The sequence below is a fragment of the Mauremys mutica genome, chromosome 6, assembly GCF_020497125.1.
Source record: "Mauremys mutica isolate MM-2020 ecotype Southern chromosome 6, ASM2049712v1, whole genome shotgun sequence".
Lineage (NCBI taxonomy): Eukaryota > Metazoa > Chordata > Testudines > Geoemydidae > Mauremys > Mauremys mutica.
In genome coordinates this window covers 109,137,223-109,425,580 of record NC_059077.1, presented here as the reverse complement: position 1 = coordinate 109,425,580, position 288,358 = coordinate 109,137,223, and the positions used below count along the sequence as shown (strand labels likewise).

Here is a 288,358-nt window from a genome sequence, read left to right as displayed (position 1 = left end):
AGATATACCAATCTCCTAGAACTGGAAGGGACCTTGAAAGGTTATGGAGTCCAGCCCCCTGCCTTCACTAGCAGAACCAAGTACTGATTTTTGCCCCAAATCTCTAAGTGGCCCCCTTAAGGATTGAACTCACAACCTTAGGTTTAGCAGGCCAATGCTCAAACCACTGAGCTATCCCTCCCCACTTCTACCCTCTGTTCATGACTAATTTGATGAGGAGTGCCAAGTGTGAGGAGAGCGTCGTCTCCACAAAAGATGAGTGAACGGACTCATGACATTCCTCAATTGTAATTAAACCTATCTTGAAGTTCAAAAATTATTTTCCTTTTTTCTTTGTATTCACTGCTTTCCTTCCTAAGGGGTTTCCCAGAAGGAGCTTACTGCCTTTTCTAAGGGGTTTCCCGGGCAAATGTATAAAAGGCTGCCCTGAACACGACCTCGGTGCTGTCCATCTGAGTGGCAGCCAGGGACGGTCACGGGTCTTACCTGCAGACATCTATCCATCCTAGTGATTGGAAGGCTAAGGATTTTCCTCCAACAGCCTCTTCACCTGTAAAGAGAAGAGAGAAGGAGAAGAAACACTTACCTTTGTTGTCATCCGTCGCTGTTCTCCTGAGCGTACCATCTGTTCAGCTTCTGTGGTCCTGAAGGAACATCAAGGGACTCCTTGGAACTCCTCTCCAAAGGCTTGCCATTAGCCAGAGGATTGAGGTCTCAAGCACCTGCCGTCATTTTGATCCGTGAAGAAGGTTTTTATCTGTTTTATAGGGTTGAGTTTGGGGGTAATCACTGTATTGTGCTATATTGCTGTTTATTCCCCTTCTTATTTGTCCTACTCTTTGTTATAAACCCTTCAATACACATTATTTGATTTTACCTTTACTGATTGACTCCTTATTATTTAGGGTGGGATGGGATCTCTTTGTAGGAGAAGGGATCCTACCAGATGACAGATGCTGGTCAGGGAGGCCGAACCTAGGCAAACAGAAAGCATAAGGGTCTCTTGTCTTATCACACACACACTCCTCCTTTGTCTTTCAGTTCTTCCCCCGCCTTTAACAGAAGGCAGTAGGACTTAGATGTATCCTATGGTGGGGAAAAATAGGTGCTTTGCTGTGTAGAGGGAGGAGGATATAGTAACTTAAACTCTCTGGGAGTACACATCTTTCTACCCGCAACAAGATGGGAATCAAATAATATCACTTTGCACACATCTCTTAAGGACATTGCCTTAAACATTACAACACTTAAACCATATTTTCTCATGCCGTTTTTTTAATGTGAGACAGCCCACAAGTCTTTTTTATGGCCAATTTTTTTTTTAAAAGAATGAGATAACAAAGTGTATTGCCAGCAATTGCCTAGGAAGAAGTGCACTTTCATAGCATGCGAAGTAACGTTGATGGGTTGATGGGTAGGAGAATTTTTGGAGGTGAAGAGAATTCCCTGTGACACCTGTAAAAGAGATTTCCTTTCAATTGTGAGCATTTTAAATCAGAGTAAAATGAATACAGCCAGGGCCAAGCTTTTTAAGCTGTCATGCTAGAAACAGCTTGAAAGAAATGCAAAGCACCTCAGAGGTCATTTAAGGTACCCAGATATCAAAAGTGTACAGCCACATAAGGCAGAGCAAAATGTATAGCTCATCAGTAGGACTGTGATTTAATCAGCTTACTGGAATCATTTCCTATAAATGAGCCATTAATTTCTAATGCACGCTTATCATCATTATAGCTGCATCAGCCACCTTTATAATATTTTGTCAGAATTGCCAGTTGGAAGATGGTCCTTATGGGATATGAATACAGAATAGGCAGACGGGTTTTCTCCCTGTTTCCAATGATCATATTGACACAAAACATAATACAGGATAATTAGCTGTGTGGACAATCTTTGGTACCATAGGCTATAATTTTAGTATGGTTTTGGATTTAGCATAGTGTGTGTGTGTGTGTGTGTGTGTGTGTTAAGCCATATATATATATATGGCACCATTCATTATATCTTTTAAATATCTTGATATAACACTAACCTGAAACTCGACCCAGCTCCTAATGAAGTCAACAGATAGATGCCCATTGACTTCCGTGGGAGTTGTATAAGGCCCTTTGGGCTTAAACCTACTGGATACTCAGGTCCGCTTACAGAATGAGATGTGGGTGCTGAGCATTTCCCAGAAGACACCTGGCAGAATGACGATCTTACCAAAATTAAGCAAAATGTTAGATTGGGAAAGGAAACTTCTTTGGCTGTCCCCCATTAAGACATTCAGTCAAATCCTGCAGTTCTTTCCCAGGCTAAACTGTCAATGACTCCAATGGCAGCTTCACCCATGTAAGAAGGACTTATGGTCAGAAGTAGAAAGCTTTAGCTACATAATCTTCACTTAAACCCATAACTCTGTGGAAATCAGTGGGACTACAAACATTGAGCACACATTATTCACATGCGAGTATAAGGTTTTGCAAGATTAAGCCCTGAATAGAGCCTGCAGGGATTGGTCGGAAGGCATCATTCTTACTCTTCTGATTTTGTACTTTGTCTAGTGGGGAATATTAAGTGGTTGGATCCACCTCAATAGTTACAGGGTGAAAAGGGAATATGGCACCTGCACCCTGAGGAACATGCAGCAGGGAAGAATTTTGTCTAGGGTTATTTTTCAAAAAAGACATTTAAATGGTTTTCTGAAGTATCAGAAGAGAGGGAAAAACATCACTTAAGTGACAATACTTGTCTCAAACTCTTTATCCCTTTTCCTTTGGCAAAAATCATACTTGTTTCTGAATGGCAATTCTTGTAATCTGTGAAAAGTGGATCCTTCAGCCATGTGGCTTGAGGATGCCGAAAACTGACTGTAAGTGAGGAAAGTGCCTGGGACTAGGATTGTAACCTGTTAAATTTTAGACACTAGAAAAAAGTATTTTATTATTGTTTTATTTGTAACCATTTTCTGTTCTATTATCCTTTCTGACTATCACGTAAATCTCTGGTCTTTAACAACAAAGTTAATTTTTGGTTTTACCATAAAAACATCTCCATGCTGTGTATTAAAGTAAAGAGTGGGTCCTCAGCTAAACTAACAGGCAGTGAATGTAGTGATTTCTGTGAGTGTCCAGTGATAGGGGCTCGATACTGCAGAGGAATGCTCCTCCAGGGGCCTGGGAACTGGGGTTCATTGGATGTTACCTGCAAGGCAAGGTGAAGACTTGCGAAGTCTCAGATTTTGCTGGTGAAGAGGACAGACTAGTGCAGCAGCTTACACTTCAAACTCCAGCACAGCTCTCCTGCTGAGGCACAGGGGTAACACAATGGCTTGTGGTTCTGTCACACACCCCACCTTCCCCAGAGCCAAGTTCTCTTCTCCTCACCTGCTGAGAAAAAGTAATCAACACTTCCTTCCTGCTCCTTCTGAGATTCATTTACATTTCAGGTGACCAACCTGACCCTATAAACTAGTGGGAAGTTACCCTTTCTCTCAGCATTTCCCCACGCAGTGGCTGTACACTTATCTGGGACCTTTTCCATCCTCAGGCAAGTATCATATGTTTGACAGTACTCTTTACCAACTTCAGTTTCCCTTCTCCCACTAGGGTTTTGACTCTCACTACTCTTCAGCTTCAAACTAAGGTATGTTTGTAATTTCTACTATCATACACTTAAGGGTTGTTTATCCTTTTTTGGTAGAAAAAGGCCTGAAAAATCCACTTCTGTCCTAACGGGATGGTCTGGGGTTCCACAGAAGAGTTCATAATGTCTATAAAAGTAAAACAAACCATGGATCCAATTTGTTTAATGGCCCTCACAGAGATTTTTATTTATTTTAATGATATACGCACCTAAAAGCTCTAGGTGCTAATGGAACCTTTCTTCAGTACTTGTCTCAACTCTTTATCCCTTTCTTTGGACAGAAATCATACTTGTTTCTGAACTGCAACCTAAAGCAACTTGTACAGTCCAATAAAATGTTTTTAATCATACTTCATTAATGAGTCCCTCGAGAAGGGATGCCATAATGGGGTTTGATCCTACAGTCCTTACATGACAAATCACATTGAGTCATATTCATCTCTCCAGTTCATTGAAGTCAATGGGCTGGTTCCTCATTTGGGATAAATTAGCTATTGATGCCAATTTAAACACCACCTTAGGATCTGATCCAATGTGACTCCCCTCAGGAGTGTGCAATTCAGGAATTTAAAAGATGACCCAGCATTTTTGCAGATTATATAATATTCTAAGTATGCAAAATACTAGATATACCAGGTCAATTTGTGACTCTTAGCCTGCATGTGAAATGGCTGCTTCTTCAAATTCCCTCCCATGGCCCCCCAGTGCATGGGGTAAGGGAGTGCATATACTACATCATTCCTTTGGATGGTGGTCCCCTAGCATACCCAACCAATCCAGCTTCCCCAGTGTCCATAGCATACTCCGCTCTCCTTGCATACCCAACCAACTTCAAGGAGGAGATGGTGCCACCTCCTCCACCCAATCTGTCCCTTTTAGAGAATGATTTAAGCATCTGAGGGAGCAGGGTCTAAGCTCCACAAAGCCTAGGGACCATAACTGTACTGAGTCCATCTTCAGGGGTCCCAAGATTGGAGGAGCAGGCTCCTTGCAGCCTTATCATTCTTAATCATCTATACAAAAGCAAAGGACAATTTTGCCAAGTGCTTCAATATGTAGAATCGTTACCATACAAATCCAGGAAAAAAGTGCTCATTTTGAAGCTGCTTTAACTTTCACTGACTTGCAACAGCCTTGTTGGGAGCATTGTCAGTGGGCAGTGTCAAAGCAGCCACGTTTCTTCCCACTTCTGGTATGCCCCTGACCTGCTTCCTATGCTGAGGGAGGAATGGCATGAAACCATCTATGCTGGTTCTATGCCAGGCCAGGATAAGCCACATTTGGGGTCCCATTTATGAGCACTTAGCAAGGTCATAGATCTGGCCTTGTAACTTCATATTCATGGCATATGAAGCCAATGGAAGGACTTTTTATTTTCTTCTATATTTTTTTTGGTTGGCCTCCAAAATGGCATCCGTGGGTTTTGCATTTATGCACACTCAAATGTTTAATTCACATTTATGTGCACCAAGGTCTGTCTGTCTTGCTACATAATTTGTATATGCAAATATTTATTTCTGGGACAACTAATTTGCACATTCGAAATATGGGCACAACTTTGGAGTCAGACTTGAAGCTAGCTGAAAACTTGGCTCTGTAAGAATACTTCTTGCCATGTATAAACTGACTTAATATTGCGGAGCATATGGTATGTAAGAGCACACACTGTTCTATGTCTCCTGCAGTGGCTAGAAACAGCAGGGTGAATTAAAGAGCAAGAGAGCATTTATTCTAAATTTCCTGGCATCTTTAGTTGAAGTCAGACCTCCAAACTTCATTAAATTTTACATTTACTATTGTTTTAACCCAAGCTGACAAATGCAAGGAAGTTAACAAATGCTGTTCTTACTACACCTGCACCAGTGTGGGCAGATACCAGAAACTCATGTCCTTGTTGTAGCTAAGATCTTGAACCTCTCTTAATACCCAGCTTAGGGACAGAGTTCCTTAGAGTTATCTTCTGGGTTTATGTGTATATGATGTGGAAGATGAGAAATGAGAGAATCACAAAATGGGATTTTCTATCCAGTTCCAACTTTTAAATTATTTCTATCTGCCTAAATTAGTTGTATCCAAGTTAGCATATGTGACTTGAAAAATCCTTTTCCACACTTTTTCCCCTGAAAGCCATTTTTATGTATAATACATATTTACAAATAAATTATCTTTTGTACCCTCCAAGTGATCTCAAACTACAGTGGTTAATTCTGAGCAAGCAGTGGATTTAAAGAATCTCTTTTTTAAGAACAAACAGATTTTAGAAATACAACACATTATTTCGCACAGAATTGTTCACACAAACAAACTCCCAAAACCTTTTTGCAGGGTTAAAATGAAAAATATCAGAGGGAGTGAGAAATAAACAGACATGTTGGATAGTGAGAAAATGTTTGATTTCTGATGAGATCCAGAAGGAAATGGAGCGCTAATCAGACAGACATAGTGAAAGCCTATCACGGAAGTCAGGAATTCCAGAGTAGAAAGCTAGAGACGGGGCTGGTGTTAAATGATGAAGGAGCATATGCAGAAGTAAAGAGAGAGAAGGCCTAAGAGAATGTAAGCTTATAAAAACAAGGGTTGACAGGATTCCGAAATTAGTGGCAAGCCAACTGAGTTGTTTGAGGAGCTGGTTAATATAGTTGCTCTCCTTTGTACATTTGGACAGCAGCATTTTGTGCATGCTGCAGTATGGGCACAGCTGCATCTCGGGAAGGCCAGAGATTCTGATTAGCAAACTACTAATGCTGAATGTTTAAGTCTCATTGACTTTGGACTGTCTCAAGCTGGACACCTAAAGTCATTAGTCACATTAGAAAATGTAGGCCTTGGTCTTTAAGTCTATAACAATAGTCTTTAAAATGTAAGATAATTTTATAATGATGCATCATGACCAAATGGCCCAATTTTGTGTTCTTCCATTAGTATTATTTATTTTAAGTTGCTTTTGGTATTTAATTTCTCTGACTGGGAGTTAGGCTAGATGACCTCCTGTGGTTTCTTCCAACCCTAATCTTCTATGATTCTGTGGGCTGCCTTAGGAGAGGAGTCACAGGTTCATGGATCTGGAGGGAGGAAAGGATTGAAACATGGTACTGTGAGGAAGGAGGAGGAGAGATGGGCCAGTGAAGACACTGAAGAGATACCTAAAAGGGTTGTTTCTATTAAATAAATAGTTGTAGCATAGCAGACTCCTTTGGTCTTTCCTGACAAATTATTTCAGTGTTGTCTTAGGAGCAGAGGGTTAAGAAGATGGATTGGCGAGGAGAGCACACATTTTTGAATCGCACTGGTTTGATCTAGACCTGAGGGAATAATCAGTTTTCAAAATGTACTTTATAATTCAAGTCCCTTTTAACTCCTCTAATTCCCAGGATAAATAATAATTATAATAATAATTCTAATACTTTGCACTTATACAATGCCTTTAATCTAAGACTCTCTCTCTCTCTCTCCCTCCCCCAGTGTCCCTCCCTCTTCTGATCTCTCTACCTGCATAATCTATCACATTAACAAGGCACTAGCAACGCACCATAGCCACACTTTAAAAGCAAACGTTCACTTGAGAAGACTGTACTCTCCATTCCTCCGTTGAGACATTGCTATCCAATGGGGTTTCTCTTGTTTGCAGGACTCCCAAATCCCTCAGGATGTAGCATCGACCCTGCAAATAAACACATGTGACTGGCTACGTGTTCCACTTTGCTTCCCCACAGTGGGAAACTGGAACTGCTTGCGGACGTGCTGCTGTGTATTGTGAGAATCCCTCAAATGTATTGTGATGCAGTCAGATACTAATTTGTGATGGGAATGTCTTTCAAGAGAGGACCTTTTCCCTCTTTCATCTTACAAATGAATGTTTGTAAATTCATAGTAGAAAAGCTACAAATATGTAGCCTCACACTATACTTTTAAAGCTGTATATTAGTACTATAAGGCCAAATGCTGTTCTGTCTGACACCTGTGGAGTGTCATTGAAGTGAATGGTTACTGCGAACAGAATTTGACCCATTACTTATAGACATCTTTTAGATGCCTCTCTTAGCCCTCCAGAGAAGTTACATGAACATGTAAATTAAAGAACGTGTCTTTATCTGACTGTTATATGTTCCCTGTCTCTTTTTCTTTTGCATACTGTGAGTGACTGAGAGTATGGGCCAGACTCACTGGTATAGTCAAGCTGCTTTACATCAAATTGACAGTGCAAAGTAGCCATGAGTCAGTTAAGTTGGGTTAATAGGCACTTTGATAGAATAGCTGTAACATATTGGTGGATCTGGTTCTCTATCACCTGCAGTTTGCATTCCTGGTTTGTAACACTCTGCAGAGAACATGGAGGAGAAAGCTCATGTTTTAGAAGGAAGTATTTATGAGCAACACTAGGAAGCAGAATGACAGCAGAGGGTACAGGAGAGAACTTGAGAAACTCAGATACAAATAAATTATTAACCCAGTTAAGGGCCTTGCAGTCTAGCATAAGGTGCATGAAACAGGGAGACATAGTCATAGGTGCTTTTCTTTTTCAGTAAAGATCAACAAATTACATCCATCAGGAGCCATTAGATTATCTAGCTGTTCTCATCTGCCACCAAGAAAACATGTTTTTCTTGATGCTTAGAACTTTTCTATAAGAGTAACTAAAATATCATCATTCTGAGAGTAACTGAAATACTGATCATCTTCCCCTGAAATTAAGATGTGGCAACTGAATAGGGCAGAGGGGTTATTTGCTAGGCGGTATATTATACAGTCCTATGTTCTCCACTAGATATTATTCAAACTAGGCACCCAGAAGAACTGACCACATGATTGGCCTGATATCGATCTTGGTGGTATTTATTTATTTATTTACTTTGAAGTTGAGGGCTTTGGGCATTGGGTGTATTATTCTTTTTTGTTTGTTTGCTTTTCTTTTTCTTTTGAGAGCTGGTTTGGCTCCCTAGTTAAGTCCTTCCTAGAAACTGATGATGATTCTTGAGTGCATCGTGTATATCCACCAAGAGACACATCACTTCACACCACTGATGCACTTAGTATCAGCTGATCACTTGAGACATCAAAGCATTTGCTCCCTTTTTGTAAGTGAGAGACTACACCGTGTCATTTGTATTCACCTCGGGCAGACGCCGAGCCTCTGCTCATTTCATCAAAGAACTATTTATGAGGCTGTAAAAAAGATGAGTTTCTCCGAATAGTCTCCAAATTAAACTTTTTAAAGTTTAATGTTGGCACACAAGAATAATTACAGTTATAAACCATTAAACATTTAGAGGAAATTTATAGGATTGGAAGGAGAAAATTTACAGCTGTGGCCTAATACAATAAATTTCCTCTGTAAAAGCAGTTCCACAGAAACATTTCTATCAGGGATTTTTTTTTTAAAAAGTGCTATATTAACATGACTAAAATGCACAGGTAATATCTTCAGACATGATTTATACAGAACGATGAATATCTTTGCAAGATACTGTTAATTAACCCTGCAAGAAAAAGGCAATATTTTTATTTTTTTTCCCTCAGCAAATATAGTGTTCTGAGTTCACTTGTATATACTGTGTAATCCTAGAAGGCCATCCTGTAGTCTATAATTTCCTTCTAAGACTTATCGTCTTGCAATTATCACATGCCCATGGGGCAGTGCACATCTGTGAACCTCAGTCAGGGCTTTATTTTTCTCCACTTCCATGCCTGTGGTTTAATATCACCACGGTAGTCTCACTTGGAAACTCTAAAACTTCCTTTTATCTTTTGGGAGAATTTAAGGGATATGTCTCTGCTCGGTCCTCATATTACATAGCAGACCTACATTCACCCCAGATATCATCAGTTATTTTAAAGGGTCTCCTCATTTACTGACTTGGGACCAGATCCAAAGCCCGTTGAAGTCACTGTGAAGATGCCCATTGACTTCAGGGGGCTTTGAAATAAGCTATTTTGCTTCTTTCATCTAGCACCTAGTTGTCTTGGAAATGAAATATTAATGAAATCCAGTTTTAACAATATTTAAACCCAAATAAATAAATAGAAACCCATAACATTTTTGAGAGATCCCTTGTTTTTATAGAGTCCTCACTTTTGGATATGTAGGGCAAATTCATAGCCATGTTCCTCATTGAAATTCTTTAATGTGAGAAGGAAAATCAGAGAGGTAATAACGGTAAGTCATATCTTAAATGCAGAAGATTTGTACTGAATATAATTTTTTAGACTATGAGCTCTTTGGAACTATATGGACCAGGATCATATGTTTATATAGCACAGTAGGGCCCAACGTAGCTTTGGCTTTTAGTCCCTACTACAATATAAATGTTAATAATATTAATAATAAATATATTACCACAGAAACTCATCTGATCACTGGATGGCTTGTGAATGGGAACTGAGGTGACTTGGCACCTCACAGGATCAGTCTTAAGTCTGTAATGCCAGCACAGTGCTATGTCTTTTATAGCCACACCAGTGGCATTGGGATTCTTGAAGAGTAACTGAGAATGGAATTTTGCACCAAACATTAGCAAGTCCACACTGCAAACACTGATGTGCTGAAGCCAAAAAAAGGCTGCTTGTGTGCATAAGGTTTCTCATGAGTCTAAGTGTTTGCAGATTTAGGGCCATAGACATGGAAGTTAATAGTCAGCCGTGTAAAGACATTTAAAATGGAGCAGCTGGAACCGTACTATTACTCACATGGCTGTTTGGTGACATAAAAAGGAAAATAGCTTGTTTGGGCAATACCAGGACTAAAAAGGAAGGTGATATGAACCTGTGGTCTGAAGTTCTGTTAACAGCAGCAGGTATTGTGGGGAATGCCTGACATATGTGAGTTAGAAATCAGGAAAGAATTGTGAATACAGAGTAAAATCCTCCATTTGCCCTTTCCAGATTTAAACTCCTCACTCATTCGGAAGGGTTATTGTTCCATTTTACACAGCAGTCTGCAAACCTTCCTGCTAAGATGCTTCCTGCTTTATGGGCCTCAGTCCATGTGCACATGACGACTCAGCCATTAGTGATATGCACAGTAATTTCTCCGTATACGACTCTTAGATACTTATATCAGGTGGCAGCCAAATCTAAAATTAAGATAATTCCCAAAGAGACTACAGGGAGTAATAACTGTACTAGGCCACTGCTCACAGAGTTAAGCACAGCAGCCAGGAGACTTTTTTTTCCTCTTTATTTCTTCATTTTCCTGTCATGCTCTCCCAGTCTCTCACATATTTGCAAATTGTTATGATTGTTTCTCAGAGCGCTTAATTAAAACTCACCAGCTCTCTAAGAAACCCAGTGGAAAATAGATTCTGCTGAGCTGACTCTCCTGCTCCAATTGGGTAGGCTCAGGCAAACAAAGACACAGGAGAAATATCATGAGACGTGCCCCATGACGTGTATCCCAACTATCCCAGCTTGAGGTCAAAATGCACCAATAACTGCAGCCTGAAGGCATTTGCCAGTGTCCAGATTGAGCAAAAGCATCTGTTTAAACACACACACAACACACTCTTTTGCTGGAGAGAGATTGTTCAAACAAACTACTGCTGGTTAGTGGCTATGGCTGGGATTCAAAGGTTGATTTGGACTCGTACTTTTACAGTTAGAATCAAACAGTCCCGACAGGGCTAAATGAAAAAGAGAGAGGAAATGAGAGAAGATATGAAAGAGAATGGGGAGAGTAGAAGGCTGATCTGTGGCACATTGTAGTGAATGGGGGGGAAAATGCCCATTGAATTCAGCAGTAGAGGATTAAGCCCTGAAAGAGAAGATGATGAGAGGGGGAATAGGAAAGAGAGAGAGATTTAGTGGCTTGGGCTCTTAATGCTCTCTCTTTTACAGTCTGCGTGCCTGGGATATGTTGGCTGGTGTAATCAGCTGAAGGAGCAATAGTGATGGATGTCAGATGATTATAATTTCTGTGTTGTTCCAGCCATCATAAGTCTGAAATGTTTTCCGAATTGCTGCAGCTGCAACTGATGCCATCTCTGAGCAATAATCATAACAATTTGCAAATATATATGGATTAGCACGTTCCTAATGGGAAGCTTAGAAACAGGCAAGTTGTGCAGCTGCTCATTTGCAGCTTGTAAATGTCCAGTCTTCTGGGAATTGTGCCTTCTTCTGTATGCGAGGGCAGCTGCCAGAGGCCCTTTTGGAATGGTAAAACTATAAATAATACAAATATCTACCTGAAAAATCATGCTTTTACCCCCGCTCCTTTCCTATAATGCACAGAAAGCTGAAGGAAAATAAAATCTGGGTTTCAGTTTCTATCTGTGTGCAGTGTATGCATGAAACTGCTGAATGACTGTGCTAAGCCAAAAGTAATAATTATGGCTTTTATCTTTATGTGATTGAAAAGTCTCCAGGAAATCTGTGCCCAATAAAAGTGAGTTTTGACTTTCATTGGCTTGATACATAGTCCGCATCAAAGTGTAATAACCCTAATTTCTTTCTTTTTCGCTTATTTATCCCAGATACTGCTCATGGAATGATTATAGTCTTTAATGTGTGAAGAAAAAAATATGGCTTTTGTTTCTTCATTTATGCATTGCACTAGCTCCTGCCCCTCTTAAATAACCACTCATGTATCGGGAAAGCAAAGTGATGTAGCCCAGCTTCTCTGTTGTTGTTTTTTTTTTTTAAATAGGCCTAATTTAAGTACTTTTTATTAGTTTGCTGTTCAGCCTCTAAATTGTTTCTCTAATTAAACAATCCAGAAATATATTAAACTTGGAGTTATCTAAAAGCCTTTGGTGTTTCTTGTATCTTCACTTCTTAGAGCAGCAGAGAGAAAAGTACAAACTGATCTAAAGTGCTAAATGTTGTGTTAAAGAAGCCAGCTGGAGGAAAACAAATGTGTAGCGAATTCCAGTTGTAATAATAGCTTACCTTTGTGATAGTGACTATTACCAGCATATGCTCCATAGATCTGGTCCTTCAGCAGTTATTCATTCCAGTAGCCCTATCAACTTCAACGCTACTATTAATAGGCAGCAGGATTGGATCCCATAGGAGCAGCATTTTTTGATGTCTAAGCATGTATAAGGACGTTACTGGAAGACTCAAAGAATCCTGTGGCACCTTATAGACTAACAGACGTTTTGCAGCATGAGCTTTCGTGGGTGAATACCCACTTCTTCAGATGCAAGACTAGCATCTGGAAGACTAGCACTATAGTTACTAGGATGGTCAGTTTGTTTGCTATCAGCTTTCCCCTTTCTTGATCACCCCACACTTCTGGATACATGGAAGGGCATTTTCAGTTGCTAGTACAGCCAAGTCACCTGTCAGAACCTCATATTTATTGAGCATTATACAAGTTAAAATTCTACAGTGATTGCTTAAATAAAAGTTAATTACTTTTTAAAAGTTTTTCCCAAGGGATGGAGTTGACTGAGATTGGAGCCTGGGAGAGAGGCTGCAAAGGAAAGGCAGGCAAAGGAAAGGAATGACTTGACCTCCTAAGAAATAACTTGGATCAGAAGAGCATCGGCATGGACTCTATTCAGGCCTTCTATTTAGCACTCATGAGTGCTGGCTCCCACTGTTAAACCCATTAGAATTGATGCAGCCTATATTTATATATTGCCTTGCATCTCAGAAAATCCCAAAGAACCGTACCTGTGCGGACATCTATTTCTCTCTTCCCTTTCCCATTAACAATGGATTGTGAGAGTTTGCATCTGGTACGTGGGGATCTGGATGCAAGAGTGCTGGGACAATCGTTATACTGGGGTGCAGAGAGCCATTGAACCAAACTGTATACCCTGTATATAAAGGAAGCCACTTGAAGCCAGGGGATGCGACAGCACCCCCATTTCCAGTACCTATGTCTGTATGTAAATCTTTGCACCCACTGCTGAAATGCTGCCACCTCTGGATGAAACTAGGCAGCTGTTTCAGCATCACACAGCACAGCAGGGTGAGATGGGAAATGAAAAGAATACTGCAGCCCCCTGAAACTAAAGTAGCTGAATTTTAATATTCTTTTCTGCTTTAGGTAAAAAGTTATGTTTAAAAATTATGATTTGATATGAACTTGTGAAATCTTCTTTCTCACTTCTTACGCCGGTGCGGGGTGGGAAGGAGTATCGGGGTATTTTTTGGTTGGTTGGCTGATTGGTTTTTATGTGTATTTCTGATCCTGAGGTGCAATTCTTGTTATGCAGTCTACATGTTCAAACGGATCAGTTATATTTTATAATACATTGTCCCTGCCTCTAAGTTCTGGACAAATGAAGCTCGATGCAGCTAAGAGAGAAGGACAAAGGTGGCTGCACACCATCTTTGTGACCCTCTGGATTCTGGAACAGCTCTAACTTACTCTCAGATACCAAGGGTTCCCAGTGGACAGTTATTACGGCCAAGAATAGCATGGCAGTTCTCTGGCCACATCTCTCATACTAGAGGCTGAAAGTGCACGTGGCAGAAAGCCATTGTGTTGCTTGTACACTGGCCAGAGAACTCTCCTATATCACACATTCCCCAGAGGGGTTGTTCCCACCACATTTTGGCTCCTTTGTGTGGCTGAGGGCATAATCAAGGCTAATAACCTTAGACAGAATGTACTGAAATTGCACTGTAATTATGCTCTGACACTAACTCATATACTCACAAAGCTAAATATGGGACTGAACCATTTAATCCTGACCTGGGACCACTGCACATTGGAGGCGGAGAGGAACAGTGGCTGCTTCCTAGCCCTTAGGCATCAATAAAAGTCTTGCCTCACTAAAGGATTCAAGAGTTGTCTTCACAGTGTTCCTGCCATGTTCTGAAACATCACTTACAGAATTCCATGTGATCTGTAAAAAGGCTCACCTTCCCCATGTTCTATGAAAGCAAGTACTGGCCCAGATCTTCAGCTGGCATAATTCAGTGTGGCTCTAACAAAGTCAATGGAACGTCTTCAATTTAGGCCAGCTGAGGCTCTAGCCTATGTTTATTGTTTAAGGCATTGGCTTCCCGTGCATTCTGTTAGTTGTCTGAAAGAGTAACTTTGGCCTCAATCTCAAATCTATTTAGGTTGAAATCAATGAGTGTTAAGCACCTAAATACTTTTGAGGCACTAGGCCTTTGCGTCCTTACTGATTTGGAAACAAACAACTTCCAGCAAGTCGGAGGCCTCAGTTCAGACATAAGCACTGGTACACTGATATTCCAGGCACGGTAAAGGGAAAACATTATGTCTAAGAGTTCAGCTATTTATAAAGTAAAAAATAAGTCTGCGGTTTTATTAGACACTTGTGTCAATTAAGCATCAATTGACAGTTAAAAGAACATTTATTGAGATTTAATAGGAAAGATGATTTGTAATCAAGTTAAAATTATAAGACACAAATATAATTAGATTTTCAGTACATAAAAATTGTAAGGAATATTTAGGCACTTAATTGGAATTTAAAAAGCCAGCAATATCAAGTTAATAATTGTGACAACTAATAGAGTATCCAACTAAATGTCAGTATTTTTGTTAATTGATATTTAATTTGCTGTAGACTGTCTTGGTAAATGTTAATTAAATGCCAGAAAATTCCTTATCATTTTAAACGTATTAATAATCTTAAATTATGCCTTTATTGCTTACATAATTGTGAGTTAATTACACAGCTACTAGACTTACTCTACCCATTATACAGTGCTCAGGAGAATCTGCCTTTTTACAGGTCAATAAACTCATCTGCTTGTTGGCTACTCCAATGGAATGCGAAAAGCTGAGCATGAGTAAAGGTATTGTTACAGAGATGGGGCACAGATCATTTGCCAGACAATCCCAGCTTGATCCAAAGGGCTTTGGATCAGGCATTATGTACATTTCCTTTTTAGGACATTTATAAAACAAGTATCTTAATTAATCAAGGCTCTAAAGGTTTGTAATTCAGAAAAGCAGCGAGAAGTTAGGGTGTTTACATTACTGGTACTTAAAATCTTGCCAAATGCTTTCAGTGATTAAGCAAGATGTGCAAACTTGCCTTAGTATTTGCAGAATTCATGTTATTTATGAATAGGGTAAAATAATTCAAGTACAAGGCAGCATGAAGGAATTATATTTAGAGACTGTATTAGTTTGGGGAAACTAGTAAGTATTTATCAATACTGTATTTGAAACCATGGAGACTCTTCCAATCCTCTATCCACAACAAATCTCCTCCCAACACGGTGGCTGGTTACCTACTATTATCCTCTTTTGGCCAAAATGCTTATTTCCCTATAGAGCTCCAGCTGGTGTACGTTAGCATAAGTCACTGGAGTTGCCAGTTTGCATGAGTGAGGATCTGATCCTCAGTGGCCACTTACAGAAACAACTATTTATATGTTTTAATAATTTCCTTTTCCTTGTCTTGATGTAAGAAAACAGCTTCTTAGCTAAAAGCCACATTCCTCCCTATCCCATCTGTCTTGACACAAGGATAAAGGAGACTGATTTGGTTCACATTTGGAAATTGTGGACAGATGCATGAGAAAGGAGCACATGGATAGAGAGTTTTCTTCCTTTAGAAGTTTAGGTGACAGCTCCCCATCTTTTTTATTTCCAAAAGTTTGGACTCTCCTTGAAAATGGATAGTCCATAGATATTGAATTCTGCCATAATCTATTATCTAAGTATCTACTGTCTTGTTTTAATATGTTAATTGTTACCACCTAAATTTTTCATGAAGTCAGTGGGTATCTTTCTGACTTCAATGGGCGTTGGGTTCAGGCCCTTAATGAACCATTTGTGCAATAATTATTGCTGCCCTGTGAGATGTGAAGGTTGTAAATAACTAACAGGAACGCAATATAGTTGTTGAGATTCAACAGTTCAAAAATATTGACCCTGTTATCACTTTCATGGATGCCCTGAAAAATATATCATTATGCAAACTACAAAGATCCACATCCTGCCCCATCCTCTTGCCGGAGTGGACAGCTTTAAGCACAATGAACCACTTCTTCCATGCAGTAGGAAGGCATGGCCCATGTGGGCTGGAGAGCAGTTGCCAACCCCGATGTATGAGCAGCAGCCTGGTGCGGGGGGGGAAATCTTTATGTGGAAGGGAGGATCACGGCATGGCAAGTGGATCTGTGAATATGTGGATCCTCTGGCCAAACCTCCACATATAGAGGGAGTGGAATCCTCTACTACAGTAATAGCGCCCTAGGAGCAGCAGTGCTGTTGCCCTATACCCTTCAGAGGAGGGATTTGTTCCCTTGATCTGTGCTGAGATCCCCTAGGCAAGGCCTGTTTACTCAGGCTTTGCTCATGAGGCCAGGATTTGAGCCAGAGATTCTAATCTGTATGTTGCACTTTCCAAATCACAAGCAAAGCGGCCCTGTTGAGAAGGGCTTGATATCTGCCATGTGTTGTGGAAATCAGTGGGGGTATGTTTAGCGACAGTGTGCACTCACACACAGGGGGTTTGCTCTCCTAAATGCCTGGAGATGTTCTGCGAAAGTATGTCAACTGAGTGAAAATGTTGCCATCTTGTTGGGGAAGGACATTCTGATAGCTCAGCAAAGGGACAGGTGCTTGTATTAAAAAGATAGAGGAAAGAAAGTCACCTGGATGAAGATGCTTTAATCAGATTAGTGGTTTATCCCCTGTCCTGCTGGCTTTTTTCGTACCTGTTGTATTTTCTCTAATCACTCTCCTTCCACAAATACCTCTGAAAATTGTGCAGACGTGACCTCAGTCACTCCCTCTTTTTTCTTCCAACCCCACCAGAACCCAGCAAGCACTTTTTGTGAGTGCTTCTCCTTTGCCTCCAGCCTCTATCTCAAATCTTCCTCCTTTCCTGCTGAATTTGATTTGATACCAGATTCAGTGCGTGTTGAATACCAGGTATCTCAGCCCGTATTAATTACATTACTGGTGACTGGTTGAGGAAGACTTAAGAAGCTCAGACAAATGGCTTCTTTTACATGCCAGCTCTCTTTTCTGTCTCAAGCTGACACTTTGGGGTTCGCTTCAGAAGTCTTACAAGAGACATTGGCCAAAAAGCAGAGAGAAGGCACATGGGGTTAGATAACTGCCCTTCTGAAAAGCTAGTTCAGTAAAACACATAAACTAAAAGACACTGGGTGCAAACAATATCTGACTGGGCAGCACACACACTAGGATTCGATGATGTATTGTGATGCACTGAATGTGGTCTTGCTCTTTCTGAAGTCAGTGGAGATTTTGCTACTACCATTAGGACTAGACTGTGCTTTTAGGTACAGACCTGAGTAAGAGATAGTGTGTAAACTGTACCACCCCAAAAGGAGCTCTGGGAGGCATCATGAATTAGAGAGAGCTTTTAAATCACAGATCCTCTCATGCTCCCCTTGGCACTAGCCAGGGAATAATCTGTTACAGCAAAGGAATGTATTCTCCCCTGCCACCCCATTCTCATTTACTGACCAGCATCTTTGAGTGAGGGGGCAGATCTATGGCTCCAACTCTCCCTACTAATTCCCTGCCCACGTGCTCATGAGGGGTTGCATCAGGCAGCAATATGCATGGGGAGCGCCGCATTATGAGCAGGTTTAATGTGGCTTCAGAGGTGGAGTGGAGGGGCTTTACTCTACTCCCTTCTGCATCCAAGTAAGAGCCAGCTACAAGCTAAACCTTAAATAGGGACAGGGTCTCGAGTTCTATCTCTCTTTAATTTTGCTTTTAAACAAATAGAAGGCTCTAGAATTTCTGTTCTTATGTATCTTTTTGGCTTCCAACTCTGCCGTACTAAAAAAATTGAAATCAATTCATTATTTTTTTCTTTAAACTTTTTGGTGCATAAAACATAAGTTAAAATGTGAAATTACTAAAGATCTAAGCCCAGAGGACTGAGGCTATGTCTACAGTACTGAGCCTATATGGGCATAGCTATGCCCGTATAGCTATGCCGGCATAGCCCCTAGTGTAGATGCTGTGTATGCCAACAGGAGTTCTGCTGACATAGAGTATGCCTACACTACAAGGGACTCAGCTCAATGTTGCAGCTACACTACTGTTGCTTTGCAGTGTAGATGCTTATTACAGTGACAGAAGGGGTTTTCTGTCTCTGTAGTAAATCCATAACCTTGAGAGGTGGTAGCTAGGTCGATGGAAGAAGTCTTCCATTAACATACTTGAATCTGTTTTGGGGGTTAGGTAGACCTAGCTGTGTCACACAAGGCATGAAACTGTTTCCCAGCCCTGAGCGATGTCACTAGGTTGACCTACGTTTTTAGATGTCGACCAGGCCAAAGTAACACCACCTCCCTAAATGACATTAGCTGATCTGACAGAAGCACTCTTCTGTCAGCTTAGTTGCATCTATACTAGGGGTTCTGACAGCACAGGTATGTCGCATTGGTGGTGTGAATTTGTGAATTTCGCACACTTCTGTCTGACACAGCTATGCTGGCAGAACTTTGTAGTGTAGATCAGGCCAGAGCCTTGTGCTGCTGTCCTTTAACCTTGCTGTCGGGATGATGCCCGTTCTGTTATCATGACACGTCACTGTTATGTAACACCATCCTATGTAAAAAAAAAATAACAGAGAGCACTGATTGGTTGTTAACAAAGTTGGCTTTTAAATAAAAAATCTATTGTTTTCTTGTCTAGGAAGTCTGTTTATATTATCCAGCAGAGGGGTGCAAAATCTTCTAAATAGTATTTTAAAACCTCAAATATTTTCACATTTCATTTTGAATTTTCAAAGTAGTTCAATTTTGCAGGGAAAAAAAGGTTTTAGGCTTTTTTTTGCTGAGATATACAACCATTTTTGCTCAAAAATTGTCCCATTTTTGAGGCAAAAATGGGATTTTTTGAATTTCTTTCACATAGTGATTTTACATTATAATCATGAGATGTCAAAACTTACATACTTTGAATTGAGAATGGCCATCTTGTGGAGACTTTGAGCAGGAAATCCATTCAATAGCTCCTTCCCAAAGAATAAGTTGTTCCAGTATTTTAAACTGAGGCAGCTGGGTTCTCCCTGCAGCATCCATCATAAGATGGCACTTGATGCCAATGTTACCTAGCGCATGCACCTTCTCTATACATGTCTGGATAGTGATACATAACAAAGAAAAAAGGATGGTCACCCTGATCCTGCAAACACTTATGCACATGCTTAACTTTAAGCATGACTGACATCAGTGGGACTACGCACATGTGTAAAGTTAAGCATGAGTGTTTGCAGGATTGGGGCCCATGTGTATTGTGTATGCTGAGATGTTTATTTGTGTTATACCAACAAACTAAAAAAGGGGGAAATGTTAAATTACTGAATACCTGAATGGCATTGTATTGAGAGAGATACTAATGCCATGTCTGCCTTTGGCTAGCACCACCACGGGTCAATCTGCACTACAAATGGGTGCCACTTTTATTCCTAACGCACCCTTCAGAGAGGCAAAATGGGATGGCTCCAAGAGTCACTGACTTGACTTGAATGGATTTAGGATCTGGTCCTAAAAGAAAGTGGAATTATAGGAAGTGGATTGTGAAATTCCCTGGACCTGATGCAAATGAGTGACTAAAAGCAATGATTAACTTCACTGACAGTGAAGCCATGACCATGATCTGTCCTCTGACACACAACCTGCTGTTTTTGTTTTCATTTTATGTTTCATCTGAGTGACATAGTGGCAGGGGAGGCATTTTATCCATTTCATTATGCTTGCAATTATGATCATTCATTATGCCATTGGGGCTGCACATTTATGTCCTACTGACTTAAAGCCGGGGCTCACCATTGACAGCGCTAGTGAAAGTTAGCTGAAAAGAAATATTGCATTGCTTGATTTGTTTGTCTTCACCTACCACGTACATGATGTTGCTCTATTATTTCAAATGTTACTGAATATTTAAATGGAGGGGAAAAGGATTAGGTTTTGCCTCATGCCAAGATTGTAAAGGTTTGTCTTGTTTCCAGCTGTGAAGGGATTACTTCTTTTTAGCTGTAGGCACTTTTTGCTATGATTTCTATAGTGCTGTAAATGTACACAGCACTGTCCTATAGGTGAGATTGACCCAAACAGTTAAAAGGCCCCTGTTCCATAGCGCTGATTATCTAGCGGCCATTTTGAAGTTGCATTACCTACAAATAAGACAACAGGGACAAAACAATGGATTTGTGTCCATAATAATGATTCTCTGGCATTTTTTTCTTTATAAAACAAAATAAAAAATAGTGCACCTTTTGTGCTGGCATATGGTTGGCCCCCATTATAACAGCCTGATCCTGCTAGTATTTAAATGTATGCAAAAATGCTATTGACTTTAATGGTTCCAGTCTGCTTCCACTGGAGAGCAAGGACAGTTCACAGAACTATAAACATACGGTCAGTCCGTAGAGATTAATTTGTCCTTGGTTCATAAACATTTCCTGTGGTGATGTACAGAATCTGAAGAATTTCAGTGAGATGTGTTTTTGTATAGAACTGTTAATGCCGGTAAATGACATACGTAGTACCATTAATAAAGGATAGTATCCCCAGATCCATTGAAGTATTGATCAGAGTAGCGCTAGTAAGAGGGTAGCCAATAAAACTAAATTCATTAGGAGTACAAAACATATCAGGCCAGCACTTCAGCTGGCCTAAATCATCATAGCTCTATTAACTTGAATGGAACGATGTTGATTTAAACCAGCTGAGTGTCCAGCCAGTCATCTATATATTTTAACATCTAGATAGCCTTCTCTCTTTTGTATAAGTGCCAAGTACATGGACTCTCACACACTACATAAATGGGAATGAGACGTGCTCAGCACCTCTGAGCATGAGTCAACAGCATAATTGTTCAGACACAGTTCTCAGATCTTGCGTTCAGATATTGCTGTGATGGGTGCAGCATAAATACATAGGGCCAGATCCTCAGCTGGTGTAAATCTGGGCAGTTCCAGAGGCTTCAGTGGAGCTAGTTTGATTTAAACCAGCTGAAGATCTGCCCAAGAATCAGTAAAGCGGATAACTAGGTAGTAGAGCTGGTTGGAAAACTTTCATCAGAACAAATATGGAAACACACTTTTGTGATTGTTTTCTGACCAGATCTAGCAGTGAGCAAGACATGTAAAGAGCACAGATTTCACTGAATATGTATTACTATAGCAGTCCACAGAAAATTGATTGGAGGGAGTTTTGAAACCTGAACATCTTCACTACATATCACCCTTTGAGCTTTGCAGACAATAGGAGTCTTGCTTGATGCGGGGCTAAGATACAAGAACTCAGATCAAGAATATTAAAATTCTAGAGTGCCCGTGAATAGGGTCCTGCTGATGTTTGATTGCATCTGGTCCTAATCATGAGCATCTGATATTCTTACTGCTGGGTAGGGTTGCCAGGTATCTGGTTTTCGACAGGAACGCCCAGTTGAAAAGGGACCCTGGCAGCTGCGGTCAGCACTGCCACCGGGCCGTTAAAAGTCCAGTCAGTGGGGGCCCAGGGCTAAGGTGGGCTCCCTGCCTGCCCTAGTTCTGTGTGGCTCCCCGAAGCAGCCGCCAGGTCCCTGCAGCCCCTAGGTGTTGGGGGCAGCCAGGGACTGAGAGGCTTCGCACGCTGCCCATGGGAGCCGTAGTAAGCGCCGCCAGGACCCCACCTCTCCTGCACCCCTGCCCCAGTCCAGAGTCCCCTCCCGCACCTAAACTCCCTCCTGGAACCTGCACTGCCCCCGGCACCCTCCTGCAACTCAAACCCTCATCCCCAGCCCCACTCCAGAGCCCACATGCCCAGCCAGAGCCCTCACCCTGCCTGGAGCCCCTTCCTTCACCCCATACCCCTCATTCCCAGCCCCATTCCAGATTCCACACCCCCAGCTGGAGCCTGTACCACCTCCTACACCGCAAACACCTCATCCCCAACCCCACCCCAGAGCCTGCACTCCCAGTCAGTGTCCTCACCCCCCTCCTGCACCTCTGCCCCCAGCCCAGAGTCCTCTCCTGCACCCTGAATCCCTCATTTCTGGCCACACCTCCTACACCCCTCACCCCCCTCCTGTACCCCAACTCCCTGCCCCAGCCCAGTGAAAGTGAGTGGGGGTGGGGGAGAGTGAGCAACATTGGGAGGGAGGATGGAGCAAATGGGGGCGGGGCCACAGAGAAGGGGTGGGACAGGGGTGTTTAGTTTTGTGCTATTAGAAAGTTGGCAACCCTACTCCTGGGACAATTCTGCACTAAAAATAAAAATGCTGCACACACTATTTCAAAATTCTGCATATTTTATTTGTCAAAATAACTACACAATATAATCACACCAGTTTCAATTATGATGGTCATTTATTTCGAAATACCTGTCAACAAGCATGTCTGTAACAATACAGACAACAAAAAAGATTCAGGAAATGTTTTTGACATATAGATTCCTGACTAGGCATATTTACAGAGACTTTTGAGTAATCATTTATTTTAACTACAAGGCAGAAATGTATGTCCCGCACCCCTCAGAAGCAGTGCAAAGGCTTGGGGGAGTCAGGGGTAACAGAAGAAGGAGGGAACTAATTGCTGGAAAGGAGTCTGGGAGTGAACCTGGAGGGTTGTTAGGTGTGGGTGGGAGAAGTGTGGAACAGTTTTTTGGGGGGAGGGATTGTTAGGGAGTGGAGGAGCCTCCCAATGCAGACCCTAGCTGACCCCTAGCCTCTACCATTCAGTCAGGCACATCTGCCCCAGTCCCCATGCGTCCCTGCTATAGAGCCCCACATGATTTTCAGATGTGACAACTTTATAATGCAGTTTTAAATTTTCTTTAAGCACACAGCCTAGCTGCTGCTTGTTCCTTTTAAGGTTCTCATGCTGTACATTATAATGGAGCTTCTTAAATTTGTCCTCAATTTTTTTTATTTTCGGATCCAATTTGAATAATTTAGGTCGTCAGCTTTTCTATTCTGGCTTCACCGTTATTAACTCTGTCAGCTGGCTAGTTTGTCTTCTGATGTTTTATAGGTCAAATTTTCTAAACATGGTCCCTGTTTGACCAGTTATATGTATAAATTGTTTTGTTCATGACAGATGAAGGATATGGGTTTTGATGGGTTTGTGCATGTGATTTCTATAATTTGTATGTGAAGGTGAAAATGAAAAATAAAATTGTGCATGCATAAATGTAGCCTGCAACGAGGCCTCTGAAACTTTGGCCCTATATAGTAAAATATTGTGACTTCAGCAACGGTGTGATTTCCTGCTGAGTCTTATAACTTAAACTGAATGGAAAAGTCAGACATCCTTATTTGTGGCACATAATGTAGGAATCTCAAACATATATTCAAGTTTCAAGAATGTAAAATGCATGTTTAATAGTCCCTATTAGAAATATTCGGAAGCATTTCCAGCATGATTGTGACATCTAGAATAATGTAATATAATTACAACTATATGCCAGTGAATAGAAATATATATATATATATATATATATAAAATCTCCTGCAGGCCAAATGTAACTATTGCAAATATTATCATTGTCAAAGGACTCAGCTTCATTTCGTTTATATTTGTATAATCTGTTAATGAAGTCAGTTGTCATAACTCTTTATTTTTAACTAGGCAAAGCTAATAGACTAGCTTGTATTTGTATGTTTCAAGTCACTTTACCATATAATATGTAAATACTATAAAATACTAAAATGTTATACTGATAAATTTATTTGAACCATATTCTGAATAATATTACACTTGTGGGATGATCACTGAATGCTTTAGGACAAATTTTCAAGTTAAACATTTATTTAAAAAACAGGACTGAAGCTTATATGTTTTATTCAAAACTGATATCTCCTTCAGGAAATCTGCAAATACTGTATATGTTCATTTTTTTTCAGGTCAACTAGTTCTAAAAATGCAAAACCAAATATTCAGGGTTTTCAGCACTACACTCCAAACACCTCCTAGAAGGATAAAAAATGCTCAGTGTCAGTACACTTTACAGGAAAGAAAGTTGAAAAATTGACAACTCAACATCATGGGATAAATACACTGAAATGAATAAATAGGTACTCTTCGAAAACATGCTTCTCTCTTGTCACTTCAGTATGACTTAGATATAAGGAGCTCAGGGATCTAATGGCACATCTGTACCTCTCTGTGGTTCCACAGACCAGTTGCATATTAAGGTGTGGTAGGGGTTTTAGTTAGTGTGCCTTGAAAAGGCAGGAACTGGGTAGTGGCTAGGTGAAGGATACATCTCAGTACTTACTCACTGATCTCTTTGCAGCTTTTGACTCAACTAACCACAAGATGATTCTTACACATCATAGCTGGTGTAAACCGCAAAGCAGTACGCTAGCTCCAATCTGTCCTTTCTAAATGGACCCAGAGAATGGTGATGTCAACTGCTTACCTTCTCTAAAGGCCTTCACCTATGAAGTCCCACAAGGATCTATGCCATTCCCCATATCTTAGAGAGGTGGCGAGATGCTGTGGGCTCCACTACCAACAATAAACTAAAGGCACCCAGGTATATATCTCATTTTTATATCTCATATACCATACAAAGATGTCACACAAGAGATAAGCATCTGAATGATGAACAGCTAGCTCAAACTGAACTCTGGCAAGACCAAAGTGATGCTGATATGAAGCACACTGAGGAACTTTCCAGGACACCACTTCCATCAGTGGAGTCTATATTCTGGATATCCAAGTGTGAAGCCTTGGGGGTCTTGTTTAGCTGCTCACTAAGTCTAAATGATTTGGTGTTAGTAATGTAAAGCACCTTTTCGCCCTTCCAGCCATCTAGGAAACATTGCCCCTTTGTCCCAATTGAGGATTTTGCCACAGTGACTCTTGTTATAATCACCTCTAAATAACACTTCCTTATTTACTTTCTCCACACCAGTCATGATTTTATAGACCTCTATCATATCCCCCTCAGGTGTCTCTCTTCCAAGCTGAAGATTCCCAGTCCTATTAATCTCTCCTCATATGGCAGCCATTCCATACTCCTAATCATTTTTGTTGCCCTTTTTTGAACCTTTTCCAATTACAACATATATTTTTTGAGATGAGGTGACCACATCTGCATGCAATATTCAAGTTGTGGGCGTAGCATGGCTTTATATAGAGGCAATATAATATTTTCTGTCTTATTATCTATCCCTTTCTTAATGATTCCCAACATTCTGTTCGATTTTTTGACTGACACGGCATATTGAGTGGATGTTTTCAGAGAATTATCCACAATGACTCCAAGATCTCTTTCTTAACAGCCAATTTAGACCCATCATTTAGACCCATCATTTTATATCTGGGATTATGTTTTCCAATGTGCATTACTTTGCATTTATCAACACTGAATTTCATCTGCCATTTTGTTGCCCAGTCACCCAGTTTTGAGAGATCCTTTTGTTGGTCTTCATAGTCTGCCTGGGACTTAACTATCTTGAGCAATTTTGTATCATCTGCAGATTTTGCCACCTCACTGTTTACCCTTTGTCAAGATTATTTATGAATATGTTAAATAGGACTGGGCTCAGTACAGACCCCTGGGGACACCACTATTTACCTCTCTCCAGTCTTGAAAACTGACCATTTAGTCTTACCCTTTGTTTCCTATCTTTTAACCAGTTACCAATCCATGAGAGACCTTCCCTCTTATCCCATGACAGATTACTGTGCTTAAGAGCCTTTGTGAGGGACCTTGTCAAAGGCTTTCTGAAAATCTAATTACACTATATCCACTGGATCTCCCTTGACCACATGCTTGTTGACCCCCTCAAAGAATTCTAGTAGATGGGTGAGGCATGATTTCCTTTTACAAAAACCCATGTTGACTCTTCCCCAACAAATTATGTTCATCTGTGGGTCTGACAATTTTGTTCTTTCCTATCATTTCAACCAGTTTGCCTGGTACTGAAATCAGGTTTACCGGCCTGTAATTGCTGGGATCATCTCTGGAGCCCATTTTAAAAATTGCCATCACATTAGCTATCCTCCAGTCATCTGGTACAGAAGCTGATTTAAATGATAGGTTACAGACTACAGTTAGTAGTTCTGCAATTTCACATTTGCGTTCCTTCAGAACTCTTGTGTGAATACATCTGGTCTAGTGACTTATTACTGTTTAGTTTATCAATTTGTTCCAAAACCTCCTCTAATTACACCTCAATTTGGTACAGTTCCTCAGATTTGTCACCTTAAAAAAATGTCTCAGGTTTGGGAATCTCCCTCACATCGTCAGCCATGAACACTGATGCAAATAATTCATTCAGTTTCTCCGCAATGGCCTTATCATCCTTGAGTGCTCCTTTAGCATCTCGATCATCCAGTGGCCCCACTGGATGTTTAGCAGGCTTCCTGCTTCTGCTGTACTTAACTTTTTTTTTTGCTATTACTTTTTGAGTTTTTGACTAGCTGTTCTTCAAATTCTTCTGTGGCCATCCTAATTCTATTTTTACATTTCATTTTCCAGAGTTTATGCTCCTTTCTATTTTCCTCATTAGGATGTAACTTCCACTTTATAAAGGATTCCTTTTTGCCTCTCACTGCTTCTTCTACTTTGTTGTTTAGCCACAGTGCAGGGTGCGGAATGCCAGAGGCAAACTTTTCTTAGGCAAGGGACTACAGCTGTGAAAGCATCTCATAGAAGAGATTTAGGGGTAGGGTTTTCAAACGATCCTAAGTGATTTAGTCCCATTACTAGCTCTGTCCTCCAGATTTAGGATTTATTGTGAAAATCTCCTATGATAAACAGCATGGGCCAGATCCTCAACCAGCTTATACCAGCATAGTTTGATTTCAGTACAACTGTGCTAATTTACATCAGCTGGGGATCCAGTCTTTAATGCTTTCAACATTTTGGAAAAGTTATCCTTTAAAAAATCTCATGAATGTGCATGTAAGTTTTCTAAATTTAATGTGAATAATGTCAGATTTCCCAATCTGGCCTTGAATGTACAAAAAGCTTGCTCATAGACTTTAAGTGCCAAAGGGATCACTGGGATCATCTGGTCTGACTTCCTGCACATTGCAGGCCACAGAATTTCACCCACCCACTCCTGTAATAGATCCCTAATCCCTGGCTGAGTTACTGACGTCCTCAGACCATGGTTTAAACCAGTGGTTCCCAAACTTGTTCCGCCGCTTGTGCAGGGAAAGCCCCTGGCGGGCCGGGCCAGTTTGTTTACCTGCTGCATCTGCAGGTTCAGCCAATTGTGGCTCCCACTGGCCACAGTTCGCTGCTCCAGGCCAATGGGAGCTGCTGGAAGTGGCGCGGACCGAGGGACGTACTGGTTTAAAGACTTCAGGTTATAGAGAATCCATCATTTACACTAGTTGAAGCCTGCAAGTGACCCATGCCCCATCTTGCAAAGGAAGGCGAAAAGCTTCTCTTCTTACTTCTACTGGAAAGTTTATGGTGTTTGAAGAAAACTTTACAGTTCACCAATGAAATTAGCTTTAATTTGGTCACTCTGTACCTCAATGACATTGGGGTTTTTTTTTAAGCAAATAAATCACCCCATTGAAACTAGTTGCTCTAAATTCAATAGCTCAGTATGGTCCATCCTGTTCAACATAGGGAGACATATTTCCTCTACAATGGTGCTATAAAGAATATCTAGTTAATATTGCAAATACTGAGGAAAATCAACTGCTTGAACAAGTCAGCTGCAAGTTAATAGTCAGCAGTGTTTCTAACAGAACTGGGGCTCAGCTTCCTTAGACAATGAAGAGTGCAAAGACAACTCTCAGCTGGTATAAAGCAGTGTAGCTCCATTAAATCAATGGTACATTGATTTATACCAGTTAAAGATCTGGCCCTATGTGTTTTGTTCTTTCATCTGTTTAACAGGATGGCTCAAGCCCATAATATTATGAGAGTCTTTTGTAGGTATTTGTGTTTACAGCCATAAATCAAAGTTACAATGATTTAACCTGATATTAAGAGTTTTGTAACTTTATTGCAGCTCTATTAAAAAGAAAGACATAATTGGAGATCAAGGTACAAGGATAAAGGAGAAGCTCAGTGACACTTCACAGCTATCACGAATATAATGTGAATAGAAAAAGGAAGGTACTGTCTGCAGAATAGCCAACTGCAATCAGAGGTTGTTAAATTACAAAAGCACAAAGGGATTAAAACAATGTCTCTGGCAGGTTTGAGTGAAGAGGAAAAGGAAAAATATCGAACAGGTCAAGTAACATCGTAAAAGTAAGATGGTCCAGTCAAAGATCTATCAAGACTTCTAAAGGAAAAAACAAACACAAAAATATCTCATCATGCCTAGCAAAGAGACTGGGAGCAGAAGGAAAAATAAATAATCATAGACTCAAAGAAATGTAGGTCTGGAAGGGACCTTAATAGGTCATTTAATCCAGTCCCCTGCACTGAGGCAGGACTGAGGTTTGTCTAACTTGCTCTTAAAAACCTCCAGTGATGGAGATTCCACAACCTCCCTAGGTAATTTGTTCCAGTGCTTAACTACCCTGACAGTTATGAAATGTTTCCTAATGTCTAATCTAAATCTCCCTTGCTGCAATTTAATCCCTTTACTTCTTGTCCTGTTTGCAATGCTTAAGGGGAACAATTGGTTACCCTCCTCTTTATAACAACCTTTTATGTACTCAAAGACTGTTCTCATGTCCCTCTCAATTTTTTTGTCTCTGGACTAAAAACGTCCCATTTTTTTTCAATGTTTTCTCATGGGTCATGTTTTCTAGACCTTTAATTCCTTTTGTTGCTCTTCTCTGGACTTTCTCTAATTTGTCCACATCTTTCCTGCAGTGTCGTGCCCCAAAATGGACACTGTACTCCAGTTGAGGCCAGTCAGTGCTGAGTAAAATAGAAGAATTAAGTCTTATTTACAACACTCCTGCTAATACGTCTCTGAATTGTGTTCATCTTTTTGCAACAGTATTATTACATTGTCGACTCATATTTAGTTTGTGATCCACTATAATCCTCAGATTCTTTTCAGCAGTACTCCTTCCTAAGCAGTCATTTTCCATTTTGTATTTGCGCAATTGATTATTCCTTCCTAAGGGTAGCACTTTGCATTTGCCTCCCTTAATGATCATATTTTATTATAGGCACTTAGGATACAAGTGAGATAAACCTTATTTAGTATCCCTTCCCTCTTTCACCCTACCTGTTTCTCCTCTTGCCTTTTGTCGTCTCATTATATTTTTCCTTAATTTCCCCATTATTCCTTTTGTTCAGTTTTCTTTTGACACAGGACAGTATGTTACTCAAGTGATGTTCATCCTCTGGTGTGCGCAGAGGGTGCTGTCCTTGTACTGTAGGACATGTTGTCTTCAAGTGTCCCCAGCTTTCACTGGGCTAGATCTGATGTGTTGGTTCATGTTGAGAACCCCTTTACTCCACAAGTGGTCCCTCTGACTTCCCTGGGACTGTTTGTGCAGTAAAGTGCTACCAAGCATGAATAGGGCATCAGGATCTGGGGATAGACTTTCTTATCTATCTAAACTACTGGAAAAGCGCTATAATAATAAATGGCATAGGTAGACGGAAATAGCTAAAACAAGTTTAGAGGTCATCCTAAAACATACATTAGTGTTGTAGCTATGTTGGTCCCAGGCAATTAGAAAGTCAACGTCTGAAGAGGAGTTCTTTGTAAGCTCGAAAGCTTGTCTCTCTCACCAACAGAAGCTGGTTCAATAAAAGATATTACTTCACCCACCTTGTCATCCTAAAAAAATATATGGGTATGAGTCACCCAACACTAATCTAATCTCTGCTAGGGCTGAGCAAAACACTGCAGGGTAGGTGTTAAGGACCTGCTCATAAGTGTGCAAACATTGGGATTCTTTTCTGAATTATTAGAACAGTCTGGGTCTACAAAATTGGGCTGGAAATCTCAGGAGCTTAGTGGTACTTCAGTCCCTCCTTAAACTCAGCAATGCAGATACAATAATCATCGTCATAAAAAAATGAGGAACACATAAAAATCATTCAAGATTTTCTGAACCGCAAAAAGAGACTGAAATCAGGTTTGGTACTAAAAATTAGTCCAGGCGTTGTTCTTATTTTTCTGAGCCAGTTTACTTGTCCCTAATCTGTGTTAGGCATTTATATAATTGTTGTTTTTTCTATATTGTAAAAGGATGTGATTAGGTTTTGTATAAATTAGCAGACCTTTCCCATGGCCTCATGGAGTACTAACAAATGAAGTACCTCAGAAACTCTCCAGTGTCACCGCAGCGGCAAATGTTTCCCCCAGATGCTTTCACTCAGGTAGTTTATATTTTTCCCTGTGTGCCTCGTTGCATGCCACAGTAGGTCTTGAAACTTCAGGCTTTTATTTTTAAACAAGCCACATGATGAAATGGTGTAGAGGAGGAAGTCAGTGGGGTACAGTGCAAGTGTGCTGTGAAAATGTGTAAGTCAGATGCCATCATCGCTTGAGCTCAGTTGTGGATGTATTCATTTTCCTGCGAATCTGTGACCAAAGCAGGTAGGCATAATTGCTTGCCCCGCACATACTGATGACACAACTCGGAGCCCATAAGGGATCCCTGACAATTTCATAAAACCATAGGGGAAAACATGCAGCAGTACTTGAAATAAGACAAATAGTTGGAAATTTTTATTGTTTTTTTTTTAAATGTACATGACATAGAAGTGAGTGCCTTAGGCTCCAGTCTGCAAATAATACTCCTGCACTACTTAGTGGGGCCACTCACATGTGTAAAGTGACATTGTGTAAAAGTCTTTCCAGGATCAGAGGTTTGCTTATTAATATAAGAATGAGCCCGATATACAGTCAAATTGTCTTTTCTTACCTTGTAATCTATACATTACTTACTCTCTCTCTCTCTCACTCATATGAAGATGTTTCTAGTAATATGATCTGACGAGTTTTTTTTCTAAGCTTTAAGACAGATTCTCATCTTCAGTATTGTAGCGTAAATATAGAGCAAATCCATTGAAACCAGTGGAGTTTCTCTGGTTTAATACTAGTGTACCAGCATACAAATTATACCGGTATATCATTTTGTACTAATAGTTCTTGTATTTATTTCTAGTAGATGCAGTTTAGATAAACCCTGTAGGTTGAACACACTGTGGAACAGACACTGTTGAGAGAGAGAGAGAACAGGTATTGTATGAGTAGTAATGTGGCCAATCTCCTTTAGTATCCCTCCTTTTTGGGGGGATGGGATAGTTCAGTGGTTTGAGCATTGGCCTGCTAAACCCAGCATTGTGAGCTCAATCCTTGAGGGGGCCATCTGGGGCAAAAATTGGTCCTGCTAGTGAAAGCAGGGGGCTGGACTCAATGACCTTTCAAGGTCCCTTCCAGTTCTAGGAGATTGGTATATCTCCAATTATTTTTATTAGTATAGATTCCACATTTATTTATTTATTTATTTTCCAGAGGGATAACTTCTAAACAAATATGTAGTCACACCCGCCCCAACATAGTGAATCTCTTTGGCCAACCCTCCATGTTTTAGATTGCATCCAGTGTAGTCTATTCACATGGTCACCTTGCCCAGTCTTTCATATGCACATAAACACAGTGCATCTCTTTTACAGTCTTAATAGTGTCCCCTCCACTATTGAAAAGGACAATATGAAGTAGTGTAGGCCCAAAGTTTAAATATTGTAAACCCCCAAAAAGGGTGGGGATGCTGACAATATGATTTTTTTTTAAGTTTCAATGAAAAACGACAACTTTTTTTATTGTTGTTGAACGGCCAGGCACAATAGCAATGTGCTTGCATAGAGGATCTCTAACCATGGTCCACAGACCGTTGGTGTTCTTCAGAACACTTGCTGTTTGGTCACAGACTGCTGACTAGCTTCCATGTTTACAACTGATAAATTGCATTAAAAGACAGATACAAATATATTTTAATGCCTTCCTAATATTTCTTTTTTTCAAATTAGAGTTTTCATGGGTTGTGATGTACCCATGAATAGGAGAGGCATTGGACCATGCAGCCATAATGTCAATAGAGTTACAGGGCTGTAGGATTGGAGTGTGAAAGCCATTATGGTTGTGTAGCCATTATGTCTTCCCCAGCTCTTTAGTGGCTGCCAAACTGACCATATTTCTCATTATGGGCAGCCTGCATTCCAATTTTGCTCATTGCTCTGCCACAGAAAGCTTACATCTCCCCTTTGTAATTGTGCCAACTTCCACTGTTGCCTACAGACAGCACTATGTGGCCTGTCCAGTTCCTCTGCTACATCACATGCACATTACATCACAGCATCTGCTTGCATTGCTGTCATTACCTGAAAATAAGCTTCCGGTTTGGTTCCGACAGCATATTTCCTTTAAACACTGCCCACTGCTTCCTGTGAAAACAAGAACCTCGGTGCTCTTTAAAAGGATGGTTGCCTTGAAGTCGAACTCCTCCGTAGTAGCATATTTTGTGTGTATCTTATCATTCAATTGGGCCAGGCCCTTCGCTGATGTACATCAGGCTACTGCCATTGACTTCAACGAAACTAGGCAGCTTGACACCAGTTCAGGATCTGCCCTTCCCATTCTCCTGCTTGCGTAATGGAATGGTACAATCAGGCCCCATGTTTCTAGTCTGAAAAGCGAGAGAGAGGGTAAGGATTAAAGGGAAGGGAGAAAGATGATTATTGGATGGAAGGGAATCTTAAACTGTGACATTATTTGTTTGACCAAAACTTGTAAACCTTATTACAGCAGTTATACACTGTCAATAAAACAATTCTTTTTGCTTCCCTCACTGTATAAAGAGACCAGAACTCTAGAAAGTTTTTTCTTTTATTGGCTCCATTACACAAAGGGATAGCACACAAACAACAGGGCTCAAAATAAAACACTTTATTGAATAATAGAAGAAGGATGATATCAATATGTTTTTATCTGGTCAAGACATTTTTTCCATAACGGCCTTTTGGTGCCCAGTGCTCTAATACTCGTATGGCTACTAATGGCTTTCTAATCTCATCGTCTGTAATGCTAGAGTTTAAAATCTATTTACTTCAATTTCATGACATGCATCAGAGACAAAAGGGTGTATTTACTGGCTGTGTGTTATGTTTTTTTATTAGATTAGAAGGTGCCCAGACTTTTGCATCAGCAAGTTAACTTGAAGGTTCTTGGGCAGTGGTGGGTGTGGGGAGGTCACTTTGTGAGTAGATTCAGTGTCAAATAAAGAATCCAGAATCAAGGTTCAGGTTTGTGTAACTACTATATCCGGTACTGAGTTTTAATCTTAGTTTCTCCCTTCCCTGGGCTGCAGATTGTCTTTGATCCTCAGTCATTTGATGGATCAGATTTTTACCAATAGAGGGTTTTGTATGATTTTTTTTTCATGCCTTTTCTTAGTTTAGGCTGGATCATTCTCTTCACTTCTCTCTAAGGAAGGGATTCAGATCTGACCAAGGAACGTGTTGCTGAGGGAATGGCACCTCCTGCATGTCATCTCTCTGGCCACCTGCCCCCAATCCTACAGAACCCCTTCTATGGGTCCTTTATGAGAAGCCACTTCAGTGGGATCTTGATGGGTTGAGATTGTGGGTAAGGACAGTCCAAGGCAGTCTCGCCCCCAGATAACTGGCTAGCCACTTTGCTTCCCTTCCTTAATTACTGCTGCTTCAGTGCAGATTAGGCTCCATGACTGCATCCCTTTCAGAGTGGAGGAATTTTGAACAGGCATAATGTGGGTAGCTCGTGACACTGCAGCTCACTGGCCAGGGAGTGTCATGTGTCCCCTTGTGTGCTTGACAAACAGAGCATGTGAGTCTGATACAGCCCTCACCAAGGGAGGTTAGCTCTTTAGCTTAAGTTGTAGAGACTCATACTTTTAGGTCTGGAAGTATTCAGGTCAATCGCCTGGTGTCTGCCAAGATGGCCACTCTTACAACAGCACTGCTTCAGGAAGAGGGAAAGTACAGGAGCAGTAGTTAGGGCCAGACCATGGATAGGGTTGGGTTTTCTCCACCCTGACTATCCCTTGCCTCCTCTCTGGACCTAAACCCTTCCAATAAATTGAAGAAAACTCCCTATATTCCTCTATATTTCACAGAGCCTCCTTCCCTATGCAGGTCTGAGAACAAGAGGGTAAAATTTCGTCTATGGTCTTTCATGATTCTGCTCTTACTTTCTCTGTTCAAAATTTGCCCCCAACTTTAAAATGTGTATGTGAATTTTTGCCTGTCCCTTTCAGTTATTTGAATCTTATTTTCCCTGACATGTCAGTCAAAACAAAGGCATTTTTTGGTGAAATCCTCCAGCATTTTGCTTTGCTTCCACATCTCATGTATAGCACTGCACAAATTATCTAATTGTAGAATACAGGTTTTTGCCTTCCACTTAAGCATCAGACAAGCCACTATCGTTAGATGCAGAACAGGTGATCCAATGGAGTATAACTCTTCTATATAGTTCTGCTGTTGCTGTTAGTGAAACATGCAAATGCTGTGCTTTTCCACTAGGATGTACAATACATAACATTTCTAAAATGTGTGAAAGAAGTTAAACTGTTAAATCATAAGGTTAAATCATTTATTAATAGATGTTAAGACCAGAAGGAGGACCATTAGATCACATAGTCTGACTTTCTGTATATCACAGACTTTAGAATTTAACCTAAGTTACCCATGTGTTGTGTCCAATAATGTGTTTGATTTCAAGAAATGGTGAATTCACTACACCCTTTAGTAGTCTCTACCAATTAATAATCAGAGTCACTGTTAAGAAGTGTGCCTTATTTCTAATTTGAATTTGTCTGGCTTTAACTTCCAGTCACTGGTTCCTGTTGTGCCTGTTGAAGACCCCTTTCATACCCAGTAATGTTTTCTTTTTGTGTGCACAACGATGATGCCTTGTTAGTCCTGGGTGTAACTGAGTCAGAGTCAGTGCCCCAATTTCTCTGTGCACATTGGGTTTTTGCATGGATCTGTTAGACACAGCAATGTGGTTGCTTGAATAAAAAATTGGTATTGCTGAAGATCTTTTATAGTTGCTAGAGAAGGTTCAGTAGCTGGGGGTGGGGTGGAGAAACAAAATCAAAGAGTATAATTAACGAAAAGCTATTGGTGTGTGAAATATTTGACTTGAACCTCAAAAGGCACTGGAACTGAGCCTCAGTTCATTTGACTTGCATTACTGAGTGAGCAGCAGCTTGCAGTTAATTTTGTTTGCATCCACAAACTTGTCATCAAAGATGGCACAGTCTTTTTTGCTCTATCTGAATATTTGTGAATATCCAGAAGCTACAGTTTGCTAGTGCAATTCTGGTTGGAATCATATTCATTGGGAAAATATCATATGGTGCACTAATATGGCCACTAATCCCACTTCTGGTTCTGGCATAGTAGTGAATCAGTGCTGTCATGTGAGAGGGGACACAAATCTGTCAAACCTCACCTTGCCTCGAACTGTGCTGTGATGTTCAGCCTGGGGGGAACGGGGGCAGATTTATTCCATCTTGAAACTCTCTTTGAACTTTTAGGAACAGAGTAGTTAAGCGGGTTTTCAGGCATCACTTGATGTTGAAAGATTATCATGCAGTGTTTCACACACACAGTTTTTGCTGTTGTTTAACAGCCTCGCACAGACTGCTAAAGTATGTTAATACATTGTAATAGTTATTTAACCCACTGCTGCCAATTCTCACAATAGCTGGTGATTTTCTTAAACCCCAAGTTCCTGGAGTCAGATGAGTGGAGGAGAATCTTAGCTTCCATTTAAAATGTAAGCTTTTAGCCCTCCTGGTTGCAAAGAAAAGCTTGAAAATCTGTCCCAAGTGTATCTTAAAGCCTCAGAGACCAGAAAGTAAATAGATAGAACCAACACTTGTAATTCTTTTTAAAAAATTATTATGTTTAAGCCAATCTCATGATTTTGGGAGAACTAATTCATGATTATTTTTAATACTTGGGCCTGAAAGCTTTGGATATTAGCCACACCCCTATAAACCTAAAGGATTACCATAGAACCCAGATAAAGTCCTCCTCCTACTCAGGCCTGTAGGCTAATAAAGGTTCTGATATATGAAGATGTAATGACTAGGAGGGGCAGAAAAAAGTATATGGTCTGATTTAGGCCAGAATACATACACATTTTGGATCTGCTAGGGAGTTGTTTCTGATCAGATTCCTGAATCCTGGAGCAAATGCAGTGGCTAGATAATTTGTCCTAGATTTATAAAAGAATAGCAATAAACTTTGCTAGGTTTATTATTTTCTATTTATATAATGCTGACTGATTAGGTTTCATTCATTTATTTGTGAAAAACCAATTTTCCAGGTTTAATTTTAAAAAAGTATGAATAGGGAAATAAAACCATCAAATATTCCAAACAGTATTTACCATTAGGTTGTTGTTTGCTTCTGTTATCAGTTTTTTTTTTGTTTTTTTTTCTGTATTTAAGCTTCACTTATTTACAATAAGACAGTCCCTCCACTGGTGCAAATGGAGCTACACTGATTTGCATTAGCTGAGGATCTGGCTCATTTATCTATCTATTTATTTAACTAGTGAAATATAGTAGAGACATGTACAACACAGATGCAGTCATTCCCTTTGATCCTACTAACCTTCCTCAGGTCAGGACTTCCCTCCTACAGGAACTTTTTCCCAGATGCTTTTCTAGGGCTGTCATTTTAAATTGGGTAGAGCCTAGCAGCTACAGCTCTAAAGGGGCAGTTTTGCAACTGACTGCTGCTTGCTGCATCTCCTGCTTTTCCAGCTGGTAAGTGAATATTCTTAGCTGTTAATGTGTTTTGCTCCAGTTTTCCCTATCTTTTTCCTGAGCAGTATTTCCCTTTCTCATATTCATCAGAATATTTTCTCCACACTATGCTTGGAAAGAAATTCTAAGGAGATAGAAGGGGCCTTTGGTCAACAAGAAAGAGATGAACGATTTGGGACTTTTGAGTATAAATCTAGAGACCACTAGACCACTAAATGGAATATACATTCTATAAATGGGCAGGACTAAAGGCCCATAGCTCCCAGTTCATCAGGACCTAAATGTGTGACATTGGTCTATTCAATATGTAACAAATACCCTAAATGAGGAACGCAACGAGAGAGAGTGGACCTCTAATTCCTGGTTTGCCTCAGTGTACGAAAGGGGTATATCTCTGCTGAATTATGTGTAAAACTGGTGGATCAGGCCCTGCAATATTAACAAGCTATTTACTTTTGTCACCTAACATTGCCTGGAACCTGCCCCTTTCTGTAGGAGTGGTAAGATAATGATGGAGAACATTTCACAAAAATTCAGTTTAGAAAGGCACCCCAAATACACAGATTTATCCAAATAGCTTTGGAATCCACCACTTGAGGTCTGATTCTGATCTCATGCCAGGTTTACACCACTGTAACCTTACTGTGGAGCCATTCCCATTTTGACTGATTAGAATTGAAATTAGACTCAGACTTGTGGCCTTGGACGTTTCCCAAAACCAGGCTCTCAGAGGAGATTTCAGATATTTCCTGCATCCAGTCTAGTTTGAAGTACTGTCAGACACTTAATACTGTGAGGAAAAACTTTCTGATGCAATTTTGATATTTTGACACTGGGTCCTGGTCAGAGCAGGAACTGCACAAGTGACTAGGGAAGAAAAGATAAAACCTTTGTATTCTCGTAAAAGGTTTAGTTCAAGAGGAGGGTAATGATTATGAGGGATTCCTACTTTATCCCCCGTGAAGAACAAGAAGAAAATGCAGTAAGAAGTCTGAGCAGGAATGGTGGCTGAGTTCTCTTTCCCTCCCTCTCTCAGCTATTCAGTGTCTCTCTCTTTCCCTCTTTCTATTTTCATATTATTTAAATGAATAATCTATGCCCCAAATCCTTCAGACTTAATGCAGACAATACTCCCATTGAAGTCAATGGTTGTTTTGCCAGATTATAGACTATGGGTCTGAGTCTCTGTTGCCTCACACCATGCCTCACACCACAAATTCCGTGTGAAACACCCCCATGGCAGAAAGATGGCACTTGCATGATGTTCACTTGACAATGGTGAAAATGACTACACAAGATGTTTAGAGGTGGCTAATCTGATCTTGGTTTTAACTCCTTAGAGTTGGGTTTTCTGCTTCTCCCATCTGTCCTCTTGTCCCCATCAATAACATTACTTGTTGTATTAAGGTTTTCGTTTTGTTGTTTGTTCTTAGGAGCTATTTCCCCAAAGTATTTGCCTCTTTGACAGCACTAGTCCACTAACTTAAAAGACACCTTTAAAATAAAAACAAGGCTTATTTTTAAATCCGTCTGGCACATCTCTAGATACAAGTGCTACTGCTTAAATGATGTGGCCTTCCAGTACCCTGGCTCAAATTACAAGATAACTCTTAGGAATTCTTGTGAGTTGTTCAATAAATTCTCCATTGAAAGCTATGGGCAAGTGGGATAAATCACTCTTCATGATGATTTACCTTACCCAATACCCTTTTCCACATAATATGAAGCAAATACTTCTGCTTTTCCAAAATGCAACAATGGTTAAAACATTAAGACAATAGTAAAAGATGTCTGTGCTTAGCAACAGTGACAACAAAAGTAGTGAGTGACCTGGGGCAAGATCATATCAGAGTTTTACCAAAGAAAGAGATGGTTTTAAATACTTCAGCAGGCTGCACTGGGAAGAACTTATTGAATGAAATGCAGTTTGGCCATCAAATCATGAATTTTGCATTTCCTTGCATTACCTGTGAAACTGACTATCTCTCTAAAAGGGGACAAAAAATGAGTAGGAAAGGGGACTTCCTCATTGTAGTGTCAGAATATACAACAAACAGGCAATGATGGAAAGATTTCAGATTCAGCGTGCTGAAGGTTAAAGTCTCCTCTCACACCAGTGGAGTTTTTCCTGTTCTACACAATAGGCCCACTGCACTGAACACTAAGCAAGCTACAACATAAACAAGAGAGAATGTAAACTTCTTATAGCCAAGCAAACTCAAAGTCAGCTAAACTTTATAACTCGTTATATAAAAATGCCTGCTAAGAAAGGTGATTTTAAAGGAGTCGCTAAAGGCTTGCTTATCATCATATTTTATTAAGAGAGCTGAGCATAAAATGTGATGAAGTAAATCTTTTTTTTTTCTGTTGCTTTATCCCAGAACAGATCACAGATTTCTCCAGTTAGTTTATTCCAAATTTGTTAATTTCTTGAACCAATTATTCTTAACCTACAGAATTATGAATTGAAAATATTCCAAATGAATATAAAATTCCATATTCAAGTTGGTACTTATGTAACTAACTTCAATGTCCAGCAAGATATGAGTATCAAATTGTATCTTTTAATGTTAGTTGTGCTGCAGTGCTCAGTTACATTTAAATCATCCAGTCAGGAAGCAGAAACGATACCGTGTGATTTAATAATAGTATGAAATGGGCACGGCACATTGTAAAATATAAAATGTGATTTGTAGTGAATAATCAAACATTTGAGGGTAATGCAAAAATTCCCATTGATTTCAATGGCCTTTGGATCAGGGCCTTACTGCATTAAATCAGCATAGTGATTAAGCTGCCCTAAATTCTTAGATAACTTGAGAGCTTTGGGAATTTTTTCTTGTTGCGGGGGAAAGAAAAAAAATATCTGGGGCCATTTCATACCATTGACAATGAGGCAGGAATCCTCACTAATTTACATGAGGAGTTGAACTTAAAAAATTCATGGCCTTTTGCTAATTTGCAACATTACGTTTGCACAGTTAATTTCTTTTCTTTTTTTCTTTAAGACCAGCAACGTGCAAGTTATTCCCACAGCAGCACTTGCTTGCCCACATTACACACACGCCGAATTTTTTAGTCATATTTTCCCTCTCATTATGTATTATTTGTAATGCAGTCACTCTGCAGGAATCGAAGCCCAATTGTGCTAGACACTGCACACACCAATAATAAAGAAGACAGTCCCTGATGTAAAGAGCCTACAATCTAAACATATGACAAAAGACAACAGGGGATAAAAAACAACCAAACTAAGGTGACAATGAAATTATTGTGTATGATAGAGCAAGCAGGAGTGACAGCATTCCCATTGCCATGTCAAATATTTCAAAATAATACATCCATACAGTGCAGCTGAGTTATCATTGCTGTAGGGATGTTCCATAACTGTTGATCTCTTGACTTTTTTAAATTTTATCTCTGCACACTTAACATTGCATTGGGCATTCTCTGCATTGAATGTGCACAGTATTTAGAATATGCCTTTGTTAGATTCTATATTTTCCACCCAACTTAGTCACTCCAGGAGACTTCCCATAGTATACGTTTATGGCTAGTTAACAAAAGCCAGTCTTCCTTTTAGAATTCTTAAGAGTGGGTGATTTAGGTTTAATCAGGTTAAATATGAATCATTGGCTAGTTCACATCTGATGTACCCTACGGATAACTGGAGCCAGTTTTATCAATATCACTTTTTTCCAGTTCATTGACTTTATTTAGCCACAAGGGCTAGGGAATATTTTCATGCACCTCTTCACCAACAGTCTGTTCTTGTGAAGCTTTGGGGAAAATTACAAGGAATTGTCACAAAGCTGGAGTGGGGACCTTTTGGCTCAGCAGCTGTCCTGCCTTTCCTTCACCTGTAGGGCTTTTGTATTATGTTTGCCACAAGTTCAGGAAGAGCTAAAACGTCAAAGCAGAGAAAACATATAGTGTGGGTCTCCTGTTGTTTTACATCAAAGATCTGGGCAAGACCCACCTAATAAATCTGACGTCAGTAATTCATAATAGCAATGCAAGGGGTGCAACTTACTTTCCAAAAAAATGCAGTGCAAGGTTCAAAGAAATAACTCATTTGGAATTGTGCATTAGAAAAAAATGAAAATTAAAATGTATACATTTAAGTCCGACAACTTCAGGGGCATGTTTTAATTCTGATTGCATGGCTCCTCTGTATACTTGGCATTCAGCTACCCTTGACAACACACTGGCCTCTGTGACATTGGGTGCCCCTCAAGGTTTCACTATTCAGACTTTCACTATTCTGCAGTTCCTCATCCCAGACAAGTTTGGAGTCATCAGATCCATTTGATTTAACAAAGGAGGACAGTAGCTACCTCAGTTGTATTAGTGGTAACAGGAGCTGAGCACCCAAGTCTGCTTGCACAGCACTGCTGTTTGAAACCTCTTACAAGCTGGTCATGGAAAATGGATTATTCTGACTGGTTAATAGGAGTTCCAGTCATTAATAATATATAGAAAGTACCCACTTATACTCAGTCAGGCATTCACATTTTTTAAAAATCCATAAATCGCATCGTCACATTTCCTATGCAGTTAAAAGCATTCCAATTTCCTGCCCATTTTTGTTTTTATTTGATAGTCACTGGACCAGTTGAAAGGCATCTTCACTGGATCTTTCCATTTAATATTAGAGCACCAGCTGCTGCAGTCAAAATCATGGTAGGTGCCTAGTTTCCTACAGGGTTTTAATTTCTGTTATAAGAATCTAATTTGATATTTTTTACTAAAATCTGAAAGAAATCTGCCACTTAAAATGCTTGTGAATGTTTATAGGGCATCCGGGTAGCTTTCAAGTTAAGTTTGTTTCCAGGAAGGCTATACTGAAAGCTGATAACCACTCATAAATTAACCTTTTACATAAAAAATAACATGACAGTAGCTGATTCATCTCTGAAGTGCTGCAGTGTGCAGTGCCCAGGAAAGGGTGAGTGGAGAAATACTGTGTTTTCCATTGACGTTTGGCCACCAGAGATCAACAGCACTTGGCATGTGGAGAGACATCTACAGAGAAGGCTGGGGGTCTCCTCCAGCCTAACAATCTGCTTCAGAGGCAACTGAGCTGCTTTTGGGTTTTACTTTTGCCTAGAAATCAAAATTGGTAGCATTTTATCAGATTCTGGTTCCATTTTCTTATGTGGGAATAAAATGCATAGGATGGGAACCACTCTGCAACCCAAACTCTGTGGTTGAACAATAATGTCTATCATAATGTGGAAGCCAAGAGTTTCAAAAGTGACTAGTGATTTCAGATGCCTCAATTTTTGAGTGTCCAATCTAAGACACCTTAAATGGGTCTAATTTTCAGAAATTATGAAGCACCCACCCTTTGAAAATCAGGCCCCATGTCTCAAGCTGGCCACCCAAAATCACTAGTCACTTTTGATAATGATCCAGGTCCTTGGCTGATGTAAATAGGTATTATTCCATTGCAGATTTGGATTTTCAATGTTTAATTGGAAATGTGACCACCTTTGTGTTAAAAATGCAAAACTATGGTTGTCAATCTGATAAGAAATCTATAGTAGAAGCACATAGTCCTTCTCCTACATCCCTGGGTTTTGGCAATCTAACGGTAAGGTCCAGAAGCTCAAGCAGCCATGCTTCTGAACCCCGCTCCTTGTGCAGCATTATAATTTCTTGTAGTTTGGGGCATGCAATACAATCTGGTGTTTATAGCCCCAAAACATGCAAAATTTTAAGACCTTGTTCCTGCAGATTCTCTCTCAAGCATCACTCTCTATGAAGCCAATGGAAAACTTGTCTGACTAAAGGACTTCAGGATTGAGTCTTGAATGAGGAGACATGGCTCCCATCAGAGAGGCTGAAGCTCAGTTGACTCCTCCTGTGGCTACAACCTCAGAAGACAGGATTTTCAAAGAGAAGCTATATAGGTCTCCAGCTGTCACCCAGGTGAAGACTAACACTATGACCAGAGCTTCAAAGAGAGAAGGGTAGGTCTGGTTACATGTATGGAAGAGCCAAGTCTGGTCTTTGTGGAGTGAGAGAATGGGGGGTCTGGGAGACTCTCAGATGGGCTGTGGGGACAGAGTGAGTAGCTGTAGAGATTGCCGGGGAATTTAAACAATATGGACAGATATCCAAAGTTGTGGATGCTTATCTGAATGTGACCTCCGATCCTTTTGAGATTTATTCTTTGTATCCCTTAAATCCTGCCTGAACTAATAGCCCTCAAAATTTTGGGAATTATGATAGTCCAGAATGGTTTTGGCTTTTAATTATTGAGTTAAGAAGTCACCACTAGCTACTGTGATATCTTTGCCAATGGAAGGGAGGAGTGCATGGAATGGAGTTAAAGGGTAAAGAAAACATATTTTATGAAGTGAGTGATGATTTGTAAATTCATGAGCACATGAAGTAAAACTATTAGCCCTTGGAGTAAGACCAGGTGCTAAATCCTGGAACCTTAAAAATGGTATAACGATTTGCGGCCTCAGCATCTCCCTCCACCCCCCACCACCTTTTTATTCTTGGTCTTGCTTATTAATGTATTAACTCCAGTCCTTACAGATATACTGGGACTTTACAGATTCTGAAACAATAAATTGAAATATTAACATAGAAAAGATCATGAGTCATTAACAAGAAACAAGTGCCAAAGATGCTGCAGAGGGAAAAAAAAATCTTTTCAACTTTTCTTTTTTACTCTAAAAGGAGAGCCTAAATAAAGGTGGAAGATGTAAAAATAGTCATTTCTTAGTGCTGCTTTCAAAGAGGTCTTTAATGATGAATGTTGAATTTAAATTCTTTTTTAAGGTCTTTAATTTTATTTTTTTTTAATCTGAACGTGGAAAAGAAGGCGTCAACTGAGGCAAGGCATTTTTGGTGGAAAAGAAAGAAAGAAAAAGGATTTGGGGAAGTACAAAGTTTCAGAAGCTCTCCAACATTTCAATCTTAGATAAAGATGTTCAGACTTTAAAGTCTATTTTATATCTCTGTGAAGTGATGTTTTGTTAATAAGAGGGTTTTTTATGTTAGCCTTTATAATTCCATTTATTACAGGTTCTGCGGCTCTGATAAAGCATTTCTGAGGATCTGACCCTGAAAAAAAGTAGTGTGATACAAGATCCTGCTATCATTTAATGGGACAATCCAGGGAGGGAAGTAGAGAAAGCAAAATGCAATTAGGAGAGGGTGTTAGGGAATAGTTTTGGACTCTAAAAGGGTGCAGGGTCCTGATTCACCTTTGCTTTGCCCCTTGATTGTCTTGCACACCAGCAGTGGTAAACTGCTACCTACCTGATGTGGGAGCATTTCAATGGTAGAGTTCTAACTTTGCACAAGTATAAAGGAGTACACAAGGTGCTGGATAATAGTTAATTTGGCCTACAGTAATTAATAGGAACCAGAGAGGAACCCCACCCATCAAGTGCCTAATACTAGAGATGTACAGTGGTTTAGGAAAAATGAGAACTGGACTTCACTTGCCTTGATTTGCACATGCCTTGATTTGAACCAAACTGGAACACTTTTGAGGTTCAAAACATTTATGGAAGATTTATTGGTTCATGTCTCTGGATTCCCTGTTTTGGCATATATCTGCTACCCTACCCATCTCGCTGGGCAAGCTCTGGCTGTAAAAGCCAGACTAGACTTCTAAAAGCTAGGCTTTGTCACATCGCTACAGCACATAGTAAGGGGTGGTAGGTCTCTGTGCCACCCCCGGAGAATCCCAGGGAAAGAATTGTGGCCCAGGGAGTCCTTATTTCCTCACTGCTCCTGGTGTGTGAGTAATGGATGGTACAGGTACTGCTGGCCTAACCAGCCATAAATCACTACCTACATCCCTCAGTGCACTGGCTCAGCTGCACCGGCTGCTAATTAGATGGAATGGAGAAAAGGCTCCCTCCCATTCCCCACTCCTTCCTGCCATCTGCTCTGGCATAGTCCGGCTTACTCCTGTGTGCCTGGCCAAAGGTTGAAGCAGCCCAGATGGGGTGTAAAGTGGATTTGTGCTTCCTTACCTGCCTGCAGGGGATTGTAGTACAAGTCACAATCCAGCCTTAATCTAAGGTTCCATAATGAATTGCTGGTAAAGCTAGGAATGAAACGCAGGATTTCTGATTTCCTAGCCAATTCTCTAGGCACTAGACTAAACTCCCTCCATGAGAGTAAGGGAGTCCAGTCTGTTCTATTTTTTTTCCCTATAAGCTTGGATACTGTGTCAGGTTTGATGCTTTGGGGCTAGTGTTTGACTAGGTACTTGCTAATTTTGCTGTAAACAGAATCCAAGCCCATCACGATTAGCACATCCCCAGTGTTTTGTCTCATAGCTCTATAGATACACTGACTCTCTCACATCCCCATAATGATTTGGTATTTACTCTAACAACAAACAATGCTGAATTAAAATTTCTTTGGCTTCTCCAGCTACCAGCCCAAACTGCACCTTTCTCCCCGACTTCCCAACCCTTGCCTCACAGATATTTAATAAAAAGAACGAGGCGTACTTGCGGCACCTTAGAGACTAACACATTTTTTGGGGCATAAGCTTTCGTGGGCTAAAACCCACTTCATCAGATGCATGCAGTGGAAAATACAGTAGGAAGATATAGATATAGATATACACAGAGAACATGAAAAAATGGTAGGATGGCCTATTTCAAGCAGTTGACAAGAAGGTATGAGTAACCAAGAAGGTGGTTGTGTGACTTAGAACAACACTTCCTCAGCTCTAACGCCCCTACTCTATTTAATGACATCTTCATCATCTGGCCCCATGGAAAAGAAACCCTTGAGGAATTCCACCATGTTTTCAACAATTTCCATCCCACCATCAACCTCAGCCTGAACCAGTCCACACAAGAGATCCACTTCCTGGACACTACAGTGCTAATAAGCGATGGTCACATAAACATCACCCTATACCGGATACCTACTGACTGCTATACTTACCTACATGCCTCCAGCTTTCATCCAGACCACATCACATGATCCATTGTCTACAGCCAAGCTCTAAGATACAACTGCATTTGCTCCAATCCCTCAGACAGAGGCAAACACCTAAAAGATCTCTATCAAGTGTTCTTAAAACTACACTACCACCTGCTGACCTGCTACTCACCTTGCTGGAACAGTCCAAGGGACCCCTGCAAATTAAATTTTGTTTCCATCACCAAATAGTCTCTTGCAGTGTGGTGAGAGAGCATGTGACTGTGCACTATAAAAATACTATACTCCTTTTCCTTAGAAACCCTTCTCTCCCCCCCACACACATACCTGCCCCTTTGCTACTATTGAAAATCATTCCTATGAGGGGATTTCCTGGAATGGCAGCTAATTATTTGGCATGGCAGCACTTGTGTAGTAATCTTAAACCCTACCAGGGAGAAATTTTCTAATTACAATTTCAGAGACTCTTGATAAGCACTAGTTTACTCAGATTGTACAGAGGGTGTGAGTTCCCTGCCCCCGGCTTTTAGAACTTTATTATGGCAAATTCAGCTACTAAACTACTTGATTCATTCATGAATAAAGAACATAAGGCGCTAAGTAATTTAAAGAAATCTTGGTTTTTTTGGGAGGGGAGATAAGGGGAGGGGACTCTTTGCCATGAAATCTCGATCCTGAGCTAAATAGAGCTGGTGCTGCATTAGAAGAAGAGTCTTTTCCCTGCTAAAGGGCAAAAATAATGAAGGGTTAAAAATACACACGCCAAGAAATTTTAAAAAACCCCACAAAGCTGTTACTTAACTACAGCAACATGCACGTACGGCAGTTATCGTAATGTACATATAGATTTGTGACATAAATTTGCCATGGTTGAGCAAAGTGGACTTCAGCACAGCTGGTCACATCACATCGCTGTCAAGTTCAATGTATTATATTCAATTCCCAGGACTGTTTGATGTATGGCACCTGTCCATTAAAATGTTATTTTTGGCAAGTTCTGTCATCCAGGGGAAAACAATACCATGCAGGATGCACAACATCAGTTTTTATTCACAGGTACATTTTCATCGGCACTGCTGGGATGCACAGTTTTTTTGTTATTTTTATTCCTGGTGGCTTATTTTCCCCTATTCATTTAATGCTCCAGCACAGTAGTTTCACCCAGATACATTATTTGCAGTTAAACCTGAGTCTAATGAAAAGGGAGACTTTATATTCTCCTGTTATCATTATTACTGCTCTTGCAAGAGATTTGAAGGCTCAGGGGATTGTTAATTGGACACGGTGACTTCCAGCTGTAGGTCACTGGTTTGAGTCGGGGGAGTGTAGGGAAGAGGGCGGCTCGAGATTAAGCGGTGAGCTGTGTGAAATGTGTTTGTGCTCTTGGGCCAACTCTTAGTGGAGCGGTGTCTGCATCACGTTGGCGCTCCTAAGCCAGAAGCCAAAAGTGAGTGGGTGTGCAAGTTGAGTCCTATATAATGCTCGAGTTGATCCTTTCAGGCCCGCAGCACAGTGGCAGGGTGGTTATGGAAAGGATGAGCATGGTGGTGAAATCTCCTTCCTTAGAGGTTTTTAAGGTCAGGCTTGACAAAGCCCTGGCTGGGATGATTTAGTTGGGGATTGGTCCTGCTCCTGAGGTCCCTTCCAACCCTGATATTCTATGATTCTGTGTGGCTGAGCACGAACGAGCGGGCATGCTCTGCTAGTGTCCAACAGGTCTTTTTGGGCAGCAAGAAGCCATCCATCAGAGCAACCTACCTGGCGAAGTGGACGTGGTTCATGTGCTTGGCCTCGGTTCAGCAAATTTGGGCCGAGGGAGCCCTGCTGCAGGACATCCTAGACTATTTGCTGCACCTCAAGCTCCAGGGCCTGTCACTCTCTTCAGTAAGAGTTTACCTGGTGGCCATTTTGGCGTTCCACCCTCCGTTCCAAGGCAGGCTGATCTTTGCCCATTCTATGACAGTGCAGTTCTTAACAGGTCTGGCATGCCTCTACTTGTATGTCCGGGACCCAGTTCCCCCTTGGGACCTGACTCTTGTACTGGAAAAGCTCATAAGTCTTCCCTTCAAACCCTTGGCTACATGATCCCTCCTGTTTCTCTCTTGGAAGGTTTCTTTCTTGGTCGCTATAACTTTGGCCTGCAGGGTGTCTGAGATCAGAGCGCTCACATCGGAGCCTCCCTATGTGGTGTTCTACAAGGACAAGTTCCAGTTGCATTCACACCCGGCCTTTCTGCCCAAGGTCGTCTCCCAGTTTCATACAGGTCAAGATGTATCCTTTCTGGTCTTCTGTCCAAAACCTCATGCGATGGATGAGGAATGCAGGCTACTTACCCTGGATGTCAGATGGGTGCCAGCCTTCTACATAGATAGGACAAGGCCATTCTGGAAGACAACACAGTTGTTCATTGCTGTCACAGACAGGCTGAAGGGTTGCCTGGTGTCAGGCCAGAGAATTTCGTCTTGGATTAGGGCCTGCATCTGTTACTGTTATGAACTGGTGAAGGTGCCCCTGCTGGCAATCATGATGGCTCACTTGACTAGGGCGCAGGCATCACTGACAGCCTTCCTGGGGCAGGTGCTGATCCAAGAGATCTGTCGGGCTGCTACCTGGTCCTCCAGCCACATGTTCGCATCTCATTAGGCGATCACCCAGCAAGCGCGGGATGGCTCTGAGCCTGCCTCCAAGGATTCTGCTTGTGAATCACCTAGAATGGAATTGACATGAGCAAGCACTTGAAGAAGAAGAAACAGTTACCTACCTTTCGTAACTGTTGTTCTTCGAGATGTGGTGCTCATGTCCATTCCATTTCCTGCCCTCCTGCTCCTCTGTCGGAGTTGTTGGCAAGAAGAAACTGAGAGGGTGTAGGGCCGGTGGCGCCTGATATACCGATGCATGAGCGCAGCATTCAAGGGGGCGCCACAGCCAGCCCTACGGGTACTGCTAAGGCAAAAGTCTCTGACAATTGCCCACGTGGGCATGCGCACACCTAGAATGCAATGGTCATGACCAACACATCTCGAAGAACAACAGTTACAAAAAGTAGGAAACCATTTTTTCTATGTATAGAGATTATTTTGTGGGCATCCCATGCACGTTATAGTTGCCATCAGTTCTAAAGGCTGGCTAACTGGGCAAGATCTTCTGCTACTAATGGATCCCATGGACCTTTAGGGCTGGTGTTTAATGTTCAACAAGACATGCAGAGACTGTATTGTCAGAGCGAAAGCCTTCACAAAGCTGGCATAATGGCTCTGTGGCTATCAAAATTCACCTCCCGACCTGACAGCAGGGTTAAATGTTGCAGCACATCATTGTCAATGCTGCCTCTCTCTATGTCTTCTGCTGGGATTCTTGACTCCTGAATGTGTGTAAGTGCATATGCAACCCTATTTGTAGCATGGCATACCTCATTGATATGTTACCACTGCATGTGACCCACACATCTAGTCTAGAGGACTTAAATCCCCTTGAGTTCCCCCTCTGGACAAAATGCAGAATTTAAGCAAAAAAATCCATTGAAGAGTCAAACTTCAAAAAATGTGCAACAGCTGTATTTGAGAGATCTTGCACTAAGTACAAAATTTTATATACCATGTGCCCATGAGCACTGTATGTTGTAGCAGCTTGTCATTGAAGTACATATCATTTATTAGATATGAGCCAAAATCGAAACCTCAGGTCCACATTCCTTCAAATTTCAGGACCTCTGGATTTCAGAGCTAAATCTCTGATTCTGAGTCCACTCTTATGATTTTGGTTCAAGGTCAGATACAAAATCAAAAGTTTCTTATGTTTTGGTGCTGGTTGACAGCCATCGGTGGCTGAAGTCTCACATGAATCACCTGCCTCCTCTCCAGAGGACAGCTGATTTAGGGAAATTTTCGATTTTTCGAGATGGTAGGAATATTATAAGATCAGTAGGACTTCTTTGGGTTCCAAAAGGAGCTTGATGTGCCCTCAGCAGGGAAAACTGCAGAACATATCTGGGTCACTCCTTTTCTTAAAGCAATGTGCTGCTATTTAATTAATGTATTGAGTTTCAGAAATGTAATTCTAAGAATGATGAGGGAAAAACTATGGCAATTCCCTCACAAGAAAGTGAATAATTGTTCAGATGGGAGGTCGTTCAAAAATAGGCCCAATTTTTATATTAGGCTGTGAGCTTCCATGACTTTAGATGTACCCAAATCTTTCTTGAAGGTACATGTCAATACCTTAAATAGGTAGAGGAGTCACATGTAGTCCATACATTTCTGACTAGGGGTAGGAAGTGAACATCTATATTTCATCATGCCTGAGTGGGGGATGGACTAAATGACCTCTTGAGGTCTCGTCCGACCTTGTATTTCTATTATTTCTATGTAGGACTTTGTGGTGATGGTTTTTATTTGCTTTCTGCCTCTATTAGTTAGATATAAAAAAAACAAAAAGTGACAAAAGTGTTAATTAATTAGAAATAGTACAAGTATATTCTGTAAAATCTGGGTACTCTAATATATGCATAACAGCTAGGCAGGTAACTCGCCCATCAATGTGCAGTGAGGAGTAACAAAATATGCCACAGCACTATCAGAGCAAGTTTGGTTACTTTGCACATTCATGCAGTTTATCCAGTCCTAGAAGAGATACAAAGTTTAAATGAATACATTTGTATTTGGGTAGTGTGGTGTGGAGATCCCCAAACACAAAATTACACAGTCAAATTAAAGCAAAGAAATAAATTAACATATATCAAAGTTTAGCATATTAGAAAAAAAAACCCAAAGCTCAGTCAGTGAGAAAGAAAAGGAAAAAGCACATCTGAGCTTTTTTTATGAGCTATTAAAATTCTATACCATGTAATGCTTTGATGCAGCCATGTCAGATACAGAACAAGTGCTGTCAGGATTCTGTTCAATTTTTTTTCAAAGCTTTCAAATTGAATTTCTGACTGGATCTAAAAAACCTTTAATCATGTACATCTAATCTATAACAGTTTAGTTCCAGAGGTAAAAACATGGAATCATTGTGCAAAAGTATCAAGGAAGTTCCTGCTATGGTATCCATTATCTACCTTCCAAAAGTCATCACCTACTAGGTTCTCTACAACGCCATTTCATCATATATCCCAGATCTTACTGTAACCCACTGGTGAGTGTGTGTTACACGTCCCCCTGAATGCCTGATCCACAGAGAAAATGAGTTTTTTACAGCCCCAACTAGAGAGACTTGGCTCTTTAGCTCATGTTTTTAGCTCTGGAGGTCCCTGGCTCTTTCCCCAGTGTGTCAGCCAAGATGGCATCCATCACATAATCTCATGTTTCAATCCTTCCTCCCACTTTGCTCTGCCAGCAGTCTCAGTCTGGACTCAGAGGCGCTATTCATTTACATGCTACCTTAGGTGTGGAATGGTTTCCCTATCTCAGTTCACCAAGCTATCACCATCTCCTCATTCGTAGCCTTCCCGAAACCTCAGATAGATATAAATGATAGTAGAGGATATAGAACTATGTGTTTTGGCACTTACAAAAGCATTTTGGCATGAATTTGGGATAGTCACAGTATTAAAAGTGTCAGTGAAACCTTTGTATTGCACAATCGTGTATACAGCTGTCCACTCAGATGAAAAAATCTTGGCAGCAGCTGCCCTCTTTTGTGACTGCTGATAACAATAACACCTCAGCTTGGCTCCACCTTGGTCAAACAGTCAGATGTAGGACAAAACCTAGTACACATCTTTCTGTCACCTCCCCAAGTGGCACTAGAATGCATAGATTCCTAGCCAGTTCCATTCTACCTGATCTACTGTCTGAGTTTGTGTGTATAAAGCATCTGGGATGTGTGACTGGCTCGGTATTCTGTAGTGCCCTATCTTCTCTCTACAAGACAAAATTGCCAAACATGGCTACCACAGAACTTCCAGTTAAACTAGGAGTGGACTTCAGCAGCCAGTCATATGAAAGACTGTGACCCTCAAAAGTGGGCACAGAGCAAAATTCTGAGGATGTGAAAACTGGTCTCAAACCCATGGTATGATATAGGAATTTAAAACACATTTTTGCACATAATTTTCCATCTGTTTGACACTGGGCTAGAGTGGAAAGTTTAGAGGAGAACTAGTATCATCATCTTCCAGAACAGAAAAAAAACATTTCTAGGAAGCTGAGCCATTGTTTTGCTTGGAGAGGCAAAACTGCCCTCTTTTTATATTATTTATTGATAGCAAAGAAAGAGAATAAAACTGTACAAAAGGAAGAAAGAAATCACAGTTGTCCTACTGAAACAAACAAAGGAGTATGTGTTACCTTGTTTCTGCCCATTCCTCCTCCTATACTCATGACAAAGAATACTGCATTTTTGGAACTTCTGCTGAGGCTGTATAAAAGGCCTCAGATTTGCCTTTATCATTCTTATTTACAGCAATACCTAGAAGTCCCATTGGTCCTGGGTGTTGTGCAACCATGTTCTGAAGAGTCTACAATCTAAACAGTCATTGGCTATAAGAACGGATAGTATTGTTATCCTCATCTGATAAAGGGAAGCTAAGGCACACAGAGAGAAAGTAACTTACCCAAGGTTACACAGGAAATCTTTGGCAGAGAGAGAAACTGAACCTAGATCTCCTGTGCCCCAATAAGTGCCTTATGATGATATTCAAAAGCACAAAACCACCTTTCCTCTCTGAAGTGACCCTGATCATTGGGAATCTCTACTACTCTGTCTATATGGGTAACTGTCATTGATATCAGTGGGCTTTTCTTGTGCTGCTAGAGCAAAACATATGGCTTTGGATGGTATTCTGCTAGGCAACAGGCCCCTACTAACTGCATGCAGCTTTTAAATTGCTTTGGGGGGGTTAAAAATGAAAAAGACACTTGAATCATTATACTAATCTTTCATGTTGGGGAATGAAGGATTAGTGAGGACTTAATGAAAAGCTTAGGTGGGCCCAGTTAAATTCCTAGATCTGAACACCCCTGCAATTTGGAAAATTTGGATCTAGATCCTAGTGTGCTAAGATCCATTTAGCACAGGAAAAGGTTGAAAGCAGAGGGGATCTGATTAACTGATTTTCATGGTGCATCTGTACCAACTGCATCCTGGGGAAGGATAGAGCAGCATAGGAGCTGCTCTAAATTCTGCCAGTTAGTCTCTGTGGAACCATAAAACTAGAGGGGTTAGTACTCTGGCACGATGCCCTTCCCACCGAGGGCCAAGTCATGGGAGATGGCACAAGCAAGAGTACACCAACTCTGTCACTATGGGCTGGTCTACAGTGGAGGGGGGCGGGGATCGATCTAAGATACGCAACTTCGGCTAAGCTATTCACGTAGCTGAAGTTGAAGTATCTTAGTTCAACTTACCTGGCCATCCTCACGGCAGCAAGTCGACTGCTGCGGCTCCCCAGTCGACTCCGCTTACTCCTTCTGCCGAGGTGGAGTATGGGTGTCAATTCAGGGATCGATTTATCGCATCTAGATGAGACACGATAAATCGATCCCCGATAGATCGATTACTACCCGCCAATCGGATGGGTAGTGTAGACATGGCCTAAGAGTTACCCTGCCCCAGAGCACTTAGCTGGCCAGATCCAGTTGCTGTCCAACCCCTTTGTGCTGCCTGAGTGAACAAAGGAGCTGGAAAATGATAAGCAACTCAGACTTTAAACTTTATGGCTGAACCATAACTCTGGCTTACCACATCCTCAAAGTTTGGACCTGGAGTAATATTCAAATTTTGCAGCTCAGACATCTTTTTCATAAGCAGAAATGCGTTAGGTAGCAGGGTTTTTACTATCTATATATCGCTGAGAATACTGAAGCGCTCACTTTTTAAAAAAGTCTTCTTTAGTATTTACAGTAAACTATATTTATGAGCAAACTCATTCAGATCTTAAAATTCTACAGTGTCCATAAATATGGTAATTTTAGCATTTGCCACCTCTTTTCATCCCAGAAGTGATGCTCTCAGCAGGCCCACCACTTCTGACATTTTCTTTCATTTCACAGAGATAAGTAGCAACCTGGAAGCAACTTCCCCCCAGTCCCCATGCCATTAGCATTCATAATATTAATTGCCAAAAATTACCAGCTGCAAGAAGTTTTATCTAACAAAGCTGCTCTGTGGCTTTCTCAAGACAATTTAATACCATTTATGTCCCAAGCAAACACTTAAGCATGTAAATAGGAAGAAGCCCACAATATAATTAATATTTAAAAAGTAAAATGTCAGGCTCAGCTAAGCAGTTTTTCAACAACCATCTCTCCCCACCCCCTCTTAAATCACAAGTTCCTCACAGAAATGTGTTTTGGGACTTACCTGAGCAAGTTACAATGGATCCGAGCTTGGTAGCAGCTGGATCTAGTGTTAAGGGGGAAAAAGACATTTAACTCAAACTACCAGACACATATATACACACGGTATTATTTTTTTAAAGGAATACAGTAATATATACACATACATACATAAATCAAGACAAGAGAAACATGTTACTAGATGCTGTGAATAGCAGAGGGCACACATTGATTAATTGCATGCCAATACAAAGCTATATTTTGTGTTCTTCTGGAAGCTATGATGAAATCGCTTCTATTGCCTTCATGATCTTACATATCTAGCTGCTCCACATCAGTCACCTTTTTTTCCAGTGGAAAAAACCTTAAGTCAAGAAGCACCTAGATTTCAAAAAGTAAAGTAGAAACACTTTTTACATAATGGGTCCCGTCCGGCATACACCGGACGGGACCCATTAGTAGTCTCATTGAAGTTAGTGGAACAACTCATGAATAAAGTTATATACATGGGTGTTTGTGTCCCTAGGACCAGCTCTTTTGGCAGGCCCCATCTTTTTGTTCTGGGTTTACACAGCACTTAGCTCTGAGATGTCCTAATATCATAAAAATAGCGGTGCAGACAGTGTTTGGATGTTGGAGCACAGGCTCTGACGCCCACCTCCTCTCCAGGCTTCAGAGCCTGAGGGCCAGTCTGAATTGCAGCTGCCAAAAGACTGTCTACACCGCTGTTTTTTAGAGAGCTAGTGGGAGTCCCACAAGCCCAAGCTACAGCAATATCAATATAAAATCACTTTCCCTCTGAAGCTCTCAAATGTTAATAGCTTAAAACTTACAACACTCTACAGAGGAAGGTAAATATAATTAGTCTCATTTTACAGAGGAGGAAACTGAGGCACAGAGCTTAACTGACCTGCTCAAGGTCACAGACAATGTTACCAATTCTATCCCAAAACCTGTAAATGAATGCAGTTCTTCTGATGCCCAGTCTTTGGCTTCAGCCATAGGACTATCTTTCCCTTCAAAAGTCTGACAAAACGATTCCATTTCCATGACCTCAGAATGAAATCTAAGGCTACACTAACTGGAATGTTTTGTTTTGCCTTTTTTTTTTCTTTTAAGAAAGCCCAATCTGTATATCAGAGGTCATTTCTTTTGAGCCTTTTGACTGTCTAAAGAAGCCAAAGAAAGAAGTCAATAGAAGTTGGCATTGTGATAAGAAACACGCTTTTGATCTCCTTAGTGTGTCTTTGGGTAAATGGCCAGTCTCATCTACATGTATCAAAAATACTTGGAAAAAACTTCTGGAAAAAAAACAAGGCGGTTTTCTGTAAAAAAAATAAATAAATAAAATAAACCTAACAAAAACAAAAAGACCCAAACAGCCTAGCAATGAAGAGGGAACGAGAGATTGTTGTCTGCTAATTACAACACTAAGTGTCAGAACCCGAATATTTTCCCATCCCTACCAATGGTTAGTTGTGTGACTTAAACTCTTTGTACCTCAGTTTATCAGCGGTAAAAATGGGTACAATTATTGTAAACATTTTGATTGTGATAGCACCTAAAAGCCACAACCAGGCTGAGCCCCATAGTGTTAGGTGCTGTACAAAAATAAACATAGAAAGGTGCAGGGCCCGTTTCCTTTAGGTCCTACTCCTTCTATCTCGTACATGTTCATGTCAATATGCTCCATGCACAAATTTTGTGCAGACTTAGCTTTCTGAATCATGAAAAAGCATAATTTTTGCTGTCCTATTGTGCTCATGCAGCATTTCTGAAACATATAAGTGATATAATAATGCAGTTAGCCCAAGGAAGCTGGCTGAAAGTAACAATAAGTAGGTATTTTCACTGAGACATGTTAAACTTTCCCCAGATGTTCACCTTAGTCAATGAACAACTATGTCATAAAAAAGAGGTTTGAGTGACTTCAAAAAGCCAGATCATATTGGAAATGGTTTTGCATAGCAGCCACTACTGACACCAACGATAACTGAAAATATTTGCACGTTTTAATGGTCATTGTTAAAAAATTAAAAAAATTCTTAAATGGCTTAAGGGTTTCAAATTGTGTGAGTCTTCTAGCTAAGCGAGCTGTACTGTATGTCATTGCCATATTTGGGTTAATTTGCTATCTGTTGAAAAATGGTAACTACCAGGAGACATTTCTTTTGGATGATATGGCTTGTGCCTGTAATAAGGTGATATAATTAATATAAGATCTCATGAGAGAAATGCAATTAAATTAACCTTTACAGAGTCACCATTGCTATTCTTGTGAAGCAGTATCAGTGGAAGAGAGGAAGGATTGCCCAGTGGTTAGGGAACTAACCTAGGACATAGAGATATGGATTCAACTCCCTACTCTGACTCAGACTTCCTGCATGACCTTGGGCACATCACACTTCGTCTTTGCCTCAGTTCCGTTTCTGTATAATGGAGTTAATAACTCTTCTCTACCTCACAGGGAGTGGTGAGGATGAACACATAAAAGATCAAGGCCCTTGTTACCATAGTACATAAGTACATTAGATAACTTTTGTGTGGAATGCTAAATATCAATAATGGGGCAGTCCCTTTAAAAAAGGGACCATTGACAAACATACAGTGCCTGGGCTTGCCTTCAGGTACTTAGGAAACATCCATGAAGGTTCCATTAGCTATATCCTCCCAAGAGAGAATTTGTTTACAATGATGACATGCCTACTGCAATGCACTGCAATGTCTGTTTTGTTTGTTCTTTGAAGTAGCTTTCACAGGTAACACAGTAATATTATTTCAGGAGGTTTTTCTATTGTTCTGCACTCTCTGAATTAACAACAACAGATAGCTTGGGAACATTTGTTTGATGGAATGGAGACAGCTAGTGCTGATAAATGGCTTTGTTTCTAAACTATGTGGGTGGCTTTTGTGCTTTAGAAGTATGATTTCCACACCTGTGGATATTTGCTAGTCAGTAGGACCATTAGCAAATTACAGATACTGTGTAATTTTAGGTGCATTTTGGCCACATTATCAATTTCATACATTATGGGTCAGACCCTTAGTGGGTATAAATCAGGGTCAGTCAATTTACAGCAGCTGAGGATCTGACACTTGCTCTTCATCTGTGAAGTACCCTCCCTGTATATATTGCACTGCCTTTGCAATAATTCTCTCAAGGTTCTTACTACAGTGAGGTGAAGCATGAATAGATGCATATAAAAGAGTTTGCTTTAGCTATACAGTATACTGGCTTAAAAAGACAATCTGGCCCTTGACCTGCAATAATTTATGAAGTCTTCACAGGCCCAAGAAATAATTAAAATGTGGCACCAAAGGCAGTGTTTATACTTTAAAAATGTACAGTGTATGTAAGGGGGAGATTTTTGACAACCAGCAGACTGCCTAATGCTTTTAGGCCACTGCTAGTAACTGGAATATCAATTAATTTTCTCATTGCTAAAAGCAGCTAAGCTAGCCACTAGACCTTTGCAGGAACTTTAGCATAACCAAGGCAAGCCAGAGACGGGGGCATCCACTCAAAGACCACTGCAGATGTTAGTAATTATTGGTTTTTGGGGTATTCTACTAACCTGTTGCAGACATAAATAAGTGCTTGACACTAAATTAAGTACAAACTTTAAATGAAAACACTGTTGTTGGTGTTATTTAGACCAGCCACATATCAGATGTATGTGCTGTGCCCATCCTGACACCACCTTGCAAAGAGTAAAGTTGCCAAGAGCTTTGGGTTTAGAAAACGCTGGGTAACATGCCAGAAGTGGCGGAAGGTGAATCAATGATGAAAAAGTTTAACAACAACAGACAGGACCAAACTGCATTTCAGCACCACTGCAGATACCAATGTTGAGCCTTGCTTGAGAGATGATGAGAAGGACTTTTTCCTTAAGGAGTCAATATTTTTGCAAGGTGTGTGAAATGCTAAACTAATGGTGTGTGGTAACTGGAGAGGTGCCCTGTAGGTCCAGCTCAGTTTATGCATATATTGAGATTATTTCTTTGTCTTTCCAAACTCCTGCCCTTGGATATTATAAACAAAAAGCGTATGTCATTTAATTGTTAATGAACTGAGTGAATATATTGAAAAAGATGTTTTAAGGACCTTTTCTGTCATCAAGAATATTAAACAAGGTGCACCAGAGGGGTGGAACTAGGAGAAAGAAGAGTGCTATTGCTCTGTAATCACAGACAGTGTGCAAAGTAAATAAATCCACAAAAATGTTCACTGGAACAGTTGTGTTTAATGTGTACCCCAATGTCCTCTCCTCCCACACCCAGAGCATATATAGGATGGGAGGAAGGGTGGTCTTGGGGTCAAGACATTAGACTGGACTCAGAAGAACTGGGTTCAGTTCATGACTCTGTGTCAGACATCCCAGGTGCTCTAAGAGAAAATAGAAATCTCTGTGCCTGAGTTTTCCCTCTGTGAAGCTGGGATAATAATCCTTCCCTTCTAGCTAATTCTTCGGGGTGGGGACTTAAAAATGTGTGTCTTCCTAGCACAATTTGGTTCTGATCTTGCTTGGAGCCTGTAGGTACTCCTGTAGTGTGAACAATAACCACTAGTAATAGTCAGTGAGCGAAAGGGTCAGCTGGGGTGCAGAGTATGCTTCTGTTGTGTCAAAGCATAGCAAAAAATAAGTGAAAATCTGGCTGGGGATGGGGTGGGGCTCATGTCAATGTGGTTCAATGACTAAGATAAATACCTCAGATTCTCTTCTCTAGAAGAAAAATAAGACAGGTTGCAAGGCAGTCTTCTGCACCATTACCCAGCCTGACTGTGCACAGGATGCAAGCAGCTCTGGAAATGGTCCAAAAGGCACATGCTATGTCTCTCTTTGGGTGATGGCTGTAGCCTTTGGTGCCTTCTTTATTCAGACTAATGCTCTGTCCAATTTGCTTCTCTTTCCTAGGGTATTTCTGGGTCCTTCCCCCCCCCTTCTCCCCGAAGATCGCTCACTATTCCTATTCTTTGTTATTCCTGCTGCCTGTGCCCCTGAACACACAAGGTCAGTAAAGATGACTTGCAAGTGTTAACGGAAATAGCCAATGCTGTGCACTATGCAAGGCGCACTTAAAAAAGAGGCAGCATTCGGGAAAAAAAATAGTACCCCCAGCATGCTAAGGTCAGAGTTACACAGCTAGTTGCACATTTGTCCCCTTACTGGTCTCTCTGAATGCATCCCTTCAGGTGCCTTTGCCTATCCGGGGCTACCGTGGGTCAATGTGATTACCCATTAAGTCCTATTGGATTCAGGTACCTGTGGTTCTTCCCTTCAGGAGTCTGTGACCAGTGGCGAATACTGTGATCAGACAGCCTTCTGAAAGCAAAGCAGTGTTTAACCTCAATGGTAGGAGTAAAGCATGACGATACAAGGATCTCAAAACAATTAAGAGTTTATGTGCATGTCTATGCATGTCTATCACCTGATGGAAATCTAGGCAAGCTTAACTTCTTCAGACACCCCAGCAGGTGTCTGTGTGTGTCAGTCTTCTCCCCTTGAACAACTCCCCAATAATTGTCTTCCCCTCCCTGCCCCCCTAGAGAGTGAGTCATTTTTTATCCAGCCAGAGTCCTTTGTTTTCTCAGTTTACAGGCTTTGGGGCCCTGTTGTCATAAAACAGTTTGGTAGGCTCAGTTGAAGGTTGAGTCAATCTCATTGGGTCCAGCTGCTCTCCCTTGTCCTGTAAAAATACCCCAAGTGTTTTCTGGGGGAAATGGAGTGCCTTATGTGGAGTTAATGTTTTTCCTTCCTCTTGTTTCCCCAGCTGCCCAGGATAGCCATACAGCAACCATCCCCTAAAGTACTGACACTATTCAGACATTATCAGAGCAGCTCCACATCCATCATAGTTACTGCAAAGAGTGAATCTTTGGCCTAGTCTACACTAGTTGGTTATTTTGGAATTAGCTGAGTTAATTCGGGGGGGGGGGGGGAAATGATTCCGTCCACATGACCAAACCATTTTTTTTTCCAATTTAAAGGGCTCTTTAATCTGATTTCTGTAGGGGGGAGGGATAGCTCAGTGGTTTGAGCATTGGCCTGCTAAACCCAGGGTTGTGAGTTCAATCCTTGAGGGCCACTTAGATCTGGTAAAATGCTAGTGAAGGCAGGGGGCTGGACTCGATGACCTTTCAAGGTCCCTTCCAGTTCTAGGAGATTGGCATATCTCCAATTATTACCTATTACCTGTACTCCACCTTGGCAAGTGGAGTAGTGCTTAAATCGAGATCGCAATTCCAGGTTAAAGGTATTGTGGATGCAATTCGATGTTATTGGCCTCCGGGAGCTATCCCAGAATGCTCCCTTGTGACTGCTCCGGACAACACTCTCAACTCCGATACACTATTCATGTGGGCAGGAAAAGCCTTGGGAACTTTTGAATTTAATTTCCTGATTGGTCACCGTCAGCACAGGTGACCATCAGCATAGTCCACCATCACAGGCAACCATGCACAGTCCACCATCACAAGAGATCACGCGTTCCCGGATTCACAGACGAGCTCCAGCATGGTCCAAACGGGAGGTACTGCATCTCATTGCATGTTGGGGAGACAAATCTGTTATGGCAGAACTACGTTCCAAAAAAAGGAACGCAAATACATACGCTAAAGTCTCCAGGACCATGATGGAAAGAGGCTACTCCAGGGACACAGAACAGTGTCGTACAAAAATCAAGGAGCTCAGGCAAGTGTACCAAAAAGCCAGAGAGGTGAACGGGCACTCTGGGTCAGAGCTCCATACATTCCGCTTCTACTGTGAGCTGCATGCAATTATGGGGGGTGATGCCACCACTACTCCACCACTGTCCGTGGACACCTGCAATGGGGGAGTTGCACAGAGCGAGGAGGAAGAGTCATTGGAGAATCAAGAGGAGGAGGAGGAGGACAGTGCACAGGCGGCACATGGGGAATCCGTTTCCTCCCTCTAGCCAGGAACTATTCTTAATGCTGGAGCCAATAGCCTCCCCCTACTCTCAAGGCGGGCTCCTAGACTATGACTCTGGAGAAGGTACTTCTGGTGAGTGAGAGCCTGATCGGAGCCACATGGTGGGGGTGGGGGAGCAAAACCCAGCCACGCTGGGCTGTTTGCATTTAGTTTAGAGGGCTCATCCCTGCTCAGAGCCTCATTGGAGCCACGGAGTGGATGCGGGGTGGGGGTGAAGCGAACATCCCAGAGAGCCTTCAGGCCCTCCTTTTATATGGCAAACCCACCAGGCATTGCTTGTTATGGGAAAGGGGGAACAGCAGTTTGAAAGCATTGAAATGAATGTAGAAGAACAACAACCCCGCGTGCCCCTAGGCTGCCTGCAAGCTGAATTCTGTTGCCCGGCCGTGTGTGATGGCTTATTCACACCAAAGTGGCAGGCACTTCAGTATAAGAGGGAAAATGTTAACTTGTACAGAAAGAACATGTGCTGTGTACTATGAATTGCCTGTTTCACTGAGAAGAAGTGTCCCCTTTGTTCTCTGAAATGTATCTTTTAAAATATTAACCTCCCTTTTTCTCCTCCTGCAGGTGCAAATGTTTCAACGTGGCCCCTATCTACTCCATCCCAGAGGCTGGTCCAGATTAGAAGGCGGAAAAAACGAACTCGGGACGACATGTTCGGTGAGCTCATGCAGTCCTCCCGCACTGATAGGGCCCAACTGAATGCATGGAGGCAAACAATTGCGGAGTCCCGTAAAGCATTACAGGAACATGAAGAGAAGAGTGACTTGCGTGATGAGAGCTCATGGGGGAGCAAACTGACATGCTCCGCTGTATGGTGGATCTAATGTGGGAAAGACAACAAGACCATAGACTGCTGTTGCAGCCCCTGTATAACCGCCCTCCCTCCTCCCCAAGTGCCATAGCCTCCTAACCCAGACACCCAAGAACACAAGGGGGGAGGCTACGGGGACCCACACACTCAATGCCAGAGGATCGCCCAAGCAGCAGAAAGCTGACCTGTGTGAACTTTTGATTTGGTTTCTGGACTTGTCCTTCCCTCCTCCTCCATCCCCCCCAACCCAATACCCCTCCCTCCCCCGGTCTACCTTCTGATTTCTCTCAATGTGTTGCGCAACAAATAATAAAGAACAGTTTTTAAACAATTTTGACTTTTTTCCTTTCATATATATATATAGGGGGCGGGTAACTTCAAGAGAAACAAACACAACTGTCACACCGTACCCTGGCCAGTCATGAAACTGGCTTTCAAAGTTTCTCTGACGTGCAGCACGCCCTGCTGCGCTCTTCTAATCAGTCTGTTGTCTGCCTGTGCGAAATTAGCCACCAGACGAGTTGCCTCAACCTCCCACCCCACCATAAATGTCTCCCCATTACTCTCACAGATATTGTGGAGCACACAACAAGCAGCAATTACAATTGGAATGTTGGTTGTGCTGAAATCTAAGTGAGTCAGTAAACTCTGTCAGCACACTTTCAAATGTCCAAAAGCACATTCTACCACCATTCTGTACTTGCTTAGCCTACAGTTGAACTGCTCCTTACTACTGTCCAGGGTGCCTGTGTACAGCTTCATGAGCCATGGCATTAAGGGGTACGCTGGGTCCCCGAGGATAACTATAGGCATTTCAACATCCCCAACAGTAATTTTCTGGTCTGGGAAGTAAGTCCCTTCCTGCAGCTGTTCAAACAGACCAGAGTTCCTGAAGATACAAGAGTCATGCACCTTTCCCAGCCATCCCATGTTGATATCGGTGAAAAGTCCCTTGTGATCCACCAGTGCTTGCAGCACCATGGAAAAGTACCCCTTGTGGTTTACAGACTGGGTGCCCCAGTGTGCTGGGGTCAAGATATGCGTTTCGTCTATCGCCCTGCCGCAGTTAGGGAACCCCAGCGCATTAAAGCCATCCACAATGGTCTGCACATTTCCCAAAGTCACTACACTTGATAGCAGCTGGTCAATGATTGTGTTGGCTACTTGCAGCACAGCAACCCCTACAGTAGATTTGCCCACTCCAAACTGATTCCTGACTGACCGGTAGCTGTCGGGCGTTGCAAGCTTCCACAGTGCTATGGCCACTCGTTTCTCAACTGTGAGGGCTGCTCTTTGTGCTTCAGGGCAGGGGACAGCAAGTCACAAAGTTCCATGAAAGTGGCCCTACACATATGAAAGTTTCGCAGCCACTGGGAATCATCCCAGACCTGCAACACTATGGGGTCCCACTAGTCTGTGCTTGTTTCCCGGGCCCAGAATCGGTGTTCCACGGCATGAACCTGGCTCAACGCCAGCATGAACTCCCAATCGCCACATGCTGTGCTTCTAGGAATGTCTGTGTCCATGGCCTCATCAGTATAGTAATCATACTGTAATCGCTTCCTCGCCTGATTTTGAAGGTACTGTACATACTTCTGGATAATGCGCGAGGTATTTACAATGGTCAAAACTGCAGCGGAGATCTGACCGGGCTCCATGCTTGCCGCACTATGGCGCCTGCATGGGTAATCCTGGAAAAAGGGCACTAAACATAGGAGGCCTGTTCGGTTCAAGATGGTTGATAAAAGACGGGAAATGGTTGTCTTCTGTAGCTGTCATGAAAGCTGGAAGCTCGCTAGAGCTGCAAGAGCAGGAGAGCAGAGTTTGCGGCGGAAGCTGTGTGGCTCAATTCACGATGGCCAAAAAAACGGCAGGGAATTATTGCCTTCTGTAGCTTCCACGGGAGCCCAGGACCGACAACATGGGAAAAATTAGCTACCAATGCAGGAGCAGGAAAGCAGAGTTTGTGGCAGAAGCTGTGCTGCTCGGTTCACGGTAGGTGAAAGAAGGCGGGAAATGGTTAGATAAAAGAGTAGATAGAAAGACAAGAGGACATGCAAGGTGGATTCATAGTACCAGGAGACAGGCTGTGCACCGTACTGCACTGTCTTCTGGCAGTATGGCATCTGCCGTAGCTTTCACAGAGGGAGGCGTGAGTGACGACACACACCCAGAAATACCCATGAGAATGTTTTTGCCCCATCATGCACTGGGAGCTTAACCCAGAATTCCAATAGGCGGCAGGGACTGTGGGAACTGTGGGATAGCTTCCCACAGTGCACCACTCTGTTATTCAATGCTAGCCTCGGTACCGTGGATGCACGCAGCCAAATTCACGCGCTTTAGTGGGGACACACAACACCGAATGTATAAAATCACTTCCGACAATTTGAATAGATTAAGTTTGAATTAATTTCGTACTGCAGACGTAGCCTTTGTCACATTCTCTTGCACATTGATATAATTCCTTTCATACCAAAGGAACATTACAGCCTTAGGCCCCAATTCTAAAATCACATTTAACTTTAATTCTTGAATAGTCACATGGACTTGAAGGGGAGTGACTTCATAGATGACCCAGTCATGTTGATAAATCTTAACAGGATTAGGTCCTTATAGTACCATAAGCAAACTATAATAGAGGTCACTTCATCCATGAGTGACATGGACTCATCTCTGGGAAGAAATACAAATCTCTGTTTAACTACACAAAGCGGTACTATGCAAGAGTTTAGGCAAAGACAGTGAAGAATACCTCATCCAGTGGAAACTGAAGATGAAATTGTAGGGAGGCATACTAGTGTTACCCATATTGGAACCTAACCAGCTAGAGGTGAACAATCAGGGAGTGAGTGAGATGGGATTATTGTTAACAATAAATTCTATTACTGTAACATCCAAAGCCCACAACGATAATCCCGTCCCCACTGTGCCAAGTGCTGCACAAGGTTTGGTGGGGTTGGTTTGGATACGCATACAAAATGTCAGCTACTACTTTGAAGCTTTTCCTTTCTTCTCCAGACCTCTTTGGTTTGAAAGTCAGGCTGGAATTCTTTCAGAGCAAATCCCCGATCATGGGGCGGTGTGTGAAATACTTCAACATGGCATTTTCCACAAAAGGGCTGGTGCTGCCTCCCTGCCTAAGCCTGAGCTGCACAGTCAATGGCAGTAACCCTTAATTACACAGAATCTAAAGTAATTGCATCTGATTCTGTATTATCTGTTCTGTTTATATAGCATTATCAGTCTGTTTTGCTGTCCAGCAGGGGAACAACAAAGTAAATCCATTCCCCAAAGAGCTTATATGTTAAAGAATCCACAATTGCAAATGAAGTCAATGGGATCTTCAGGTGCTCGGCTAGAATGTTTAATGGAATAGGTCTAGTTTCAGAAGGTTTTTCTAAGGTATTTTGTCATGTCTATTTCAGCACTGACCAAAACCTGGTGGCATGGAGGCATGCGCAAAAAAATATCAACTGTTCGCCCTTGTAAGATTCAAGTTTAGTTTGAATTTGGAGCAAAGTTTCGGGCTGGCTTTTCTTTTCCTTGAATTAGTTCACCTGTCCCTGTAATCTATACAGATAGTATGGTTGAGTTTTGCATTTGTGAACTGGCATTTTATGCCAGCTGTTCTCTTTTCCACTTGTTCTTTAACCTAGCTGGGGACAGCTGCAACTTGTATTAGGCTGATTGTCCCATTGCAAGTTGAGTAACCTGTATTCAAGAATATGCATCTACTTGCTGTGGGGGAAAAGTAGACAAGGTAGCATTCAGAGCAAGTAACATTGCTAAAAGAGAAAAATCTGTGTAATTGATGCATAATTTATTTCTGGTTAGGTCCCTAAATCAGTATCTATGAAAGTGACAGATTAATTGCAAAACGACTATAATGCAGGAGTAGAAACTTTAGTGTCTTCTGAACTGAGAAGCAGGCTCTGTATGTGTTTGCCAAAAACTGATATTCTGCTGATAATGGTGTGTGGTCAATTTGTTATGTCTTATGCTGTTTTGTATTATTGTTATGGTGCACTGGCAGACAGCTACCACACTACACTTCAGAGGTGGCAGCCTTTTGTTAACTGATTTCTATATAAAGGACCAAATTCTACCTTTTCGTTCATTCATGCAACCCCATTGAATTCAGTGGTGTCACACAGCTTTACTTGGGGGCAGAATTTGGATCAAAGTCTGAAATGCTTTGAAATCATTCTTGATTATGTGAAATTAGTGTCCATTTATTATTTGTATATGCACAATGAACAGTGCAGTGATCTAGAATTTCTCTTCCCGGTTGAGAATATTACTGTCCAAAAGTTACCTCCCAAGATTATGAAAATATCTTCATTTCACTTTACAGCTAGGGTAACCATCAGGGGTGGGTGGACGCTTCCTAACAGTGGGGGAGAGGGGGCCCCATGGGCACCCAAACTGTGGCCCCACCCTGCCATGCCACCCTTCCCCCCCCTGAGTTTCTGCCCTTTTGCTACCCTTTCCCTGCCCCTTCCTACCGAGGCCCCACTCCCACACCACCTCTTCCCCCCATGATCCCCCTTCCACCCCCCATCATTCATCCTCACAGTCGGTAAAAAGTGGGAGGGCTATAAAAGTGGTGGGGCCATGGCCTCCTGGCCCCCCCATTCCAGTGCCCCTGGTAACCAAGCATCCTGATTTTGAGAATTTAATTTGGAAAACATTTTAAACCTTCCCAATGGGATGAGGCAGTTGAAATATCCAAATGGAAAGTACCTGGATCTTACTTAGCCGCCTATCACTTCTCTGTGTCACCTACCAACCTGTGCTTCCCCAAAGGGAGGATCTGTGCCAGACTGTCAATGGAGTTAATTATGATTTGGCACTAAATATTTATTAGGGGACTCCAGCCAAACTCCTGAAACATGAATAGATATTGGAGTCAAATCAGTCAACCTGCTGTAGGGCTGACCCTTGATTTGAAGCCAACTGATGAATCAGGGGCTTGACTAGCATCCCTTTCACACCCTCATACAACTGAAAGAGAGATCATTTAAAGAGCCCGGTAAACTTCAGAGTCAGCAAATACCAAAAGGAGATGAAAGACCAAACAAAATAAACACAATCCTAGCACAAATGGAAAATAACTTAGAGCAAAAGCCAGAGCAAAACCACAGGAAACATAAGAAAAAGAGTAAATAAAGAAGCAAACTCTCTACAAAAGGAAAATAGAGACCCACACTTAAATTGCCCATCTACTCTATTGGCCAGATCCTTAGTTGGTGAAAATCTGCATTGACTTCAGTAGGGCTAGGCTGCTTTACACGAGCCAAAACTATCATTCTAAATGTGCCAGTGGACAGTTAGGCACAATCTTGTTCTTACATGCCCTTTTTTGGTTTGTAGTGTCTATGGGCAACATGAATATAGAAATGCATTAGGGGGATTCCATTAAACGTCATTTTATCTCAACAGAATGAAAAAGTAAAGGAAAAAAATGAGACAAACCTTATGGTAAAGAAACCAAAAAACAGGAAAGAGAAGGAGAGAGACAATTAATGTTTAAGGCAGTGGGGAAAAGAAAACTAGGAAAGAAAAGGGGGGAAATCCCATCAGAAACAGACACGTGTTTTCTCTTTGCCTTTGTGATGTTTAATTGTCTGACACTGAACTTTTATCACCTTTATAGCAGCATTTTGCTCTTTTCCAGTTGCATCACTATTTTTTTTACTTATGAGGATACACCTTCAAACCATTCAGAATTTGAAGTTAGGGCAGAATGTTAGGGCAGAATTTGAAGTTAGAGCAGAATGAAGTTAGGGCAGACAGTTGAAATATCCAAATGGAAAGTACCTGGATTTTACTTAGCTGCCAATATATTAAGCAGAGTTCAGCAAAGAAAGCATGTTATACCAGTGCTATGGGATCTGCATTGGCTGTAGGTTGGTTACTTATGAAGTTTAAGGTAGAGTTTTTTACCTATAGAATCAGACCCTAAGTGGCTACGGTTTTGATTATTTCTTTCTCTTTGTTATACTACACAGTATATTTTCCATCCAGGGTGCCCAAGCTAACAGCTCCTTCCAGCTATGTATGTACTCAGACAAAAACAACTCTGATACATTCCCATGTTCGTTGTAGCCATTTGATGTTGAGCTAAACTAGAAAAGCCATCATCTGTATGGACATTGATATCACATAGAAAAATCAGGCTTGATGACTTCAAGAACGTTATTCAGCTCAAAGATGGCATTCACAGGTAATATAGGATCATCTCTACAAGAAACCCTTATTTCATCTGGGAACTTGCACATTAGATGGACATACTCAAATAAATTCAGCTTTGGAGTAGTACATCTCCTGCAACAGAGGTCTGGTGCAATCAATAGAGCTACACATCACCTGACCAGAGACATCCGGATCAAGAATAGCTCTGCCATTTCACCTATCCTGGTTTAGAAATACATGTGAAGCCAGAAACTTCATACAGTTATGAAGAGTTATGAAGAGCATTAAATGAAGAATGCAGTTCCTGTCAGGTGGAACCCTAAACTTCTAGTGGGGAAGATATTAAACATATCAGACTCAGACTAATAAATCAGCTTTACATCAACTCTCCTCCTGCCCATCACAAAGGACCCAGTCCCCTCCACAGACCTCCAAAACTGCACTGCTTAACACTGTGTTATTGTAAATGGGAATCTGCCTCCCAAGCATCTCCTCATAGCCACTGGTGACACTGCCTCAATTTCACCTCTTCAGGGCTCTTCAATAAACACCACACACAAGCTTCTCTCAATTCAAACACGCTTTCTTAAGGTCTGGGTTTAACAACATGAAAGTTCAACCTAAATCTCAAAAACCTAACATGAAATCTACAAAGTTCAACTCAATTCCCTGCTTTTTACAGGCCACATCTAGCCCTTGCTAGCAGGTGTGTTCTTTTCTTCTCCCCTGGAGTCTGCTCTTGGGAGCTCTTCCTGAGCTTCTGTCGTACCCAGTATTTCCTGCTCTTACTAATTGGACTGTTCTTCAAGTGCAAACCCTTCTCTCAGTGAAGGATCTCCTGCAGGAGCTTCCTGCTCACTGTGGCTCTACTGTAGTCACTACCACGGCATCCTCTCTCTGTTTCCTGTTCCTCTCCCTTTGTAGAGACCTGCTGCCTTCTATCAGGCCCAATGTGAGATATGTTACTGAAGCACAGGTGAGCTGGACCAGTTCCCTCTTAAAGAGTCTAGTCTTTCCTATGACAGTTACCTTAAAGTAGGCATTCAGAGTCCCGCTGCCCTAGTTAGATACATGAAGAGAGATTTCCAGGACAAACTCTTCAAAACCATCTACAATGCAATACCAGCCTCTCCCTGGCTCATGCTGAAAAATAATCTTTATTCACTCAGCAACTCAACTCCCACTGATGATACTCCACTTGAGTCGGCATGACACATCCTCCACTCCAACTCCATTGAGTCTCGCTCATCCATGGAATTGGATAGAACACTCCCCCTCACTCCAATCAACCTAATGTTCGCAAAAACAACCTCTATGAATTTCTCACTTCAGTGGGGATGGATGGCCACTTTGACTTCTCTGACACTGAAGCCAAGGTGAATTTAGGGAGAGAGACCTATAGTATCAGAAGTTGCTGTGGTGCATCATTCAGACCGATGGGTATTGTTTTAAATGATTCAGAAATTCTGAGGAAGAAATAGTCAGTCACACAAACATCGGAGATACTTTCCATGAGTTTAGTGTCAAACACTGCACTGTGATCTGGTGAAGTGGGCTGAAGGATCCTTGTGCTTTTTGCTATGTTCAAGCACATAACAAAATAAATGTGACTTCTTCCTTCAGCTCTTGAACATTGTATTCATAGCAAAAACTGCCTTCACCTTGCTTTCGCTGAAGATCAAAATGAAACTTCAAATGCAACTGCTCGAGTGACCTCAAGACCTTTCAATGAGCATGGTCTCCTCTTGATGGCTGCTTATTGTGTACATTCTGTCTACTGTGAACATTACTGTAATGTTTTTTACATTCACTTTTTGGAAACGAAACAGAGCAGCATCACATGCCTGTAAACCATCTACAATTCAAGCTTCAAACTGAGCAAAAATTCCAATTGATAAAATGGTTAAAGTTGTGGAAGAGATATAGTTTGGGAAAAAAGGACGAGGCTACATTTCTAAAGGTGTTTATGTACCTAAAGATGAAGATAGGCAAGTTTGAAAATCCCACTAGGTGTCTAGGCACCTAAGACCCATTGAAAGCACATAGATGCTTTAGAAAATGCTGCTACTCACCTATATGCCATATCAAGTTGACCCTAAGTGATTTACCTCATGTCACATAGGAAGTCTATAGTAGAGCAGGAATTTGAACCCAGTTCCTCCAAGTCCTGGGTGAGTGCCCTCCCTACTAGAACATATTTTGAATGTTACCTTTGTTTTCAATGGGGGCAGAATTAGGTCAATGCTTGAGTGCTTTTTGAAACCTCACCCTAATTGTACAGCAATAGAAACAGCTCAGCAAAGAGTCTTAATATTAGTTACCTGGAACTAAAGGGCTTAATTCTGCTTCCAACTGTGCCTTCAATGGAGGCAGAATTGGGACCAAGGAGGTGGTTATATGGTACACAGTTTTCCGAAGCATATTACTTTCTTTTCACAGGGTTGGAACACTTTGGATGGTTTCAGTTCATAGGGGTTTTCACACCCAGTTTCCACTTTGAGTTTGGCGTTGAAATTAACCCAAAATTGAAACTCAAACTCAGTCCTAACCTTTTTCTTCCTCTTCTCATCCCAAAGCATCTTTTGCAGACACAGGGAGCAGGGCAGCATCACCGTTCATTGCTGTCCATGGCTCATTCCTCTAATAAGCCCTGCCTGGTCATGTCCCTGTGTACGGTGTTCTGCCATCTAGTCAGTGGTCAGCCTCGAGGTCTGACTGACCTGGTTATGTTTTAAATTATTTTCTTTGGCATCTTATCATCTGTTTGTCTTCAGCAGTGTCCCCACCATCAGACACACAGATGAACATGATTTATTGGAGAAGAGTGAACACGGTTTTTGTAAAGGGAAATCATGCCTCACCAATCTATTAGAAGTCCTTGAGGGAGGAGTCAACAAACATGTCAACAAGGGTCATCTGGTGGATATAGTGTACTTGGGCTTTTAGAAGGCCTTTGACAAGGTCCGTGAGCATTGGTCTGACATGCTATGGTCATTTTTATGTTCTTATAATCTTTTTGATTGCAGCCAATCCCATATCCTAACTTCACATCCTATTCTCCTTCTAACTTCATTTCTCTTAAAATCATTTCACTTTACACTTACCATCTTCTGAAGAACTCTCATCTCTACTGCCTCCAACCTTCTGATGTCACCACTGCTGCATTTCAACACTTTGATGTCCCTTTTTTCATGATGCAACGACTTTGTCTTTTTGGTATTTATTATAAGTTCAAGTCAGCAATACCAATTTTCTAAGGTAACACACAGTAGCCTGATTAATTCAAATCATCCAAGGTCTCGCCCTCCAACTAGTCTAACATTCTTAATGTCCAGTTTAAAACCATGCTGAAAAATGACCGTGATTTCATGTCCCCTTGTCTTATACAAAACTGTGACTTGAACCAGTCACTTAATTTTCCATCAGTTCTTATGGTACAGCAAAAGTCTTTGTCCATACATTTTCTAATTGCAATTATTTTATCTGGAACTCTATATGAGTTTGCTACTTTACCATAGTGCTTCCCTCCACACCAAATCAAATCAGATCAATTTAATTTGTCCTGATCATTGAGTTTCAAAATCCATCTGAACCTAATGTGATAGACCCAGGCCAGTTGGGTACAGCAGAATAGCAGAAAGCAGATATACTGGCCACTGGATTAACAGTTTTCTGTTCCCTGACTGACCAGAGCAGGGGCTGCTCCAGGCTAATGAGAACACCTGACTCTAATTAACCTGTAAAGAGTCAGGTGAGGCCATTCAGTTAATGTGACCACCTGACTCTAATTAAGGCCCTGCTGATACTATAAAAAGGGCTCACTCCAGTCAGGCAGAGGAGAGCCAGGGGAGAGGAAGTGCGGCTGAAGGGCTGGTTACTGAAGACACCCTCAAACCATCATTAAAGGAGCCCTAAGGTAAGGGAGAAGCAGGAGAGCTGTGGGGAAGTGGCCCAGAGAAATGTAGCAACTCTGGCAGTGAAAGATTGGCTGCCAACAACTGCTACCATTAGGGTCCCTGGGCTGGAACCCGGAGTAGAGGGTGGGCCCGGGTTCCCCCCAACCCACCACTACAGGAACATCTCCTGGAAGGGGAAGTCAGGTCCCTGTCAGGACAGGAGGCTGAACAGAGACTGTGGGAGTTCTCTCACCAACCTCCTTGCAGGCCTATGATGAAAAGGGCTCAGTAGACTGTAACCCTGGCCCTAGAGAGAGAAGGGCTATGTGGAGGGTCACAGTGAGCCACTGAGGCTAGCGTAAACTGCCTAGAAGCGCAGGACCCACGGGAGCAAGGTCAGAGCTCTGCCACACTACACATTTGGCACAAATTCTAGGTTCATACAGAAGACTTGTGTACCCTAGATCACTTTTTGACAATGAACCCGTAGGCTACACTAGGCAAATTTCACCTGCTTTGGGGTTTCATTCTGAAGATTTCTCCCAGGTCTCATAAAATGTACACCACAGTGTCAAAGACGCACCCTTTGGAGAGCACATATAACATGCTTGAAGGAAAAGTAGATTAAAATCAGATTAAAAAAGATAACAGTAAAAGGGAAGTGAGACCTAGGAGATTAAACATGGCTAATAAACTCACAGCAGATTTGCTATTCCACGTCTGAGCTGGGGATGCATTCAATTACATTTTGTTTTAGGTCTTGTGCACATGTGCAATCATTTTAGTATCTGACATGAACAAGATAACACTGAAGGATTCTTTTTTTTTATTTTAAGGCCGGAAATAACAACTTCTCCATGACCCCAAACATTGCCTAATTATTTCAACAATCATATAATTGATTGAAATTGCATCTAGAGCACTTGAGAGGTGAAAATTGGAAAAAGATTGAAATAAATGTATAATCTATGCAAATGCATTACAAGAGGTCAGCGAGAGCGAACCAGAGAGGGCTGAATACCTCACCAAGCCTAAAATTGTACATTTCTCCCTGGAGAGAAGTTGTCATGTTTATATTAAAATGGCAGGCCCAGTGGAAATGTTCAAGCTGTGGACTCAAAAATGGCCTTAAAGTAGTTACAGAAAGTAAGACAACGACAATGAATGAACAGAGACTAGATGTCTTTGTAAGAGTTTTGGATTATTCAGACAGAAACAATTTGATTTAGCATTGTCATTAACTTCAGAGGGATCCTTTGATGCTATCTGAGAGGAAGCAGAAGCTTTGAAGTTGAATGGTAGAATAGATATGTATAAATTGTACTCTGCGTACGCTGTTATTGCACTGTTATTGTCAGCAATTATTTCAAGAAGTGACCTTAGAGAGAGAAAGTGGCCTGCCTTGCTGCAAGAAGCAACCTCGGCAGCAACACATGGAAATACATTAGATTTTGCAAACCTCGGCAAGCTCATTAGCCGTGCCCTTAGTTTTCCCTCTTCAAAAAGCCTATCTTGAACCTAGTGTTCATTTTAATGAATCACACAACAAATGAAATAGCTTTATGGTAAGCGGAGTGACAGAATCACCCAATTTTGCCACTAGGCTATGAATGCCCCAAAAGAAGTTCTGCTCTTTGACGGCGCAAAATCCAAAAATCTAATTAAAAATAAAATAATATAACGAGCAGCAATAATGCTCATAACAAATAATGATAATGAGTAAAACAGTCTCCAAAGAAAATATAGCAAAAAACCCTAAAACCCAAACCAAGAAAAACCCCTCAAACAAAACCTTACATAGAAATACTCAGTCAAAGCTAGCCCCCACCCTACAAAAAAAAAATTAAAAAAGAAAAAAAATGTTTTTAAGAAGATCCTAAAGAAATCAGGCCAAAAGAAAGGTGATGCTTACCACAATACCAATCTCGTGGGCTGTGCACTAGGCAGAGACATGGGACATGTAGATTCTATTTCTGGCTTTGTCACTTACGGTCACCTTTCTGTTCTCAGCTTTCCCACCTCCAAAAAAGAGAATAATGAAACTTGCCTCCTATTTAAAATGCCTTCAGATCTATGAACAGAGAATGATTTATACGAACGAGGTATTTCTTTTATTATAAAATGTTTAATGTTGAGTCTTTAAACCAAAGATTCAGGGAGTGCAAAGTAGGGCCTTTATTTGGACTGATAAGAGTCTATAGGACTCATCTTATGCTCTGAGTGCCTATTACATACATTAAAATACATAATACAAATAATAGCTTATGGATTTTATGGCATCTTTCATCATAGTACAGGAATTGTTTTATTAGCAAAATAGAAAATTATAAATTGAAGGGGGGGGGAGACACACATTCCAGCCAAAGCCCACCTTCTCCCTCATAGAGGATGGCAGTGACTTTGTCACTACTTGTACATAGCTACCAGTAAGAAATATAAACTTGTACAATGCTTGAGTTGTCTGATTACGATATTTTTTTAACCCAAATAATAAAACTGGATAAGGATTTAACTGGCTAGAAAGAAAGATCCTTCTTAAAGACACTGGTGTAGCAATTGGACATCACCTGTACTAGGCTGTCTTTCTTTATGTTGCCAGAGCCTTCAAGCTTGGTAGCTCTTAAACTTCTATAGATCATATTAATTTTCCTATAAGATCATCTATTTTCCTACAAGAAAGCTGATGTGTTTAGAACAGCCTTAGTGTAGTGTTCATTAGTCAATGAGAGGGTGTATTTTCAAAGTGCTGAAGGGTAGGTATGTGTGAGCAGAAATCTCATTATCTGTTAATGGGCTTTGTGCATCTATAGCCTTTGAAAATCCCCCACACAAAGAGGACAAAGATATTTCAGTTTCATATTCTTTGTTTTCCAAGACTTCTGAACTATTCTTTTGCTGATGTAGGGCTTTGGTGAAACAAAATAACACTCTGTACAGTGCACCTTCATTTACATAATAGAAACTTGTTTCTTGCCAGATCCTTTTAGCCTGTCCCTCACATAAATTTTGGCATGGTTTGGCACAAACGCTAGAAGGAACTTGGAGGGGGAGCGTACCAGGGACAGTCACCTAAAAGCTTCTAGGAAGCATTTAAAAATTTGATCATGCTGAAAGCAAATACTTTGAACACTTTTTAACAGAACTCTTAAGAATTGTCAGACAGTGCTGGTCCATCGTGAACCTGCATGAGCAGGAATTGGAATGACCGATACACCTCGTTTCATGTTTTGGTGGTGCTGACAGCAAGAACCTCCAGCTGAAAATGTGAATATGTCTCATGTCATTTTGATGCATAGATAGTGTGTGTGTGTGTGTGTGTGTGTGTGTGTATATATATATATATATATATATATATATGTATATATAAATTATGCCATGATAGATGTTGGGAGTTCATAATGAAAGTGATGGTTCAATTAAACTAACCACTTCCAGTTCACTCAGACAGGCGAACTTTTCAGTGTTGGGGAGCATAACACATTTTCCACCTGAAGTTTTACTTTTCAAGCTAGTGTTTTACTTTTCGCCTGAGGCTCAAATAAATGTGCCTCGGTGACAACTCAATCCTCCCCATGGAGGCTCTGCAGCCACTGAAGTCTTACATCAGAGATTTTGGAGTCTGCAACAGAGAGAAAATGTCTTCAGCCCAAAGAAGGGGAAACAATATACAACATAATCGCATAGATTTAGTTTGGGTTATACTTGCAGATGGATATGGGTGCCTATTTCTGGAAGGGAGGGGGCATATGTTCAGTATCATCTGATTTTAACCTGCGGGGAGGTGGGGGGGGGGAAACATATCAGTTCAAAAAGATCAAGGTGCTCCAATCAATACTCCAGAGCAGATTTCCTGCCTTGTCATGCTCCTTTGTACCACTCAAGGTTGTATGGAGGGACAGCAGCTGCAGAGTGCTCTGCTGTGACTATCCCCAGGGGATTGCTGCCAACTGGCACAAGCTTGGGAGCTTCTCTAACCTGAGCTGTGTCAGAAAAATCAGAGAGCCGTAACAGGTTGTTGGTTCTCAGCTTCTCCTCTTTAGCCACTCTGGGCTGCTGTGTGTGTGGGAGGGGAGCCATCCTTTGCTAGTTGAGATCCTATCTTGCTTTTTTTCTGGGCCTCTCACATCTCAGGAGGGAAGCAGGCAGTGGAGCAGCCAGAGCGACTCTTTCCTGCCTTCTCTGCGATGCAGCAAGTGGTCAGCAGTGATGCTGACGAGCTAGAGGAAGGAAGGAAAAGACAGCAGCTGCTCTAAGTGCTCCTAGCTCACATGAGAGGCAGAGCTGCTCCTGGGACTCCAGGGGAAGTGGTAGGGTGTAAAGGAGGAAGCTTTGTCCCTTACTGCCCTTCTATAGCAATGCAGATGAATTACATATGTCCACAGTACAAGGCAAGGCTCGAGGGCACATTTTCTAGTTAGAAAGATGAGTGGCAAGAAGCAGCAGCTGTACTGGCTGGACATGGAACTTGGTTTCAGTGCCTCAATAGCCTGTTATATGCATGACAACCATGTGAGGTTCAAGAATAGAACTGGTTGAAAAAATGCTACATAGAATCATAGAATATCAGGGTTGAAGGGACCTGAGGAGGTCACCTAGTCCAACCCCCTGCTCAAAGCAGGGCCAGTCCCCACCTAAATCAAAATTTATTTTCAATGAAAATGTTCTGAAGGAAACCAAAAGCAGTTCTAGCCAGTGCAATTCAGGTTTTTGTCCCTTTTTTCCCTTTAACCCATTTTCTGTTAAAAATGTACATTGTTGTCAAAAAAGCCATTTTTGGTGTAAAAAAAATATGTTCTGCTTAAGAGATGGACCCTGAGGATTAGATTCTCAGTAAATCAATTCAATAGGAATTGGAGGTCAATGGAACTACCCCAGCTGAGATTCAGTTCTGACCCTGCATGTGGTTAGATCCTACTCCTATGTATATATGCATCTTAGAACTGTAACATGAAGAAAAGACTGATACGTTTCACAAGAGCAGAAGTCTTTCCTAATCACACAATCATTGATGTGAAAAGCAAGATATCACCTGTTTTTACAACTATAACAGTACCCTGCTACATAATACTTTCCTTATATAGTGATGGTCTGTAAATATCAGCTGCTTCATAAATGTAACTCATGAAACACATGACCATGACCAGGGAACAAGAATGCAAAATGCTATCATAGCCTGTTTTGGATCTAAATTTTCCCGCTTTCAACAAGCTCTATAGCCAGGAAACAAGTCCTTTACTTCCCTCTATTCCAGGCATTCACAAGTCCTGATGATGCTATTAACTTCCCAAATCAATAAAGACTGATGACAGGTAAGAAAGAGGAAGAGGAGCTGTGAAGATGTTCATGTAGTGGTGAGAGGACAGGTGACAAGGGCCTACCATGTCAGCTCTCTCCCTTGACCCTGTTGGTCCACTGCTCATATTGTAGCACTGCTTGTCACCACTAAGTCCAACTCCTCCTTGGGGTCTGGGCAATTTGTAGCCATCATAAAGAAAGGGGAGCTCCTGCTCCACCTTGCTGGCAGGTTTTGTGGCCCATCAGTTCTGCTGCTCCCTCAGCTGCCAGTCTGGTTGGGACACAAAGAGGCAATTTCTCCCTAGTCCCACTTACTCCTTTGTGCCCAGATCCAAGGTCTGAGTAGCCTGCTTATGGGTGTAGAATGAGTTCTTACTCCTTTGTGTGGTATGTGTCCAAATCTAGCCCTGTTTATATTGCAGTAGAACATAGATGCCCCAATCAGGGCTTTATGATAAGTGTCATACAAACACAGAATATAATAGACGCTATATCCTCTGCTGGGGTCACTAGCATTGAATAATCTGATTACAATATTATGTATAATTGTATATTTACAGTCTAGTGTATATGTGTGGTGTAGTTTATATGCAATAAGCTAAGTAACAAAACATTAAGATTTATGGTAGGCACTGATTATCACAAGCTCAGTTCAGCTAATGAGCAAGCCAGTCACAGTCAACAAGCTCCTAAATTCTGCTACAGACTAACAAAGCAGCTTGAAATTATTTTGGAATATAATGAGCTCTGATCAATTACAATTATTCATTGCTGGACATCTTGGTCTATTATGCAGTCCAGTGTAAGTGTAATTGTCTTATTATAATGATATGAGTAGAGGTTCATAGAGATAAGAAGACTAATGTAGCTCTCTGGGACAATTATAGTCTATTGTCCATTAGCCAAAATGAAGTAAGCTCGGTTTTCATTAGTAAGAACCTCAGACTACAGCATGAGAGGGTGAGAGGGGAAGAGGAAGATGATCTGATGCACGAGTCATCCTGTTTGTCCTCTTTTGGCTGGGCTCCAGCACTTAACAGACTTGAAACCTTATCACGGCATAAGACCCCATTTTCTCTTCCCATCCAAAAATCAATTACATGTTACTGATAATAAGCATGATGACTTGCTCTTTCCTGACTGGACCAGCGACTGGTTCCTTTCTAGATACATTTTCTTCACCATCTACTGCTCATCAGTGTTACGAATCTAATTTACTTTGTGCATGATATAAAAGCGACCTAATATCTCTGGATAAAAAAAATGCCTTGCACAAAAACTTCTTTACAATGTAGCTTTATTTAATGAGAAGATTTATTACATATTTGGCATCTTTAGATTTTATATATTTTCTTACGAGGGATAATTTTTTTTACATGTTTTAGTACCTCATCTCGCCTTTCTCTATATATGGTAGAATTGTTGAACAGACGAATACATAAACCCATGAAACAATGAAAAATCCATAAACACTGGTGATTAGATAAAAAACAATGCCATCGGTGTATAAGAACACACATTTTAGGACTGGGAGTCTCAGATATTTACTAGAAACAAAGACTTGTGTCTAAAATAACCCCACTTTGAGACTGTTCGCCAGTGACTTGCACCCATTCTCTGGAACTGAAAAAAAAAATGCTGCTTACCCCATAAAAGTCTTATGTGGAGCACAGCTGAACAGATGCAATTATCCATGTTTCATTTAGCTGTGTGATCCTCCTGATGGCTTAGAGTATTTTCTCCTTTTATAAGAGAGTGCATTTACATTTCATTAACATGCAACTCCAAGATGGAGTTTCTTCTGAGCATTTTGTGAGAGAATGAAAAAACACTTCTTGTGCCCTATCGCAGCAGCAATAATAATAATACAGGGAGTTAAACGGTGGCCATTTAAAGGAGAAGGCTCTTTTCAATTTAAGCTAACTGTACAAGGTGTGTTTTGCTTATGTAAATATATATATAAATAGATGTTAATTTAGATTAGAGACACACTGGCTCTGAAACCTCTATTCCCCACATGCCACCTGAGACCATCTATAAGTATCAGTGAACCAGCATATTTAATGCTACAATGTGGAGATGCTACAGTATGGATTTCTGCTGGCATAGCTGTGTCAGTCTGCATTGTGAAGATGGGTGGATCACTGCCCAATATAGCCATGCCAGCAGATGCTCCTGGGGTAGATACACTGGCAAACTGTGCTTGTGTCAGTGTAGCTTGTTTTGCTCGTGGGAGTTGGTTTCACTACGCTGGTACAAAGTGAATTTTTGCTGATATAGCTGCATCCTCACGGGGAGTGCTTTGCTGGTCTAGTATACCAGTATTCCCACACAGGTAAAGTGCTCCTAGTGTAGACATACCCTAGCAATTACTGAGCTTCTAAGGACCCAGGACTGCTTACACAGTGCTTAGGTGCACAAAACTGCATGCTCAAAACTCAGGCACAAGCACGCTGAGGCCACTTAGAAAATGTGGTCTAGGATATAATCCCCTCCAGAAACTCCGTGGGCCTGATTCTCAATTAAGTAGGTGACTTTAAGTCCTCTTTACATTTTCAGAATGCTGTAAAGTGGGAAAAAATTATATTTATATTTATATATATATATATATATTTATATTTATTTTAAGATCTCTTCACATGACTAGAGCAGGGGCCTTAGTATAAATGAAAATCAGGTCCAACAAATTGAAAGGGCTAATTCTGTTTTCACACTGAAGTAAATGGCAGCATGATAGGGCTCAAAGTATTGTCTAACCTGAATAATTCATACATCATGAAAAATGGTTGCTGGGGTCTGATAAGAAATACTTTCTCCCATTCCACATTCTGTGTGTGTGTGTGTGTGTGTGTGTGTGTGTGTGTGTGTGTGTGTGTGTGTGTGTGTGTGTGTGTGTGTGTGTGTGTGTGTGTGTGTGTGTGTGTGTGTGTGTGTGTGTGTGTGTGTGTGTGTGTGTGTGTGTGTGTACACCATTTGCTCAGTGGGAACAATTGGTGCAACCATGAGATCTTGACCAGCAGTTGTGGAATCAGTGCATATCATGCCTGTAGGTGCACAAAGGCTGCAGTACCCCTTACATATTCCATTGCAAATGGAACATTCTGCTATGCAGTGGGAGCAGTTTGGACCTAAATGGCAACATGACAGCAGCATCGTTCTTGCAATGCAATCAGACATGTGAGCATAAGCTGCTCCTCCTCTTTTTCTTTCCTGTTTTGCTTTGTGAGCATCATTTATGGGGAAAAGCTTGAAAACATGAACCCTGCAGTTGAAAAACCATAAGGCAAATAAAAAGAACCCATTTATTATTATTATTTATTTTATTTTATTATTGAAATTTATCAGTTTCCAAGCCATATCCTGATATTGGGGGCGTTGATTGATGACCTGCAAATGTCTGGGGTTGGCCACACTGAAACTGATCTTTTTGTGGCAATCTCAGCAGACAGGCCTGGAAGATGAGCTGCCTTCACATCTCTAGGCTTGGTCTGCTGCTGTTGCTTAATGGGTTCATGAATACAGAGAGATCTTCAGTCTGCAGGGATAGCAATGTGGCACTCATTTAAATATGGCTTAGAAAACAAAACCAAAAAGGAAAATTCTGTGATTGAATGACTATGATTTTATAACTAAGTATGTGGCTTGTTTCAGATATAGAATTTCAGGACCTTTGTTTTGTTTGGTTTTTCCCTCTGCTACAAGAGTATGGACAACATCTGGGACCTGATCCTTCTCCTAATGAAGTCACTGGTAATTCTTGGATCAAACCCTTATTTTGCAGCCAAGAAATACAGGGAGAGAAATGAGCTATAACAAGATATGTTTCTGGTTTCTTCAGGAGGAATGTTTACTGGGTTCGCTTTATTTAGTACTATGCAATCACAAAGCCATTTCAGTCTCTGTCGGTCTGTCTCTTTCTCTAGTGCACAACTCGTTGTTTACTTTTAACTCTTAACATTTTACAGCTTTTTCATTGCACCAATTGACTGGATGTTGGGAGAAAAGTTTCATTTTCTCGTGAGCGTCTTGGTGCTTTGAATCAAAGTTGCTTTCGTTTCTGAAACTGACTCACATGGCAATGAGAGGAGAGAGTTTGAACTCATTCAGACAAATGACAGAGTTTGTCTTCAGTGTAGTCTGACATCTAATGCACTTTGGGCTTCCTCTTCTGCAGCTGTCCTTCAGCCTCCTCTATCGAAAGGGATGTTTGATCCTGGCGTGGAGATAAAATGACAGGAAGACATAAAAATAAAAAGTTACATACACAAATGCTTGCTTACCTGCAGTTTCTTGATCCTGATGAGGTTGGAAAGCAACCTACTGCAAGATGTAGAATAAATATATTTTATTCCTGAAGTCCTTACTGATGACCTCTAATTCCTGAAATGCACTGCCTGACTGTACTTACCCTGTGAGGATCGTTAGGGAATGAGATTCTCTGTGATCAAACTTCCTTAGCGGAAATGTTTTTTGTCAAAAACTTTTTTGGTCACTTTTCTCACTGTTAACTGTTCTTTTTATGGCTTTTCCATTGTTTGCTGATTTCACCTACCAGCATGGGTGGCAGCATTAGAATGGAGGATGCTGATCCAAAGCAAAACATTTTTTCACATTTGCCAAATATTCACATTTGTGCAAATGAGTTGTATGTGCCAGCCTGAGAGTAGTGCTTGAGGGCAGCCTGCACGATACAGTGACACTAATCTACTTATTAAATACATCCCAGATGTAATACAAATCAACAGAACACCCTGCATGGACACTTCAAAGAATTCAAAGTTAAGGCTGACAATTTGTTCTCATTCAGGTCTGACAAAGAGGACAAACTGGCCTGATTTAAGCACAGGCTGCCTGTCTTAACTTTGAACTTTCAGACTTGTGGGTTTAGCGTTATTTAAAGATTTTTTTTATTGCTCTTTGAAAATAAAATCGTACTATTTATCGAATTTCAGAGACTGTGCCGTTAACAGCTTCATGCATGTAACTATCTGTGGGTAACTATTTAGGGGATCAGTTTTAAAAGGACCGGGGACTGGCTTCCTTCACCTGCAAAACATGTGTACACACACACACTCTCTCTCTCTGCTGCTGAGCACTCTCCTGTCTCACTACCTTCCAGGGACCAGGGCAGTCGGGGGCATTCAGCTTTGGGCCCTAAGGTATCTGATATGTGCCCACCATACGGTGGTTAAAGCATAAATACTCAGATGTGCTGCGGCAAACTAATGGGAGGTGCAGAAAGGAGCTTTCAGAAGGGAAGTCATTCTTTTGAAAATGTGGCACATAAGTGGAATTTTTGCTTGGTGTGGGATTTCAGGATCAGGCCCTTCCACTGTTGCTAGTTTAAAATGGAGACTAGTTGGAATAAAATAGTTCTATTAGATAAACATATATTCACTGTCTTTTTAATGCCTATTAATAACAAGATCAACCAAAAATGAAGTGATCCACTAATGTCTGTCTGTCTGTTTAGAGGTCAATTTTTTTTAAAAGCGCCTACGTCCTATTGCCTAAGTCACTTAAGAATCTAAGTCCATACTGTGAAACCAACTCAATATTAACATGTATGTGAATCTTAGAACAAAAGTGAAGAAGAACAAGCTACTTTGGGTGCACAATATCTGCATGTAAATAACTCAGTTTTACTTATTTCCTTATGTTTCGGCATAAGGGTTGTGGCCTGGGGCTGCCCTATCTTGTGTTCGATGCTAAACTAGCCCCTGGCTTGCCTCAGAATGAGGGACCCACCAGTCTGGCTTAAAATCACTATGTCCTACTGTATTCCTGGGATGAGCACAGTTTAGCCAGAACAGAGAATCAGGCCCCAAATGGTTTTGACCATGTGGTATTTCCCTTAAGCAGCCAATAAAATACTTAGCGGTAGTCACTGAAATACTGGAATCCATTGACTAGAACCCAGCAGCTCCATTCCTGTACATTTATATCTCCATACATACCAACTGCCCCTTGTTTTGGAGTGAGAATTTCATTTTTTCCCCATTTTTTAACAGGATAGTTACTTTTCCTCCCCTGCTCTACCCCTCTCTTAACTCAATGTATTAATGTACATCAGTGTCGTTGCAAGGTATGTCCCTATTTTTCTCCACAAAAGTCCTTATAGATTAGGGAGGTTTGTAACAAATGCATGGATACCTAAGACTTTGTGATTGTCATGGTGCTTCCCACAGCAATAGCAGGGATAGAACTCAGAACGTCCTGCTACACAACAATATGCCCCTGCCATTTGAAGGTAATGCAGACTTTTCAAAGTTCTTAACTGTATGAGTCTAGAACACACAGTGCCGGATCTCTCCAATAGAGGGCAGTAATAGAGACACGCACTGGCTCATTCATTACAATATTCACAATTTTTGTGGCATATTATGCTATACATTGAAGATGTTTGGTCCTCTGGAAGGCCTCTCTATGATTTATAGATAGAGACACATTAGGGTGCTGCACTGCATAGTCTAGAGGAAGAGGCAGTCACGTTTTAGAGTGCTGCTGTAGCTTAGTCCAGTTCCAGTTGCATTTTCCTACTGTGTCTTGTGAGTCATTTGGGGACAAGCCAAGCATTAAACAATCCTGATTTCTCTTCTTTCACTTGCCTGCAAAGAGTAGCCACAACAATTTCAAGCTACGTTACTGATGGGAGCTACCTAAAACCAACGGGAACATTGTCTTTCACCCATGGTAGCTCACTTAATTTGTTTTGTTTTTTGAAAATAACTACAAACACTTGAGTAATTTTCCTCTTACAAGCAGTCCCACTGGGTCCTGCCGTTGGGAATAATCCTATGAGTACAGGCATTCACAGTTATAAACATTTGTAGGACTGTGGTCTGCAATCAGTGTTCGGAAAGGTTCAGGAGTTCTACACTAAATTGTGACCTTCATATTTTATTATGCAGCTTACTTAAATACTGTAACATGTGTTAGCTAAGCATTCCTTCCTTTCAGACATACCACACAAACAGGTGTGGCACCACTCTACTCGTCTCCTCGGTAGCTCCATATCTGCACGACTAAGGTATATTCAATTCTCAAGGCATATCCAACCCACTGCCCCTTCTCTTGCCTTATGATGGGTTAATGGTGTATGAACCAGCTCATTAAAAAGCTCTGTCTAATGCTGCTGCTAAATCCAATATCAGTTATTTTCCTCAGCCTCAGGGCTTTTTTCTTTTCACATGAAAACCCATCTTCAGAGTCCACATTGTATAATGAATAACATAAGCAGTGGCTGGATTATCACACAAATTCATTGGTATAATGATAATGTTTCCTGAAGCTTTCAAAGACTTGTTCTGCCCTCACACCGGTCAAGGTACCTCTTGTCAATATTTAATCTATATTGACCCATGGCTTGATTACAATGCATAATGCTGATTACATCCATCTTCCCATAAAGCCTTGTTGCTGTTTGTGACAAAACTCTATTGATACATTTGATTTATTCTGACAGGGCAAAGCTGAGAAACTGCTGAGATTTTCACTTACTACTGAATTTCTTGTATTTTAGCACTGAGAGGATGCATGATAATGTCCTGACAAGTTAGCTGCTGCTTCTGTTTACTCTTTCCTGTTTCACATGCAAAAACTGTCCTTTAACTTTCAGTTGTATATTATATAAATATGTACATATATATTCATTCTAGAAAAATTATCATTTGTTGGGCAGGAAAAAACAACCCCCCCCATACAAAAACACGCCTTCCTACTACTAGCAGTCCCAATTCAGCTTTGCTGAATAGGTGCAGATTTAAGCACATGCTTAAGTACTTTGTTGGAATGGAGCCATGATCATCTGTACCATAATTCTCCTACTTTGTAACCTGTGATACGGTAAATTGGTACATTAGGTTGCTATCTCATTCTCTGAAAATCGTCATAAAATTCCCCAGAGTAGAAATGTGTTTACTTCTCAGCCACATCCTGCTTGTACATTAAAAGCCTGACTTCCAGGCTCCAGACTCAACGTATTTGTATGAAAAACTGCACATACTCATACATGCACTTTGGGCCTCATCTGAATCCCACTAAAGTCAATGAAAAGGACAGTATCTGCTGAAAGAGTTGGTGAGTCCTCTAGTGACCCTCACTGTCTTGTATGTTCCAGAACCCTGCCAGAGTATGTAGCTAGGCCTTGTATGTTGTATATAATTAACAAACATCGTTATTAGAACACCACAGTACCCGTGTGGTTCCTTCATGTTACATTTGTTGTGTAAAGAAGAAAAGACTGAGGTTAGTAAGAAACTTCCCTCCTGAGCATATTATAACTTAGGCTATGGTTACCCTGGGAGCTAAGGGTGTGATTCGCACCTCGTGTAGACACCCTTGTGCTAGCTCTTGTCGAGCTAGTGTGCTGAAAGTAGTACCTTAGCCATAGTAGCACAAACAGCCTGGGCTGTGCACCCCAAGTACATACCCATGGGGTTCAGGCGGGTTTGTACTTGGGGTAATTAGCTCATGCCCTGGCTCACCACTGGCTATGCTACCATGGCTAAACTGCTATTTTTAGCTTGCTATCCCAATGAGACCAAGTTTGACTATGTTTCTGTGAGTAGGGAATTGCACCCCTAACTCACAGTGTAGATGTAGCCTGTATGTTCCCTTACAGTGAGTTTATACCTTCCTCTGAAGCACCTGACAGTATCCATGCCCAGAGGGAAGATATCATACTAAATGAGTACTGGCCCGATCCATTTGACAAGTCACATGTTCCAATAACACCCCCTCCATTTTCTAATGCTCCATGTGGCGCTGATAACCCCGACTCATTAGAATTCCATGGATTAGAACAACATTACACCCAAAGAGTTTATATCTATATTTTCCATCCGCTTCGTGCACTCAGACTCGTACTACCACCTAAGCTACCACCTCACATTCTTTAACGTAGTTACTGTCACCATGCACCTATAAGGTTATAGATAACAGCTCTGCCCTTTTTCCAGATGGGGAATCAAGGCATAGGAAGGCTAAGGCCCAGAATCTCCGAGATATTTAAGCACCTCACTCCCATTGATTTCAAATAACATTGAAATCAGTGGGAGGTAGGCACCTAAATAACTTTGAGGATTTGGGCCTAAGCACCTTGTCTTCATAAAACCAGGGCTTAAATTCAGCCAGAGTTGTCTGATGCAGAGCTCTGGTAAATATTTTCAAACCAGTGGGGCAGAAGCCTCAAGCTCCAGCGTGCTCCGTGGGACTGAAGCCCCGAGCCCTGAATGAGTTGGGGGGTTGTCTGGGGCGTGGCTCCAGAAAATACTATATGAGAATTTAAGCCCTGCATGAAATGTTGGCGTGAGTTTGACAGTCATGATAACTGAAGAGCAAAATACATCTGCTTGAGGGTGACGTGGAGTGGTGCAAGAGTCCATCTTGCTTCCTATTATTCCTGACCTGTGACATCCTAACAACAAAACAGGCCCCTCCTCAACAGAAGCTGCCAATCATGGTAGAAAGTGTGGTGGTCTTGCAATGCGGCCAAAAGTGCAAGACCAGGTTAAGCCACCCAAAACTGAGACTTCCAGGGTTGGGGGGGTGGGCGGGGGAGGAGGGGACACAAATGTCTTGAACCTGGTAAACATATTTCCCAAATGACTAGAACTATTCTAGAAATATCCAAGGTAAAGAATACTGACAAATGCTGGGATGTCAGAAGAGGAAGGCCAGTGAGGACAGTACTGCAGTGAAAGACAATATTCAGGGTGATGGCAGCCACTGGTTGAGAGATAAATTGATCCGACAAATGCCAGATGCTGTCTTCCAAACTGATCTGCCTCAGCTCTACATGACACTGCACAAATCTTAACATAAAAGTTTTCTCTGTGGCAAGACTGTCCTGATGTTCTGGTAGAACCAGGGATAATTCAGGGTATCTGTCATTGTTCAGCAGTTGCAGAGAGATAATATCTACCTGTTCATCTGTTTCTGCACATCACTACTCATAAGAATGGTTTATAGACAGTATTGTATCACATTTCAGAGATTAGTCCTTCAGAATGGGATGCTGTGATAGGATCTGGAGTCCCACTGCGAAATGATGAGTCAAAGCACTAGAGACATTTCTAAGGGCCAAAGTCCAGATCCTTGTATTCCATTCTGGTTTCAATGATATGCCTCCACAGTTCTATACATGTGCATTTTAAACTTCCTGTGCCTTTATATTGTGCTTTTAGGTGTTCCTTTGCTGGAGCTAAATTCTCCACTGACATACATCCTGTGTAACACTGACTCCAATGGGATTGCATGGGTATTCAGCCAAAGCAGAATTTGGCCCATAGTGAACACTGACTGCAATTAAACTATGTTGATTTACACCAGTTGAGAATCTGGTTCTATAGTATTTCTTAAATTCAGACTGTAATAGCTTGAGAGAAAGAATCATGTCTCCCTCCAGGTGTTGTACTGGGCCACATACACTGATGGTACTCAAATTTACAGTACCTAACAGCAATATAAGCAAAGGGCAATACCACAATGCAGAGCTTGTTCAGATAAAGCATTTGGCAGCATAAGGCTCCTGGGTCTTGTCTACACAAGATACAAAGCAGGATTGCATTGATACTGCCTTTTGTATCTTAGTGCAGGCATCAATAGAAACCATATTGCAAGGTTACAGTAAAATAATGAAAGTTATGCTGTCATTAGTAATTTCTTATTGATAGAGCCCTGCAAATCCGTGGATATCCACTTTATATCCGCATCCATGGATTCATATGTACACGGTCCATTTTTTGTGGGATGCAGATCCAAATTTTATATCTAAAGCCCTGCACATCTGCAGATATCTGCAGGTCATTTTTGCAGATTATGGATTGGATGCAGATACACATTTATTTTCGGTATGGGGGCTTAGTCAGTATAGAAATCATAGGCCAAGTTCTGTTCTCAAATGCTTGGATGGAACGCCTGACTTATTAAACGAGAGACTTTGAAACACTCTGTTTCTTTACATGTTTTACTTCTCTCAGCTTGGACAATATGATCCAGACTGTGCCTGACTTTAGCATAGCTTGGGGGGACGGCACAAAGAACCTTCTTTACACATCCCATGCAGGCGCTGAGGATAATCAAAGCCTTTGCACTTCAACTCCCCCTACGTAGCCATGGGGGTGCAAACGGACCCAAAGGAGAATAGAAGGAGGTAGTGACCTACTGGCCATGGGAGAGCTGGTCAGTTGCCGTGGAAGGAACAAACTATACAGTCCCAAGCAACTGTGCACTCCCCCTGCATGCCAAGGCACTTGATATGGGATTATGTCCCTTGAGATCCCATCCCTTACGGGTGGTCCCTCTGAGGATGTGCAGCTGTTCAGCACACCAGGCTGAGGGCTGTGACTAAATGCTACAGTCTAGCCCTCTTCAGCCAGATTCACACTGATTTTCAAGTCTCACCCCCTTACTGCATATGTGGAGGTTGGTTGGTTTTCATACTCCAAGGGAAGGTTCACATAGAAAAGAAAAGCCCCTAGTTTTGTGAAGCTGTTCTAACTTCTTAGGGAGTTGGTTCACCCACTGGAAACAGCTCATGGACATGGAAGCAGGGCCGGCTCCAGGCACCGGTGCAGCAAACGGGGGCTTGGGGAGCCAAGGGGAAGGGGCGGCACATCTGGGACTTTGGCGGCAATTCGGCAGCGGGTCCCTCGGTCCCTCTCAGAGGGAAGGACCCGCCACCGAATTGCCACCAAAGAATGAAGCGGCGGTAGTAGAGCTGCCGCTGAAAAGCCACCAATCGTGGCTTCCCCCGCCCCCAACCGCTAGGGGCGGCAAAAACGCTGGAGCCAGCCCTGTGTGAAAGGGCAGCACAAAGTCCCTCCCGGGGCAACAAGCCCTGCTTTGCTGGATCTAAGACTGTATTTCCTTAAGTGGCCATGATCCTGCGCTGTGGCCTGCTGATGCCTCACTTTATGCCCAGCTGCCCACACAGTACCAAAGGCCCATTCTGCCATGAGTGTGTGACCATGCCCTGACCATGCCCACTTTCCTTCTATCGTGGTGGCCGAGCGGGGCTGGCCAAGGAACCATTACAGCAGCCCTATGCATCCAGAAGATTCCATCTTGCATGAAGGAATCATTGATTTGCCAGTTAAGCTGGCTTTAATATGACTCAGTACCACTGAAGAGGTCCCTTAGTAGTGGGGTCGAGATTTGGCCTGAATGTCTCTCTTGCAGTGAGAGCCAATAGATCAATGCTCCAAGCCATACTGAAAACAAAATTAAAGACCAAACCTACCTTAAAATAACTCTGTGACTTACAGTAACCCCATAAAAGAAAAGCAAGGGTAATCAAAGTGACAGGCTCCATACATACCAGTGGGAAGCTATTTATTTCCACAGTATGACTTTAAGCATGTGGATAAATATAAATAGTTTATATATTGCACGTGCTCCTGTATTACCAGCAATATGTAAAGAATCAGCTGGGATACAGAACATCTCTTAGTGCTGTGGGAGTTTTCGGGAGAGGTTTGTACCAGGTATGCGGCAATGCTTGCCCAGCAGGGGGCAGGTTTAAGGCTGGACAGTGTGAAAGCTTTAGCAGATTTTTTCTAATTTTTGCAAGTTTAACTCTATCCCTTTCCCTTAATGTTAACGGAATATGTTACCCCCCTGATTTAAACTGATTACAACTTCCCCTTTATATGAGGGCCTCCAGGAAGGCAGCTCACGCCTATGTGAAGGAGGAGATGAATTCCTGGCAATCAGAGGATGCACTGGTTTTAGCATTAGATACAGTTGTCCCTTTGTAATTGCACTACGTAACTTTATGAGCAGTGTTATTTCTTGATCATAATAAGGTAGGGGGAAATCCTGGACCCACTGAAATCAATGGCAAAACTCCAATTGAGTTCAATGGATTTAGGGGTGTCGCCCATTCTTTCATTTCTCTTTCTGCTGCATGGGCCACTTGGAAGTGCATTGTTTGATCTGGATGGGTTTTTCCTGGTGAAAATAAGTAATAGATTTCTATGGTTACAATAAGCAAGTCCTACCTACATGCCCAGCCAATTGCTAGTTTAAAAATTACTTTAAAATGTCCCGAAAGATGCTGGACACGCTGGTCCTTATCCAGCAATGCATGTGTTTATTGACTTCAGTGGGACTGAAGCACATGCTTAAGGATAAATGAGTGCTTTTGCTTAAGCACTTTGTTGAATCTGGCCAAAGTGCTTAGCCCCTTACGGGATCTAGCCCTGTGAACATCGGATTTCAGCTGTAGTGAAAATTGTCCATACCAGTGCGCTTTATGATGGTCTTCCCCATCATCCCCTTATATCATTGCTACTGTCTGAAACCCCATAAACACAGTGCTTTGGCATTGTTAGTTAACAAAGTAACAAAAGCATCTCACTGCTCAGGCAGGGCAATAAAATTCTGAAGCGCTATTTGGTAGTGTACAGAATAGAGCAATTATGAGAGGGAATGCACGTAATTTAGCTTAACTCAGTTCTTTATTTTACACATAAATGAATTCAACCCAAATATATGTGTCAATATAATCTTTTAATTTATACAATTAGCATAGGAATTGTGAAGTACTTCTTTAAAAAAAATAAAACATCCCCAGACTAAGTATTTCTACTTATCACTATACTGCAGTGCACAATTTACATTTAAGGAGCCATTTATGCCAATGCCATCTTGATTGTTACCAATTTACTATTTTTCCTGAAAATTATCAATTTAAGCAATTTGAATGCCCATCAATTCACCATAATGTTCTTCACTTGTGCTTTCCGTACCTTAAAGCCATTCGGCAAATCATTCTCTTTGAGAAGGGCACATTCATTTTGCAGAGTCAGAAAGGAAGGGTTGCACACTCAGTGCCAACTCATACAACATATAGGACTTTTCTGCCTAAGCAGAGGCTGATATTGTGTGGGAGGGAGGAAGGAGGGGGGGAGATATGCAACACACACACAAAATGTAGAATTTCACCCTAGTGAAACTCTGCTCATTTCTTAAAGAAGCAAAGTCCCCAAATAACTAAGGACCACATCCAAAGACCACTGAAGTCAAAAAGAATCTTTCTATTGACTTCATCAATGGGTTTTGGACTGGGTCCTCAGTGCATTTCAGTAGACTTTCTCGGTTATTGCAGGGTCTGATCCGAAACCACTGAAGACTTCGCCATTGATTTCAGTGCACAGAGGACAAAGCCTACAGTGAAGGTTCATGCCTCTTAAAGAGCCAATCCTGATCCTGTTTCCCCAGCCATGGAGGCACTACTGGCTGTGAAACTAGTGCAGTCCTGCTGTGCAGAGTTGGGGAGTGTTTCAGGCTGCACACTCCCTGCATGGTGAGGAGCTCTGCTCCATAAGGTCCCACCCCCTCCTGTTCTTTTCAACATCAGGGAAGGGGTGAGCAAGAGGCCATGGAGTGTACTCCAGCCTAATAGCTGGAGTACACTCCACAGAGCAGCTCTGTAGCCACTACATGACTTGAGAGTTGGGGCCATGCCACATATATCTGAGAAGCTACTTCTTGTAAGAAGAGGGCCTGAAACATAAGCCCATGTATCAGAGGCCTTGTATGAGGACTGAGACCTGGGCTAAAGTAGTCAAAACCTTGCTGATATAAATCAAAGTTAAGTTGTGAGCAAGAGGCAGGCCCTGCTCACAGAATCTGGCAAAAACAGGGCTGATATTGCAGAAACACACATTTCTAAGTACTGCTAGGCACACAAGAATATATAAATAAACACATTCCAGAAAGGTGGTACCAGAACACCTCGATACCAAACACATCCCTCAAAGATAACAGGAACACACTGACCCATCTTAAGCATAAGGTCAGGATGACATTATGATGGACAGAGATGTGTTGATCAAACCAACAGGTACAAGGTAATGGGTGGCACCCTAATATGTCAGAGGGTGGCACCCTGATATATCTGGGGTAATACACAACTTGTTTGTATTGGTGTATAAAGATGTCTCTCAGAGGGAGTGTCTTTGGCCAGCCTAGGGAGCAGTGGAAAGTCCCGCCACTGACTGAGCTGTGTCCATTGTCATGCGCATACATGTCTTAGTATCCTCGCAGAGTCTGTCAAGTGCTATTACCGTGCTTCATCAACAATAAACCTGGCTGGGAGCATTCGCTACTAAACCAAGTCTTGTGGTCTTATTGGGCAGTTCGACCAGAACCTGCTGTACGGGCTCTCTGGTCAGAGCCAGTCCAGCATGCAGAGAGAACACATCTGATGATACAATTATGTTGTTTCTCTGGCCACCCACCAACAGGAAAGTGCTGTACTGTTGCTTCTCCTCTGCAGCTGGCTAATGCTTCCCCCTTTCCCCTCTTAAATGTTTCACAGCAGAAGAAGAGAATTCATAATCCTGTGGTGGACTCTGACCATAAACTCCAGAGCGGCTTTTATACTGCATAGTCAGATTAGCATAGGTCTTGTTGCTCCAAACAGGGAGAGGATGACAACTGGTCATCCTTAGATAGGGAGATGCAATGAAGTATATTGCATTGGACTGGGCTAAAGAGATCTGATATCAGGGTGAGGGCGTGGCTTGCTGACTACTGTCTGAAGGCAATACCAGTTATTGGAGGAGGAGGAGCTGTTCACAGGGTTGATGCAGCAGGTAAGAAATTGAAGGGGTTGCTGGAAGGATACACAAGTCACGTTAAGGTACTCAGAACTGATGTTATAAAAATGACATGTGCCATTTGCTGGAAGTTGCCATCTTCCAGTCCAGAGGTGGATGCATTTCAATTTTATTGTGGAGTGTAACATTCTGAAGCACTTTGGGATCCATTGGGATGCAAGGTATTGTACACAATATCAGCTATGTTGTATTACAGTCTTACCTCTCAAACATTCCATATTTGTCTTTAAATCAAATTTAAAATCATCTCGACTACCCAGTAACAAACTGAAATATTTAAAAAAATGTGTAGGACATAACTATATTGTGCATACACATTTAAAGATAACTTAGGGAGTTCTTTGCAAAATGGTGTGTCCACTTGATCAAATATTGTGTAAAAACACAACAGAGGTAAGATACTATGAAGCATTAGATGCGTCACAGAGTTCTGGCCATATCACAAAACACTTGAATTTTGTTACTGTGCTATATTGTCTTATGTGTACATATAACTCCCTCACACAAGTACAATATGTAGGATTTTTTCTAATGCTCTCTCTCATCCTTTGCAATATTAATTTTCTTGAGTGAATTTTCTGGTGAGTAATTTTCTGGTAAAATGGTTATTTATCTATTTCTCACCCAACTTCTTACATTACTGTGCCTAAGTAGCAAATAGCTTTTCATTTGGGGCTGAGATTCCACATCTAGACCATTTAGCAAGATTAGTCTGGTCAATTCCCATATATATTTGAGCAGTCTAGTGGATATATTGACCTTTAATTCTACCATTCCAGGATCCCATTCCAATGACGTCCTTCCATTGACTAAAGTATCCTTAGTAGCAAAGTAGTTATAATACCCCCAATAATCTACCAGGCACTCAGGAGGGATGGTATTTTTTTAGCGCATGACTGATGCCACAGATCTGGTTCCCAGGCTAGGCAAGCCCAGCCTTACTGAGAAGGAGACTTAGCTGTCCAGGAAGAAATGAGTAAAACTGACCATCAAAGACTTTGCCAGAGCATTTTATGGTTATATGCATGGAATACTTGAAAAGACCTGCAAGGCAACCACTTAGGGGCTAAATCTCTATTTCCGGGGGAGATTTTGTCCCACCTAACCCTGGCATAGCACCCTCCTCACCCTCATTGTAAATCCCAGAGTACACAAAGGCCAGTAGAGATAGGGACTGTCAGAAACGGCATCTGAAATTAGTTGAGGAGCAAGCAACAACAATACAAACAGCTCCCTGAATACTTACAAACACCTTCATTGCAGAGAATCTGGCAGAACAGGATTTGCAACCCAGGTGATCACCATGGTCAACAATCATATCTAAATGAATAGAGTTTCACAGACACCAAAAAACAACTTGCAATCCCCTTCTAACAGCCTAGACCAGCCTTTGTATTCTAATCTTATGCATAGCCAGGCTTTCCTAAATCAGAGGCACCCAGAATGCAGTGCATGTTTTTAACGTGGGAATGCCCTCTAGCATATGAATTTTGAATACAACAGCTGGCCTGGATCCAAAAGAGGCTGCCAGAACTGCTGGAAGCCAGGCACCTTATAATGGAGATATTTACATAATATCAGTCAAAACTATTTGGAGTCAGGGAGAAGTAAGGAGTTTATCATGAGAAGAAAACAAGGCTTATGGGTAAAGAAAATGACAGAACTCACTAGGGCCATGCCAGGAGAAAAGAGTATAATAATGAGCATAAAAACAGTTATGTGTATTGGGAAGGGCTATCAAACCTTTTGCTTCAGGGTTTAAAGATGAGGATGAGAAATATATGGGGCAGGAGGGAGATATTCCCACATCTACCTATTGCAGGGTTCTTACACCTTTGTTTCCAGCTACACTCAGGGACAGGACTATATGGACCGAGTGTCTGATCCACACTGGCAATTCCTGTGTTAGCACTAAGAGTATCCAGAACTTGTGACCACCTAAATTGGTCCCTGCATTGTTTGGAGGTAAGTCTGAGGTTGATACTGGTTCTTTAATTTTTCAGACCAATTTATTCTTCCTTAATAGATATAGAGATATAAATGATGTAGAGTAGAACCATGATTAGCCATTCCCCAGCTAACTGAAGTTATGTAACAGCTATGTGTACTGTATACTGTATCCCTCCTTCTAATTCCTCCGCCTCCCTCAGCCTTATGAAAAACCGAGGTTATGAAATATGTATTGGATGTCTGCAACATGCACATTGGTTACGATGAAAATGTACAAATTCAGGCAGACTGCAAATAAGTTTCTTCTGCTAACTTCAAAACTGCACAAAGTGCTCTAATCAGTGGAAATCCACCCAGAAGCCAAAATCATTCCTTCTTGTAATATATGGCTTCCTTGGGACCAGGAGGCTCAGAGTTCTTGAGTAGCTTGCGTGACTGCATGATGCCAAATGAATTATTTTTTAAAATGTAACATTAGATTCAGTCACCCATCATAACGCTCCCTTTCGAGTATGTCAGTGACATAACATCCCCCAGGTGGGCATGACAGTAAAAGAAAATTAACTCTTGTCATTTAGTATCCTGGCTCTACCTTACACTGAGGCTAGGCTGAACAACTAGAGCAGCAGATGCTGCTATTGGAAACAAACACGCTGTGGTGAAAATAAAGAGAGAGGAGTACAAAAGTAATGGGATTATGCATCTTGTTTCCCATGTGCATAAAAAATACATGGAATTAGCCTAGTTCTGGGTATTTATATCTCCTTGTTAGAACCTGTCATACAGTATTCATGCAGGAAAGGCAGGTCAATTCAGGCTTTACACAGCTTGCAAGGCAAAAGCAAGTTGGGGGATGATAGAAATCTTTCCAGAGGATTCACATCCCTATTGTGGATGCCGTGGACTTCTGAGAGAAACAGGGATGGATAGAAATTTTGGAAATTCCAGCTTTGCCTTGACTCCAAAGAAGACAATAAGACTCTCCCAAAAATAAAGGATTGGGTGGGGTGTGTGGGTGGGGGGGGAACTAGATGAATAGGTCACATCCAATCTGAAAAAATAAAATCAGAGTTTATTCATCATAGAAAATAAACTATTTATAATGGGTTTGATCAGCTAGCTCTGCTTGGGAATTGTCTCTCGGGATGGAGGGGAGGGGAGGAGAGAGAAGAGACTGGAAGCAAACATCTTTTAAAGGTAGTTGGGACAAACCATTTCAAAGTAGAATGCAGGAAACAATCTGGCAGTGGGGTGGGCAAGATAGTTTGATGCTGTAGGACTTTTCTACCTCTAACGGTAGGTTTACACTTATCTTCCGGGTCGATGCGGTGAGTTCGACTTCTCGGAGTTCGAACTATCGCGTCTGATCTAGACGCGATAGTTCGAACTCCGGAAGCGCTGCGGTCGACTCCGGTACTCCACCACTACAAACGGCGGTGGTGGAGTCGACGGGGGAGGCATGGAGTTCGACCCCGCCGCGTCTGGACGGGTGAGTAGGTCGAACTAGGGTACTTCGAATTCAGCTACGCTATTCACGTAGCTGAATTTGCGTACCCTAGTTCGACCCCCCTTCTTAGTGTAGACCAGGCCTAAGAGTTACATAAAAAAATAGATAAAAATCTGTTACCTCTTTTGTAGTAAAATGAGGAGCAAGGGAAGGTTGAGGGGTATTTGCTCATAATTTCTCCGTCTGAATTTATTTAAAGCCTTTCCTGAAGCTTCTGGTGGGATGTTTTCCATTTGTATTTTGCATTACTGGTCAGTGTTCTCCATCAGGTCTAGAATCCAGGCTCATCAATCAAATGAAGACACCACAGCATATTTGAATGAGGCTGGGAACAACATAGCACACTCTCTCTCTCATAACCTTCCCAGTTTGGAAATAAGCAAAAATAAGGTCATTCATAAACTCTAGAGCAGTGGGCATGTCCTTTGATCAAAGTTGCTTTTCTTCTTGCACAGAATAAGACTACGGCACATAAATAAGTAAGACTGCAGCAAAAGAAGCAAGTAAAATTGAATTCCTGATACTGATACTAATGTGTTATTTAGCATTTTTAATTAATCAGTTGTCTGTTAGTTAGTGCTGCAAATAGTTGCTGTTCCACGTATTTCAATTCCATGAAGACTAGATTTAAGTCTCTAATGTGTGGTCTATAGTGGCATAATACCCTCTGAGTGCAGACACAATTTCTCTCAGTAACAAACTGGTTAAGCTGTACTGGTGCAATCATTGCAACGATTGTATCATTGTATTCAATGAGAGTTGATTCAGACTTTAAATGTGGTTAGAGATGGTAAAAATATTTTGATCCATTTTTTTCCACCTACAAAACTCACATTTTTTTGGCAAAATGGGAATTTGTTTTGTTTTCAACTAAATTGTTTTGGTTTTCATTGAAAAATCATTCCCCTCCCCAGGAAAAAAAAGAAAAGACATTTTTCAGTTGCTGAAAACAGAATAAAATTCAGCTTTTGCTACCTGAAAAACTTTTGAAGAAAATTTTTGACAAAATCTTTTGCTTTCATCAAAATGCTCTGGCCACAAAATCATTTCCTGATGAGGTCCACTTGTGGTACTTGAGGAGTTAGGGCAGGCCTTGAATCTCTGCTCTGCTGTACCAGTTTTATGCTATACAAGGCCATTGATTAATTCTGTGGATTTAGATTAGTATATAAAGTTGCATTAACAAAGTGGAGGATCAGACCCAAGACCTTTTTAGCTTGTTTCCTTACAGTTTGAGGCTTATAGTTTACCATTAGCCAATTCACATATCTCACATTGGTTTTTTGGGAGTTTTGTGTTTGAATGAAGAGCTCACTATGGCCCTCAAAATAGAAATCAGTCTGCAAACACTAGACCACACACCTACACACACACACACACACACAAATCACTTATCAAGGACAAATATGGTACAGATCAAGAAATGTTTATTTGACAGTGATATCCGGTTACATAACTGTTAAGCCTCATAATCAGTATGACGGTAGGATAAATAATATGGCTGCCTTTTTAACTGTGCACTAAATCCTTATTTGATCCTTGAGTGAACATGGGACTTAAAAGAGACATGTTGACAAAGAGCAAACACTAAATCTTCACAGTGCATCGGCACCAAGTTATTTAGCACAGGGGGTTCTGTAAGTGTGATGTATTGGGACATTTCACTGTTCAGTGACCCTCACACTCACCCTTCAACCTGTGTAGGGTAAGTGGTCAAATGTCAGCACTCTACACTGAGTGGTCATATAAAACATTTAGGACTGCTTGAGTTTTCAAATTTATTACTCAATCCTTGAAATCCTTCTTGCAGCCAACAGGAATTTTGCTTGAGTAAGTTCAGCAGAATTTGAGCCTAAAAGTTTGTTTCCTTATTATGTATGGGGTTTTCTTTACTCTACACATGCTGCTCTCCTTCTGCATTTCTAACATAACTAGGGACTAAATTGTTTGGTTTTTTTTCCAAAAGGGAACCAATAGCTTTGAAGTTGAAAGTCTTTCTCTCTTGCTCACACTCACCTACCTCTAACTCCTTAACCATTTGTTGTGTGATATTATATGGCTGAATAAATCATAGCTTGCTTTGTTTGCCTATATATTGGCACAGGTGGAAATTTTACAACTAAAGATGTATGAAACATTAAACTCAAAAGTCAAAATTACTAATAATCAACTCCCCCCCCCATTGGAACTGCTTTTGTGAGCATGCAGTTTTTCATTAGAGGTAGTTTTTCAGATGTAAAACATTCTCCAAAAACAGACACCTTTCCCCCTCCCTTTACCCCCAGTATCCAGATATGTAAGAACATTCTGAAACTGTGTTTATGATATATTGTTTGAGCTTTTTGAGATGGTTGGATCTTGTCACATGGTTAGGATCAGGTGGAATTTCTTCTGGTCTCCTGATTGGTTAAACGTATTCTGTATGGTCACAAAATTTAGTAGAAGCAGTTTTGATTCATTTTCTTAGTGAGAAAGGCTGTACTTTGTCTCCTATTGCTGACCCCATTGGGAAAAAAACACAGCCTAGCCTCTCTCTTTCTTATTGAGTTTTGCACTGCTATGGGCTACTGTCCTCTGGAACTGCCTCGTATGCCCAGTCTCAATTTATTGTCAGTGTGTCAATATGACATTAGGATACCTGTCTTGTAGGTCTTTCTTCATTGATTATCCTACCACGTCACTTGCACTTACGGTAGATCACGAATATTGCTTTTTTAAAAGATAATGCAAAAGAAACAATTTGGAAGTCATTTTGGCTATATCGCCATTGTGCAACTCTTGTGCTGACTGACAGAGACACTTCTGCTTGTCCCATATGGCTGCAATGTTGAAGTTTTATTATAAGAAATGTTGTGCTGACCCGTCAGTACTGCTTTGTCTTTTTTTAGGTTTAGGAATCTACATTCACGCATACAGGCTATGGAGATCAGCCTGTCTTTATTCATTGGGTTCATGCAAGCACAATGCAGAAGTGGCTCTGGAAACAGTGGCATGAGTTTTCCTTTAAAGTGAACTATACGTGATAACTATTATATTGAGACATATCAATCTGTGTATGAATGGAGACATCATCTCAAGCACTTAAGAGAAGCTAATGTACAGTGTGACTGTGCTGCTGTGCAGCTGCACCACTGTAGCGCTTTAGTGAAGATGCTCCTATGCCAATAGGGGAGTTGCTCCTGTCAGCACAGTTAATCCACCTCTCCCGTTGACATAGCACTGTCTACCCTGGGGGGGGTTAGGTCAGTATAACTACATCACCTAGGGGCATGGATTTTTCACATCCTTGAGCGATGTAATTATACCAACATAAGTCTGTAGTGTAGACCTAGCCTGAGGATACTGATTAATTATCATTTGCACTGGGCTCTATAATACAGTTTATAGGTAAAGCTAGAGGGTCACCATGTAACTTGTGTACAGGTTGAGTAACTGAGTATTTTGATTGCTTTGGTCCATAGTGGTTACAAAATCTCTTTTGGTTCTTTGTTTCCCTTGGTAGTTCTCTTGTCATCAAAGGTTTCAGCTCATTCTCCTTATCATTTGTTGATAGAAACACTTCTCAAATGTCTTTAATTTTGTAATATCTTTTGTCTGTGTTTCATGTGACCTGGTGTGTTCTACTGGCATCAGAACTGTGCCTGGGAACCAATGACCATATTATCCCTGCATCTTTATGTGGTTGTTTATCAGAAAAGGTGTCAATGGCTTGGCAATTCCTATCATAACAGGATTTCTGTCTTTTCATTCACCTTGTCTCAGTTTATCATGTCTTTTGTTTCATTTGCTGCTGTCTTACTTTAGTGGGTTTTAGAGCATACCTTCTGCTTGTCATCTGTGCTGGTGAAGCCATTGTCCCACTCCTGGTTCACTCTACTATTTTATTAGTTGTGTGGCCATGTTTTTCAGCCAAGCCATTTGTCTGTCTTTCCAGGTGGTTGGCAAGGGTGAAGTTCTCCACACCAGGCGAAAGATGACCAGAAGTGATTCTGCTACAGGATCAATAGCACATTTTAGCAGCTCTGTGGGGATGCCGTCAGTGCCGGCTGCACGTCCATTTTTCAGTTTGCAGATGGCGCGCTTCACTTCATCCAATGTTGGTGCATCAGTACAAGTGTCTGGGTCTGAAACCACAGTGGCTGTCAAATCATCCAGCTCTCAACAAGCGATAGCTGGAGGGTGGTTCAGGGCACTGTGATAATGTTCCACCTAGCGTAAAAGGACGTCATCATCTGATTTACATGGATGGCCTTGGCTGTCAGTCAGGGCGCTGTTCCTAGCGACCACCTCTTGACCACTGGGGTTGCAGATTGTATGGAATGCTGGCTTTTAGTCTTCCCGGGCTAAGCCACATTTACTACTTGTTTATAATATGCCTCACAATCACGGAGTGCCAGGGTGTTGAACTTTCACTTCAGCTGATCACGAGCACACTTATTGCCACACTGGCAGGCTGTGGCCTTTAATTCAATTGTCTGGAAGGCCTCCTCTGGCAGCCATGGTCAGTGTGCTGGGCACCTATAGCCAATCATCGGCTCGGCGGATTGGTAAAGGATGGAGGTAAACAGAGACCAGGCAACCTCAACGTCATCTGGCAGGTCGATAGAGCTAAGAATCATTACTGACGTTGATACAAAATCTGTGGGCTAAACCTGGCACATGGAGAATGCTTCACTGTCAAACTTCTTCATCATCACAGAAGGTTTACTTGCTTGTCGGAGCGTCAATGCCATGTGGGCAACCACTAAGGCATAGGTGTCCCAACCATTCTTGACTTGATTAGCAAATTGCATAATGGAACCACTGCCTGTGTATGTCTGGGGAATCAGATGTTGGCACCTTTTAAACCAGTATCTGGTGTCAGGTAGGGCTGTGAGTTGGCCCCTGCATTTTTTATCGGGCAATGGATTTCATAATGCAGCATTCTGTCAGGTCCATAGGCAATAAGATTGATGATCTCTTGCTCTCAGACCTTGACTATGCTGCTGATGTTGTTGTTCTAGTACAGAGCCCCGACATGTTTCATGAGGCACTCCAGCAAATGGAGGCGGAGTTGGCTAAGGTTGGCATCCATGTTTCGTGGTCAAAGACAAAGCTGCAAAATCTAGGACCAGGTCCACCCACGACTCCAATCTCATTAAATAATGAAACTGTCAAAGCATTCTCCAGCTTTTGCTATTTGGGTTCTATACTCACCAGTTCCTTCAATTCTCACACAAGATTCTTCCACTTGGCATTGCAGTATCTGCCATCACTCATTTACAGTCAGCATGGAATCAACATCATCTCAGTACAACTACCAGTTCAGGATCTCTTCGAGTTGTATCCTCTCCATACAGTTGTATGGTTGTAAAACATGGACACTATGCCACTCAGACTGGGCAAAGCTGCAGGCTTTCCACATAAAATGCCAGTGTCTTATATTGTTCATAAAGTGGAATGACTTCATTTGTAATGCACATGATTACGGTCTATCCAGTCTACAGACTACTGGGGCCACTGTCTGCAGATGGAATCTTATGCTTTTCAGACATGTCATGAGAATGCCACAAAATGTTCCAGCAAACACCATTCTCGGGATGACTTGTAACATCCAGGATAAAATTCCATCAACCAAGGGATGAAGGCAGCTGAGAGGCAGACCCCTTATTACATGTGTTCATCAAATTTAAGATATTGGACTCTCGGGCCATCAAGCCCTGAGGCTGCACAGAAACAGACTAAATGGTGAATAATCACTACGGCCGACTCTTCGGCTAAGCGCTGAAGAAGATTAGTCTGTGATGAAACCCCATTCTTCTGCAAATTTACCAGATTCCTCAGATATAAATTGAGGTCTATTGTCAGAAAAGAGCATGTCTTAAATTCTGTATCTCGTAAACGTTCCTTAGGTGTAATTCACTGGCTAGGATATTAAAATTGTGTTATATGGAGAGGAAAATGACTGAAAGAGTTTGCTAACATTGTGCTCAAAGAAGTCAGTTGCCCTTTTCCACCAGGTTGTGATATTTGGTATGGGTTGATTTCTAGTTTTAACTTAAACATCCATTAACACCCCAAGAAAAGAAAAAGATCTGTGCTTATCCAGCTAACACTGGAAAAATACTGGAAATGGTTACTTGTATGTAAGAGTTTGTCTATATGGAACAGGAATGCAGGCTATGGGGGTGTGATATCTAAAGTGTACTAATGTGTTGTGCACTAATTTGTCTGAGTTGTACACTAAAGTTTCCTTAGCATGTTTTAACATATAGTGCTGTTTGAAACAATACCATGATAATGTGAACTAGGGAACATTACAAAGAGATTATTCATTACAGTATATGATTAATATACATTACTCATTAAAGTATATACAAAAGAGAGCCCTGAAAACCCCTTATTTTTGGACAACTACATCAAACTCAAAAATTGCTAAAAATACCCCCCCATGATATTAATAAACCCCCCAAATAGAAGACCTATTTATATTGTGCTTAGCACAAATGCGATATAATTAAGTAAGTGCTTACACCAAAAAATACTCCCATTTAATTTGATGGGACTACTTGTAGAATAAGGCCAGATTTTAAAGGTATTTAGGTGCCTAACTTCCATTGATGTTGTGGGATTTAGGTGCACAAATACCTTTAAAAAATGGGTGTAAGGTTCTTCTCAATGTAAGGGTATCACATACTGGGCCCTTAGAAGGAAAAAAAAATATTCTATTTCAGTGGATCCTGAATCTCAAAATTGAGTATTCTGGTTACTAGAAATCTTTAGCTATGACCAAACTGCTGATGTTATTTTAAAAGATATCCAGAATGAGGAACAAATTTCTAGCAGGAAGCCTGGTTTACAGACTCCAGAATTGTGTTTGTTTTAAGTATTCCTATTCACCTGGCCTGTATCAGCTCCCTTCCATTTTGGGGAGAATATTTCCTTCTTTTTCCTAGATAAAAAAGAAAAAGTTTCCCTCACCTCAAGCCAGAGTCTAGGGTACTCAATAGTTTTTCCTGGAGTTTTAAAATAAGCAGTCTGAGTCTGTGAAGAAGCAAACCATGTAGCAAATGCTTCAAGCCTGGGAATAAGCAGGAAGAACTTGAAATGCTAGTTAATAAATATAATTATAACATAGTTCGCATCACAGAGACTTGGTGGGATAATGTGCATGACTGAAATATTGGTATAGAAGGCTACAGCTTGCTCAGGAAAGATAGGCAGGGAAAAAAAGGAGGAGGGGTTGCCTTCTATATTAAAAACTTGGACTGAGGTTGAGATGGACATAGGATACAGATACTGAAAGTGTAAAGATAAAAGGGGCAAAAAACAAGGGTGATATCATGGCAGGGGTCTACTACATACTACATCTCTGGAAGAAGAAATGGATGAGGCTTTTTTTAAACAACTAACAAAATCATCCAAAGCACAAGACGTGGTGGTGATGGAGGACTTCAACTACCCAGCCCTCTGCTGGGAAAATAACACAGCAGGGCCCAGATTGTTCAACAAATTCTTGGAATGTATTGGAGACAATTTTTTATTTCAGAAGGTGGAGAAAGCTACTAGGAGAGAGACTGTTCTAGATTTGATTTTGATAAAGAGGAAGAAACTGGTTGAGCATTTGAAAGTGGAAGACAGCCTACATGAAATGGTAGAGTTCATTATTCTAAGGAATCATAGAAGAGAAAATAGCACAATAAAGATAATGGATATCAAGAAGGCAGACTTTAGCAAACTCAGGGAGTTAGTAGGTTAGATCCCGTGGGAAACAAGTCTTTCAAAAATACATTCTTAAGGGCATAAGAATAAACTACCCCATTGCGTAGGAAAGATAGATGGGTATCCCAAGAGACCACCCTGGTTTAACCAGGAGATCTTTGATGATCTGAAACTCAAAAAAAAGAGTCCTACAAAAAGTGGAAACTAGGTCAGATTACAAAGGATCTATATAAATAAATAACACAAGTATGTGCGGACAAAATTAGAAAGGCCAAAGCACAAAATGAGATTAAACTACCTAGAAACATAAAGGGTAACAAGAAAACATTCAACAAATATATTACAAGCGAGAAGAAGATCAAGGACAGGGTAGGCCTGTTACTCAATAGGGGACGGGGCGGGGGAACAATAAAAGAAAACATGGAAATGTCAGAAGTGCTAAATGACCTTTTTGTTTGAGTTTTCCCAAAAAGGTTAGTAGCAATTGGACATCTCACTTAATGAATGCCAATGAAAATGAGATAGTAGGCTAAAATAGGGAAAGAACAAGCTAGATATCTTCAAGCCACCAGGGCCTAATGAAATGCATCCTAGAATACTAAAGAAGCCGACTGGGGAGATATCTGAGCCATTAGTGAGTATCTTTGAAAAGTCATGCAAGATGGGAGAGATTCCAGAAGACTGGAAAAGGGCAAATGTAGTACTAATTTATAAAAAAAGGAAATAAGGACAACCTGGAGAATTACAGACCATCTTAACTTCAGGACCCAGAAAGATAATGGAGCAAATAATTAACCAATCAATTTGCAACATCTAGAAGACAATAAGGTGATAAGTAACAGTCAGCATGGATTTGTCAGGAACAAATGGCATCAAACAACCAGATAGCTTTCTTTGACAGGGTAACAAGCCTTGAGGATGGGAGAAGCGATAGATGTGATATATCTTGACTTTATTAAGGCTTTTGATATTGTCTCATGTGCCTTCTCATAAGCAAACTAGAGAAATACAACCTAGATGTAGCTACTATAAGCTACATAACAGGTTGGAAACCCATTCCCAGAGAGCAATCATCAGTGGTTCACATTCAAGCTGGAGGGGAATATCGAGTGCGGTCCCACAGGAATCAGTTCTCGGTCCAGTTCTGTTTAATATCTTCATCAATGATTTAGAAAATGGCCTAGAGAGTACACTTATAAAGTTTGCGGACAATACCAAGCTGGGAGGTAATGCAAGTGCTTTGGAGGTTAGGATTAAAATTAAAAAAGATCTGAGAAAACTGGAGAAATGGTCTGAAGTAAACAGGATGAAATTCAATAAGGACAAATGCAAAGTACTCCACTTAGGAAGGAATAATCAGTTGCACACATACAAAATGGAAAATGATTGCCTAGGAAGGATTACTGAGGAAAGGGATCTAGGGGTCATAGTGGATCACAAGCTAAATATGAGTGAACGGTTTAACACAGTTGCAAAAAACAATCAAACATCCTTCTGGGATGTATTAGGAGTATTGTAAGCAAGACCCGAAAAGTAATTCTTCTTCTGTGCTCCACACTGATTAGGCCTCAACTGGAGTATTGTGTCCAGTTCTGCATGCTACATTTTGGGAAAGATTAGAAAAAGTCCAGAGAAGAGCAACAAAAATGATTAAAGGTCTAGAAAATATGACCTATGAGGGAAGATTGAAAAAATTGGGTTTGTTTACTTTGGAGAAGAAAAGACTAAGAAGGGTGATGATAACAGTTTTCATGTACATAAAAAATTGTTACAAGGAGGAGGGAGAAAAATTGTTCACCTTAATCTCTGAGGATAGGACAAGAAGCCATGGGTTTAAATTGCAGCAAGGGCAGTTTAGGTTGGCAATTAGGAAAATGTTCCTGTCAGGGTAGTTAAGCACTGGAATAAATTGCCTAGGGAGGTTGTGGAACCTCCATCATTGGAGATTTTTAAGAGTAGGTTAAACAGACAGCTCTCTAGACAGATGGTCTAGATAATACTTAGTCCTGCCATGAGTGCAGGGGACTGGACTAGATGACCTCTCCAGGTCTCTTCCATTCCTGTGATTCTATGATTGTCTTTAATCATGAGTTACTAAAGGTCAAACAACCAGATTCTTAAAAAGTTATCATACTCTTGTTTTTTCCACAGATACATTATCAGGTGACCACTGTACAATACACACACACACACACACACACACACATACAGAGATATGCTGTGTATCAAACTATTCTCCTGGCAAGGCCGCTGGGAATTTGGGCACTCCTGATTATGCCAGTAGAGGATTGGATGTAGCAAAACTCTGCCCCATCACACCCCAACTCCACTCCCAGAACATCTCCAACACACACACTCTCCCTTCTCTTAACATAGGGAGATGGGCACCTATACTGCATTAGCCATCTTTACACCAGGGAAGAGCTCCCATACACATCTGTCTCATGGATGCTCTGTGTCTGCTTTTCTCCTCATAGTCCCCAATGTAAATCAGGAGTAATGCCACTGATATCCATTGAGTTACACTGGTGAACAAAGAGCGCAAGTAAGCTCAGACACAGTCTCTCTGCCTATAACCGACTGCTTCACAGCAGCAAGATGGGTTTTAAAAACAACCGCCACCACCCCGCCCCACTAAAGGAAAAATGCACCAATGTTCTCTTCTTAAACAAACAATTCCAAGAGTAACCACACAAACATTAGCTATTTCCCCCCTCCCCTCTGACCTGACTGATAGGAATGAAATGTGGTTATTATGCATCCCGAAGCTATTATTAGAGCAATGCTGGAAACACAGGAAGTATGAAAGATGTTTAATAGACTTCTAAACAGGGTTTGATTAGCCTCTGTGCAAGGAATGTTTGGTCAATGAATCAAACACCACTGTAGACTTAAATTACCTGCCAACCATCCCCAAATGCTCTAACAGCCCCTTTAACAATGTTTCATTAGCCATTATCTGGGAGTGCTTTTTATAAGGTTTTAATCGACATATTTACAGAAGCAGGTCGAGTAAATAATAACAGCCCCTGATGACTATATTTAGAAACAAATGATCAAATAGATTAAAATGGCCAAATTTCCAAAATACCTCATTCCAGTAACGCTTCATTTCTATCTATCCACTAAACTGTGTAACAGCTCACTGACTCACATCATTTAGTTATCATTATGAGAGGGAATTTACTGTGGCAGATATCTAAAAAACACTCCCAGCCAACAGTCAGGCTTTTCTCTGGAGGAATTCAATGAGTCGTCACAATATGACAAGTGTGTGATTTCTTGTTAAAACCCAGTAGCTATTGTAAAACACCAAAATTACAGACTTCATTTCAACAAGATGGAGGTCTCGGAAAACACTTAATTTAGAGAAAGTTTAGATGACAAAGGCTGCAGAGAGTTCAGAAGCGGGGTTGGGGAGGAGGCGGGGGAACAGAAGCAGCATACAGCAAACTTAAAAAGCAAAAGCAAAACCGAGACTGCACTAAATATAATTTCAGCATTCCTGGGCAGGAAAAAGGCAGCATATTTAGCATAATTTAGAAACAATTTCATGTCACTCTTGAAGGTATAAAAATCACAACCCCACAAGTTCAGACACCTTGAACGTAACAAGCGATATTTTAGCAGTAACCCAGCCAGAGAGTTGGCAGTTTAAAATCCATTTCTTGGTTGGATACAATCGTATATTTTGACTTTTCAATCTTCTGCCCAACATAACTACCAAAAAGCTCATAAGAACTTGCAAACTGTGCCTCATCTTAAGCAAATGGAATTCATTTGATCACTCCATTCCCACTCTGCTTGCCATCGTTAAGGGAGACAAGTTAGTGCTCCATAGAATATTTTACATAATTTTATGTCCTTTTGTTTAAGCTCTCCTTCCAGTCAAAATGTCTCTAGTAGAAAAGTTTTGTCCTGTTGAACCTAGACCACTGGTTGGTAGCCAAGCTGCATCTTATTTTTCTTATGTGCTCAAATGACTCAGTGGGGAAAGTTCCTTTAATGGGAAGGTCACACAAAACTTTCTTCAAGGTCTGGAGCTTTTCCTCTTGAATATGGAACAAGAAGTGCCTTTTTCCCATTTTATTTAGCTATGCAAAGGCTATCTCTCCCCGATGACCTGACACGGACCCAGCCAACACCATCCATAATGAAAATCAATGGCACCAAGTCACTAAACAATTACTCCGTCTTCTTTAAAAATGCACAAGTCTTCAAAAAACAAGGATCCAGAGACTGATTAATTTGCCATTTGTCTGGGAGATTGCACAAGTTGCATTATTTAAGAAGCTGCCTTGTCTTCATGCCCTCAAAGAATGGACCAAGATCAAAGTCTCAAGGGTCACCACGTCCACTGAAGGACATTTGATGACAGTATGATGAGCAGCACATAGCTGTACCATGTTGCGACAATTGTTTTAACATCTATCTTCTAATATGATCCTCATCACTGTAGAATTTACGAATGACGAACGCACAACTTGTCTTTCCAGATGGCAAATATGGGCTGGAGTTGCGGGAGGAGTTTCATTTATGATGTATTAAAAGGAAACACTCAGATTAACAATAATTCAAAATTATAAATTACTTGGATTAGAACATACAGATTACCTTCTTAAAGACAATTTTATGGTGGGATTTTCAAAAGAGCATTTAGGCATCAAAAGTCAATGAGACTTGTGCTCCTAAATCAATTTGACTCATTTTGGAAAAAGTCCCAGCATTAATTCTTTCCGGTGTCTACATTTCATCACCATCTTCCAAATGGGCAGTCAGTACATTTCTCCATTTCCCATGCGGTCATGTTAAGTCTCTACTCTACTGTGCCACAGGTATCTGAAAGCAATTGTATGTGTAATGTAATCAGAGCACTTGAATACAATAAGTGTGGTTGTTGCTGTCTTCTCTCTTGCTAGGCATGGCACGAATCCCTAAGCCTCCTGTTCAGAGCCGATGTGCTGTATTCAGAAAAGCCTAGAACTGAGCAAAGTGCTTAATTTTACTTCTCATCTCTCAGCAAGTTATTCTGAGTTATCATTGACAGTGGAAGGAAAGGGTCCATCAGGGTTTTGTACTGCCAGTAGCGTAAACTTCTCAAGCATAAATATACATTCACATAGATCAAATACACAGAGAAAACACAAGTGAAAGGTAGCTAACATACTCCTTTCTCAAATGAAAAGAAAGGGGCAGTGTGAGCTCTTTATTCGCTATTTCATACAGAGCCCAAAACGAATGAGAGTTAAAAACACAACTTTGATTTTGTGTCCTGCTGCAAAGTCCTGGCAGCAACTGAAAGCCGTACTATACAAAAGGCAATTTTTCAGAATGTAAAGAGCATAGCTAGTAGAAGTGGGTGGATAAACATGAACAGAAGTGACAGAATTATTTTACTTAAAAGGGGACATATTGGCCATTGCAGCAAAACTACTAGAAGCAGAGTTTGGAGACTGTTATAATGTTATGGTCTGACTTTGTTCTCAGTGTCTCAAGGAAGACTGTGGCCAGTAATAATCAATACTCTTTGACAATGAGCAGTGGATCTGCCATAGTTGCTCAATATTTCAAATCAGATCTTCCCCCCACATCTCTCCCTCCTCTCACACACACGTTATTTTCTATTGACCCATGGCCTGATCCAAAGCCCATTGGAATCAATGGGCACATTTCCAGTTACTTCAACAGCTTTGGATCCAGCCCTTACTTCCTCATTTAAATGGGTCTTCTTTCACACCTACGTTCCCTTTCCATTGTGTGTCTAACCTATATGTATATTTGTGTTGGAATCACAAATCATGAATAACAGATCATGAATTTATTTTGCTTTGACTTTGGTGATGCATTAGTCTAAAGGTGGGGAGCAATCCAGCAACTTTTATGTAAATGAGTCGTCTTTATTCACAAGAGTAATTCCACTGATTTCAGCAGGACTATTTTCAGGAGCAAGAATCACATGATCGTGCATCACATTGAATGTTTAGTATACGTGAAATCAGAAATACATTGCTCATGATAGCACATGCCGTGTGATGTTAATTCAATTTGTCTGTCACTCTGACACAACATAGCACAGGGTAGGCACCGTCACATCATCTGACTTCTAGGAAGTCAATGGGAAATGCTAGGTCCCCTCCAGGCTTCCAAAATTCAAGCTACTGATTTGGGTGCCTAAATTTGGATTTAGGAGTCAAACTTTAGGCACCCATTTTTGAAAAACTTGACATGGGGAAAATAACATGGCAATATCAGAGGTCATCTACAAACCAGAACACATTTAAAAGAATGTTTTCTCCTTTCAGTAAGTACAAAGAAGGTTTGCCTGAGCTTTAGTTTGCTTCGGGGGCAGATTTTAAATATTAAATTCTGAAATGTTAGAAGAGTGTTATTCTGTCAATGCAGTCCTTTCCCCCCTCCCCCACTCTCCCAAACAAATCAATTGGTATGTGCTTTAAAAGATAAGTCATTTGCACTTGATGTGCCAACCTTGACAAATGTTACCATGCAAACATTTCATTTGATTTCTGGTTTTGGCAGTAGTTGGTCTGAACTCACTTGAACATTTTTTTTCAATTTAAACAAACACTTTGCCAAATTCAAGCAACTACTGTCGCTTTTAGACAATATTAAATAATTCATGCACCAAAAATATTTTAGCTTCCTTGCCTAGAAAAAATAATAATAAAATCCTCAGAGATTACTCTAGCATTGTATCTAGATGATGCTTTAGGATTACAATCTAAATCATACTGGAGTAACGGCATTAGAATTGCCATGATACATCATTCCAATGTACAGGCCTACTGCAGGAGTAATCCAATAAAAATCAGTACTAAAGCCGAGATGCCTAGGTTTTGAGTCTGTAAGAACAGTTATTGTATACATAGATGAGTGGGATTTGTGGTTTTGATGCCATTCAAACCTACAGATGCTCAAGTCAGAAATATATAATAGTAGAGTTCAGGAGGGGAAACATTGGTTGATTATATAGCCTTATTATGAGTACATGAAACATACTGTGCAGGTCAAATATGCTGGGATAGAGAAAACAATTAATCTTGGTTAGTGCTGCAAATACAAATACTGTAGACAAATGTCCACATATATTCAGATTTTTACAGAAAATGTTCATTCAACCACCAAAGCAGTGTTCAATCACAGCTTGATAAAATAGGTTGGCTTGAATAGAGGAAGGTTAGTCTTGTGTTTGGGGCACTGGACTGCGACTCAGGAGATCAGTTGCTAGCTATGCCACAGACCCACTATGTTTTGGGCGAGTCAATTCCCCTCTATGCCTGAGTGCCCCATGTGCAAAATGGGCATAATGATATTTCCTTTCTCCCACCCCTGATTTTGTCTATTTAGGCCCTGATCCTGCAAAGACTCAGATGTATTTTTAACTTTATGCATTATGAGGAGGCTTGTTGGAACTACACTTGGGCTTCGATGCAGCAAAGCACTTAAGCATGTGCTGAACTTTCAGTGAAGTCAATAAGACTTAAGCATGTGCTTAAAGTTAAGCATATGCTTCAGTGCTTTACTGAATTAGTGCTACAGTGTGTAAAGTTAAGCATGTGGGTAAGTCTTTGCAAGATTAGGTCTTTTCTCTGTAAGGTATTTGGGGTAGATATTATCTCCTACTAGTGTTTTTGTACAGTGCTCCGCAGAAGGATACTTTGATTTCAGTTGGGCACTCCATGTGCTATTGTGAATAAAACAATAATAACAGAATGTTGACATTTGAATATTGGATACATGCAATGATATGCTCATGAACTCCCTGTTCACCCAATGCCAAAGTGCATTAGCAGTAACAATACAGAATCAGTGCATTTTAGAGCTGCCGCAAAACAATATCAAGGTCACAGAAGTTCTATTTTAACCATAGAGAAGTAAGATCTAGGCTGAGGTGCCATTTGAATTAACTGGGATGCCTAAAGGAATCATACATAAAGCTTGCCCTCAAATAGACTCTGATATAAACAAGATGTCAAACTTTTCTTTGCCCCTCCCAAATCCCAGCATTGACCAACAATCTTCATTATAAAATGAGGAGCTACCTCAAAAGAACAAGGAGTTAATGGTCCTAATTTTCAAGTATTCATCACAGTGTTTCATTTATTGCCCCCTCGGAGATGGTGGCTTTTAAATGTACAGGTTGTTGAAGCTTTTCCCTCTCAACTCAATTACATTTTCTTTGATGAAGATATCTACAAAGCATTCTCTTATCCTATCTATCTTCAAGTTTTAAGGTGGAGAACCTAATGGGGAAAACAGATTGATCTGTTGCCTGCCAATTTGTCATGCTGTACAGCCTGCTTGTGTCACTCAGTGCCAAGGGACAGCCACTTAATCAATGCAACCAGCCCCACTGTCATTAAATACGGACAAACGCACCTTGTGTAGTTGATCTGAAACTTGATCAGCTGAACTGGGGATACCAAAATGTATGAACACCCTCTGTGAAATAAAAATGATGTAAAGTTTCAGTATCATTCTCCATATATTTCTTCTGTGACCGTGTTGTGTGTATGTTTATGTGCAAGACAGATCTTCTAAAATCCCTTGTGTTAATTAAACAACAAACAGTGTGTGTGGGGGGGAGGATGCATCTTCTGGTGAATTAACCAATTCCTGATCCAGTAGCTGGACTTCTAACAAAACTGAGAGCCGAACTCAGACCACATGGTCTATTATAGGCACTATATGTAATCGCTCTACTAGTCAAAATGGAGCCTCCCACTAGCTGAGTAAGTTGGACTGAGCTCAGATTGCTACAGCTGGAAGTCATCAACACCCAGTAACAGGGCTTTGTGCATGGATTTCGGTGAGTTTGTCAGGGATTGCATTCTCCCATCAACGCACAGGCTGGCTGTGGGGTTAAAAGAAGGCCCATCTGCAGCCTCCATTCAACCTGTGGGACTGAATAGCGGCTGCTGCAGCAGCTGCTTCACACCTGCTTTGCACCCCCGAATCCCAGCAGTGCATCTGGATCTGCGTAAACACAGATGTTGTGGCGCTGGGTTTGACCATAAGCTCTTTGGATAAGAAGTTTTCTTTTTTTGTGTTCGTGCCTCTTGCAGCACCGACCACACCATCAGCACTTAATGAATACATAACAATAAGGGATAATAAACTTGCTATTCACTTAATCTCCTGCTCCAAAATACATGGAGAATGTCTCATTAAGCAAATATTTTCAAGAATGTGAAAGTTAACAAAGAAATTTCTTCTTTAAACATGCCTGGTATTGTTTTCATTTGTAAATATACATTACAACAAGTTTACAAACAATAAGGGAGAGAATGACCCAAGAAAAAAGGCATAAGACCAATACTGTACAGAGTTCTCTTTAACATGACAATTATCATACAATGATTAACTTGTGTTACACACTGTTCTCTCTATATAATTTCTGTCCACCATATAATTGGGCAGGCTGAGAGGGACTGAAAATGGTTCACGGCAGGACACAGAAAGCACATACAGAGAGATTGTTTACAACCCAAACAGTATTTAGCCAGCAGATCATTCTCAAATGAGATGATGCAGCAGGAAATCAATGAACCTCAAAGTAAGATTTTTCTTTCATATACGCACAAGTGCCGTCTAATCCTGTGTTGGCATGGCTGACTTTATACTCCAAATGCACAGTCATTGCAACAATTCAGGCTTCATCAAAGAAATGTCTAACATTCGGGAACTTTTCTTTTTTCTTCTCTTGACATTGGAAGCACGACGGACTAGACTTTGACTTGAACTACAGGCCTGAGCATGGGGAATAAGTACTCTACGTATACCACCATCTCACCTTTGGGGCCTGGAGCGTAGAAACAAGCAGGGCTACTCAATACCTTCCTCCCTTACATGGGCAGGAAATGGATGGAATCATGTCTCCGCTCCCGATTTTCTGGACAAAGTAACCACGCTAGCATGGAGAGAGTAGTAATTTACTGACGTTATATACCAACAGCAAATAACTACTCCACAGAGAAATCAGGAGGCAGGGAACAAACTCAGTGTCTCTCTAAGAAATAAACCCTCCAAAGGCTACTCATGGATTGATGTGGCTTATGCTCCACCCCAGCTCAGGGTGGTGCCCAAAGTCACACCTCCCACCCCTGCAATTCCCTAATGCTCTATTTAAGTCTCAAGATGAAAACACAAATAAATAAGACATTTCAAATGCGTGACTCTGAATCAAAAGAGATTGATTCTATACAACAGTGGTAAACGAATGTCCGATTCTCCGCATGCCAAGTTGAAAACGTCCCCTAATGTGGTTTTATTATATAGTCCGGCTTTTCAATTCTATCATCTCAGAACCCTAGGAGTGAAAAACAAATCCAAAATGTCTCCTAAAATGACAATCTGTTCTGCCCCTGGCTATGGAGCTCTGAAATCCTGCTGAGCACCTCATTAAAGGACTCTAAATTACAGTTGGCTTTCTGTCTGAAATTTGCATAGGAGGGGTGATAGCTAGCCCTGAGGACCTTTCTTCTTTTTGCCCAGGAAAAATGAAAGCATGTGACAAAAATGTTCTTCAAACTACCCACACTTATAGTTCATCAAACACCACTGATAAGCACACACTTTTAGTATCTAGAATAACAAGTAGTATCATGGGAAGAAGAAGAAGGGGAAAAACATAATTCTCAAGTTTTTGGAGCTTCAAAGAAGTGAAACTGCAGCCACTACTTCCAACCTAGTGGCTGGAGCAGCCTCTCCCCTAACAGTCCCCCACACCGTTCTTCTAGCAAAGGAAAGCAGTGAAGAATCCACACAGTTGGCCCTGCCTCTCCCCCAAAACACCTTAACACCACTCCTGAGATAGCATGCAGGACACTCAGATCGCCCAGGGGTTGCACTCTCTGCCCAACCTCTCCAGATCCAGCCTGTGCTCCTTGTTTAGCAGAAGGCCCTATGCACATACAACATAAGGTAGGATTTTCCCATTACTGTTGGCCTATTCAGGGATTCATAGTGTTTGCCTTACCAACGTGAATGGTCTGATTGGCATGTCAATGGCTTTTCTTTCATGAGTCAGGTTGCAGGGTTTGGCTCACACTATAGTTCTTAATATAAAAGGTATGTTTCTGCATTCATGACACAACAGATTCTCTGCCTTTCAAAATGTCACTCCTCTCTGGCTCTCCTTATTATAATGATGCACTTTGGTGGGAGCATGATTGCATAACAAGGTGTATATCACAATGGACTACAGTACCTATTTCCCTCATACTAAAAAGAAATTGCTGTCAAGTTGGATAGAAATGCTGGTAAAATAGTTGCACTAACACATCTGGCAGAATAGTCTAGAGAGAATGCTTGCAGGATCCAGTATTTTTCCACTGCTCATAACAGGAGCAGCTTTAATTCACAGTAAAGGGGGGCGGGGGGGAGTCTGGGAAATTAATAGTGATTTCACGGCAAAGAAAATGGAGCAAACATTATTTTATATTAGCGTTAAATTAATGTTGCATCAGAGCTAAGCAGTGCAAAAATTACATCATGTCAAATGGGAAATGAAAAATTGCCCTTTTTGATTTGCTTTCACTAGCACACGTCCCATTTTAAATAGTAACGTCTGAATCACATACATTATTTGCAGAGAGAGTATAAAAGTAGTAGATTGGCAGATACTGCAATTGCACTAAGCATTAAAATAAAACTATTTTAGTGTCACTTTAAAAATGATATTTTTCAACATAGAAAATTATTTTTTTTATTTTCAAAATTACTTGTGCTTTAAAGCTCAAAGTGGATCTATCTCCATGAAAACTGAATCTTTTCCCACACATTTTCAACTATAAAATAAACTGCCTCTGGCACCAAAATGTGTGTTTTTGCATAACAACTGTAACTATGTTAGAACATACTAAACATTTATTGGGGATACTATGGTTCTGTTAACCTTCAAATAAACCTTGTCTATTTTTTCCTTCCTTTGTCCACTTGCAAAAATGAAATTTTTGTCCAACCTCCCCCAAAATCATTTTTTTATATCGCTAAACTGAGATGTTTACCATTTATAAGGAGGATTTTAACATTTATATTTTTCTTACAATAAAACCTATAAACTTGATTTAGAGCGAAATAGTTAATTTAGCATATTTTCCCATACTGTTGCCAGTAATTTGATCATAAATTTATGGGATTTTAAAAAAACAACAACTCTGAAATAGTTCAAAACACAGTACACTGGCATGTTAAAACATTTTCAAGGAAGATTAATAACATCCACAAGATGCTTCTTCCTTCAATTTGCAGGCAAACACATTATCTATTCCATAACAACTGATTGCTTTTTCTCTTGGAATGCCCTTGATTTTGTGGTATTCTATTGGCTTCTGATAATAATCTGGAAGACGTTGTTAAGAAAAAAAATTCAGCTCATCAGACATTCTGCACAGAACACAAACGTCTCCTTCTGATAAATCAGCCCTATTCTCAAAGTGACAATTCTTACTTTGAGTACAGGGCTGTACTGCAGCTCAATAAATTTTGGAAACGAAAAGAAAATCTGAGACTCTGTGGAAAAGAAACCCTAAAATAATTTTTTGCTTAAATATGGAGGAGCGTTCTGTGCTAATATTTTGTTTCTTCTACCTCATTTGGCTTCCTGAATTCTTCTTCCTTGTCCTCTTCAAGCCCCTAGTAGCAATTGTCACTGACTTCAGTGAAACTGGTCAGGGGGAAAGAATAAAGCACAGAAATGTCTCCTGCTGCTGAGCTCAGGCAGCAAGCAGCCCATGGCTCCAGCAGATGTTTCTCCTTTAAACTAAAGACAATCAAAAACTTTGCAGACTCATTTTCACTACTCAGCCAGGTGCAAATCCCAGCAGAGAACAGAACTAGAAACTTTTCACCTGACACCAGTAATGAAGTGCTGACCTGAACAGTAATATCAGCAGTGGGTTGGACTAGATGACCTCAGACTCTATGATTCTATGATCAGGATGTGAACTTGGGAGTTCAGGACCAGAACAACTGAGAGGCTTCACCAAGACACAATGCAAATGATTAGAACTGGTCAAAAATTCTGCAATAAAATGTTTTCCATCAGAGAATGCCAATGAGTCGACATCAAAATGTTTCACAAAGACAGAATCCAAGCAGAATTCAAAACCTGCCTGCCAGGTTTCCTGCCAGGTCAGCCACCCAGTTCCTTGGCAGCCCATCTGGAAGCCCTGGCTCTTGAGCTCTGAAGCTCCTGGCTACCCTTTGGACTGAGGGGTGAGATGACAGAGGGCTGGAAGGCCTGGCTCCCAGGCTTATGGTTCCTTGCCAGTAGGACTACCTGTGCTTCCAAGGTCTACAGCGTCAGAGCAGCCACCAGGCAGTCTTTCCTGGAGCCAGGGCTCTAATCCCTTTCATGAAAAAATTTGAGCTTTGGGTCTGAATCAGAATTAAACCAGATTTTAAAATTCCAAAAGCCTCTGTGAAATGGAATCATCTTTCTCTGCACAGCTCTGCAAATGACTTATTTATTTTGCGCTGCAAGATTCTCTCTTTGGGCCCAGTCCTGAGGGTTGCTGCGTGCCTTCAATTCAGCACTTTGCTGGAGGAACTCAGACACCTACAAAGAGGCAATGTTGCCTAGCGTATAGAGCACTGAACTAGGATTTGGGAGGCCTGAGTGCTATTCTTGGCTGAACCACTGATCTTCTGAGTGATCTTGGGCAAGTCACTGCACTGAGCCTCAGTTTCCCTATTTGTAAATTGGGGGGAATGATACTGACCTCCTTTGCAAAGCATTTTGAGATGTACTGCTGAAAACCACTAAGATGTACCAATGAAAACCATTATTTCAGGATCAGCCCCAAACTTAAAATTCCTTTCTTCTTTCTTTCCAATAATAGAAGCTCTTCTCCTCCACTCCCGTATCCTTTCAGCAATATTCATTTTGTTTTACATTGTTTATGTTTAAAAAGGCACAAGCCTTCATGTAGTCTACTAAATCTCAAAAGAAACTGCCCTTTTGGCTTTATTTTTAAGATACATTTATAAGTACCCCTTGCCCTATTCTTGACATGACACTCCTTGGCCATTTCTTATTAGAAATAAAATATTAATCCATTTGATTCTGTGATTTCCGAGGGGCATGAAGGAAATCTCATTTATGTTTCCCAATGGAGAAACAGTTTCACGAAAGGGGGTTTGTCTCTAATGCTTCTTGTGTGACCCACAGGAGAGGGAGTAATCCCACCACTTTCAGCAAAGCACTTAAGCAGGTTTCATTTTTTACTTTGGTGGGATTACACTCCCAGTGAAGTATATGTTTAAGGTTTTTGTTGGATCCGAGCTAATCATTCAACCTTCACCTGAGGAACATTTAATAAGCAAGACTCCTCTCAAAAAGGAGGATGCTCCAGTAGCCAGGGCACTAGGCTAGGCATTGGGAAACCAGGGTTCAAGTCCTTACTCTGCCACTGACTTCCTGTGTGACCTTGGACAAGTCACTTACACCTGGATCCTTAAGGGTACTTGGATGTTGCAATGCCTTTGTGGCCTGCCACCCTAGAAAATATTCAGCCTTGATTTGAGTGTCCAGGGCATGGTGAGTTGCAGACACTTAAGAAGGGGATTTTTCAGAAGCTAGTAAGCTGATCAGGCAGCTGCCTAAGCTAGCCAGAACTGAAATGGCAGGGAGAGGAGAGTGGCTACGGAGCTGTCCTGGTGCACATGACTGACAGGTGCCTCTGTCTGTGAGGGATCTCCTGGAGTTTGGCATCTAAGCCAGGTCAGCTGCTTAGGTAGCCCATGCTCTTGTAGCCAAAACCGTCTTGCTCCTGCTCAATACCCCTCTTATACCTTCCCTACATTTCCCTGTGCCCCGGCTGCCTTTTGTGAGAGAGCTCCCCTGCCCTTCCACATATTGGTGACCTGCCTTTGGCCCTCGGGGGACGGCAGGTAACAGATGTTAGGCATGCTCTGAGCACACTTACAGGATCAGGACCCACTGGGGAGATAGGTGTTCCCTCACTGCCTTTGAGAATCCCACTTGGTGGATTTAGCTGCCTAAAGAGGCACCTACATACCTATAAGGGTCTATGCCTTATTCTCGCTGGGCCTCAGCTCCCTATCTGTAAAATGTACATAATAGTACCTTCCTATCTCACAAGGGTGCTGTAAGAATACTTTACAGGTTGTGACACTATGGTAACGGGTGCCAGACAAGTACCTAAGATAACTTCACATTGACAGAGATTTTAACCTGGTCTATGTTGTCGCAAGCCCCAGGAAGGTTAACCATGTTTTTATCTCAGACATATATGGCCTATGTAGTTACTCTCTATTATCAAAGGAAGTTGAATTCGAAATGAAGATGCTGAAAAAGGGAGAAAAAGTGGAGCAATTTAAAAAAAAAGGAAGTACAAAGGGACTATGAAAAACAGACAGAAGAAAAAATCTAATGAAAGATGGAATATAGATAGATGTGTATGTAAATAATAATTTAAAATAATAGTAACATAATTTTAAAATTCAGGCCTGGTATAAATGCAACATATATAGAGAGGGGTTATATGTATATATGGCCTGAATTTTAAAACTGCATGCTTGTAATTTCATACCCAAAACTGCACACATTTGTATGCCCAGTATAGTGGGAGCAGTTACCACAGCCAGAGAATTGTCTTGTGGATGGCTTCCCCTCTGATTTACAATAGGTGACATCCCTGGTGTAATAACAATTGAATGGTAACTTGAGGAAAGTATTCCTGCATGTTTAGCCATCTTGATCACAAGTCTTTTTGTCCTTCCAGAAAAACTTTAACTCCATCACTTCTTGCTCTTCATTTCATCTCCCTCCTCCCAGCTAATCTGTTCCTCCTTCTCTCCTTCTGCACATGCTTCCTTTTCAACTGGTCTCGTTCCTCTCTGTTCCCCTATCGGTGCATCTCTGATTTATGGTCTTCCTTCTCCTGCACATACTACCCGCGTCCATTTTCCTCCGGACCGTCAGCCAAGTGACCTGGTCTTTCTCTCGCTCTGCTCCCTGAACGTACTTCCCAACACCCTGCTCCCTTCAACATCCCTTTCTCACTAGGATTTCCACTTCTACTGGCAATGCCTAGCTCCCGCTGATAACCCCAGTCCCTCAGGGTGATTCCTATTTCTTTTCCTCCTACGTGGCCCTCTAGTGTTGGGCCATCCTTCTTTACTGTTACAGATATCCATTGCAAAGAAGACCCTGAATACTGGTAAAGTAGTTGTAAACAGGAAAAAAAGACCAGCAGAGCAGAGATGGGACGGATCTGAGAGGATGGGTTGCAATTGGGACGACAGTCATATAGGCCTGGTCTACACTAAGAAGGGGGTTCGAATTAGGGTACGCAAATTCAGCTACGTGAATAGCGTAGCTGAATTCGAAGTACCCTAATTCGAACAACTCACCCGTCCAGACGCGGCGGGGTCGAACTCCGCGGCTCCCCTGTCGACTCCGCCAACTCCTTCTGCCGAGGTGGAGTACCGGAGTCGACCGCGGTGCTTCCGGAGTTCGAACTATCGCGTCTAGATCAGACGCGATAGTTCGAACTCCAAAAAGTCGAACTCTCTGCGTTGAACCGGCAGGTAAGTGTAGATGTACCCATATACGATACATAGCTCAACAGAGACATGAAGATATCCATATTAGTACACAGCATACACATTTTAACCTCTGGGAAAAAACACCACTATCAATCAATTCTGACCTATTTCCAAGTTGCAATGACCTCTCTTATAACTACTAGAAAAAAATATGGCGAAGCAATCTCCTAAAAAGGAGAGTGACGCAGGTATGCAGTCTTCACATATTTGTATAGGAAGGAAGGTCCCAGTTCAGCATGACACTTAAGTATGTGCTTAACTTTAAGCACAAGAGTAGTCCAGTCCCTGTTCAGCAAAGCAATTACCATTTGCTTAAACTCCACTGAAGTGCTTTGCTGTAGAGGAACGGGATTATTCCCACGTTTAAGATTAAGCACATGAATTGGGACCTGTAGACAAAAGTCTTGCAATTAGAGCTTTGGGCTATACCATTATTTTTCACAGTTTTATCCTGTCACTGCAGCTTGCTGACAATTTCTTTCCACAGCTGTGAATCATCTAAGAAGCAGCAGCAGATGAGCTAAGTGATATTTCAGTAATGTTCTGTGTTCATTAATTGCTGAGGGGGGAAATCCAGCATGAAGCAGTAGATGCAGACTGATTCACTCGAGGCAAATGCTCTTTGCCACAGCCTAAGCAGTAGCTGCTCAGGGGCTGAATGGATAATGAAACCTTTGGAACTTTATATTTTACTGATTTTTTAATACAATTTCAATCTCAATGTTTATGCAAGAAACACAGACAACTGGAACACTTTTATGTAGGTCTCTGATAGCAAAATATAAGTACCTTACCTGCACAGCAGAAAAGGAACTATTAACAGGATTTGCAGCTATGCTAGTGGACAAATGTGATTAGGTTTGGCAGAATGTGATTTTTAGTTTTTTATAATTGCAACAGATAATATCAATGTTTATTTTGAAGTACTCTTTTAAATATTTATCAATTTAAATGTTCACAATTGCAGGAGGTTATGGGAGAGGTCAGACAATGGGAGGTGGTTACACATTAATTATTTAATGACAGGAGACACTGAGATTTGAAAAGTTAAAGCTTTACCAGTGTTAAAAACACAAATTGTCAGCCTCACATATACCGGTACTAAGTAAATATCCTTAAATCAAACCACAATAATTTCTTAAATAGCATTTTTCTTACTTTGCCTATCTGTGAATTTTGATTATTATTGATGAAAATGCTTTAAAGCAGTTTGTGCGTGTATGCCAAAATGGACATTTACCGACAAAAATCGAATGCTTCCAAGCCTAAATATAATGTGCCAAATCATTTACGAGATGTTAAAAACTTATTATTGAATGAATAGGCCTCTCTTATGACTCAGGAATTTTTCAAAATATCCTCCAAAATATGCAGTCAGGTTCAATCTCACAGCTTGGACTCAGATCTGAAGGTCCCCCCGATTCGAGGAAGAAGAGGCTGATTTGGAAATTTTGGTTCAGGCAAACCTACCATGACTGGCAGAAAAAGCCTTTTGTTTTTATGACACTAGCATTGTGGGTAATACTGGAGGAAACTCAAAGACTTTACAACTTTGGTTCAGACATGCTTAGATAAGCAAGGTTGTTGGAAATATCTGTTATTTTTTTCAGAAAATAAAAACAAACAAAAAATTACAACTCCCTCAGCCCAAAACACTCACCCACAAAGTTTCCAAGAGAGGAAACACAAAGCATATGTTATACCATCTGCGGGAGGGGAAAGATGAAGTTCATAGGCGGTCACCCCTCTCTCCCACATCTTCCAGACCCAACGCTGTATAGGATGACTTCTCCCACCTATTAGTGCAGAAAGAGCCATGTGGCACCTCACTCCAGAGCCACGTGGTCTGAGATGAAAACAAAATTCCAGGGAGGAGGCAGCCGCGAGGGTCAGAGAAATTCTCAAATTGGGAGAGCAGACATGGCAGCAGTTTGCAGCAGGGACTGTGAGACACTGATGTCATCAGCCTACTTCCCATACTGTCCATTCTGGATACTCTCTTCTGTGCCGATTGGCTGGTTGCACCAACCCTCTACCTTTCCTTGCTCACATTCCATTCGCTGCAGTCTCACCTCCACCTGTTCTCCGTGCTCCACTTCACTCCCTCTGCTTCCCTGCCTTATTCCCTTATCTCCCTCCCTTCTATGACCCCTCCCTTCCCTTGTCTTTCCGATTAGATAATCCCCTCCCACCCAAACCCCACCCAACAAAAAAACCCAACACTAAACCATATAGGGCAGGTCTACACTACAGGGGAAAATCGATATAAGATACGCAACTTCAGCTACGTGAATAACGTAGCTGAAGTCGAAGTATCTTATATTGATTTACCTACCATCCTCACGGCGCGGGATCGATGTCCGCGGCTCCCCATGTCGACTCCGCTACCGCCGTTCGGGTTGGTGGAGTTACGGAGTCGACAGGAGTGCGTTCGGGGATCAATATATCGCGTCTAGATGAGAAGCGATATATCGATCCCCGAGAAATCGATTGCTACCCACCGATACGGCTGGTAGTGAAGACGTACCCTGAGAGAAAGAAAGAAAGAAAGAAATTTTACCAGCCACCACTCATAGAATTATAGAAATGTAGCGCTGGAAGGAACCTCAAGAGGTCATCTGGTGCATCCCCCCTACACTGAGGTTGAATTAAGTATACCTAGACCATCCCTGGCAACTGTTTGTCTGTTCTATCCCTTTCTCCCACCCTTTGCCTGTCTTATACATTTTGGTTGTAGTCTCTTCAAGGCAGGGGCTGTCTATTTGTCTATCACTGTACAGTGCACAATGGGGACATGATCTAAGTTGGGGTCCCTAGGTGTTCGTGTAATACAAATAAAATAAAATAATAATAATAGACTATGTTATTTATTTTGTAAGACTATTTATAATTCTGTATCTTAAAAACAGGAACACATTAACTGATTCTTGTAATTCCTTTGTATCTGTCCTTAGATACTGATATTCTCCTACCAGTGTATTTGCTGTTTTAGAACTTAATCTATTCATAAATTCAGAGAAAACTAATATGATTGTGGCACAAACATGCTCAACCAACAGAGCTGGCTGGATAGGTTAACAAGTCTTTTAAATATTGATAGAATTCTGAATTCACCTGTTCTGTCTTCTGTGAATTTACTTCCATAATTCCCACCGTTGTTATGCAACAGTCTCTAACTCAGTCATAGATTTGGGGTAGAAATCGGAGTCTCCAATTATAACTATTAGGTGAAGGAAGGGAATTCCTTTAGCTATATTTCAGCCTTATTCCTGTTCCAAGGTTAACTAGACTTTGTATTTCGGATTAGCCAGTTTGTAAATGATGAAAAGATGCCATAGCTTCTCTGAATTGCTTTTCGATTTTGTTCTAGTATAGTTTCATTTCTCTGTTGTCACTTAGATTCAGCCAGATCTCCACTGATACTCCAACAGTAGTGTCGTCAGCCTATACTATGTTAATCCCTTTGAAAATATATTCAATTACTGTAGTAAATGTAGTGCTTCTGTGTAGAGTACCTCGTATGCATGTTTTATTTCAAAGTTCCTCTCATGCTTAGAGCAAATTTCAGCATATGTGTGGCAGTTTGATGAAAATGCAAACATGCAATATACCTGAGAGATCTTCTGGGTATCACTGGGAAACTTAGGAATCAATCCTTCTTTTACAATCAGCCAGACAACCAACCATTAGTTTGATGGCAACTGTGGAGAATTTTTTGTACTTTCACACTGGGATTTAGGACAGTGTTAGATGCCAGAAGTTTAGGAAGATTGCACTGAAGGAGTTCTTCCCTCTATTTCATTTTCTTTTCATTGTTTGAGCAAATGACAAAGACTTCCTTATCATTCTTTTACCTCCATTCTTAAGAGACAGCTTCAGCAATATGGATATATTCTTCAGCTTTCTTTTCAGACATAGACTCAATAGCATGAAGTAGGCATATGGGCATATGGATGTTTCTTGGGTCATTTCTCAGGTTTGACCAAAATCTTGTTTTAATGTCAGTATTGATTCTTTTTAGTTCTTCCCTCAATTTGTGATCATGTGACATTAAATCTCTCTGGAGAAGTGAAAACAAAGTCCTTTGGTTATTTATTTAAATTGCTCATTTTGTCCTACATTGAATGAGATGTTAACTTAAAAGAAGGTTGCAACTTTTGTGTAAAGTTCAGAGCTCTGTCTTTCAAAGGTTTTTATGGCATAATCATGATTTGAGGTCTGCAGTATTTTGGTGTTGAAGACAACTAGTGAACATCCCTGAATTAAGCTGATTTTGAATTGCTACTGAAAGGCCTGGAACTGGGACTTAAATGATCATTATGTGGGTACATTTTAGGGATGGCAATGGCATCAGAACAGTCTCACTTGTAGGATCATCAAACTCATTGATATTATGCCCTTCTGCACCTGGACCCTCACTCTATCAAGCCCCACTCCCCCAGCACCTGGACCCCCACACTGAGTCCCCCCACTCAGCCCCCCTCGTGATCCCCAACCCCCAACACCTTCACCTGGATCCCCTGCAGAGTCCCATTGCCCCTGCACCCAGATCACCCCAGCGAGCCTCTGTGCATCCAGCCTCTGTGCATCCACTGAGCCACCCGCGCCCAGATTGCCCCACACAGAAAACGCTCACGCCACACCTGGATCCCCCCACACTAAGCCCCTCCACACTTGGATCCTGCAGGGCTGAGCCTGCTTGCTCCACACCTGGTGCACCTGGCACAGAGGGGCAGGGTCCTGGGGTGTTTCCGGGACAGGCCCAGCCCTTGCGCTGTGAGAGGGTCAGGTGCAGCCTCACTGCCGAGTCTCTGTACCAGGGGAGGTGGGGGCTTCAGGATGATCTTCCAGCTCAAGGCAGCCAATAGCCTGTGCTCCCTGCTGCCATGCTGGAGCCACATTTATTTACTGACAAATAAAGTTTGCAGAATTTTAAAATATCATGCACATAATTTTAATTTTTTTACATGGAATTTTAATATTTTTGACACAAAATTCCTTCAGGCGTAAGGCGTATACACAATTCTGTAACACTCTTATTGTTTCCTAACAACCCTCATAGGCATAACAAGAACTCTGGTGTTTTTAACATTTGTTCTCTAAATTTTTAGAATGAAGTTTTCATTCACAGGATGAAGAACGAAATTTTCATGCACAGCCTAACATTTATAGTCTTACAAACCTTTCTAATGAATATGATGTGTATGGCTAATATTTCAGCTTCACATAGAAGTTAAAAAATGATTTTTTTTTCAGTTTTTGCTCATTTTTTACAATTGCAATTGTAACTTCACAGCAATCGCTCCTGGGACTGGCTTTTCTGCTCTGACTGTTTTCTTTACAATAGATTTTAATTGGACACAAACTTAGTTGTACAGTAGTAGAAGGAGTTGCAGAACCTCTTTTCACAGCATTGTATCTTGTGCTGTTTCTAGGGCAGCTAGCTACACTATTAAACAGAGAAATGATATTTGTACAGTTCTGACTAAATACCATACTTTGGTATACGGATACAAAGAAAATAGCGCTCTTGTTCCTTTTGCTTCTTGAAGTCATAGATACACCATCTCGTAGTTCTTGTTAAGAGCACCTTTTGGTGTCTATGCACAGGCCCACGACAGTTACTGTATACTCTGGGCAAATCGGGAGGGACCGGCTGGGGTCTAGAGCTAGCAAACTTGATGGTAAACACTGGAAATAGCTCTAAATAAGCCTTTCAGTCAAGATGGGAAACTTCTGTTCAAAGGATATGCTCTTCAGTCCTGGGTTTGCTGAACATGACAAGTTGACCAACTCTGTACCACAGAACCAGGGGGTTCTTCATGCTTTATTTTCCTGTCATTTAAAAAAAATGGCTAATGGTTGCAGGCTCCAGTATGCAATCAATTTGTTTTGATAGTTCCTCCTTTTGGACAAGAAAAACAGGTAGATTTTCCTGTAAGACTTCCTTTCCTCCTGTCCCTCTACCTCCGCCTCCGCCTCCCCCTCCCACTCCATATGCTCTATCCTTGACTTTTATTGCTCCCAAAAGAACCAGGATTATTCTTCCTATACTTCTCGTTCACTTCTCAATGTAATCCGATTTATTTTCAGATACATCCTGGTTATCAATCAGACCTAGCTCAATAGCATGAGAGCTGAAGTTTCTGTTGAACTGTTTCTAAATAACTTAGATTAATTTCTCTGTCGTTTTGTATTTAGAGGATGACACAACTTACACAGGGTACATTTCTACCCAGACTTCAATAGAGCTGAGCTTTTCTGTTTTAGGAACAATGGAAAAATTTATCCAGTCAGGTTTTAGTGGTGTTGATGGAAATAGGTTATATTTTTATTTTTCCTACCGCTGATACCAAGTTAGCTACATGTCACTGCATTGATTCTACTAGATGTAAGTAGTTCTGTTGTCTTGTTTGATTTTTCTAAATCCTCTTTTTATTATGATGGCTGTGAGAGACAGACTAATGTGTGCGATTTGATTAGATTGCTGTTCTGTGTCCATAATGTGTGTTTGCAGGTATGAGAGAGTGACAACGTTGTAATGTCAGCTTTGTAAAATTGATAAGCACTATAGAATGGAGATGAAAGCACGGAGAAATTATATGAGCCTAATACTCATGAAACTATACTATTCCATCAGAAATAAAAATAATAGTCATCTTCAAATACTCACTGTGTTATTTTTAGTTACAGAGCAGAAAAGTTCTTTTCATTCTTTTATTTATCCCTTATGTTCTCTCTGTTTATTGCAGGTAGTCATTCATTTCATCTTTTTATAGATGTATGTATTTACATATGTTTACAATGGAAACTTTTTTTCTAAAGACACATTATTTGCTCAGTCTTTGTCTGTATTGTTGTGCCCAGACATTATCAGGATCTACATCTTCCTAGCTTTATTTAACCCGTCACCTTTGTTTAAAATCCAGTAACACCTGTGTGACTCATCTTTATTTTTATATATTTCTGTGTTTCCTAAGGTTTGAGGCGGGGGGCATGGAGTAGCCTTGTATGGCTTGCAAAGGTTGTTTTTGGAGGGCCCACTGGTAAACCTCCTATGACTTAAGAAAGTGGAGATAGAAGGTAGAAGCAGAATCTCTAAGGCTTCTAGGAGTTGCAGGATGGACCACTAGCCACCCAGAACCCATGTTGAGGGAAACTAGGGGCCCTGATGAGCCCCCACCCTCAAGCAGTGCAGGGGTTAGGGAATGGTCAGGCCTCACCAGCAGTTGATTCACTTGCTGCCTCTAGGTTTTATTCATGAGGTTGCCTCTGGTTGTGATATGTGAGCATACCTTTTTTAGACCTTTCCCAAATCCTAGATCTTCTCACTCCAATATAAGCAAAATGGTGCTCAGCTGCTTTCTCAAATGTACAAAGAAACACAACCACACCAACACCATTGTCAAACGGCTCCACTTGCCCCCAATGTACAAGGAGAAACCTCCGTGGAGCTGCTGCAGTCTGTAGCTCAGATCTAGTCTCTCTCACAATAATGTTAGCATCTTCTCTGTCCCTGCTCTCACTTTCTGCACCAGCAGCATGAGGATACTCCCACCTGTATCCCATTGTAGCTCTTCACCTTGTCAGCTCACATGTCCTGTCTCAACCCCCAGCACAGCTTTCCCCCCTCACTCATGCAACTTCCTCTGTTATTGGTTTTGTTTCCAAACATATTCATTTATTCACCATGCACTATTTTTACAGTACGCAGTTGTCTGTAGCAGATACCACATACTGATTTAATTCTGTTGAGGATCCAGTCTGTTCATAAATAAAGATGTATTGTGTTGCATTGCACTCTATTATTTTGTACAACAAAGGTGGTTGCATTCACCAAAAAGATGGCAATTGTGTGACCCTGTATCACTCGTGTAACCATATTTTATAATATATTAATTTTAGAGCTGTTGATTAATTGCAGTTAACTCACGCGATTAATTCAGAAAAATTAACAGCAATTAAAAAAATTCATCGCGATTAATTGCACTGTTAAACAATAAAATACCAATTGAAATTTATTAAATATTTTTGGATGTTTTTCTACATTTTCAAATATATTGATTTCAATTACAACACAGAATACAAAGTGTACACAGCTCACTTTATATTATTATTTTTATTATAAATATTTGCAGTGTAAAAATAATAAACAGAAGAAAGTATTTTTCAATTCACCTCATACTATAGTGCAATCTCATTATCGTGAAAGTGCAAATGTAGATTTTTTTGTTACATAACCGCACTTAAAAAGAAAACGATGCAAAACTTTAGAGCCTACAAGTCCACTCAGTCCTACTTCTTGTTCAGCCAATCGCTCAAACAAGTTTGTTTACATTTACAGGAGATAATGCTGCCCCACTTCTTATTTACAATGTCACCAGAATATGAGAACAGGCATTCGCATGGGACCTTTGTGGCCTCATTGCAAGGTATCTATGTGCCAGATACGCTAAACATTCAAATGTCCCTTCGAGCTTCAGCCACTATTCCAAAGGACATGCTTCCATGCTGATGACGCTCGTAAAAAAAAGCTTTAATTACATTTGTGACTGAACTCCTTGAGGGAAAAATTAAATTTGTGACTGAACTGCTTGAGGCAGAATTGTATGTATCCGGCTCTATTTTATCCACACTGTGCCATATATTTCATGTTATAGCAGTCTTGGATGATGACCCAGCACATGTTTGTTTTAAGAACACTTTCACAGCAGATTTGACAAAACGCAAAGAATGTACCAATGTGAAATTTCTAAAGATAGCTCCAGCAGTTGACCCAAGGTTTAAGAATCTGAAGTACCCTTCGAAAATCTGAGAGGGACGAGGTGTGGACATGCTTTCAGAAGTCTTAAAAGAAAAACACTCCAATGCGGAAACTACAGAATCCAAACCACCAAAAAAGAAAATCAACCTTCTGCTGGTGGCATTTGACTCAGATGAAGACAATGAACATGTGTTGGCCTGCATTGCTTTAGATTGTTATCAAGCAGAACCTGTCATCAGCATGGAAGCATGTCCTCTGGAATGGTGGCTGAAGCATGAAGGGACATATGAATCTTTAGTGCATCTGGCATGTAAATATTTCACAATGCTGGCTACAACAGTGCCATGAGAACACCTGCTCTCACTTTCAGGAGACATTGTGAACAAGAAGTGGGCAGCATTATCCCCTGCAAATATAAACAAACTTGTTTGTCTGGGAGATTGGCTGAACAAGAAATAGTACTGAGTGGACTTGTACGCTCTAAAGTTATACACTTTTTTTATTTTTGAATACAGTTATTTTTTGTACATAATTCTACATTTGTACATTCAACTTTCATGATAAAGAGATTTCACTACAGTACTTATATTAGGTTAATTGAAAAATACTATTTCTTTTGTTTTTTTACAGTACAAATATTTGTAATCAAAATAAATATAAAGTGAGCACTGTACACTTAGTATTCTGTGTTATAATTGAAATCAATATATTTGAAAATGTGGAAAACATCCAAAAATATTTAAATAAATGGTATTCTATTATTAACAGTATGATTAATCACAATTAAATTTTTAATTGCTTGACAGCCCTCATAATTTACATATTACAGTTTATTCAGCTCACCTTAAAGATGCCCAGGGTATTTTTATGTGGAATACTGAACAAGGCATTTTATCTGCCAGCTTCAATATAGCTTCCTTACACATGAAGATCTATTATGGACATAGTAGAAAAGCAGAGACATTCAAAGTCACATATAGGGAACTAGGGAAATAGATATAAATAAAATCGAAGTGCACAATTAACACTTAGGGCCAGATCCTTAGCTAAAGAAAATTGGTATAGCTCCATTGAAATCTAGAAGTGGGCTGATTTTACTGTGGTTGCTTTCTCCAAACTGTATTGTGTTATGCGGGAGAGAATGGAATGAAAGAGTGTGTATTTGCTCATGTGCCTATAGACAGAATGCATGAAAAAATAAATAAGCAGCACTAAGATAGTCCAGCTGCTCTAGGGGCTCTCTGATTCTGTCTGGGGAATTACTCTTGGGCAGTTAGCAGGATTGGGAGAGACTTTCTATAGGAGCAGGAAAACGAAAACTGAAATATGGGATTGAGAGCCAGAGGCAGGGGAAATTACTATTCCGTAGTGAGTTCTTCCGACAGGGCTGAGCTAGTTATGTTTATTTTTGAATCAGTAGCAGGTTGCTTCATGGCATGATGCTATTTCTGGTCATATCTTTTTCCTTCTAGGATTAGGTATAACTTTTTCTCATTGCTTTTAATGGAAAAGCTTTTATGGTTTCTGATCATGAGAGGAAAAATCTTCCTTCCACTACCTTGTATTTTGGACTCTGGAATAGAAAATATTTTCCCTTCTCCCTTAATATATTGGTAGCGCAGACATTTTTCTCAGGGTTTGTGCTGTTTTATACCAAACTATTGCTACCTCTAGTTGACGGTCACTAATTGTGTATTTAGTAAGAATCTGCCTTAGTTCACACAGAGGCACACACACAACCCAAGTAATCAATACAGTATCATTCAGAGTCAATAAGCAATGCTATTACTGCAGCATCATTTAAGCATCTGATGGCATATCATTATTATCAATGATTACTATTATTATTAATTATTATTTCCTTCTTCCCACCAAGAAAAAAAGAACCCAAAATGAATACTCTGAAGGGGTGTGAAAACAGCTCATTGGCACAAGCATTACAAGAACTTTTCTAGCTGTCACAAAGAGCTGTGTGATCTGCTTACTGTCTAAAATTATTGGTGAAAGCACTTCTGCTGCTACCACTACCACAAGCTTTCAACTTCTGACTCTTCTTGTTTCTAATTATGAACATTTCTTCCTGGACTGCACATATCTTTGGCTGAACCTCAGGTTCAACACTGGCATAGCCAATAGAAATTGACATTTCCCACATCCCAAGGTTATCCTAACATTGATTAAAACAACACACTGCATTGCACTATTAACCTCTTTCCTTATTATTTTCATAGATTTTTATGCTGTTTTCAAACTAAGGTATTAACTAATACAACTCCAAATAGAACTGAGCGTCAGACCTATTCACATCCTTACCATGGTCATACTTACATTTTGATGCCATTTACAGGAATGATACGTTCAGAATGCAATAATTTTATCAAAGAAATCATAATAGGTGCCATTATCATGAAAATTATGCTCCCCAGAGACAGAATGAAAACTGTGAACCTATCAGAAAACAAAAACAAACAAACCCCAAAGAACTTAAAACCAAACCCCAACCTGACTGAAACAAATCAATTAAATCAACAAGGGCCAAATTCTGAACCCTAACTTGAACAAAACTCTCATTTAAGTCAAGTAAGAATTTTCCCCTCCAGTCAGCACACCATGCTATACACAGTATGCAACATCCAAACACATAATCCAATAATGCATCTTTAATGACTTTGTCCAGTGCCATCTTAGATGCAGAGATAGGCCCAACACACAGGCTTTGGACCTAAAACTGGATCTGAACTTCCCCAAGAATCAGCATGCTTGAATCTGGGGGTTTGTTTTAATCTGTTGTAGATATATTGGCCTGTTGTGAAGCAAGGTGTTAGCCAATATCATATATTTCTAGATGGCTTGTACTGAAGCTAAGCTGTTACAACCCAAACTCCCAGCATGCCAAGTTTCACTGCGTATTATTAGCAGGTAAACTATTACTTGTGTATGCAGAACCTTTCAGAAGTGATGCCAAATATAAACAGTGTTCTAGGATAACTGGAATAATTGGTACAGGTCTATTTAAATAGATAAGGTGCTAGAAATAATTGGGATAGGTGTCTCTGTACCCTGAAAAACAAAAGGTACGAATTAGATAAGATAAGAGGAGAAAGGTCTGTAATAATTGAGGTCTTTTCTATTTGATGTAAATAGATAGGGTATAAATAGAGATTGAAATGAGTTCCTACCTTTGGAGTCGCGAGAATGTAAGCTGCAAGCCTGCTCCCCAGACTGGGTAAAGTATTAACTCTTTCTGTACAGTGCTGATATATTTTTGATTTGTAATCTGATTGAGCTTGGTTATCTGGTGTCTTTTAATAGAAGAATCGAACCCATTGGTATTAAAAAAGACTGCCTAAAATTCAGAAGTGTTCAAATCTGGAGTTTGGGTTCAGGTTCATCTCGACTTACACTGTGGAAATTTTAAATTCTTGAGTTGTTGGCTCAAGAAAAGTACTTTTATCCATTGAATCTGAAATGCAGGAGATTAGAATTACTTAACACATACAATTTCTGTATTCCCTGAGACTAACTGGAATGCATGGATAGAGTACTCCGGTACCTTTCTGCTTCACTGAGCTTCTGGTTCCATTTCATTAGCTCCAGGTCAGGATGGGAGATTATGTCACAATCTCATCATAACTACAATAAGTCTATTACTTGGTACCATACATCAATATATGGCTGAGAAAAATACCTGAAATATCTGGTGGGAACTTCCAAGTAGCTTAATTATCAAATGTTTTGGAATTGGTTTGTTCGGTAAAGACTGATCACATCATCTAACTTTAAAAACGCATTTTTGTGGTTCTCCTTTTTATGAGGATTAGAGAGACTCTGTTCTGGGTAGAAATAACCAATATGGTACACAAATGCAAAATGTATAGCATAACGCAACAATAGTACTTATTGCCTCATTCTTCTAAGCCAGTGATTTTCAACCCTTTTTTCATTTGCAGACCCCTAAAAATTTCAAATGGAGGCATGGACCCTCCAGAGGTTTGTGGACCACAGGTTGAAAACCACTGTTCTAAGCCACACATTGCACTGTCCTATTTTTTATTATGTGATTCAGACTCCTATTCTCTTACATTCACAGAATGACATGACTTAGCCTGTTTCTATCCTCTCCTTGTTTCTCAAAGATTCACTATACAGTGTGGTTCAAATATCCTCTCCCATTATTTCAGATGGTGGTTCCCAAACAGAGATGCAGCTGCTTCCCAAAAGGGTTTTACTTGTTCTCAGGCACTATTCATAGGCTACATACTGCCCCCACTGTTCTTGTGCAAAGGAGTGCCTACCCATTTATATTTCCAAAATCTCCTCAGATCTTTTCTGGTTTGCAGCACAAATCTGAGCCCTTGATGCAGCCTGCTGGCTAATTCAGGAGTTCTCCTGTGTCTCCAGAGTTCTTTTCTGTATTTCACTCTTTCCCCTTGGCTTCAACTTCCATCCCTCTTCTTCCTGTAATTGTGTACTAAACCCTGCCCTAAAACAGCCTCTGGGGCATTGTCCTGTTACGATGGCATCGCCCAATCAACTTAAGTGTTGCACTGATGTGAAAGATTCCATAAAGGCACTGAGGAAGGAACACAGCTGAACACACTCTGCTGCTCTCTGAGCTACCAACAAGGTGAGAGTGGCATGCACTCTGTCAGACCTCCAGGGCAAAGGTGTGACATGCCTTAGAAATGAATCAATCTCCCCATGATCAGCACAGTGCATAACCTGCAATTAACCACAAAGCTAAGGGAAAGGCCAAGAGAGATGGAATTAAGGTTTTGAACAGCTCCAACTCTCTCTTTCCTAGGTTTCTTTTAGCTTAAAGGAGCCTGAGCTGGAGCGAGTGCTGCAAGGACAGTAAGCGCTGTAATCACGGACACATATTAAAAAGGTGAGCACCATAGAAATACAAACACCTAACACATTATTATGTGGTTGTATTATGTAATACATATAGTATTATGTAGTTGTGTTGTGGTAGAATCTGGTGGCCCAACTGAGAGAGACACTGTACAAACAGATAAACAGCCTCTGCCCTACGAACACACCATTTCACAAGGCGTTCCAGCTTTCCCTTCTCTTCACGATCATATGGGATGATACCTACTCCTCCTATCTAAAGACAAAAACAAGACACTTCTAGTGCCCCAGCATCAAGCTCCCCTCTTTGCCTCCTACTCAACATTTTAATGCCCATGGGCATCATAGTTACAGGGCCGCCCAAAGGGGGAGGGGGGCAAGTGGGGCAATTTGCCCCAGGCTTCGGGCCCCACGTGAGTCCTAGCCAAGAATCCCTTTCCTGGCTAGAGGCGCCTTTTTTAATTTTTACTCACCCGGCGGCGGTCCTGGTCTTCGGCGGCACTTCGGCGGTGGGCCCTTCAGTGCTGCCGAAGACGCGGAGTAAGTGAAGGACCCGCCGCCACCGAAGACCCGGTAAGTACAAGCACCGCAGCGGGTGGCGCCTTTTTTAATGTCCACTCTCCCGCTTTGCCCCAGGCCCCCTGAATCCTCTGGGAGGCCCTGCATAGTCATTTGTATTGGCAGCTTCAGCTCACTTGCACGGGGTGGGGGTGGGACGGCAGCATCATGAATTATTTTGTGTCTGAACTTCAAACTGATTAACAGTGCGGTCAAACATGTACAGTCTTGGGCCTTGCCAACCTTGAGGTTATTTATACTGATTTAGCTATGCCCCTAAAATAGATCGCACCGAACCACATTAAACCAGGCCTTGCCCTGGTGCAGGTGTAGGAGTGTAACAACACTGGTGCCAAACCCTCCAGTGTAGATGAGACCTTATTTTCTAAAGTGGGCACCTAAAATTAGATATCTAAATGGATGCTTACTCTGGGGAGTTAAAATGGCTGCTGAGGCATCCAAATATTGTTATAGGGACCTGAATGCAGATTTCAGTGCTGAACTTTAGTCTTCTGTGTTTGAAAATCGGACCAACTGTTTGTTAGTGTCAAAATCCTGGGCTAGATAAGCCTGGATTTGGAACGCCAAGGAAACAATAGGCAAAGGCAGAGAACAGCAGCCATTCAGGAGCTTTCCAATTACAGTGTGGCTCTTTAGTGGGATATGAGCTATCAGCAACTTGATAGTGGTTGTAGTCGTTTTCAAAAAAGACTCCAGTGCAGAATTAGATTCTAGAAAGTACTCAAGGTTGAAGAGTTAGAAAAAGTAGCCAATAGTAAAAGATATTGTCTATTCTGGTTAGTGGCCTATGTTCTTATATTATATTCAGCCTTATATTTCTATGAATGCAAAATACCAGAATGAACATATTAAGTTTGAGAAATGAAGTCCTCAAAAGTCAGGTGATTCATAAAATGAAGGTTGCTCCCATAAAGTTAACTCAGTCCCTTGTGCATCCTATATACTTAAACAGGAAAAGAGTAATAAAAAATACTACATTCTTGTAGATAATGGCGTAGAGAGTACACTTATATAGTTTGCGGAAGACACCAAGTTGGGAGGGGTTGCAAATGCTTTGGAGGATAGGATTAAAATTCAAAATGATCTGGACAAACTGGAGAACTGGTCCGAAGTAAACAGGATGAAATTCAGTAAGGACAAATGCAAAGTGCTCCACTTAGGAAGGAACAATCAGGTGCACACATACAAAATGGGAAATGACTGCCTAGGAAGGAGTACTGCAGAAAGAGATCTGGGGGTCATAGTGGACCACAAGCTAAATATGAGTCAACAGTGTAATGCTGTTATAAAAAAAGCTAACACGATTCTGGGATGTATTACCAGGAGTGCTGTAAGCAAGACATGAGAAGTAATACTTCTGCTCTACTCTGCGCTGAATAGACCTCAACTGGAGTATTGTGTCCAGTCTGGGAGCCACATTTTAGGAAAGATGTGGACAAATTGGAGAAAGTCCAGAGAAAAGCAACAAAAATGAGTAAAGGTCTAGAAAACATGACCTCTGAGGGAAGATTGAAAAAATTGGCTTTTTTTAATCTGGAGAAGAGAAGACTGAGAGGGGACATGATAGCAGTTTTCAAGTATGTAAAAAATTGTTACAAGGAGGAGGGAGAAAAAATTGTTTTTCTTAATCTCTGAGGATAGGACAAGAAGCAATGGGCTTAAATTGCAACAAGGGAGGTTTAGGTTAAACATTAGGAAAAACTTCCTAACAGTCAGGGTGGTTTAGCACTGGAATAAATTTCCCAGGGAGGTTGTGGAATCGCCATCACTGGAGGTTTTTAAGAGCAGATTAGACAAACACCTGTCAGGAATGGTCTAGATAATACTTAGTCCTGCCATGAGTTCAGGGGACTGGACTAGATGACCTCTTGAGGTCCCTTCCAGTTCTATGAAAACAGTGAAAAGCTGAGTCAGCCCTACCAGGATGTGAACTCCTGTTTCTAAGGAGTCAGGTACTTCCCAACTGGACTTTAAGATTTAATTTTCTAAAGCACCTAAGTGACTTAGGAGCCTCAGTTCCATTTTTAAAAGTGACTTTGGAACATAAGTCCAATTAGCTCTCAGTGATGATATTATTATTTATTACTTTTATTATTTATTTGTATTCCTGTAGTTCCTAGGAGCTAGAACACAGAACAAAATGACAGTCCCTGCCCCAAGCTTTTAAGTGTTTAAGTCACTTTTGAAAATGGATCTTAGGCTCCTCAGGCATGTAGGTGCTTTTGAAAATTCCACCCATAGCCCAACACACTCTTTTTTCCTCTCCCACCTAAACTACCCAGAATCAGATCCAAAGAATGAACACTGTGGAAATCTTTTTATAATTCATTTGGTTGTAAATTCCACTGGTGGTGCGGTCTATCCCTTTACCTAGAGATTCCATACTTTAGAAGCACAGGTTCAATCACAGAATTGGATGGTGGATGTTTTTCTAAAAGCTATGCTCTTGTTCAAACAAGAATTATTTCAGGTAAGTTCTATTGCCTGTGTTAGCAAGGAGGTCAGACTAAATGATCGCAGTGGTCCCTTCTGGCCTTAGGCTATATGAATCTATATCTATAGCTATCTATCTATATATGAATGTTTCATAATGGCTGCCTCTTCTCCAGTCCATTTTAAAATTTTGCAGAAAGAAAAATGAAACAGTTCTGCATTCTAACCCTCCCCCCACCCCGCTCCTTCAATATGCCTCATACTAAATTAAATGGCTCGTTGCTTGGAATTAAAAAAAGATCCCCATTTCAGTTTCACAAAATCACTGAACAGTAGCAGCAATAAATTACAAATTTCCAGATATATACAATTTAGCACTGAATAAGCCCACAGGAAGGGTTTATGCTTGTGAAGTGTATACAAGACTTTTCTTGCATTGCAGAGGCCTACAAGCAGGGTATTCATGGATTTCACTGCATCCTGTAGTGATAATCTATCTTGTGCCATTCAGGCCCACAAAGTTGGTGTCCAAAAGGTATGATTGTTAGGAGCAGAGGTAACAAACCTTGCACCATAAAGGTCTTGTCTGAAATGTCGGAGTTGGAGAGGACATGGTTGTACTTATGTTTGCAAGACATTCAGAGAGAGACTGAATCTCATGTTTAAGAGACTGTGATACAAGTTCACCAATGCTGTAACTCCAATTTCTTTCTTGGAATTCCAGCAGGAATAGATTTACCTATTGATATCTTGTTGATTTTTCTCCCTTCCCCCTTCATGGAGGAGGATAGAATTGCAAAATAGGCCAGATATTTTATGGGGTAGGAACAGGGTTTTTCTTCTTCTTTTGCCACATCAAGTGTTGGCAGGCTACCAGACTAAATGGACTATTGGTATAATCCCATATAGGAACACTTATTTGCTCTTCCTACACCTGAAGCTAAGATTTTTATATGTTTATAAAAACAGTCTTCCATGCAATTACATAAGGGAGTTTGCATTTTACTAAAACTAGCTGCTTCTTCCAGCAAATGGGTGCACAGACATACATATATTTGTATGCACAGATCCTAATTCAGATCTCTCTTATGCTGGTTTTACACCTACGTCAGAGGTTCTCAAACTGTGGTCCGAGCTCCAGGTAATCCGCGGATAGTTCCCTCTAAGGTGCGGCCACACATGAGAGAATGAAGGGCCACCCACCTAATTAATGGAGCCATGCAGGCGTGGCTCCACTAATTAGGTGCCTGGAGCCTGGAGAAGACTTACATGTAAGGTGAGGTGGTGGCCTTTGGGGGAATAGGGGTATGTGGGAGGGGGCAGTGGGGTGAGAAGAGGGGGTGGAGGGAATTTGGGACATGCAGGGCTGCGGCAGCCAGAGAAATAGGCGACTTTCCCCAGCTCCAGAGCTGCGGTTGCCGTGGAGAGATGCCCCCCGCTTCCAAGCCCCACCTCTGTGGCTGCTATGGCGGGGGAGAGACCCTCCTCCTTCCCAGCCCCAGCTCGGGGGCTGCCACAGCAGGGAAGAGAGGGTATAGCCATCAAATTAGAAAGGTAAGACGACTGATATTAAAATATGAGTTGTGTGTTTTATTTGTAGAACAAAAAAACATTAAGTATTATTAAGGTTTTTCTTTATACCACGCTTTTATCCAAAGCGCTTTACAATAGTTAGCTAATGGTACAAACAACATTTGGAAAGATGGTTAAGTGGTCCGCCGAGACCCTCAGCCATTTTCAAGTGGTCCGCAAAAAATTTTTTTTGAGAACCATTGACCTACATCATTCCCATGAATTCAGAGAAATGGCTTCTCATATACATGCCCTAAGGAAGATCAGAATCCCACTCATAGTCACTTAGTGGCAAAGTTTTCAAATACTTCTTGACAAACCATTTCATGAAATTCCTATGTGAAATAGCTCTTGATACATTCTAATGCAATGCCCATACCACAGGAAGTGTTCACACGACTACCAATGTACTGAACCAGCAGTTTTTACTTAGCGTATGCAGGTGGCATGTGACTAATTTTGGCATGTGACCAAATTTGGTCCTCTGGTTGGGTCATTAACTTCCCCGGCCTGGGCTGGGTACTGACAGAGAGTATAACTCCTCATGTTATAGCAAGCTGCTTATATTGCAAATACACTGACTGCTGTTAAAAAGTCAGCCATTACCCACAGTTAGAAATAAGCCTTTGAAATAAGAAGTAACTGGTTGGTCTCTTTTGCCAAATGTTGACTAATTTTTCTTTGTCTCTCCCTCCCGCACAAACCTTCCCCCCCCAAAAAAATACTAAGGTGAGAAGAAAACAAAACAAAGTAATGTAAAGGGAGGGAAAGGAAAAGAAGGAAGTGGGGCAGTTTCCATCCACTAGGAATTAATCAAAGAATTTTAAAAAGCCAGACCAAATCTGAGGTCCCTCTTCTCCGAAACATTGCCTGCTCTTTATCAGCCAGGTCTTTTAATCACAGCTACTGTGCCTGAACTCTGGACAAACTATTTGTCCTCTTAACAATATGACTGCATAGGAGGTGTAGTCGCCTGTTCTTATTTGCAAACTTTAGAAAACTATAGATTACAAGAGAGAAAACTGGCACATCTCTAAATATACCCCCATGGCATTTTTTCTTTCAAAACATACTTTCAACTAACTTTCTGCGTCTGATGACCCTTTTATTCACTTTTACCTGTATCTTTGCTCTCTCTTTTTCTTAAAAGGTGAAAAGTCCTTTTGAAAATCAGCCTTCTCCAGTGAGTGTGAAGTAATTGGTTTCCTTTATGTCAACCTTTTAACCACAAAAAAAAACGGTATAGGGCACTGTGAAATTATCAAGGCAATTGAACCTGCGTGTTTCACACTGAGAATTAGCATTGTTAGGTGAAGCTGTGAAGATAAAATCTCTAGCCTTGAGAATTTTTTATTGTGAAATGGTTTCCTTATCAGTGAGGTTAATGAAGATGTCAGCAAATGGGATGAGGTTTTGCCAAATGGAATTGCTTTCACCTCCAATCCAACTTGGAAAAGGTGTTAATCAGTACATTAATCTTATCAGCAGCTGAGAAGACAGCTTTGGAACTGGCCATTTCTACTTTTCATTAGGAAAAACTGAAAAGATAATTATTCTCAAAATCCATATTACCAATATTTTTGCCCCTTCTCTCTTTACCTCAAGTGCATACTTTTGCAAAACAAAGACAAGGGTGGATGGATAATGAAAGGACGGCTAGAAGAATTAGTCACAGACAGATAGGAAGCTTGCTTAAGAGTTTTTGCAACTTAGCCGAACAGACATGTCTCTTTCCTTCAGAAACAGGTATAGAACTATTTGAGGCATTTTGTACATCCATACGTACTGAAAAACATCAAACAAAAGATGGCATGGATATCTCTTAAAAATATTAAGGTATGTAAGGCAATGTACATCAGGGTTTACATAGCAGCAACTGAATTGTTAGTGAGCAATTTGTTTGTTGGATACCAAAGAAAAATCGGTTGTTGTAATTGTTGTTAATTGTACAGTATAATGATTATCGCTAAGTATTAAAAAGAATCTCTGAGGAAGCACCTGGGTATATTGTACTTGGATTATGTTGATAAATTTAGCTAGCATTGCCACAAAAAGTAATGTATTATTTACAATTGTGCAGCACTGTGTTTCATGCTATCAGTTGTTCGTTGAAAGCAAAGCAATATGAATTAACTAGTACCTATCCAGTCAGCGGGAGGCTGCTCTGAAAAAGAAATACTGGTTACACAATGTCTGACATATGGTCATTTTGTTAAGTTAGTTTGTTTTAAACTAAACAGGTTTCATTTCCACCGTTGGCAAATTCAACTTAATTTTCAGTTTCAAAATATTTTAAACTTTTTATTAATACCATATAGGATGGTTCTTGTGTTTATTCAGAAAGAGTTCACAACTCCCAAGCTTACTCTGTGTAATGTGGGCCTTGTGTACCCAATAAGTTGTATCACTTCAACTATACCAGTATGGTTACTATGAACACAGTTATACTGGTACAAAAATACATATGCTAGTGTTGCTTTTCCCTCTATGGGAAAGGAAATAAGCTACACTTTTGTATCAGTATAAATACATCCACATGAGAAGTTACATTGATATAATTATTACAGTTAAAGAACAACAACACTCTGCTAACTAAAATAGTTCTACCAGCACAAAATCTGGGTGTAGCCCAGACCCTAGAGACAGGATTTAAATTGAATTATTAAAATCCAACCTTTTCTATCACTTCTATCAAATCTACTTTTTGAACTGAGTGGAGATCTCCATATATGACCCTACATCTGCATTTCTAAGAAAATACTGAAAGTCATGCAGATAGTGTTTTAGCTAGAGTTTCCAAAAGAAAAAAGGTTATTGTCTGGCAATAGCTACTCTATAATTTCCCGGTTGTGTTTGATTACACAAACTGATGAATACTCACAAAAAATCTCTGCTATTTCTCTACTGATTTTGATTTCTATTGTTCTAGAATCTGAATCCTATCATCATAGTGCTCAGAAATGCTGATACATGTACCCACCCAACACCATTCTAAGGTTTATTCCTGTATTACAAATGGAGAACTGAGGAACAGAGAGGCTAAGTGACTTGTCCAAGGTCACAGAGGAAGTCTGTATCAGAGCCAGGAACTGATTCCAGATCTGAGTTCTGTTCCAACAGTGTAACCACTCCTTCAAAATCCAGAGACCTGTACATAGCATGTTCTGGTGGCCTCAAAAATGTGTTTGTCTGTTTATCTTCCTATATATATTATATAATGCAAAGGAAGTAAAGAGGGATGTTGATGATTCAGAGTCTGTTTGGATTACAGAGGGTCATTGCATGCTTGGATATGTATTTTCTTTGGGCTCAACATTTGTAGTTATTGTGAAGGCAGTTGCAGATTATGTATAATTCTGTGGACCATGACTGATCTGTTGGCTATCTGAGCCTGCTTTTATTGTAAGGAGTCACACAAACACAAGCCTGTGAGAAAGGAAACGTGTGAAGGAGAATCCCCAGAGTCCAGAGAAGGACAGAGTACAGTTCTGGTATTGTAAATATATTACCAGGAAGCACTGAAATACAATATAAAAATGAGTTAAAAAAAAACAATTAAAGTGTGTTTTTTTTCAAAATTTAAATTCTTTTTTTTCCCCTAAATATAATTTTTCATTGGACCACAGTCAAACAATAAAAAATGGAACAATAGAAGAATAGTTAGTCACAGAGCAGCATAATGGACACTCAGAGGAAAAATTATAGGGTTAGGAATGTTCTACTAGCCCAGTAATTTGATTCCCTTAACATCCTTTAAAGTGCTTCATAATCAGGTTTTACATACTCTGGTCTAAATTCTGCTATCAGTTTCTATACCACTGACATCAAAAAAAGTTACACTACTGTAATTAAGAGAAGAATCTGTCTTTGTATTATTTCATTTTTATTTGAGCAATGCTTTGCCTTCCATGTTTTGTGCCTTATACAATTATAGTTGAGTGTAACAGCATTTTTTCTGTTAAAAATCCTGCTTTTATGGTATATAAAACTCAGACAGATAAATGGATACAGAGCTATTCACTATGAGGACCAACAGAGGCTGGAAGTTTTGTGAATACAAGGCAATCATGTATGCCTTACCATCAGTACCATATGGGGGGAAGGGGAATAGCTCAGTGGTTTGAGCATTGACCTGCTAAACCCAGGGTTGTGAGCTCAATCCTTGAGGGGGCCATTTGGGGGGAACTGGGGTAAAAAATCAGGGGATTGGTCCCACTTTGAGCAGCAGGTTGGACTAGATGACCTCCAGAGGTCCCTTCCAACCCCCATATTCTGTGTTTTTCAGTAATGGCCCATGGACACTTTGGCTCAAAATAGTGACACTGTAGGGTTTTGCACCACTAGTGTAGATTTTTTATTTATTTTAATACCCAATAAAGTGAAGTGAAATGAAGGGAGGGTCCTCATAAAGCTCATCACATTCCTGTGGTCAGCTGAGGAATGGTGTTGATCCATTCCAAAAGGAGTCCTGTCTGGTTCTTCAGCCAGGTGAATGATGGCTTCAAAGGGGCCTTGTGTGTAATGGAATACTGCAGGGGCATTCTCACAGTAGGATGGAGAATGTGTGGACTAACCATTTTGACTATTATGTTGTTTTCTTAACAACTGAGTTATTTAATTTTAATAATGACCTACCAAGCATGTTCAATATTTTTTATTTTATTTCACTGAAGAAGCTGATAGGACCTATTGGAGCAATGATCTGAAAACATGCACTAACACAGCCTTGATATGATAGACTGTAAGGTGCGTCAGAAGAGGCATTATAGTCCATTACGTCAGTGGCATGAGCACTGATCTGAGAGGTGACACTTGAGAAGGAGCCAGTGCTGTCTGAGTAAGGTTACACACACTTAAAAAGTCCTTAATTAAATATTTGCATGAGAATTAAGAGAAGCCTAAGAGGCTATCTAGTTAATAACACACCTTAAACCTCCTCAGTTATACAGACAACAAACAGCCCATAATGGAACTGAAGGAGTTATTTGTGACAATTATTGTACTTAAACAACAGATCTTAGTTTTTGGCACAGGAACATTTTTGCCACATCAGATGAGGCCATTGGTCTATCAGGCTAATATTCAGCCTCAGGAAATTTTCATTACCAATAGTGTGGCTGAGGCTTCCCTAAAGAAAGAAAGGCATAACAAATCAAAACAGAAAATCCCATAGTGCTAATAATCCAGTGTGCTGTGCTGTAAATGGGTCAAAAAGTCCTTCCGAATTCTGAAGGCATTTACTTGGAAACCATGTGATCTGATAACTTTTATATTACTTTGCATATTGGGATCTAAAAGTTTTATTATTGCTCTTAAAATGCAAGTACTATCATAAGTAAAACATGCAAGGGAATACTGCAATCTATTAAGGAAAGGCATTAATTGTATATGCAAAAACAGCTGTTGTGGGCACATTTTTAAATGCAAATCTCAGTTCTCTCCTTTGGAAATTTCGACTCAGACTCTTCTGTCTTGTGTAAGTTGAAGATAGAATGTGAATGTTACTTAAGCAGAGTTCTTGATGCTGAGTAACATACTACCCTGAGTTATTGAATGAATTGCCAACAAATTGTATATATTACTTAGGTTTGTACACAAGAGAATTAGCTGAATATTATTTATTATTCAATGTCTTACCAAGCTACAATGTGCTGAAATACCAACCACAGCCAGCAGCACAATGACTATTCATGCGTAAGTCAAACAATGACATGGATAAATGAAGGAGGTATATTTCTCCTCTGGGTTCTTCAAGCTAGTTGCCCTCTTCCTTACATGTTTCCTTCTGTTTTCTGAGAAAGCTATTAATTACTAAGCAAAAGCAAACAAGACATGATTAAGTGGACACGTCTTGCAAGAGGATTTAAAAGTGTTGAATGGTAGCTGTATTCTAACTATAATTACTGCGAACAGCACATCATTATAGTGGCCGGACCAATATGGGCTTACAACTACATGACGGATTTTTTCCCTGTTAAATTAGGGTTTGGGAATTATATTGAAGCTGAGTTCTTTCCTTTATGAATTATTTTTATTGGCTTTAATTAATAGTGTCAGACATTGTATACTTGAAGCATGCTATAGCCAGCCTGAATGTCCAGTGTCTAGTATATAAATTTGTATATTTTAAGACCACGAGAGACCATTATGATCACCTGTTCTATGGCCTCCCGCATGACACAGGCCACAGTATTTCACCCAGAGATTCCTGCATCAAGCCCATAACTTCTGGTTGAACTAAAGCATCTCTCTTAGAAAGACATCTAATATTGTTTAAAGACTTAAATTAACAAAGAACCACACATCCCTGAAACAGTGGGCTCATCCGGGATTGATTACTATTCCTTCTTCTCAATTAACAGAATTATTCACTCAATCCCAGTAAGTTCTACCTGTGCAATAACAATGAGAAGACAATGGGATTGTGTGACAGTTTGGAGAATCTGTCTATGTAAAACTTCTGGATTCTGGTTGATGATATAAAGTTGTTATTATGAAATTGTTGTATCATAGAATCCCTCACTGTGGATTTGGATTCCACCATTTGCTGACAGAGTTGTATAGCATCCTTCCCAGACCAAGTCCAACAGTGGGTTGTTACAGTTTTAATGGTCCCCTTTTCAAGTGGAAGCACCTTGGAATAATGGCTTGGATGAAGCCTACAGAAACCGCCTCAATTAAGTTTTTCTGACAGGGACTAGAGAGGTATAGGAAAATCCTCAGCACCAAGACAAAGAAACCAGGTATTGCTGATGCAACAAATAAACTTGAGGAATTTACAAAGACACACTGGAAGTTTGGGCAAGAGAGTGGAACATATTTTCATAGCAGAGGAGATCCTGTTTAACTGTTGGATGAGCCAAGAAAGAAGAAAGCTATCTGAAAGAGAGAGAGACTCTCCAGGAAGAGAAAAAGTCATGAGCTGCAGGAAAAAGATCCTGGATAACCCAGAGGACTCCACCCTAAGCCCAAAGAACTCTCCAGAGGAAGTGAGGAAACAGAGGCAGGGAAAAGTGCATAGATTTGTTTATTATTTTGTGTAGAGCTGTGTGTTTCTTGTGCTATCTAAGTAAAGAGTAATGATGTTCAGAATCCTATGCAAAGTTTGTGTGTCTATTTGCTTCACCTATCACGTTCCCCTGCAGAGTTAAATTGTATCCCAAGAGACACATATGGCTGTAGTCATGGGAGTGGGCGTGCTCAAACCATGGGAGAGCTTGAGAGGTCAGCAAGGGCTGGGCAGTCAGACTACGGGTCTCAACTCTCAGAAGGAGGTGCTAGACCCTGAAGTGTGCCCCAAGACACCAACTAGAGACAATGCCTGGGCTCCATTCTGATTCCCATGAGCCCCAAACCAAACAGTCAGGTGAGAGTCAAGCCAGCATGGACAGTTCCTACCAGAACTATGGGTGTATGGCAGATTGCACAGGTGTAACTTTGGGCCTAATTTAGCTTGAAGAAACTTTGTTACAGGTGATCATGCACGAGAAGGGAAGAGTCCAGCTGGACTCTTAGATCCCAGGCTGAATTATCAGGCCTAACAGTTAGAACAAACATATTTTTACTTGCATTCTGACCACATTTCCAATGGAAACATTTGGGAGACGCTAATGATGGAAGCCATCACTCCCATTTTACAGAATCCCTTTTCCAGAGTGAAAACACACCGTAAGTTTGTCACTGAATGTGATGTGCCTGGTTACCAATAACACATCACAATCTGTAGGGTAGCATGCGATTGTTCACCTTGGGCAGATAGCGTGATACTTCTTTGCAAAAAAAAACCAAAAACCAAAAACAAAACAAAAACGAGTCAACTGTAAATAGGCCTGATCAACACTTGTGTACAGTTCAAAAGCTATAGCAGGAGAAAAAAGTAACTGACTTTGTTATTGCCTAGAGTAGAAATGATATTGATATTCCAGTATAGATTGTGACAATGTACTGCCTTTGCTATTATCACAGGAAACAAATCAACAAAGGTTCAATAGCTGGGGCCTGACATCAAGACACAGGCTCCTTTGCGATTACTGGCTCATCACCTCTAGAACCGGGAGATGATATCCTGGAGTGGCGTGAGAATCAGCAGAGGGACATGCCATCCTGTAAGACAGAGTCTTACCAAGGGGCGGCTCTAGGGATTTTGCTGCCCCAAGCAGGCTGCCTCCGGCGGTTTGCCTGAGGAGGGTCCGAAGGTCCACTGAAGCCTGCGGGAGGTCCACCGAAGCCGCGGGACTAGCGGACCCGCCGCAGGCAAACCGCCGGAGGCAGCCTGCCTGCCGCCCTCGCGGCGCCGGCAGAGCGCCCCCCGCGGCTTGCCGCCCCAAGCACGCGCTTGGCGTGCTGGGGCCTGGAGCCGCCCCTGGTCTTACCTAGCCCTTCCCCAACTTCTTAGTGAGAGGTACGTCCTGGCTAGCCCCCATCAAGATGGCTCAGCCCTGGTATCAAAAAGGGGGAAGAATAAAGGATGCAGAAGGAAAGTGTCAGATAGAGGCTACCAGCTTGTGCAGTGCTTCTCCTGCCAGATGGTGATGTGGCTCCCCTGCAGGCAGGAAGGCTTAGTGCCTAATAAACTCCACAACCAGGCACCTGTTCCTCTTGCTGCTACAGATTGAGAAGCCTTCCTTTCACCAGTTAATGAAGAGGCAGGAGGAAGGGGAACTGAGGTCCATCACATCTAGGCGAGGAGAAGGAACGCTCCTGCTTTTACCCGAGGAAGGGTAGCTATGCTGCCTAATACTCTCCCCTTGCATTAGCTCCCGAACTATATTTAACCATCAGGATAACTACAAGAGAAACCATCTTATTGAGGCTATACCGGGGGGATGGGGGAGGGAAGAACTACATATGCTGCAACTCAACTGTTATATGACTTAATGGACTCCCGAACACATACATTATAAGGCAAAAAGTAAGACATTAATTAAAAGACCGACCAGTAACCTATCACAGACTCTCATTTTGATTAAGCACTCGCAACTACTGCACTTTCTGAGCCAACATTCTTATTTCTTCAGTTTACCAACCTTTTCATGCTACCAAAAACAATTCCTTAGTGACAACAATTGATGTTTAAACAAAGAAGAATTATTCCAAGTGAACACTCTCCCAGTGTGTCTCTTGCCTTATCTGTGTCAGTCTTTTAGGGTGTAATCCCCCTGGGCAGGGACTGTCTCTATTTACATCTTGTATAGCACTGAGCACACTGTCAGGACTAAACGGGTGAAAAATAAATAGGTTTGATCATTTCTCTCCCTTTTTTCTTCTCTGACTTTTTTGTACATGGTGTACTGCTAGTTGATGAGCCAAATCCTCTCTCCTGGATGAAGCCAGGTTGAGCGGGCTTTTCACAGGGATACTCTGTGATGGAGAAAAATGCCCCTTCCCAGTCTGTGGCTTGCCAGTAGAGCCAGTAAAGGTCTGGCATTATAGCCTCAGGGCTTCAGTAGAGTTCACAGCAGCTCAGCCTCCTGCATAAGTGGGTGGCTGGTGGATCCTTGGAGAGGCAAGTATGGAGGCTCCTCATCTGCTTGTCCACCATCCTATCCTACTCCTGAAACATTCCTCTGCACTACAGTGGAAGGAATCTCACAAAGCCCTGTTTCATGATGGGTGAGCGATGCAGCCCCCTCTGTGGAGTGATAGTGCATCTATTTTGCTGCCTTGTGGGCTGTACACTCCCCTGGGGAGGGCTGGACTCTCCCCATTAGTACTAAAAATAAATAGCTATACAACGAGAATGAAATATATAATTGTCATTCAATGGAATAAATAACGTGTCTCTTGCTACCTTCTTTCTTTGCATATACCCAAACCTTCTGTTTCTTGTCTATCCATATAACTAGAAGGTTGTTTTATATTGGTTGTGTGGAAATGCTGCACATGTTTCAATCTCTGTGTCACCCTATAATGTCCACAGCACACAGCCTTGAAAGAGGAAAAAATGAGTAAATTCAGGCTAATCCTGTCTGTGTGCAGGAAGAAGCAAGTAGAGTTCACCTGCGAAGGGAACATATATCTCATACTATCCTCTTGCAGTGACTGATGAGCCGACTTGGGATAAAATGTATGAAATGAGCAGCCGTATCTGTTTCCATGGTTGCCAGGCTCTTAGCATTGAGCAGTATGATAGCACCATAAATACAGTAATAGAGTTCAGCATGATCGAGTGTCATGAATGCAGCAAGTGGGTAGTATTAATTGCAGAATGCCAGTCATATGCACAGTTTTCCTGCTGCCACACTCGAGAATGTGGTGCGGACAACAAAACAGTAGCACAATCTTAGTGGTGTACAGGTTGTTGGTTAGGAGCCTCCCCGGCATATTGGACAACACCTCATTTCATGGATTCCCTCTCCCCCTACACTTCTGCTGTGTACATAACAACAACGTGAACTCTTGTCAGGCTCTGGTAAAAATGTGAAATGTGTTAGTTCATGAAATATGCTGCTACAGAGATCTTAATATCAATATAGTCTCCTTCTTATTGTAGCTTTGCCAAAAGGAATGGATTCATTTTTGTATTGTGCCAGTCAGAGCTATTCAGCATAAGGATAATATAACATACATTTATGTATTTCTGTACCTGTCTGAGCGACTTATAGATATATAAATATTATAGTACGTGTGTTGGGGGTTTTTTAATTGACTGACTGGCCGTCTCTTCTTTCCCTACAAAGGCCAGATCCCACTCAGCAATGAATCTGAGTTAGCAGTTACATGGAGACTTAAGGCCATTTTTGTGTTCCCACATTTCTGGGAGCAACTAGGGGCTGATTCAGCCCCTGTATGAGTGCGAGCAGCCTCGGGGTGCTCTAACTTATTTCAGATTGTAATGATGTTTTGCCAGCTAGGAACTCTCTGAGTACTAGAAGTTCCAAACACATCTTCCATCTCCCTTCACTAGATGGGCCAAAAGAAAATTGCAAAGAGCCAGCCAGAAATTGCCCATATGAATCCCCCAGATTAAATACATTATTAGGACAACATTACGTAGCTTTTGCATGTTATGGTAGCAAGGGCTGTATCAGGGTTGGAGGCTCTGGAAAATGTTTACAATCCCATTAAGCTGTATGAACACACAAAATGGTCATCTAATGAAAATGTAAAAATCAGAATTATACATGAGAATGACATACTTTATATTTCCCCCTTTTAAAATTAAATTAATTTATCCATAGTTAATTAGATAAGATTGAACATTTAATCGGATATTCCTCATTCATCACACCATAAACCAAACACAATCTGCATAGGCTAAGGGAGAAACTTCTACCATCAGTAGGTTATTGCATAATTGTTTATTTCAGGGCACCATCTTCTGAAGCATCTGGTTCTAGCCACTGTTGGGGACAGGATACTAGATTAGAGGCTGTGATTTGGAATAGCAGTTACGTTATTCATTTAATTTTGGTTTGTAAGATGCACCAGCCAGTTGCTATATTTCCGGTACTAATAAAAGATTTATAATGATCATGTGAACTATTAGAACCTCTTAATTCTGCAAAACTGGGCTGAATTTCCCATAAGAATAGAATACTTTCTTCTTCCTGTTGGATTGGAAACACACGGAACAATACAGTGATACTTCCTTGCAATAACTACATACTTCCACTTGCAGCCCTGGGTGGAACATCTTCGTGGGCTTGTCTACACATGAAATGCTACAGTGGCACAGCCGTACAACTGTAGTGCTTCAATGTAGACATGATCTACACTGACAGGAGAGGTTTTCAGTTGGCATAGGTAATCCATTTGCCCAAGAGGTCAGTTTAACTATGCTGCTCGGGGTGGCGGGGGTGGATTTTTACACTCCTGAGCGATTTAGTTAAACCATTTAATTTTCTACTGTAGATCAGGTCTGCTATACAAAGTTCCAGTTGCTTTAGTAGGGAGTTCAGATTTACAGTGATAGAAATGATAGCAGTTTGTGCCTCCACAAGATTGTACAGAGTGAGATACAGAACTTGGCTCAATGTCCTTACGGAATGCTGCATAAGTAAAGAAAGTTTGCAGATGGTGATAAATTTATAACTAAGCAGACTATGGGAAATTTACCACAAGAATGATATGTTATCATATAGTCCTCAAGTCAAGTTATGCTATACTGTATTTTGTGAATAAGGCATATTATGTGAGCATTGTCCCTGGAGGCCAAACTGGATACAGCGCTCTTACACCGTGTAAAGGTCACATCTCCTAGGGCAGTTTTTAGCCTGTGATCTTTCTCTCTGGCATAATGTGTACAGCAAAAGACTGAGGACCAGATCCTATGACCCCATAGGAGTCAGGCATCAAAATACCTATGAGGATCTGGGCCTAAGAATCAAGACCCAAGAAGAAGAGTCTTCTATGCCCAGTCTGCCACTGATTGGCTTTAATAATCTTGGATAAATCAATTAATCCCTCTACTGCTCAGGAAGCCATCCTTTCTCGTGAAGATGCCCTGACAGAGAAAGATGTGCAGAATGGGCAGAGATGCACAATGTCACAGAATACTCTCAGGGACTTGCTGTTGGTGCTGTCTGTCTCAAAAAAAGACTCCTCTATGTAGTCCTGGTAGGACATTATGATAATCTGTTGTCCTTAACCACCAGACGTATCTTCCCTAGTTTCACTGTATTATTCAAATAGCTGGTGATGAAGCAGGAAGGAAAACAGAGTAGAAGTGGTAAAAGTCCTGTTTGGGACTTTTTTGTTGCATAAAAGTTTTTGTTTTTTTAAAATGCTATGCCATGATTGTGCAGGAAGTGAAGAAGAATGCCCCTGCTTCCAGTGTACTGTCCATGAAATCCTGATCAGGAGAACTGTTCCAAGTGTTTCTCAGTTTGATTAATCTTAGTTGTTTTTATCTAGTGACAGAGTAAAGTGTTTCTCGCTCTGAGGAGTTTTTGAGTTATTTGGTGAAGAAGATTGCTTGGCTCTGGAGACAACTTTCTTTTATGCACAAAGACACAAAATCTTAGCTTGTGTTTCAGCATATGCTGAGGCTGTAGAGGTGCTGTGGGATGTATGGACCAAAACCCATGAGTTAGGCCATATCTCAAACCTGTCCTTAGGCTAGTCAAGGAAGCTAACCCATAAAATAATCATAGCTTGTTCGGGGGATATTGTTGGGCCTATGTGGTCTGTGAGTTGCCACCTCCATGTCCTCGGATGTTGATGTGCCTGATATGAACCCAAAAGAATGCAGGAAGCATACTGCTGCTGAACAGACTCAAACCTACTCCACAGGAGTGTCTGTTTGCCTCAGGAGGCTCTTGTCTGTGGCTGAGGTAATTCAACCATACAAAGCAGATGGCATTGGGTTCTCCCCAATTATTTACAGCGGCATTTTATCGTACAAACTTTGGATCCTCCACTTACCATTACACTTGCGCCTAGGTGGGCACCTGGGACAATACATTGGCAGGTGCATTTTCTTGGCCATGTACCCAACACACCCTTCTGCCACATTAATCCCATGTGCAGCTTCCTTGGAAATCAGCTGGGACCTCAAACAATATTTGAACACTACTGACATTCGTGCAAGTACCCAGGTTAGTAATGGAAACTCTCTGAAAATGTAGCCTTCAATCTAATATTCCTCTGATGAAAATTTAACACAGTTCAAGCAAGTCAACGGGGAGGTGGGAACATAACTTTCAAGTACTAAGGTTTATTTTATTTTATAACCTATTTTCTTGTTGTTCTGTGGTCTACAATATGCGCTTAAACCGAATTTAGCAGTGTTAAACCGATTTAACCCTGCACCTGTCCACACAAGGAGGCCTTTTTTATCGATATAAAGGGCTCTTTAAACCGATTTCTGTACTCCTCCCCGACGAGAGGAGTAGCGCTGAAATCGGTATTGCCATGTCGGATTAGGGTTAGTGTGGCTGCCAATCGACGGTATTGGCCTCCGGGCGGTATCCCACAGTGCACCACTGACCGCTCTGGACAGCATTCTGAACTCGGATGCACTGGCCAGGTAGACAGGAAAAGCCCCGCGAACTTTTGAAATTCATTTCCTGCTTCCCCAGCGTGGAGCTCTGATCAGCACGGGTGGCGATGCAGTCCCAAATCCAAAAAGAGCTCCAGCATGGACCGTACAGGAGATACTGGATCTGATCGCTGTATGGGGAGACAAATCTGTTCTATCAGAGCTCCGTTACAGAAGAATAAATGACAAAGCATTTGAAAAAATCTCCAGGCTATGATAGACAGAGGCCACAGCACAGTGCTGTCTGACAAGCGTAACGGAAAGCCAAAGAATCAAATGGACGCTCATGGAGGGAGGGAGGAGGTACTGAGGATTCCAGCTATCCCACAGTTCCCGCAGTCTCTGATAAGCATTTGCATTCTTGGCTGAGCTCCCAATGCCTGAAGGGTCAAAAACATTTTCCCAGGTGTTTCAGGGTATATGTCGTCAATTTACACCCTCCCCCCCTAAAAGATAAGGGAAAAAAATGTTTCTCACCTTTTTTCAATGTCACCCTATGGTCTACTGCATGCTGCTGGTAGACGGGGTGCTGCAGTGCTGAACACCAGCATCCCCTTCCTGGTGGCAGACGGTACAATATGACTGCTATCCATCATCATCATCAGCCCGTGAGTGCTCCTGGCTGGCCTCGGTGAGGTCGGCCGGGGGCGCCTGGGTAAAAATGGGAATGCCTCCCGGTCATTCCTGGCAGATGGTACAGAATGGCTGGTAACCGTCTTCATCATAGCAACTGGAGGCTGAGCTCCATCAGCCCCCCCCCTTTCATGTCTAAAGAAAAGATTCTGTACTGCCTGGACTATCATAGCAGCGGGAGGCTGGGCTCCTCTCCCCCACCACCCTTTAATGTCCTGCCTGGACTATCATAGCAGCTGGAGGCTTCCTCCCCCTCATTTTATCTCACTACAAAGTCAGTGTTTCTTATTCCTGCATTCTTTATTACTTCATCACACAAATGGGGGGATAACTGCCACGGTAGCCCAAGAGGGGTGTGGGAGGAGGGAAGCAACGGGTGGGGTTGTTGCCAGGGCACCCCCTAGAACGGCATGCAGCTCATCATTTCTGTGGGATCTCTGGGGCTCTGACACGGAGTGGCTGTGCTCTCTGGTTCTCTAGTACACTTGCCCCATATTCTAGGCAGGACTGACTCTATTTTTAGACAAAACATAAAGAAGGGAATGACCCGGGGACCCTCGCCCAGGAATTAAAACAGTTTGGTTTAAACTGTTTGGCAAATGTTGACAGAGTGGATAATTTTAAATAGCATCACATTATATTTTGGAGCAGTCCAGAGATCAAACACTACACAGTGGCCCCACATTACAGCTTTGACTGAGTGTTTATGACAATTACTCAAAATAAATAGCTTCATCTCGAAACCTGAGCCACAGCCGGAAGCCAAATTAAGCTGAAGGACAGCTTGCCACAAGTTCTATATTATTCCCAACTTCCAGCAAAAACTGCCTTTATCATTTTAATCCACATAATATTTTCTGCCCTTATACATTTATTAAGCAGATTATTATTCATCTGCGTGGTATGATAATTATAATTAATTTACTGAGGGCTCGTTTTGCTGCTTCTCTTAATGTGGATCCTGTGGGTTTGAATCAGTTGGTCAAAAAACCTAGCAAAGTACATGGAAATCATCCAAACTGGCAAAGCAAGGCAAGTTCCTCACCCCATAAAGAGTAAATATCTAACTTGCTAATTTTACATGTGGCTGAAATGTTCCTCGCCTCTCTTGAATATGTCTGACAGATCACGTACAGGTTTCTCTTTCATAGATTTGAAAATCTGCAAAAAAAAGTCTCATTGTATATGGTCAAAGAATCTTCCCATCCAATAATGGCGGAAGGGGTAGGGCTCAATACAATATTAAAGGATTTTAGATTTCCCACTCCCTTCCCATTCATTGTCAGGGAATTTAATCTAATGATGTTTGTAGCCCTGTTCCCTTTTCATAAGAAGGCAATGGCAGGAACCTGAATATCTTTTAAACACTCACTCTCCCCCACCCTTCTCTCTCCAAAGTAAAAATTGAAACCAGTAATTATAAAAGGAGCATTATTATCCTAAAGAAAACAGCAGGGAACCTCTTTGAATATTTATTGAAGATACTTTTAAAGAGGGTAGCACTTTGATCATGAATGTCCATTTTCAAAGAATCCCTAACCCTATTCACGAGGAAGGAAGGGAGGACTATACTGCGATATTAAGCAAACACATAGTTTTTCATAACAGCAATGGGCTCTTTAGAGTCTGTATATGAACTGAAAAAGAGAAGATATCATTGTAGCCTCAAGCAATGCCTAGGAAGCATTATTAATGGCCACATGAATTTAAGCATGAGCCATATAAGAAAAGACAAGGGTTTTCTCTACAGATGATTGAATATGAATGATACCTTATCAGTGTTCCCCAGGAGAGTTCCACAGGATCTCAGATGCTCACTTATTGTTTATACAGTGTCATAAGACAGTCAACATCTATTTATGAGCTTTCCTTCGCCACACCAGAATTAATCTGATACCCCTTGCATTCCTAAAAATAGAGAACTACATTCTGCATGGGGAAAAAACCAGATCGAGAGTCGGATCCTGCAAGATGCTGAATAGCTCTTGTAAGTTTCTGAGCACTCTCCACTCAGTTCATATCTCCAAAGCTCAGACCCATTGAAATAGATGCTGAGAATCCCATTGACTTGAATGGGAATTGGATTAGCTCCACTGAGAGCAGAGAAGGACTGAACTGATTAGGGAGAAAGTAGATACTCCAAGCAGGCCTACTGGTCTACTTGCTGTTTGGGTGGGTATTATATAACGCACAGGTCTACTGCTTACCCTCTCCCCAAGCTGTGCACTTTGGGGTAATGACTTTTTAAAACTGAGCATGCAGAGATTATCTGAAGAGAAACTTTGTGATGTCTGAAGAGACTCTCTCTCTTCTCACAAACCTTCTTTCTTCTTATTTATTGTTTGCTGAGCACTGCTGAGGTCCTTGCCCCAAAGAGCTTGGATTTTGTGACTTCTGAGTGCTGTTAGCAGCCATGACATTTGTCTCTGACTGTGAGACTGGAGAGAAAGCATCTGGAACACTGGATAGCAAATAAACTCCTCAAACACAGTTAATCGAGACATTGCACAGTTGCATAGCTCACAGGGGAGCCACCACTGAAGAGGAGGGCACAGAGTGGCTGAAACCTTTCTACAGATGGCTCCATCCTGCTCACAGTTCTTGTTCAGCAGCATAGCATTGATCTCCACGAACAGCACCACTATCAGAAGGAAGAAGAACAATGGGAATGGCCAGTTTTACTCCGATTTGTTCCTCACACATACATAGTTTTCTGCCCCCAAATGCTTCAATCCACTGTCACCTGCTGCTACCTCTCAATAGCAGCTCTTCAGAGAGAAAGCAGTTCTCTCAGCTCCACAGCAGCTGCTGTCTAACCGGTCCTCTTAGCTGAGCTGCACTGCTTCATCTCTCCCATGAATGGTCCCTCAGCTGAGCTCATCTAATGGGATTGTAACTTTTAAAACTTCTTCTCCCCTGCTGCAGATATTAATGTTCTATTTACGTGGAATAGTGCCTTGGGGCACAAAGGGTGCAAAGTTCCCACATCTCTACAGCTGGGGGTTCACCCAGTGTTGGGGAGACTTCAATAGGCACAGAGGTGGTGTAGCTGGTTCCTACAACAGCCCCCCCGTCCCCATCAGCATTGGGCATGTGGTAGAGGCAGTGAAGGAACATAGCAAAAGACATTGTGTTCTGGCAATCCCCAGCTGGTGTCCCATTCCCTGGGGAACACAACAATTTCAGTTGCCAAGTATAGCCCACAAGTAAAAATAATGTCTTATTACTCCCGTCAGATAAATAGATTTACCTCTTAAAACAAAGAGAAGCCATTTTATCAGGTGAAGTTGTTTATGATTGTGGGTACCCCAGTGATGATGTTCTCAGAAGTCCCTAAATATCTCCTTCGTCCTTCCAACAATCCCCTCAACATCTCTTCTTTCCTCTCCTCCATCAGTCTATTCCACTGGTTTTTACAGAGTGTCCAAACATCCAAGGGAATTATAAGAGATTTCTGAAACTTTGTATTTACCAAAAAACATGCAGTTGAAAACTTTGTCCCTGCTGGTGTACACTGTCTCTCGCTGTCAGTCACTGTGGCAACCTAAGGCACTGTTTACAGTCTACAGGAGCCAGCGTGACTAGCAGCAAATGGCAGAGCATGCCAGCAGGGACAGAGTTTTATTTCAAGCTAGAAAAGGTTACCATGAGTTAATCTGAGAATCCCTGTTCATTTATAAAACATCACAAGACAGAAATGACTCAAAATATGAGAGTTTCAGTTAAAATTGTTTAGAACTAAAGATTCGTACAGCTTTCTACCCACCCCTCCTTCTCTCCCTCTCCCTTAACAACTACATAGTTCATAGATTCATACATTCTAAGGCCAGAAGGGACCACTGTGACCATTTAAGTCTGACCTCCTGCATAGCCCAGGCCATAGGACTTCCCAAAATCATTCCTGTTTGAACTAGAGAACTAGTAAAGCTTGAGATCTAAACAGGATAGGTCTAAGTCATGAATGAATGAACTGAGATATTCTTTTACCCACCCTCTCTATTATTAGTACGGTCCTGCAAGCTACTAAGCAACCCCTTCCAAAGTATTCAGCAGCTTCAACTCCTGTTGAAGTCAGGAGGAGCTGGGGGTGCACATCACTTTTCAGGATGAAGCCATGTTTAATTAACTATATAGTTATGGTTACAGGTAGCATTTTAAAAACTGGTTAGATTTGTTATTTTGGGGGCTTTAATGTGGCTATATACAGGGCTTAGATGCAGTTCCACAAAATGCTAGTAAGTTCTAAATGGGACTTTTCTGCATGATAAAGCTAACAATGGGAACCAGAGACTAATACAATCACTACAGGTACCTACCATAAAGATCATAGGTATGTAAACGATAGAGTCAGAACTGCTAACTTTGCACGATTATTACTTGAGAGACTTGGTTGCTCTGCAGTTTGGAGAGTAAATTAATTCCCAATATTATATACAATATTGATATATCAGTTTGAAAAGCATGAGTGACATCCTATTGTGAAAGGCAACATACTAATGCTATGCATGTGAAAGAAATAGACCCACAATCAAAAGTGTGCATTATTTAAGGTTATGAAAAGGTCCTGAACTCTACAGAGCAGCTGAACTGTAGTGAAAAATATTTTCAAATGTTTTAGTCAAATCAAAGATACATCTTGGAAGGATTTTAATGACCTAGTGGGTGTCTTCTTCACTGTCATGGGTTCTATTTCCAGTCCCTATTTCTTACACACTTCCAAGATGAGAGGAGGCAAGTCCTAAGGATGCAGCACATTAAGGACAAAACACTCCTACATGGTCATTCCTTTGATCTGTCCTGCGGAACTCCACTGCATGAATTCATTCCATGTTATGAATAGCCTATTAAGATAAGAGGAGTCCAGCATGAATCAGGGGCCTGATCCAATCCCCACTAACATAAATGGGACCCCTTCTATTGACCAGGTGTTCGGGGTATGCAATAGAATATGCAATAGACATAGACACTGAGATTCAGAGAGAAAACATTTATGTCTACACTGCAAGTAAACAGCTGTGGCTGGCCCGTGTTAGCTGACTTGGGTTTGGAGGGCTTGGGCTATAAAACTCCAGTATAGACATTTGGGCTCAGGCTGAAGCCTGGACTCTGGGATCCGCCCCCCCTTGTGGGGAGCTGATGCTGGAAAGCTGAAAAACATGACGCAGAAAAATGAGTGCGGTAGGAGAAGGGGGAGGAAAACACACCCTGAATGCTGATTGGCTAGAATAATGCAAAAGGTTTATTATGCATTTCATAAGGGTCAAAGTGACAACCAGACACAGTGGTTGTCATGTCAGCCACACTAGTGTAGTTGTGAAGTCACTCCAATTATGTATCACCTTGCTCATGGCTTAGAACAATAGGCTGGTGAGGAGTTTACTTTTCCTCCTATTAGAACATCCCTTTCCTATAAGAACACGCTCCCTTTCTGAGAAATGCACGATTCAGAATACAGACACTAGTAAAGGACACCAACTGTAAAAATAAAGTGAAATAAAATAAGAAGATGGAACAGCTGTTAGCTTTAATAGCTGAATTTAACAGGAAATTTTAAAATATTTCCCCACAAATGTGTCTATCACATTAATATACAGTTAAGTGCATTAAACAATTTAACTGTTAATAAGGTGTTAGGATAGTAAGATCATGTTTGAACAGATCATGTCACTCTTCTCTTTTATTTTATCTCATCTTTGATTCCTCCTCCCACCCCAAAAATTTATGCACATCCGTTTATTTCAGAATCCTGTGCAGGCACTTAATTTTACTGTCAAAAATAAGAGAATGCATTCTCGTACCTTTACAGAAATCAGCAGACTGTTGTCTTAGAATCTTCCCCATCCTTTAGAAAGCATATATTTTATTTATTCAACAATGCAATCATTCCACTCTGTCCGTTGACACAAGTCACTTTGTTGACATGTGTCTCTCATGTTAGTTGCTTATATATGCACATAACCTGTTTTTTTATAGTAGACAGAAAAATCTAAGCTATGAAAACTGTGCTTCTGGATCTTCGTTCTATTAGACATTATCCAGGTCATGACTTTGTTTTTTTCTATATTTCTTACACAACTAATCTAAAAACTCTCCATCCTTTTCTCAATTAGTTGTAAGATGGTTGTTATTGTGCTGTTTGTTTGTTTTTGCCAACCAGCAAAAATCATTTCTGAGAAAGTAGAGAATTGAGGATCTTGCTTACTCCCATCCCCTATTTTTTTTCCAGTTACCCACGTCCAGTTTACTTATGTCAGTCAAGAAGTTGTACCTCAAATGACTCCTCCATAGTGTCATATCATGCCAGAAACAATCTGTTTAAAGTGATTGTCTAGAATATACTTTCCTGGTCAGTCTAAACACAGCAATTTATTTCTGCAAATGCACCATCATTCTTTGTAGCATTGGAGAAGGAATTGAGATCTTATGGGAAGATTGAAACTGTGTGAACCAAGATGGGGTAGATGTTTATATCAAGGTTACATGAAGGATTGTAACCTCCTATGGGGAATAAGCAACAGCACTCATTGGTCAGCCTTGAAAACAAGCAAGGAAAATGGCTACTTGGGAATCTGTTTTGAGGGGGAACCCAGTACCCCAGGCCAATTCTACAATTCATAGGCTGATTCGTTTCCTATTGCAGCAGTGAGAGTAGAGGTGACTGAATACTTAGGCATGTGCAACTGTAATTTATATTGCTGTGCATATAAATTATGATACAATCTTTAATTACATGATCACATTGTATTTTACCCACAGGACCCTTGCCTCATGTAGTGCACAGTGTGGGCCTGCTGTGTGGGGATGAATCAAGGATGTGTAGTGGAGGAGGCTTTTGTCCATAGGACCCTGCCTTCTTCTGTTTTTAGGATGAAAACTGAGAGTCTCCTTTACAGGACCCAAAGGCTGGCTCTTTTAACAAGGGGCTCATATGAGCCTCCTCCAGCTTGTCAGTGCAGCATCCTATCTTCACCATCAGCCTTCAATTGCCATAAACCAAGTTATTAAAAGAGGAGCAGGAGAATTAGGATCTGGGGGTCGAGTTTCCTCACATCTCTTGGTTTTCCAGAGCAGTCAGACTTTTCTGTGCTTGCCTTTTATGCTATATTTCTACCATGTTCCATTTTCTCTACGAAGCGGGGTAGGAATTTGCAGTAGAGCCCATTCAGGTGTGTGCATGCATGTGTGTATGTGTAATGGGCTCGTGAGTATTTTAAGACGAAAAAGTGACCGTGCACCTCCTAGTCGTTCATGTAAAGTGGCACAGTCAGTTACTAATTACTCTGTCACTAGGTGTAACTAATGCCCACCATGGCTGTTAGCTGCTGATTGCCTTCTGAGCCTCAATTCAATGTCATGTCAGGCAAAATTATTGTGGCAATGTAGCAAAACTAATTAGACAATGATGACCTCAGTGGTGGGCAGCTATCTTTGGTGTCAGCCTGGATATCTTTGGTTTTAAGAAAAAGACGACAAAGTGCAAATGTATTTACAGTTGCAAAAACCTTGGTGCTATCATCTTTTATTTATAAGGACATGTAATAATTACTATTTTATCAAACCATCCAAGTGAATTCACAGTTCTTGGCAGTTTTGTCACATACTGATTTGGTTTAACTGAGTGAGTATGTATTTGTGTGTGCGTATATGCATACGGGTCCTGATTCTTCTCTCACATTGTTTTCACACTGGTGTAAATTCATTGAGTTCAGCGCAGTTATTCTGGATTTACACTAGTGTGAGTAAGGTGAGCATGAGGTCCAATGTACAGATCGCATTTTTGAAACGGCAACCACCTTTTTCCGCAATTGCCGTTTGTACCTACAAAATGTACCTTGCATTTTGTGCCAGCAAGTCAATCACAGGAGAAAATCAGCTACTTACAGGTGCAAGTTCTCAAATTAGCACCCACGGTAAATGTTTTGTGGTCACAGAATGCATCCACAAAGAGAGGGGTTAGGGCTCATCTGTTTGAAAATGTGACCTTTTCTGTGTTTAGTACAAATGGCTCTGCTGCATTACTTGTTTGCAATGTTAATGTGAAAGCAATGTGAGGTTTTCATTTCAAAGCAGCTTCCTAATAAGGGAAGAGTGTTTCAATAAATGGCTTCCAGTACAAATCCAAATTATTATTATTATTATTATTATTGACTCTTTGTACTGTGCTAGCACAGTCTCCCCCCACATGAGATCATGGCCCCATTGTACTAGGTACTATGCATTATACTCATAGTGCAAATTATACAACCCCTTGCAGGCTTGCGTATTGCAATATGCTCTACATGGGGCTACAGTTTCAATCTGTTTAGAGATTAAAGTTAATACACAATGCATGAGCCTGCTTGATAAGTCACGAGTCCACTACACAAATGCTCTGGTATCTGCACAGGCTGCCTGCTGGTTTCCAGGTGGACCTTAAGCTGCTGGTTTTGACCTCTCAAACCCTGAAGGGCTTGAGACCTGCCTAATGGAGAGAGCCACTCCTTTCCTTGTGTGGCACAGCACTGTTGTGATCAACAGAAACTCTCAAGTGGAACCCCTTCACTTTAGAGCCTGCATGTTCATTTTCCTAGCCCTCCTAATGACTTTAACTAATCATAAGGAGACAGATAGTGACCTGATGCCCATGCCTCCATGAAGGGGAGTAAGGAGGTATAAGGGGCTTGCTCCCTGCATAGGCTACCCAGATTGTGGGTCACAGCAGGAAGAGGAGAGTTGCCTCCACAGGATAAATAGACAAGAAGAGGGCAGGTAGGCAGGAGTGGGCGGAGCCTGACTCTACCTATCTCAACTTGCTGCTGGTACAGTGGAGACAGCATGGAGGAATAAGTAATCTGAGCCACATATAGCTAACTCAGATTACTTCTCCAGTGGAGCAAAGAGAAAACCATAACCAGATTGTGACTGAGTCACATTCTGATCGCTGGTGTGCTCCCAGGGCAGTGCAACTGTGGGCTTACTCAGGGCTTGGGGCTAAGACACGATCTAGTCCATTATGATCAAACTCTATATACAACAGAAAATTATTCCAATGCTCGAAGATCTGTGGTTTCACATTTGCTGTGGAAACACCAAAAAGTGAAAGTCTACAGAGAGAGGATTTTTGCAGGAAATCTGCATATACAGGTACGCAGAACTTGACAAGAATAGATCAACACATTACTCCATGTTTAAATTTAAATTAAAATTAGTCAGCAGTGGTGATCATTTAAAATTAGAGAAGACAAACACAAGAGAAGGCAATGAAAAAGAAGACAGCCCCAGGGGAGGGTGTGCAGACATGTTGGGAGGGATTGCTGGAAGAAATGGATTTATAGGAGGATGTGATGGATGATGTGCTTGGCAGAATAGAGCAGGCCTAGGAAGCCATACAATAGCAAGTATAGAGCCAAGAATAGAAGGAGACAGGGGAGCAGCGAGGGAGAAGTGAAGGAAATGGAAGCAGAAGTGTCGGGAAATGAGAACAGAGATGTACAGGGGGTGGAGGCAGGTTTTAAAAACAGTTTTTGGAGGCAATGTCCCGGAGCTTGAATTCTTAGTGGTAATACACTGGAAGCCAATGGAGACATTCAAAGAGAGGGGAGACAGGACAATGCTTTCACTAGCTGCCTTTTGGAAAGGCTAGAGGAGAAAGAGCAGGATCACTCACTGTAGAGAAGGATCATCTGGAACGCCCAGGCAAAGCTGCCTTTTTCAGAAGTGATCACTCTTCTCTACTTCCCTATCTCTTACTGAGCTGGCTAGGATCAGAAGCACTAAAATGATTAAAAGGAAGGATTAAAAAGGAAGCTAACCTTCCCTGAGAGCAATGAATATTGCCTCATTTAAATTTCTTTATTCTGTCCATATTACAGACTTCATTTTGGGCAATTGTCCCACATTTTATAGGGTCAATATTCCACACTTGGTCTTCGGTGGAATGGAAAGCATGATGGGTGAAGAGATCAAATTCAAATGTAAGTTACCATAGGGACCTGTAACAATGTTAATGAAAACTTTTTATGATAAAAGCCTATAATTATAATACTTTAGTTTTCTGCATAAGTTATAAAGTTCTAATTTGCAAGAACTACTGTTCCATGTAGCAGGTCAAAAGTAGCTCTAATGCTAAGTGAAAATCAGCTTCTTGTACATGAGAACAATTTCCATAACACAGATGATTGCTGGAGACATGGTGCTTCAGTGGAAAAAGAGAATTTTTGAATTCCAATTGTAGCCTAACTCAGCCCAGAGTCGAGCAGTTTTAGCAATCATCTCAGTATCGATTGCATGACATAACACAGCTAAATGAAAACCCAGCTAATCTGTATATGTTTAAAGAGACATGGCCTCATGTAAATCTTTGTTTTAAAATTCTGTCTACAAAGCATAGAGTTTCTGCATTTCTCTTCTCTAATTTTTTATTAAAGACAATGGTATCCTTGGTTGTTGGGGTTATTTTGTTTGTTTGTTTTTTTAGAGAATGATGGTGGAAGACAGGGGAAAGGAGGATGAAGAGAAAGCCGAGACCAGAAAGGAGGCGAGCACGGGTGTTTTGGAAGGGGAGAGATAATAGCCTGTGTAACGTGGATGAGGGAGAGGAGTCTATGTGGGTGAATATAAGAAGGATAAAAGAACAGAGGTGTACATTATGGGTAGAAGTAGAGTGTTGAGAGCAGGAAGGAAATAAGCTGGAGGGAAGAAAGGGGAAAAGGATTAAACCTGAAGCAAAATCTTCTTATCACGTCCTTGGTGATGCTTGGGCAAACCCTATTAATGTTACGTATACAGTATTTAGTTGGCCACCTAACTTACATGGTGCAGTTTCAGTTCACTCATTGGCTGACATAAGCATGATACATTACTATCCCTTCCATCTGTAAAGAATTTCATTTCATTGTTAATCACAAAATGGAATAAAAGTATAGACACATTTCAAAGGTATATGCCCCAAATTATTTTTTTCTGCAACCATTCATCTCAAAAAGCCTTGCTTGTATCTATGTGCATGAAAAGCCCTTTAAAAGCTGAAAGGAAATAGTCAAAATATGAGTCATTATGATATATGAGTATATCAGGCCTATCTACTGTCATTTGGGAGACAGATAAAATAAAGTAATTACTACAGTAATTAATGAATCTCGAAAGGTTAGCAATGCAGCTCATTTCAGCTACACATACAAAAGTCTAAGAGTGGAATCCTTTGAAGTCAGTGGAAATTTTGCCATTGACTTTAGGGAGGTGTAGGATTTCATGCCAAAAGTCTAGGAATCTGAAATCAACCTAAATATTTTGTGAAATTAGGCTTCATTAAGAGGCTTCCAGTTGCTCTTGGTTTTGAAATATCACAAGATCATCAGCCTTTCTGCCTGTGAACCTGGCCAAACCCAGGAAGTGTAAAGAAGTATGACATTCTTTCTTTAAAGTACACGTTTGGTTTGAGTTTGGGGTGAAAGTTCAGCTTGGTCCTTACTTTATTTGGACCTCTTTCCTCTTTCCAGTGCGCTGAAGTGACGTAATACAGAATGGATGGCTTGTAAATATGTTGCTACTCTTTTTTGCACAGACTTTCAATTAATAACTATACCAAAATAAAATCTCTTCATTGACTTTGGATAGAGGAATGAGAAGGTAAAATCAATGGAACAATAAAAACCGCAATCTCTTTTCGTCACATTTTATGACCTCATCACAAAGGAGATCCTCAAGGTTATCATTCTTTGCATTACTCTGTTAATGGACTGAGCTTGATCATCCAATTCTATTGCATTACCTTTTGAACTAGTGTACTTTACTGTATAGCTCCATAATGGTCTGTTGTTGTTGTTGTTATAATGAAATCTATGAGTATGATCCCATTAGAGAGCTAGATAAAGCCTCTGCATCTGAGGTCAGTCTGGGGTCTGGATAGCAATCAGAATCCAGATTGTTGATACTAGACAGCCAATAGTCACATCTGAATTAATGCCAGTTGGCATCATGTGACAGAATACTGCATATCAGCACTGGCCCAAACAGTAAGTGGCTGATCATTTTATTAAGAGTTCATTTAAAAGGAAAGTGGAAAATGTGTCTACCAGTTACAAGATTCCATAAGATCTTGAGAATGAAGGAGCAGAAGCTGTGTGGAAGGAGTCCAAACTACCTTTGAATACAACTGAGAGTTTTGAGTAAAAACCAAGATCAGTCATTAGGGTTTTGTTGTTGTAGTTTTGCTTTTGTTTATGCTTGTGTGTACTACAGCCCTTCTTTTACTCAGTCACAGTAGCAAATATTATATTTAGACGTTTTATCAAATATAAATATTTAACTACTGACTTGATGGTTTGGTTTAGTCACACTTGAGGCAAGCTTGTTTTTTCCCCCTCCTGCGAGCTCAGTGTGGTAGAAGTATCCTAGAATCATTAGTGCCTTTTATACCATCTCCAGTGGAGTAAGGGAGCATCAGCTTAAGTTTGTATTTGTGTAAAACTAAAGTTGCATTGTTGAATCCCACTACTAGAACAGCACGCAAATTGGCCCACTACCAAACTGCACCACCTGTCTTTTTCTTCTATCTCAGTGCTTCTAATCAAATAGTCTGATTACTGAACTATGCCAGTGTGAGCGCTTTTAAAATGCACCCTTTAAATTGCCCAAGCGTCTGAGTTACGCCTCTATGATTTCCATTGACTGCAACAGGAAATACATTACTGCTTACTGTGCACCACTTAATAATGGGGGGCAAAGGGTTTCAGTCTTAATATATTGCAGAAAGTGGGTAAAGGAGAAAAAATTAGGACTTTCATCCCAGTCCTGCTCCCATGAATTCAATGGAAGTTTTGCCATTAATTTCAATGTGAGAAGGACAAGATCTTCAGAATGAATCTAACAATCACATTTCTAAGGACCATAAATAGAGAAACATCCACCAAAGCACCATGTTTTTTTCCTCCAGTTCCCACAGCAGTCATGGGAGTAGCAGCAGCAACATAATCTCTGTTGCCATTTTGTTTCACATCCAAATGTGAAAGTGCCCCAAGTTGGGCTTCCTAAAAATGTCTGGGCAGAAGCTAAGATTGGGCTGAATTTGTAACTAAAACGAGGTTCAGTTCAATGAGCTAAAATCTGTTGGCCAGATCCAGTTTTTCCAGTGCAAGGGATAAAATAATTTTTAAAAATCTTCTCCTTTGACCCAAATTTTGCCAGACTAACAGAATCATTCCCTCCCCCTCCAACACCACAAAGGCATTTCTATGCAATCACCATACATTTGGGGCTCCCAGATTTTGTGGGGGAATGCCTGGATTTTGGGGGGGGAAGCTGGAGAAAGAGCCATTCTTTACAACATCGTCTCCCTTCAAACCTGTGGGAATTTCCCAAATTGAGATGACACTGCCCACATTACCTTAAGCAGAATTCCACTATTCCCTTCTATAAGATTGGATTTGGGTCCAGATGTCCGTGGGAAACTAATGAGAGGACAACTCCTGAAGGAACTTCGCTGTCACAGGGGTGTGAGGAAAAGACCTTGTAGCTTGCAGGGTATTTGATCATTATGAAAACATACCAGTCTCCTATAATGCAATGGCAAATCAGTGATTTTGAAGGGCCATGGCTCTTGCCTGCTGCTGATCCCCAGATAATATGATACAGGAGGAACTTTGAGAGTTCAAATGTGTGGAATTTCCAGGCCCTCCTGCAGATTTTCCAGCAGATGGTAAAATATGGCCTCATATCAGACCAAACCCATTGGGCCTTCAAAGCATGGATTGAAAAAAATTCTATGGAGGACTGTACATTACCATCTCTTCTCCTGTGTCCCAAATGTCCTGGTTTCTTATGCCCCTCTTCCACAAAGTTTTCTGATGAGGTAGTGAGAGCTCATGAGCCTGCCTCTTTGCCAAATAAAATGTTAATCATATTCCTTACAGTTCATTTACTTGATTATTTGCAGCTACTGCATCAAATGGTTGAATTATGAAGAAATCTTCTAAAGGATTTAGTTCAAGTTGTGAACCCTGGGAATTGTTAACTTGCTTTAAAGTGGATCTCAGAATAAAACATATCAGCACTAGAGGGACAATCTGAAGAAATTAAGATAAATGAAGGAAGACATTAAGAAATTCAGAGAATTAAGGAATTCAATAAGGAGATTAAAAGATTCAGTTGGTGTCTCGGGATAAACAGTCCCTTATCAATAATCTTTCCCATCAGAAACCAGTTAGCCATTAACCAGTCAAGAATTTTCCTTGAGGGAATTCTGTAACAAACAATATTGATACAGAAATCGGCTAAAAAAACCTTTTTATTCAAAATGCAAATGGGAAAGAATGGCAGGATGAAATTTACTCTGAACCATATAGGAGCATGCTTAACTACAGCCTTACTTAATTTACAGGGAAAGCAATGCAGACTGTCTACAAAAAGAATGGACCAGGTCCACCAATATTTTTCAGACCAGCGTACAGCCATCAAATTGTAACAGCTTTCAGATGCTGCTAACGTACACCTGAATCAAACCAGCAGTCTTTCAGCGAGAAAGCCTCATGTCCCTTGAGCCATTCAGCCCCATAACTAATCCCATTATAAAATTAATTACATATAAGATATGTGTGTGGCTTGGTATGGAGGTTAACTGAACCTCAGTTCTTATTGCTCTACAGAAGCCACTTGTCAAATTTCACTGCTTAAAAAAAGGCTCCTACCACAAGCTGAGCAGCAACAACGATAAGCAACAGTAAAAGGCTGTGATATTCATAAACATATATTTTGTCCACTAGCAGCACTATTATCATCATTTCAATCTTCAAAGTATAATCACTCTCCAGTTGCCTCAAATTTAATATCAGAAACTCCTGTTACTAAATTGAAGAAATCAGTGCCATCTTCTCCTAAGCGGGGAAATTTATTCAATGTAATTTGATGTAAGATAGCTTTTGTACCCGTGGCCACTCTGCCCTCCCATATTAGAGTAATAACTGAATAAAATGAAATGCCAGAAGAAACTTTACAATAAAAATCTGCTTCCCTGACAAAGGTTGTAATGGTGAAAAAATGGAGAGAGTCTCTCACACACAACACACAAAGAGCAAACTAATGGATATTTGCAATCGTTCACATAGCTCCAAGAAAAGCAAAGCACAAAACACAAACCTCATCTTACTTTTAAATACAGTGGTATTTAGCAAGTATGCCCACGTAATATAGAGCATCATACAGATACTTGTGGTGGTTTGGTGAACCTGTATCTATGTATATATATAACTTATGAATTCCAGTTTAGTTTTATGAACACCCTGAACTTTTAGGCATTATGGCTGTTTTGCTGTAATTTTGCATCACACTTCTTCTGTCAAAGAGAGTTGTGCCTGGTGTCTGCCTCTGCGTGAGATGATCACTAAGGACCATCAACTGAATATGTTCTGCCGTAGCAGGACAATGGTTATGCTAAAGGGTGGTGGCCAAAGATGCAATAATCCAGTTTTTCAAGTCTGGACTCCAGGAGGGTGGTAACCAAGCAACAGACTACCTCACAGGGGACCTTGATCACCAGAGGGGAGAATTGAAGCTGATTAGGAGGGTCACATAGCAGAGAGCAAAAGACCATGTCTGCTCAGAGCAGCTTTTTATCACTGACCAGAACAAAGAAAAGGCTGTGCTAGAGGAGTGAGGTCCAGGAGTGGGGACGTGGGCCCTTGGAAGGACACTGACCCAAATCCCAAAGAACACTCAAGAGTGGTGAGGAAACTGAGGCAAAAGATTGAATTCCTGTGTTTCTTATTTTGTAGGGAACTGTATATCTCTTGTGCGGTCTAAAAGTAAAGAGTGATTGGTTTAGAAATCCGTGTGCAATGTCTGGGTCTGAATGACTTCAAGTATCATATGTCCTTGAAAGGTTAAAAGCGGGTACCTACTCGAGTGGAATTCTGGGGGGATGTGCTTAAACTGCTGGAGAGTCTTCGGGGGTTCAGCACTGACCTTGGGCCCTAGGGCAGATGGACAGTGGGGTCCCACTTTTAAGATGGAGAGTTTATGCTCAGGGCGTGAACCTAGTGGTCAAAGAAAGTCAGTGCCTGGAGACTACTCAGGTCCAGGAGAGTTTAAAGCACATGGATCCATCATGTGGGTCCAAACACAGCAGACTGGTGAGTGTTCAGTAGGGGGTTCTCAACCAGGGCTGTGACAATACAACAACAACAACTTCTTTAAAAGCCCTTCAAGTTCAGCTGAAGTCACTTAACTGTTAAAAATGACATTACGACATGCAGATTTATTCTCTCCTGTGGACTTTCATATGATTACTAAATGTCACCCCTGAAAACTCAGCCTGGATATGAGAATCAAGCTGGGTTCTTTATGCTTTTGGCATCATTACCAATAATAAAGATTATATGGTCAGAACTGAGCCAGAAGTGTTGTTGGTATGTGAACCAGAATGTAAAAAAGAAAGTGTGTGTAATTACACTGCAGTTACAGGGCAATTATGAAGTGTATCCCAAGTAGTTAATGCTCTAATTATGCAATTTTGTAATAAAGTATATTTATCAAAATATTCTGAGCAATTGCAGTGTATTAAATATTAGGCTACAGGGGTAATAAGTAATTCAGTCATATAATTAGCTTTCTAGCTATCTGTATTAGTGATAATTGCAAGAATTAAAATGAATAACCACAGTGCAATTGCACTCTCCCCTTCCTCCACTATACTATCTCTGGGCAGCCTCATCTGCTCCCATGACTTTAATTACCATATCTATGCTGATGACTCCCAGATCTCTCTGTGTTCCCCACCTGTCCTTCTCTATAAAGACTTGAATCTCTGGCTGTCTCTCTGACATCTCCTTCTGGACATCCCACTGCAAGTTCATAGTCAAGTTTTCAATCACCGAACTACTTTTAAATCTCTCCTTTTATACCCTCACACACACACACATCCCTTCCTTCTTCTCAGCTGGTAACACCACCATTCTCCCAGTTCCATAGCCTGCCGCCATGTTCTCCCCCCCATACAGATATGAGATTAGATTCTCAGCTCCAATGGAACTGTATTGATTTACAACAGCTAAGAATCTGGCCCATTGTCACTAAATCCAATTTATCTATCTTGGGTACTTATACACGCTATTATCTATTCTCTCCATTTTACTGGTGGGGAAATTAGATGTAGAACCCAAAAGGTATTTAAGTGCTTAACCCCCAATGATTTCAAAGGGAGTTAGACACACCTCTGAGGATCTGGGCCTAAGTGGTTTTTTCCAAGCTCACATAGGAATGCTGTGGTGGATCAAGTAGTCAAACCCAGGTTTCCTGGGTCCTAGGGTAGCACCCTAACCACTAAATCATGCTCACTGCTAGTTTTAGTTCTACAACATTGCTGTAACCTGCCTACTGTATGTTCTACCCAAACCCTTTGTTCAGGAGGTGATCACCTCATGCTTTGACTCCTGCATCTCCCTCCTCCCTTCTGAAACTCACCACTTCCCTCCCACGCAACCCCCCAATCCCCTCTGCAAACAGTCATCTTCTTGTCATGCAGCCACATTCAGGTGCTCCAGCAATCTCTCCACTGGCTCATTATTACCTCTCAGATCAAATTCCACCTTGGTCTGCATCTGTGGAAACCCCTCCCCACCCCCCTTAGCTCCTTACTATAAGTATGCGTTTGACTTGTTTCTATTGCTCCAAACCCTCTTCTCTCAGTCCACGGTGCTCATCTGGCTGCCTCTTTTCTGTCCTTTTCCTATGTCCACCTTCATGCCTTCTTTCTTGCTACCCTCTGTGGCCTTGTCTTCACTGCTAAATGGTCTGTTCTTACCTTGGAGTAACTAACCTTCACTGAGGTAAAAACACAGTGAAGACAAGGCACTTTAGTTTTATCATGAGATAAGATAGGCAAGGTGGGTGCTATACCTTCTCCTGGGGTTGACTTCATGTGGCTTACCATTGAGTAAAACTCAATTGCCTTGTCTTCACTGTCTTTTTACATCAGGATAGGTCATGCACATTAATTACCCCAAGGTTAAAAAACCAAACACCTATTTTAGCAGTGAAGACCGGCCCTGTAACTGGTACTCTCTTCCTGGCCCTGTTAAGCTCTCTCCTCTCTTCTAAGCTGCCTCTCAAAACTGACTTCTACAAGAGGGCTTATGAGCTGTATTCATATTAATAACTATGGAAATTGCCTATATGGAAAGTACAGCAATATTAGGAAAATATTTAATGCATGTTAACTGTCTTCAGTGTGATCTAGCTGTTACAAACAAGGAGGAGATCCAGGACCATGTGACCAGCCACCTCTCTGTGGACCACCAGCAACTGCTTCATGGTTCACTGATGATCCACAGACCACAGTGTTTGAACCGCAGCCTTAGACCCCAGTTCTGCAAGCACAGGTAGATGTCTTCACTCATAAGGAGCCCAAATGACATTAATGGGGCTCCATATAGTTGTGAGGGTATGCCCATGCAGATCAACTTGCAGGATCAGGACCTTAGCTCTAAGCCTTAAATCATCTCATAGGTATTATGTGGTTCTTGCTGCTGTTGATTAAAAGCAGTAAGGAACTCTTTTCTTTCATTTCTTTATTTCTGGGGACATAGTCTCAATTTGAACATGAGGTGCCATATAAGGATAATGTGAAAGATTTGTTCCCATAGTCATTTTGCCATAGCTCATAAAACACGTTGTTGATTCCAGAACAAATAAAGCTCTTTCCTTTCATCAGGGAGTACAAATAATGGAATTCTAAAAACTACAGGATAGAATCTATTTTTTTTATTCATTAACTTTGGAAAGGAGATGGTTTCTCATGCTGCTCTATTAACCACACCGGAACACTTGTTTTTGATTACCACCAAAGAAGTCACTACTGACACTATGTCATTGAACTACGTTCTATTCATTAATATGTTAAAACAATGGAGAATTTAAAAAAAACAACTAAAAGGAATATAAAATGTAGCCAACTCAAGTTTGCCTCAAAAATTTGATTGTCCATTTGACCCTTAAATAAAATAATGGCATAATATGAAAACTTATAAATCACTATGATTTCATTATTCTTAAATTCCTGCTTCTGAGACAGACAATTCCCAGCTATAGACATAGTAGACACTATTGGCAATATTTAATTCATGATATGGAGCCCAATGATGTTGTCAAGGGAATTCTCATTTCCTTTTTGTCTTGCTCCTGTACATGCACCTATATCCAGAAGAGAGGTACCCTGTGTACAACGTCAAGCAATATGTTGACAGATCAACAGGCACTGGTGATGGTGCATCTGATGATGACTGCTGGAGCCAGTTGACAGAAATAGAAATATCCAAAGGGACAAGTGTGATCAACACGTTAGCTGCTTTGCTGTTCACCAGAAGACAATGCTGGCTTCAAACAAAATCCTTTTGCATTGCTGGTCCAAAACAAGCATTGGGCTATGACGCTCACTGCAGTGGACATTAAGAATTTTTTCATTCATATGCACAGACATGTTTCTAAAACAAAGAAAAGTCATACCTCTGGAAACAATCTACCAGTACAATCCCAAGATTTCACATCTTGAAAGTGGAATTTGGCCATTTTATTCACCATAAATCAACATCAACAGTAATAAAGAATTTTTTTTTTAAAGTAAAGCTGCCTAAAGTAATGAAGGCTGATCAGCCTATGTATATTAATCAAATCTAAGGGGTTTTTATCACTCTGCAGGAATTTTCTCAAGACTTAATATTCTCTTATATAAGGAAAAAATTGGAAATGATGATTGGGAATGATTAAAATATATAATTGGAGGAAAATATTCATTTCAGCCATAAATGAAAATTGGCAATGAATGAGCAATGAATTTCTGCAAGTGCTTAGTGATGCTATTTAAGAGAGAACTATAGTTCAGATTAAAATATGCTGAAAGAGATTTAGGGTGGAAAAAAGACATGCAGGTATTTTAATTTCTAATTAGGTACTCTGAAACAGTGAGCAATTTCACTGAGGCTAAATTGTCCTTGCATCTTAAAGCTTTAAAGCCAGTTTAAACAGTCGAACAATTCTAATCATTTCACAAATGGAATCCACAGATTAAAGTGGAATTCTTTTAGACCACATAAAGGGACATATTCCTTTTAAGAAGACAGAAAGGCCATGTTCCTGAAAATTCCGGACAGTATCCACATTCAGGACATTACTTAAGCACATGCTTAAATTTCATTGAAGCCACTGGGACTAAAGCACAAGGTTAAAATTAAACATGTGCTTAAGTGCTGTCCTCATTACAAATGTATATAAGCATGTGTAGCATGGTCAACTCTAAGCATTCCAAAACTATGAAGCAACCCCTGATCCCCCAGAAAAAAAACCAAAACATGAGACTGTCTTAAAATCGTGAGATGAAAAGAAAATTGCATTGCTTTTTGCCTTCCATCTTGACTTTTATCTTTAGGGGGAATCTGCCTGTCCTCACTTTGCATGTGATCATTTCTCCTTCACAATTCACCAAGAAATACGTACGCAGAACTCAGGCTCCCTGTTCACTGTTCGCAGGGGACTCTACTTACCCACTTCTAGTTCTATCTCTTGGGGTGTGGAGACTGGCCCTCCTGTCCTTCTTCCTAGCTAGCCCGGATAGGAATGCAGACCATTCAAATTTTCCCTCCATGCACCTCCACAGTCTTCTATCCACCATCTTCTCTCTACAGTCACTTGCCCCTCATATTTCCCTCCCTTTCCCCTCACTGTCTCATTCTCCTCTCTACTGTCACATCTTTCTGCACCTCCTCAGTCTCCCCACATTTCTCTGCAGCCCCTCAGTCTACCTCTTGCCCCCCCATTTCCCAGGCCCCCCTCAGTCTGCCTTATGCTCTTCACAACCTCCTAGAGACCGACCGGTCCCCACAAGCAACCCAAATATTGTGAGACTCATGATAAAATTAGGAGAGCTGGCATCACTGCATGTACTTAAGTGTCTTCCAGAACCAGGACCTTATGTAAGTGCTTGAACGATGCCTCCTCCAGCAGGACTACTTACCCATTTAAAATTAAGCACATACATAATTGTGTGCAGGATTGGGGCCAAAAAGGTTTAGAAAATGTTAAACAGATAGTACAGCTTCTTGAATGTCCCTTGGGGATTAGGAGGCCTATGACTGCTAAATTAACTGGTAATATTCAGGGATGTAAGGACAAAGCAAAGGAATTAAATTTGCATTTATTCTTCACTGAAGTACACTTTTTTGTGTAAATGCTTTATGCTTTTTACATGTTTTGTTACCTGACTATTTTTAAGAAAAGCAATTAAAATGTTGAAATACCATTTATTATACAATAACAAGAACACAGTCAATCCGTGACAGGACCAGAAATAAAATTGGGTGGGGGGCCTCCTTGTCCCCTGAGATAATCACAAGACAAAACACTCCTTCTCTCTTGATATAGAGCTACAAATAAATATGTAGTCAAAATAATACAACACAACATTTTAAAAACATTTAGTTTCTAGACTTCATTTTCCCTTTTTCTCTGTTTAGTCGCCTTTCTGAGGGTTTACAATCTTATTCCTCCAAACTTAAAGCTTTTTGTTACCACATAAAAAGCAATCAACTGAGACTGTATGCTCCCCTCCAGAGAGAAAGCCTGCAGGAAAGGAAAAATTAACTCAGAATTCTCAGTGGCTTCAGGCTGTAGTGAATCTAAATAAAGAAACTCTTCCTTTCATGGACTGGGGTATGCAACAGTTCAGAGGAGGCACGGAGAACTCCACTCCCAAGTCCATGGATTTCCACAACCTGCTCCTTTAAACTGCCACCACCAACATAGCATCCCTAAATGACTGTCCCAGCCACAGTACGTATGGTGTGTGCATATGCAGATGGTTCTACTAAGCAGCATTAACCCAATCTATATATCTATGAGTCAGTGATTGGAACAAGTCATGCAACCTGCCCAACTCTCTTTCTCTCCCTCCATCCTCTGGAGTAACAGTTTCATAGTAACTGCGAAGCAACACCTCCACAGCCTCCACTTTCCACTTACACCGTTAAAGGGCCTTTCTACTACTCCTTGCTTCACACAGTTTGCCTCCAGGCCTCACATGGAAGGAGAACAGAGGACCACAAATACCCACAATTGTTGTTACCTATTTGAAATGTTACAGAAAATATTTCTAGGAGTCTCTCAGATGAAGACCACTGAGCCCTGAGTTGATGGTGAATGTTTCCTTTCAAGTAAACTTCTGCAAAATCACAAAACTCAGAGTTAAGGAAGTTAAACTAAAATTGGCGAAAAGGCATGTGAGAGAGAATAAGAATTAAATCTAATCTCCATTACACATTTTCAAAGGATGAATCTCGCCATGCAAATATAGGACAAAGGGTGCAGAAATCAATCTCAGAATGATCGGAGATGCATATATATAGCTTTAATGCAATATTTTAATCAAGCCGTTTATGTGATTTGCAGAGATGAAACAAATCAGTTGTGGAATATGAATTATGTACCCATGATCCTGTTACTGGGGAAAGAAAATCTCCAGTTATCAATACATTGTGTATGTCCCAAATTGGCCAATTGATTATTAATTACCTTAGTGCTGAAAAAAAAGTGAGGAGTGTGGCGCTGATGTATCTAAATAAGGACAAAGAATGCCACTGCAGTGATACACGGGATAAGTGCCTCGGTAGATTGAAAATGACAAAATGATAGTATGGAAACAAAGATTCACTATCTGAATATGAGGGATATACACAAAATCATGTAGTGTAGCAGACAGATTGGTTTCAATAACAATGCTATTATGAATCCTCCATTAGGATATGATAACAAATCATAATCCCACCTTTAGGCATTTATAAATGTACCTCAAAACCCTCTTGCCTCAAAGACCACAAACCTGCAAGCTGCTCGGCATGGGTGCGTGGGTCTCCTCACACCGAGTAGGTTGCAGGATCAGAGCCTAAAGGTAGAGATGACATGGCTCAGTAATTCTTTCCCAAGGTTGGGTTCTTCTAGGTTCAAATATAGCCATTAAAATAAATTACACTTTATTGATTTTTCTTTTTAACAAGGAAGAGTGGTATATCTTTGGATACATATATTTAATCCAAAATATGCTGCTTTCAAATTCAATTTCATTATTGTGGAAGAAACAGTGTTGCTATGGTTATGTGTTTGTCAACTGTTTCCATTATAAACTTCTGTTTATTCATGGGTATAAAACTTGGCCATCCATCGGAGGTACATTGCTGACACTACTGTGTGATGATACTGTAGTCCATTTTATTCTGACACCATGCTTTATCTTGTTTTAGAACAAAGGTATTGGCATTCCGACACACAAACTGGAAAAAATGGTCTGTCCTTAGTAACTGAGTTTCTGCAGAAGTGCCTCTTGAAGCGCTCTTAAAGTGATCCATACCTGATCACTGTTGTATTGAAACATTCATCAAGCTGTTCATGAAAAGAACACTATTACATATAATCCATGTCCCTCAGTTGTGATGCCTGTAAAATGGGTTGATAATACATCTATTACTCAAAGGAATGATGCAAGCGTGTGTAGTGTCTGCTCAGTGCTTTGAAATACTAAGTGTTGTGGAAGCGCTAGTTATTCTTATGAAATGCCAGCACCCTGACATTTTTGGACAATAAAGATTTTGTTGCATTTTTTAGAAAAGATGTTCAGAGGAAAAAGAGAAAAATATAGTAATAAGGTATGTACAGTTCTGATAAAATACAGTAATACACCTTGCAAATTTATTAAGAGAAAATATTTCCCTCATGGTGTCAATAGTCTTGTCTCGGCTGAAAGGAGATAAGCCTTAATTTTCTTAATGATTTAATTATTTAAAGTTTCCTCACATAACTCCAAAAGCCAATATTAAATATTCAGGGTCTGATTCTCCAATTCCTTATGCCCCAAGTGGTCATGTGGAGCTGTGCAAAGGGGTGAAAAACGTTATGAAAAGCAAATGGAGTTAAAAGATATGTGACACTCAATAATTTTCTTAGCTACATTTAAATAAACCTTTATAGGTTTAAGCAGAGGACTGTGTCTGTAATCGCAGTACGACTATGAGACTAGCTCTCAATGCTAGAATCACAGCTCTATTTTCTCCTGACCCTCCCTCTTAACTGGCTGCTGCAATCAACTCTCATTTGGTATCTATCCCATCTATTGATGGGGTATCTACCCCATCCCCATCAGAACCATCCCCTGCCCCTGACAATCTCCCAAAATGGCACCTGCCTCCAAAACAGCCCAGTGGTGAAGAACAAGCCCCACTCCTAAAATGCAAGTGGGACAACACCACACATCCCGTGCTGATGCCACCCAAAATGCTTCCAATTCCCAACACTGCAATTGAGGGGGAGGTTCCCTAACTCCCTGCTCTTGCCACTGTGATTCTCATGGCCTTAGCAATAGCCTTGCACAATGCAAGGTCACCTGCCATCCCTGCACTGGTCCAGCAAACCAGCTCCCACTCACCACCACTAATTACTGCACCATCTCACAGAACAAAACCTGCTTACTGCAGAGAGGAGCTGAACTCCCAACCTGCTAACATCGAACTTAGCTTCAAAACCACTGAGTTCTTTTGCACAAAGCAAGAGAAAAGAGAAGGCCTTGTAATGGCATAATTACAAGTAGCAAGAGGAAATATCACAGCCCTACCATGACTCTACATTACTTCCTGCCCTGAAACAGTGTATGTGCTTACTGGAAAAACAGGTTCTTTTTACACATTCATTTGAATTTAAACACCTGTGTTCAAATCTAGTTTTTGTATTTTCCTTCCATTAATATTCTAATGAACACGTTTAGTGGCAGGAATGTTGGCGGCAGCAACACATTTTAAGCAAACGTTAAAGCATATTCACAGACAGCAAATTTCTCATTCACAATCATGCTTATTTGTACCAGAAGTCTGATTCTAAGCAATATATTCATCCAACCAAAGAACAGGCGTATACCATGTGACCCGCGCACCACGTCAAAACAGCTCAAAATGTGAATGCCAAACACTCACAGAGAACTGTTTGCAAGCAATCTGCAGACTGAAACAGGTTAGTATAAACCATTCGTAGAATAAATGCGAGCAAGAAACAAATGTGGGGAAATCATAATCAGTTTGCAGACAATAAGGGACTAGAAGAAGGCTAAATTTGATTAATAAATAGCTTGCTGCAAATAGCTCATCAGTTCTAGTCTCTTGCTTCATTTAAATGGAACCCAAAGAAAGAGGAATCCAGCTTGGAGGAGTTTGTCATACACTTTCAATCATTTTTGTAGGGTATCTTAGTTTCAACTAGGCCTGATTCTGTCAAACTTACAAGGGAGAGCAGTGGGAATATTTGATAAAATACATGTTCTGACTTACAACATGCAAATAAAATACAGTTTTACTCCACCTTTATTTCTTTAATTTGTGAGAGTGCAGTAGTGAAAATAGGGCATTTTCTAATTCGAATAAGCACCCTCACATAGTGAATGCAGGTTTAGTGTAATCCTGTTGAGAGCAGAACATTCAATTCATCCCAGCCTGTCATGCACTGTGGTCTCCTCAGTGGGAAATCCCAGCTTCCACAACACAATTTCACTCTAAGGAAAAGAGTGTTTCAGTCTAAAAGGATTTAAAAAGAATTAGGGATCTTGAGAAAGAGGCAGAGAGACAGAGAGAGATGTAGTTTAGTTTAGTTTTTCAGCAAGTCTAAAACTGGAAGCTAGAAGCACATTTAACATTTGCACCAAAATAAAAGTTGAACTTGCATTTGGAACAAGCATTACCTAGCTTGGATTAAAGAAACTTTTGTTCATGGATGCTGGGAAGTAGATAATATTAGGGACAAAATATTCAAAGCGGGAGGCCCAAGGTCAGCACACACTCTGCTGCTTGCAGCTAACCTCTTTGCACACAAGTACCTGGTTTACACATACAGTCTTGCTAATTGTCCAAAGAAATGTAAACGGATAATGTACAGAACTGGTAGGATATCAAAAAAGAACCAATGCTATGCCGTCATCCTGGAGTTGGGAGGGAGAGTGCAGGGCCGCCCAGAGGATTCCGGGGGCCCGGGGTCTTCGGCAGCGGGGGGCCCTTCCATTCCGGGACCCGCTGCCGAAGTGCCCCAAAGACCCGCGGCGGGGTCCCCCCCCCCCCGCCGCCGAATTACTGCCGAAGCGGGACCCGCCGCCGAAGTGCAGCCCGGTCTTCGGTGGTAATTCGGCGGAGGGGGGCCCCTGCCGCGGGTCTTCGGGGCACTTCGGTGGTGGGTCCCGGAAGGGAAGGGCCCCCCGCCGCCGAATTACCGCCTAAGACCGAGCTGATCTCGGCGGCGGGTCCCGCTCCGTCTTCGGCGGTAATTCGCCAGCGGGGGGGTCCTTCCGCCCCAGAGCGGAAGGACCCGCCGCCGGCGAAGACCGGGAGCGGAAGAAGCTCCGGGGGCCCAGGCCCCGCAAGAGTTTTCCGGGCCCCCCGGAGCGAGTGAAGAACCCCGCTCCAGGGGCTCCGAAAAACTCTGGTGGGGGCCCCTGTGGGGCCCGGGGCCTGGGGCAAATTGCCCCTCTTGCCCCCCCCTCTGGGCGGCCCTGGGAGAGTGTTAAAACTATTATTTACTCAGCTCCCTTGATGTGCTCAGCTCTGTACAAACAAACTCAGTTCCTGTCCCTTAAAATCCATCCCAAACACGCAAAGTTACCACACCCAAAGTGATGCACAGATTTGGGAGAGATCAGTGAAAATCTTTGAGGAAATATGTGTTTTTAAAACAAAAACAACAACAAAAAACCATGGGAGGGAGCATGTAAGCACGATCATGGGCTTGTGAGTTTGAAAAACCTGAGATTCAGTTCCAGCTCTGCCATTAACCCACTGCATGGTGCTGGGCAAGTCACGTCACTTCACCAACGTGCTTCAGTTTGGGCATAAAAACACAAAATTAATTAATCAATTATTCAGCAACCTGTTGAACATGGTCCTTTGCCTGAAAAGAACCTCTGATTGGGCTGACTCTTGACTCTGAGTTATTATACAGTCTCCAGGCATGGTGGCACATAGCTTTCGCTGGAATTAGGCGGGCCCCGGTAGTACCGCCTGTGGTTAATTTTTTTCTTCTTTTAGTCATAATAGGTTTTTTGTATTTCCAATAAAGTTTTAAAGTCCACAAGTAAGGCTGGATTTCATCTTTAGAAATTTTTGTTCACTGCTTTTCTAGGTGTCATGACCAGTAGCATCAACATGAGGACATCCTTGCAATTATATCCATTATTAACTATCATACTTAGTATTTACATAGCACTTTTTATCCATGTAGCTGAAAAAATCTATTTTTAGAAAGATAAGTAAGCTCTAGTCGGGCACTGATCCTGCCAACATTTCAATTAGATTTCAAGCCTTTAAAAATGTTTTTGTTACTTTAAAAATAAAATTAAAGGAAAATTCAAAACAAACACTTGTTCTGAACTAAAAAAACTAAAAAGTTTAATTTAATTTTTTTTTATTTTTTTATTTCAGAAATTGTTGGGTTTTTTTTGACGAGTATAATTTGGTGAACCTGACATGAATTTGAAAAACGATTTGCTATTAGTGAATATGCATTTTTTGCCAAAAAATAAAATAAAATAAAATAATTCCCCCAGCTCACCTAATTAATAATAATAGTAATAATATTATCCTACATTTATATATCACTTTTCATCTCACTGCCTACTCTCCTCAGGGGTTCATCTTTTTCTAAAACATCCACCTCCATTACGGGATATAATTTATTTCTCCTCTATGCCCACTAGAGTAAGTCCTCATAAGGTTAACAGACATAGAATAAGATTCAAATGTTTCAAGTTACCTAAATGTATCCCCTAAAATAAATACCTGTCCCATAGAAAGTAAAAACTGCTTTCTTTACAACACTGATAACTTTTGTATTGTATTATGTTCCCTGAAGCAGCAGGAAGTAACCCATCAGCTGAATATATTACCAATAGACAGTCCTATAACCTTGCTAAACAGAAAAATGGCAAAATAACTTGTCTTCTAAAGCAGGCTAGTAATTAGAGCAGAGCAAACAGTGGAGAAAATTTGATTTGAAAAGTCATTTGAATTCTAAACCAAATTCTCATTTGACCATGTTCAAGAAGCTTTGGTGTTCACTGTCCAGGAAACTTCAAAGGCTGAAGCTTTACTAGCATGAATACTCATGAAAAGATCATTTTAAAATTATATAAAAATTTCAGGTTGTATGGTATATTTGGTTGTAAAAATTTCAGTGAACCTTGCGTTTAGTTCTAAAATGTGTGTGCTATTTTTTCTGTTCCCTGATTAGTTAACATAATATTGTTAATATCACAATTGAACAAGCAATTTGAAATATGTTGTGTTGTAAATTATCCCAAAAAATTGCATAAATTAGTTACATAAACCACAGCGCAAACTGTAAAAATGTATATTGATTGTAATATTTGCAATCTGAATGATCTGAAGGACCATGGGAAACCTTCATGAATAATTCAGAATAATGAACACATTTGAGAATTTTGTGATCTGTTTGCAGACAATTTGTGAAGAGAAAAAAAGGATGAAATTCACCGAATTAAATTATTTGTTGAGTTCTATAATTCACTGAACTCCTCTGTTTGTTAGCTAAGTGATGAACAGAGTCTATAGTGAAGTTGTCACCAATGTCTACAATATATAAAGCAAACTTCTATCAAAGCATAAGATGATTGTATGCTCCAATGTAAACTGTGCACTTCTTATTCATAAGCATAATAATGCCTGCCATTCTCTTATGAGAATAAATAGCATCTCCTCCCAGCTACTGCTGTGTAAAAATCTTACCATACTAGCAATTTTCTATAACTCTAATAGTGCTTTTGCTCAGTTGGGCTTCTGAGCGACAAGTGTTTTCTAATGTTTCAGTTTTATACTTTGTTTAGTGTTTTAGAACAGATAAATTCTCCAAAAAGTGTAGGGCAAATTTAGGTGCCTAGCATTAGGCACCTAAAGAAAGCTGCCTGCTTTTCTAAACGTGCTGGGCAGATGTAGCTTCCATTGAAATGAATGGGAGTTGCATATGTTCAGTGCCAATTACGAAGGGGCTGCTTATTTTGCAGTCTCAATAGAGACCTGGGTGCCTTGCTTTCGATACCAAAGTTAGGGAACTGTGGTTATGAAGAATACTGAGAGCCAGTTTTGATGAGGCTGATATTTTTGTATGTTTTAACTTTATTGTAAAATGCCCTCAAGTGTAAAAGGCTTCATACAAGTTAATAAGCCAGTAAACTACATGTATAGCTATCTATTTTCCTACTGTGCTCCTGATGTTTCTAGCCAGGCTCACTTCATCTTTGGTTTGTTTGAAAGGGGCTAAACATTCATTTATGCTCTGTAGTCTCTTTGCATGGCTTTCATCTCTTTCGTCTGGCTGTTTTCTTAGTTCTTTTTTGTATTTTTAAGTTCAGTTTTTGGTAATTCATTTTGGAGAATTAAAGTCAGTAATTTCGATTTTCAGTTCTTCGATATAAATTTATTCTCATGTTTTATTATTACCTTTTTCATTTTATGACTATTCAAAGGAATTTATTATACTTAATTTCATAGTAATGTGTCTGGATTCTGTGAAGTCCACTGTCAGAGATATTAAGAAACCCTTTCGAGTTTTGGTGATTTGATTAGAGATATTTTTGCTCTCATTTCTTCCCATTGGTGAGCTGTTAATTTTTGTGCCTTTCTCAAACTTGTTATTTCTGCTTTAGAAATTTTTCCAATAGAGATGCTATCTTTGGTCTTCATTTTGCATAAAATTCTTATATTCAGTTGTTACTTGCTGTAGGGGATTCATATATGTACAGTTTACAGAGGGCTTTTTGTGCCCCTAGTTTTAAACTACATTAAAACTCATAATTCATAACCCAGGCTGATCAAAATCCTGATTTGGGCTTTGTTTCTTCTGAGGTTTGTGCCAAATACAGTGAGTATATTGCCATTCCCGTGTCAGTTTTGAGTTTTCCAAGGTGAGAAACGAAACCAGACAACAGTAGCTAAAGGTAAACTATGAATGGTAATTTAGGATTTTAGAAAGGGCAAATTGTGAGCAAGCATTCTGAGAAATATTCCCACGATTTCTGTAATCTGGCAGGGGCAAAGTATGCTGTTGATAATGCAGCCAGTTTGGCTAGCAATCAAGACATGAAAGAATGAAGGAGTTGAGTTCCAATGTTGGTAGTTTTGCTGGGTTTTTTGGGGTGGGAGAAGAGGGGCTGCAGGGCATATAAAATAGACCCCCCTTGCTTTCCCCCACCCCTCCATTTCTGGCATCTTCATGCCCCCAAATAGGAAGAGTCTTTAGCGTCTCTACCATTCCTGTCCTTCTCTATGAATCATTATCACTAAACACACTAGCCCAAACTGCACAGTCACCCAGATGTAACCCCATTGAAGTAATTTACTCCAATAGCTCCAATCCATTCTTTTTTTTATTTGTATCCTTTTACAAGTGTTACAGGGTAGCAGATTAAGTCTCTCTATAGAACTGCTGGGCTCTTCTGTTAGGTCACTTTAGCTTAAGATGTTAAAATCCTGCATTAAGAGTCAGGGTAATTACTTCTGAGTCATGCTGGCAGATGGTTCAGTTAGCTCCAGGAGTTTAATTTTTTGTGGGGGAAAAGTAAGGAAAATCTCCCAAGCTCCATCCACAAAATAAGCTCCTCCCCTAGGAAATGTCACCCAGAACAGATTGTACAGTTGTTCAAATATGATTACACATGCTCTCTGGATTCAGCTCCCTCTGAGTGAGGTCTAAAGACACTCCTGGGCTCTGCATGGCTCCCCAGGTTTAGCTTCCCCTTATCATGGCTAATTTGCTATGCTGGGCTTCAGGAGCTCTGGTCCCATTTGTGGGGCTCAGATGCCCCACTGGTCTCTTTGGGCTTAGCTCCTCTTGGCCAGCCAGAAAATAAAGTGGCAATGTCTCCCAAGCTCAGTCACTTGTGAGGACGAAATGGGCTGCCACATTAGATTGTGCAGATCTTCATAATATGATCTAAGATGATCCCCTCCCTCTCCTTTCTTACATGGTTTGATAGTGAATTAGTTTTAATGTAGATATTTAAAGTATTATTGTTGGCATCTGAGCTAGCACCCACTGAAATGAATGAGGCAGGTCACACCTCTTGGAGCTATGATTTGAAGGTCTGAAAATGCAGGCAGACATCACTGCATCACTTACCCGTTTGTGGTTCATGTTTTCAAGACTCTCTGGGCAAGTGTGTTGTCCAATGTTGTCTCAATCTATTTAGCTTATGGAAGATAAAATTAAAAGGTAACTTGAAAAAACTTTAAATGTATCTACTGAAAATAGAGGACTCGAATTTAGTAGACAATTCAGAACAAGAGTCAAAGGCTGGAGGTTGATGCTTGACAAATTCAGAGTGGGAATAAGATGAACATTTTTCACAGTGAGAGTAATTAAGCATGGGAGCAACTTTCCAAAGGATGTTGTGGCTTGTGCCTGTCACTTGAAATCTTTGACTCAAGATTGGTTGTCTTTCTAAAAGATATGTTCTAACTCAACCAGAAGTTATGGGCTTGATGAAGGAATCACTTGTTGAAATTCTATGGCCTGTATTATACAGGAGGTCAAACTACATATCATAACAGTCCCTTCCACCTTTAAAAATCTGTGAATGTACAATGTAGTTGCAAAAACTATGCAGATCCCAAACAGCATACAATACATAACTTCCCATATTCAGAAGAAAAATATGCAAAAGCATTTTCATTTCTATACAGGAAGACTTTAATCTTTTAAATCTTATATGACATAACAGCGTACCTTCTGAACTGCCAACTTTCTAATCACACAAATCCGAACACCCTAGCCCACCCCTTCCCCAAGGCCCTTCCCCCCACACACTACATTCCCCCTCCCTCAGTGGCTCACTCTCCCCCACCCTCATTCACTTTTACTGGGCAGGGGCAGGGGGTTGGGATGTGGGAGGGGGTGAGGGCTCTAATTGGCGGTGTGGGATCCAGGGTGGGGCCAGAAATGAGGGGTTCAGGGTGCAGGAGGGGGCTCTGGGCTGGGGCAGGGGGTTGGGGTGCAGAAGCAGGTGAGGGCTCCATCTGGGGCTGCAGCCTCTGGAGTGGGGTCAGGGATGAGGGGTTTGGGGTGCAGGAGGGGGCTCCAGGCTGGGGGTTGGAGTAGAGGGGTTCAGGGTATGGGAGGGGGCTGTGGGTTGAGGCAGGGGGTTGGAGGGCAGGGGGGTGAGGGCTCCATCTGGGGGGTGTAGGCTCTGGGGAGGGGCCAGGGATGAGGGGGTTTGGGTTGCAGGAGGAGCTCCAGGGTTGGGGGTGGCTCAGGGCTAAGGCACAGGGTTGGAATGTGGGCTTACCTTGCCCGTAGGCACTGCCCCCCGCAGCTCCCATTGGCCATGGTGTCCCCTCCTTCTCCTGCCTAGACGATGGCATAGGCACCGACTCTGTGGGTGCTCCAGGGCTGGAGCACTCACGGGGAAAAATTAGTGGGTGCTCTGCACCCACCGTCAGCCAAGCTCGCCTCCCTGCCCCACGTCCTCCTCCCCTGAGCACACCGTGTCCCTGCTTCTCTGCCTACCTCCAAGTGCTTGTTGCCACCAAACAGCTGTTTGGTGGTGTCGCAAGATCCGGGACGGAGGGGGGAGAAGAGGGAACATGGCGCACTCAGGGGAGGAGGCAGGGAAGTGGCGGAGCCGGGGCGGGGAATTGGGGAAGGAGTCAGAATGGGAGTGAGGCAAGGGTGGAGTCGGGATGGGACCAGGGCCAGAGGGAGGTCGAGCTCCCACTGGCGTGAGTAGGAATTGGCGCCTATGGAAGCCGGACCTGTTGGCTCCTTCCGGGGTGCAGTGTGGAGCCAGGACAGGTAGGGGCTAGCCTGCCTTAGCTCCACATCACTGCTGACCGGACTTTTAATGGCCCGGTCGGTGGTGCTGACTGGAGCGGCCAGGTTCCCTTTTCTACTGGGTGTTCCGGTCAAAAAACAGACACCTGGTCACCCTAAACAGTACTGAAATGCTTGCATTAGCTCAATTTCCTCTCTGCTTTAGCTTACCCAGATAATTTAGATCAAACATCAAAAGCCCATACCAGTGGTTCTCAACCTATTTACCATTGTGAGCCATGTATGCAACTCTCTATGCGTTATGTGGGCCACATCCACGCAATATATACACAACTTCTATGGCCCTGAGGATGTCACATGGACCGCAGCTGTGTGATGATTGGGCCCCAAGTGGCCCATGGGCCACGGGTTGAGAACCACTGACCCATAGTATTAGCAATCTCTCTCTTACATGATTTTAAAAACAGTGGGTAATCATACAGGTAGCTGCAACACCCAGAGTGGGCAGAATTCACCTAATTATTGCTTTGTGATGTGAAACGTCTCAAGTTAAAGTAACAGATATTCATACAGTCTGGGGCGGGGAAATCACACAACTGGTTTATCGTTTTCTTCCCTGCTCTCCCACAAAACATGGACTTTCCAGAAATAAGGTGATAAAAAAATTATTGTGATTAAGCATTGTCCACTCCAGGAGGGAAGAGAAGGAAAGGCTCTAAATATCAATTGTCTGTATACTGTTTCCTGTTATTGCATATCATTTTATTTATTGTTTTGTACTAAATTCCAATCAGTAGGAGAAGAAGAAATACACAGAAAAGATTACTCAGTAACTCACAAAAGGATACTAATAAATTCAGAAGCTACCAATCGTATCCACAGAGTGAAGTGATTCCATTCAAAACACCCAACACATTTATATGTAAAAAGGTCAGCTAAGTAATAACTAACAGTGTGAACTAAAATGCAATAGCTGAAAGGCAAAATAAAGAAAGAGACAAATCCATCCCTGGTGTAACTGCCTTGAAGTTAGTTGCTATATTCTCTTCCTGCCCCCTAACAAAACCAAAAACTATTGATAGATTCATTTGAGTTAAGTATCTTAAAATTCAGATTGTTATACAATGTTCAGAAGCTAAAACCTTCCCCCTCTCTCTCCAGGCCTGTCTCACTCTTTCTTCCCCTCAACAAATCAAACTGATACAGAATGCAGTAGGCTATCTGCTGAGCAACATAGGTTGCAGTGAGCACATCAGACCAGGGCTCCACTCTCTGCACTGATCCCAATCTTGAAATTCAAGGCCTTCCATGGATTTGGCTCTTTGCTACTCTCCTCCATGACAGTAACCGCACATGACAGCAATGCTTCATTGGAACAATTTGGTTTTTTGACTCTCTAGTAGAAGAAGGCCTCTGCGTGCTGGCAACAGAACTTTCTCAACAACTGGACCAAGACAGTGGAACTCACTACCACAAGAGATTGAAGTGAGAAAACCTCTCCACTTTCAGAATTAAGGGCCTTCAGTGGGATTACTTGCATGCTGAGAACTAGGCAAATAGTAATGTAATTAAGCATAATGCTGAATCAGGACTCACGTACAAAATTTATTTCTCCAATAATTCATAAGAACGTAAGAACGGCCGTACTGGGTCAGACCAAAGGTCCATCTAGTCCAGTATCTGTCTACCGACAGTGGCCAATGCCAGGTGCCCCAGAGGGAGTGAACCGAACAGGCAATGATCAAGTGATCTCTCTCCTGCCATCCATCTCCATCCTCTGATGAACAGAGACTAGGGACACCATTCCTTATCCATCCTGGCTAATAGCCATTAATGGACTTAACCACCATGAATTTATCCAGTTCTCTTTTAAACCCTGTTATAGTCCTAGCCTTCATAACCTCCTCAGGTAAGGAGTTCCACAAGTTGACTGTGCGCTGCGTGAAGAAGAACTTCCTTTTATTTGTTTTAAACCTTCCATAATTCAAAGAATGCTTTAATTTAAAACATACCACAGTCAAAACATGCAACTTACTCCTCCCATGAAGGGAAGGCCAAGCAAAAGATGCTATTTTATTTTCTAAAATTTGTAAGGTACTCTCACTCTGTGGCAGTAGTTGTGACATAACAACCTAGATAGCAAGTGCTGAAATCTTGCTGATAACTCCATAATTTAACATCAGAGTGTTAGCTTCTAGTTTATAAAACTATTTTTCATGCACACTTGCTTCCCGTAATATTTGCCCTACTTACTGTCCAAAAGAACACTGAAAGCAGTTTTAGCCACTTACTGACTTTAATTAAATCAAAAGTTCTCCTTGATATCATTAAAATGTACACTCAATAAAGTCTGACTAAACCATCAGTCATCACATTATGACTATATTAGCTACTATATTTGATTAATCTACTCTGTTAGTAAGGTCTTGTACCCAAATATTCTTAAGTGGCAAACAAAAATCATCCCTTTAAATTTTAATAAAGGTCCCATGTGGCAGAAGAGGTCATTTATGAAACAGCTTATGGCTCGAGGAAGTGTACAAATTGGCTCTAACAGACAAGTGGGCACTGCCATTCTTATTGTTGTATATTGCTGCACAATAAGTGTAAAGCAAAAACGTCGCAGCACCAGATAACGCTGACTATTGAATCATATAATTCTCAGAAGTTTAGTATCACTCCCACTGATTTGGAATCAATCACAGAATCGTAGGACTGGAAGGGATCTCGATAGGTCATCTGGTCCAGTCCCCTGCACTCAAAGCAGGACTAAGTATTAGCTAGACCATTCCTGACAGGTATTTTTATAACCTACTCTTAAAAATCTCCAATGATGGAGATTCCACAACCTCCCTAGACAATTTATTCCAGTGCCTAATCACCCTGACAGGAAGTTTTTTCTAATGTCCAACCTAAACCTCCCTTGCTGCAATTTAAGCCCATTGCTTCTTGTCCTATCCCTAGAGGTTAAGAAGAACAATTTACCTCCCTCCTCCTCGTAACAACCTTTTATGTACTTGAAAACTGTTATTATGTCCCCTCTCAGTCTTCTCTTCTCCAGACTAAACCAAACACAGATTTTTCAATATTCCCTCATATGTCATGTTTTCTAGGCCTTTAATAATTTTTGTTGCTCCTCTCTGGACTTTCTCAAAATTTTCCACATCTTTCCTGAAATGTAGTGCCCAGAACTGGACACAATACTCCAGTTGAGGCCTAATCAGCATGGAATAGAGTGGAAGAATTACCTCTCGTCTTCCTTACAAAACTCCTGCTAATACATCCCAGAATGATGTTTGCATTTTTTTTTTTGCAACAGTACCTCCCCCATAACACCGGTCCTTCTCTGCATAAAGTACTGGGTTCCAGGTTTATGTCACAAATGGAAAGCCAGCTGTCTCACAAAATTAAATAATATTGTGTTTTTCTAAGGCCTGCATGTACTAAATAAATTAATCAAGAAAAGGATAAGATTGTTCTGTGTAGTGTTTAATTTGGAAAAGTCCCTTTGTTAAGGCAGAGGTCTCTATCCCTTGCCTGCAGTTTCCACCCCTCAAACTGCTGATTGTGTGAATTGAATGAATTATGTGTTCCTTCCAATACCATTCAGGTACACAAAGATTGCTGCCTCCATTTTCTGACCTATCAGGGCCAGTTCAACTAAGACCGTGGTGATCTGCAAAGCCATTCCCATTTCACTTTGCCACTCCTCCACTACAAGGCCCAGGATCTAATGTGCTAATTTCTCCCTTCTACTTGCCCCAAACTGTTCTCCTAGGGTCTATTCCACAGGGAAGGGTGTCTAGAGAGAATGTGTCCAGAACTCTAAGTGTTTCTGTAAGGAATTATGGGGTATATAATGGAGGGGGGTTTCATGTTAAATCAAAAAGGGATTGAGGGGAAGGAGAGGTAAGGAGGATACCTGATGTTCCACAGCCAACGAAGCGGGAAACACTATGATTCCCAAGGGGCTTCAGGTTATCAGCACAGATCTCTGTTGACACAAAACAACTCATACCCCACACCATGCAGTATTGCAGTCTGATTAGTAAACAACCCACTGATATATCAATATGCATCTTGTGGTGTGAGGGCCCTATGACCCAAGGACCACTGGAGCTGTAGGCTTAGCAGTATTGTCTGAACCAGACTAGCAATCTATCCTCACCATCCTTTTGTTTGCCTTGAAGCACACTATGTGCCACCTAGGAGAGATTGGTTGTGGCCTGTCTGTATTTTACTGACATAAATCCCCCTTGCAGCACGTCAGAGATTTTGAAATGTAGTGTACAATAAATGCTCCTCTGTGAGGCTTTATATAGACAGCTCCAATCGATACATAGCAAGAACAACTAGAGGCCATCTGGAAGAGAAAATGGTGCAGGTGTGCAAGGGAACAGTTTTCAGGGATGGCAAAGGAGCTCAGACAATATTAAGGAGCAGCTCACAAGCACAGGGGAGCTGGAGTTACAAGTAGTAAATAATCAAACGTATTTGTGGAATCTGGTACAAAGGCCCCCGCACTCCACTCTTACACAGGATGATCTATCAAAACGATAAGCTTGTGATATAAATTAAAAGAAATAAAGTGGAACTTTTTCTTTCTTGAATTATGAGGGCCTCAGGAACAATTTGCTTTTACGAAAATATGTTTAAGCTTCCATGTTTTTAATGTTGAGAGTAAAGAACATGATTCTAATTTGTTTGGATCTGCATACAAAAATTATACAATCACTAGCACAGGCAAGATACATAGCGCACTGTTCAGGGTGAATAAACAGTCTAAGGGTATGTCTACACTGGCAAGTTTCTGCGTAACAAGTTACACCACTTTTATTAAAGCACTGGAATTAAATCGTTGTTGCATGTCCACACTGTGCTTCTTCTGATGGTGGCGCGCATCCACATTATCAGCTCTTGCAACGGCAAAGAGAGCAGTGCATCGTGGTAGCTATCCCACTGTCCAACTGGCTGCAGGTGCTTTGGGAAGGGCTTGCAACGCCTCATGGGGCAGGCACAGTATCACATGATCCAGGCTTCCCAATCCCATTGTTCCGTGGGCATCCTACTACACTCCCAGCTGCTTTTCAAGTGAAGTGGGAGGGGGCAGAGTGTGTGACAGGGAGAGTGTATGTGTGTATGGAGTGGGGGAGGAGAGGCACTGTGTTTTGCAGGACAGAGAGTGTGTCAGTATGCTGTCTGGTAAGTTCAGACAGCGGCAGGAAGCAACCAGTCCTGAGGCAGGGGGAGGGGGAACCCTGACATCAGCCCCCGCCTCCCTCCCTGGGCTCTCTGCTTTCTGTGCTTTAATGTAATACAGTGCTGGACCCTCTGCACTGTAAGGCTTACGACTCTTGTTGAGGTGATTTTTTTGCAACACTGCAACTGAGGAGTTTCTGCGCTCTAAGTGGCTTGGCAGTGTGTACACCTCGGGAGTTACACCACAGAAAGCTGCTTTACTGCGCAGAAACTCACCAGTGTAGAGAAGGCCTAATATAACCATTGTTTGACAGTGTTCCAGACACATTCTAATACAGCAGTCACGATTGTGAAACAAAATCACAGTTGCCTGCAGCACTAAAATGTGCGGCTCTCTTAATTAGCCTACGGAGACAACTACATTTGCAGACAATTTTTCTGTGTAAAATCCCCACATTCTGACACATGCTAGTCACCAGGTTCTCATTTCTGAACACGGCAGAGTTGTGCCTCAAATACGTGCACACAATCAGTCATGTCAAACTGCATGAAAATGACTTGCACACTGCACCTGTTTTTAATGGGTTGTGTGTGTTCACTAGCACTAACATCCAATCACCTGGAACTCAAGACCAATGTGAAACATCAAAATGATAGAAAGTGCCTTTTCCACACACTTACAACTAAATACAACATATTAGATAAGGCATGTGCACTGCAGATATAGGATGAGATCCTGAGCTGAGGCTGAGGAGTGCTTGTTTGATTCAGGAGTGAGAAGTGTAATGTAGGAGCTATTCTGGCACCTAGCCTGCCCTAAGAACCAGTGACCAAGAAAGGTGTTGCATAGAAGTAGTTCGAGAAGTTCCATGTTACCCAACTATTCTCCTTCATAGATGGAATTCTACACACTGGTTAGCCAAGCCAGATTTAGGATTGGGTCTATAGATTGTACCCACAATTCAGAAAATAACTGAATTATTCATATTGCCCTCTTTCATTACCCGTTGCATGGTTAATGTCTACTATCAAATTCATGCTATTGTGGGGACACAAATTATTGGTAAACCTAATAAGTGTAATTAGTTAACCAATTGTTTCCATTCTCCCCTGAGGACTGCACCTTCAGGCAGTGGGAAAGTTTGCACGTTATGCTGGTGAGAGTTTTAACTCCTGGGTAGGGCCACCCAAGCTGGACAAGTCAAAGGGTGGGGACCAGAAGAAAAGAAGTCCACTAGCCGTCTAGGTTGTGTTTTGAGTGATGGGGCCAACATTCTATCCTTGTGAAAGAGTTAGCTCTGGAAACACAACAAGGTAGCCATTCCAGCAGACAGGATGGCCAAGCCTTGCTCATGCCCTAAGCAACATCTCACCATTCAGGAAGGATTCAGACTTAGAATTATTTCAGTGCACATACTTAGGAATGGTTTGTGGAGATATCATGTTTTCCAAGATAGGAGGCAGAATAGTCTAATGGAACAGCCACTAAACTAGGACTCAGGAGTTCTACGATTTTTTTCTGGCTCTGCTCCTGACCTGCTGGGAAGCATGGGTCAGTGTTCACGTCACGCTCCCCATCAGTACCTGACTTGGACTGGGGAAGCTAATGACCCAACCAACAGACCAAATTTGGTGATGAATCCATGGTCATATGCCCCCTGAGGCACGTTAAGCATATGCCAAGAAGACAGACCTGCTATGTGACCTTGGGTAATCCACTTCAGTTTCCCCATCTGTAAAACTAAGATGATGATGTACTCCTTTGTAAACTACTTTGAGATGAAAAGTGCTATCTAAGAGCCAAGTATTGGTATTAGTATTATTAGTATTATCTCCATTGAAATGGGAGCAAAGTCACAGTACAGGTGCACAATTCATGTGCATCACTGTCTTGTTGTTTTCCATGTCAGATGATTATGGGGTTTATAAAGTAAGAGATGAAGCTCAATATACTAAACCTGTCAGGTACTCAAAACAATTTATTGAGTTCTGATACATATAATAAACTTGGACAGCCAGCTCCCTGATTTTAATTTTCTTGCAACTGATGAATGCAGTTTGAATAGAAAATATCCTGGAAGAGCTTGGGAGAAATCCAGGAAACCGGGCATCAAGTCAACCCCCCTTGTTAAGTCTAATTAAAATAAAGTGAGAATCCAGAACAGAGAACTGTTGCTATCATTGATTTGAGTGAGATAACGTTTATTAAAAGATGCCATATGAGCATCAGAAAGAAGCATGAAGAGAACAGTGAGGCCATGAACCAAAATCCCAGATCCAAATACCTATGAACTTTATGACTTGTACCAGTCTCTAGTAAGGAGGGAGAAATTTATGAGTTCCCAGGAAAAAAACCCTGCCCATTCCATGTTCTCTGTTTCCCACCTCCCTGCCACTTGCCAGTGTATCCAATACATAGATGCTCACTTACTACATACAGTACTCAACAGTAGTGCTAACACTGTAAAATAAATCAGAGAGTTAATTACTGTTTCAACATCTTGTTCCTTCTTATTCTAAAAGTATGGCTAGTCGTCCTTATAGATATTAGAGCTGATTCTCCTTTATACTAAGGCCTGGTCTATACTTGAAAGTTGTACTGGTATAACTGTCACTTAGGGGTGTGGGCAGGGGCAGCTCTAGGTATTTTGCCGCCCCAAGCACGGCAGGCAGGCTGCCTTTAGCAGCTTGCCTGCAGGAGGTCCCCGGTCCCGCGGATTCGGCGGCACACCTGCGGGAGGTCCGCCGAAGCTGCAGGACCAGTGGACCGTCCGCAGGCATGCCGCCGAAGGCAACCTGCCTGCCGCCCTCGCGGTGACCGGCAGAGCTCCCGCCGCGGCTTGCCGCCCCAAGCACGTGCTTGGCGTGCTGGTGCCTGGAGCTGCCCCTGGGTGTGGGGTTTTTTTACCAATACAGTTCTGTTGATACAGCCGCTAGTGTGAAGCAGTTATGCCAGTATGCCTTATATCAGTGTAGCTTTTCCCACTTCCTATACTATACTGATACAAGGACTTTTACACTGATGTAATTGAGTCCAGGCTAGAGAGGTTGTAGTGCTGACCTATACCACTGTAGTTAAAGTGGTGCAACTTCTATGTGTACACAAGACCTAAGTCCCTTTACAGTCTTTTGGCAGTGTGAAGGGGCTTAATGTTAAAGCAAATTAGATTTCTATCCACTTTAAGATGTATTCAGGCTGCTAGAGGGAAAAAAAGGGGTCTTTGTACAAAGAAAAATCAGATCCATTATCCTCCCCCAAAATCCACTTCTGTCATCCTGAGTTTTTTGTACTGTACGAATAAAATGCATAGGAGGTTTAGCGCTAAAGGAATCTCCTCTTCTCCAAAGAAGGGACACTAAACATAATACTTAGTTAGGCAGCTGGTGTACTATGTTCACTGCTTTCACACTGAACAATATTGCCTCATGGTTTCCTCATGCTCCTCTCTTTGACTTTAGCTGTCTGTTGTCTCATCTTATACTTCAATTGTAAGCCCTCTTGGGGCAGAGACGGTCTTTTTTGTTCTCTGGTCTATGAATAGCGCTCCTAGGTGCTACCATAATATAGATAAACAATAATAATTATAATATTATTTGAAAAAGTATAACAATTTTTCTAAGAGGCTATAATGTCCTCAACATTTTGCACTTGTTCTTTCAGACTAGTGGCAGACAACCCTTCCCGTGCCTAGGATAATGTTTTGCCTCAACAAGTTGTCTTTAACAATAAAGTGGCTATGTCTTGCTGCAAAGTTCTACAAATCAAGAGGTTCTCTCTTTTATCTGCCTACAAGTACTAGGAATGGTTTCCTCATCTGGAACATCAGCAGCATTGTACTGACTTTCCTCGTTGTTCTGTACTGTGCTGTTTCTTTGCCTCGGGAGACAACCAAGTAGAGCATGCCTGTTCCTCTTCCATTCTGGGAGGTGCCAGAAACACCCCCTGTGCCAAAGGCCAGCAGAGGTGTGCTGGCGTGGAAACACTAGGATGGCTCTACTATACTTGGGAATTGCTTCGACACAGTAGGAGTCCCCAGGTAGCTGGCTAAATTTCTTTGCCTGGAGTGTAACATAGGGGCTTGCAGTGGGTGCAAAGATCTGGCCTATTATGTATACATGTAACAGATTGCATCCCCTGAGTGCCATGCTGCTTCTCTGCAGCACCCTTAATTCAGCCCTAGAATGGATCCTTGCCTGCGTATGTGGGTATCTCTACAGAGCAGTTTATTTCAACACATTATGCTACAAATCTTCAGTTAATAGGTTTGGATTTTTCCTGGGAGGAAGTAAGGGGAGAGGTAATATTATCATCCTGGGGTAGTGCACCATCTGCCCTTCCACTGCTTGCTCTGCACTCCAGATGATACCATCAGGCTCCCTATGCTTTACACAGGCAGCTCTGTAATGGCATGTGAAGAAAATTGAGCAAGTCTGGAGAAGGACAATTTTAGGTCATTGCTAAAAGAGCTGTGCTAGAAATATACACGTGCGTCTGGAGATTAAAAGGTGAGCAAACTCCCTCTGTCAATCTGCTTTGAAGCCGCTGACAGGTTTGTATAAGACACGAATGTGTAAAAAAGTTAAAAAATCAGGTTGTATTCCTAAAACATATTCTCAGGCTAACACTCGATATTAAATCTCCAGTTACTTTTTGATACTGAGAAAACCTGCAGCGAGAAAGAGAGGGTATGTGCTCTCAAAATTACACTAGCTTTCACTCTGGAAATGTAATTGCTTCCTATGTTGTATGCTCTGCACACTTGAACTGTGGGTGGAGACAGTGCTATGCGTATCAGGCTTTCAGCATAGTATTTTTTTTCCATTATTTTGTAGAGTTAATGCAGGTTTCTTCTTGCAGTCATTTGCCAAAATTAAAATTATGGCTGTCTGAAAAACCCATATCAAACATTTCAGAAAACGGCATTCTTAAGACAATTATTCAGTAACACAGAAGAGGTTAGAGGATATCAGCTAATATGAACTTTCAAATCCCTGTGACAACGATGGTATCAAAATATTTTAAAGGTGGAAATTAAATTATTCTTTTTTAAAATGGAAAAAGGTTAAATATAACTGGGGTATCACTGGGAGTGCTGGAGTGCCCCAGGATATACAGCATATGTCCAACAAGAGCGCATCTGTATGCTTCTATGAATATATGGTACATGTCCTCAATCAACTTGCTGAAAACAGAACTTCCCTTAAATACTATGACTATAGGCAGGCGAGGTTGAGGAAGGATAAGTGAAGAAGAGAATGAGACACAAAGGATTAACTCCTTGCATGTTTTTACTTTTCATTATGGTGAATTGTGATCGTGACCTAGCTTTGAAAGAAATCTGAAACAGATCCAAAACCTCATTTAAAGTCTCCTAGGTCTGTGCCACTGGTATAAATGGCAGAAAGCAAAAGACGAGACTTTGTTTAAAGATACTAAAGGGAAGCATTTTAACTTTAAGAAAGGATGGACAAAATTGTCTTGCCCATTTCCTGGGGAGGATAGCTTTGCTTTTTTATTCCCTGGATGGGTATTACGCAGTTATGGAACCTACTTAAGAAGGCAGGTACTATTATTATTCTCAGTGCACATACTTGACAAGTATTACTTTGCTATCCTAAATTCCTGTAAAATGAAGCCAATAATATTTAACAGTTTCATTTCACTTGACAGCCTAGAATTTTTATATGAGAGGCTCAGCAAGATCATAAGAAAACCATGTTCCAATATTGAAAAGGTTGCAGACAATCAGATAAAAAATTTCCAAAGCACTCAACTGATACATTGGAACCTTATCCTAAAGTATTTTCACTTTATTCTTATTCTGGAGTAAAGGCTGTTTGAAAAGACTCCTGCTTCTCCAAGGGAAGGTCCTCTGTTGCAAGATGTTTGTTGCACATATGCACTTCAGTGTGACAATCACAAAAGAGATAGGACATTTAATATGAATAAAATGGTGAATTTGCTCTACTAGTGACAAGATATATCATCTGACTATATAATATGTTGTTTTCAATTGTTCAGATAGTTACCAGTTTATTTATGCGTGCAAATCCTGCAAGTGTGGCAAATTTTAACACTGACGATTATTTGTCTGGAAATTTTACCAGAAATGTGTTCTTAGTAAGTCACTACTTTCTGTACTCCCGGTTTTAAAAAAAAAAAAAGATCAGCCTTCCGAACAAGGGAGCAGAAACAACATCTTGTGACTTAAGCGACCAATCAAAAACAATGAATAGCAAAGAATCATAGGGCCAGAGGCTGAACAATGTTTGCATAAAATATTTGGCAAATATATTCAAAGAAGTCAGGATTAACTTGTGGATTATTTACAAACAGAAGAAAGGGCTAAATTCACTAAAAATTATAATTTTACCTGCTCCATTCTAAATGCATGTGCTATTTACAGGCCAGCTGATAGGTCATTACCCTACCAAATACAATGATGTACATCACATTTTTGCATGCATCCCTGTCTGGTATCTCCATGCATGGAAGGACTCTGTAAACTCATAGACTCATAGACTAAGGTCAGAAGGGGCCATTATGATCATCTAGTCTGACCTCCTGCACAACGCAGGCCACAAAATCCTCTTACAGCATCTAGCACAATGGGATCCTGGTACAGGATTGGGGCTCATAAGCACTATGAATACATAAATAGATAATGACAACCATCACCCCCTCCTCTAGATAGGGTCAGGATGGCCATGCTTTTTGGGGAGGGAGGAGGAGAGGAAAGAGGAGAGTGGCCCTCTGCCCAGTCCCCTCATCTCCACCTCTTGATTGAGTCATGAAACCCCTGGATGTATAAGTCGAAGGCCCCCACTGTATTGGATGAGTATTCTGCAATCCAGAGCACCACTTGCCTCATTGAACTGTTGCCCTGTTCACATCCTACTGTGATTTGTTTGTTTGGGTTAGAATGGAAGTCGCTTGGGGTAGAGACTGTGGGCCAGTTCCTTAGCTGGTGTAAATCAACACACCTCCATTAAAAGCCAATGGCGCTTGGCTTTATACTAGCTGAGGATCAGGCCCTGTGTTTTCCCTCAAGGTTGGTGCTCAGTAAATAGTAGATGAAATATTCCCAGAAGATCTTATTGCCAAGAATGTCATTACAATGCTGGAAATGCTAATTCTGTCACAGTGTGAAGGTACTCCCAGAAATACCACTGGGTCTTCTAGGAATGAGAATCTAGTACATTAGGTCAGAGGCATCATATGCAAAATATTATGCCAAAAGCAGCTGAAGGATGCAGGGGGCTAATGCCTGTGGAAGGAAAATGGGCTTTGTAGTGAGGAAAGGAGCTGGGACACATGGAAAGGGGATCCTCAAAGACCCTTACAACTTTTGGCTACCCTTTTAGATGTTTATCAAAATGAAACACAAATTTCAGAACTAGAACTGAGCTGAATTTCAGATAAATTTGGATAATAAAAATAGAAGGAGTGGTCCAGAGTCAGGTGGCATCTTTGGAGCTGTGGAAAAGACGGTATGAAGTGAGAACGTCTGGGGCTGTTTAGTAGCTAAGATACTGTAAATAAGAGGCTATACAATAGAGATATACAGAATGATACAGAGAAAGTGAATTGGGTGGTTTTAATTAGAAGTTATCTTTATACAAAACCCCGGGGCTATCCAGTGAAAGGGAATATATTTAAAAGGAATGTATATGATAAAAGGAAGTACATTTTAACACAGTGCATTATTAATCTCTGGAACTCATTGCTACAAGATAGCATTTAGACCAATAACTTAGTAGAATTAAAAAAAAAAGATTAGACGTTTACATGGAAAATGAGAACCTCTACCGTCATATCAGAAAGAATAAACCAAACCAATATGGGAGGTAAACCCCACTAACTGCTGGTGGTTAGGAAGTAGGGTGACCAGATGACAAAGATGAAATATTGGGACGCGGGGGGAGGAGAAAAAAAAGCCGGAGGCGGAGGAAAAACAAAAAGTTGCTGGAGCGCCCCCACCCCCGCCTGCCGCCACCACTAGGCAGCACAGCCCCGTCTCCACCCGACTCTATGGTGGCAGCAACAGCTGAACGTGCCCCGGCCCAGAGCTGCCAAGTGCTAGATCCCCAGGGCAGCCTGGCTCGCTTCCCGGACACTCTCTCCGCCCGGGCCGGGCCGCTCTGTGAGCCATGGGCACGGCACAGGAAGCCCAGGCCTGCCTCACCTTCTACTGGGGGCTCGGGCGGAGGGAGCTGCTGCGGGATCGCTAGTGTGACCAGACAGCAAGTGTGAAAAATCGGGACAGGTGGTGGGAGGTAATAGGACCCCATATAAAAAAAAAGCCCCAAATATCGGGACTGTCCCTATAAAATCAGGACATCTGGTCACCCTAGGGATCTCTGCCGGGCCGTGCTCACCTTCCTGGAGAAGCTGGACTAGAACAGTTTGTAGGGTGAGTGCTGGGGGCCACCCCCTCCCTCCAGGCTTGCGCCGCCATACAGCTGATCAGCGCAAGCCTGGGAGGGAGGAGGAATGCGGCATGCTTGGGGAAGAGGTGGGGCCAGGATGGGGATTTGGGGAGGGATCCAATGGGGCAGTGAGGGGGCAGGGTGGGGGGCAGGGCCAGGGTGGGGATTTGGGGAGGGATCCAATGGGGGAAGGAGGGGTGGAGCGGGGGGACAACAGCCCCTCCTGGTTCCCCCTGTGCCAGAGCGGAGGGCAAAATTGCTTGTTTGTCCAGTGTCCCGACAAACAAGCAAATATCGGGACAGTCCCGATAAAATCAGGACATCTGGTCACCCTATTAGGAAGAAATCCACCAATGCTGTGAATAAGTTATTTTTTCTTTGCAACTCTCTTTCAAGCATCTAATTCTGACAACTCTTGGAGAGGGGATAAGAGACTAGTTGGAGCACTGTTCTGATCTGGAATGGGAATTTCTGTGTTCAGACAAAACACGGCAATTTCAGGTTCTGATAAGGATTTATGACTTTAGAAAATTAACTCATGCAGGGCTATAATTTGTATCAGTGTGTGCATTAAGATCTACAGTAGTGATATAGCCAAGTTGTGTGTAGATGAAAAAAATATTAATAATGCTAATTTAAGTAGCATGACTTTTTTTAAACTGCCCTTTTACTCACTTCTGATCAGAACCAATTAAGGTTTGTATAGCATTAATTTAAAAACGGTTGAATAATTAGTTCATATAATTCTAATATCAGAAAGGCCTCAGTCACCAAACAAATTCCATTAGTTTGTTTGCTAATCTTGTAATCTTCTTGGTTGAAATAATAATTATACTTTACACTTCTGTGGCACCATCAATTAGAAGATTTCAAAATGCTTTAAAAGTATGCCTCAGTACCCCTGTGATGCAGGCAGGCATCATTATACAGATGTGCAAATTAATGGGATTAATACAGGATTAACTGGATGCAATATATGGTCTGTTTTACACAGGTGGTTAGACTAGGTGATATAATAGTCCCTTATTGCTTAAAACTCCCTGACTCTATGAATAGAGAAATTGAGGCACAGAGTTGTTTAAGGCCTGAATTTTCAAAACTGTTCCAGAGGAGGGGAGGGAAAAACAGTGAGTGATTATTTGATGGAAGGTAGATCAAAATGCTAAGGTAGAATTTATTTTATTTTTACGTATGTATGTATTTTGAGGGAATCCCTTCTTAAAATATTGGCAGCACATCACTGATTGAAAAAAAAATTAAAGCTTAACTGAGAGGCTGAAGAAATAAGTAGTAACTGCAGGGGTGGAGGGGCATTTTAAAAGAACACACAGATTTCAGAGAATGGTTACACATTGATCATATGGTATGTGATTGTTACATCTGGTCCAGAAAGGTCAGAGGTGAGTGTTCTTTGTGATGGCACAGAACTGTGATCTTATTTCATTATTAGTAATTGCTTTAAAATACATGCCATAGTTGCAAAATGAGTCAGATCCAATTGCAGCTTGATTTTGAAGGACAAAGCAGACCTCTCCTCCTAGCGTTCAGTCTACCAGTCCAGCAAGCATTTCCATCTCATTACTCTGTAGGTTATTAAATAAAACCTATTTAGCAAACACAAAGGGGAAAAGGCATTTGCAGCAATATCAGTGATGGAAAGAAGGGAATTTTCATGTTATTTAGCAATGCATTCATGTCTCTGTGTAGCCCTAACTCACAGCTCCCAAAGGGCAGCAAATGTAACTCCTGAGAGAAGATTATTTAAACTATGTACAAGAGACAAATCTAGAAGTGAGCTATGACTAGAGGAAGAGGGAATTAATCTATTGTTTGTTACAGTTGAGCAAATAATTCACAGTGGATAATGTGCTCAATGAATTTAGCCTCGTTTTATGCTTGTGGAATGACCGAACAGATCACAATTTCCCTGAAACTATTTGTTAAACTAAATCACCTGATTTTTTGGGTGGACCGATCATAAACAGTTCACTATTAGTATTCAATGTTCAAAATTGAAGCTGTGTTGGCTAGTTGTGATTGGTTCCATAAATCACGTGGTATTTTTGTGTTCCCTGATTGGATCAGCACAACTTATAAATAAGGAGAGCACTTGAAGAAGCCTGTGGGAGTTTAAATCTCTCAAGGGAAGAAAACAAGACTAATTGCTTAATTACACAAAATTTAAAACCCTTTCTTTTTTTGGAGGGTGGGTACACAAGACTTATTTGAGGCATTATTACTATAAAGACAAGCTACTGTAAGACATCAGCGAGCGCCAAGTTTACATTTATTTGTGTCTTATCACATTTACATAAAGTAATTGGACATGTGTAAGTGATCATTGTTGCAAAGGGTGCCATCAAACCCTTGTCTGGATCATTTTCACTGCCACAGTTGTCCCATCATATATAGCAATGGGATTCTGATGTCATCCTGATTTATATTTCCCTCTCTTATGCAACTGACAGTAATTTAACCTGTGTTTGACAGAGAGTAGACCATGGACAAGGGCTGGCTGAGACTCATCCCAGGTGCAACTGAAATGATTCTGATCAGAATAGGGGAAGAAATGGAGTTGATTTTATCAAAACTCCTAATAGAAGGGAGTATGGCCCATCATTCATCACTAAGGGTAAGCTGTTTCTGAATTTTCAGGTATAAGCGCTTGCTACTAGTGCCTTTTTAACATCTGCTCTTAAAAAAGGCTGCAGCCTTTTCTTCAGAATGGTGACTTCACCCCAATTATCCAAGCCTGTCTGATCTCAGCATTGCATTACTGGAATAGCCTCTGCATAAGCATACCTTCTACACAGATTTACTGCAACACATTCTGCACGAGTGTGACCCGCTCATTGCAATGTGTTCTGCATGGCCTTAAAAACCATTCAGAAATTACACCTAGCACAGAATGTGTCTGCCGGTTTACAAAGTAGTATTTTCCATCAGGACACATCATGCCTTGCTCTCTGATATAGTTTCCTTAGCTACCCAATGTTTTCCAGGTGAAGCTGAAGGCATTGGGTTTGACCTCTAAAGAACTCAATGTTTCTAATTATGACTACTTGAGAGAACTCCTCTGTCCCTATGCAATACTTCAGCAGATAACCGTGGTTGACTCATATGAGCTAACAATCTCCTTGTCTGAAAGGGCTGGCAGTCGGATTTTCTTGGGCTTGGAATTCACTCTTTCCTTGTGGTCCCCCAAGCCCCTATGAGCCACTGATTGCAAAAGAAGCAAAATACAGCGCATGCCATGCTCCAAAAATGAACTGCAAAGCTAATTAATTTAAAAAGCTGCTTAACAGGTGAATGGAGAAAGCTATTCTGCTGAAAACATTTCAGAATAAAAATTGACAAGAGCCACTGAAGCTAATGGCAGAACTCTCACGACTTCAAGAGGAGCAAGAACTGATGCTAATAAAATATCAGCCAAGCTGTGAGCTGATCCCAGGGGTGAAGGAAGACAAATAGTTAGGGTGTGCAGCAGCACTAAACTCCCCCAACAGTGGATAGAGTGAAATTAGGGCTATGTCTCTCTCACTGTGGAGCACACGCTAAGAATCCCAACTGTGGTTCTTGCTGTGTGGTGGGCCACTCTCAAATGCAGGGCTGTGCATTCAAGGCACAATGCAGCTCTATATACCATGGACAAAAATTACACATGCATTTATTATAGCTGGTCAAAAACTGGAACATTTTTCTTACATTTTGTATTTTTAAAAAGTGTGCTCTTTTGTGGACAACATTTTAAAAGCATTTTTTTTCTTATGCAGCTCTAATATTTTTACTTTAGCACCAACAATCTGAAATCATTTCTTCCTATCTCCGTCTGAGATTGCAACCCCCTAAAAAAGCAGAGGGAACATTTTCCCTGGATGATTTCTCTTCACTGTTTTACGTGGTGATGAAGCCTCAGCTGTTGCAAAAGGAAACACAGAACCGTGAACTTGGCAGGTGAGTGAAGGGAGAACTGATTTGCCAGCCGCACACATTTTATTTCAAATGTCAAAGTATTTACATATATATGTTTTTTTTTAATTTCAAGGCTGCACTTCTATCCTGAGAATTAATTTGGAACTTACAAACTAATTTTTTTAAAGTAGCTGTGCAGTTCAGTTTTATGTGACTTCTAAGAAGGGAACAGGTAGGAGACAAGCACAGGAAATGAGTTTTTAAAACATTCGTAATATTTTATCACTTTTACCAACACATAAGGGGTGCTAGGTGCTTTACAAACAAACAAGAAGTCAAGATCCCTGTCCTCCGAGTTTATACATTTTGGACAAACCCTGCTTGCCTTCGTCAGAGGAGTAGTCTCATTAACTTTAATTACATAAATCAAGCAGGCTACAGCCCTGTATGCCTAACAACTCATAATATACACATTTCAACACTGTGGAAGTGACAGTAAAGGTGAAGACAGTAAATCATAATGCTGGCTTTCCCCCATTAAATCAAAATAACTTTTGATGGTGGAATAATCTCATTTTAAAGGGGATATTAAACGTAAATATTGGAGATGGGTGTGTATATATTTGCATATGTGGTATCCTCCAAGGAACAGTAAGTGTCCTTTTGATTTTAGTAGATGGGCGGTGCTTATGCGCTCTTCCTTTAATGTATCCATTTAAGTCTCAATTAAGCATAGGAAGAAAGAATACTGAGCCGTTAAAAAAACTAATATCCAGGCAGCAGCTGCAGAAGATAATGGATGGACTTACTTTTTACATTTTTAATCACATGGACTGGATGAATTATTTAGGAACCTTAAATATATAATGCTTTCAAAGCAGGGAAGTGGACCAGGTTTCTAAAGATATTGACTTCCAAAGTGCTATAAGAAGAGGCCAAGTATTAAATTTTTAAATATTCTGATCTTAATCTTTACATTACAGACTATCAGTGTATTGATTGGAGCAGTGTGCTTTCTTTTTTCTAGTGAAGGCCGTTTGCAGATATCAGTAGCTGTCATTCTGGGAAATGCATTATTGTATCTCCTTTATCTTCCCCCATAATCAGAGGCTTCCAGAGTTTGTTTTTTATCAGGGTTGTTGGGTTTTTTTAAAGCGTGATGTGTGGTTCTAATTTTCATGAAGAATAGCTTTTTTGTTCTAGTGTTCAGTGATCATATAGAGATGTCGTTAACTGCAACTTTGTATTGCACAAAAGGTAAAGGCGCGGGTCTAGATCTTTTCTGCAAGTCAACCCAAATGCTCGAGAGGGTGTGGGGAGCTGAGTTAAATTACCAGGTCACCTTGGGAATAAACAGAGTGAGTATCAAGGGGGGGGGGGGAAAGGCAGTTAGTCAGAATTGTAGGATTTCACATTTACTGTAAAAAGAGATTTACCGATTCTGGGCAGACATGCTACATCAGCATATACTTTAAATTATCAAAATGGTCTTACAAGCTTTAAAGAAGTGCTCCAATTTAAATAAACTCCAAAGCCCTTACACCATTCAACAAAGAATACGGGAATGTCAAGATGTGTCCTTACCCTCAAGGTCTCTCAGTAAAAGCACAGAAAGCAACAGGCCCGACAAAGTTCTACTTCTTTCTTCCCTTGGGACCTACATACTGCTTACAGCATAGGTGGCACATCGCCTCCTGTGATATTAACACGTAGTGGGACAAATTAAGAGCTACAATATGGTTTTACTTTAATTGTCTCAGTTTTCATAGATCAAGCCAGAAGGGACCATGATAATCATTTAGTCTGACCTCCTGTATCACACAGGCCATAGGACTTCCCTGAATTAATTCTTATCTGAACTTTTTTTTGTTTGAATAACCTTAATGGCTGGTTTGCCTCTGACAAGTGACTCTAATAAACACATGGTGGGGAGCACTTTGTGGAGATACATACTTTAGTGTCATTTTAATTACACCTATAACACACCAGTGGAGACAGGTAGTGATAAAAAAATCACATTTTAATTTTCAATCACAGGGCTGATGTTCTTTTACTTGTAAACTCAGCAAATTTGATGTAGAAATCCCTGAGATGCATTGTGGAATACCATGTATACTGTAACTTTTACCAAGGCTCATTTATGAGCCTCACACATTACATACAAAAGCCATCAAATATGTTTAAACTAGTGATGAGTTCTCTTTAAAAGATTTGGTTCAGGTAAGTGCCCAAAAATTCAGATGATGAAGCTCAGCTACAGAGATCTGATCTATACAACTCAGTTGGAAAGCTTCCAAGAGAAAGGTTTGCTGGTGAGCTTTCTTTATTTCTTACTTCCAGTGTCTAGGGTGAAATACAAAAGAGCAGTCTCTCAAAGTATATGGAACTGTCACCTCCATTCCTGCCTAGTACCCAGAAGTACTGAGGCTTGAAAATCTCTTTATTTAAATAAACCAAAATCTTTTGAGCTTCGGGATACAGCTTCGGGTTAGTTTTGACTTTTAACAATTTCAAACTATGTATGGCAATGGGAGCTGATCTGCTGGACTGTTTTGGCCCATACACTACAGTACTCAACTCTATTGTGTAAGAATATTTAAATACTCTGTTTTATTGACCTAGTAAGAGCTGGTCTTTCCTTGGCATTTTGGCTAAGAACGTATAATGCCAGTTTAGCAGCTGATATATCATCTCGTGGGAAACAGTGTCCTTATATACAGGGGTATGGACTTGATGATCCAATAGGTCTTTGCCATCTCTAATCTCTATGATTTACAATGGATTCCTTCCTGGACAGTTTTGGCTCAGTGTGTAAATATGTTCCTGAGGCCCAGATTACAGATCCACAGGATAACAGTGTTTCTGAAACTTTCACATTGCCACATTTAGGAACATCTTAAAACACGGTTTATTCATTAAAAAGGCTAATAGGCATTACCTGTGGATAGCTAAGGAGATATACAAGTAAAACACTTTATAAAGTAAAGCAAAGCAGATAACACCACTGACATGTAAATCAGTCAGTGTCCACAAACTGCTGTTCATCAGATTCTCTGATACCATAATGATCTATTGTAAATACGGAGGGAAAAGGCATTGTCACCTTTTACTGTCTAAACAGATTCCAGCTCCTGAGCTGTAGATTTTCTCTCTTAACACATCAACCCTGATTTTGAACTAAATCCTGTCCTCAGTGCATCTGCAGTACAAGGTAGATAGAGCTGAGAAGTGTGCAGTGGCTCCATGGTTTCAGAAGCCGAAGGCATGCTCTTCGGGTGGGGGGAGTCGGGGACACACATCCTTTCACACAGCACTTATATGGTCAAACTTTTTCTTCTCCTCAGGTCAGAGTCCAGTCCATCACTCAAGCTCTTGGGAATGACATTTGGAAGGATCTGCATATACATGCTTCCTTAACAGCAGATGGGCAAATCAGGTTCTTGTCAATCTATTTTACGTAGAGTGGGGAAACTGAATGGATCTCCATGGACAAAATGGGATCTGATGTAACTGTGGATGTTCTCATTACCCAGAGCTAAAGAAAATGAAACTTAATTCATGTGAGTTGCAGAACTTTGAGGCTAATGGAATGTCATTACCACAAATACCTGTGCAAAAAAAAAACCCACAAAAACACCCTAGCCGTGAAGATTAGTTCACCTACTAAATTTGACCTGCATAGAATATTCAAATTCTTTGTGTGTCAATAATTCTTTGGATTGTGCATCTAAGCAACCTTGCTTTGGTTCTCCATAAAAGATACAAAATACAATGAGTTAAGTGTAATTCTTCTACTTCAAGTCATTATTCTAATGTCCGATAGACCAGATTTTCTTTGTTTATTGTATGATCAATTTTTTTTCTGAAAACAAACATTATAAAAAGGAAAAATGGAAAAATATATCCCATTATGAGAAAGCTATTTGCCAATGTGATAAAGTTTAAAGTAGTTAGTGTGAAAAACGAACTGTTACTCTGGCAGGATATTGATTTATACTGAAATCCACAAGATGTATTGTAAGATAGTGAAAAACAGGCATGGTGTCATTACTGTAGTATCAGAATGCCTCTCAGATATTTATTATTTTATATCTATAATACCCTTTTAAGGTAGGGAAATATCATCACTATTTTATATGTAGGAATCTGAGGCATCGAGGGATTAAATGGCTTGTTCAAGGTCACAGTTGAAGTCTCTGCAGAGCTGCAAACTGAGCCTGGATCTCCTGAGATCCAATCCAATGCCTTAACCAAAAGATCAAATTCCTTTTGTAGGACCAAAACCAAAATATTTGAGACTTACAACATGTATGCCTATACTATCACCTCACCACAGCAGTACACTTAAAAAATGCAACATCTTTCATGTTACAGAATGAATGTCAAACATGAAGCTCCTCAAATGTACAGATAACTAGTAGTATTTGTGACAAGTTCCCAGTCAGAAAACATGCTTTCATTGAAGCTGACATTATCCAGTGGAAAGTGTCAAGATCAGTTACCTTTAAAAAAAATCTTTCATTTTGAATCAACATTTTGAAACAAACCAAAAAAAGTTTCATTTTGGCTTCTGAAAACCCAAAACATTTTCCATTTTTGGACTTTGAATAAAGGGAAAGAAATTAATATTTTCCTACCTCTCTTCCTTTTTTTTTTGTAAAAGCTGTGGGTTATTTATGCAGGTTATCTCAAAGAAGTGCCAATAAAACCTTCATATGGTACTATCACATATTACAAATTTGCCACATATTTGAAAGGGAAAAAAGTATTTGCAAAGTATTTGAGGGCATTGTAAAATGTTGCATTACTACCCCATAGACTCATAGACTTTAGATGATCATAATGGTCCCTTCTGACCTTGGTCTGACCTCTTGCACAATGCAGGCCACAGAATCTCACCCACCCACTCCTGTAACAAACCCCTAACCTATGTCTGAGTTATTGAAGTCCTCAAATTGTGGTTTGAAGACCTCAAGCTGCAGAGAACCCATGCTCCATGCTGCAGAGGAAGGCAAAAAACCTCCAGGGCCTCTGCCAATCTGCCCGTGAGGAAAATTCCTCCCCGATCCCAAATATGGCGATCAGTTAAACCCTGAGCATGTGGGCAAGCATGCTCAGCAGCATGCACCCAGGAAAAAATTCTCTGTAGAATTCCTTCTCCACCCCCAGCGATTTCTCCATCTGTAAAGCCAGGCATCTTAGTGACCATGAAGCCACCTGTACCAACTTCAAAGGAAAAGGAATAATTAAAAAAAAAATCTTAGAAACCTGTATGATACTCAAAATATTAAAAGATATCACATCTTGAAAATCTTGAGACTTCACAGGGCTGGAAACAAATGTGGAAAACGATGTCTCTCCCTCTGTAATGATATAAAACTCCCAGGTCTAGATTGGCAGAATCACAAGATATTGGACCTTAAACTTGCCATGATTCCTGTGGCAGAGTAGTGTAGTCTGAGGCAACATTGCAAGGAAATCTGACATTACTACAGAGACAGGAAGGAGACAGCCACACTGAATACACAGAAGGAGTCAAGGACAAGTAAGAACGTATTTAGGGTTCTGAGTAGTGTCTATCATTGGAGTATCACCATAGCCTCATGGCAGTCAAACAGTGAAAGAAGTACAAAGCAGAGGAGGAAGGGCTTCTGGGAAAGAGCCTGTTTGGGGAAATAGCCTCAAAGAAATTCAGGTTCCAATAAGGTTCAGGACTTTTTGTATGCTTTTTCAGGTTGAACTGAATTACTTAATGGCTTCTCATCACAATTATTCTAGGTTAGCTTATGTCCAGTAAAGTAATAATTAGGAAGAAGCTCATTCTGGTTATGGACAGAATTAATGAAAAAGATGGGGCCAGATCTTCAGCTAGCATAAGTCGTCATAGTTCCTCTGCAATCAGTGGAACTATGACAATTTACATCAGCTGGGAATCAGATCCCAGGTGTATTAAAAATGAGTTTCAAAAATATAAACAGGGTCAGAAATATGGGTTAAACACAACGTACTTGTACAAATAGAGACACTTTGGGTAGAACCCCGGCTCTGTTGAAGGCAGTGGCAGAACTCTCACAGTCTTCAATGAGGCCAAGATTTCATCCCTTCTCTGTAGCCTGGGCACATACGGCTGTGCCCCTCCTGAAGGAGTCCTGAGAAGGAACTGTGATGTAAAGATACACAATTCCTTCCCTGCTCCATTCTTCCAAAGCGGGTAGTAGTCTGCTGCTGGCCCTGGCATGTATTGTATCATTGTCTACCTGTGTGTCAGCTCAGTATTCCATTGTTGCCCTGCGCCCCTCCACCCACTCCGTGCCCACCTGCATGGCTGTAAAAGTGGAATGTTGGGCACAGAATCCCTGCTTTCCCTCGTGCCTGCAGTAGTGATGAGGGGAGGCTTTACCCTTATGCCCTGAGATGGCCAGACAAGACTGGACCATGATATGGCCCTTCTTTTTAAGGCTGGTTCACTTGCTGTGTATATTTTATTTTAACTGTTAAATACACACATAGTCCATGTCTATGTGGGCTACAGAACAAGTAACAGGAAGGCAGACGAGACTGGGTTTGAATTTTGCAAAACGTTGTTAGCTGGGGATTTTGATTTGGCTTCTGTTCCATTTATGAAGCACTCAGGTTGGTGGGAGGCAGTTGATGAAAAGGTTTTTTATTTGGCCCATGTCTAGCAATTATTATTCTGTGTTTATTTTTGTGTACCACAGAGCAGTAGTTACTTTAATAAAGTAGTTACTTTAACAAAGTGTTCATTACCAAAAAAGGAAACAAAAATAGATTGAGGTGAATGTGTGTGTTTTCTATTTCCTAGCACACTTGCTTTCTGATGTTATTTTCTCTTCCATATTTCCGACAGCAACTTTCCACTTAACTCCAAACTTTGAAAATTATAAAATGAGAGCAATGTAATGAAGTCAGAACTCATTTTACACACACACACACACACACACACACTCTTCATAAGCAGAAACTTGCCATCTAACGGTAGTACAGTAGCAGTATTAAATGGTTTAATTATGCTACTGGTTCAGTCACAATAAATGTTGATTTTACTGGAGAAATAACTTATCAGAAAATAAAGCACCTTTAAAAAGCACAGAACTACAATAACTCTTGAAGTGCTGATCTTAAAGGTCATTGGTATTATGTATGCTTTGCCATATTTGTTAGGCTTCATGGCTTTTAATAAGTTGCAACCAGAGATAAATAAAATTATAAATGCACAAGTAGCATAGTCTAAACTCATTCCAGGTACCTAAGAGAGAAGGAATCAATATGTTTAATCCATTTCTGGGAAGACTATTCTGTAAAGTCAGGAGGAGGAAAAAAGTTACAAATTGTAACTGACAACTTGCAAATCATTGAAAGTTGCCAGTAACAATTGTTTCTAATAGAGGTAAGTGAAATATCAAGACACCATCTTCAAAGCTGTAGACTTCTATTAGTCAACAGATCCATTTCCTAATTACTGTCCCCCTTAACTTGCTTATCTTTCCTTAAGGTGCTGTTCCGAAGCTTATCAATAAAGACCACCTTTGAAATGGGAACAAGCAGTTAACATAAGCAGATGGTTCTGGGAAAGTGGTTGTATGATCTCTTCACAAAAGTGAGCTTGGACTAACACAATTTTGAATATTTATCATGAGAGCACAGATTTTACAAAAATTGCAGTCTAATTTTTTGTCCTCTCAACATATGAGATCTTAACATATTACATCCCTATTGAGCATACCATGAGAATGCTGAAAAAAAAATGGATTGAAAATGTTCTAAACTTGCAACAAGATCTCAGTTAAGTTTGTATGCACTGTAAGATATGAAACGAAAGCACTGCATAAATGAATCATTAATTACTGGTAGGCTAGAAGGACACAAATCAGAAACTTGTACTTGAATCAAAAAACAGATAAGTGAAAATACCTGAGAATCAGTGGGTACTGTTTTCTCCTGATTACTAAAGTTTCCACTTGCTCAGTTCTGAATCCCAGTTCAGACTCTCTCTCCCCTCAAATTTCCAAATACCCTGATAAAACCTACAAAAAAACAAACAAACAAAAATACACAAGTAAATTTTTCCTTGGGGAATGTCTACTGGAAAGACAAGTTCATTTTGTAAAATTTATTTTGGGGAGAAGATTCTCATTGCTGTGAATGGGCCTGATTGTCCTCTGGTTTACACTTGTGTAAGTCAGGTGGAACTCAGCGGGAGTCGATCAAATTACTCCATGTAGCAGGGTGGAACTCACCCCTGCAGCGCCTCCTGCTGGTGTCCTGGGAATTAGCTCATTTTCTAGCCTTGGAGCACCCTCTGCAGGACAGTGTCCCACTGCTGCTTGGCCCCCATGTCCCTCCCAGGACTCCAGTGCCCCATTATCTGGGTTCCTCTCCCCAAGGAACCCCCACCTCCTATCCCCCTCGCCTCAGTCATAGGCTACTGCCAGTCACCAACTATCCCCCGCTCCCTGGGGTAGACTGCAGCATAAGCCACTCATCACAGGCCAGGGGGTTTTGGACATGCTGCCTCTCTCTGCAAACCAGAGAGAGGGCCTTAGGACAAGGCCCTGCAGCTTGGTGGATTGCCAGCCTGGAGCTCCCCAGCCCTGCCTTACTCTCGATACCCTGAGCTTCCCAGCAGCCAGCCCCTCTCCCTCTCTCTCTCGCTGAAAGCACTGCCCTCTTATAAGGGCCAGCTGTGGCCTGATTGGGGTGTGGCCCAGCTGCAGCCACTTCCCCAATCAGCCCAGGTTTTCCCCTACCACAGCCCTCTCCCAGGGCTGTTTTAAGCCCTTCAGGGCAGGAGTGGGAGTGTGTGTGTATTAATACCTGGGGGAGCAAACAACTGTGCATCTCTCTCTATCAGTGTTCTAGAGGGTGACCGATTTATGAGCTTGCCCTGTATAATAGGCTTTATACAGGGTAAAATGGATTTATTTGGGTTTTAGACCCCATTGGGTGTTGGGCATCTGAGCGTTAAAGACAAGCCCACTTCTGTGAGCTGCTTTCAGGTGAACCTGCAGCTTTGGGGTAAGTAATTCAGACCCTGGGTCTGTGTTGGAGCAAAGCGGTGTGTCTGGCTCAGCAAGACAGGGTGCTGGGGTCCTGAGCTGCCAGGGAAAACAGGAGCGGAGGTAGTCCTGGCACATCAGGAGGCAGCTCCCAAGAGGGGGTCTGTGATCCAACCCGTCACAGGACCCACTTGGTGAAAGGAGCCCAGACAACTTTTCCCCTCTCCCCCTGTGTTTGCTCCACCCCCCTGGCACAGGGTGATGCTAGTCAGAAATACTGCCACACAGCTAGTGGATTTTGCTGCCCTCACCTTTTCCCATCCCCTGCCCCAGGGGTAGCAGATGGTGATGGATGGGGACCATTCACTCCTCTCAGAATTTCCTACCCCTATGAAATCTCAATGTAAAATATGAATGAAAAAGATTATTCTAATTTAGAAAATGTTATTACTGTAACAGTGTACCTATTGGGTTCCGGGAAGTGGGCAGGCGGAAGCCCGCCCACCGCTAAAGGATCCCGCCCCCAGCCTAAAGGGAGGATCTACAGAATCTCAAAACCCAACTGATTTTGGGGGACAACTAATAAAAGAACAAGGACAGAAGTGCGGTCAGAGGGTCAAAAGAAGGGAGCCTGACGGGGACACCGAGCAGAGAACCCCGGACAGCGCCCACTGCTCCTCGAAGGCGTCAAGGGAGCCAGTGGACGCTGCCCAGAGGAACTCTGCCCGGATACGTGAACAGACAGAGGATTGGAAACAAGCCCCACAGTCACAGGAGTCTCCACTGGCCAACCTCCTCTCCCTGGTCGCGTGGATGGCCGTTTTAGCCAGGGCAAGGAGGAGGTTGACCAGGAGGTCCCATGACTTTGTGGGGCCACGGATAGGGAGTGCGTAGAGAAGGAGGCGAGGGGAAAAGTGCAGCCAGAAATGCAACAGTATGTTTGTGAGGAGCCGGTATAGGGGCTGCAACCTGGCACATGCTAAGTAAACGTGCGCCAGGGTCTCCCTCACGCCACAGAAGGGGCAGGTGTCTGGGACAGGGGTGAATCACGCCAAAGACATGCCCGTGCTCACAGCCCCATGAAGGAGCCGCCAACTGATATCCCCAGCAGGCCTCGGGACCAGGGTGGAGTATAGGCTGGCCCACCGGGGCTCCTCACCCTCCAGAGGTGGCAGGAGGTCCCGCCACTTGGTGTCAGGGCGGGACACGAGGGTGAGGAAGTGAAGGGTGTGGAGCACGAGCATGTAGAGATGTTTCCTTGGTGCGGCTTGGGCAGTAACCCAAGTGTAGAACTGGTGTGAGAAGACAATCAAGCATGTGATGTCTGTGATCCCATCACCAACTGAAACTAAACAGCCACATGTCAGAAAATAAAGATTATTCCTGCTGGGTTTTTTTCCCTGTAAAAAGATAACTGAACAGGAAACTACTGTCCACACACATTCATTATAGGTTAGATTGGCATTATCTGTCTCTCAGTATATAACAAATGTGCATCCTGTTCAAATAGTCATGGAAGAAATCCAAGGACTGAATTTTAGTGCAGTACAAAATAACGTTTACATGTAAGCTATCTTAGTACTGAAGAAACCAGTGTCTCTCAAACATTGCACTATAGAAGCCTATGGAATCTGGTGTTAATTCTCTGCTGTGTAAATATAGGACTTTGGAAACTGATTGTATCTGCAAGTATATCCACTATATGTTGTTTCTACCAGATGCAGTGATATTCCCCATTTTAAACAGAGAGAATTTCTTCCCAAGTGGTAGAAAACTGAAGAAACTTTTTTAAAGACTGCAACTACTTGCTTCTTCCTTAACTAGAGTGTCTTGCAATGAGTCTAGCATGGAGTCTGATTAAGAGCTAATAAAATATTGAACCTCAAAACCAGTAACATGGGTCTGTCGCTATCTCTGGAACTAGTTTACCACACACACACCCCTACCTCAGAACATTGCTGCTAAAATTCAGCTCATGGAAAATACATCAAACTAGAAGTCCAGAGGCCTGGGTTCTAATCCTGACTCTATCACTGAGTGGCTGTAGGTATGTCTATGCAGCATTTTGGACTCAGCATCAGCAAGCCTCCCAGGCTTGGTCAACAGACTAAGGTTAGCGGGGCTCACACTAGCACTCTAAAAATAACTGTGTAGACAGCATTTCAAAGTTGTGACTTTAACTGGAGCTCAGGCTTTGAAGCCTAGGGACTAGGATGGGCTCAATTTTAAAGCACCGTCTACACATTTATTTTTTTAGAGTGCCAGCATAATGCCTTTCTAGGCAAAGTCTGACCATCTCAGCTGGAAGGCTCACTCCCTCTCACTCCAGAATGCTGCAGGTCTTGATTGTTTCACAGCTTCTATATAAACCCAGCACAGGAACAGGAAATTGTTCATGCAGTTGGAATCCACCTTGCTCTGGACTATGCCTCTGCTCCCCAGCTTGACTTCTTGGTATCCTGAGCTGGCCTGACTTTGGTTACTGATTCGTGGTTCTGCTCTTAAGTCTGTGTCCCGCTGCTGATCTCCTGGTAACCTGCCTCTGCCTGCCTTTGGACCCTTGACTTTTGGTTTGCCCTCTGACCACCCGGTAACTGATCTGACCTGGTCTGACTCCCAGCTCCTGCTCCTGCCCATGTCCTAGTCATGACACTCCCCTGTGACTGGAATATTGGAATTTCCATGAGACAAGAAATGCCAATTTTCAACCAGCCCAACGTATAACCCTACAATGCTATTCTTTTAGGTCATAGTATAACTGACATGTAAATCCTGGTTTACCTTCAGAATGTAGGGTTTACACAGCCTAACCGCAGGCTAGTACTGCAGACTGAGCTGAAACCAACTGCCCTAAAAAGGCTGTCTGGTGACACAGCTAAGAGTTCTATTCTGTAACGGATCACTCTTTTCAGTATAAAATGCATCTGCTTCACTGAATAGTAGATGAAGTCTATGTTTTATTATGCAGTGTGTCTGTTCAGTATGCAATGTACGCAGTATGGTTTTCTGTGTGACGTATACTTTTCACATTGAAGTTTCTGAAGATGATAGGATGAATTACGTCCCCAATGGCCCCTCATAAAGGTCAGAAGAGGCAAGAATCAAAGAGGACATATTAACTGAACAGAACAGACAAGGTATTAATGGTATGTACCTGGAGTGTTTGTTAATAAAACCTATCCAAGTACAGGGATATTTCAACAACGGATAGTATGCATCACAAGAAAAAGAAATATCAATCCAAAATTATATGCCAACATAATTTGTATTTTTTAAAAACCCACAGGGGTTCTGCCTGAAAATTTGTTGTTTTTGCATGGGGGGATTTAAACGGAAGATAACTGCCCACCTGGCCTGTTTAAGTGTCTACCAAAATTATTGGTTTGTGACTGCGTCACATTAATAACCTGAAGAGCAGAAATAAGACAAAGATACTGCTTAAAACAGCCCTGCCCTTTCTGCAATATCTTTATAGTGCCATTTATTTCTTTAGCAGAATGTGCTTTATGGCCTGCCTCATCTTGATTTCACAGCAGAACTGGAAATTTTTGTATTAAAAAGCTAATATGATTCTACACAAGCCAATTCTCCGAGTATTTGGTAGGCAGCTGGAAAAGTCAAAACAGTTGACAACTGCAGGGTAAACTGGCCTGCAGACAGTGTTAGCTGAAGGGCTCCATTATGCCAGGCACCTCTTTGTTCTTCCCGACAAATAAGGTAAGAGCAGACAGCGAGGCTGCGACTCTTTGCTGAAATAATGTGCATGGCCCTATACCTCGCTGCCATGTATTAACACCACAACATAAGATTCCTCTTAGAGAAAATGAAACTCGATAAGAAAAGAACAAGCCCAACAAAATGGTACACATATTTATAACCACACAACCAGGCTTATGGCATAATGCATTATAGTTTCACAAACAATCAATACAAATTATTGGATATAAAATTACTTTTTGATTACCACTGTGAAAATACAAGCTGTTGGAGTCATTCCTCACACCATTATTGATTTTCCTCTACTTTTTCTATTGCATTTTTAAAGCACTCTGTGTCAATTTTTGAGTCTCTATTCTATAGTTAAATGCTAAGCAAATGCAAGAAGAGTAAAGCTGGGAAGTTTTGAGGGTGGGGAGAGTTTAGCTACTTCTCAAAATTTTCCTCTGTGTAACAATCCGTTAAAGATTCAAAAACATTTTCATAGTCAGACTATACTTGTGAGCCACTAGAATGTTTCTAACCTCTTAACCCCTTCATTTATTTCGTGTTATTAGCCTTTGCCACTCAGCAGCAGCTTCCATCATGTGGCACTTTGCTTCCTGCTGGTTCCCATAGCAATGGTCAGGTCATCTGTCAAATAACTGAGCAATACGCTATTTTGTCAGCCCTCAAAGCTGGTAAGTGGGTTGTTTTATTTTTCATTTGTCAAGATGTCAAACATTTAGCAACAAACAAGGCTCTTCCTGCACTCCTTTCTCTACTGGGAAACCAGCTAGGAGTTACGGAGCAGGGCGGAGACTGTCATGCCAATCCATGCTGATTTATTCAGTTTTATAGCTGGATTAACTGAAGTTCCTGGAGTGTGCAAGGTTTCCAATGGATTTGGTGTTCAGCAGTATTGGAGCTGGCCAACAGATGTAAGATGCCCCATATTATATCTCCTCACATCTAAACAGTGGTGGATGTGGGCATCTGTGGTTTTCTCCGTCAGGTTGAATGGAAATATATCTCCATCCAGCTACAGCTTGCTCCTCTCTTCTCACATCACATGGATGGATGTCAGGTCAGAATTTTCCCCCCAAATATATTTACACAGAGACAAGTCGCTTCATGCACTATTGAAGACCCCTCTGGAATACAATGCAACAGCTGTTTAACAAGCACACAGCAACACACTGCTCAACAATTTAGGACAGACAATGGGAAAAGAGCCCATTTAAAGTCCATTTTAAACTTCAGGGGGAATAATATAATTACCTAGGCTAAATTGAGGCCAAGACACTAAGAGTAGCAACTCTACTCTTGCAAAACAATGGGATACACAATGACGACAAGTGACAGTTTCCGGAGTGATGAGAAAGTATGAGATGGTATTAAATGAAGATATTGATACAATAGGCATCACAGAAACTTGGTGGAACAATGATAATAGATGGGACACAGTAATACCAGGGTACAAAATATATATGACTGACAGTAGATCGTGATGATGGGGGGCGTGGAACTATACATGAAAGAAAGCATAGGAGTCAAATATAGTAAACATTTTAAATGAATCAAACTGCAACATGGAATCTGTATGGATAGAAATTCTATGCTTGAATAATAAGAGCATAGCAGTAGGAATCTACTACCGACTGACCGACCAGGATGGTGATTGTGAAATGATCAGGGAAATTAGGGATGCTACAAAAACAGAAACCCCAATAAATAATGGAGGATTTCAACTATACCCATACTGACTGGGAACATATCACCTCAGGACAGTATGAAGAGAAAGTTTCTAGACAACATTAATGACTATTTCTTGGAGCAGCTAGTCCTGGAACACACAAGGGGAGAGGCAATTCTTGATTTAATCCTAAATGGAGTACAGGATCTGTCCAAGAGGTAAATATAGCTGAACTGCTCAGTAATATGACCATAATGTTATTACATTTAATATCTTTGTAGGAGGGAAAATACCAAAGAAGCTCACCATAGTAGAATTTATCTTCAAAATGGGGATGATGGTTAAACAGAAATCAAAAGGAGCAGTCACTAAGGTGAAATGCCTGCAAGCATATGGAAGCTATTTCAACTCCATAACAGAGGTGCAAAGTAAATTTATATCCCAAATATAATATTAATAATAATAATAATATTAATAAAAACCCACACACCAATAAAGTGCCACCATGGCTAGATAACAGAGGAAAAGAGATGGTTAGAGGCAAAAAGTCATCCTTCAGAAACTGGAAGTGAAATCCTAGTGCAGGAAAATTACTTGGAGTTTGTTCCTTTTCTGGCATAAAAGTATAATTAGGCAGGCCAAAAAAGAATACCCAAGACAGACAAGACCATTGCAGAGAAGCTAAATAAATTCTATGCATCAGTCCCCACTGCCGAGGATGAGAAAGATTCCCATACCTCAGCCGTTCGTTTTAGGTAACAAATCTGAGGAACTATTCCAGACTGAGGTGTCAGTAAAGGAGGCTTTAGAAGAAACTGGTAACTTAACCAGCAATAAAAGTCACCAGGACCTGATGGTATTCACCCCAGAGTTCTGAAGGAACTCAAAATATGAAACCAACAGTGGTATGTTACCTATTGTGTAAATCAGCCTCTGTACCAGATGACTGAAGGGTAGCTATTGTAATACTGAATTTTTAAAAAGGCTGAGGTGATCATGGCAATTACGGGCCAAGAAGTCTAACTTCAGTACTAGGCAAGTTGGTTGAAACTATAGAAAAGAACAGAATTATCAGTCACAATGGTGAGTGCAATACATTGGAGAAGAGTTAACATGGCTTTTGTAAAGGGAAGTCATACCTCAATCGATTAGAATTTTTTTGAGGGGGTCAACAAGCTTGTGATCAAGGATGATCCAGTTGATATAGTGTACTTGGATTATTAGAAAGCCTTTGAAAAGGTCCCTCAAAGGATTTTAAGCAAAGTAAGGAGTCATGGGATAAGAGGCACAGTCCTCTCATGGATCAGTAACTGGTTAAAAGACAGGAAACAAAGGGTAGGAATAAATGGTCAGTTTTCACAAAGGTGAGAAGTAAATAGCAGGGCTCCCCAGGATCTGTACTAGCACCTGTGCTGCTTAGCATATTCATGAATGATCTGGAAAAGGGGATGAACAGTGAGGTGGAAAAATCTGCAGATGACACAAAATTACTGAAGATTGCAGTCTGCTTTGGACTTAATTGAGAGTTACAAAGGGATCTCACAAAAGTGGGAGACTGGGCATTAAAATGGCCGATGAAATTCAATGTTAATAAATTTAAAATAGAGCACATTGGAAAACATAATCCCAGCTATCCATACAGAATAATGGGATCTAAATTAGCTCTTACCATTAAAGAAAGATCTTAGAGTCATTGTGAAAACATCCACTCAATATGCAGCAGCAGTCAAAAAGCCTAACAGAATGTTAGGAACCATTAGGAAAGATACAGATAATAAGACGGTAAGCACCATAATGACACTGTGTAAATACATGGTGTGCTCACACCTTGAATACTGCCTGCAGCGCTGGTTGCCCCATCTCAAAAACAATATATTGGAATTGGAAGATACAGAGAAGGGCAACAAAAATTATTAGGGTTATGCAGAAGCTTCTGTACGAGAAGAGATTAAAAAGACTGGGACTGTTCATTTTAGAGATGACACCACTAAGGGGAGGTATGATACAGGTCCATAATATCATGAATGGTGTAGTGGAAGGGAGTGTTATGTGAAAGGAACCACCACAAGAACCAGAGGCCACCCAATGAAATTAATAGGCATCAAACTAACTTCAGGAGTACTTCTTCACACAATATCCAGTCAGCTTGTGGAATTCGTTAACAGGGGATGTAGTGAAGGCCAAAAGTAGAACTGGGTTCAACAAAAGTTTAAATTTATGGATGATAGGCCCATCAGTGGCTATTAGCCAAGATGGTCAAGTACTGAACTCCATGCTCTGAGTGTCCCTAAACCTCCGACTATCAGAAGCTGGGACTGGACATGAGGGGATGGTAATTGCCCTGTGCTGTTTATTTCTTCTGAAGCATCTGTCACTGACCACTATGTGAAGACAGGACAGTGGGCTAGATGCACCATTGGTCTGACCCAGTAAGGCCATTCTTAGATTCTAAAGATGGGGACTGATTGGTAATGTATGAGGGGCAGTCAGGATTTCAGTGAAAAATTCTATGTCAAAACTGTTCACTGAAGTCACATGGATTGTGGAATGGCTGATTAAAATTTGAATTGAAAGAGGGGGGAAAAAGTGTAGGGGAAGGACACAAAGAGCACAGTACCGCACGTTACACTACATTGGCCAGAAGTGCAGAGATGATATTATCAAGGTATCCAGCGGTGAAACAAGACAAGAAGCCTCATTGCTTCTTTTTACAATCTGGTGCTTATTGATCTCAACTTGTTGGGTGCTTGAAAAATCATTCACTCGAAGGTGCTGGTATTCAAATAGTAGTACACGCAGGGAAATAAGAACAAGGAGCCAAATCAGATAGATTTTTGGATAAACAAAAATTTCACAGTAGTAGGGTTTTATTTATTCAGCTTTCCCCTTGAGAGATTCATTCATACCAAATAAGCACAGTAGTAAGTTATCAATAACTGGAATTCTATTCCCATAATGCTCATTCAAGACAGATACAACTCATATGTAGCAAATTACAAAGGCAATTGCTATATTTAAAGAATACTTATTAATGACAAATTTATAGAAGCCAACACAAGCATTTTAAAACCTGTCAGAATTATCTCATGGGATAAAAAGAAAGTAGGCAGCCAGTGCCAATTGAGTCACTTTCTCATTAGTTTCCATAGCAAAGTGAGCTTAAAGGAGTTTCAAGGTTGCTTTACATAAATGAGCATATATATTTTGACAAAGTAAACTAAGATTTATTTTTCTCCTTTGAGTATTGTCAATACACATCCCTACTTTTGTCTGTGCACTTGATAACACTCCCAGAATCCTCTAGGAAATCTGACCTCTCATGCTGCAGAATGGCCTTTAGCATGGTTATTTATATAAGAAGGCTTGAGCCCCACATGTTGTCATTTGCTTCTAGCCAGAGCAGCAACTCAGAACTCCCTCCGATTCTTCAACTTGTCAGTGTGGTAGTAATTTCTTCCTTGTTTTTTTCCACTCCTTAAGACCAGTTTTTTGCCAAAAGGGCTTGGGTGGTCTGCTAGATCAAAAGACACATTGGACTCAGTTCTGCATCAAAATATTCTTCTTAACAGAGAGGGGCATTCACTGTTGGAATAACTTACCTAGAGATGTGGTGATTTCTCCATCATAGAAAGTTTTAAAATCAAGACAGGGTGTTTTTCTAAAAGATCTTCTGTAGCTCCACCGATTATGAGCTTCATGCAGAAATCACTTGGTGAAATTCTATGGCCTGTGTTGCACAAGAGGTCAGACTACATGATTATAATGGTCCCTTCTGCCCTTAAAATTTATAAAAGTATTAATCTTCTTCAGCACCAGGAGACTAAGAAAAGAAGAGGAGAAGAATCCCAAGACTCCAATCTCTACTGTAAAAAAAATCTGGAGGCACCAGCTGGCATGGTGTTATTCATATTTTGTAGTGATAGGACTACGGGACAAGTTACTTCTTCAATGAGCATCTCACACCCTGAAGGTATATTTGTGCTTTCAGCTAGAAGTATGGCATCTGCTAATGCAAGCCTTTGGAATGTTCCAATTGTCAAAATATTGAGAGCTGCTATCTGGAGCTCATTCCCCACTTTGACACAGCATTACCTTCCTGAGCTGACCTCAAGATCTGACACTGTTATTCAACCCTTGCTCGGTTAAATATCTTCCTCATTCTCACCTCCTTATTGGTTTGCTACTTGTGAGTGAGGATCTGTACTGACAATGTGCTAATGAGAAAGAAATTACTATGGTCACTCAGAATTGTGGCTTGAGTAAATTGCCATTAAAGATGCACACTCAACACTCCATGTGTACTTGAGTCTATGTTGAATTCTGAGTGTGTAGAATGAACAAGGGTGCATGGATCTATGTCTCTTTATACAACCTCGTCTTTAGACTTCCATGCCTTTAAATAAGATTTTCACATGCATACCAGGTATTTGTGTACACTCATGGCTGGTTAGCTGGGTACATTCATGGATAAATGTCTAATTTACATATGCACATACTGTGAGAAAAGCAGTTCCTGTGGCACTTCTGGCTTGGCCAGAAACAGAATGAGCTGGAATTTTCATGAGAGATCCTGTTCAGTTCTCATAGTTTTCCTCCCCAATTTTGCACACTTTGGATTAAGCTTTGTAGAAGAATCCAAACTCTGGCGCTTATCTGCATTGACATTTTGCATCTTCTGCTAATGATCTTCGATTTACATCAAAGTGCTGGTATGTAAATAATTTGCAAGGAACAAACTACCAGAAAGGAAACATTCTCTTCCACTTACATTTCATTTTAAATTTCTCTAATCATTAGCTAATGAACTATGGACAATATAGAACGACCTGTTTGTCTGAAAAATTACTTCAGATGGATTTTTGAAGAGTATAACTGCCCTTCTTCATTTCTTATGGTACCCAACTGTGCCTTTGCTATGAACAGTTCTCCATTCTGATTAAAAATACATTAGGGTTGGGTCTGATTGTAGCAAAAAAAATGCAGTTTCTAAAAAGATTAGAAAATCCTTAGACAGTGGGATTCTCTGAACCACAGTTAAAATAATTAGTTATATTATTAAATTGGTCAGGTATTTTATCTGAGATTATTGTCTCCCCCAGTCATGTCATGCCAATACAGATGCATGTAGGAGCATGTGTCTAATTAGCATCCCAGTGGAGCAACAGCCTGGGATCTGAAGAAGTGGGTATTCACCCACGAAAGCTCATGCTGCAAAACGTCTGTTAGTCTATAAGGTGCCACAGGATTCTTTGTTGCTAGTATAGGGTCAGCTCTTAGGGACCAAGAAAAAAGCATGCGACACCCCCAGCAACCTTCTTAGCCCCCATCCCAAACAATCTTACTTTAGAGAGCCCCGCACACCTCCTTCCCCTTCCCCTCCCGAACTCTGTGGTGCAAACTATTTAATAGCTGAAGCACCAATAAAGTAGAGCACAGGCCAAGACCAGTGGACGTTTGCTCAGGAGGACAAAGAACTCATTTAAACGTGCAATCTGCTCCCAATGAGCCCTGAATCTCTGGACTATGTAGAAGGAACGGATCACCACTTCCAACCATATATACCAAAGACAGCATGTTACAAGATAGGTCAGCACAACATTCATACCAGTAGATTGTTACCATGTCCCTTTGTGCTACAACAGCCCAGGGCTGGGACAGGGTCCTTTATTAACTAGAGATACTCAGAGTGAAATCTTGACCCTATTGAAATCAATAGGAGTTTTGTCAGACTTCAGTGGAACCAGGATTTTATCTTTAATAGTCCAAGTCATTTAAATTCTCCCCCCTTTGCCAATTTATACTTTATTTGACCATTTATAAGGCTGGAAATTGAATGGTGGCAGCATTTAACAAAAAACACTCAAAAGGACACACAAATCTTAAGTTAGTGACTTGTGAATTTTTGCTGTTAAGGCACTAACATTAATGGACAACTTTGCCGTTTGACTTTATCTGTATTGGTCTCTGTCATATGTGTTTGATTTCCTCTCACAAGTCAGACACTCATTCCTGATTTCAAAAGTGCACCACTCATCAGTAGTGTGGACTATACTTATATAATTCAGTATTATTTTCATTTGTGGTTCTTGCTTTGACCATGCCATCCCTCATCCCTCCACTGGCTCCCCATTACCACATCAAACATAGGTTGTTTTGTTCACTTTCAAGCCCCTTCACAGCCTATCCCCACCGTGCCTAACATTTGTCATTCTCTATTGAGATGTTAGCTCTTGCCTCTGATTGGCCAATGATGCCAGCCTCCATCACCCACTTCTTAACTTTTCCAAACAAGCGCTTTCATGCTGCATTCTCCTGCACTGCCTCTCATGCTTGGCAGGAGCTCCTCATAAACATCCACAATGCTAGCTCATTATCCTCCTTCAAATCCTTCCTTAAAATTTCTCCTTTTTGTTGAATCCTGCAAAGAAAACTTGACAACAATGAGGATGTTGGTGTGCAGAGACAGTCATGTTGATCAATACTATCTCACTTGTACTCCCCAACCTGTCCGTCTGTATCCATCTGTTGTCTCTTGTTTATACTTAGTCTGTAAGCTCTTTAGGTCAGGGACCATCTTTTTGTTCTGTGTTTGTACAGCACCTAGCACAATAGGATCCTGGTTCATGACTGGTTTCTTAGGCACTATGGCACTACTACCACCACCACCACATCTGAAGTAGGGCTCCTGTTCAAAAAGCTCATGTGCCCTTCATAGGCCTTACTTACTGCGCTTGATTTTTCAAACAGACGCAGCAATAGAAAAGATTAAATTACCTATAAAACAAATAGATTTATAGTGTCCCTAACAGACTGGGGGATGAAACCTGTTACAATCAACTTAGCATCTGAAAATATTCAACTAACACTTATGAATACCAAATACATTCACAGGTAATAAAATTTTAGGAAGTTTTTTCAGAAACAAAAGATGTGTCAAAATTGATCACAATTTTGGTTCACTTACAGTCCCACTTGTTCTTTTGTCTGACCAAGGGTGAGGACAAGAATTATGCATCTTTATCTTGCACCAGATTTACTGTGACAGGAGATAGCCCACAAATAAAAATAAAACATTATTCGTCTCACACAAAACAGAACTACATTTTCTTAAAATCAAAGTGAAGCTGCTTTTTTCCATGTACACTCCATCTCAACATACTGCCTTCCTGTCAGCTAATGCTGAAGCATTAAATGACACATCTTTAGACATCACTTGATCAAACTGAACAAATGGACAAAGTCAAATTCTAAAAACACTTCACTGTTGAACAGCAGCATGGATTTACCCAGTAGTCGTGTGTCCAACATATTATACTTCTGTGATATTTCTTGCTCTTAAACCTATTTTGCTTTGTACAGACTGGTTAGTTCTTGCATTCTCAGTTTCCAACCTTGACTGCTGGGGTCCTCCATATATTTAATGAAATCTACTAATAAATCTCCAATTCTCCTCGAGTAAGCAATCCTGCTGCAGACTCAGCTCTCTCTTCCTTGACTTTACTAGAGACCAAATAAGATTTGTGCTCTGACAGTGTAAGCATTTACTTTATCAGAAAGCATATTAGTTGGGCATGTCTCAGCATAATGTGTACCAAAATCAGAGGATAGGACTAATTTGCTCTGTTATTAAGTGGATGATAAAATGATTTAGGCACATAGATAAGGGGTAGGGGCACTTTAGGAACTACATGTAAGGTACCTCACCCTAAGTCTGTCATAGTCTCAGAGCCTTTCATGTATTAAATGACATTTACAGGAAAGAAAAGGCTTTGCCCAGAACTTAGAAATGTTTACCTAAGATAAGAGAAGTTGAAAAGTATGAATTCTCCAGTAGTAGTCTCCCAGGTTCAGCACTGTGAATTTACTTGAATTTTGTTATGTAGTTCTGTTCGCTTTAACTGATCTCGTCAACATAAGGATTCAAAGGGGGAAAGAGGAGAAAACGTAATCTAGGAAATCTGTTTAAACATCTGGAGAAGGGTTTTATTCAACACTTTTCAGTGGAATTATGCAAATTAAATGGCTGTGTCAAAAATAATGTCAGATTTGTATAAATCATATAGTTACTTAAAATAGGATGTGACATACTTGAACACTGGTGAATATTGGTCCTCCTTGGTCCACTGTTTTCATGATCGGATCTAATGAAAGGCTGCTTTGCTTGAACTAGAAGATTCTGGTCTTGAAATCCTGCTGAAATCCTGAAATCCTGAAAATCCTGAAATCCTGAAATCCACTTATGCCCCCACAGCCACATTAACCATCTCCAGGTTTCACCTCAAATGTCTCCTTAGCCTACTGAAAGAGAACAATAGTGCAGGACTAGATGGTAGCTGCTTCTGCAAACTGTTAGTTTGTTAGAATTTCTTTAATCCTGTAACTTTGGGAGGTTATCATTTGTACTGCAGTAGTGCCTAGGAGCTTAGTATCAGCCCAGGACTCCATTGTGCTAGGTGCTGTACAAATAAAACAAAAACGTGGTCCCTCTTCCAAAGAGCCGACAATCTCATTAATATAACAATACTCCTACTGCTAGTGTTAACAACATTGTTCCAGAGTTTTTTTATTAATGGTTATTTGTATTGCAGTAGCACCCAAAGGTTCCATTCAAAATTGGGGCCCCACTGTGCTTCCCACAGGAAGCCACAATCACTGGTACAAACACATTAGAAGGTATTGATGGAAACAACTTACACATTTGAAATTGACAGACAGGGCCTCATCCAACATGCTCTGTCATTACTGACTCAATGGGACATTCCTTCATCCTGCTCATCCCATTCAGGCTCACTGAGAAACAGAAGGTTCCTGTGTTAGATTCGGTGGAAGTGTCTCATGTCCTCCATTTTCTACCCTTCTGGAGTCCTTGCTGGCAACTCCGGCATCTCTCTCCCCAACACAGAGTTTTTACCCTCTCATACTACTGAATGCTTTGGTTTAGTGTTTCCCAAACCGCTGAACACTGAATCCCCCCTCAGGAAAATGAAATCAATCACAGCCCTGTTGAATTCTGCCGTGTGCTGTTAAAGGCCTCCCCTCCCCACGATGTGGTCCCCCAGCATAGACTTAAGATCTTGATAATCTGATGCTGTTTCTCTTTTCTTATAGGTTTTGATAAATAGTTAACAATACTGACAAAAAGTATTATCACAGGCATCTGAGTTTGCACTCATTCAGGTCAATGGTGCAGTTCACATGTCAGCGCTATTGTTTCAGGTTTCCTGCAAATTCAGGCAGATATCTCCATCAGTTACACATGGGTCATGTTTTCAAGGTTTTCTTTAAAACTGCAACAGTAGATAGACAGACTTTTTAAATGAAAGCTGACACTTTGGAAAACGATTGGGAGATTTGTCCATGAACTCCTAGGCAGGCATAACCCATGCTTTGAGAAACATTGGGTTAGTCCTGCTTCGGTTCTGTCTAACCTGCTCAGCCGAGAAGAGTCACCCCAATAGCCATGCCTGCCAGACTTTGAAGTGAGATTTACTGCGCATAAAATGTTGAGACACAACAAATTCCATATTAGGAAATATTTCTGCTAAATTTCATTCTTTGTGGTACAGAATTAGAACATGTTACATTTTGCCTCACATGCAATATCTAGTTGATCACAACAGAAAATCTTCATCGGATCCCTATCTCAAAGCCTCCTCATATAATGAGGAGAAAAATACTTGTTTCTACTGAAGCCTGCCCTATGGAAATAAAGGAAACTACATACGTGTTTTTCAGCACCAAAACAATGCAACAGGAAACTAAAAAGATAGCCAGTTTTAAATTCATTGGAAGCATTCTTAACTGCTAATGTGACACAATGTTCTGGACAAACCAACTCTCTATTCCTATTTAGAAGCAAACCTAACATTCACTTTCCTATAGAAGATGTTCCAGAATGTTTAAGCTGAGTTTATTGAAATGTGTGTGGTTTCAAATGGGATGTACACAAGTTATCATTTCATTTGTTTTCAAAGTAAAGCTCCAACAAGCCTCAGCCTCAATGTGATCAGCACATACAAACATATAACAAAGACTGGTCCTGCAAGCTAATGACCTAAATAAATAAAATAAAAATAAGTAATTACCCATATGTTACATTTCTATAATTATATGGATTCCAGTGTATTAAAGGTGGGAGGGTGATATTTAATAAGCCCTAATAAATAGTATTTTCCACACAATCATATATTTTATGGTTGGAGGGGACTACTTGGATCATTGAGTTGAATCACCCAACCCATATAAGTGTTGGAGTTAGTCTGCTCTAAGTATCTAAACATTATATCCAATTTTCTCTTGTATTCTGAAACAGCCCCCCCCACCCCAAGAACTTCCTGAGGCAAACTATTCCATTCTCAGAATTATCTTTGATATTTTTGCCTTTTACTCATGTCATCTTAATTAAATAAATTAAATAATTCCTCTACTGCCTTTGAAAAAAGAAAAACAAACCACCACACAACATGCACTCTCTCTCAGGTACTTAGACTATTTTCATGTCTCCTCTTTGTCAACTCCCTTCCAACTGTACCTATCCATTTATTTCAGTCTCTCCTGATGACACCATGCCCTCTAGTACTGTAATCATTTGTGCAGACCTTCTTTCCACCCTCTTAAATTTATCAATGTCCTTTCAGTATTACTTACCCCACAATTCACAGTTCTAGTTGTGGCCTTTAAAAAAAGAGGAATTAACACTTCTCTAGACTTATCAAAAAGTGTCCCTGCAAGTATGGCATATCCCATTACAACATTTCCTTTATAAAATTACAATCGCCTCATGCACTCATGCTTAGTTTGTGATCTAGTATCGCCTCCAGATCGCTTTCTGCATTGCTGCTCTTTCTCTCACCAGCTTTTTGACATTTATGTTTCTACTGGGTATTGTTTCCCCACTCAGAGTGGTATTAGCTAGCATTAGTCCATATACTGAAGCTCATTCTGTTATTCTATTTAAGCTTCTCCCATGTCCTTTTGAAATTTCACACTAAATTCCACTGTCTATACAAGCCTCCTAATTTGACTCCATCAGCGTGTTTGACGACTATGATAATCACCTCAGATCTTATATGAAGACTATAACTAGTTCTCAGTATAGATATGTAGGGAAGCTAGCTTGATACTGCAAATTAGGCTGCACTAGAGCAATCTTTCCCAATGGCACCTTCCACTGGAGTCCTATATGCTAAATAAAGTTAAAACTTAGCAACGGTATTTTCCTTCTAAGGGAGCAGTTAGGGCCTTCCACATCCCATGGGAGTTCCAAGGACTTTCTGTTCCTTAAGGAATATGTCAGAGAGATCATTTGATTTTAATGTCTGTTCATTTACTGAAATGCGCCTTGCATTCACGTGCAAAAGTGGTTCAGTCCATTAATAGGGAGGCCACAAGCAAAGGAGTTCATCCAATAATATGATACAGGGTTTTTGCTAAGCTTGATTTTATTGTTGCCCTGACCTACCGTGATGGGTTCAGTAACAGAGATCCCTTTGGGACCATCACCTGACATGCTGAAATTACCTCTGAGCCCGTTTTCCCTGCCAGCTTGGGACTTCCAGAACCCTGACTTGCTGAGCCAGACATGCTAGGCTTGCTGAAACACAGGCCCAGCTTCAGGTCCACACCCCGAAAGCTGCAGACTTAACTGAAAACAGCTCAGCAGGTTACCTGTTTCCAGCACCCAGACACCCACTTCCCAGTGGGATCCAAACCCCAAATAAATCTGTTTTACTGTGTATAAAGCTTATACAGGGTAAATTAATAAATGGTCTGCCCTGTATAACACTGACAGAGAGATATGCACAGCTGTTTGCTCCCCCAGGTATTAATCACTTACTCTGGGTTTATTAATACACAAAAGTGATTTTATTAAGTATAAAAAGTAGGATTTAAGTGGTTTCAGGTAATAACAGACAGAACAAAGTAAGTTACCAAGCAAAATAAATTCTAAGCCTAGTACATTAAGAAACTGATTACAGGTAATATCTCACCCTCGGAGATGTTCCAATAAACTTCTTTCACAGACTAGACTCCTTCCTAGTCTGGGCCCAATCCTTTCCCCTGGTACAGTTCTTGTTAGGTCCAGCAGACATCTCAGGTGGTAAGCAGGGGTTCTCTCATGACTGGCAGCCCCTTTGTCCTGCTCCAAACCCTTTTATAGGTTTGGCACAAGGTGGGAATCTTGTCTGTGCTTGTCCCCACCCCTGCCTCATCAATAGAAAAGTATAAGGATTAAGACGGATTCCAGTATCATGTGATGTGACATGGTCACATGTCACTGTAAGACCCCTAGTCTCCATTCTTCCTGGGTTGGCCCACACCCACATGTACACAGGAAGGTTTGCAGGTAAATAAACCATTTACAACCAATTGTCCTAGTCAATGTGAACCACCAAGATTCTAAATCACCATTAATGGCCCACACTTTGCATAATTACAATAGGACGTCAGAGTTATACTTCATATTTCTAGCTTCAGATACAAGAATGATACATTCATACAAATAGGAGGAATATATTCAGCAGGTTATAACCTTTGTTATGATACCTTACAAGAGACCTTTTGCATAAAGCATATTCCAGTTACATCGTATTCACATTCATACGCATATTTCCATAAAACATATGGAGTGCAACATCACACCTACTAAATCCACCCCCACTTGTTTGTCAGTTTTGCCAACTTGCTGTGTCTTGAAAGCTCAGGCAGAGGCTGTCTTGTTTGTTACTTGTCTGGACACTGCTTAGCACAGTAGGGCCCTGATCCTTCCCTGGGCTATTTAGGCACGATCATAATTTAATAAAAAAACACAACTTGGGGTAAAGCTTCAATGAACTGAGGCTCAGTTACTTATGTGCAAGTTTTGATGCAATGCAGTAGCACAATCAATGCAGTCACCTCCCTCTATCCCCCTGTGCCCTCCTCACTATGCCCCCTTTAGTAACACTTCATTCAGATTCCCCTACCACAGAATTCCCCCCCACCGTAGTCCCCATAACCCCCCCAAATGTCCCCAGAGCTCCTGTTTTGCAACTCCTTAGCCAGCAACTTAATTCCTCAGCATGTTCCCTCAGCCATACTGCCTCAACTATGCTGCCTCCCCCCACCCTCATTCCAGTAATCCCCTGCTCTGGTAGCTGTGTTCTTCATGAAGAGTGGAGCAGCGGTACTAGTTCTCCTCCTCCTGCAGCACTTCCTCCCCTATCAATGTCATTGACACGTCTTTGAAGAGAATTCTGGGGCTGAAAAGCATGTTGAAAGAAATTTGTTTTAAGGGCAGAAGGGACTATAAGGAAGACAGGAATTCAGATTCTACCAGTGCTTCTGCCCACATAGGGTAGGTTTAGTTAGGAACTCAGAATTTGTATTACATGACTACCCATGGACTAAACCAATTATGCTAATAACTCGGAAGTACACCATATAAAGCTCCCACATGAAAAAGCTGAACTGAAATTTCCCCAAACAAAAGAGCCGGAAAATGTGCTCACCTTTTGAATATAAACAATTCCCAGGAATAGCTGTATTTCCACAGAAATTCTGCAGAACTCAAAGACAAATTGGGGTGTCTTGTTTTGCATGGCTGCCGTGTATTGTTTTTCTCAGCAGCCATGACAGGCTCCACATCCTTAACACAATAACACTCTTAGAGCCAGCTGTCAGTATCACAATTAGTTCCTCCTTTGTCACTCATTTCCAGTATGAAGTTATCCTGAAAGTAAGATGAATTCATTCTTTTCTATGCTAAACAGAGATCTACAGAAGGTTTTCTGGACAGTTTCCTGCAGCTCTGTTTTTCTAGATGTGGCCATTAATCACATGGTATATCGTTATATTTTGGTATAAAAGTGGATTGTTTAGTCAATGATTTAGCTGTCTTCTCCAGTGCCTCCCCATATTATATTACTGTAATTTACCTCCCATGTAGAGAAATCTCAAAACAGTATTGATTTTTCTAATTTGCTAACTGTGCTGTGTTTTATCTAGTAAAATGGTATCTGTTGTTAGACCTGCAGAATCATTTCTCTCTAGCAGTTATTCCACCATAAGTACTACAACATGGATATCCATTGAGGATGTTCCCATATATGTCTGTTATATTCAATGATGTACAGCATTAAAGAGCATGTTTATTCCTAGGTCCTTTTTCTATATGGCCCAACTCTATGAGGTGCTGGACATCTCCTGAAAGGCACTGAGCTCATTGAAGGAAGTGCTCAGCACCTTCTAGGCCTTTGTCCTATGACTTTAGTCACTAGGCATTACTGAGGATGGATCACAGTATCTCCTCTGAAACCCAATGGTAGCTTCTGAGAAACCGCAACCCCCATAATGAAATAAAACAGAAAACAGGGGCAAAATACATTTGTTTTGTAAAACTAAATTGTCTAATTTCCAAGAATTTTAGGAGATTTACGAATAGTATTTAAGCAAATAAACATCTTGGTGTAAAGGTTATTTAAAAAAAAATAAAACTGCTCTTGTAACAGTGTCAAAGAATTTAAAAGATCCCAATTCTCTAACCTTATTTAGGTGAGGACTGTACATGCCAACAGTCAAATGGCCTGATTCTCCCCTGCGTTACTCCAACTTTATACCAGTGCAATGACATTGATTTCAGTGGTGTTACATCAGCATAAAACCACACTAACACGCTGGAGAATAGCGGCAGTCTGACATTTGGAATTTGGCATGGAAATAGTCCTGGCTGGGAAATAATGCATGAGGGACACTGTTCTGGAGGAAACTGGTCTTAATTTGACCATGTTAAGAGCATTTGAAAATCACATGCCAAGCATGCATAATAGTTTGTTGCTTAACCAGTTAATTGTCCACCTAATAAAGTCTGTGTCACACGTATCAGTAGTTTAAGTGTGCAGTAAGCCCTTGGACCCCCCTTATGGGCCCCACGTTCAACTAGACACTTTTCTACGTGTTTGTGAAACCCAAGATCTGGTCAAAGAGATCCAGATATTCCTTTGATTTCTGGGCTTCAGCGGTTTATGGCAATGGTGACTGGGTTCTCACTCTAGTCTCACTCATATGCTCTCTTCAGAATTGTTCTTAAGACAACAAAAGCCCTGGAGACTGAAAAGCCTTCCTCTGTAGTTTTGTTTTAGTTTTCCCATTTTAGAACCCGTTCAGACAAACATCTGATCATCCTAATCTTACTGGAATCATCCAAACCTTTGGGAATCCCATTAGTCCTCTCTCCCCGTCTCTTCCCTGCCTTCAACCATTGCCCAAAGAGTTCTCTGCTCCTATTTGCTGTCACTGTTTGGCAATTGTTTTGGCACTCTCTCCTTCCAGTATCTCTTGGTGGCCAGTCAAGGAACCTATGCCCGATGTTCAGCATTATGTATTCTCTTTATCAGACAGCTAGATGGAGTGTTCCAATGGTGGAAAACACAGCAGCTCTTTCACTGCTCCCAGGATAGTGATTTAGGGCACTCTGAGGTCCCTCATAAATTGCTCATAGTGCAGGAAGGGCATACAAAATCCCAGCATTCATATGGATACTCCCTCCCATAACAAGACATTTTCCCTCCCAACCTACCAATACAAAATATTGAATTGTGAAGAGGTAAGTACTCCCCCACTTCTGAACAGCAGAGTTCCAGATTTCACCCTATTTTCTTTTGCACCATAAATGGCACGCTGCATTAAAAACTGTGTTAAAATGACAAACTATCAATTTAAGGCCACATCTACACTTGGAGCTTGGATTCCCAGCTCATGTAGATGTACTCTGGGCAGCCAGCTACTTGCTGCTGCCTGTGTGACCATGGCTGCACTACTATTTTGAGAGCTAGCACGAGTAGGTCTACTTGAGCTGGGAATTGCACCAAGTTCCCAGAGTAGAATTTAGCCTAAATTGCCTGGGGTTTCTTGGACCTCCGTGCAGGTGAGGGGACTCTACAGAGAAACATACAATCTGGATCTTGAGTAGTCAGTCTGAATAGAGCCAGCCTACAGCAAGGTGGATTAATTTTTGGTTCGTGTGCTTTTGGGTTCTGGATTCTAAGAAATAAATTAGTGTTATATTGCAACCTTTCAGAAACAGCATTTTATGTTTTTTCCTTTAACTTCTCCATGCATGCCTTGAACATAGCACATGGCAATCAAACTACTGAGGATGGTCTCATGGAATTTCACTTAGCACATTCAGTGAGTTCTGACCAGGGCCGGCTCCAGAGCCCAGCGGGGCAAGCACCCGCCTGGGGCAGCCCTTTTCCGGGGGGGCGGCAGGCTGGGCCGGCGGACCTGCCGTAGTCATGCCTGCGGGAGGTCCACCGGAGCCCCGGGAGCAGCGGACCTGCCGCAGGCATGACTGCGGAGGGGACGCTCGGCCGGCAGCTCCAGTGGACCTGCCGCAGGCATGACTGCGGACGGTTCGCTGGTCCCGCGGCTCGGCTGGACCTCCCGCAGGCATGCCTGCGGCAGCTCAACCGGAGCCACCGGACCAGCGAACCGCCCGCAGCTGCGGGAGGTCCAGCCGAGCCGCGCGACCAGCGGACCCTCCGCAGTCATGCCCGCGGGAGGTCCGCTGCTCCCGCGGCTCGGGGGCGCCTCCCGGGCATGACTGCTTGGGGCGGCCAAATTTGTAGAACCGCCCCTGGTTCTGACATCCCAGCTAGGATTGCCAACCCCCCAAGATTGGCCTGGAGTCTCCAGGAATTAAAGATTAATCTCTAATTCAAGATTATGGCAGGTGATGAAATCTCCAGGAATACATCCAACCAAAATTGGCAACCCTAATCCCAACATGAGTGTGTTTGTCGACAACCGAGAGGACAACATCCTAGGGGACATGCTTAAAAAGGCCTCAGATCAAGACTGATAGACTTTTGCTTGGGTGACTTTACTGAAGAGGACACAGAAGCTACTGAAGGCTCATCTTAACAACTGACTCTCTCTGTCAGACGTTAAAAAAAGGGAACATAGATGGCCCAGAGATTAAAATAAGGTGGCAGCACTGGAAGAGTTTTGTCTAGAACTAGGAGAAAATATTTGATTTTTAAATTAAAAACTGGAGCATCAGGGAATGAGTCCAGAGCTGATCCGTGGCCTCCCACTCATGGCCACACAGAAGCCTCCATATACATTTGGAAGGGCTACAGGCAGTTATATCAGGAGTGTAGAGTGTCAGTGTGGGAAGCCTGGAGTGTATTAGTACAAGCTCAGCTCTTTTTCAGCTCCACAGCTTGCAGTTGTACAGGGTCCCTACTCCCTTCTCTTTTGCAACTCATAATGCAGTCTCTTCTTTCTGTTGTGGAATTTGGCATCCCATATCTCCTCTGGTTTTTATGCAGCTTGGGTGGTCTAAGGTGTCTTTTGCTGGATTCTACCCAGATATTTAACTTCTTCTCTATGCAATGTAGATACTAACTAGGATTTTACTCTCTTGAATTCTGACTAGCCTAATTTACAACCGGCGCCTGGATATTGCAATACCATGTGGTCTGGTGATCTGAAACTAATAATTACTGATGCTGTCCTTTCTGATCACTGCTTAATCATTTTTAGTTCAGATTTGCAATTCCACCCATCCATCATTTGCCAAACAAGCACTTAAGCACCTTGATGTTTTCTTAACCTCTGTGGCAGAAAAGTCCTTATGGCTAACCTACCATTATCCATAGATACTGCAAGTACAGCATTCAACAGGGTTTGATTTGTTTGCGACACACTAGCCCCTGTTAACACCAAAGCACTGATATTTTTGCTATTCATGAAACAACCATGCATTTTCAATTTGAATATTATAGATTGACTAGCTGTTTTGCCTGTCTGACAGTGCCCTCACAAACCAACAAACTGAGACTTCTGCTTTTCTGTTTAACTTTGTCCAGTTAGTCATTCCTGAATCCTCCCAACCCACCTCAGCCTTGTGTATCTGTCACATCCCTTTTGTCATTTAGACAGTAAGCTCTGAGGCAGGGACTTTGTTACATGTCTGTACAACACCTGGACCAATCCTTGTTTGGGGTCCTATGTGCCACTGCAATACAATTAATGCATAATAATGCACATTTGAGCTGTCTTTGCTTCAGAATGAACCAGTCCAGTATACCTGCATAGTCTACAGTCTCTTCCTTCATACTACAGCCAATGGGCATCAATGTGAATGTTCACCTGCCACTCACGGCGATGTTTTGGATGCCTATCTTTTTTTGCTTAGAAGAAAGTTGCTTTTATAGAGGCCTCTCTAGCCTTTCCATTTAGGCACACAACCCTCCGTTGGTGAGGCTAGCTGTTTCTTTCACAGTCGCTCAATTATTTCCATATGCTCAATGGAGACATCCAGTTTTCTTCCTTCCATGAGGACCACGATCTGTACTGCTGACCTTGCATCCATTAGACTGGTTCAGAGAAGTCAGATGTTTGTTAATCCTCACTCCAGTGAAATGTTTTAATACACACACTCACACAATATGTAAGTATGCACTAGATCTTTCTGCCTATAGATCTAACTCATCTGTCTACTTTTAACTCCTTTAGTACCCGCAGACTAAATAAACTAACCTACCAATGTCTATGGCGAATGTGGATCTCGGCAATCTTAAACACACCCTTTCAGTATTTCTACCATAATTTTGACACTGAGGCTGCACCAGAATCCTCCATCATCAGTGCAAAACATTACACTGAATTATTTTTTTTTAAAATCACCCCTGGAAACTATTACCTGAGAATTGCTCCCTTTACAGAAATACAAAGTTTGATTCTGCCCAGCCATACCCAGGATGTCTGTAATACACAAATATATGTTGTAAAAGAATGCTGTATACGAAGATGATGCTATTGGGAACAGAGGAAAAGAGAAGGTCTGTATGGCAGCCATGAAGATTTATAGTCTGATATATGCATGCCACCACAGAACATATTCAAGAGACAGTCACTGAAATCAACTAACTTCTGTCCTTCTAAGTAGTTTCCTTTGTTACTTTTTGCTAAAGAGTATGTAACATCTTAGCTATTTATTTACACCTTTGTCCAGGGGCACTGAAGACCACAAACTGCCCTAAAAAGTTTTGTGCTGTTTCACAACTGGACAGGGCATGGCTGGACCAGTACAATTTACCCTTCCTTTTCTACTGTAGGATACTTACCTTTAATTTTGAAGGATTCGGTGAGGTATCCCCTTTCTCTCGGTTACTTTATGAGACTAGCAATGGACACATACTGCATCTATATTAAAACATTACCTGTGCCTGAGTTTGAGCCATCAAGGCTCTGAACACTCTGATCCTAATCCAGCAAAGCACTTAAGCATATGCTTAACATTAAACATTTGCTTCAGTGCTTAGTTGGATTGGGCCCAGAGTGCTTAGAATCTCTTGGCACTTTGCAAGATCGAGCCCCCTATGATTTCAATAGGGCTACTCACATGAGTAAAGCCAACAGTACAGGGCTAAATGGCATTAATAGCAGGTATATTTCCTCCAATTTATTTAAACATACCGAATGAAAAAGAAATCACTGAGAATAACTGGGCAATATGATCTGTCTCAACCATGTGCAGATACTTCTCCTCAGCCTCATCCCTACAAGACACCAAGCATTTAAAATGGATGCCATCTTTTTCTTCCATTCCGTTACATTACACTTCTATTCCTTAACATTTCACTTTGTTAAAGAAAAGAACAGACGTGCGCTGTTAACAAGGCAGTGCAGAGGGACGAAAATAATCTTTACAACTTTCAGTCCTTTCCCTCTATTTGTTACCGCTTCCTAACTCTTTCAGAGAAGAGAAATACGGGAAATGATTTGCAAACTATTATTACTGTTTTTATATGGCAGTAACGCCATGAGCCAGGACCCCATTACACTAGGCACTGTACAAACCAAAACAAATCGATGGCGCCTGCTCCAAAAAGCTTACAATCCAAGTATCAGACAAGAGATAACAAACAGAGGCAAACAAACAGGAAAGACTGATGGGGGAGCAGAAGGATTACAGCACAAATCATTACATGCCCAAGATCAAATTCGGCTCCAAAGTAAGTAGATGCAAGTCAGCTGGAAACCAGAGGAAGAACCACCTCTTACGCCAGACATCACAAACTATCGTCCAACCAACTCCAATTTTGTATCTATTGTCATCATCCCCATCTTTTCCTAGACAGGAAAAACCAAAACAAAACCCAAACACTGATAAATCTGAGGTAAATCCTTTTTTCTCTTTTGGTGTCTGGAACTAGGCACTGCACAGGGTTAATACTCAGCTCTTCAGATTTGGAGCCCCTGTTCAAATATAGGACTATATCACGAACGAAAAGAGATTTGATCATTTTAACCTAGACAGAAATGGATACATCTACCACACTGCCAGTAGCCTCTACTCAGGAATGGGCCAAGATTAGAACAGAAGGGTTGCTGAGGGTCAGGATAGTGACATACAGACAGAACTGTGTCAGGGAAGCTTGCACAGCCTCTAATTGTACTATACAGTAACTGCTTCTTGCTTCTGCTAGAAATCCTTTGTTTCCATGAGCATTAAAACCCAGTGTACATTTCTCATTAAAATACGTTTTCCTTGCCTTATTTTTCATGATAATTTCATTTTAATATTTTTCCAGTGATTGCATGTATACATTTTTACAACTGCCAACTGAATCATAAGTTGAAATTCAATACTATGCTTCAGGTCTCTGATGGTATTTATAAATCTAGCATTTTAAATATAAAATATTTCACAAGCATACAAAATAAAGAGAAAGGGAACAAAATCATGTGTTGCATTTGCGTTGAATTTGATTTTTAATATTAATGTCCATTAGGCTTGGTATCATTTGGCAGACACCACTTATTATTTTAATATATTTTTATGCATTGCAGCTTAGTATAACATAACACTGACACTCAGCATAACATTAATAACTGGATTATTTCTACTAGGGTTTGCATCTGGAGGAACTGGAAGTAGCAGTTTGAACTGTGTCTACTGCTTTCAATGTATAAGAAGCTAAACTTGATCTTCCCTAATTCCCAGCATCCCAAAAGAAAATGCCTTAGAGGAATGCGTAGGAACAGAGCTTGAAAAGCAAGCATATTTGATGATATAATTTACCTTAGTGTGCACCTAACTCAGGTGCAAATACCTGATGTATATGAACCAGTCTAGATGCACGCAGAGTTAGTCAGATGCCTATCTAACCATGTTCATGCGGAAATATTCAATACATGCTCCCATATATTTTACTAGACAAGTTTACTAAGGTCCATCATTTTAAAGTATATCGTTTTAAGCAAACTTTCTAGATGGGATGGACCTGATGGGGGTGACATATGGGTAATCATTGTAAGAGAACATTTAGTTGGAGGTTAGCTGCTGGTTTTTAGCGGGATAAAATTTCTGTCAAATGCACCTAGAGCATATGGATAGCTGCCTCTTCTTTTGCATGATTGTAATACAGCAACATCAAAAGGAAAAAAATACAAAAAATTAAAAGTTAGATGTAATTATGTGCAGTTACACACCTGCTTTTGAAATCTTACCCATAACAAATATTCATAGGGCAGCAGTTATAGTTAAAACTCCCAAACCATAAGGTAAACCATCATAGTTTACCTGTGAGCTACAGAGTGACAAAAGGCAGGAGGAGAAGTCTCAAATACATGAAGTTATGGCAGATACTGATGTAGTGGGAGATTCTCAGAGACCCCAGGTACTTCAGTAGTTTTAGAAGGAAGACTTGCCTAGATCAGAAAGCCAATAGAAGAATGAACATCTCCAGAGGTTACAAAGAGTGATAAGAGATGGATAGCCTGAAGAGAAGAGTAAAGTGACACATGAAATCAGAGAATAGTTTACCTGCAGAGAAGAAATCAATGAAAATGATGAACTGCTATTCAAGGGAGATAAACTGATTATTCTAGCTTCCATGAGAAGGGAGATGCTACAGATAATCCATCAGGGCCATTGGGATTTGAGATGGGAAAGCTAGGAAGCCATGATATTATTCATTAGCCAAGTATTTAGCCTATGTTCTTGAGATCCAAATGCTTAAAGTTTTCTAAAGCATTGAGTGATTTCATTCACAGACATCTTTTGCAAACTGTGGATACAGATCTGTTTTACTCAAATGATGGAACTGGATGTACTTCAATAGGAAATTACATATCACACATGCTTAGAGGAAGAAACTATAGAACTACCACTAGTACCATTACAAAAAGAAGTACTATTATAGCTAATTATCAGAAACAAACTATTCAGGACTCCTTGTATAATGAATTGAACACAAAGTATCAATATACCAGCAATTAGCTACAGAAATGTTGGATGGAGTTTGGGGACGGGATATATTATATGAATACGAAGCAGATCTTTAAATAGTTTGTAAAAAAAAAAAAGTGCAGCCTGTCAAAAGAATAGTATTGACTCGAGATCCTAGAGCAGCATTGGCTTTCACAGAAAACACTTATTCATTTACACTAAGGCTCTTTTGCTCATCTCTGCCAGTGTAAAGGGAAGTAGGTACAACTATAAATGTCTCACTTTAAAAGTGTATTTACACTGCCAGAGCAGTGCAATAGGACCTTAGTATAAATAACATTAGAATCAGGCTCGCCTAACTTTCTGGAAACATTGGAACGCAGGTGAGGGGGTGGGGGGTAAAAGAATCCCATGAGAGAAAACAATCAGAGGCACAAAGAGGTTAATGGCAAGTGGCTTGCCCAGCATACACAGTGGGGACAGCGGCAGAGCACAGGCAGAAACAGGCGTCTTATTTCTCATTCCTAGCTTTCAAGCCCAACTTACTATCAATACTTCATGCTCTAAAGTGGTCAAGATGAAAAATCTCCCATGGGGTTTAGCTTGCACTGCTGAACTCACTAAATTACAATGACTGTATGTTGTTACCTTTCTTCTGTCTCATTGTGGAAAGTCTGCCCACTATTTTTTCACATAGATGTTCACTACCTCTTACCAGAGCAGAAAGAGGAAAGACAGGAAGTAAGGCAAGAGACCATCCTGGCTTAACCAGGAGCTCTTCAATGATCTAAAAATCAAAAAAGAGGTCCTACAAAAAGTGGAAACTAGGTGAGATTACAAAGGATGAATATAAACAAGTAACACAAGTATGTGGGGACAAAATTAGAAAGGCCAGGGCCCAAAACGAGATCAAGCTAGCTAGAGACATAAAGGGTAACAAGAACTACAAATACATTAGAAGCAACAGGAAGACCAAGAAGACTAAGGACAAGATAGCCCGGTTACGCAATGGGGAGGGGGGAAACAATAACAGAAAATGTGGACATCGGAGAAGTGCTAAATGACTTTATTGTTTAAGTTTTCACCAAAACGTTCAGTAACAGTTGGACATCTAATTTAATGAATGCTAGTGAAAATTAGGTAAGAGGTTAAAATAGGGAAAGAACAAGTTAGATGTCTTCAAGTCACCAGGGCCTGATGAAATGCATCCTAGAATACTCAAGGAGCTGACTGAGAAGATACCGGAGCCATTTGCGATTGAAAAGTCATGGAAGACAGGGAAGATTCCAGTCCAGAGGAGTGGAAAAGGACAAATATAGTGCCAATCTATAAAAAGGGGAATATGTACAGCCGGGGGAATTACAGATCAGTCAGTTTAACTTCAGGACCCAGAAAGATAATGGAGCAAATAATTAAGCCATCAATTTGCAGACACCTAGAAGATAATAAGATGATAAGTAAATCAGCATGGATTTGTCAAGAACAAATTGTGTCAAACCAACCTAATAGCTTTCTTTGATAGGGTAACAAGCTTGTGGGTGGGGACGGGGTGGGGAGGGAGGGGGAAGTGGTAGATATGCTGTATCTTGACCTTAGTAAGGCTTTTGATACTGTCTCGCATGATGTTCTCATAAAACAAACTAGGAAAATATAACCTAGATGGAGCTACTATATGCATAAATGGTTGGAAAATCATTCCCAGATATTAGTCATCAATGGTTCACAGTCAAGCTGGAAGGACATATTGGGATCCCACAGGGATCAATTCTAATTCCTGTTCTGTTCAAAATCTTCATCGATGATTTAGATCAGGGATCAGCAACTTTTCGCACGTGGCCCGCCAAGGTAAGCCCCCTGGCAGGCTGGGCCGGTTTGTTTACCTGCTGCGTCTGAAGGTTTGGCCGATCGCGGCTCCCACTGGCCGCGGTTTGCTGCTCCAGGCTAATGGAGGCTGTGGGAAGCAGCACGGGCTCAGGGATGTGCTGGCCGCTGCTTCCCGCCGCCCCCCCATTGGCCTGGAGTGGTGAATTGTGGCCAGTGGGAGCCACGATTGGCCGAACCTGCGGACGTGGCAGGTAAACAAACCGGCCCAGCCCCCCAGGGGGCTTACCATGGCAAGCCATGTGCCAAAGGTTGCCAATCCCTGATTTAGATACTGGCATAGAGAGTACTTTTATGCAGTTTGCAGATGATACCAAACTGGGAGGGGTTGTAAGTGTTTTGGAGGACACAATTAAAACTCAAAGTGATCTGGACAAGCTAGAGAAATGGTCTGAAGTAAAAAGGATTAAATTCAATAAATAGCTCAGTGGTTTGAGCATTGGCCTGTTAAGCACAGGGTTGAGTTCAATCCTTGAGGGGGCCATTTAGGGATCTGGGGCAAAAATCTGTCTGGGGATTGGTCCTGCTTTGACCAGGGGGGTGGACTAGATGACCTCCCGAGGTCCCTTCCAACCCTGATATTCTATGATTAGAATGACAAATGCAAATTACTCCACTTAGGAAGGAACGATCAGTTGCACACATACAAAATGGGAAATGATTGCCTAGGAAGGAGTACTGTGGAACGGGAACTGGGGATTATAGTGGATCACAAGCTAAATATGATTCAACAGTGTTGCAAGAAAAGCAAATATTCTGAGATGCATTAATAAGAGAGTGTTGCATGCAATACACAAGCAGTAAATCTTCCACTTTGCTCCACCCTGATTAGGCCTCAACTGGAGTATTGTGTCCACTTCTGGGCACCATGTTTAGGAAAAGATGCGGACCGAAAAAAAAAAAAAGGAGCAACAAAAAATTATTAAAGGTCTAGAAAACAGGACCTATGAGGGAAGATTGAATAAACTGGTTTAGTTTAGTCTGGAGAAGAGACAACTAAGAGAAGAAGAGGAGGGGATGTAATAGTTTTCAATTACATAAAAGGTTGTTACAAGGAGAAGGGAGAAAAATTGTTCTTCTTAACCTCCTAGGATAGGACAAGAAGCAAAGGGCTTGCATTGCAGCAAAGGTGGTTTAGGTTGACATTAGGCAAAACTTTCCAACTGTCAGGGTAGTTGAGCACTGGAATGAATTGCCTCAGGAGGTTGTGGAATCTTGATCATTAGAGATATTTAAGAACGGATGAGACAAACACCTGACAGGAATGGTCTAGATCAGGGGTCGGCAACAGGTGGCTCGCGGCTCGCCAGGGTAAGCACCTTGGCGGGCCGGCCCGGTTTGTTTATCTGCCGCGTCGGCAAGTTCGGCCGATCGCGGCTCCCACTGGCCGCGGTTCGCGGTCCCAGGCCAATAGTCCTACCTGAAGTGCAGGGGGATGGATAAGGAGACCTCTTGAGGTTGCTTCCTGTCCTATGATTCTGATTCCATGAAGTCTACTCTGGGGCCTTGTTATGCCAGTTTGTTAAACTGGAAGGCTCTCAGATACGATAGTGACGTCCACCAGTACAAAACCCTAACATACAAACATAACACCGATTGTTGCTTCCAGATACTATTTCATGGACATTCACATTCCAAGTGTGTTTGGCACTTTTAGGAATTTGTTAGAGACAGAAATAAGAATTAGACCCAACAGAAAACTTATCTGAATCTAAAGTCACATGAAAGTTATTTTAAAATAATATTTTTAATGTCTTTGTTAATAATGTTTGCCTTAAAACCTCATTGGAACAAATTACTACCCTACCCTTTTACACAAGAACTTATAGAATGGCCCAAGCAGTAGAAATCAGATGTTGTTTCAATTCTAAGATGAGAGGATCTGAGGGTTTGGTTTGTGCCTATCTCTGCTTAGCAACACTTTCAATTTAAAACACAGGAAACATTGAACAGGGTTATACGTTTCTTCTAGAGCAACAAAAGTAAGGGTCACGTGACTTATTCAAATACCACAATAGTTGGAAATGGCAAATGTCAAAAATTCAGAAATTCAGTTGGAAGAAATACCCCTCAAAGTTCTTTTTACAGTATTTTGGCATTTTTTGCTCCTGTCTAGACCTGGAAGTGAAGATGAATATGAAAACAAAAACTAAACTGTCTTCAGTTGATTTAGTTTGACGTATCTCCACTGAAGTCAATAGAGCTACAAGGATGTAAGCCAATTTAAGATCTGGACCTATATTTTTGAAATTTTAATGCCCATTTTTCAAAGCTCAAAAGATGTAGGGTCCTGGTACAATCTGAGTTTTAGGCAAAGGTTTGGGGGAAGAAGAATGATCTTGTGGTTAAAAAAAATCACATCACTGGGTGTCAGGAGAGCTGGCTTTTATTTCTGGGTCTGCAGTAGCCTTCATATGGACAAGTTATTTAACTTCTATCTAGAAGAGGGAAAGTAATAGTGCTTTGCAAGGATATTGAGAGTTTAAATTCTCAGGCCAGAGCCTCAGCTGGTGTATATTAGCCAAGATCCACTGAAACCAATGGAGCTGTGCTGATTTACACCAGCCGAGGGTCTTGCCTACAGTTTTTAAAGGTGCTTTGAGAGCAGTGAATGGAAGGCATCATAGAAGCGAAGGTCAAGATTTTATTTTATCGGAAATGGTTGGCTCATGCTTTCACAGTGGCCCTGCTCTATTGGAGCCTTGCCTTTGATTTCAATGAGTGCGCCACCAGGCCCCAGGCAAATGTAACCTCTTCTCATCCAACAAACCCAACAGTTTGTTAAGCTACTGCTGAAAATGAATAGACTGAAAACTAAGTGACAGTACAATACAGTGGTTAGGGTGCTAGCCTGTGATTCAGCAGACTCAGGGTATGTCTTCACTACTGGCCAGATCGGCGGGCAACGATCGATCCAGTAGGGATCGATTTATCATGTCTAGGCTAGACGCGATATATCAATTCCCGAACGCTCTCCCGTCAACTCCTGTACTCCAGCGCTGCGAGAGGCGCAGGCAGAGTCGATGGGGGAATGGCAGCAGTCAACGCACCATAGTGAAGACACTAAGTAAGTCAGTCTAAATACGTCGACTTCAGCTACATTATTCACGTAGCTGAAGTTGCATAACTTAGATTGATCCCTCCCCCAGTGTAGACCAGGCCTCAGGTTCACTTCCCTACTTCTCCTGTGACCGCAGGCAAGTCACTTAACCTCACTGTGCCTTGGTTGTGCCAACTATAAAGTGGGCTAATAGTAACTTCCCATCTCATAGGGGTGATGTAAAGATAAACACATTAAAGTTGTATGGGGGCCATATATGTACGTAAGGTAGATAGATAAATGACTATCAGTTGCCAGAGCACCTTAAAAACAGGCATAAGCCTGTTAAGCCCCTGCAGCTATTTACTCATCTTGTTCTCAAGTATGAAAGGAAAGTTGCAGTGGTACAAGCTGCTGTTGCAAAAAGGAATTCATGTTACCTGATAGAGGGTTTCAGACCACCAGATTTGATTTCTCTAATATTTAGAAAAGATACTTTAAAAAAATACCCAGTGTTAAGTGGACTTAAGTGATATTACAAGAAAGATGAGATGATCTCAGGATTTGAGACTGGCCTTTCACAACGGCACTATTTTTATATTCCTAAAGCAGGATGTGTGAACTGTATAATGTTTTGTGGTCTACAGTTGATGCACAAGGTCTGATGTGCTTGACAAGTGGCATATTGGCAAGGTTTACAGAGCTTGAAGGATAAGCCAAGGCTAGTCTATAAATAACATTAAACAGGAACTTATCCCCCACCCCCCACTTCTTCAGTGTACTGTTGCCTGAATTCTAATAATAAATCTGGAAGGGACAGTTCTGCTGGTATTTCAAAACCTTTGAAACACTGTAAAACATACACACTATATAGTTCCTGGGGTAGAAAGCCTCTCTCTCTTTTTAAATGGTAAAGCTATATACCATAAGGATGTTATATCATTCATGTGATATATAAGCAGCCTCTTTATCACTGCCTTTGCAGTGATTTAACTGAGATACAAATCAACCTCTTTGAGCACAGGAGGACTGGTTAAAAAAAAAAAGAGAGAGATGAAATCAAAAGCAAAAGCACATGCAAATTGAACACGTTGTTGCGATAATAAAATATCTAAAATAAAGATTAAAACAACACCAAGGACCCTGTACATCATTCGGGCAGTGTAAAGTAGCTCTAAAGTGAATGTAAATGAAAGGCCGGAGATATGTAAAAGTGTTTTGGAGTAAATGGGAAATCAGGCCTGAGTGTCAGAAAATATAATTTGATGAAAGCCAAAAATTCAAAATTATGGCTCACACTTTACTGTTTAAGTGCACTGAACATACAACATTTTTTTCCCTCTCTTGACAAAAGCAGTGATGTGCGGAGGCAGAATCACAGATTTCGGACACAAAACAAGTATACTGAGTATTGTGCTAGGAGAGGAAGATAAAGCAGCTCCTTTTTCTGAGCTTTTTATCCCGTTCCAACAGGAAGAAAAGATTAAATGGTTCCTTACAGTGGGGGATGAGTGGCAGCAGATGCTTTGACAGATGGGGGCAAGGGAGGTTTGGCAATTGTGATGAGAAAGGGTTTGCTACAGTCACTGCTCAAGTGTTGGAGACTCTTTTCCTTCCAATCACATCCCCACAGCCAGACCCCTTCAATAGGCACTTTCAATGGATGAGCTCCCAGAGCATGACCCAAACACTGAAGGTTCAGTGGCAGCTCAATTTAAGAAGTTTGGGTTTATTTCTCAAGCTCAAATATGGTGGGTTAACAGTGTTCAGAAGGCACAAAATCTAACTGTCCCAGTTGTGGGGTGGGGAATAGGACTTAAAAAAAAATCAGTAATACAAATAGGTGTTAAACACCATGAAAGAATAATTGTCATGGCAAACTAACTCAGGCATAATTTGGTACAATATCACCCTCACTAAATGTGCGATAGAAAATTTACTCCCAAGACTCTACATGTAAATAGGGAAGAATATGAGACTTCTTTTGCAAAATTAATCTTTGAAGAAAGGCCACAAAATGGTGTAGAGGCTGGTGTAAATCTGAAATCAATAGAACTATACTGATTCACACCAAGTGAGGATCTGCTCCCTTGTCTCCTGACACTATTAGGAACATAATTAAATGAAGAGGAGTGCTCAGAAATGTGGTGGAAAGACACAACATTTAAATAAAAATCTCCTGCATGTTATACAATCTGTGAGGAAAATGCTGCAAATCTCAGGGTAACCACTCCAAGCTATGCCAAAGCTATCTATATCCCTTCCCCCCTTACATTGCAGCACCATAGGGAATGTCTGGTGCCATGCTCCCTGGCTGTACCTGATCTCTGCCCACTCCCTGAGAGGATATGACATTATTAGCATTAATTTATGCAGAAAGTTTTCCATGGTTTTCTTGAGGGATGATGACACAGAAAAGAACTGTCATTTTACTATCATCAAACATAGATATACTGCTAAGAGTGTGCAAAGCACTTTGGCCCCTATCCAAAATGCCCAACGGGTGGTGCTGGTTTCCCATAAGGTTGAATAGTAGTTGTGTGTGAAGCGGGGAAGGGGTATATGTGACAGATTTGGGACCATTTTAGTGATTTTTTTTGTTGTTACTTTCATCTTCTCCATGCCTAAAAGCAGAGACAATATTTGTCTCAGGGAGAGACTTAGTAAATAACTGCCTGCCAAAAATTACATTTAGGATATTCTAGGAAGGGGAAATACAGAATAACATAACAATAAGATATAGGTTAAGATATTTGGACTGTCCTTTGGGACACTGTAATTTTAAGATAGAAAATGCAGTAATCATATTAAGCCCAGACAACAAGACAAAAGACAAAGAGAAATGAGTCTCTAAAGCTGGCCTACATTTTTCAGTCAGTCCCAAAGACATTGCCTTCAACTTTTTTCTTTCTATTTTGTTCTTCTGCATTGTCATTCAGAAAGGCTAGAGTTAGAATATTTATTAGTTAACTTTACCTATTTATATATTAGCCATCTCTCCATCAAGTTCTAATACTTTAATTTCATTCTTTAGATACTGAAAACACCACATTTGGTCATATATACTTTATAGATTACATGCACACTACTTGTATGTATTGTATATTAGCTCATTTTAGGGTCAATGACAACCCTTGTAGAGTATGGTATTATTCAGGGAGAGTATGGATATGACAATGTGGCCAAAGATTCAGTGCAGTTTGTATTCAGGTAAAAAATTGAATTTAAATTCAAGTCACTATTTTTTGTTTTTAAGTAGGGCACAAACTGCTGAATATTTTTTCTTGTTCATGCAATGTTCTTTCCCCCCACCCCAACTCATTTTATGTGTTTCTAAAACTTCAAATGTCCAACTTTGGGACATTGGGAATTTCTTTCTCTCTCTCTCTCTCTCTCACTCACACACACACACACACACACACACACACACACACACAAGCCACCTAAACTAAAAATTACACTTACAATGTTTCAACCAGAAGTAGAAGTTTTGATGATGTCTCCTCAGAGGGCATATGGTATAAAGGACTAAGCACAAGACTGGGAACTAAGTTTTCTGTCATTGATGGCCCTTTGTAATACTGTTTACTTCTCCAGCACTTCACAAATATTTATTCATTCCTTATAACACTCACATGAGGTAGGTAATTTAATTAAAATATGTTAAGGGATGTTATACAGATGGAGGTTAATTATTCCCTATGTCCACTGAAGGCAGGACAAACAGGCTGTAGAATCCTCCACATTTGAGGTTTTTAAGGACAGGTTAGGCAAACACCTGTCAGGGATGGTCTAGGTCATGGATTGGCAACTTTTGTCCCACGGCCAGTTTGTTTACCTGCCGCATCCACAAGTTCAGCCGATCATGGCTCCCACTGGCCGTGGTTCGCTGCTCCAGGCCAATGGGGGCTGCGGGAAGCGGCACAGGCCGAGGGATGTGTTGGCTGCGGCTTCTCACAGCTCCCATTAGCCTGGAGCGGCGAACCGCAGCCAGTGAGAACAGTGATTGGCCGAATCTGCGGATGCGGCAGGTAAACTGGCCCAGCCCACCAGGGGGCTTACTCTGGCGGCTGCATGCCAAAGGTTGCCGATCCCTGGTCTATGTTTATTTGATCCTTCCTCAGTACGGGGGCTGGATTGATGACCTCTCAAGGTTCCTTCCAATCCTACATTTTTATGACTCTATAATTGATCTCATTTTACAGATAGGGAAATTGAAACATGTCCTAGGAACATTTGGGACCATTTTAGTGATTTTTTTTGTTGTTACTTTCATCTTCTCCATGCCTAAAAGCAGAGACAATATTTGTCTCAGGGAGAGACTTAGTAAATAAATAGGTGAAAGAAACAGGGGCCTGATTCACCTTCTCACATTGTTGTATACTAGGAGTAACTCCAATTAATTCAGTTAAGTGGGTATTCAGGGAAAATCAGGGCCCAGGAACATAGAGTTAGGATTTCCAGGGGAGGGACCAGATTTTTAGACTCTATATATTTGACTCCCCTCTATATAAACAAAAATCAACAACTGCTAGGCAAGACTATTTCCAGCTGGAATAAATAGGTCACAAGAACAGCTAGAATGTCAGGTGGATAAGGATGGCCTGAGATACTATAATAACCATACTGTTAGTTTTACTTTTCCCAGTGAAAAGGGATAGCTATTTGGAAACTGTACTTCAACAGTCCCAAAGGTAATTTTCTTAATGAAATATCTGGGTGGGAGTTTTATTTTATTGTTCTACAGTCATTGAGCATCTTTGGTGGTGGGGGCAATAAAATTCAACAGTATATACATGCTGTGTTAGTAGATTTTGAAACAAAGCTTTGCCAACGATACTAAAAAAAAAGCTCCATTTCCTAAATACTGGGAGATTTCACTGAGGGCTACCATTAATAGCAGAAGCTGGTCAAATTAGTCATTCCAAACAAATTAGTATTTTTTGTTTGTTTACAAATGATTCACAAACAGGCTGTCAGGCTGGTGAATTTGTTCATTCTTTACAATTATTTCATTAACACTTTCTACAAACAAATTTTTAGCGTATGGTTAGTTCATGAACTTGTCTCTCTGGGTACTAGCACTTTATATTTGGTTACCTGAGTCCCATGGTCTTGTTTTCTGGTCCCTGATTGGAAGACATATTAACAGGAATCGTATATTTCTCTGTAATTAATTTAAAATCTTTGTAACTGTTTAAAGAATATATTACACGAGTAACTATTTTTCAAAATGTCCACTAGACATGGAACCCAATTAATCAAGGTACTTAAACATGTACCCACCTTTACATATGGGAATAGTCCTCTTGACTTTCATGGGACTACTCATGCTTAAAGCTAGGTGCACGCTTAAGTAGTTTGTTGAATCAGGATTATAATGCTAGTATATTTGGCGGTATTAAAGCATGGGTCAAAATAGTGGGTGATCTCGGGTGTCTTTAAATGAGTGTCTTTTTTGAAAGAGAATTTGACACTTTCAGAAACTCCCCAAACTTTTGTGGTGTTTAAATTTGAATCTGGATGCAATTTGAATTTTGAAAGTGTTCTTTATGTTCAAAAGTCTCCATCCTGCAAGGCGCTTAAACATGTGCATAGCTTTAAGTACAAGGGATGACTCCTCTTGCTTAAAAGTTATACATGTGTTTTAAAAAAAGGCTAGTGCATGATCAGGGCCATAATGATCTTGAAATGAAAACCTGGATATTAATAATCCCCCAATTTTGGGGTGTACAAAATGCAGCTAGTGCCTCTCCCTATATTAAGAGTTTGGATTTTAAAGAGGCCAATATTTTCCATTACAAATTATAAAACCACTCTAAACTGAAGCACAACATGAGTTAAATACTCTTGAAGGAGCAGCTAAAAGTGAAAGGGCATTAAAGCCCTCTTTTGCCAAGGATGGGAGAAGATAATCATAGCAAAGAGATTAGAACTCCTGAAGGGTCCATAGGGAATACCACTTTATTGTACTTTTTATAATACAGAAGAATTAAAACTTAAGAGAAAGAATATGTAACACAGCATCATGGGAGCTGCTGGCCACAGCAAATGAGAGGAAGTGAGGTTGGGAGCTCAGTACATTGCTGGAATGAGGTACTGCATTATAAGGCCTGCTTTCAAGGAGAAAAGACTGTTAGTTAAAGTTGACTTTTTCTGAACTAAAGTGGGAGATTGCCATTGAGATGAAAAACTGCAAAGTTGGAGGAATGGCCTTTCTGTCAAAATATGGCTAGTTATTTCTCTGGAACAAGAGCAACAAATAAAGAAAAAATTGTGTGCGTAGACATAAAAGGGTAAACAGTGGAGAGCTTTAAGAAAAATGATGAGTTTTGCAAAAATAAGGGAAAAGAAAAAAGATAAAGTGATGCTTGGAGACTGCACCTCTTTAATCAGTCCCTAAGCTTCATTTGTGCCTGAGCTGGATGCTTGTGACAGTTGTCAAACTGACAGCTTTGGAGAATGAAATCCTCTTGTTATCCACAAAACAGTTACAATGTAGGCTGTGTCAGTGTAATCATCCCCATTCCACTTTTCCAGTGTGCCTTAACCCTGACCTGGAGAGACCATCAGATAGAAGATAGTCTGGTCTCCATGCTTCCTGGGTCCTTGGCCTTTCTGCCGAGTCTGTTGACAAGGGTTCCAGTTTTGCTGGGAACACTTGTTCACTAGGAACAATTCTAAGATCGCCAGTTCATTTACAGTGGTCACTGAACTGTCATCATGTGGTAGCAATTTCCAATGTATTATTCTTTGATAGTTGAGTTCTATTGAAGCAGAGACACAACTATCTGTTGGGGCAGTAAAAATAAAGGGTGTGTTGCAAGATGAACATGAAGATTGATGTTCAAATCCCATTGACCTCAAATGGGACTATGTAGGGCTAACTTATCTTAGGGCTGGTCTACACGGGGGGCGGGGTTCGAACTAAGGGCTGGTCTACACTGGGGGAGGGATCGATCTAAGATACGCAACTTCAGCTACGTGAATAGCGTCGCTGAAGTCGAAGTACCTTGGATCGAATTACTTACCGCCCTCACGGCGCGGGATCGACGTCCGCGGCTCCCCATGTTGACTCCACTACCGCCGTTTGCGTTGGTGGAGTTCCGGAGTCGACAGGAGCGCGTTCGGGGATCGATATATCGCGTCTAGATGAGACGCGATATATCGATCCCCGAGAAATCGATTGCTACCCGCCGATCCGGCCAGTAGTGAAGACGTCGCCTACGATACGCAACTTCAGCTATGCTTTTATGTAGCTGAAGTTGAAGTATCTTAGTTCGACTTACCTGGCCATCCTCACAGCACCCCCATCGACTGCGCTTACTCTTCCTGCCGAGGTGGAGTACAGACGTCGATTAGCAGATCGATTTATCACGTCCAGACGAGATGCGATAAATCGATCCCCGAAACATCGAACATTACCCGCCAATCTGGTGGGTAGTATAGACTTACCCGTAGTATTCCCATAAGCAGGAGGGGCCATAGGCACCTGAACAAGCCCTGGTGCATAGTTACATCCCACAAGTATACTGCAACCTGGAGAAAATTCACCAGAATCCTGCTTCCCATCATGATGGCATCTCCACAGCTGGTCTTGTAGATGTGCCACCTGATTTATAAGCTGATCCTGTTCCTTCCTGTTTTTTTTCCACAACTCTCAGTCTATTTCAAAAACATCTCACTAGATTGCACAGCATGCACCTTATATATATTTTTTTCCTCTTTCAGTTCACATTTCTCACTCTCCAGTGTACTTAAAGGGTCAGATCTCTAGTTTGCCTATACAGGGTCCCTATTCCCAAATTTAGTTCCTGTAACAGTGTGAGATATGATGCAAATGAAAAAAAATGCTAACATAAGAGAAAATGAAAAGAAGTGGAATGTAGGGCCAACTAAGCTGACACAACTTAAGTCAGAACAAGTAACTGCTGAAACAACTAACTATTATGAATATATTTATAGCAAATAAGGGAGGCAGAAACCAACTAAACTAACTGTTGTGAGTATGCTTATAGTAAAAAAAGTAGACAGGAATGCCCTGAAATGATACGCTTGTCTTACACAATCTGCAAAGTGATTGGTCCTGACATGCAAGAAGTTAGGAGCTACAAAAAATGTATGTAAACTATGTAGTGTGAGACATGAATTGGAACTGTGGAATCACCCTGTACCGAAATCCCCTGCATCTGGGCCTGGTCAGTGTGGGCACAGCCTTCTATTGAGGAACCTTGGTCTTATCTAATGGGATATATTTCCAACATCTGGAATGCTGAACATATAAAACTTGTATTACTGAACCCCTGATTCAACAGCTGAGCTGTCTGATCTGCTACCGTTAATGTATGGAAGCTGAGATAGGTCCTTATCTAAAGTAGGATCTAGCTCCCATTAAAGTAAATGGGAGTCTTTCCATTTACTTCAATGGGCTTTGTATCAGTCCCTAATGATGGCCATGATTCAAGAAAGCGCGTAAGTATATGGTTAACTTTAATCATCTCCTTTAAGTCCCACTGAGTTGAAGTTAAGCACACGCTTAAATGCTCTTCCTAAATAGGGTCTGTGTAAGTGATTCTAAGGGCTGTTTTTACTTTGCATATAAAGCCATCATCCAACAAAGCACTGATTTCAAAGTTAAGCATGTGCTTGAGTCCTTCACTGCATAAGGGTCATATTGCATTATGTAGAATCAACAAGCTGAAATACATACCAAAAATTTGCATGTGTATATACAAAGGTCACAGTTAAACATCATTGAAAGATATTACTGTTTGAAGAGAACTTCCCTTATACATAAATGGGGAATATTGCTTTAACACACGATCTCTCTCACAGTGGAAGAAATAGTAAGATCACTATTTACAACATTTTTGCAGATTTGACTGAATCAAATGCCGATAAAGACATGTGGGTCTAACAGTACTGGAAAGTGAAGTCTACTATGCATGACCAGAATGGACTCAGCACTGAATGAATGCCTACAACCAGCCCCTTAGAGAGCCTTCCAAATTCTACCCCTCCGTGGAAATATTACAGAAAGAAAATGTACAGCGTTTCTACAAACAAAGAACAGGAACAGGAAATTTTTAAGCATTCAACGGGCAGTAGAGAAGATTCCACTCTGCAAGTTGTTTCACTAAGGCGGCTGCTAAATGAAAGAGAAGAGATATTGATAGCCCACAGTGCTGACTGATTTGAAAATACATAAGCATTGTGGGGGAAAAAAATAACCCTGTAAAGTGGAGAGAATAAATCTGACAGAGTTAACATTAGTAAGGTCTCTAGGTAAGATTAATTTATTGGAAGAGTGAAAAGAAATGCAAACTGAGGAGTCTGGTAAGTGGATAGCATGAAGCAATACACCATAGTGAAAAGTGGACTGAGAAACAGATCCAACACAAAATCATAAAAAAGATATAAATTAAGGGGATTTATAAAATGGTTTGGAAAACAGTTGTGATCAAATTAGCACAAGGAGGTTTGGAACCCATTTAGCGCTCTCTCAGTGAAGGCATCCATCGGGACTAAAGCTTTTTCACTATACCACATACAAGCATTTTATACAGCAGCATGTTATTATAATACTAATAAAGGTACAACTGGATCATTTAAATATACATGTTAAATAATGTCTCTATTCCTCTCTTGGGCCAGTTAAGTACTAGCAAGCACCTAACATTGAAACGCTGTTCTAAAACTTCTGTCTATATCACAAGGTGGGGGTGGGGGTGAGCCTGGACTGGGACATGAAATGATGCAACTAATCAAAATCATAAATGTTACAGAAGGGGACTGTAGTAGCAGGGTGATGCTGTGCATCCCCCAATAGTTTACTCAGTACTTGCTGTATCTCCCCGTCATATCCATTCAGTAGTTCTTTCCATTTCTAAGTGGACTACCAGGGTGATTTGTGCTCTAATTTAAAGGATCCAGGTGATGAGACTCCAGCAATCCCCTGCAGTGTAACAGAACTCAGAACTAGGAACTAATTCTTACCATTCAACCTAAATTTTCCTCAGTTGTATGTCATTTACCCCACCATATTCATACCCCATCCTAAATCATTTCATTTTCTTATTAGTGTACACACCCTTCTACTCCTTCCAAGGGAGCATATTTTAGACTTGGTCCTAGTTAAGCCTAATTATCATAGAATATCAGGGTTGGAAGGGACCTCAGAAGGTCATCTAGTCCAACCCCCTGCTCAAAGCAGGACCAATCCCCAGACAGATTTTTTCCCCATATCCCTAATTGGCCCCCTCAAGTATTGAGCTCACAACCTGAGGTTTAGCAGGCCAATGCTCAAACTACTGAGCTATCCCTCCCCCCAACCTTTAATGCTTCTAATTTTTCTTCATAAAGAAATCTCTCCACCCCTTATCACTTTCATTGTTTCTCTGAATTGTCTCCATTATTATCTCGTATTAAATATCCAATCGAGGTGCAATATCACCAGTGCCAATGAGAGGATCTGCCCTTAGGCAGAGCCAAAAAGCTCAGGTAAAATAATCCCCAGCCTGCACTTGACAAAGAGTTAATCAAAACAGCAAACCTTTTTGATATTTAAATAAGTTCAGATCATATTTTTCCATTTTCAAATGTCTGCACTCCTCAGGACTGGCCACGCCCAAAAACAGTGAAGGGATGTGAATTGTGTAAATATCGCCAAAGTGGAAGCAGGAGCTATCAGAAATCAATCTATTTAGGTATTTCTAGCATGCTCGATCACTGAGGTATCTAGGCACTCATCTCATGAAAAAAGCAACTGTTCTTGCAGAATTTCCTGATCACTTTTGGAGGTACAAAAGAGGTGAATAGTCTTGGAAAATTTCAGAAAGGGCCCTGATCCAAAGCCCATTGAAGTATCTTCAAAGACTCATATTGACTTTATCTGGCTTTGGATCCAGGCCATATGTACTCAGATTTTGGTGTGCTTATTTAAAGAAGAACTTTTGAATCTTTTGAAATTGACCCATCTCTAGTTATTACCTCCGTGATTCCATGAGGCGATATTTCTGCATTTACAACCCAGTATCACAATGGTTTAAAAAACAAAAACAACAAAAAAATACTGTGTTGTGAACTGATATGTAATTTGCTGTCCATCAATCCTGGTATCATTTTGACATAAATTTACTCTGTTATTTCCATCCCATTAAATATCCACGGTTCAGATTATTCTCCCCAGATGTATTACAGTAGCTTGTATTTTTTCCAGCTTTAATCTCATTTTATTTTGTTTCTATTCTTCTAGCCTCTACAGGTTCCTTTATATTATTTTTCTGACCTCCCTGGTGTCTACAGCACCTTCCAATTCTGCAAATTTAATTAATTTGCTGCTCAGTCTTTTTAGATCATTAATAAAGACATAAAATAAAACTAGGGCTAAGACTGATGTTTACACGACCCCACTGGACATCTTCTTGCCAACTCCTCCTCTCTCCCCCCACCAAACACACACACACACACACACACACACACACTTTTTTTATCCTTATGCTGTGTTTACAATCTCTCAGCCAATTCTCAAGCCATCTGACAGGACTCACATCCAAGTCAATTTGAATTAATTTTTATAGAAATAATAATTGGAGGGGCACTATGTTAAATGCTTTGTTACAGCATCTTAACATCTACTGCATTCTATTATTCAGCAATTTTTCAATCACGGAACAATTTCATTCTAAAGCCTTGTATCTGAACCCACCAAGCTAAGGGCTGGGGCAGGGGGGAGAAGGGGTTAGAGTTAGATACACTCACACAAGCTCTAAGATAGTGCTTTTATTTGGAGATTTCAGACTACTTTACAAAGGAAGTACCATTATCCCCATTTAACATATGGGAAAACTGAGGCACACAGCAACAAAGTGACTTGCCCAAGGTCCCTCAGAAAGCCAATGGCAGAACTAGGCCTAGAACCCATTCCAGTGCCCTATAAACCAATACATTGACACTAAGATGGCATTGAAACCTACTGTACATCAATAATATTGATGTAACAGAGCCAACCAAATGCTTTGCAAACAAAATGGAGTACTTGAGACTTCCTGTGTCAGTGGCAGGACACTCTTAAAAGTGGAACCACTGATTTTGACAGCACTGCAATAGAGTGGCATGATCAAACCCATCAGATGGGTGCATACCAAATGAATCAACGTACACTAAAGTACTTCAGAAAAATTCAATGGATCATTTTGAGATATAAGATTAAAAAGATAATTGTCATATTTTCATTCAGTGGAAAGGGTACATGCATTTTTATTTTGCCCTCAAATGCTTTTAAAAAAAAAAAATCATGAGAGGAAGGTAATAGCATCCAGGGGCGGCTCCAGGACCCAGCACACTAAGCGCGTGCTTGGGGCAGCAAGCCACTGGGGGCGCTCTGCCGGTCGCCATGAGGGCGGCAGGCAGGCTGGTCCCGCGGCTTCGGCAGACCTCCTGCAGGCAAGCCGCCGAAGGCAGCCTGCCTGCCGTGCTTGAGGCGGCAAAATGCCTAGATCCACCCCTGATAGCATCCCATTTATTCGAAATCTATTAAACTAAATTAACTCACAATTGATTAGCCCCATACCGGGTGACGAGCTGACAATTTAAGCAGATGCTCCTGGTGTCAAAGAAACAGACAGTTGCACATCTAAAACACTCCCTTTCCATAATAATTGCTGAAATTTCATCCATCATTCAGTACTCTTACGAGAGTATATCAGAAACTATTGCTATTGCACATATAAAGAGCAGCATGGTTACTCTCAAACTGTTACAAATCTAGAAACACTGACATCTATTCATCTAACAGCAGGACAGACTGATTGCAAAGAGTGTGGAATGTTGCAAGATGAAAGGGGTTTTTGAGGGGTTTTTCTCTCTCAGAAAAAAAGTTAAGAAAGTAAGGGCAAATTTTATGTTAATATAATATTAAGAACTCACAATAACAAGAAGTCAGGATTTGCAAAACTAAAAGCACTGTAGCCATGAAGCTACTCAGGATTTATATCAGTGTCAATGAAAGGAAAATTTTGCCCAATTATCCTGAACATGTTTTTCTTGTTAAATATACACTTGGTACACCAGTTCCTTTCCCCCTATTTATACGATACGTTATAAAAGCCCCGCACAAGTCTGTTCTGCATTGAACAGCACTCGATTTACAAACATTGCTATTATTCCAGCCTCTTCCTTCCATTCTACACAATGGCCATACCTTCCTCCACACATGGAATGCCCTTCCTGAGCTCATCCACAAGGCCATTTCTCCCTCTATATAAGGCTATGTCTACACTACCCGCCCGGGTCGGCGGGTAGCGTTCGACTTCTCGGAGTTCGATATATCGTGTCTCAGCTAGACGCGATATATCGAACTCTGAACGCGCTCCTGTCGACTCCGGAACTCCACCACCGCGAACGGCGGTGGCGGAGTCGACGGGGGAGCCGCGGACTTCGATCCCGCGGCGTCTGGATGGGTGAGTAGTTCGAACTAAGGTAGTTCGAGTTCAGCTACGCTATTCGCGTAGCTGAACTTGCGTACCTTAGTTCGACCCCCGCCCCTAGTGTAGACCAGGCCTTAGAGTCCCTCACAAAGACCCACCTCTGTCATGGTGCTCATGGGAAAGTCACTGCTGCCAATATTAAACTTGGAGTGATTTGGAGATGTCCTATTTCAATAATAACTATACATCATTCACACCACATAACTGTACATATGTTGCCCCCTATCTCCTACCCTCCATTTATTTGTTGGTCTTCAGATTCTGAGGTGCTTGGGGAAAGTAATGTGCCTCCTACTCTGTTTGGAAAAGGTGACCAGGCGCACCACTCACCGCTAGTCTGGTGCCTCCTCCTGGCCATTCTGGGGATTAGCTCATCAGGTCAAACTTCATTCCCATAGCTGCATGCCATCATTCAAACTCTCTGTGGTCTGCAGCCCTCTCATCCTCTTCGTGACTAAGCCCTCCAGACAGATCCCCCAGTGTTCCCCCACTTCTGGGGTATATCAAAGTCTTCCCTTCAGCAGCCCTAGGCAGTCCTCCCATTCACTGCCTGAGGTGCCACTCTTTCAGTGGCTGGTAAGGAAACCCAGACCCGCTCTACTCCGCATTCCAATCCAGCGACCCTCAACCCAGCAGTTCGGGATTGTACTCTCTCAGCCATCACTGCTCCTTCCCTGGACTGCTTCCTGCCACACCCGGCTCCCCATCTTACTCTGGGTGTACCAGCTCCAAACCCTCCTCCCTCTTCTAAAGGAGTGACTGTCCTTTCCCAGCAGCAGCCTCTGGCTGTTGCCAGCTCCCTGCCTATTCCTGCACAGCTGAACCTGCTTGCAATCAATTCCCTGCACGCAGGCTTTTCCTCCAGGTGCAGCCTGTGGAGTTAATAGGCCTACCTGGTCAACTTAACCCTTTCCGGTCCTGTGTATGGTGGACACCCCATCAAAGTCTAACATTTTGTGACTGCTACCAGAAATAATAATATTGCATAGGAGATCCAATGTGGCCAGATAAACGTTCCTGACAGAACGTTTTTGTGTTTATGTCTGACTTAACAGAGATTTCAGCTGTTCAGCATTCTCACTGCATTAATGTAGCCTGTCCTATTTTGTATTAAAGAGTTTCTTAATCAGAATTACTGATTGGCTTGATTATATTGATGCTGGGTGTTTTGGTTTTTTTTAATATTGCCTTATACTCTTAGCTACAGGAGATGTATACTAGCCTGCATGTTACTGAACATAATGTGTGCACAATTCAGGGGATCAGATTGGATGACTCGACTACATAAAATTATATGTATTGTATTTTACTTGTGCAAATGGAGTCTTCCAATGCAGCATTTAACTGCCATTGCCATTAGTTTTGCTAATAACATTTCCTTAGGCCTATTATATAACCATTGATTTATGTACACATACACGGGGTGCTGGAACAATTTGTATAGTCGGGGTGCTGAAACCCATTGAATAGAACTGTAAACCCTGTATATAATGGAAACCACTTCAAGCCAGGAAGTACAGCAGCACCCTAGTTCAGGACGTATGCGCGCACACACATACACACACATCCCTGTACTTTCATATATTTTATATACGCATGCATGAGTAACTCGGTCAGAATCCTTTTCTATATTAACTAGTACTGCACACAAGAAAGTAAGAGAGAGATGGGAAGGAGCTGAGAGGATTTCATGCTTCATATTATTTGTGGACAAGGTCCACTTTTGGGTGATTAATATCTGCACCTGATGGAAGTGTGGTTTCAATTATGCATTTGAATTATGGATTAGGGCTCTTGTCATTTCTTGCTCTTCTCCTTGCTTACTCGGTAAACTGCAAACAGATAAATAGCTGTCTTCTGTTAGAGTGTCTTCTCTGTTTTCAAATTGAATTCATATTTGTCCTAATAAGAGGTATGGTTACCAGACACGTGACAGCTAAGATGCATCATTGCTATCGATTTCCTAAATGACCATCTCAGACGGAAAAGGCCGGGGAACCCAACTGGCCAGTAGGGTCCCAGGTGTAAAGCACTTTAAAGTTGTGTGCAGCCATACTTTTTCCCTTTTGCAATTCTATAAGGTTTTCTTTCAAGTTTATTAAAAGGACAAATTTCCATTGGTCCAGCAATTCATATTTACAAATGTTTGCTCACACGAGCAGAATTCAGCAGCAGCAGCAGCAGTAGAAGTGTACTTGCAAGGTCTGAAAGCTGTTTATGCCACACATGGTAGCATAGTGCAGTTGGAAAAGGAGCATGTGGCAGGCGACAGTGGCTTAAGCCTTCAATTTGTTACACACCCAGCATTACCCCTCGTCCCTCAGCTTTACAGTTTCTCCTGTACTTATTCGTCCCTTAAGGGCCCCATAATATTTTCTGCTAGTATCACAGCACTGAACAGCGGAATGCCTCCCATTAGTTTGTGAAGTCGCAATATGAAGTAGTAGTACTTGCACTCTCCTTCCATTAAACATGGGTAATACGGTACTGCAGAAAAGGGTTCTTTGTATTTTACGTTCCCACACCAAGGGGCAGCTGGTATTTAAAAGGAGGTTTCGAATAATGGAATACTGTGCCGTGATAGAAAGGCACTGAAGATGGCCTAAATGATGTTCTTCTTTCTGCTCTCATTCAGAGAATATATGAGATTCCATCACAAAAGAGGAGTAAATTTAATGAAAGACTACCAAGCGATTCAGAATATTTCAACACTAATAGATGATGAATATAGTCTACAGAGATATATCATGACTGGACGGATATTTATCTATCACATTTGTCTGCGTGAGCTTCAGAAAATAAGAGCTAAAAATGAGAAAAAGCATCCAACAGTGCTATGTTGGTAATGAATAATGACATAACACAAGTCTCTTTAGAAAAACAAATGACTGGGTTGAGTCTCATGTAAGCCTGTATCCTTTCTCTTTTCTGACAAATCCTTAAGTCATGGGAGTTGAGAGAAAGGAAAAATGTACAATCTCCCCTTCCCTGCCCATCATCAACCACCATACTGTTGTTTTGTCTCACAGTCAGAACCATCCATCCAGATTGTGCACCTACCAAAGCCAACAGTGACACACAAGGAAAATACACTCTGCTTTATAAAGTATGTCACAATTCTATTTCTATGACTAAGTCACAGATAAAAGCCAAGAAGGCCAGGAGTTGCTAGAGATAATGCAGTATCTACGGCAACACTAAATTTAACTGAACTCCAGTATTTGAAATATCAGAGGGGTAGCCGTGTTAGTCTGGATCTGTAAAAAGCAACAAAGAGTCCTGTGGCACCTTATAGACTAACAGACGTATTGGAGCATAAGCTTTCGTGGGTGAATACTCACTTCGTCAGATGCAGTATTTGAAATGTTTGAGTGCTTTCCTTTAGCTACTGAGACATCAGTGGACTGTCCCTCTCCTAGTGACTGTATGGTTACAATTTGTTCAGAGTGAGCAATGCCATAGTCCTTACACAGGCCAAACTCCCAAAGAACCCTACAGAAGGATTACAGCATCAGATGCACAGGTATGGTCAGCCATTTCTTGAGGACAATGAGAACATATACTGTTTGAAGTAAAATACATTTGGAAAACTATGACATGATAAATATGCAAGTTTGAAAAAATCACATATAGATACACAGTCAAGATTTTAACACAACATGTGGGCCTACACTTAGGTTCTCAAGTCCATATTATGGCCCCTATAGCTCCTACAATTTAGCAAAATTATCCAGCTAAGTTTGCAGATTTAATAAGTTCAGAGAATTTGGATAAATTGTGTATACCTATAGACTTGAACTTCAGGGTGCTTATCTAAAATGAACTTAAATTCCAAGCCATTTGAAATTCACTCATTATTTTATGGATCAGTTTATAGTTTTGAGCCTGAGCCAATTTTGAATTGTAGAGCTCCTAAAAATTATCAGCTCTGACTATGTCTCATTAAAGTTATTTACTATATATGCAGTTTACTCTTTATTCATAAAACATATTCATTACCATTAACATTTTGGGCATAAAACAGTATCTTCCATCCAAGGATCGCAAAGCATTTTATGGACATTAAGGAACTTAAACTCACAACACTAAGTATTATCAATCCTCATATTACAGAAGACCCAGCAATATAGAGCAATTTGCCCATTGTCACTCGGAAATTCTTTGGCAGAGCAAGGAACAGAACCAGGTTCTCCCATTCTCAGTCCTTTGCTTTAGCCCTAAGACCATTCTCGAGTATGTCTGACCATCTGCCCAGTACAGGGTAGAGTGCACTGGCCTAAAGCTCAAAAGTCATCCATTAGTTGCATGATAAACTTTGTATTTGAAAATATACTGAACATCCAATTCTTAGGTGCACAATCACGAGCTTTAAGCATGCTGGTTGTACACCAACTAGCAAGTAGGGGGCCCATTTTGCTTGGCACTATACAAGACCTTACCATCTACAATAGACAAGACAGACAAATAATGGAAGCAGAAACAAAGTCACAGATATGTGAAGTAAATTACCCCAGGTCACACAGCAGTCAGTAGTACAGATGGGACTAGAACCCAAGACTCCCAACTGCCAGGCCAGTGTCCACTGTACCATACGACCTCCCCTCAGAGTGGTAATAAGACTAGGAATCATCTCTTGCTCTCAATGGATGGAGGACAGACGTCCATTCTCTGGCTCTCTCTGCGGTGTGTGACATGGCTAATCATGAGATGCCTAAGACAGAAGGCAGAAGTCAAGGGCAATGCACTAAAATGATTTGATTCCTTCGTGGGGGCATGCACCAAGTGGCAGAGCTAATTGGGAGGGGGGCACCTCCCCCTGTCAGCCTTTAAGTAATGTGTGGTATCTTTTCAAGCCAATACCATATAATCAAAGGGAGCACCATCAATGACCCATTGTCTCCCTGGGCTCCACCAGTGCTCAAAACCTAGCTGTAGTCTGTATGCACCCAAAGGGTAGTGGTCAGTAACTGTTATTCTGCCACCAGTCCCTCCACCTGCAGAGTCCCACAAGGGCCAATTCTCCACTGTTCAACATCCACATAAACCCACTAGAGAGCGGGCAAGAGGATAGAGGCCTAATCACCAGCAATTCACAGACAGCACACAGCTCTGTGTCCTTCACAACATATAATATTACAATTTTGTGACGTACACAATGCCTTAAGAGTCACTATGCACATGTGTGTATTGATGTATCAGAGGGGTTCTCAATCTTATTCTTTCTTAGCCCCGCCTTCCCTTCCCCCCCCCCAAACATGCTATAACATTTCCACAGCCCGTCTGTGCCACAACAACTATTTTTCTACATATAAAAGCCAGGACCAGCGTTAGGTGATAGCAAGCAGGGAAGTTGCCTGGGGTCCCACTCTATTGGGGGGTCCTGTGAAGCTAAGTGGCTCAGGCTTTGGCTTCAGCTCCAGGCAGTGGGGCTTCAGCTTTCTGCCCTGGGCCCCCGCAAGTCTAATGCTGACCCTGCTTGGCGGACCCCCTGAAACCTGCTCGGTGGCCCTCGGACCCCTGGTTGGGAACCACTGATGTAGTATTCTTCAGTTTTCTTCAGTTGGCTAAAAATAAAATGTAATGAATCATGTATTTAAAAACAAAACAAAACAAAAACAAATTCTCTCTCTATATATATATCTCCCATATACACACACTCAAAACCTGCTAGATCAATGTCTCATAAGCAGGTCTCCCATTCCCCCATTTCCATTAGAAAAAAATGATGCAGGAGCAACCCTTTCAGATTGCCAGCTGGTGACAAAGCACCAGGCTATTGAGACTTCAGCAACCCTTTCTTACTGTTGCTATAGTACTTCTTTGTTGCTTCTTTTTAAGATAGACGAATGCCCCACCTTTTATCATGTGCTGTCATTTTACTACTGGAAGAAGCATTTGCAAACAGAACAGGGTGTATCTGTTGATCCATCTGAAACTCACTCCCATCTCAGAGTTAATGAGAATGCTCTTCCAGAGGTTTATTAAATTCCTTCAGCAGTTAGTCATTTTCCCCTCCTGTTCTGATATTAAGGAAAGCGCTTTAAAAAGGGCAATTTATCATTAAGTCTGCAAATCAGACCCTGACGAAATTCCGTACAAGCCAGCAAATGTAGCTACTTTACTTCCAGCTGTAAAACAGGTAGACTAACAAAGCAGAATTGCTGTTACAAACCCAAGAGACAGAGTGAATGAGGGGGGGAGGGAGGGAGAAAAGAAAAAAAAGGCAATTAAGCTAATGCAAGTTGGGTGTCACAAGGTTATAGATATTTCAAGAGCTGAGCAATTTACCGTCTGGAAAAAGAGGAGAGCTCTTGCATAAAATGTCCCCCAGTTCAGATTTATTATGCTTTTAGTTGTGTTATATGTGATACAATTAGCAGGAGGTGCCAATAAGGCATTCTCTCAAGGACGTGGTCATTCCGTACCATCTGTTATTAATTGCATTGTCCTTTCCACAGCCAGCTAGAGGGGAAAAAGTTCTCTAGAAGCACCTGCAAATTCTCACTGTATGATGACTAGAATTTAAAAATACCTAAAGCAGAGCTTGGGGTGGAGGGGAAGGATTGTACATGTCTGCAGATCTGCTTATCAGAAGTCTGAGAGGAAAACAAAACATGTGAATAAAGGACCTTGGTGTAGCCTAGTTGACAGTTGCACTGATTTTTTTTATTTAAATTTTAACTTTCAACTTAATTGATATCTGCTCTGTAAAAATATGTTGCAGAAATTAAAAAGAAACAATTAAAGCCTACCACTGGAAATATAGCTGTAGCGTACATGGTTTGGTGACAATATGGAAGTTTTAATAGCCTTCATTTGCATGTCCCCCTATGCCGCTCATAAAATCAGGAACCAAAGATAATAAAGACCGACTGCTACTTTTTTGACGGGGGAGGCATAAAGGAGGGAGTAGAAATAAAATCTTACACCGAAAAGCATCACTTTCTGAAAACTATTGGTGGCTATAAACTGTGCAGTCTTATTGACCGTGTATCCCTGTTATTCTGGTTACTGGTATTTAGATACTATGATGAGGGATGCCCATGGAATAGCTAGGTTTAAAAAAAAATGGACTAAGCTTCTATGTTAAACAAAAATCCTTGTACGTATAATCACTATTAATCTTTTACATGGTTACACAGAAAAGATTCTAAATATCTTATTTACTGATCACCCTTCAGACTGCTTTTTCTTTGCATGTCACTTATCTTGAGGAGTTGTGACTGATTATTTAGGGCTACACTGTAGCCCATCTTGTATGCCTATGCAGGAGAGTAAGACGCTGCCTTATTCCCCTGCACTGGCTACCTAGACCACATGGAGGGGACCAGCCTTTGGGGGATGGCCACGTCCATCCACCATGCAGGTGGGTGGGGAATGGAAGGCTCTGACCTAAACACCCCAGGCAGCACAGCTGAGCTGCTGTATATTGTGATGTGTACAGGTGCAAGATACAGTCTCTCTAGAGCAGCAGGAAACCAAGAATAAGAAAGTCACAATCATGGTTTTGCTCCTGGGCAAGTGCAGCTACACATGGCCCCATCCCCGGGGCTTGCAGCAAAGCCACAAGTGTCATTGTTGCATAGTGCTGTTTGAGGCAGCAATTTGCATTTTTATTTCAGATTCATGGGCATTTAACTGGAAAGCAAAATCTGGACTCTTACATCTGTAATTTACCTACTAATTATCAGTACTGGTGTTGAAAACCAACAGTTTTAAAATAAAGGATAATTATACCAGTTATGGCAAAACTTCAACAGGAGTAAGAAGAGGTCATACTTTAAGGTTCAACCCTGAAAGGGCTTAATTCTCTTCTGAAAGGTGTTGGGTCCCCTCAAATCCCACTGACTATAATGCAAACTGAGGGAACTCAGCACCTTGCAGGGTCAGCCCCCTCAACAGAAATAAGGGTACGCAGAGCACAATGAATAAGGGAGAAAGGAGGGAAGAGTGATAACAGTCAAGAATGCGCAAGGGAGCACAGCGGACCTTGTAAGCTGTTTGGGTTGGTATATTTCTGTTTGCTACTTTGGCCATGTGCCATAAACACACAAGTCTGGAACCGAGATTTGCCTGGGAAGTGCGTCAAAAGCTGTGACTCTTAAAGAGGGATTTGAAGGAGGAGACCAAGGTTGCTTAATGCAAAGGAAAAAAGGAGGTGGTTTTAAATGTACGGGGCAAAATAATAAAAGGCAGGAAGCAAGCGGCATGATCCTACAGTCCCTCTTAAAGCAAAACTCTCATGTAGCAGATAGAGAACAGGTGCATAGTGTAGGGACAGGAGTGTAACAGGCAAGGCAGAGAGACTCATCTGTCTGATTCTCACGTGTATTCCTTGTGCAACGCTGAAGCATCTAGGTTTCCCACACTGAGGCAAATGTTTACATATCAAAAACCCCCACACACAAACCCACACTTCTCTTCTCACTACATTATGTTATGTAAACCACCCTATCAGCCATTTTGTCTTTTTCTTTAAGCCCCCAAAATAATGTGATGGTTTCCTTTTAAAAATATCAGTTTATGAATAATTCAGCTGAGATACAATGTTTAAAAAGAAATACAATTTCAGAAGTATTTAACCTTAGGTACTGCACCCTGCAACTACTAAATTCACTGTAGTACACTTCTGTAATTGTTACATTAAAATCTTTAATCAAATTAAGGTGGCATGTGAAAGCCTGCAAGATTGTATCATTACATCATTATTCCATAACATGAGCTTAACTACTCAGTCTCTGGACTGGCCTTCATTGAAAATTGTTAAAGAAAATGAGCTCCTCATAGCTGACCGAGCAGTACTGCTGTAATTGGTTCAGTTTGTTACTGTTAGAACTGAATTCCTGTTTTTAAGGGTTTGTAATTCAAGCAGTAATGTGTAAAGGTTATGAAATGTGATGATTTTTCAGGTGGCCTATATGCCTGGTCTAAATATAAAAATCAAATATCTTCTGAGAAGTCCACACATACCTATCAGAATTCATAACATATGGAATGCCAGGAAGGGCTCTGCAGACTACTGGTTGTCCAATGACCTTTTCTGGAGAACTATTTGTCTATTGGACAGGTATGAAATTGACCTGTTTATGGAGTGAGGGCATTCACTCCCACAGAAAATACTTGGGAGGGATTTTTGCATTAGATGGAAACTGTGTGGCTGCCCCAGATTGGCACCCTAAAGCTACAGATACTGCAAAATCCATCTAGACCTCAAGTTACCTGTTGGCAGACATGACTAGCTGCACAAAGACCCTATTATTATAATTATGATAGAATCCAAAAGCCCCATCTTTCTGGGTGTTGTGCAACTGAAAATAAAGTGAGAGTTCCCTGCTCTGGAGAGTTTACCTGTGCCTTTGTGTTGCCTCCAGTCACGCACAGCTCTGCCACCTCCTTGTCAGAATATCTCTGCCCAAGGCTTCCCTTGGCAGTGGCTGTAATAGGATGAGTGGAACTGGAAAAGGAAGGTCAGGTTTCAGGATGGACTTACTTTGGGGTGACACCAGGGCTCAGGAATGAACACCAGGGTTGGGCTGGTAGCTGATAAATTCTAGAGCTTCAGCACATAACAGGCTTCTTAGGGTGCCTAATAAAAATCTCTTTCTTACAACTCTGCCTGCCTGTTGTAACAACAGCTGCCCATGGAACTCTTGTTCTCCATATCAGGCGAGGGTTAACAGCACAAAGAGGCAGATGTACTCAGAAGTTAATGCTGCCTTAGGCACAACGCAAGGCCTGTTTCCCACCCTACACAGAAATCCCTGATCCCATGGTGCACCCTCTGTAGGGGGAGCTACTGATCTCACTTCCATGCAGGGAGTGGGGGACAGCCTGTGTGTGCAAACCCAAGGGCACAACCTGAGATTTATGAAACATTTCATAGGGCCCTCAATCATCGGGCACTTCCATTATTTATTTATTTATTATGTTTCCCCATTTCCCCACACATCTTTAACCACATTTTGCACATATGCAAAAAGATACACCCTCCCTCTTTGTTGAAATACTGCATTCTGCGGCAAGAATTCTGAGGGAACTACTGCCATTTCTCTGTGCCCATCACACGTGCCGCTGATAGGGATAAACTAATATAAGAGCATTAAAAGAAAGGATATGTACTACAAAAATTCCATTGATATAATGCTGAGACTGGAAAAGTGGTCTTAAAACGTGGTAATGGATTGATAGCCCTAGAGACTCTACAAAGTAGCTAAATAATAGACTTGAGCGAGGCCATCTGCCCCCTTCTATTCTGGGGAACAGATGGGCACAAATGGGCATACTTTTTGCCTCAAAGGGCCTTGAAAGAACATATACAGGGGAAATGCAGCTATGTGGTATCATGCCATGGCACCAGGAAACCCCCACCAGACATTCTACGCTACTTACACAGTAATGCCACAGGGTATGGTCTGAGAGAAGGGGGAATCAGGGTTGCCAACTCTCCAGGATTGTCCTCGAGTCTCCAAGAATTAAAGACTAATCTTTAATTAAAGATTATGCCATGTGATGAAACCTCCAGAAATACGTCTAACCAAAACTGGCAATCCTAGGGGGAATAGCCAGTGTGCACAGATTATTGTCCCGGGGGCGGTTACACTGTGTACATTAACACTGACCAAGTCACTCGTGTAAAATAGGTTGAAACCATCCATTTAGGCATCTTCAGATAGGTGCAGAGACTTACAAATCCCATTCATGGCTGTCAGCTGCATGGGCTGGTCTTTGGGAACAGCAAGGGGCCTATCAACATGAGCAGCACGGGTAGGTATATTGGCTCCATTGACCCACTGTATTAGCAGAGCCCAGAGCATTACACACACTGCTGCTGTTTCCCCAGTGGCCCTCTACACTGTTGGCCCTATTTATTTTGGCCTCCCTGGGCCCTCCGCAGCTCCTCCAAAACCATGGAATGCTTTGTAGTAAAAGGAAAATAGATGACTAGGGATCAAGCCGCTTTGGAAGGTCTCAGAACAATATCCGCACTGGAAATGGGTGAACCTTATGGAGCCAGAGTCTGAGAGCCTCTTAAATGGATTAAATTAGTCACATTGTTCTCCATATTAATGTCCAATCATTTATGAATCCAGCTAAGCTCTTGCCCTCAGTGATCTCCTTTGGCAATGAATTCCACGGCCTAAATGTTCTGGACAATTTTGAACAGAACTGAATGTTCATCAGTTTTGAACCTACCACCTTTCAATTTAATTGAATGGGCCCATGCTGTAAAGCAAGCAAAGGTGAACAGAAGATTTCTGGTCCACCTTCTCTAGCCCATGATAAACGTATACAAAATAATGCTAGTCCCCCACTCCATTTAATGCAGAAGGTGTATTTGCTACCATATCCTAATACAAGCTCACATCTAGTTTCTGCTCCTTGTAAAGCCTAGCTCTTGTTTGGCATTTAGTATTTCCCCACCCATGGAATATAAGATTATTTTAGAGTATTTTAGATTATTTCTCCAGCTTGAATCTCATGTTGCTATTCGTTAGCATTACTTCTAGAGTTTCTAGGTCCTGTTGTATTAATTTTAGGTCCTTGTTCATGTTTGTACTACTCCCCAACAGCAACACCTCCCTCCTCCCCAATTTAGCATCATCTGCTAATTTAATGAATAAGCCCTTTTCTAATTCCAGTCTATTAATGAAGATGTCATATCAAGTGTGTCTTATTGTGACAGAGGTATGTTACCAATCCGCCTGGGGCTTCAGGTGATCAGGCTGAGGGCGCGGGATCTTTAGGGGAGGAGATGAAGGAGCACACCATGTGACTAAGTTTAAAGCTTTATTAACCAAACAACAGCGGTGAGTGCTGGGTGTGCCCCACGTCACTCGGAGGGAAGAAGAAAGCGTTAGTGCCCGAGCCCTAATCCATTTTCATACTTACACACGCACAACACAAGGCTGGCCAAGCCTGGGTGTAACATAAGAAGAAGAAGGGAAGGGTAGATGAGAGTTCTGCCCTGTGCACAGGTCATCTAGGGTCCACTGTAAATCTCCGACTTGCTTCAGTTCTTGGGAGGGTTTTAGGCCCTAGGTTTTTCTGGGGGCATTTTCATCCAGGGACCCTCATCCCCCGTGCTTTCGGTACCAGTCCAAACCGGCCTTCCGTGGCTCCCTTAGTTTCCCCAAAACGCACTAGTCTCAGTGTCACGAGACTGTTGTTCTGCAACTCACTGACCTTCGCAGTCTTACAAGTTTTGCACCTCTTCAGTTCTGTCTGTCTGTTCTCCTGTCTCACGGCTGGCTGTGGTTGAGACACAGGCTTCTGGCTGTTTGGCAGCAGAGAGCTTATTTGTGTGCGCTGGCCTTGGGCTGCAGTTTCATTCCTTATCTTCAGGCCTAGCTGGATCATCGAGTTAACCCATTCCTTTCTCCCTTCCTCCCCCTTCGGCCTCTTGTAACCTGCAAAGGAATCTTCCACTCCACACTCACACTTTCAACCCTTCTAAAGATACTTTCCAATGCATATAAAGACATTAGCAATATACAAAGCTGGTGCTGACACAGGGGACCCCATGCGGGGGGGGCGGGGGGGGCATTTTATTGTGACACTATCACAAATCCCCAAGAGACCCCTAACAAACATCTCCCACTGCTCAATACACTTTTTTTGTGTGTATGCACGTGTATCATTTATGGTCTTTTATTCAGCTTCCATATATTTAAGATAATGTGAATGATTTATTTTTCAAGTGAGATTTTATGAGATTCCCTTATCAACTGTTTCATTGGAGTGCAGCTGTATCACTCACTGCATTAAATTCATCCACTAAACGTATAATTTAATTAAAAAATATCAAGTCTGATCACTTGTTCTTTATAAAGCCATGATGCTTATTGTTCAAGTTTCTATTATCCTCTAGATGCTTGCAATTGTCTCTAGTATTTTACTAGAGATTAAAGTAAGGTGTACTATGGGGAAGCACTTCAGGAGACCTGGGTTCCATTCCTGTCTCTGCCAGGTGTCCTTGGAAAGTAATGCCACCATTCTGTGCCTCAGTTTCCCTCATATTTAAAATGGGGATACTGACCTCCTTTGTAAAGTGCTTTGATTATTAGTAGCCGTTCCAAACTTCAAAGATCAAATACTGGTACTGCATTTGCCTTAGCTTCATTTGTCTTGTATGCCCTTGGCTTTCCATTACTTTTCAAAATGAATGCTAGTTCTGCAGTCAACTCCTTTAGATCCCAGGGATTTTGTCATCTGAACCTGTTGTGGTCTCTGCCTTTAAAATAAATGGCTATCTTGACAAGATCTGTAATACGTACTAAGGGGGAGATCCTATTCTAAGAATACAGAAAAGCCCTCAACATACACAAGACACAGAACCATCATGGCTGGACTGTACGGCGAACCTTGAAGTGGGACTCCACAATTCCTGTGGTTCTCACCACTGTAGTAAGCCTAGGTTTGGAATGGGCCAGGTGGGAGTGGTTTTGGTAGTGGTGATTGAGATATGGACACTTCTCCAAAAGGAAATGGACTGCGGGGGGTTGGGAGGTCTTCACTGACAAAAATGTGTGTTTTTACAACAGGGAAACTAACTTAGCTTTAGCTATCCTGCTGTAAAAACATAGCAGACACAAGGCACTATAGTTTTACCAAGAGGTAAGATAGGCAAGGTCAACCATGGTGCTGAACTCACCCGGCTACTTTATGGTAAGAACTACAGCTGCCTTCTCTGCACTTAAGAATTCACTATGAGAACTAACACACAAAAGTTATCTCACTGCAAAATAAAAAGACACATTTGAGTCGGTGAAGACAAAGCTGAAAGACCACCTCCTACTACTAAACCAAATAGTAATAACTTTCAGGCTAGATTTGAATCAGGAAGCTAGAGGTGAAAAGTCCTGCACAAAGCTATTCATAACTCTTCTGAAGAGCACCAAGTATCACCTTGAGGCTGCAAACAAATTAGCTGGTCTGTAGTTTATTTAGAATAGGAATGACAGACTAAAAAAAGACAACTTTGCATGGGCCTAAGACCAGATATGGCACTATAGCCTGTTAATCATTCTTCTCTAGCCTGATCCAGCAAGTCTCCTAGTAAAGTTGTCTGAAACTCCCTCATTATCTGACTTGTGCATTTTTGTGTCCAAGCCCTGGTGCTGCAGACCACAAATTGTATCTTACTCCATGTTCAAAGACGTCTTCAGACCTGAACGCAGAATGAAAAGATGCCATTGCCGTTTCAGCCTTAACTCAGAGGTTTTAAGGATCACCGCAAGATCTGCAGTTATTTGAATATATTTTTGCATTTAATTGTATATTTTACTTTTGTTCAGCTCCTATAAATGCACTCAGCTGAATCTCTATGGCTTTTGAATTGAACTTCTGAATGTAAATTAACCATTGCAATAAATATAACTATAAGAAATAAGCACTATTCTTGATTAATAGATTAAACTTAGATTAAATTGACTCTTTTTCTTAATTTGTTTTCACCATATTAATTTTATTAAAAACACCCCTAAATTTAATTAACATCTAAACATAGAAAATTGTGTTTTCTAATTGACTTAATTTTTTTACTAATTGGTTACATATTAAATCCTCATTTTCTAAGAACACTGCTCATTACAAAGAATAATAATTCTAGTCAAGAAAATATTCGTCATTTTGGTGAAGAGGTTTTCTTTTGAAGTTAATAAGGAAAATTTTTTATTGAATTACCTCTAGGTTAGGAATATTAAGTCCAATAACTCAGACTCTCCTATCATCTCGGCATTCTTGTATATAATATAAGCACCAGAATGCAATACTTCAATGAATATCACTGGAGCAGCTAGTAGCCAAATTCTATTGTTATGAAAGTAATTTGTGTTTGTTTAAACAAAGATAATTACCAGCCATAAATGCCTGTTGGTTAATTGCTTAATAATTGTATTTACTGGTGCAAATTAAAACATTGTCTTGCTTTCAAGTAAGCAATGGCAGATGATCAACACCTACAGAAAAATTAGGAAAGCTTTCTGATGTTGTTCTAAAAAAAAAACTATTTGCAGTATGTTTATGTTTAGTCCAGTGGTTCATGTATATGGTTAATACTGTGAAAACAGACCCATCAGCAACATGCTGTTCAAGTAAGTGAAAATGTGCACAGCAAAAAGTGTCAGAAATGAGTATGTCCTTGTTTTATACTGAGTTGCACCTAAGAACAGTGTAATCTCTATGGAACGGGACAAAATAGAATATAGCCAGGTTTAAATCTCAGGACCAAAATTTGGGCCACCATGGAGATAGCACCTAAACTGAGTCAGGTACATGCTCCAAAGGAGTATCAATATGCATTGGGTATTTGGGGAGTCTGCAAGGCCACTGTGCAGAATATTCTCACCAGGGGCAAGAGCCATCGGGGGGAGGGATAGCTTAGTGGTTTGAGCATTGGCCTCTTAAACCCATGGTTGTGAGCTCAATCCTTGAGGTGGCCACTTAAGGATCTAGTGCAAAATCAGTACTTGTTCCTGCTAGTGAAGGCAGGGGGCTGGACTCAATGACCTTTCAGGGTCCCTTCCAGCTCTATGAAAGAGGTATGTCTCCATTTATTATTAAGAGTAATCTGTACAGACAAGTCAGACATCTACATGAATAAATAAGTGGACCATAGGCCATGGCTCCTATGGTTGTAGTTATGAAGGACTATGGCAGGGGTCAGCAACCTCTGGCACACAGTTCACCAGGGTAAGCCCCGTGGTGGGCCAGGCCAGTTTGTTTACCTGCTGTGCCGGCAGGTTCAGCCGACCACGACTCCCACTGGCTGCGGTTCACCATCCCAGGCCAATGGGGGTGGCGGGAAGCATCGCGGGCAAGGCATATGCTGGCTGCAGCTTCCCGCCATCCCCATTGGCCTGGGACAGCAAACTGCAGCCAGTGGGAGCCGCAATCGGCCAAACCTGCCAACACAGCAGGTAAACAAACTGGCCCAGGGTGTTTACCCTGGCGAACCATGTGCCAGAGGTTGCCAACCCTTGGACTATGGAGTGGCCCTTGGATTTTCAGGAACATGGATTTAGAGAGAGGCAGAATACTTCAGTACATGAAAGTGTGGCTTCTGATCCTTGTCAGATGAAGCCAAACTTCTCCCACAGCATAATACTTTGTTGTACTCACTGGAGTCTTGATCCAATAGCATGAGAAAGATAGCACAAAGCTACTGAGCTCCCAAGTGTTAGTGAAGACAACCGATAGGCCCAAACAAGAGAAAGTCCTAGGCATAGTTCTACACATTTAGCAGAACTGTCAAACCCCTTTCAAGCCTGGTCTCTTACTCTCAAGAGCACGTGGTTAAACATAGGCAGAGTGCGGGTGGAGAATGGAAGTTTCTGAGGAGACTTAAGCTTGTGCGTAATCCTTATGCTAACTGGGCACTTAGAAATGTAGTTCCCTCTTTGGCCTTACTCCTGCTACTACAACATTCATTATTGCAGGATTAGGTTCCCCAGTGTTCCCTAAAAGATACCTTCACCCTAGGGATGAATGAGCTAATGTTAGCACAGAGCTTTGAAGATGAAAATCTCTACATAAATACATTATTAGTATTTGTTATCTCAAGCAAGGTAAGTAAATACTTACTTAGCATGCACACTTCTGTGTTTTTTTTTAAATGGGAACCTCCTGATCTTTACTTCTTAGAATGCCATACCTGTCAGAGGCTACAGGGGAAAACATGTATCACATCATCATATGGAGTCTTCTCCAGAAGTTGTCTCTCTGAAGTAATGCAATACCCGATATGGACAAACTCAACTCCAGGTCCTTATATTGTTACTCTGTATTAGTAGCATCTTGCTCCTTGAGTAGTCTTATTGACTTCAGTGGGATTACCCATGCAATAAAATGCTATTCCACATAAACAAAAGTATCAGAATCTGGCTCGCATATAGCAGGTATGTTTCTAGCTTTGTTTCTCCAGCTCTTTGGAAAAAAATTCTCAAATTGCATGTTGACGGATGAACATAATTTACTTTTCTCTTTTACACTGACTGTTTTTAAGTGCTTCTGGGCAGATGTAGAGATCCTCTCTGCTTCCCTTTCATTTGGCATTCCTGAATGTAGTTATTTTTTGGATAAATCACCATTTCACTCAGATTATGACAGTGTGTCATTATAAAATATTCCATACTTGATGACCTTTGAGCGTTCCTTATTCAAAGATTCATGAAAGCTTAGCATGAGGTATGTCTAATGACTCCTGTATAAACACATTGAAAGCTCCCTCCTACAAAGGCTCAGGCAGGTAGAAGACACATTTTCGAAACTCAGTCTTCAATCTAAGGTTCATTGGTAGTGCCTGACAGCTCTCATTTGCTAAATAAAGTACAAAGTGTCAATCTGAAATAAATGTAAATTATCACCTTTCTTCCTTGTTAATTAAGGTCTGATTAATGCATTCCAGCAGTTGTTGCTAGTACAGTAGGAGAATGGCTTTTGTTGCAAAAACAAAACTCATATATAAATCATGGTTCTACCTCATCTCTCGAACTTTGGGTTAAAAAGGTTACCTGTAAAGATTTGCACTGTTTGACAATGTAGAGATCTCCACAGTCCAGCCTTTGAACAAATGAAATCAAGAAGGATTGAAAAACCAACAAATCCCCCTCCTGTTCATATTATATATATTTAGCATTAATTATCTAAGGCACCTGGAAAAAAATCAGCCAGTAAATAAGAGCTTGCTGGGTTAATAAGAATACAAAACTGCATAAATAAGATTGCTTCTGAATGATCCTTTCCAGAGTTCAAGACAGACGTGTCAAACTCTCTGGCGTTATTTGGAACCACCAGCTGTTTGTTGTGTCTGTTTCTAGGCACACACAGAGGAGGCTCTGAATTTGTGCCAAAATAAAATCCTGAGAGTGGAGAGGATCTGATTGGCTATTGAGGGGAATGGATTATCATCTGTTTTTCCATGTGTTTTAGATGCCACTGCTTATTACAGTATTTTGCAGAAGCCAACTACGTGGACACATTCACATGCATTGCACAGACCAAGATTCTGTAGGCTTCAGAATGGGAGAGGCTAGGAGTGCTAAGGATGGAGAAGAAAATGCTAAAGACAGCTAGTAGGAATGTGGGATCAGGAGAGGAGGTAAAGAGTGCCAATAAGGGGAAAAGGCTTTAATGTCCCAGCAACTTTGTCCTACAAAGTGGTTAAAGTTTGAAAGTGAAATGGCAGAGAGGAGTCAACCCAGCTGAATATGAATAGCATGAACTGAACAATGAGCTCATTAAAAGGCTAGCTCAATTACCCCTAATAATGACACCTGACTTTATTACCTTTCTTTACAACTCCAGCTGCTTCCATCATTCTACCATATTTCAACAAAGGTGGTGGGAGGGGAGGATGGATGATCACTCTCAGTGGCAGGAGACTGGACTAGATAAACTACTGTTCTGATCAATATGCCAATTCACCATGTTTGTCTGGATGAGGATGAGAAGGAGGGCAGATACCTAGAACTAGCTTATATATATAACAACATTTACCAGTATTTCAGTAAATGAATTTCATGCCTTCAGGTTCTTGATACCTTTCTTCAGTTGGTTGGTGCTGCAGAAAGGTGACAAGTATTAAGCATATTCTGGGGATGGGTTCCCTCCACCCTTTTCTACTCAGATATCACCATTTTTTGAGAAAAAAGCATTCACTCCTCCTTCAAATGAAAACCATGTTACTAAAGATGTCTCCTTTTTCTTTCTGACAGTTCTTGAGGAACCAGTGGTCTAAACAACTTTTATTAAGGCTCCCTCCTCTTCTTTTTTTTAAATAAATGACTTTAGTATTTGTGAAAGGTACCAGTCATAGAGATGGAAATTTTCATCTAGCCCAACAACAGGTACCAATAGCAGCAGGAAGACATGGTCCAGCCAATGTTCCTCTGCTTGGTTTTGGAGATACCATCTCATGGGGTGAGGAAGACATTGCAGTATTCATGCCCCTTAAACACGGCCTCTCTGGGGATACCTCTAATAAATGTGCCAGTTATGCTGGAGTTTATGGGGTGGAAAAAATCTGCCCTCTAAGAACATCAACTCACATCATATCAGACAGCCATCTGGTGGTAATGACTTTTCATCACTACTAAGGTGGATGAGAGATGAAAAACTCTGTAGTTCATTACCAATATCTGAAGTAGAAGCCAAGTAGAAGTTTCATAATAAAAGGATAAGCCGTATTTGAGATCAGACTGTAGTTTATTACCTTTATTTAGCCCACAAACCTCAGCACACTCTGGGACTAACAATTTGGTGTAGATTTATTTTGTATCTTGAAGCCTAAAGCAGGAAGTGTTCCTATGAGAATGGATCAGCAGTCCGATGTATATGTAGCTGATTGGATGCTATAACACTGCTTCACTTCAGTGGTAGTGACTCCTATATGTATGGTCTGTAATGTTTATATAGTTTGGGGATAAAAGGTGCTGTATAAATGCAAGATATTACTACCTATATTAGCATATTGCTGGGTCATAAATAATGCTCCGATTGAGCAAGAAGATGTGGTAACTAATAACCATGTTTTAAAAATATTTTTATTTACCAAGAAAATAAGAGCCCTTGGGTCATTTCCTCCAGTCATTCAAAAGGAAAGTAAATATAAAGGGGGTAGTCCTAAAGGGCTGGAGGGTATTAATCCGTACTGCCAAGTGTAGGATGCTATTTTATGTTTTTAAAACAACAGCAACACTATCATGCGAGGTTTCCATACTGTGCAGCCATGCCTGTGTGATGCTGAAGATGATTATTAAGGGAAGCTCTCAGCAGAGTGTTTACACTTTCTAAGCAGGGCTAGATACAACCATTTTTTAAACACAGTCGTTGCCAGAAGGTTTCTGATATGGTTTCCCTGGCCATATTGAGCAAGGATTTATTTTCAGATTGGTGCCAAGCAATTACCCTCTCTGCAGAAAATACATACCCCAGAAAATACATAGCACAGTTTTATAGCATTGTTCTAACATAAGCAAGACAAAGGGTCAGAGTTAAGGTTGTCTGTACTTTACCCACATTGTCTTTCAAATTGTTCTTGTTTTATAATACAGCATTCTAAACAATATTGTTTTAAACTGATATATATTTATAACTTTACGAAAGTTTGTCTGGGAGTGTTTTATTTTCTATCTAGTTCCTTTTGTTCAGTTGCTCATAATTTTCTTAAAAAGTAGTCCTGCTGCATAAATGAATCTAGCTATAGACTTGCATTTATGATTCTTATTTGTTGATCCCCTTCCCCTAAGCTGTCTTCTTGCTCTTTTGGCCTTAAACTGTAAGTTCCACAGTGAAGTCTTCTTAAATAGCTAATGTAATGGGGGTTCTAATACTCATTGATGGACCTTTGTGAATTTATCTAATTCCTTTTTGAACCTGGTTTTACTTTTGTCCTTCATAACAATTAATGGCAATGAGTTCCACAAGTTGACTGTAAGTTGTGTGAAGAAATACTCCCTTTTGTTCGTTTTAAACCTGCTGCCTATAAATTTCATTGGGTAACCCTAGTTCTGAACAAAAGGAGCTAGATAAATAGAAAATGAAACACTCCCAGACAAACTTCCTTAAATTTGTAAATATATATATCAGTTTAAAACAATATTTTTAGAATGTTGTGTTATAAAACAAGAACAATTTGAAAGACAATGTGTGTAAAGTGAAAACAACCTTAACTCTGACCCTGTGTCTTGCTTATGTTAGAACAATTTACCCTTTCACATAATACTTCCTTATTCACTTTCTCCATATAATTCATGATTGTATAGACCTCTAGCCTATCCCCCTCCACACGTTGTCACTTTTCTAAGATGAACAGTCCCACTCTTTTCAATCTCTCCCTGTATGGCAACTGTTTTTTTGTTGCCTTTCATTTGGGGCTGGAGTTTTCCATGCTTTGTCTCAACTAACATATAGTTTTAATGTTCAAAACTAATCAGTTTTAGCCATTTTAAGTCATTGGAGTGTGTAGGGAAAACCCCCAAACTAAGATATATGGTCTGTGATATAGTTAGGAAAAAAATTGTGCTCAGATTCTTTTCGAGATAACTGAAGCTAGACATTTTAAACCCGGCTTGTTATGTAGATCAGATTAAGATCTAAGGTCAATTCAATATAGGTTTAAAAAAATGTTCAGTTGTTTTAGAGTTACAAGCACCTGATTTTCATTTATACTAAGGCTTCTTTACATGACTCTACTGTGCAAAAGGGAGTTAGTGTAAATGGAAATCAAGCACAAGAGTCTTTAAAGTAGACAATTTCTACTGCATAAACAGTAGAAAGTCTATCCATTTTTAATCATCCCAGTTCAGGATGCATTTGCTGACTATAAATATTAATAATTTAATAGTAAATCAATTCAGCAGTTGTAAGCTGAAACCGTATCTAGGAAACAAAGTAATTTTGAAGATAATCAATGTTATGAACGTGTGACACTGTAATATGAGTCCATGTCCATTTTAGAACGCATTGTAATAAATTCACAAGTCCAGAAAATTTCAGGATGCCTTAGTTAAGGATGGATTTAGTTAAGACCAGTGGAGTCTGATGGCATCAAGCTAAATAAGGAATCCTATAAGTTAGAGACAGGGAAAAAAAATCTCTCAGGTCTTCCAGTCCTCTCTACCAATGATGGATTGTTTACTCATTGGGTAGAAAATTATCTAGTGCCCCACTAGACACTTCAACTCCTCAGTTCAGTACCTTGCTATTAATCATTACATTTTGTTTATGGTCTTTTTACCAAATTGTATTCTATATAACATATGAAAACTAATTAATATTTTTAAAAAAGATTTTGTCAGTCGCAGTATCAAATGATTTACTAAAAGTATATACTGTAGCTACTGCCTTCCCTTCATCCACTTATTTTGTAAATCAATCCAAAAAAGCCATCATGTTCATCTGGCAGGATTTATTCTTGATAACTGTGACGCTTGTTGCTCATGGCACCACTACTCTGTATGTATCAAGGCCGACAAGACAAATCAAAGCTGGTGTTTTAGAATCTGATGAGCCAAACAAAAAAAACAGAGAGGGAAGAAAATGTTAACAAAATGAATTACATTTTTGAAATATCATTGATTTTCCTTACTCTACAATGGTTCCCAGCAAAACTCTAGCCCGAGATGATTTGTGGCATACAAAGGGGTAGGAAAAGGGGACAAGAGGTGCACACTAAAAACGGGTTTAGAATTGGGTGCTAATAAACTAACCATGGAGCGGTAACTGTCATTGGTTCCATATAGACGCACAAACAGAAAGTGCATGTGACGTACGCACACCAGCCATACTGAACATTCAGTTTGCCTCTGTCAACCAGTTCTAAGGGTTAAGCCTAATAAATCATTTTTTTGCTTTTTAGGAATGTTTTCCAATGTACACTTAGCCCAGACCAGCTCGGGTTTTTGATCTTGTTTAAAAAAGGCAGTATGCTTTGGTTGAATGTGATAGAAGGATATACAGCAGTCATCCCATGATTCACTGAACAAAAGAGTTAGCAGCAGCATTGAAAGGGCCAAACAGCCAAACGTGCCTGCTTCAAATGAACTCTGGAGAAATTATGATTACAATAAAGCCTCAGGTGCTGTACTTTTGACCTTATGCCAACAGTTGAAACTTGCTGTGAAATGGCTTGGCATTTCCTTAAACCTCAAGTGGGACTGTTAACAATAGATTGAAGGGCAGGTTTTCCTATTTGTAAGAAGGAACATGACAAAGAATGAAAATGGAAAGTAGAAATGTACTGTTGACTCACATCAACACCACCAAGCTTTGGATCACAGAAATATTCCCTAGCTTTTAATATTCCCCCAAATCCATCTTTCTGAAACCTTTTCCCTTAAAAAATGGATTAATTTGATTGCTCACTGAACTGGTGTTCTACTGTGAATTAAGACACTGCCAATGCCTGTCTGAGTAAAAAAAAAAAAGTGCATCAGTGGACCACTTGGAGCAAAAAAATTAAAAATAAGTCCTTTGTGTAATGGAAAAATAATGATTACTTTTATGTTGTGTATAGAACAGTCATGAAGCTTCTTGGCAAAAATTAAAGTCTGCTATTCAGTGGAGGTATTTTGTTCCCAGCAGATCACCGCCAGAGATAATAAAGTATTAAAATAATAACACTGGTATGTTACCCTTTATATAGTTGAACATTTTCAGAAAAACCTCAAGCACTTTACAAATTACATGGGCCTGCTCCTGCAGTCCTCTTATAATCAAAACTCTTGGGCCCAGATCTTCCCCCCACCTCACACACACATACCTGTGAGGGAGGGGGCAGTACCTAGGGTAGAAACACCCCCAGAAACTTTGAATGGAGAGACGGTGCTGCCTTACACAACGTCTCTCGTCTCACAGTACCATGGAACTCCCCCCACATGAATTGGGAGGTGGTTGAGCTAGGAACTGGCCACACTCACAATGGGACTGGATGCTACTTCTAGTTTCATTTACTCCTTTAGGGTCCCCTTTGAAGACACAGGGGACATGACTCCACCAACTGCTACATGGATCTTCATGAAACCATGCAGTGGGGTGAGGAGGACCAGCAGGGCAGCAGAGGCTGCTCAAGATAATCCGTCATCCCAGGCAAAACATTAGTGTGCCAGCCCCTCTCCTCATAGGCCAAATTTGTGTGAGTAGCCTTGTGACCTGGCACACTGCGTCATAAGGCTATTCCAAATTCGTCACTCCAGGCCAATGGGAGCCACTGGGAGTCGCGATTGGCCGAACCTGTGGACGCATCAGGTAAACAAACCGCCCCGGCCCACCAGGGGATTTCCCTGCAGAAGCGGCGGAACAAGTTTGGGAACCACTGCCCTAGAGGACTGCTGGATCTGACCATTTACACTAATCTTCTCTTCACTCACCATCAAAGTGCACCTCTTGCGTGGAACGTGGCAGTAGTTTAACTGTGCACACTCTATCTACAAAATAGTTTAGGACAGAAAAGGAAAAGTAACTTATCCAAATGAAAGTGAAAGGAGTATTTGGGAGAATAGTTTGACAAATTGAAATTTGGTCACAATAAGAAGGCGAGGGCCTCTACTCTTCCAAAAAGGCTTTTAAAAACCTGAATGTCTCCTAGTTTGTCCTTTAAGGAGTGCTTTGAAAAAAGTTTTATGGCAAAGCATTTTGTGCTTCCAGTATTTTATATATACTCTACGTATAATGTTGAATTATATCTCCCCAGTAAGAGTCTATATGGGGAATCAACATGCGATACACTGATTTAGAGCAAGGAATAAAGCATTGTTAGGATAGTCCTTTTATTTAACGCACTGAAATAATTAAGCGTACTTTGGCTTTGTGAGTTTTATCAGATAAGCGCTGCAATCAATTAACACTTTGGAGACTTTGCTGATTAAGATCTACCTCAATAGAATTAAAATGAATTAATCAAACTTTGCTTACACTTGCTAAACTCTTGAAATTTTGCTTTCTAAACTCATTCTGAATATGTCCCTTATTTCTGTCACATCTCTCTCTGTAGGAGGAAGTAACTAATGTCTTAAAGAGTGCTGGACAGACAGGTGGATAGATATCCATGCCATGGGAACTTGTGCAGGGTAAAGTTGAACAAGAAAATCACAGGTAAAATTCTTCATATAGCATATTAAGGGTAACAGTATCTTTTCCCCTATAAATATTTTCCTTTAACATAACTACTAAAAATGTAACAATACTTAAAATGCAAGGAATATCAATCTTAACACTGTCCCTTTGAGCCCAAAGGCAAGAATTTTGAGTGAACTCAGATTAAATTTCTCAACAATTAGGATTGTGTAAATACTTGAAAAACAAGGTTCCATGATTATTCACTTCTGTAAAAGTTCTGAATTCTAATAATCTGTGTTTGGGGGCGTTGTTTGGTTTGGTTAGTTGGTTTTTTGTTGGTATTTGCTCACCAAGAACAATCTATGAACAAATTTTCTGAAAGGAATTTTCTTGAACACACCATAATGTAAGCATTGTTAGGGGATATTGTCAGAAAGGCTATTTTGAAGTCATAAATGCAAGTATTTGGAATTGAAACCTGTTTCACTTATCTTATCAGGATACAGACACATGCCAGGGGACCTATACATAATCAAAACTAACCAACACAGCTTGAATTTCAAATACTGAATGTTCACCAAAAAAAAAATTTAAAAAAAAATACAGAGCACTGATGTCATTTAGTGATTGATTTCAAATGACAATCACATTCAGGAAACCAAACTGCTCAAAGACAATTCATGAACAGAAGAACAAGCTAAATTGAATAATTATAGCAAATAACTTGCTGAAAATCATTTCTACAGGGAGACAACAATTGTTGGTAAAGTCAAAACATATTTGAAACCCTAGAACAAGTTTACACAGAAGTATAAAAATGTACATAGCATAAATGTACATAGTATTTCAGAAAACATGTGATGAGACAAATATCCTTGCTTCAAAGGCCTGGTCTACACCACAGAATTGAACTTTCTCTACAAAAAACAGGTTTAACACTAATGGTTCACTGCATCCACATTAGCCATGCTAAACTGGGTTAAATTTTGTTCCATGTCCATACTAGCACTGTCCTAAAATCACTGTGGTTGTTTTATCCTCTGGGTATCTAGCTAACAATTTCTGACTCAAGCCCCAGAAGCAAGGCATTCTGGGAGCTTTGCAAGGTCAACCATGCACTGTGGGGGAGGAGCGGGGGCACCAGTTGAACCATTTAATCTCATCCTCATTCACATTGACGCTAAACTGATTTAGATGGAGCTTTAAGTATTCATTAAACCTGCTGAAAGGAAGTCTATTCTCACTGGTATTAGGCCAGTAGTAAACAATCTGGAGTACTTGTGCATGGATACCAAGTATTTGACAAATATTCTAGGAGGTTTAACCACATGAATTAATCTAGTGCAGTCCAGGTCAAAGGGATTACAGACTAAAGCCTACAATAGGGCAATTCTTACTGGTGTTTGGAGCAAAACCCTTGATCTGGTGACATACCAAAGGAAAGTGCGTTGCTGTAAGCCCTTCCTTACATCCACGTGCCAGTGCAGTTACATTGATGTAATCCTACCCGGGCACATTTCCTTAATGCGGACAGGGTGGTGGGATCTGATTCTATACTCCCTATTCAGCGCTTGAGCCAAAGCTCATGGATATTAATTGAAAGACTCCCATTGATATCAGTGGCCTTTGAATAAGGTCTTCATTGAGAGCACTCCCACGAAGCACATGACAGGATCTGACATTAGGACAGCAGGGCGCTAATGATAATTTTTCCCTTCAATATTTTCCTTACCATCCTCTTCTCTACACCCTTTCATTGGTTCTTTCATTCGTCGCTTTCTTTTCCACAATTATTATAAAAAATATCCTTCTATCCATGCCAGGCTTGCTATCCACTCATTTCACATTGTTGGCCATCAAACTTCTTACTCTTTCTTTCACACTCACTTTTTCATTCCAGTGCTTTTAGCTGTTAATTTCATTGTGTTTACCGTTAAGGTTATTTGTGTGGCTGGTACTGATAAGTCGACAAAGAGAAGCCTTCCTTAGATATTGAATATGTAATTTTTTATTCCAGACAAGAAACTAGCAGCCCCAAATGTAGTATTCTGTATCCATTTTACTTGATAAATCTTGGCATCAATATATCTGCAAAACTGCTGTTTCATTTGCCCATAACTTGTTCTTTTCAGTGTCTGAATAGCGTAGGATTGGGTGTTCTCTAGATAGTAATGATGCATCTTGTTTTATATGCCCATTGTGCAAGGCTGAACATACCTCAAATCACATGACAAAATAATTGGAGAAACAGAGCTCTCTTTAACAGGATCTGTATGAAGATACCAGTTTCCACTTTGCATGTACATGGAAACAGCATGAACAAGTTAGGATACAGATAAGATTTTTTTTTTCATAAATCTCACTTTGGTCCACATTTATTTGGGGTTTCTGGCTGGTAAGTGCCACTACAGCAACACAAAGCAGCCACAAAGTTAACTTAGCTGGCAATTAAACTGGGTTTACAGATGCTTTAGGTAGCTGGTGGAGCACAAAACAACTTGCATATACCAGTGAATCTGGCCCCGCTCAGGAGTTGTTTTTGGCAGCCTTCCAGAAGGGAAAATTCTCTAAACAGACAGATCCATGTATTCGCTGGGGATGGACCCAAGCAGCAAACTTCTCTTTTGGGTTCCAAAACCACTCCAGAGATCAAGAGTGTTCAGTGGGGCTTGGGCATAAGAATATAAGAATGGCCATACTGGGTCAGACCAAAGGTCCATCCAGCCCAGTGTCCTGTCTGCCGACAGTGGCCAATGCCAGGTGCCCCAGAGGGAGTGAACCTAACAAGCAATGATCAAGTGATCTCTCTCCTGCCATCCATCTCCACCCTCTGAAAAATAGAGGCTAGGGACACCATTCCTTACCCATCCTGGCTAATAGCCATTAATGGACTTAACCTCCATGAATTTATCTAGTTCTATTTTAAACCCTGTTATAGTCCTAGCCTTCACAACCTCCTCCAGCAAGGAGTTCCACAAGTTGACTGTGTGCTGTGTGAAGAACTTCCTTTTATTTGTTTTAAACCTGCTGCCCATTAATTTCATTTGGTGGCCCCAGTTCTTATATTATGGGAACAAGTAAATAACTTTTCCTTATTCACTTTCTCCACACCACTCATGATTTTATATACCTCTATCATATCCCCCCTTAGTCTCCTCTTTTCCAAGCTGAAAAGTCCTAGCCTCTTTAATCACTCCTCATATGGGACCCGTTCCAAACCCCTAATCATTTTAGTTGCCCTTCTCTGAACGTTTTCTAATGCCAGTATATCTTTTTTGAGATGAGGAGACCACATCTGTACGCAGTATTCAAGAAGTGGGTGTACCATGGATTTATATAAGGGAAAACAGATATTGTCCATATTATTCTCTATCTCTTTTTTAATGATGCCTAACATCCTGTTTGCTTTTTTGACTGCCACTGCTACTGCACACTGCGTGGATGTCTTCAGAGAACTATCCACGATGATTCCAAGATCTCTTTCCTGATTACTTGTAGCTAAATTAGCCCTCACCATATTGTATATCTAGCTGGGGTTATTTTTTCCAATGTGCATTACTTTACATTTATCCACATTAAATTTCATGTGCCATTTTGTTGCCCAATCACTTAGTTTTGTGAGATCTTTTTAAAGTTCTTCACAGTCTGCTTTGGTCTTAACTATCTTGAGCAGTTTAATATCATCTGCAAACTTTGCCACCTCACTGTTTACCCCTTTCTCCAGATCATTTATGAATAAATTGAATAGGATTGGTCCTAGGACTGACCCTTGGGGACATTCACTAGTTACCCCTCTCCAGTCTGAAAATTTACCATTTATTCCTACCCTTTGTTCCCTGTCTTGTATCCAGTTCTCAGTCCATGAAAGGATCTTCCCTCTTATCCCACGACAAATTAATTTACTTAAGAGACTTTGGTGAGGGACCTTGTAAAAGGCTTTCTAGAAATCTAAGTACACTCTGTCCACTGGATCCCTGTTGTCCACGTTTGTTGACCCCTTCAAAGAACTCTAATAGATTAGTAAGACATGATTTCCCTTTGCAGAAACCATGTTGACTTTTGCCCAACAATTTATGTTCTTCTATGTGTCTGACAATTTTATTCTTTATTATTGTTTCATCTAATTTGCCCAGTACTGACGTTAGACTTACTGGTCTGTAATTGCTGGGATCACCTCTAGAGCCCTTTTTAAATATTGCTGTTACATTAGCTGTCTTCCAGTCATTGGGTACAGAAGCTGATTTAAAGGATGGGTTACAATCCATAGTAGTTAGTTCTGCAACTTCACATTTGAGTTCTTTCAGAACTCTTGGGTGAATGCCATCTGGTCCCGGTGACTTGTTACTGTTAAGTTTATCAATTAATTCCAAAACCTCCTCTAATGACACTTCAATCTGTGACAATTCCTCAGATTTGTCACCTACAAAGGACAGGTCAGGTTTGGGAAGACTGAAGCAAAGAATTAAGTTAGTTTCTCTGCAATGACTTTATCATCTTTAAATGCTCCTTTTGTATCCTGATCGTCCAGGGGCCCCACTAGTTGTTTAGCAGGCTTCCTGCTTCTGATGTACTTAAAAACATTTTGTTATTACCTTTGGAGTTGTTGGCTAGCCGTTCTTCAAACTCCTTT

General features: G+C 41.1%; 3 long non-coding RNA genes across 4 annotated transcripts in view; 1 reads left to right on the top strand and 2 right to left on the bottom strand.

Moving 5' to 3' along the window:
• Positions 1–79,274: 79,274 nt before the first annotated feature.
• On the bottom strand, positions 79,275–271,627 carry LOC123372340. 2 transcript variants are annotated; one of them, XR_006580224.1, is made up of 4 exons: positions 271,357–271,627; positions 212,067–212,179; positions 176,611–176,673; positions 79,275–81,787 (listed from the first exon to the last, which is right to left on the bottom strand). It is a non-coding gene; the product is annotated as an uncharacterized LOC123372340 (long non-coding RNA). The 2 variants fall into 2 exon arrangements; XR_006580223.1 differs by lacking the exon at positions 271,357–271,627 and adding an exon at positions 227,238–227,333.
• On the bottom strand, positions 126,400–140,335 carry LOC123372342. Its single transcript, XR_006580226.1, has 3 exons — positions 140,279–140,335; positions 132,047–132,166; positions 126,400–126,789 (listed from the first exon to the last, which is right to left on the bottom strand). It is a non-coding gene; the product is annotated as an uncharacterized LOC123372342 (long non-coding RNA).
• Positions 271,628–282,858: 11,231 nt separating the features above from the next.
• Positions 282,859–288,358, top strand: part of LOC123372341 — a 10,273-nt gene continuing 4,773 nt past the window's right edge. The window contains exons 1-2 of the long non-coding RNA XR_006580225.1: positions 282,859–282,918; positions 283,664–283,764. This is a non-coding gene — a long non-coding RNA (uncharacterized LOC123372341). The remainder of the gene's footprint in view (positions 282,919–283,663; positions 283,765–288,358) is intronic.